Source organism: Lepidochelys kempii, chromosome 10, assembly GCF_965140285.1.
Source record: "Lepidochelys kempii isolate rLepKem1 chromosome 10, rLepKem1.hap1, whole genome shotgun sequence".
In the NCBI taxonomy this organism is placed as follows: domain Eukaryota; kingdom Metazoa; phylum Chordata; order Testudines; family Cheloniidae; genus Lepidochelys; species Lepidochelys kempii.
Window position 1 is genome coordinate 80,448,571 of NC_136389.1, and position 243,793 is coordinate 80,692,363.

At 43.6% G+C, this 243,793-nt stretch overlaps 1 protein-coding gene across 2 annotated transcripts; it reads left to right on the forward strand.

Annotated features, from left to right (window-relative positions):
• Window positions 1–117,764: 117,764 nt before the first annotated feature.
• On the forward strand, window positions 117,765–230,559 carry SMAD3 (SMAD family member 3). Of its 2 annotated transcripts, none has more exons than XM_073304419.2 (9): window positions 117,765–117,903; window positions 205,307–205,500; window positions 206,361–206,495; window positions 207,296–207,370; window positions 209,611–209,661; window positions 217,094–217,306; window positions 218,829–218,966; window positions 221,660–221,804; window positions 225,499–230,559. In XM_073304419.2, exons 1-9 carry the CDS (start codon window positions 117,857–117,859, stop codon window positions 225,620–225,622), a joined length of 1,122 nt encoding a protein of 373 aa, XP_073160520.1. In that variant the 5' UTR covers window positions 117,765–117,856; the 3' UTR covers window positions 225,623–230,559. The 2 variants fall into 2 exon arrangements, with proteins under 2 accessions (XP_073160520.1, XP_073160519.1); XM_073304418.2 differs by lacking the exon at window positions 117,765–117,903 and adding an exon at window positions 125,125–125,687.
• The last annotated feature ends 13,234 nt before the right edge of the window (window positions 230,560–243,793 follow it).

The window sequence follows — 243,793 nt, forward strand, 5'->3', positions numbered from 1 at the left end:
GGGCAGCCTCACTGCCTGGGTGAAAAACATCCCCTGAGGAGATGTACAGAAAATGATGGCATTTCCCCACAGATCCCAAGACATCTGGTTAGTCTCTGGGGAGACAACCTGCTCCATACCCACCTGACACCTCAGCAATTCCATGAATTTAAATCAGCAATGAGTTACAACCCAGCACCTCCTTCTGAAGTCAGAATGAACTCAGTGAGTTGCATGGGATGCAAGTCAAAAGTAGATATTGGCCCCATGACTTGTATTTTGTCCCCCTAGCAATTATGCCTGTCATCTGACTTCTGGTAATATACAGTGGCCTAAATTCTGCCCTGCTTCACATCCATGTTGGTGTCACTGGAGTCACTCTAGTTTGAGGGCAAGATCTGGCCTAGTGGGTTTTACTTGTTCTAAATAATGAGTTGAAGAGTCAGCCCTGTAAATAATTTAGTACTAATTGAAAAAATACTTTATTCTGCAGCCGTAGCAATAAAAGGCTTACATTACTTTTTGCAAATTCGAGTTTTATGACAATTATGACGTGAATCCAACCTTTTTTATTAAAACAAGTAATTATGGGCTAAACCCTCTTAAACCTCAAGGATTCTTTTTTTTTTTTACTAATGCTGCATAATAAAGTAATTATGTAATTAGAAGCAAATTACTTACAGAACCAGGGATTATTTTTTTTACTGAGAACAATAAATGAATTCATCATTTGTTCCTTAGAGTGAAACTCCCCAAAATGGACAGAAAACCAAGAAATAACAATTAAGTCTCTGAAATGGAAAGTTCCTTTCCCATACAGAAGATTTAATCAATGCATGTAAATAAACTGGCATTCAGAAAACAAGTACCATGATTTCTTCCTGTGCAGTGATACGCTTTTTCAGATGGCCTGAATAGGTTGCTAGAGGTGATGTTTCCATTGGGATACAACCGTCCCTCTTCAAGCACAGAATTCCCTACATATAAGGAAGCAGGTTTAATTGTTCCATAACTGCCATGAGAAGTATGCGGGGTTATGGATTCCTGACACCTCATTGTATTAAAAAGAAAAAAAAAAAACGCTGCTCAGAATCTATTACAACCCTGGGAAGGTTGGTACAATAAACTAAGGCTCTATGGCTAAAATACTGTGAACATGTTCATCTTCATGACTAATGAAGGATTTAGAAATAGGCCTCAAACAAAACCCCAACTTAGGGAGCATATCTGGAGCCCAACTATCCATATGCATATGAATTCTGTGACAGTCTATACCTTGGGGGGGCATACCATAAACCCCATATTCCTCATTTTTATATAAACCTGATCTTACATATAAAGCATGCCTTGTAAGTTATCAGGAGAAAGGTTATGATCTGCTGAAAGTCATTTCTATATCATTAATGCATATGGAGTTATGAGAATTGTGTTGTATGGTTGTCCATTAAAACATGCTGTAAGTTGGGGAATCAGCCAGACATTAGCTCCCCAGGGGCAACAACAAGGAAAGTAACCAATACCCAGGAGGGGTGTTAAACAATCCATCACAGCCATTGTCCAGCAAGGGAACTACAATTCAATGACTTACCTACATGAGGCCACACCAGGGGAATTGCTCAACCAAGCACATGGACTGAGGGTATAAAACAGACACAGTGGCCACATGCTTGGCCTTTCTCCTTCACTCACCTATGCTGCAAGCAACAAGGTCACTCTGAAGACTCCAGCTGAGGGGACTGGCCCAGATTTCTGTGTACTATGAACTGCAATATCTAGTGGGGTGAGAAAAACTGCTTAGTCTAGTTGTTCCCCAGTCTAATAGAGTTGAGAGTTTAGATTGTGTGCTTGTATTTTATTTTGGTTGGTAACTAACTCTGACTTCTTGTCTATCACTTAAAATCTATCTTCTATAGTCAATATATTTGTTTTACTGTTTTTTTTACCAGTGAGTTTGTATGAAGTGTGTGGCAAATCTGCTCAGGTTTTGCAAAGGCTGGTGTATATCCACTTTCCATTGATGAAGTGGTGAACCAATTAATAAATTTGCACTGCTCGTCTTGAGCAGTGCAAGAGTATATTCCTGGGAGCTGGGGGGATTTGGCTCTGTGTGATTCATGAGTGGCTCTGGGAGCATTCATGCAATCTAGCTGGGCGTGGGGCTCCACTTGCAGTTGTGCTGAGTGATCACAGCGCCTGGCGGGGTTTGCTGCTGGTCACTATCAAGGCATTGTGAGAGACAGCCCAGGCTGGAGAGAGTTCAGGGGGCACAACAGTCCCAAAGTCCTAGGCTACACCCAAGGGAACCCGTCTCAAATTCTATTTGCCATATACAAGCAATGACGAATTACAGTAAATGGCTATTAACATAATGAACCTTTCTGAAGTGAAAGTGTCTTTTACTTGTATACATGTTCTTTGTTTCTGCCCCCAACAAAATGAGACATAGTTTCCTATCTATTCTATTCTTCCCTTAGTAACAGATGTTAGAAAAGATCATCTTGGAAACTGAAGAAAAGTAACTGAAGTTTAGTTTTAACGTGCAACATCAAATTCTTCTGCCATTGCATCAGGATAGGACTAGCAAGAGGCAAGCTACAGCATGTGTTTAGCATTAAAAAAGGGTTAGACTTCATTTTATTTCTAAGCAGGAAGTTTGTTCACGTAGAAGTCCTTTTGGGGGAGCTACTTATTTTCTAATCTTCTGGTAATAATGCAAGTGATACAGCAGCCTCAAGATAATTAAGACAAACTGATTTCCAAATACACAAAGCACATAGGGAAACAGAGAAGGGCTTCAGCGATGAGACATAAAAGAGTTTATTTTAAATAAAGATTACAAAAATAACGTACTGTCAAAGATGATGTGAAAACGATTAAATAGTAATTTAACGTAATTATAATCATGGGTGAGCTAAGGGGTAGCTTAGTCAATTACAATCAATCTTTCTGTCTGTGTCCATATTCTGACTTCAGACCTGCATCCCCACTGCAGAAATATGCCATCTAGAAAATGACTGAAAGAATGTTGGAGCTATTGAAAGTGAGCAAATATCCTCATTACACTGAAAAAGAACCCGGCTATATCTCTGCCTATTGCAACCGCAACAAACCTTTTAACAACTGCCACTGGAGTTAATCACCGAGAATTGTACCTTACTGCTGTTGATTGCCATGAAGTGATGTCTCGCTGAACAAGGAGCAGATGGCACCATCATGCATGGCTGTGTTGAAATTTTATGAGCATGGTGGATTCTTATTTACTAAACTAACAGAACTGTACATGCAGAAGCCACTTAAAAAAGAATGGTATGGAACATCTTGCTCAATCAGTGGAACTGCATCATTATCATTCACATAATGTGCTTATGCTTCAGAGAAATAAGAAATAATGTTTACAGGAAAAAGATACTAAAAAAAAAAAAAGTATTTGCCTCAATGGGCAAAAACCAGCTGCTTCCCCAGCGCTGTCCAGAAGAGTGTTTGGAAAAAGATAAAACCATAAACTAAGGGCCTGATGTAACGCCTGTAGGTCTCCGTTGGGATCTACTGTTGGGAGTTGGCTCGGGTCCAAAATAGATGAGGTGAGGAGATACTGATATTTAATACCAAGTATCTGGCTCTAGAGTTCCTAGTCCAAAACAGAGATTGCTCAGTTGTTTCTAAACTAAGGACACTAAGGCCATGTCTACACTAGCACTTATGTTGGCAAAACCTTTGTCATTCAGGGATGTGAAAAAAACACATTCCTGAGTGACAAATTTTGCCAGCATATGCGTTCATGTGCACAGCATTATGTCAGCAGGAGGCGCTCTCCCACCCACATAGCTACCACCGCTTGGTGAGCTGGTCTGATTATGCCAACGGGAGAGCGCTCTCCCGTTGGCATAATGCGGCTACACAAGTGCTCTCACAGTGGCACGGCTGTATCAGTGCCTGGGTTGCTCTAAGCTTGTAAGTGTAGACATGGCCTAAGGCCAAAAAAAAAATCTAACTCATCTCAGTAACCTAATTTAGTTCTGTTTTCCAAGGTTGTGATAAGCCTGGGAAGTCTGTCAGACTCCTTAATGGAGCTCAGTCCTGCCCTCCAATCATCTGTAGCACATTTGGAAAGCGGGGTATCAGTTTTGGATATGTAACCCATTGTATACAGTGAAAGCATCTTGCTGGCCTAGTATGCTTTATTGCGCTGCAAGGGAGCTGCGTTCAAACCCTACCCGCAACCTCTAGCTCCCCAGACTCATAAGAACAATCTGATCTCAGTTACACTCGTGAAAATTTGGAGTAACTCCCATGGAGTTTCCAAGATGGAACTGAGATGAGAGTTTGGTCCCTCCCCTCTTCTTTCAGACATTCTTTTTCAGTTTCTTGATCTCTTTGTGTCTCTTTTCTCTGTGATCTTTCCATGTATGTTTATTTCTCCTCTCTATGCCATTTTCTGTCTTGCTTCAGGGCATAAATCAACCACTAAAAAATGGAGGTTAAAAGGCAATTTCTCCTGAGAGCAGTTATTCCATTATGATCCACTAAAGGTCCTCTTGGACCTTCCTCTGAAGCATCTGGTACTCGCTAATGTCAGAGAGGATACTGCACTAGATGGAACACTGGTCAGAACCAATCTGGCAGTTACCTGTGTCCATGCTCTTTTGTTCTCCTATCCCTACTTCCCCACCCCTATTTAAAACTACACGACCGCTACGTCTGTTTTACAGAATTCCTGCTTTAGCAGAATGCTCCATATCAAGCTGTCATCATATGCCAATAGCCACACCAGAGATGTGCTCCATTCAATATATGTCTGACATAGGCACATTACAGATTCAGCTCCACTTAACTAAACCGGTATGGTATTGTGAGTATGACAACGATGTCATGGTGAGTGATTACCATGCAAAATTAGGGACCTCGTTCCTTTGCAAACAGGGAGCAAAGATCATTTCAAAGCCTGATTTGCAGATGGGAATCCTGCAGGTGGACACATCTTTGCATTTGTCCTATTAGGATATCAGGCTGCAAACTGGTAGCCTTCACTGATTTTAGTGGTGGTATGATCCTTTCAGAGGAGGCTTCTCAGGGTTTACCTGGGACAGAACCATTATCTTAACCAGCTGCTAGGAATTGGCTCCGAGCACACTTGGCTATGTCTGCTTTGCCTTCTCTTTCAGCTGTCATTGGAATCCACCAGTTCCTTCATAATCCTTGCCTTGTCCTGTACCATTCCTTCCCTGTTCATTAAAACCCATTAATGTTAACTCAGAAATGTTTTCAAATCACTCTGAGATTATCCGGTGGAGGGCAGCATGCCATGAAAATGCAAAGTGCAGTTGGGTCAAACCCAGCAGTAGTTCTTCATTCAAGGGCTGTTTAGCCCGAGTAAAGACTGCAGGATTTTAGTCCTTATCTATGTATTCTTTTAAGCACTGCCTCACCTAAGGAGACACCAAAGAAGCTCTGCCCAGCCATTCCTATGCACAGTGTTTTCCCCAGGAATTGAAATTGGGGGTGGGGAGGTCAGGGCCGATGAGGGGTGAGACCGTGAGGTGAAGGTGGGCTGTATGGCACCATAATAAAAACTGAAAAATGTTTCATGACCATTTTATTAGATTTTAAAATCATCACACAAATTAAAGTTGGCTACTCAAGCCTTCTATGAACCACTACGTCTACATCCTTCTTGGTTTTTTGTTATAATTTTGCACAACTCTGTTAATGAACTTCTTGAATGCAATGCATTCATCTTTGGTGGCTTCTCGTTTGTCCGGTACTTCCATTCCTTCAATTGATATGCTCATTAGTTCATTCACAAGATCAGGCAGAAGGTGACTTCTTTCAAAACACAAAATTCTATTCAATGATGAAAAAGAACGCTCAACTGTAGCTATTGTGACTGGGAGTAGCAAGAGATTAATTCCTATTTCTTTCAGCCCAGGAAACAGAACACAAAGATCGGGTCGAGCCACTAGTGATGTTAAAAAAGAAGTTGAAGTCAAATCTTCATTCGTTGTATGATATTCCACTCTGTGTTCAAATTCTCTATTCTGTCCTGAGCACATGGCAGCCCCATTGCTGGTAGTGCCTTACTCCACTCAACTGTCGGTGTTTTATAAGACAGAGATCTGTAAAAGCTACGTAGAGGTTGAGTAGAATCTAGAAGTCGCTGTTGTAGATTTTTAAGAATCAAGTCTGTGTACTTTTTCAGATGTCTTAACAAACACTTCTGGTCCTCTTCACTTAAGGATTCAATATAAATGCCTTCATTCGTCAATTTCTGGACTGAAGTCTTGCTTCTTCCAGTACTTTTTCAATGGATAGCTCTCTGATTGATCCAAATGTAGCTTCTATTGCTGGACAAAGATCTACTACTGTTGTAGCAGATGCCTGGATGGCATTGTTTCATGACCCAAGTGGTTTCAACAGTAGATTTACAAGAGAGAGAATGACAATAGTCTTCTCTGAACATAGTAGCAAAAGGAATCCACCAACCTCACTACTTAGATCCATCCCATCTTGGTAGATACTTTCCAAAGCCAGTAATAATGGCTGGAGTAATTTTAAGACAACAGCGAAGTATCGCTCATGAGAAAGCCAGAGGATTTTCCCAGGTTGGACTAATTTGAACTTCAGTCCCAGTGTATTGTCTATATTTTACAAGATATTCAGTCTTTTTGGACTCTTGCTGAAAAAAAAAATATAATGAAGACATTAAATTTATAGCTTTTTTAATGTCTTTTGAAGAGTCTGTAGCTCCTACTAGCGCTAGTTGGAGTAGATGGCCTCTGCAGTGTGTATAGGAGAGATTAGGGTTACACTTTTCTCTGAGCAAAGCTTGTGCTCCACCAGGTCTTCCAGAGAAGTTTGCAGCTCCATCAAATGCACAAGTAGCCATCTGTTTGGGGTCCAGCTGACAAGCATGTAACTCTTCTAAGATGTGGGTTGTCACAGATGCAGCCAATCTGTCTTCTATAACTTGAACATCTTGAAATGCATGTACTGGCCTACCCCTGACATCAAGATAATGTGCACAATGATTTAATACTTGATGCCCGTTTGCACTGTCGCATTCATCAGCCATGTATGCAAATGATCTGAATGCAGTGAGAGTTCTTCATTTTTTCAACTGTTGTGTCTTGCACCACATGCGTCTAGCCAGTCAGTTGAGTTTCTTGCAGAAAGACAGTGGGCATTTGCTGGTCTTGTTCGGAACCAGTGTTCAGCTTCAGGATAAACAAGTGACAATGCACTTAACATTGGCATCCAGTTTACAGTGTGTGGTATCTCTTGCCTAAATAGAAAGTATGATGCCACAGCCATGTTTGTTTGCATGAACTGTGTTGTGTAACAGCCTCATTAACACTCACCGGTGTCGTCCTTGGTCAGTGGAGACTCAGAGGTCAGAGATGTTTTCACATAAGTTCACCTCCCAGGAGGGGAGCAAGAAGGCACCTTGCTCGTTCCTCCAGCTGCTCACTGTTCACTCTGGCCACTGTTGTTCGTTGTGCCACCGTTCACTCCATCGCTAGGTTGCCAATGGCCCTGCGCAGTCACCTTTTGCTACCACCTGCCACTGTGACCTCTGTGAGGTGGTCTTTTGAGGTTCCACCCAACTCTCAGTGATTTCAGCTGAGCTCTCAGTGGGGGAACCTTGCTGCTAGGACAGGCTGGGCCGTCTCTTCCACAGAAACACTGTCCCACAGCAGGCCTAAGCACTTAGACCTGATTTCAGCTGTCAGTGGTCACTTAACAGAACAAAAGACTCTCTGTGGAGCCTTATCAGCTCTGTCTTTAAACAGTGGAGAGGGGCAGGTCAGCTAGTACTTGTGACTCAGGCAGACCATCAAACAAAACACCTGTCCCCACCCTCTCTCTTGATGCCCTCAATCAGCACAGGCTAAGTACAGTTCTACTGCCCTTTACTCCTACAATAAGAATAACAACATTTCATTAGGCACACACGCACACACACACACACACACACACCCCCGCATTCAAGTGATTTGTAACCCAACCTCAGCCAGTATCTATCACTTGGGCAACACAACTCTATTTGCTGGATACCTAGGTCCATTAGGTGTGAATGTAAATACAATCTGATCCTAAAGCCTTTCCCCCGAGCATCCAGCTCATCACTAGCTGTCAGGGAGAGCTCATTTAGACTTTGCTTACAAATCATAATTTGAAATTATTAGGTTTCCCAACATCACCGAAATGAATGCACTGACATGGTCATAAAAACAACAGTATAAGGAAGCTAGTCTATGTTCATACTTTCCAAATCTATTCTACTTTTTCAGATACACTTATTTTATGATACACTTTAAATGCTTCTAAAGTGTGTGTTAATGTTTTAACTTCAATTCAAATTTCCAGACAATCACTAAATTGGCAACACTACATGTAACTAGTTCACAAAACTGGGGGCCGGGGGCTGTTGGGGAAATTCAGGGGGATAAACACCCCCATGGGGGGTGTACGGAAATCCCTGCCCATGCACCCTCCACCATTCTGCTGAGTACAGATGGCTAATACTTCTGTTTATAACATCATCAAAGATTTCTTTGCCTCTAGCTTAGATTCTAAGACAGGAGCCTGACTCTGATTTACAGCAGTGTAACTCCATTGACTGAAATGATGTACTCCTGATTTACATGGGTGTGAAATCAGAATCGGGCCCAGTTAATTTGAATGCCGCATGCTGGCCATTCAGCACTAATCAGCTGACCTCTCTTTAATGACTCATCCAGGAAAGGGAAAGTTAATGCACAGAATCTTAAGTGTAAATAGGAAAATATATAATTTGAGAAGTACCTCTCCTGTGTGATTAGGTTTGACATGCCTTTCTCACCCTCCATCCAGGGGCATGTAGCCATGCTATTACAAGAGACCCCATAATCTATATGAGGCAGGAATGTAGACCGTTCTGGTGACAATTTTCTTGTTTATGGTTCAGAATCACTGGAGGGGAGTAATAGGATGGGAAAATCAATAAGGTTAGGTTGTAGCATGTTGTAAAATAGCACTAATGAGCTGAGTTTTAAAAGGCGAGGAAATAGTTCACATCTGGGCTTTTCAGAGCACTGCCATCAAAAGAATTTTATGAATGTAATGATGCAGATAGCAATCCTAGCTGCATGCTCTAGCTTGCTGAAGGTCCATTGCCTTTAAGGGGTCACATCATATTTCCTCCTGTTATGTGAATCATGAACTGCAGGAGCATGGCTGAACTGAACTGCTTAATTGGAAGCTACAGGACACTCCCTCACATGGATTTTGCCATTTGTATTCTGATTACGCGAGTCGTTGATCCTGTGTCTGTGACATCGTTTTTTCTATACATCAGCGTAGAGCTCAAATAAGGCTCTGGTCTGCTCATAAGTCACTCCAGAGCAAAACCCAAACCTTGTAGATTGCATGGAAAAGCAGTGAATCTAATCCAAGGAAGGAGTCCATCCTGCTATTAATAATCAGTATCACATCAGTGGTCTGTGCTGCCACTCAGCTCGTTTCAGGGAGTGCACTTTGGTCAAGCCACATGGGCAAGGTGCTTGACTAGGCATCAGGAGAGCTGGGTTCTGTTCCAGGCTCTGCCACAGATGTCCTAGGCACCCTTGGGCAAGTCATTTAAACTGTTATGCCTCCCTTTCTCATCTGTTAATAAAACCTTAGCCACTGAGGATAAATGTTTGTAAAGTGCTTTGAGATCCTCATCTGGAAAGTGCTAGAAGCACAAAGTATCTATCGGATCAATCACACAGCGAAAGGCAAGCTCATTTTTAAAAAACAAATGAAGCCCTAGGCTTTTAAAAAATAGCCCTACTACAGCCATCTTAATTCATCTATTGCAAGAACACTTCTTGATATACTAACTTTGAACAACTTCTCTCTTAGTCAGCTTGTCTTCAGATCATTCATACCCCCAGTTTCCATGGATAAATATCCGGTCCATTTCAGCCATAACGTGGCTCAGCTCCATAAGAAAAAGTCATTTAAGAAGGAAACAAATCATAAATGGGAAGCAATAAAAGTAGGGGCTGTGGGAGATACCCAGAATTATTAACTGCATTAGAGAGCTCATTTCACCTCCGCACTTAAACAGGGGGGCAAAGGGGGAAATAGCTTAATGCAAAAGACTATATGTAGGGGAAGAATATAATAATGAATTTGATTTTCATTTGGAAAAGGGAGGTTGATCTGAGAGCTGAAATAGCCTGATTATTGCCAGAATGTAAATTTCTCGAAATGTGGTTGCAGTTTATCCTAATCATATTCAACTTTAGGCAATGAAAAAACTTCTTGCTATTTGTTTTGGCTTCTCTTGCTCTTACAACGTCTGCAAAAGTATGTCATGCATGAAATGGTCCCCTATAGTTTGACAAGTTATTCCTTATGCTCACTAATTTTTCATTAAGAAAAATGACAGAAATAGCTAGATACTTGGTAATGGTTTTGTGCTGAGATTAAAGATTAAGAAGCATGTGTGTTAGAATTCCCTTGTTTGGCACTATTATTTCAGTGTTGTGTAAAATATAGGGTCCAATCCTTTCTCAAATGAGAGATTTCTGAGAATTTTCCCTGTGGAAAGAATGCAGGATCAGTTATAGAGTATGTTCCCTAAACAGACAATCTATTCACCAATCTGCATCAGACCTTGTTGTTATACATTCATCCAAAAATAGCATCCAAAGGAGCTGGTACCATTGTAGTTTAAAAGAGGTAATTTTTAGTATTCTAGTAGCATTAGTGGTCCTGTTGTATTAGGTGCTGTACGGACACACAGTACTAGGCCCACAGACCTTACAGTCTAAACAGGCAAGACAGTCAAAGGTGGGAGAGAAAACAGACTCTCAGAGGTCAAGTGACTTGCCAAGTTGTCACAATCGGTCAGTAACGGAGCTGGGACTAGAACCTGGCACGCTGGTGTCCACTCCTCTGCCCTGTCCACTAGATCACACTGCTCTCAAGAAAGTTAATGCTTAGAAAATTATGAAGGGGTCTTTAATTAACCTCCAACCTATTTTTTCCCCCATGTCCTATCATCTTTAAATGAAAACCCTCGAGAACCTAGAGACTTTTGCTCCCACATGGAGCTGCTCTGGCTTTTGAACAAATTACGTGGATGATACTTTAAAAATATGTTTCTCAACCCTGCTGTATTCTTTTTGTTCTTGGAAAAGCTCTAAAAACCATGAATTAATCTATTGCATTCCTTTCTTTTCTGTTCTGTATTGGGTGTTTTAAAAACTACATAATTTTTAATAGAAGACATGTTTTCTACTCTCAATCCATACCGCATCCAGCCAGTCAAATTCTCTGTTGAATGTGTGTGGCAGGATGACTTGTGTGGGACTTGTCTACACGAACAATTAGTTCTCAGCAAGCTGGGGTGTGAACTTCTTTGACAAAGGACTAGCTCAAAACACATGAACAAATTGTTCATGCATGTCAGCAAGGTCCACATGGACAGTTAGTCCACGTCAGGCTAATGCGGGGTAGATGCACCGCCCCAGCTTGCCTCAAACTAAATGTTCATGCTGACAAGTAAGTCCTATGATTAGCACTTCCCAGAACAATATTGCTCTCCCTTCCAGTAATTCAAGCCCAGGGGATGGGCCCACAGAACTGAGCTGTGGGGCTCAGAACGCAGGGGAGCAGCATTCTGCCCCTGCACACAAACCCTTCAACCCCAAAGCTGCAGGATTGGGGCTCCACAGGTCAGGATGGGATCTGCTGGCGGGGGATGGAGGTGGGGAAGCTGCAACACTCTATTGCATGCTCTGAGCCAGAGCTAATGCTCTTCCAAACAGAATTAGCTCCTGCCCTGCCTGCAGAACCCCTCTCAGAGAAGTAGCTCTTCTAGTCCCTTGGGAAGATCCACTCGCAGCTTGACTCCAGATGGCGCCATGGGGGAGTCAGGCATCACTGACTACACTACTGCCACTGGGTCGGGTGTGACGCCTGCTGCTCCCTCCCCTCTGTGACCCTTGAGGGGAATATACAAAAGGAGCTCAACAAGGTTTGTCCCCCTCTTTGAGATTCTGCCTTGGGATGGCAGGATACGGCCCAGACTTTCCTCAACTAAATTCCTTAGACTATCCATAAGATGAAAGGCTACCCTGGGGTCAGAGGCCCCTCTGCTCTGCTGTACACAGTTAACTAGCTTATGTCTCCTACATAGCTCAAGCTCAAGCCTTTGGGTGCCTCCAAATGGCTCCCATTTAAATCAGCGGGATCCGTTTGTGCAAGGGGTGGAAAACAATGGAGTTATAGATAGATCTGAGCTACTGGCCATCTCAAGCACACCCCAAAAGTGAGCTGATTCTAACTTGCTGAGGTTCCCTCTCTAGTGTCTCCAATTTCCAAATAATTGAAGCACAGCAGGTGCTTCTGAGAAGGTGCATGGGAATAAAGGGATTATCAAAAGTGCTCACTGTTGTTCTAACTCTGATCCCACGGAAGTCAATGGGAGCTGAGTTAGGCCGAGGCTGTGTGCTTTGGAAAATCCCACCCCTGTTGTACCTTAAAATGGGCATGTGGTTAGAGACCGTGTACTGGTAACCAGTGTCCCTAAGCTAAATTCTTCTCATGTTTGCATGGCCTCGTGTGGGAGACTATAGTTACCGCAAGTCTCTTCACCACTCTGCCTCAGTTTACTCACCTGAATGCATTCATTCAGATTTCTAAAATGCAGCTATAGCCATCTAGCCAGTGTTCTGGGGACTATCCAAAAATAGGAACGACAGAACAAAGAGGCCTGCCCACAAATATATGTACCTCAGCCCACCGATTTTTTAATAGCTTTAGACAAGAGAGAAAAAGGGCACCGCAGCATGCCCAGGAGGTTAACAGAGCAGGGCACCAGATGGACAGAGCTGTTTAGACAGCTACAAATGCAGATGGGATTTAGAAGAGCACCTAAGGAGGGTAGGTTAGGTCTGAGTTAGGCACCTAAATTTGGCTTTGGAAGACCAAGAATGGGGAAACAAGTTCCAAATCACTAAATGGGTATTTGTATCTCACTTACTTCACAGGCCTGTACTGTGAAGCTCAACTGCTGACTGTTTGTTAACGTCTCTGGGGTCCGTGGAAGAACATCACAGTAGATGAGCAAACTATTATTAGATGCACATATGCTTTTCCTGCTTAGAGCAGCATCCATCTCAAAGCATGGGGCAGACGTGGAATGTGCAGTTGTATAGTTAGATTTGGAAGGATTAAGTTTTTATCACTAAGTGTTGATTTCACTGCACACACACAAGCCTTCTAAAAAAAATATTTCCATCTATGATCAAAATATACAAATAGACAAAGTACGAAAAATTCTGCTTGAGAACTTGAGCCAAAATCCAGTGAATTTGGCTTCTTACAAATGAACTTTTGAATTTGGCTTCTTACAAATGAACTAGTGAATGAAGAGTAAAAACAGGTACTATTTGCCGATTTAAGGAATTTACTTTGTATATTTTGACATGTGATGTTGATAATTTGTGTTAACAGTTTATAAAGCTGTAACTTTTTGAATTTCATTGTCTACTGTCTGAGCCCCCCATAACTACGCACCACTGTGAAAATTTAAATTGATAAAAATCGGAGGGTGGAAAAATCCTTCAAGCCCTTAATGCCAAACAACTGTGACAATTTAAATCGATACGAATCTTAAAAGCTCAAAAATAAGAATCAATATTATCTGTCAAAATTATATAAAAATTAATTCTGCCAAGCCTATGTATAGGGCATGCGCATCAAGTTTCTGGGTTGCTTGTGTGAAGGGAGTGAGGCTTTTCACATAGTAATTTACATGGTAATTAATAGCGGTCTTACATTTCCTCTGAATGCTGAAGAGAAAATGTGTATATTTCCCCTCGGAGTTGCTATCGACCCACCATGGACTCCAGAAGCCCTGGACCACCGAGAGCAAAGAAGGAAGTGGAGTCCTTTGCATGTGCTAGTCCCTGAATAGCTTTATTTCCTTGAGGGCCTTTCCCTGACAGATGGGATAAAATTGCAATAAAAATATTAGAATCCCAGTATGGGAAAATCTGATGAGCTAGGGGTAAAGGGAGAAATAAGTGCTGAGGGATATTTATACAGGGGTGGGAGGAAAGAGGAGATTTGTCAGATCAGAAATTCCAATTAAGTCCATAATTTATTTCTACAGAAATGATAAAATTAGAGATGGGCCCAAGCTGCACAACTCAGATTGGATCCAAACATCCCCAAACTTCGGATGCAAGGTTTTGGCTGGGGCCGATTTCTCCATACAATAATCTATGCACAGTTGAATTGTACGTTAACTGCCAATATCCATGTGGCAGGAGCTCAGACACTGCAATGATGGGAATCCTATAAGAACCTAGTTAGAGAGGTAACAGCTGGTTCTCAAGGAGCATCACAAGCAATAGCTATTGCGGAACACTACAAAAATGGATTTTTTAAAACTAAGAGGTCACAAAGAGATTGGGCCAGACAGCAAGGGACTCGTAAGGCAAACAGAAATGCCATGTATTGAATGAGGAGAAGAAAGGTTAAGTGCCTTACTCACACACCACAAAGGAAGTCAGAGGCCTTCTGTGCTGTTGTAACGTCAGCCCATTGACAGCGGCTGTGAATAGTAAGAAAACTCCTATGCTCAAGTCCTTCCTTTCTTACACAGCAAACTTAGAGAAACATCCTAGCACAAGTGCAGGGTCCTTTGAGAGAATTGAACCCATCTCTCAATTCGAAAGTTGTCGTCATTCGAAAATTATTGTTGCACACAACCTTAGCGTCACGAAAGTAAAGTCTGCTCAGTTACATAAGTGTTGTTTTTCTCCATTATCTGGACCTCTGAAAGTGGCTGGGCAAAGCTGGCTTATATGTTTATGGTAGCAAGAAAAGATCAGCATGTATCTGCCGCCAAACAAGATATTTGGTTTGCAGTGTTGTAGCTGTGTTGGTCCTAAGATATGAGATAGAGATAAGATGGATGAAGTAATATCTTTCATTGGATCAACTTCTGTTGGTGGAAGAGACAAGCTTCACAGTGGTCTTCCTCAGGTCTGGAGAAGGTGATCAGAGTATCACAGCTAAATACAAGGTGGGACAGATGGTTAAGCCTAAGGGGTTCACGCATGTTGTAGTAGACCACTTAAAATGAAGTGGGCACTTCACAACTCTGCAGTCCATTCGTTTTAGCGTCCAACAGAGTTATGAATTTAAGTTCCCAGGCTCGCCTTTCGCAGGCTTCTTCTGAGGATGGGGACTGAAAGGTCAGATGTGGAGTGAATGCTTTGTGAAAAATGTTCCCTTATGGATGGTAAGTTTATAATCTTTCTGTGTGAGTTCATTCAAGTGTAGTTACTGTCTGGTTTCACCCACATAGTTATTGTTGGGGCATTTGATGCATGGGAAGAGATACAAGGTTCTCTGTATCCACCCTAAGGAGCTGTACTCCTTATTGCAGGGTTGTTAATAGTGGATACCCCCCGCTTTGAGTTAGATTATGCTAGGCACTGAACCACTGGTTTAGAAAAGCACACATTTAAAGACCTTCACAAACAGACTCTGGGGGGAGGCTAGGTTAAAACAAATTTTTTTTCCCCACAACTTTGAGTGACCGTGTCCCTTTAAATACAAAAGGGTGGCGAAAACAGATCATTGTCTTTGAATCTTGTATTCCAGCAACTCTTCATGAGCTTAAGGAGGACACAGCATTAATCAATCATCTGCAAAATGCATGAACTGTAACTCCCTCTGCCTTGAGACCAGTTGAAGAAATAGCACATAGAAAACTTTCCCAAATGGCCTCGATTAAGCAAGTAGAATTATCAACTGTGAATGCCCAAGACAAAGGAATGAACAGTTTCTCTTGAAGTCTGCTCCGTGGTGTAAAGAATTAACTGGATGGGAAAAACACCTGCAGATGTAGAATAAGGATTACACGGCAACATTTTCATTTTCCAGCTGGCTACATATTCAGAATATATTGGAAGTACCTGACCTAAGAATTACCTGCACCATGATTCAAGATCCAGCATTCTTGAGAGTTGGTGCAGATAGTGGAGTCAGTGACCTTACTGAGAAAGGATGGGCAGACTTTCTTTATTGCGCTCTCACGGCTTGCTTGCCTTTCTGCAAATGGGGCCAGATTCTGATCTGGGTACCCCTCCCTTGACTTTGGTAGAGGTCCTCTAGATTGACACCAGTGCAGCAGAAATCAGAATCTGGCATGGGGTCTCTGCATCCAGAAGTTACAATGCAAAGGCCCCGCTTTCTCCTACAAACACTTCATATGTGGAGAGGAGACTTCCATTATCCTGCATGCTGGGTGATAACATGAGGACTCCAGGCTTGTAAAACTAAACTGGCTCTTTATTAAGAGAACCGTTGACAGAGATGCTGCAACTGCAGCTAGCATTCTAGCCATGTGCACACTGACTGACTTCCTGGTGCCTCCTGAAACCTGTACTCCTCCCTCCAAGTTCTGTGCAGGTTGCTACATTTTTCCCTTTAACAACTTCTTCTTCTTGTGTTTTTTTGTGCTCGCGTTTGCTGACTTTCAGGGGTCAGAGGGGACTAGTACATAGCTCACTATAGCAGGGTGGGTGACATGGTCAGTGGGATGCCATCTGAGCCCTGCAAGCTGGTGGGCCTGGGCTGCCGGAACAGGGGTATGCCAGCCGGGGGCAGGGGGTGAGGCCACCCAGAACTGCCAGCCTGGCGGGGAGATGCAGGCAGCAGGGAAGAGTGGAGAGAGGGCTGGCCAGGCCGATGTAGGGAAGGCAGACAGATTCCACAGCTTACAAGGCGCTCTAGGCAGATCCAGTGGGGCTGGGTCACTGTCCTGTGCTCAGCTGTGGCCAGGCCACTCCCCCACTCTGGGCTGGGCATCCCGCCCCATACACAAGCGAATGGGCAGCAGCCACTCTATCCCACTACCCGCACCAACGTTGAAAGGGGCTGGCCTGGGCCTCACTGGCACGCGGCCTGCTCAGGGGTGGATGAGGTGGCAGCCGAGTTCCCCCCAGAGCTCATGGGAGGGAGCAGGGCCAGCTTCTTGTTTGTGTCATTGCTGTTGGTAGGGGACTTCTTTCCATGCGGTGGCTGACTTCATGCTATTGAGCCGCGCCCTGTTGATCCTCTACGCTGCTCTGGTAGCTTGTTTCTTCTGATTTTCCTACATCAGGGCAGCGGAGGGCTGAGATTCTTGGTTGTCCTGGTGCTGACCTTGGTGCCGCCTGCCCAGGTACGCCGGCTGCCTGCTGCTGCTCCACAGCTCTCCTTCAGCGTCAGCTCCCCCGCCGCCCTGAGTGCGTCGCTGCCTCCTGTGACCACATCCCTCTGCAGCCGGGGCTGCCGTCTTTTGCTGTTGCTTTGTGTGGCTAGTTGATGGTTGAACCCAGGGGTGAAAGTAACTTTAAAGGACTAACCGGTACTCCGGAGACCGGAGCAGGGGGCGTGGCCTCAACTGGAAGAGGCGTGGCCTCAATGGGAAGAGGCAGGGCCTTTAAATACCAGGGCCCTTTAAATCAAGATTTAAAGTCCCAGGGGCTCCAGCTGCAGTTGGATGGGAGAGGCTCTCAGGGGACAGTTGGGGAGAACTGTAATAGGGGAAGGGCATCCTAGTCAAAGGACGCATCAACCACTCTTTTTCAAACAATTGCTTTGTCCTCTCAATGGCCTGTTCTTGCGGTCTCCGTCCATTCCTTCCCTGCATCATTCTGGGTGAACTGTCTCAAGGGCTCGCTGCGACTGTGGCTTTCAACTCCTGGTGTTTCCTATGAATTCTTCCCTGGAAAGGGTGTTTGCTTGGCTCCCATGGTGGAAGCCAGGGCTCCATCCCAGAACCTTTCACTGAAGCGGCACTGCCCATCACAGCCCTGAAGGCAGCTTCCTGGGAGTTTGGGCTGGGGGAGGTGGAAAATCTAAAGGAACCCAGCTGGTTTTTGTCACCACCCAATCCCACTCTCCCCACCAGTCTAGCTGTCGGCGAGTTCTAGCCACTCAGCCCTTCTGATAATGAGGCTTCTTATTTCAGTTCCTAAAATCTAGATGTTTGTAAACAATGGCTGGTCCCTGCGGACGCTGGGGTCTCTACAATACTAATGCTATGACAGGCATTAAAAATTACCAGTAAAAAATGTGAAGTAAGAAAAGAGGGGAATTTCTGGTGAGGAGAAGCTGCTACTGGGCTGCCTATTCTGTAGATTATAAAGAGCCACATCCTAACTTCCTGCAGGATTTAGGTCATGTGCTTTCATGGGCCTGCAGGGGTGAAACCGAAGGCAGGAGCTGGTCCAAAGAAGACTATAAAGGATGTCTGATGCAATGTCACCCACCCGCTCCAGGAAGAGAGAGGTACCTTTATGGCCACGTCCCTTCGCCTACTTTCCTCATTTTAGGATAACTTTTTAGTCCATGTTTCCTCAGCTGAGCAAGCTGATGTTAGCTATGGATTATCAGTCTCACCCAGGCTGGGGAAAGCTTCCACTGAAGAGCTAAACTTTGGGTTTGATGAGAGGCAATACTTCCCCATGGGAGGGTTGATGTTCACGTGTGTTTCGTGGGTGCTCAGGCAGCAGTCTCATGGTGCAGAGAAACGGGCTCCATGCTCAGCACCTGCACCCCGTTCCCTGCACGACCCCAAAGGGGGCAGGCAGCAGGGGGGTGGAGCCTGAGCATGTCTGGGGCAGCGGTGCACAGAGGCTATCTGCACTGTTGTGATGGGAAGCGCAGCAGGCAAGCTGGTGCTGAGCGGCTGACCCGCCAGCCTCACACAACCGTGAATTAGCTCTGCACTGAGATCATAGAAGATTAGGGTTGGAAGAGACCTTGGGAGATCATCTGGTCCAACCCCCACTCAAAGCAGCCATCTCTCGCACACCTCTAGTGGGTCCCTCCCTCTGCTTCCGTTCACCCTCAGTCAGGTTCCCAGCTCTGTGCCGCCAAATTCACTGGGGGCCCATGTCGAATGAGTGGGGGGAGGGCTGATTTCTGCAGCAGTGGAATATAATCAAGGTCATTTCGTCCATAAACAGTAGCAAAAAAAAAAAAAAAATCATCTCCGGCACGTCTGCAGGTTTTCTTGAGTTGGTTGTGATGTTACAAATCCTGGCAGAAACCTATTTGACCCTGAACTTTCCCTGAAGAACGAATAGGATAAATGGTCATTAATATGAGCTGCTTCTTTGGAAGGCAGTTTAGTTTGGTTGACTGACTGCATTGCCTAGGGTCCAGCTCTGTGCCTGTAACATCCCGAGTCTGGGCTCATGTTGGCTGTCCATATTCTCTAAATACCCAGCTGCGGGGCTTTTTTCAAAGACTCAGCCTCTTCTCTAGAGAGCCATGCTAGGCTTTCATTTTATCCTTCCAAATGCTATACCTCCGTCGCTCTTATGAGTCATGTTTTCCAACTCCGACTATTCAACACACATCACTTTTAGCCAGCAAACTTTATGGACCGTGCTTCTGGAGATTAGAAATATATGTTTTCAATAATGACAATTTCGCCCCCTCCTGCAAACCCTTAAATTACAGAACAGAGAAAAGTATTTTAAACATGTAGATTAAAATTATACACAAGCTTAAACGTGTCACTCTTTGGCACAGAACCCTCCTGTCTCAGCCAAGACTTGCAACTTCGATTTCTGCGCCTCTATTTATTAGCTTTCTTTTTTCTCCAGCAGCAGGAATGTTCATATTTTAAAATCACAGTTAACTCCTTAGCAGCTAAGGCCCAGATTTTTAGAGGTCTTTAGGCATTGCTGTGCTCAGCATTAAAACACCTAACTGACTTAGGAGCCGGTCTAATTTTCAAAAGGGATTTAGGCACTTTGTCAATGAGATTTAGACTCTTAAGTGCCTAAATCCCTATTGAAATAGGGATTGGAATGTATTGCAATTGTCTGTTGGTTAAAAAAAACAAAAACAAAACAAAAAAAACCTGACACTAAGAAGATGGAAAACTGTCGTCTTCCATTGTTAAAAGATTGGTCCATGCCCATCACAGAAGTTGATGTATATGAGTATCTCATGAGTGACAATTATGAACATGAATGAGAATTACTGTACATGGGGTCACCCGGGCAGTACTAGAAAGTAGAGCTGCACTCCCTTTTGGTTTTGCAAAGAGTTTGGTGCTTTTGTATTATGGTATGTGTGTAGTTTTGTAGCAGTGCTTTAAAATCAATCAGAATGTTTAAAATTTAATTCTCATTGCTCTCGTGTGAGACCGGCATTGTTGCACTTGGGTAAACTGAGGTACAGAGACATTACAAAGCTGATTCTGCAAATCAGAGCAGCAGCTAGGGAAAGAATCCATGAGTCCTCCTGATTTTCCCGCTCTGTTGCTCTAGATTACACTGCCTCTGAGTAAAGTGCTTTGTTGAAAAGTGATGATGTCTAATGTCTTTAGGGGGATCACAATAGCTGACAGCCCATTGTATTTAAACCAAAATGCACTGGATGTTCTTCCTGCAGGCTCAGTGTTTTCACTTGAAAATTGGAATGGAAGATACGGCTTTCTTTAAAGTACTAGTCTTATTTGGCTAGCCATGTAGGCATTTTACCAAAGCAACTGGCTGAGAAACAAGAGTGTTCACTGGTGGCTTGGAAACTCTCTTTTAACACCCACATACATACACACACACACACCAGCAAATAGCAGCATGCAGCTCTACAAGGCTTCAGCAAACAGAAGCTTTTTGCCTCTGCAAAGTGTTTTTGCCTCTCCACTATTGCAAAGGGCACCAGTGCCAATGTGAAAATGGGGTCAGAAGGATGCTCTCTAAGGCCCAAACCCACAAGGTGAAAATAAGTGGGAGCTGGGCTGTTGATTCAGCGGGAGCAAGTTGGAGATCTAGCACAAGGATCAAAAATAGCAGAGAATTCATCCGGGGTTTGATAGCCTTGTGCTTTGTCCTACAGGCTTTCAAATACTTCTGGACGTAACTTGGTGAGACTGCACACGAGAGTTCCTCTATTGCAGGGGTTCTCAAACTGGGGGTCAGGACCTCTCAGGGAGTCACAAGGTTACACGGGGGGTCAGCCTTCACCCCCAAACCCCGATTCCCCTCCAGTATTCATAATCGTGTTAAACATAAAATAAAGTGTTTTTAATTCATAAGGGGGGTTGGTACTCAGAGGCTTGCTATGTGAAGGGGGTCACCAGTACAAAAGTTTGAGAACCACTGCTCTGTCGGAGTCAACCTCCATATCTTCTTGGTGAGAAAAAGAAGAGTTGAGGATATATTATAGTAACTGACTTGTGCCTCTGGAACTGAAGGGCAGCATTCCCACCACAGACTTCGAGCAGAAAAACAGCTCAAGGCCTAACTTTGCTGTGCAAGGTCTCAGGCCAGGGAAAAAGAATCTGTCCATTTCTATTGGTTACAGAGGACTACAGAGAACAAATAGAAGAAGTGAGCTGTAGCTCACGAAAGCTTATGCTCAAATAAATTGATTAATCTCTAAGTTGCCACTAGTACTCCTTTTCTATTTGGGCCAAGAAATTAGCATGTGCCATGATCAGGAAGGTGAACTCTCATGAAGAAAGCAAGCAGGTTGGTGTGCATTCAGTTCTATCAAGGATGCCCTCCAAGGAAAAATCAACAAGGCAACACGCGCCAGCCTCTTCAACTCACAGGACTGCCAGCAATGTTGTATGGCAGCGAAACATGGGCGCTGATGAAGACAGAGGAGCAGCAACTCACAGAGAGGGCGATGGAATGAAGAATTCTGGGACTTTCAGTCTGCCACCGAGTCACCAGTGAAGTGATCAGACAGCAGAGTGGAGTGCAGGACATCGTCCTTGAGAGCAGGCACAGTAAAATGCGATAGGCCGGGCATATAGCGAGGCTCACTGCCAGCCAATGGACTGCAGCTGTCACCGAGTGGTATCCACGGGAACTGAAATGACCACTTGGCCGAGCTCCAAAGAGATGGGAAGATTTTATTGTGAAAAGACATGGCCGCACATGAAGAGGGAAGGCCAGGATACGAGAAGAATGGAAGATGTGTTGTGATGGGCGCAATCTATACAAGGGCTGAAGGACCGATCAATCAAGGTGACGAATAAAAATAATTGAATGCTTTTCTATTTCCCTGTAACTTTAAAATCGGTTTGGTTTTTATAATGAAATGTAGACAGTTTGCTCCTGGCGTGAAGTCCCTGGGCCCAAGCTTGCTCCCATTGAAGTAAATGGCAAAATTTCCATTGCCTTCAGCAAGAGCAGGACTATGCCCTCTTGTTAGTTAGGTTTCCCTGACCTTCAGGAAGGAAGTGTGGTGTTCATTGTAGCTCAGTGGAATCTATGTTACAAAGCAGGAAATCCCCTGAAGGCCTGGGCAGGATCTGAAGTGACATGGTACTCACTTTTAGGGAAGAAGTTAAATGGCCAAGATTGTGGTTTGAGGAGCTGTTTAAAAGCCTCTCTTTCACAAAGTTAACTGGTCCTCTGGGATTTCACCCTGGCCATGGGACCCCAGGCCATGCAAATATTGTACCGTTTTCCAGACATACTCCTGCAGCAGCAGCTCCAGTGCAGTGTGAATGTTCATTAAAGGAGCTGACTCGTGGTGGTTGAGTGCCAGCCAGCTGTATAAACCAGCCTCACACGAGAGGGTTGGACCCTGTACAGTCTGGGCAGGAGGGAACCATTCCCACTCCACAAGCAGGTGGTGAGCTCACCTGATTCGCTTTCATATGGGGCCAGCTAAATCGTCTCCTTGCTGGGCCCTATGGTGACAGTAGCACCCACATCATCCTCCCAAGAGAGAGAGGGACTAGGTCCACATACCCTGCCCCTGTTTCATGTGCGTGTATGTAGGGTGGAACTCTCGTCTGATCTCCAGTTGCAATGGGGTTGGGTTTTTTCAGCACAGCTAGCCCTCACCTCTGCTCCCTGGCTGAGCTAAATTTCTCAGCTGTCAAGCCCAAGAAGTGTTTGGGCTGTATTCCTCCTTCAGTCCCTCTCTGCCATCTGTGAGCCAGGAAGGAAACCTGCCCTCCCCTGGTCTGGGACATCAAGAACACACTGTGCATGTGGTCAGTCTATGGTCTGATCAAGGCAGGAAGTGCTGGGGTCAGGTGGCTCTTTCCCCATCTGTTAGATGGATCCTTTCCACTGAGGATCCACTTAAGAGTCCATTGACAGCTTCACAGCCCAGTCTAGGCTCCATTCTGCAGCTGCTTCTGGGGCACAAATTTGGCTTTCATTAGATAAAATAGTCAAAACAATGCAGACTATTCATATTCGTACACAGGTGTGTGCTTTGAATTTATAATTATGGGCTGGATTTCTGTGTCCGCTTTGTGCACAAGTGAAATTTTTCATGCACAAACTTTGGGCCAATGCATTTTATGGATGCAACGCTTGTTCTCATGGAGGTGTTAGATTATTGAAAAGACATGCACATGTGCTCTTGGAATTCTTAGTAGGTGTTTCTACCTGCAAAGTACAGGGACAATTTTGCAAGCATACAAATGGAAAGTGGGATGAAACTATAGCCCCAATAATACACATTTTGGTATAAAAGGCTATTCGGTATAATCTTTTATTCTGAAACTCTGTAGGTCCCTTGGCATGCTGCCTCTGGTATATTCCCATTTGTTGTGGTTGCTGTTTTGGTGGATTGTTTGTTCATTCTTTGATTTTTAATGGAACAACAAAGCTGTATTGAGATATTAAGAGCCAAATTCAGACCTGGTGTCAATAGATGAAGTGAATGGAGTTGCTGTGCATCAAATCTGAATTTGGCCATACAGATGTGTGACTCTCCAGCTTCACTACGTTCATAGTGGTGGTCTGCTTCAGCTGCGCCGTTGTGTCTAGACGTTTGCAGGGTCCGAGAAGGGTTATGCCCTGGTACATACCCCAGGTGCTGCAGGAACTAGGCAGAATGGGATGGATTAAGGGCAATGCACCAGCCTCAGCTGAGAATTCCCTGGAATTTGTGGGCTGAAGTCAGCAGGCTAATGTGGCCTGAGCTGAGTTTTTCTATGGTTTAATTTATATTAAATGTGACTACATTGTTCAAATAATCTCGGCCTTTTTCTGTTTGTGCAGGTAATGATGATATAGACTCATTTATGCAAGATTATCCTTTTATCACATTTCCAGACTCATTTATGAAGCTCATGTTTTCCCCCCAAGGGCATCATCAAGTGAGTTAAGTTGCACTATTTGCCTCCTGCAGTGAACTGGCAGGCGCCTACTTCATTGACTGATGAGGGCTGCTGCCTTTGCCAAACAGGGTCTGTGTGATGGATATTTTACTTGTGAATATTGTAGCTGGAAATTAGCATGTTTATTGAGGTAGAATGTGTGTGTTTACATTCTACTACCCATGGTATTACCTTTTATGACCTGAGTTATTTAGTTGAGGATAAGCATAAATGATTCCCATTTTGGCAAAAAAAATTAATGAACTACTAGATATAGAATTATGCCTTAAGTAACTCGACTGGACACACACGCTATACAGCTCAGCAGTTAAGTGAACAAGCTTAATTCTTTGACCTTGATTAGGTTGTATCACATCAAACAGGGTGTGGGGAGTTGGTGTCAATTTTACCCACTGTTAATGCCGATCAGTCTGTGTAAATAAGAAAATGCAACATCTTATTTGAAGGTGGAATTAGTAAGGAAGGTGGTTGAATTTATAGATCCTCCCAGGAAAAGGAAAGTAAAATCGAGATGTACAGTAGGTAGGATAGTAGGAATTGCAGGGCAGGAAAAGACCTAGGAGGGAGAAGGTCAGGGTTCCCTCTCTCTGCAAAAGGACCCCCAAGGAAGCTGTAGGAAAGGAGGTGGCACTGTTGGTAGACCCTGCGAAAGGGGCCAGACTCCAGGGAAGAAGCCTTGACGGTCAGTGTTCTGCAGCAGAAACAGAGAGCTAGGGAGAAACCAGCAGGACTAAAAACTCAAGCTCAGATGGGCAGAGGTTGCTTTAGCTGGGTTTGGTTTGTTTGCGGAGTTCTGCATTCACTTGCGAGACGCTGGGGTGGGGAAACCTGAAAACCCACTACTCTGACAGAAGAGTGGCATGCAGACGAGCCCAGGATAGATGGAAGAAGTTGATAATTAGCATTGTGTGGGACACCGTCTAGACGAGCCAGTGACACCCACAAGAAGTGAGACTTCACAGTGGCAGCTTGGCTGGTGGGCTGAGTGGTGAGAAGACACGGACCACTGCAGGGCCAGAGCAGCTGTCAGCCCGTGCTACTAGACAAGGAAAACCTTCTACACCCTGCCCCACCAGGAGAGGGCATGCCAGCACTGAGTCCACTTGTCTACAGGGAATTGCATGAGAAACCTGTGTCAGCCTTCGCTATAGAACTTGCACAAGTGAAAGGCAATTGGCTAAGCTTGATATAGGCATGTTTTCAGGTTCATGCACGTTTTCATTAGAAGGATGTCATCATTGCCTTAGAGTACACAATAGGACAGCCGGGACGTATCCAGGTTTTAAGATGATTTGTTGTGAGACAAGGCTAGAAAGGTTGAATTTCAGTAGTCTCAGGAGGAAAGAAGCCTTTCAGGTGACCTAACAGAAGCACTCATCCCTATAAAGCACAGTCAAATAAACAACTCCCCATTGGTGAGGGTTGACACAGTCTTAAGCTCAGAATGTGGTGAAGTGAGGGGGCTCCCAAACATCTCTGTGAATGCACAAAATAAAACCATCTGTCAGGTACCTGGACGCTCCCTGGAGCAGGGAAGGGGAATGGTAGATGTGGTCATCCCTCCCCTGCTTCTGTGGGAGAGGCCAGCACTGAGGTAGCCCGTTTTCCTTTTATGAAAAGATCCTGTTAATCTACTCCTCAGCTAACCACCCTCCATCCCTCCTTTTCCACATGGCCTACGAGCACCCGATTTTTTTCCTTTTCTGACATCCTATTGCTCCAGTGCCATCTCTCCAGGGAATTTAGGGGTACCATATAGTAAACGTCTGTGGGCTATATGGAGCAGAAGTGAGACTAACCAGCAGGATTCAGTGTGGACACATCATTTCTCCAAATGCTTTCATGTTCCCAACAGGGAAATCTGCAGGCTGTGAGTTGACCTCTGCAGTGTCCCCAGTGGGGTTTGGACTGAGTGAGAAGGGCCCTATTTTCCCACTGAAAATGAAGGTCTACCACCCCTTACATGGATTAGCTGGGCATCCAATTGAGCTGCCAGTGTTATGGCCATAACAGACCCTAACAATCAAAAGTACCAGCTGAGTGTGGACATTCCCGAAATGATTTTTCTCCCAAATCCTAAAAAATTGGGGTTGAAGACTGTGAAAATGTAAGTCTCACCCCACCCACCAAAACTGTAGGGCTCAGTCTAAACTACAGTCAAATGCACCCGCACAGCTCCCATCCACACTCAGAAATGTCCAGAGTTGTCCAGCTGTCAACATGCAGGCACTTGGGAACACACCTGAAGATGACAGGGGGCACCATCACTGAAACGTTCACACCTTGCTGGCATTGAGAGTGCGGGGGCGCTGTGGGGGCAGCACTCAGAGAACTAATTTACCTCTGTCAAACACCATTATGTAAGCAAATCACACCACAGCAAGTACCATCAACAGGTCAGTTTCCTGCTGCATTGGAAGGCATGGGCCTTAGGCATCAGCCAGTTGTTCTGTACTGACCTCCCAGCTCTGGGTCAGGCCCATCTCTAAATTCAGCCTCCCTATGTTTTCAGAGTACAGTGTTTGTTGTTGCAGGGAGAGGAATCCAAACTTCTCCAAGAGATCTGAGACTTGGTAAATTCTAAAACAGAGTCTCTGCAGCCAGAGGAAACGTGAATTAGTCCGTGTCTTTGCCTTGTCATAACTCTAAGATTTTTGTGCAACCTACACATACCAGAAAAGGGAATTTGCATGGTTGTGTGTAGAATAGATGGTTCAGAGGGGTGAGAAAGGGACATCTTCAGTTATTATATTGGGGAATAAATCTGATCATTTGTAACTTGTTCAAATAGAGTTGAAAATCTGTCACCCAGTACAGTATCAGAATTTAAAAAAAAAAAAAAAAAAAAAACTAACTTGTATTTACCAAATTCAGCTAGGGCTGATACATCTTCATGAATCATGTTTCTAGGTGTAAACTGCTTGTTTTAAAATGTATTTCATACTGATCCAAAGTGAAATTCTTTACATTCTTTTTTTAAAATCAAACTGTTGAATATTTTCACTGTGCATCCATAAATATAGGTTTTCATGCCACAGCAGTAAAAAGGAAAAAAAAATGAGCATATTTGCAGTAAGAGAAACTACACAATGAAGCCTACAACACAACTACACAATGAAGAGTAAACCTTGCTGATGTGACATCTGATCTGAAGCTCTCCTGGAGCTGCGTGGAAGCTCAGTTGAATTTACAGGCTCTATCAGGCAAATGGATACCGGGAATTCACCATTCACTGCCCGTTGCAGTAAATAGAAGTCTTTCCATTGACTACATTGGGCATTGGATCAGACCCTAATGAACTAGCTAGTGCCCATGTTATGTTCCTGTTACGCTCTATTGAGTGGGGAGCACTCTGACTCTGACAGCTAACACAAATTTGAGTCTATTCGGTAGCCATGGAAGAGTGTAAGCCAAACTGCTGTAAATATAACTTTCATCAGTTACAAGCAAGACCCTTCAAGAACAGCAATAGATACCGGGGTGTATCTATCTTGCTTTGCTTACAATGTTAATTTGATGCTGTGTGGCTCTCAAGGGTGAAATGGAGATGAATATGACTTCAGTGTTACAATAACTAGTAATAAAAATTATGATTGCCTATATCTTGGAGGCACTTACTTGTGAATAGTAAGATGAAGTGAATTAACAGCTTGACAAATTGTTGGCCCTGGTAGAAAGCAAAACCGTAAATGTTCGGATTATTTTTCCTGTGACAGGGCCATCAATGGAGAATGGTACAAATGGGGAAATTCCCATCCTCCCACAAGAAATCATTTCCAGTTTCCTTCAGCTGTGCCAATGCAAATCTCCTTACAGGAGTCCTCCAGGCCATCAGATGATGGGGAAGATCCCTATGCAAGTTAATAAAATTTGCCCTGGGCCTGCAGAAGTCTGTGGTTGGATGGGATTTTCAAACTTGCTTCACTGAATGACTTATTGGACTTATGCTCCTAAACCTTCAGAAATCCTATTCCACGCCATATCTATTGGGCCTCAGAGCTCGGAGTTTGAGCTCAGATAGGAAAACAGACATATCCCAGCTACTCAAGCCTCTCAAACCAAAGGAGGCTGGGAGGAATCGAATCCATGATATCCTCCCTACCAGCCCCTGCAGAGATGGCTAGGCACAGAAGGAAGTGGATGCTGCTGCAGGGGAGATGCAGTTACCATGGTTACTGGTACTCCCTTGAGCTCCTGCTAGTGCAATCCATTGCTGCTCTACCCTGTATGCTGCAATCCACCCCTTTGAGTGATGGGTGTCCAGATACATGTCCTGATAGCTACATATGGTCGGGATTGTTTTATAGAAAGTGTTGGTGAGAAGAGAAAGTAACTAAGAAAGCCAAGCAAGATATATAGTGGTCACCATGAAATATCAACACTGATATTGGTCTTTGCTACAGTATCTGCTGTATCTCATATCAAAGTGTAGTAAACACCACAGATACCTCAAGAAAGGAGAAATGCCAGTGTGTAATAAATGTTGTTTTGTTTTTATTGTAGTAATTAAAATTTGGCAAGAACTGGAAAGTGCTATTCTCAGACATCTGTGTGAATAAGAAAATGTGAACTGACTTTAACGGTCCCCAAACCTCTTCATTTTCCATGAACATTTGTATGTGCAATTGATTGATTTTTTGCTTGCAAGAATATTTGCAGAAAGTGAGCAACTTGTGAATACTTGTTGCTAATGTGTTTGAGAAAAATTGTGTTGGGTGTGTCCAGGTAATGGTGATGAAATCAACTTGGTCGATATCATCTTGCTAAAATGCCTTTGCGTAAAGTGTTCATCGAGCAATCGTGAATCACCAACAAATTAATAAAAAGCAATCTGTTGGCAGATAATTTGCAAACAGAAAAAAAGGGCAGCATTTGCTGAAGGAATCGCTTACTAGAGATAGCTCACCAAGCTCTAGTGGCAACCATTGTAGTTTCTGGTGCTGATTAAGGTTTGGGGCTTTTTTTTCTTCAGTTGCACCTGTAAAACTTCACAGTGACTTGCCGTGCTTAGTTTCAGCAAATTACTCCTACTAGAGCAATATGAAATACAACTAACTTGGGGGAAATAGAATATACTTTAATTAAATCATCTGACAATTAGTATTTGAGTGATGAGATAAGGTGTTTTATCTCTGTGCAAATGGCACCAAACCACCAAGGAGACACAGCTGTAGTATTCTAAAATTGGACACTGTAATCAGATTAGTTAATTTACAATCTGAGAATATTTCAGAGATAGGCAGCCAACTATTCTGGGTTATGTTTGCTTGCTTACAAAGATACATATTTACAGCATTATTCTCTTAAGGTCTGAAGCAACTCCAATTTAAATCAATGGAAGTCTTCCCATTAATTTCTTTGGGATCAGGCCCCTAATGAATGTGTTTTCTCTTGTATAATTAATTCAGCAGCAAAATTATGTAATAATTTCATTGGAAAAGTGACTGTAATATATACAAAGGATTCATTGCATTCTATGGAGCTAAACATATTATAAATCAGTTGTCAATGGCAGATCATACAATGCAAAGTAAAAACAATCTGTTATATGCTAGACCTTGACTTTTTATATATTCTGATTAATTGTTTAATACTTTGGATCTATTCTTGTGTTCATTATGAGCTTTAGCTCAAGGTATGTCGAGTGATGCTAAATATCACTTGACCAGGAATCATTTTATGATTCAAGATACCCGAGTCTATAAAGCAGCAGCTGAGGAGGATTTGGTGTTAAGGACATTCTGAATACATTTTCTTATACAAATATAGACTATAAATCAAATCTCATTATATCGTTGCTCCTATTTTCACACTGAAGCAAGGTTTTAAAAGACCTAAAAACGCACTGGTTCTTTGTCAGCCAGATTCCATTAAATGACTACCTGAGCAGATCAATAGGATGTCATGTATGTTACAGTGCTAACAGAAATTGCCACGTTTTTGGGTCCATTTCCTGGGTAAAGTAAGAAGTGCTTCCTGTAGTTACTAACAGAACGTGTACCCTTGATGCTATAGGGCTAACCCCTGGGAGCTGATGTGTCTGCGGAGTGGAGAGCACTGGTTGAACAGGGCAGAGCCGGGCTTGGTGGCCTCAGCGATCAGTTCTTTTTCTGTGGGGGAGCTCAACCTGGACAACAGGTAGCACCATTGTCTATATTTGCCCAACTATGCTCTTTTCCCAGGGGTGTAATTTGTGACCTCACCCAGCTGAGGGATGACGACAGGGGCTCTGGGCAAGGACAGCGCCTCCTCCGCTCTGCGCAGCAAGTGGCCACCTTCCCAAGTACATTGGTGTGGGAGATGGGGGGAGTGAATGGGGGCTCCCTGCCCAAAGACTGACAGGCCTGTCATCTGAGGGTGGAGCCCAGTTCTGCCAGATGGCAGAACGAACACGCAAACATGCACCCAAGTCCCCCTCACTGACGGAGCAGCCCAGGAGCTCTCCATCAAGATCAATCTTGTTTTTAAGTCATGGACCCCGGAACAGTTCCTCTTTTCTCCCAAACTGCAGCCTGGGAGTTATTGCTGCCTCAGGGGTACGTGGCCCCCGTGAGAGGAAAGACAGGGAACAGAGTACATGGAGGGGATGTTCCCTCATTCTTAAAGAAGATATTGGCCCGCTACAAGAGTCAATGGTTTGGCCTATTGCTACTGACTTGATCCCTTGTCAAAGGAAGGACCTTTGTTCTTTCCCCTTTCACTTTATTGCATTACTTTAATGTTAAGGGAGGCTTTCATTTTCTGATTGGTGAGGGCCAGAGGAGTATCTCCTCCAAGTAAAAGAAACAAAGGGAGACATGGTTACAAGCAAATTAAAGTTAAAATACACTTTCTAATGGCTGAGGCGTAACTTCAAAAATTTATAATCTTTGCTCAAGGCAGGTTCCTCACCAGTTTTCCTTTCCCAGAGACTTCAACCCCCTTGGTTGAAGGACCATCTTTCTCAGCTTGCAAGAGCCTGGCCCCTTGTATCTGTCTAGTGCTGGATGCCAGGATGGCTGCTTCTCTCTCTTATATCTTCCCAAACATATATGTCCCCAGACTCAGGACAACCTCCTCCTGTTCTTCCCTTCCTGGGGACTCCCCAGCCCCCTGCTGATTCGTATGTAAATTGGGCTTCCGTTGTTTCTGGTGTCACTTAGCTAAATTCCATTAGAGATAGGTCAATAGCTAGCTGCCTTCCCTCTTGTCTGGGGGAAAACATGTTTCTCCCTGTCTGTGGTCACAGATTTTAAAGCGTATCAGTGAGCATCTATGTTTACTCATGTAGTGTTAATACAGACATTTTACAACGATATTCATCACCAGTATGTCGCTAGCTTTCAGAAAAGCTCTTACTCACTACACTTTTATAATACAGTAATATTGTGCACAATCGGTCGATTCAATTACATATCATTTGAGGTTCAGACCCCCACAAATTGCTATATCCCCCACTCACTAGGTTGATGACTGTTTGCCTTTTATGTAAATAGGCCATCATTGTCTGTGCCTGATGACCAGCAAATACCCATGTGGTTGTCTAGGGCAGACTGCACTTACGCGTTGCTTTCCTGACACATTTTAGAACACAATGCTAGCACTTATTCATAACCCTTTGTAAACACCTTGTAAGAAGATTAATGCTCAGGGAATTATTTTTCCAATTATATCTTACATGACACCTTTTAGGTACAGCTTGTGATGACAATGTATGTTAGGTGTAGTGAATGTGTCAGGCCTGCCAAAAGCTGCTGACACACAGCAGCGAACCACAGATGGGCCTCCATGTCCCAGTGGTTCTCTACTCCCCTGTCTTGCCAGCTTCTCTCCTCTCCAGGGCCAAGAGGCTGTTGAGTGGCTCCCTGTTCCCCTGGAGCATTCTACCCCAACTCTTGTAGAATGAGGAAGGACTGATTGTGCCCTGATGAGGTTCATGGGAGTTTTTATATTTGCTTCAAATGGGAGCATTACTGGGTCCTTCATAAGAACTGTGGGATTTGGCTCATTTAAAAAAAAACAACAAAAAAACAGGTTGTTGTCAAACTACATCCCATAGAAATGTCTTTTATAAATTTGAGTTAAAAATAACAGCTCTTTTGCTATTCCCAGAAATATGGGTATGATGTTCCAGTTTGACTGCACTGCCCCGTCCCACTCCCACACACACCATCAGAGGTCAAAGATATGAGGAAACATCCTTTGAGTAATTACAGGGGTAGAAGAGCAACTTCACCATTAATCTCCCTTTGCGTTCTTTCTACGAGTGGGAGGATCTGATGGAATGAGCATTTCCTAGTGTAGATTTCCCCAGACATTCTCTTACATGGTTTGAAGGTTTATTAAAGATTTATTGTTTCCAATATCTCATAGGGGCCAGTATATATTTGCAATGTGACCTTTAATCCTTCCCCTATGCCTGACACTTTTAGCTGGGAAAGTGGTGGAGGTGCTGAACTGAGCCCTCTCCAAAGGAAAATGTCTCATTTGAAGATGTCTCTTTCTATTCTGTTTGAGTGAGAGTGAATCATGTGAACCAAATGCTATGAATTCTTCTGAGTCCCAACTATATGACACATTTTAGGAGTGATATGAACACAAGGACCATGCTAAGTGTGCTCCTACAGCATGTCAGATAGTTATTTTTTTAGCACCAAAACCAAACAAGTCACCCATACACAGAACTTGATCCAATAGGCTCCTTTCTCCTGGTTTAAGTAGGTGCAGAGTCAGGCCCCTATTGTGGACTAGTGATTCTGTTTGGTGGAGCAGGGAATAGAAAACTCGAAGTTATTTAGCCAAGAAAAGAAATCCCCTCCAAGCCACCATATAGATTTTTGTACAACAAAAATGGCATAGTATTTTAGTGCCCATCTGGGGCCCGGGAGTCTGTTCTCACCATATGCATGTGCATTTCCCATCAGCATCCATGGGAGCTGCAGTTATGGAAAGAGGATAGGAACATGTTAGCCCATCCTGCAGTTGGTCTACGCTCAGAAGTCCCATTGCTTTCAATGTGGGTTGCACAGGAAAAAATGTGAAGAACCCAAACTGAAGTGAAAAGCCCTCATTAAAAAATTATTCCAAGACGAGGACAGATGTACCAGTTGTAGCAACAGAGCAGACCAGTCAACAGTCACACCTTCCTGATGGATTTTTTTTTCCTAGCCACTTTTCAACTAAATATATAATATAAAATCTACACACTAAGAACGATAGTGATGTTAATATCAGGGTTATGACCAAAATCCAACAAAAGCAAAGAAATTCAAAGTGGTGGTTCTTTCCTCCTCTTAACCCATCAGACCTGATTATTGCAAGAATCCCAGACCAGTGGATGATGGTACCATAAACCTGATCCTAAGGGTTCTAGGATCAGGCTTATGGTACCACCATCATCCATCTTCACATAAGTAGTCCCTTTGAAATCAATAGGACTATGTCTAAGAGTAAGGATTGTACTATCAGGCTACACATATATATAGCACCTGATAGTACACTATATATATATATATATATATATGGCCTGATAATAATACAATTTTTTATATATATATAAAAGCATGAACAATAATACCTAGGCACAACAGAGCCAGCAACAAATGGAGCACCAGCCTTAAATTTAAATTTGTTGGCTTGTTAGATTGTATAACAACCTTAACGTTACTTAAACATGGGTGTTTTGCGTGCACGTGTGTGCGTGTTAATAGCAATTTGTGATAGATGCCTTTGGGGCCCACACATTCAATAACAAAAAACGAGTTTTTATGGGAGATAACATAACTGCTTGCAATTTGGCTATTCATTGTATCTTTGGCATTTTATGTACTGCATTAGCTGAGGCAATTTCATGCATATGGATATAATGCATTAAGTAGAGGCATTTAAATATAGTGAAACTAATTTTATGATGATTAGTTGAAGGAAAACATTGCATTCGTATCATCTATATAGGAGCCAATTTGCATGAAAATGCCCAAAGTTGCTATGCCAACATTTTCTGTGTTGTCGGTCGGGGTCGTCTCTGTGTCAAGACTTTGTATTAAAAATCGGTCTCCAGTGCCCGTGTCTTTTAATTCATTGCAAGCTGTAGGCCATTTGCTCACAAAGCGCTTGCAGTAAAACAAATGAATAGCTAAAATACTCATTTGCATGATTCCCATTTGAAAACGATTCCCCTGAAATTAAAAAAGCGTGTTACTCGGTTGTGAAGATGGATGGGCAGATGAGCCATGCAATTAATATTTTTCAGCATTCTCTTTTAAAGCCCTCCTAAGACTAAAAGCAACACATGCTGCCTTCTAGACAAATTGGGTCCCGCAACAGTTTCAAGGCTGCCATGGCAGCAGCTTGCTTCCACTCTCTCCCCTTTATTGTCTCACTTACATTATGCAGTAATTAAAACTATTTACCATTCCTACTTATCTGCCATCTGCTGCCATTGAAGTTTCCTCTTTTTATAAAGCCATCTTAAATAGCAACAAGAAAAGTACCAGATTCAAGAACAATTGGAAAAAAAAATTCCTTGTGCGTTTAATAAGTAAAAGGCCAGTTACAATGTTCAGCATGATAAAGGGCCTGGTAGTTTTGCATTTGATCTATAGAATATGTGTAGCTATATCATTTCTGTAGCAGTAGCGAGATCTTCCACTAGAGTTAAGGTTCAGAAGTTTTACACACCCACACACATGTTGATGGGCGCACACGCTGGGACAATTTCTACCCTCCCTCACACCAGTGTAACTGAGAGCAGAATATGGCCTAATTATTAAGTCAATGCCTGTGCCACCGCCCATTGAAGTCCATGAAAACACAACTGACCTAAGTGGACTCTGAATCAGACTACATCTCAACATATCCTTGTTAAGGGTTTGAGCTAGGTTTTATAATATTAAATTCTTCTTAGATGCATTATTTGCCATCAAATACGTAGAATTAAAAGGAATGACAGAGATGGGATATAGTAGAAAGATGGGGGTAAAAATGCTTTGCTTCTGCACCTAGGAATGCTCACAACTAAATAAACTTAGAAGCAACAGGTTTTCCCAGCTTTGTGTGACCTAGAGCTAAACGCTGATAGATGTACCGAAAGGACAGTATGACAGGTCAGCTGAATCATTGTATTTTTGCCTTTGTAAATAAAATGTGATGAATCATGCAGGAAACAAGTCAGTCGGCAGGTGAAAAAGAATATCTGCTGGGCTTTTTAGGTGGCTACAGTAATTAATACACCATTTTTAACACATTATTAAAAATGCAGGGCAATCTAATTTTTGCACAAGGCTCCATATTCCCAGATTGGGGAGTGACTGAGATGCAGAGTTGTCTTGGCCTTTCACTAGTTTTACAAAAGCATTTATAATGTTTGATCACTGCCTAATCAATAAGTTTTCTATAAAAGACAGATTTGGCTCTCAGATGTGAACAAACAATTCCCATTGACTTCACAGGCAGGGATCCTCCTGTCATTATCTGAAGTCTGATTTTGGCCCTTTATGAGTAAATCTAACTATACTCTGTATTCAAACCTTTCATGCTTTGAGGCGTATTTCTGTTCGTAAAGCACTCCTTCCTTTTTGGTAAGCCAGAGGATGATATATATAATAGGATCATAAGCCTGAAGGGAACCTAAGTGCTTACAGGTGTTGTTATTAAAACACTAAGTGCTGGTGCCTTTGATTTGCTTAGTGTTTGAATCCCCTTAACGGTAGAGAGATGCCCAGAAGTAGAAGCAAGAAGACAAGTCGGCAGAGATGGCAAAAAAAGACGTGATGAAAAGCCAGGTAAATCGAGTCTTCAAGAAATTCTAGAGAACTAGCCCCAAGAAAGAGAATCTAAGAAGGGCAAGGCATACATCAGCAGGGTTGTTACACAGTCAAACAGACCAATCAGATAGCTCCCAGTGAGCTGTTCCCAATAAAAAACAAAGAAGCTAGCAATTATTGTTGCCCTTGTCACATAACTCTTACTGCATGTTATTTACAGTTATTCTACAGTTACCTTAATTGTCTTTACTCCTGTATGAATGTCAGTAAGAGCGAGAAATGTGCAAGGACTTTATGAACTAGAAAAACAATGGGTACGTACTATGTGGCATAGACTACTTACACAAATTTGCTCATTCACAGACCTCAATACATCGGAGAGGTGGCAGTGTTTTTAAGACTGAGACCACTTTAGGTTTATAGAGGCAATACACAACAATGGCTAGGTATGCGACTGTGTAGTCCAAGTGCTAAAAGAGCTATTAAATTAGGTTTTGCCATTTAATTTGAACTCGCCATGCCAGATTCCAATCTCCTTTACAATGGTGTAAATCCAGGGACTCCATTGCAGAATGTGGCTCAAGAATTAAAAAAAAAAATTGATACTTTTAATTATTTTTTTAATTTGACATTTTTTGGAATGTGGACAAAATGTGGGTAAAAAAATGGGTTGGGGGATTAGACTCCAAATGTTTATTAACATTTTTCATTGGGTTTTATTGGTCAGAATTAGATTTTCAATGGGGAAAAAAGGCTTTAAAAAAAAAAGTCCTATCTCCCCTCAAGATCCTCACCCACAGAGAAACAGATCCTTCTCAAAGGGAATATGATATGTTGATGTTAGTTACAGTGCTGACTGGGATTTGGCTCACAGTTTGGACAGGTCATTCGATTTCCAGGATGCTCCATTCTTCTCACATCAGGCAGGATTTTACGGTTGTTGAGAACCTATATACAGTTTTCAGCACTCTTAACAGGAAAATACAGTGCAAACCTTCATGTTCAAAGTGAGTGACTGTCCTTTTCTAATCAGTGAGATTCTTCTCTTGTACGCAGTATTGTTAGCATGCAAATACTTTTTATTCTTTCCAAAGTACAGTACATTCATCATGATTGCACCAAAATGTTTGCAGATACATAGCTGGAACCTGAGAGGTGCAGAGCATTTCCTTTGAGGTACTGAGTTCTTTCCGGTCTTGCTGATACTTGTAGTTCTCACCAACCAAAAAGTCCTTCCAGTCCTTCATGTGAGAAGAATTGACCATCTTACATCACTAATACTGAATAAGTTGCAATGGTTTCCTTGAATATAGATTTTGACTTTTGCCATATAGGGTCTGAACCAACTCCCGTTGGAGCCAATGGAAAGACTCCAAATGACTTCAACGGGAATTGACTCTGACTCCCCATTATGTGCTGGAGCTGTCCAAATATCAGATGTTTTGATTAACTTGGCAATTCCAAAAAAATCAGAATAAAACATTTTGGGTTGACCCAAACAGGAAATTTTTTAAAATTTTGGCGGATCAAAACCAAAAGGTTTAATTTTGACAAAATTAATGTTTCATTTCAATTTCAACCATAGTTAAATGTTTCGATTGTCTGTTAATAAAATTAAAGGAAATGTCAAAACAGTCATTTTGAGTCAAAATATCAATGTATTGTTTTGAAAATGTCTAAACATAAATGTTTCAAATTTTTTCAGTATTTTTTGGGGATTTTTTTACCAAAACAACTTGGCGCAAGTGGCATGAATTCACAAAACATTTGAGTGTCGCTGAATCAGCATTTTTCATCGGGGTGGGGGGGACATTTCGACCAACAAACATCACCTAGCTCTGCTGAATGCCTTCTTTGAGGTTCTGAGCACCTTCAGCTTAATTGAGTTACTCATTACCTTGCAGTATCAGGCTCCAGATAAGGGGACACATCCCTTTATCTCTGAAGAAACCTTTGAATAATCTTTTAATCCAAAATCGAATAATTCAAGTTTCTTTAGATCTTTACTGTACAAAATTTTATAATCCCTTTTAGAAAATGATCTTGCATCACAACTCTGGAAAAAAAAAATTAACATACAGATCCCATTTAAAGCAAGAGGAAAAAATTATATGTAAAAGGAAATATTTAAGGTAGGAGTTGAATAGCAAATGATTTTTGGTCTCTGTGGAGAGTAATGAGCCATAACAAGCACACAATTCTATATGCATGTAACATTATCCCATGCTTCAAAAAGCTTTTAAATCACATAAATGCAGTTATGGACCATTGTACAAAATAAACATTCCACTTTTGTTTACACTGTTCTTTGATCTAAAGTGATGCTCACAGATTTTATTGCTTCGTAAATTAAAGTAGCTTTGATTTGATTGAACTAAATTAATAAGACTTCTGCCTTGTTGCAAAATAACTATTACAATATATTTGGTTGCGCTGCACATAAGAAAATTGCAGTTTTTAACAATTCCACTGAAGCTTCATGGAGGATTTCAATACCTATTTTAATTAAAACAAAAGTCTATGCCTCTGTAATGTGTTCCTTACAGAGAGAAAATGCAAAATGTCCTTTTAAATCCATTTTAATATGTCTTAAGGACTAGATGATAGATGATATACGAGCCAGGCTCTGACAAGGCATTTTGAGAGTCTCTGTGCCTTTTGAATAATCCTATTGCACATCAAACACACATTCTCATTTTTAAAAAATACTCCTCGGGTGGAAATAGGAACAGTTGTTCAGGTACTTCCTTAGGCATTGCAGCCCCTGCAGTAGCGTTGAACTAAATTCTAGGGCCTGGTCTACACTGAGAAAATTACCCAGGGCTGTCAACAGGTGTCAGCAAAGGGTTCAGCACAGACTGGCTCTGCTGCAAACAGTTTAATTGCAAGCAGAGCAGGAGCCCAATGACTGTTGGAGAAAGGGATGCTTAAAACCTGCTCAGAACAAGTCTTAACCACAGGGTTATTTAACCAGTGCTGAGCACATTTTGGCCTGGTCTGTGCTTCCATTTAAACACCGTGCAGCTGAAATGGAGCTAAACCCATAGTCAGCAAAGGGTGATTTTTCTTGTGTAGACCTGGCTAGGGGTCTCTTTAGCTGGGGCGGGAAAAACTTCAGATGACTCTCCCAGGAGTTGTATGCCTGCAAAGGCACAGCTAGCTCTGGCTGCATATGGAGAAAGTTTTTACAGGAGCAGTTGGACTCCTCCTCTGATCAGGCATATTTTACATTAATCATTCCTAGTACCCTTTTCTCAGTGAATGAGGGAATACTGATGTAGAAGCCTCTCGTGAATGCCCATGTATCCTCAGAAGAAAGGGAAAAAACCAAGGTCCAAACCCACGGGGGCTTCTCTTGGAGGCGCAGCAATTGCAGCCCAGGAGAAGATGGGCTATGGTGGCTTAGCTCACATTGTGCTCTCCTGATTCTGGGCTGCTCTGCAGACCTCGGTACATAAGAACGGCCGTACTGGGTTAGACCAAAGGTCCATCTAGCCCAGTATCCTGTCTTCCGACAGTGGCCAATGCCAGGTGTCCCAGAGGGAATGAACAGAACAGGTAATCATCAAGTGATCCATCCCCTCTCACCCACTCCCAGCTTCTCGCAAACCGAGGCTAGGGACTGGTATAATTTAGACAGCACTTTGGGCCTCTTTAAGATACGGCAGATCTCACCCTGTGTGTCTCAAGATGGAGACCCAAATACGTGCACTTTTGAAAATTTAGACATCCTACAACTATACATAGACCTGGCTGAAATGTTTTACACCAAACATTTTTCTGTCCAAAAATGGCCTGTTTTCTAAAATGAAATTTTTCATTCAAAGTTGTTAAAATCTTCCATTTTCCACAAGCTTTTCTGCAGTATTTCTGACTCCCCCCCTCCGCCCAAAATGTTGAGCATAATTGTTTCCAAAATCACTGGTGAAATTTTTGGTCTACCACCAGGCACATTTTCTTACTGTAAATGAGTTTTTGCTAAATGATTAATTTCTGTAAAATAATAATAAATGCATAACGTGGGTTGATTTTAGAGTCCTACAAAATGAAAATATCTCCAAATTGTCAAAATTATTTGCAAACTCCTATTGCCAGCTTTAATGATACACATTTTACAGGTGGGTAAACTGAGGCACTGATAAGTTAATGACTTGTCCAAGAGAAGACAGTGAGTAAGGAGCTGAAACAGGAATAGAAACCAAGTGCTTACTTAAGTAACATTTTTGTACTTTGTATTTCTAAAAGGGGTATAACGATACTGACATCCTTTGTAAAATGAAAAGCACTATTAAGAGCTAGGTATTATTATTATTTGTGTAAAGTGACGTTCCTTTAAATAATGTTGACATTCTAAAAACATGCAAAGGAATTCATACACCTCTAGTTAAAGCTCAGTGCCATGGGCTATCTCTGGCTAGCCAGCTAGCTTAATGCCAGGTTAAGCCAGCTAGCATAAAGCTGCTCATCACTTTAAGAAAGCATTTTATGAAATGGAGCCATACTGTTGGCTAGTTGTTGTTTTTTCTTCATACAAATTAGCTGCCAGGAAATAGGCACCATTTTTAACATAATTTTTTTTTACCAAAAACAAACAAAAAGCACCTTAAAACCACCACCTAATTTTGTGCTCACAAAAAATCAAATGCCCAAACCTACTTTAATTTTTGATCACAGATGCACAATGGTAAGATTGGAATAAAGAATTGATTTTTAACAAGGAAAAACATGTCGTAAAGGGGCAACGTAGTCCTCTGTAACAACCTGATCCTTCTAAAAACACAAGAGAGAGCAATGGTCCAAACAGTTCTGCAGTCAGAAGAGGGAATACTATTTCGCCTTAGCACAGACTCTCTGGGCCAAATTCTGCCCTCAGATGTACCCAGGCTACTTCCATTATCTTCTGTGGAAATAGCAGAGGTGTAACTGAAAGAACTTAGTCCTATATATTTATAGCTAGGGCATAAGGAGAAACCATAAAGAGCTGCTCAGTGGTACCGAGACTGTGTATTGCTTACCTTGCTATTTTAATATATGAAGAACTTGATCACTTAGGCTTATTTAATTGAACTCTGTGCTCTCCCTTGGGTGTAATAAAGGTATCAGACAAATTTTGCCCAAGCTTTTCAAAAATGGGTCCTGCTTTTGGGGGGTCTTAATTTTAGGTGCTCAGTTGGACAGTCTTTAAAGGAACCTGATAATCAGAGAGTGGGTACTCAGCACTTTTTGGAGATCAAGCCCCTTAAAGGTATGTGAAATTGGGGACCCAAAATCACTAGGTATGTTTAAAATCTTGGCCTTTCTTACAACTATGCAGCAGTGGCATTACAGAGGCCAGAATTTGCTCCTGTGTCTGTCACATAAGATGTAAAACTAGGGTCCTGAGGCCTTGTCATAAAAAGGTCCCATAACCCTTTCACAAGGTGGGGATAACAAGTGTTTTGGAGGGAGCTCTCAGGAGTTCCGTGTTAAAATTATCAGGGATGGAACACTAAATACAGCTAAATCCTCCCAGCCAGAGAGACATTTCTTTTACGTGCCCAGGGGAAAGGTTTTGGAAGAACTGTTCTACTCTCCTTCTGCATGTGTATATTCCCTTTGTAGAGCGCACAAGGTTTATCACAGACAAAGAGGTAGGCAACTTCCGCAAGTCTCTGGTTAAATTGTTGGCAGCGCATCACTGGAGTGTCCTGACTATCTTCCACACTGAGTACTTTCTCTTTCTGTTCAAAAATCTGCCCATTGTGTGTTTGGCTGTAGCACTATATTCTTCCAAACCTGTGGCACAGTGTTACTGGGCCCTGTTAAACCAGCTTTCCCTCCAGAGGTAGTTGCTTTCCCATGGTAGGTACATCCATGCAAAGGGAGGTTTATCAGCATGTGCAGATGGACCGCAAAGGCCAAGGTACCACTTAGATCCTACTTAACCCCTACGTGATGCATATACCCTGTGTAGGCTCTTTGCACAGGGGTGAATTTTATCCATAATTTGTAAAGCCTTTGGGATTCTTTGTGGAGAAAGGCCCTACAAATATTGTTGTTATATTATCATCCCTGTCCAGAGGGGGTAGCAAATACTGGAGCTTTTCATTTTGGCTCCTTACACTTCCTGGGTATTTACTTAGTGTATCTTTTTTATTTTACACTATATCGGCTAGTCCTTGAACAGAGGTGGTCACTAATGATGCACATGCAATCCCCCTTTTCACAGTCTTGGCCTCAAGCATTGACTCTAGTAAGAGACTTGGAAGGCAGAGAGCAAATTCCCTTGCTGCTTGTCAGAATTCCCCCCAAAAAGCAACTACATCACACAACTAACAACACTACAAGAATTTCTTCAGAGAATGAACAGTTCTCACAGAACAAGAATAAGAACCTGTAAGACTATGTAAGAGCACCACCTGGTGATTCCCACTATGACATATTTGTTATGTAATAATTACTAACCGTTTGATGCACTTCCTCTAAAGAGGCTGCTAAGGTGACGCAAGTACTGTTTATTCTTCTAGGAAAACAAGCTATCTGTATGTCTGAATCACTTCTAACTGTAGATTTAAACTTCATTATTTGTAAACTAGGCACACAGAGTGCCGGTGTAAATCAACAACTGTAGCATATAAAGCAGGGAATACCAGGGAGCTAAGAGTCTATGAGGTGTACATCTAGATTTTACAAAGAAAAAAATCAATACAAGTAGTGTACGTTATATAGTTTCCACAGTTACATATTTTATAACTCAGAACCATTATGCCAGCCAACTTGCACAGCTCCTTATAGTATGGAAAAGGTATATAAGATTGCTTGTCCACCAATATCACTGATCTCAGCTGAGCGTTTGTGAACCTGGTAGAGCATATGCTATGTCCTCTTCTGGTGGCTGGTGCACTACTACTGAAGTTATTCTTTGAGCTCAAGCCGTAGCGAACTGTGTTGCCATGCCAAAGGGCCCATGTTCAGACCTTTCAGATAGCCTGGGCAAAGGACTGTTACGCTTGCTCAGGTCTCAATGTCCAAGAAAGCTCCTTATATCCTCCAGAACCACCCTCCTTACAGAGTACAGAGTACAGTTATTGCCCTATTCTAAGTATATTCCTGGCTTCTCTCCTGTCGCTGGTTTTTGTTACTTCCTGCGAAGCCAAATAGCTGCACAATTGGCTTTGGTTTCTTGAACTCGAAACTTATTGCCAGTTTAACGTTAAAATCCCCCATCATTCCCCTGATCTAAAGGCTTCTGTGTTGTCCAGGTTGCCATTCCTCCTCACCAGCCGTGCACTTAACACTCACAAGTGGCACAGCATTTTCTGAAGAAATCTCTGCTTTGGAGTTGAGCATGGCAGGGTGTGATGCTTCTCGGGGGTATCCAGGGCTGTGAGGCACGTCTCTAGCACCTGCCCTTAGCATGAGGGGGCCTTGTCTGTGCCCACCCAGGGTCAGGTCCCTGACTCCACCAGTCACACACCCTCCTCTCTCAGCCTATGCTGGCCCCGATCTGCAGGTCGTGGCACTGCAATAGGCAGACTTCAACCTCTGAGCGTCTACCTGGTCCTCTGGACGCTCTCAGATCCACTGTTCCCAAAGGAACAGAACCCCTCCGCTTGCCAGCTTCTCCTCAGCATCCCTGCTCCGCTCACCTCGCAGCACTTGGGTTTGTTTATAGAGGAAACAAGGACGTGTTTGTTTAACCAGGAACAGAGATTCAGGTAATAGCAAATAGAAGAACTGGAAACAGATGGTTACCTGTAAAATAAAACCTTAACACACATTCTAAAGCCTAGACTTAATTAACAAAATATTGTTTCAAGGAAGTTTAGTTAGCCCCAAGTCTTTGCAGCATTTTCCAACCAAGCTGACTGTGACCCTCCTTTCATAAGACAGCACCTGCTGGCAGTTCTCTCCTCAGTGAAGAAAACCATGTTTCTCCTTGCATTCTCCTGATGTACCAGGCTAGTTCTTTGTTCTTAGCTGTAAACAGGACCCACTGCTGAGTTCCTTCCTGTAGATTTTGCAATCTCTTGTTGACTGTGACTCTTGATTAGCTGGTGACTCTGTATGCAAATAGACTTCCATTTTAAGACACAATACACAATGGTCATAGTCTCTTCCTCACCCTCCTCTCCCCCCGCCCACGCCTGTTTATCACCTTCTGGTGACCTGTCTTAATGTGCATACCTTAAGAGCACAGTTTCCACTATAGAGACACAATTTTTTAAATAACACCCTTACATTTTGCAATGATGATGATGACCAGCAGGTTATAGGCTCTCAACAAAGTCCTTACATGCTACCCTTGATGAATTATTATAGAATCATAGGACTAAAAGGGACCTCGAGAGGTCATCTAGTCCAGTCCCCTGCACTCAAGGCAGGACTAAGCATTAACTAGACCATTTCTGACAAGTGATGTAAACTTCAGGCCAGGGAATCCCTGTAAACCCTTATGCACCCCATTCTGCCACTTGGGATCCAGAGGTCCCTGGGTCACACACAGTGAGAGTTGAGCTCTGAGAGAACAGGGGAGACTTCAGAGCAGGCTCCCTGCAGAGACCTGGTCTGCCCAGTTTGGGGTGATTTTCAAAGCAGACAGTGGCTAATCCATGCTTTTTGAAAATCTGTTCTTGGCAAGAGGGCACTCATAGCGCCTAGGATCTCAGGCTCAGCTGAACACCTCTGCATGGGGATTGTCAACAGCTCCCTCCCCTGCAATGTCATGTTCTCCAGGCTCAGCTGGGCTACAAATGTGCCTTCTCCCAGGTGAGTCTCTTCCTCAGCCCAAGGGGGTAGCCCGGCCTCCTGAAGGCTGCCCTGGAGATCAGGCTCAGAGAGGAAGCCGGGCACCTTCTCCCTGCCCAATAAACCCTCACTAAGTGACTCTGCTCCCAGATGGGACAGAAAGGCCAACAGATCCCTATGTAAGCCTGGGAGCAACAGCAGCCCAGTGGTTGCTCAAGGCCAACCACTTCTGCAGATTGCACCAGACCTGCTTCCTATCCAGCCTTTGTTTCCCTCCCCGCTACCTCCTCCACTCAATCCCTTGTCCTTGCCTGTCTCTGAACCCCAGATTCCTAACGCCTGGCTCTGACCATTGGCTTGTCTCCTGACCACATCTCCAGTTCTGACCTCTGATTTAGCTCCAAGCACTTGGCCAGATTCCTACGCCAACCACTAGGTCACACTGCCTACACCTCAGTGTGTGACAGTAGGCAGCTTGGACACAGGGCAGAGCAGCTCTAAGGCCTGGGACAGGTGATTTAATCTCTCTGGCTCAGCTCTGTGTCTGCAAAAAGGGAATAATAATCCTCCTTTCCTTCTGCCTTTGTCGGTTTTATCTATTTAAATTGTGAGCTTTGCAGGGCAGGGCCTGTTACTTACCATAGGTATGTACAGCATCTAGCACAATGGGGTAACCATCTTGAACATAACATAAGAATGTCAGACCAAAGGTCCATCTAGCCCAGGATCCTGTCTTCCGACAGTGGCCAATGCCAGGTGCCCCAGAGGGAATGAACAGAACAGGTAATCATCAAGTGATCCATCCCCTGTCACCCATTCCCAACTTCTGGCAAACAGAGGGTAGGGACACCATCCATGCCCATCCTGTCTCATAGCCATTGATGGACCTATCTTGGATGGGGCCTCAAGCATTGCTATTATACTACTGCTGACAAGGTATATCAGTCTTTAGTTAAAGTGTATTGTAATAACGCTGTGTACTCACATCTAATAGTTTTCTCTATCACCAGGCCTGATTCTCTGTTCTGTTCAAATTGCACAAGCCCAGACCTGATGTAACAGAGGGTAGAACTGAACCCACCAGCTAACCAGGACAGAATTTTCCATCTAAATTACACACTGTTAGGGGGCTTATTCCTTCACCCACTTACTTCCCTAGTGTTAGGATATAGATAGTCAGGCCTGTCTGTAAAGGCCTATACTCTAAGACACATGAGATTTTAAAATTTCTGTTGAGGAGGATTTGATTCTCTAGGTATAAATTGGGTCAAATTCTGCCATTGCCTAACCACGCAGCACACTAGATCCTCAGCTGCTGTAAATCAGCATTGACAGCAGTGGTGCGATGCTGGTTCACCCAGCTGAAGTTCTTGTCAAAAGTTTCTGCTGAAGTCGGTGGAAGTCGCATGGGAAAACCCAAGGCAGATTTCAGCTTTTACATTGTTTTAGCAGTATGAGGTTCCATGATGCTTGTGAAGGGCATTTTATAAATTAATATTACATTGCAATTTGTTTTCTTTTAAATAAAAATGTATTTTTTTAAATTACACGCCTTGCAAAAATCACCCAGTGTCAAGAGTCCAGCAGATAACAAGTCTCACTGATGGCAGTAGTTCATCCTGCTCTCGTGAGGTCTGGCAGATTCCAGGTCTGTCCTTGAAGCTTCGATAAATACAATACTTCTTTATTAACTGGAAAAGGCCCAAGAATCCTGGTTGCAAAGAACTCTGCCAGTCCTCTCCTGGAAAAGACTGAGTGTTTGACTGTTTTCTGGAGTCAGTTTCAGTGCAATTCCTGTTAGTGCCCACCCCCCAAACCAGCCAGGGAGAGCAGTAGCTACACAGTGGGGGGCACCGTACCTTTTGTACAGTGACAACACACACAGTGTGCTGGCCAGCTTTACAATAGGCGCAGTTAGAGAGGGGCCTCATCTAACTCTGTTATCATCTTGGAGCTTCCATGTGCGCAGGGGCAAAGGAGTGGAAGAACAGTCTGCATCTCAGCAGGAGATATCCAATGTCAGGGAGCTGCTTTTTTCAGTGCCTATAAACACTTCTTCCCTCCCCCCCTCAACTACCCTCTCTCCCCTTAGGCCCCAAAAGGTTAAATTTACTAGCTCTTCATTTAGAATATGGGACAGTGCTGAGGAAATCCATTCTCTGCTCCCACTTCAGACCCTAATCCCTTTTCCCCCTTTTTGTTACCCTTTTCATAAATAATTTGAATATAGTACAGAAAGGCTCAAAACAGGAAACTCTGGTGTTTTATTTTGATCTGGAGTCAATTTTCCTAATCCCTGTGGTCGAGTTGCTAAGTTACCCTATCCCAGGGCCCAGCACTGCTGTTTTCATGTGGAAAAAAAAAAATCTGTTCTTCGCTAAGGTACTTGAGGTTGAAAAGGCCGTGGTTCGTTAGTAAGCGAAAGGTCCAGCGCACAGGGAATTTAGCGTTGTCATTTAGAAATCACATTTACCGCAGTTGAAATCTGGCCAGTGAAAAGAAAAGTCTTAGCAGGCTTCCCTGAGGTCAGGGGGGTCAGACGTGAGATGAAATGAAAGACAAACAGTGGTCATTGAAAGCTTTCACTGCAGTCTTCTTAAATGTAATGAGCTCTGGCTGTGCGCTTGGACAGAAGCCAAACATTCATTGACCACAAATCTTCTGTAAATGATTACATTACCTTACATTCGTTTCTGTGCCACCCCCAACTGTTCCTTCCAAAGCATAGGGAAAGCTGCCACTTTCTTGTAATTATTCTCCCTCACTCAGCCTGAGGTTGGATTTGCAATGAAGTTACAATGAGTACATACACATTCTTTTCATTGTTCCCGTGCCAGAGGAGGCGGCTGGAGGGGGAGGCGCTGGGGTTTTCTGAGAGGACTCCTTGGCTTTTGTTCCCTTGGCCAAGTCCCACTTTCTGAAAGGACTAAAGAGCACTGACAAGAGTGGCCTCTGGTGCCTCCATAATGCTCGGAGGAATAAGAAGGCAAATGCAGACTGAGCAACAATAACTCATGTAAACTCCTGCCAAAGGTACAAGACAGGCACATGGCTCTCATTTGGTTCTGCTACTGATCTGTTTGTGATTTCTTTTTTCTTGGAGTAGCTGCGCCGTTTATTAGTGACTGAAGGTGTCCAAGTGATTGCTAGGTGCAGACTTCAGCAGAGAGCTCTGATCACAGAACGCTGACCCGGTTCTTGAGCACCGCACAGCTCAGGTGGTGGGCAGAGTCTGTGTTTGGGGTCAGTCCATTTTAAAACTAGGTGTCACTGGGAGACTCTGGACCTGGTTTCACACCAAAATGCAGGAGTGGGAGGTTTTGGATCAGTCCCATTTCTAGCAGATATAGTCCTCTTTCTTTGTTCCATTGTGCCTCTTACACACTTTTACCAAAATAAACAGTGAAGCTAAAGTATTGTGCATAATTTACCATCCTTATTCCAGGCATCATTCCCATCCACATCCCCCACATGCAAGGTATTCAGAGTGACTTCTGGAGATATTTATTCCTCATATTTTAAGTTCGGCTATCCACATATGGGTGATGAAAGAATAACGGAGCTGCATGTGCTGGGCTAAACTTACAATTGCTGGTGTGAACTAGAATACATACATCGGAGTAAAGCCTCACGGCGATTTCTCAGCTCTTCAAAGCCGCTCAGATGACAAATTCCTGTGGTTTGCAACACAGGGCCAGTTTTTCTTTTCCAGTCCTACATGTGCAGCCCATGTTACGGCCCCATAGGCCAAGTGATCCTTAGCCCACATTTTTATTTCCCTGAGGGACAGGAAACAGCAGTGACTCCAGAAAGTTATGTTTACACTGGAGGTTAGTGTCGATGGAAACATGCTGTGCATGGCTTGCTGGAAAAGCCAGCAAACCATGCCTTCTATTATTCTCCTGTAACCATCTGGCCCGATCCTGTCACAGTACCTAAATATCATAGAATCATAGGACTGGAAGGGACCTCGAGAGGTCATCTAGTCCAGTCCCCTGCCCTCATGGCAGGACTAAGTATTATCTTCTAGACTATTCCTGACAGGTGTTTGTCTAACCTGCTCTTAAAAAATGTCCAATGATGGAGATTCTACGCCCTCCCTAAGCAATTTATTCCAGTGCTTAACCATCCTGACAGTTAGGAAGTTTTTCCTGATGTCCAACCTAAACCTCCCTTGCTACAGTTTAAGCCCATTGGTTCTTGTCCTAACCTCAGAGGTTAAGAAGAATAATTCTTCTCCCTCCTCCTTGTAACAACCTTTTACATACTTGAAAATTGTTATCATGTCCCCTCTCAGTCTTCTCTTTTCCAGACTAAACAAACCCAATTTTTTCAATCTTCCCTCATAGGTCATGTTTTCTAGACCTTTAATCATTTATGTTGCTCTTCTCTGGACTCTCTAATTTGTCCACATCTTTCCTGAAATGTGGCACCCAGAACTGGACACAATACTCCAGTTGAGGCCTAATCAGCACGGAGTAGAGCAGAAGAATTACTTCTTGTGTCTTGCTTACAAGACTCCTGCTAATACATCCCAGACTGATGTTTGCTTTCTTTGCAACAGCGTTACACTGTTGTCTCATATTTAGCTTGTGGTCCACTATGACCCCCAGATCCCTTTCCGCAGTATTCCTTCCTAGGCAGTGATTTCCCATTTTGTACACATGAAACTGATTGTTCCTTCCTAAGTGGAATACTTTGCATTTGTCCTTATTGAGTTTCATCCTGTTTACTTCAGACCATTTCTCCAGTTTGTCCAGATTATTTTGAATTTTAATCCTATCCTCCAAAGCACTTGCAACCCCTCCCATCTTGGTATCATCTGCAAACATTATTAGTGTACTCTCTATGCCATTATCTAAATCATTGATGAAGATATTGAACAGAACCAGACCCAGAACTGATCCCTGCGGAACCCCACTCGTTATGCCCTTCCAGCATGACTGTGAACCACTGACACCTACTCTCGGGGAACAGTTTTCCAACCAGTTATGCACCCACCTTATAGTAGCTCCATCTAGGTTGCATTTCCCTAGCTTTAGGGACACCTACATTTGAAAACATGGACCTAAGAGCCTGATCCTGCAAAGTACTGCCTGAAGGCAATAGAAGTGGCGAGCGCGCAGCACTCCCCAAGCAGAGATCAGCACCTACCTGCCTCAGGCCTTAAGCTCACTTCACAAACCCTATCCAACCACCGTGCATATGGACGCAACTTTCAGTCATTCTGCCAACCTCAGCTGCTGCTTTGCATAGCATTTGAAAAGCAACGGTCTGGATTATAACTGAATCTTGAGATCTGAAAGCCTGTAGTGGTTTAAGTAAGTGTGTCTGTGATGGAAAGAAGTGGAGGAGAAACACTAGTTGTGAGCGGTGTTTTTTCAAGTACTGCAGTATGGATATGTGTGAGTGTGAGAGACAGACATGCACAGGTGTCACGTCATGCTTGCAAATGTAATTACAGAGAATTGGGTTAATATATTATATTATGACAGAGTTTGAAAGCATGAGAATGTAGGAAATGCAAAATTTCTCCTGTAACTTTGCCCCTTTGCATAATGGTAGCATTTCACATTACTGTCTCTAACGGAAAGTCTTACAATGTAATTGAAAATGAGAACCTTTCTCTCGAATTTTTCAACAGTACTCCGCTATTAGCAAGACCAGGGCTTATAATTTTGAAGCGTGAAAAAATCACATCCCCAGGATGTGCCAGCAAGCTTCTGGATTATGTTAACCCTTGTCTTTATCTTCTTGTTGGTATCGTCACAGTGTTGGTAACAGCTCAGCATCCGTTCAAGGGTAACTCTGAATTACCCTGGATTGTGGTCATGCGATAGAGGCAGAACAACCTCAGGTGCCATCACTTAGAGTTGAAAATATCTGTATCCCACTGAGCCTCCCAAAATAAAGCTTCCAAAATGGCTGTGGGAAGCTATTTCTGAGGTGGAAATCTAAGGTGGCAGGTGTGTCTAGCATGGTAAGGGATGAAGGTCTGTGATCCCTTAGAACTGACAGCGCTAGAAATACTTGTGTTTAGTGAAGTTCTATTTCACAGTTACACTGTGGTCTGACGGCAGTAGTTTTCCATAGTGGAACATACCCATCTAATAACAATAACTATGAAACATGAGCTCTTCTGTTCACTAGCAGTAGGTTTCAATAATATCCATGATAGACAGACAGACATCTTCATTGTACCTAACAGGTGGTACTGAGGTTTTACCTCCCGTTTCACTCACACTGTAACTCAGAGGAGGCAAAGTTTCATCTGTGGAGGCTATACAATTCTCACTACCAAACAAAAGGCTGACATCCCTTATGGATACTGGCTATACCAGAGAATTTAGTTATTGTTATTAATTTTTATATATATATATTGAAATAGCACTAAAGTCTTGAGTTGACTTTCTTTGCACGCTCCCTGCAGTGGTTTAAGTAAGTGTGTCTGTGATGGAAAGAAGTGGGGTAGAAACACTAGTTGTGAGCAGTGTTTTTTCAAGTATTGCAGTATGGATATGTGTGAGTATGAGAGACAGACATGCACAGGTGTCATGTCATGCTTGCAAATGTAATTACAGAGAATTAATGCTATTTATGACAGAGTTTGAAAGCATGAGTATATAGGAAATACAAAATTTCTTCTGTAACTTTGCCCCTTTGCATAATGGTAGCATTTCGCATTACTGTCCCTAATGGAAAGTCTTACAATGTAATTGAAAATGAGAACCTTTCTCTCGAATTTTTCAACTATCATGTTACAATTAATAGAATGCTATATGACTTCTACAAAATGGGTCAAAAATTATAGAAGGGATCACATTCTCTGTTAAAAGAAAAGGAGTATTTGTGGCACCTTAGAGACTAACCAATTTATTTGAGCATAAGCTTTCGTGAGCTACAGTTCACTTCATCAGATGCATCCGATGAAGTGAGCTGTAGCTCACAAAAGCTTATACTCAAATAAATTTGTTAGTCTCTAAGGTGCCACAAGTCCTCCTTTTCTTTTTGTGGATACAGACTAACACGGCTGCTACTCTGGATTCTCTGTTAAATTATATATGTATTTTCAAATTTATACATAATCCTATTGTTCATTGCTATTAAATTCTAAGGAATTTTTGCTACAAGTTATATCACATTAACTTTATTGAGAGAGGGAATACATGATGTGGTATGAAGTGGTATACATTTTTTGTTATTGCTTTGAATTTGAGATGCTCATGCCTTGTGTGTTCTGATCACTCCGGAACAAATGCCAAAAAAAACCTTTCAAGCACCTCCACCACCCCTAACCCCCATATTCTGTGTATGCTACCTGTGTTACAGGGAATGGATTTGGGGAGTTTTTAAAATATTTTTAGGCACCATTTTTTGCACCCTGTGATTGTAAAGCCAGGATTGTTTATACTTGTTAGGGACCTGCCCCCTTTATCGTCGCCATATCCCAAAATTTAACTGCCTGCAGCAAGGGTGCCACCTACTCAGCATAATGGGAATCAGGTGGTCTGACAAAATCACCAGCAATGAAGTGCTACACCTGGCATCCATGCTCAGCGTGGAAGTCATGCTAGCGCGAAGGCAAATGACCTCGGTCAGCCACATCATCCTCACGGAGAACAATCGACTGCCTAAAAGAGTTCTGTACAGTGAATTTTAAAAAGGCAGTAGGAAGGTTTGCCACCCCAAACTTTGCTACAAGGATTGCATCAAATGGCATGTACAGTCTGCCGGGCTGGACTTAATGACCTGGGAGAATACAGCCCACGACAGGCCAGCTTGGCCCTTTGCTACGAAGGAAGCCAAACGTGCAACAGAATATCATCATGCCGGCAGACAGTAGGAGGGAAAATAGACGCCAATGTGCCCTGGTGCATCTCCTGAACCCTGCATATGGAAACTGATTTCCACACACTCTCAAAGAAACTGCTGAATCACCTGATCAACATCCTCTACAGCAAACAGGGAAAGATTAAGAATGAGCTCTCAAAAATGGATACTCTCATAAAAAACCAACCTTCCACACAAACTTCCTCATGGCTGGATTTTACTAAAACTAGACAAGCCATTTACAACGCACACTTTGCTTCTCTACAAAAGAAAAAGGACACTAAACTTTCTAAACTACTACATGCTACAAGGGGCCACAGCAATGGTTCCCTCAACCCACCCAGCAACCCTCCAGCTTTCACCCTGATCACACCACACGATCCATCGTCTACAGCCAAGCTCTGCGATACAACCGCATTTGCTCCAACCCCTCAGACAGAGACAAACACCTACAAGATCTCTATCAAGCATTCTTACAACTACAATACCCACCTGCGGAAGTAAAGAAACAGATTGATAGAGCCAGAAGAGTTCCCAGAAGTTACCTACTACAGGACAGGCCTAACAAAGAAAATAACAGAACGCCACTAGCCGTCACCTTCAGTCCCCAACTAAAACCCCTCCAACGCATTATTAAGGATCTACAACCTACCTTAAAGGATGACCCAACACTCTCACAAATCTTGGGAGACAGGCCAGTCCTTGCCTACAGACAGCCCCCCAACCTGAAGCAAATACTCACCAACAACCACATACCACACAACAGAACCGCTAACCCAGGAACTTATCCTTGCAACAAAGCCCGTTGCCAACTGTGCCCACATATCTATTCAGGGGACACCATCACAGGGCCTAATAACATCAGCCACAGTATCAGAGGCTCGTTCACCTGCACATCCACCAATGTGATATATGCCATCATGTGCCAGCAATGCCCCTCTGCCATTTACATTGGTCAAACTGGACAGTCTCTACGTAAAAGAATAAATGGACACAAATCAGATGTCAAGAATTATAACATTCATAAACCAGTCGGAGAACACTTCAATCTCTCTGGTCACGCAATCACAGACATGAAGGTCGCTATCTTAAAACAAAAAAACTTCAAATCCAGACTCCAGCGAGAAACTGCTGAATTGGAATTCATTTGCAAATTGGATACTATTAATTTAGGCTTAAATAGAGCCTGGGAGTGGCTAAGTCATTATGCAAGGTAGCCTATTTCCCCTTGTTTTTTCCTTACCCCCCCCCCCAGATGTTCTGGTTTAACTTGGATTTAAACTTGGAGAGTGGTCAGTTTGGATGAGCTATTACCAGCAGGAGAGTGAGTTTGTGTGTGTATGGGAGTGGGGGGGTGAGAAAACCTGGATTTGTGCTGGAAATGGCCCACCTTGATTATCATGCACATTATAGAGAGAGTGGTCACTTTGGATGAGCTATTACCAGCAGGATAGTGAGTTTGTGTGTGTGGTTTTTGGGAGGGGGGTGAGGGGGTGAGAGAACCTGGATTTGTGCAGGAAATGGCCCAACTTGATTATCATGCACATTGTGTAGAGAGTTGTTACTTTGGATGGGCTATCACCAGCAGGAGAGTGAATTTGTGTGGGGGGGTGGAGGGTGAGAAAACCTGGATTTGTGCTGGAAATGGCCCAACTTGATGATCACTTTAGATAAGCTATTACCAGCAGGACAGTGGGGTGGGAGGAGGTATTGTTTCATATTCTCTGTGTGTATATAAAGTCTGCTGCAGTTTCCACGGTATGCATCCGATGAAGTGAGCTGTAGCTCACGAAAGCTCATGCTCAAATAAATTGGTTAGTCTCTAAGGTGCCACAAGTACTCCTTTTCTTTTTGTGATTTCCAGTAGTAGTCCTATGCAAATACGAGTGACAGGCATTACATTAAGTCAAACTGTATAGGCCTCTGCAAGAGAAAAATCATACCTAATTTTGAAACCTGTGAAAGTTATGTAAAGTATACTTTCCATCCGTCATATTGTCATGGTTTTAAGGTCTGGTATTCTGAGCTAGAGTAACTGCTGTATTGGAATGCTAGGAATCATCCTATACCAGTAACATCAAAAGTCATTTCTAGCCATCTTGGGTAGGAGGTATCGGCCTTTAAATCTGGCTGCAGAACTCAATGTTGATTTTTTTTGGGCATCAGGCCACAGACTGCATCATAACCTAGAAATGAAGGGGAATAGCCCATCACTGATCCCCTGAGCCCTTGGGTAGTTCATAAAAAGCAAGACCAGAATGCTACCATTCTGATTTGCTGATGTTTTATCTCGAATATGTCTTCCATTTGCACAGGTGTAAATGATTACACAAGGCATAAAGCAGCAGAAATTCTGGCCTAGGGTGTCTGTCCCCCAAAATACAAAATGTCATTCATTTTTGCATGTGAGAGAAAAGACCTCCCCAACCATCTATTTGGACTCCTTCCCAACAATACAGCCTTTGTCACTGAGAGTAGTTTCTTTGGTTCGTCAACATTAGCACTGACAATGTGAAACTGTGTCAGCTGGTCTGGAATGAGACTGGTAGATGACTTGTAATATATAAGACCTATTCAAATTCGAGATGGGCTTCAGCTGCAAAATCTGGTCTGGCTCCAGATTTCAAACTAACCATAGGTGAGGACTTCAAATCCAGGGTTTTGGCTCACCCCTTGTACAAAAGTGGGGACCTCTGCGAAATACTCTGAACCCCACCAAAATGCAGGGGGTTCGAGTCTAGGGTGTCAGTTCAAGCTCACCTCTGGAAAAGGCTAGAATTAGCTGGGACTGGATCCAGGGCCATTCAAGTCAATAGCAGCATTGCCACAAAATTCCCTAGGAGCAGAATTGAGCTGCTGGTGAGTAGGGTCAATGTACATTAAAAAAAGAAGCATTTATTGTCTCTCACCCTACAATCCCCACCACGGTACCACACCCTAAGATCAGGAAAATATCAGCCCATCAAGGTAGCCGGTGTCGTTCTGACTCCAGACATGCTTCCTTATGTCCAGAACATGTAGATGTTGATGAGCCAACGGGACAGCCCTCCCTGTGTAAAATGACACAGGTAACTAAGGTGCTTTGGTGTATTGGGTCTACCTTTTGCTGCTGCGCGTGTGAATTTTAATACCAGGTGGTGTAGAAATAGAATCATAGATCCTTATGAAATTATTCTCAATACCCTGTCCAGGCCTGTGACTCCTTTGCATCTCTGAGGCTGGAAGGCAGGGCAACCCTCTGGGCCGATTATAAACTAAAGCAATCAAATTAACAGTGGGACATAAGACGTGTTTAGGAGAAACCCAGTTTTAAGGCATCACAAAGGGGTCACAGTTGGAACTTCTGTTACTAGGAAGTTTGCCTGTTGTGTGATCTATTTTGCACATCCCTATTAAATAACTAATTATTTAACATCTTTTAAAGCTTTGTTATATATTACAGCAGGCAGGACACAAATGGCTGCTTTTAATAATATAAAAGCCCATTAGCTTCATTTACTGTTAATGTTAAAATAAACATGAGGCAATTTAGATATACTATTCCAATTTCACGGAAACTTTGATGTTTTTCTTCTCCAGTCACATAATTAAGGGAAAAACTACTAATGATATTAAGTTTGTACAGTGTTAATGACAGAAGCAAGCCACAGTAGAAATTGCAACCATTAATATGGAAAAATAAAATATTTAACATGAGAGATAAATGAAAGCAATTTTAATAAACTAAAATGAACGAAATTAATTTTAGAAACTTTCCCCGTTCTTAACATGCTACCATTCTATGACACATCTTGTGTATTTTTCTGGTCCAGATTATTTATAGAGGGTCTGGAGATTTATCTTTCTTATTACTCTTCTTTAAAACTAACATATTTTCTATTTCTACTGCCTATTGTTGTCTCCAAAGGCCAAATTCTCCCCGATCTACACCCCTTAGTCTAACAGGGTCAAGGGTAAATTTACTCTATGAGGCAAATTATTGTGACCTGAGTTGGGGGTGGTAATCTATTAAGTGACTTAAGTAGGCGCAGTTGTTGGCATTCCAACAGAAACAGTCTCAAGTGTTTGGATCCACAGCTGGATGTGAATTTTGTTCAGAGCCAGGGGGTTGATTTAGGCTCATTGCTGAAAAGTACACCCCAGTAGGGTTTTTTTCTAGTATAAATAGAGAAGGGCCTGTATCTCTGGACTCATAAACCTCTTTGAATTTTAGGGACGGTCCAGTCCTTCGCAGCTTGGACCCATATGAAACATGTTAACTGCAGCTGATGTTACGACTGGCATTGTGTGAAACATTTTTGTAGTGAAATCCACAGCTAGGTAAGTTTTGGCTGGTTTGAGGTTTCGGAACAAGAGCCATACTTTCTGTTTGCCAGAAGGTTCCCTGAAATTGTACGAAACGGGTGTGCTCTCAGATGAGCGTAACTTTGAGTGTTAGTCTCACTTGCAAGTTATAAGGGGTAAAATTAACCACAGGAAGCATAAGAAAGCTAGCTTTGTGACAGCAACTACGTGGGGACACAGCTTTGGGCTAAAACATTGGCTATTGCCCTTCTGTACGCCCTATATAGGGCTTTTGGGCTACTCGGACTCAAATAAAGCCAGATTCCAGGGCTCCCCTGCAGCTGCCCAGCATGGAGACACTCCAGCATAACAATGTCATTCTACACATATAGCTACTCCCTACATTGCCTTACCTTGGAGTTTAATTGATGAGGAGGTTCTTGAGTAGTGCCTCCATACCTAGGAGAATTTCACCAATAATTACTTAAATTAAGTATATAATTCTTCCATCAGAAAGTGTGAAGTGTTCACCATTGGACTATGGGATACAATGCTTATGCCCATGCTTTGATGTGATGCTTTAGGACTCTCCGTTTGGTTTCACTCAACCATGTGGCCGACATTAATGGATATTACTCTGAAAAGCAAAGTAGTTGTATAACTACAAAGTATAGACTGAAAGCTGTAGAGATGGGTGGAGGAGGTTGTGTGACTCTAGGTCTGTATTTACGGTGTGATTCAGGTTTAAGGTCTAAACATATCAAAGCTAGACTTTGGGTTCGGATTTGATCTAAGTGTTTTCCCCAATAATTGAAATTAGAGGTGGGGTGTTCAAATTTACGGGGAGGGGGGGAGTGGAAAACAACTAAATTGTCAACACTAGTTGTACGTAACTAGTTGACCACTGGGGGATTGTGGGGGGGGGGGACACCCAGGAAGTGGTGAGAATCTCACAAGATCAGCTGCTCTTGTAGAATTTATTAGCTTAGGACAAAAATCTTGCGAGAAAGCTGTTTCTATAAGCTCCCAGCAAAGTCCAGTTTTAGTTCAGGATTCAAGCCTGAATGAAAACCAGAGGAACAGGTTTGGAACTGGAGATTGGTTGGAACCTTTTGAAATTTCAAAGCAGCTTGGTTTGTTTGGTCGGGTTTTGCCCCAGTCTTAAAGCTTAATGTCTCAAGTACCACTCATTGAGTGACTCCTGATCTGAAGTGTGTGTGTGTGTGTGTGTGTGTGTGTGTGTGTGAAAGAGAGAGAGATAGAAATTAGGAGAGAGGCTCTAATATACAGGTGTGTACTGTACCTAGCACAAAAGTTAGCTCCAGTTAGTACAGAAGAATAATAATGAAAATAAAACTTTCTTACTATACAAGACTTGAGAAGAGATTGGAAGCAAGGAACAAAGTACAGTAATGATGGATAAAGCATTATCCTACGAGATGAACAGTTACGTTTTGGATAGTCATCATCAAAGCTCTTCTGTCAGATGACTAATAGTCCATTGGCTTCTATTTTATTCTGTGCAATTTCTTATACCATGCTCATCATTGTAGAATCTGAGCACTCTCCAGCAGTGCATTAAGCAACATGACTAACATCTGTCATGTGTTTTTCTGCCTTTGTTCTCTCCTCCACTCCTTGGAGTGAGAAATGTATGAAGTGGAGTGTATTGTTTTGCTGGGGTATTTTTGGCAGTTTTTTAACATATGTGTTGCTGTTAGAGAAGTCAAGGTCAAAGAAATGTGCCTTGCACTTTGAGCAGAAAGTGGTGAGCTTCATGATTGTCCTTAGTTCCTGGCAGGGTGGGGGGTCATTACACTGACTTGGCCCAGCCCTTGAGAAAACTCTGTCTCCCGCTCAGATGAGTTTTATCCTTACTAACGAGAATTCGATTGTGCCAGTGGAGCAAATGTGTTGGCCATGGTCTTCACCCAAGAGCCTTAGGCTCTTTTAGATGCACTGATTTTAGGTCATAGGTGCCTTACAGATAAGAATTGTGGCCTTGAACTTGATGCAAAATTCTATGGGAAGCCAATGTAGGTAGTAAATGACACGTCTGTTGTGTTCGCGGTAGCTTGTGTTGCTGAGGAGGTGAGCTGTGGTGTCCTATACTAGCTGGTGTTTCCTATGTGCTGAAAGCTTCATGCCCAGGTATATCACATTGCTCTAGTCCAGCTAAGAAGTGGCATGAATGACTGAGGCCAAGTCATCATCCACCAGGATGGGACAGAGTCTTCTGGCCAACTGGAGATGGTAGAAAGCATTACTTGTGGATTCTCTTATGTGAGCACTCCTCAACTGCAGACTGAATTGACGAATTGTCGGTGTATACCCTTCAACCAGCAGAGACTGCACCATGGCTGCAGACTCTTCAAAATGCTCTCCTCTGCCCACCAGCATTACCTCTACCTTTCTCGGGTTCAGCTTCAGCCAACTGTTCTTCATCCATGAGCCGATCTCATCCAAGCACTGGGCCATCTTGGTGGCAGCAGTGTGGTTGTATGTGGCAAAGGATAGGTAGAGCTGTGTGTCATCTGCATGTTGCTGGCCCTTGAGTCCATATTGACTGAACAGTTCATCCATTGGCTGCATGTTGATGTTGGAAAGGACTGGAGCAAGAATTGGGAGACTCCACAAGCGAAGGGTCCAGTGGCAGAGGTTCAGTTTCCCATCACTACTCTTTGGGTGCATCCCTCCGGGAAAGACTCAGAACCTTTTTTGCGCACCCTGCCACCTCTCTCAGGAGAAACATCTGGATCTCATGGTCGACAGTGTTGAATGCTGCAGAGAGGTCCAGGGGGATTAGGACAGCCCAGCATTGTTCTTCAAGCTCATTCTTCTCAATTATCCCTACCCTATAGGGTTGAAACTACAGATTACTTACTGCACAGTCACACTCTGAGATACTTTATACATTTCCAAAGTTTGGAGCAGCATGTGTAACATCTGCTTAATATTCACCCTGCTCCGCCCTATGTCTCTTCCCCACCATCAGCTCCATTGCGCCAACCTGTGGCAGGGTTTTAAAGGAAGCCATTTTTTTAGAAACAATGTGGTGATTTATTTTATTCTGATTCATTTATTTACAGGAAATGATTAATTAAATAAATTATATTTGTTGCTATTAATTGTTTTGCCGACAACCCAAAGAGATAATCGTAGCATGCTGACAATCACTTGCAATCAATTATCCACACACCACTGCTGTCAATGAATCACAGCGCCTACCTGGTGAGAGCGTCACTGTTGTTGCCATTGAGGCATTTAAGCAATAATGTATAACGCAGAGGATATTATACTACATTTTCCGACAGGCTGAGAGATTGATATGCAGACCAAAGGGAAATGCATTAAACAACTTAACTGTCTGGAAATCCAGCATAATGAACATCCAAAGGTACCTTATTACTCGTTCAGTGTAGCTTGCCTTTATTTATTTGTTAACATTTATATTTTCCTTAAATTAGTTCTTGTGTGGGAAGCACTTCCACTCCCACTGAGGTCCCTATCCTGCTGGCAGTGAAGAGATTGCTCAAACCCCCTTGACTCAGTGGTTCAGATTCACAGTCACCGTGACGGCTGGCACTAAGGGGCTGTGGGGTGGGCACGATGCCCCCGGCACTGGGAACATGTATGCCGGGTGCAGACCTACCTCCGCCAGCTCTCTTCCACCTCTACAAAACCCTCCCTGCAGGGCTCATTCTGGGGCAGGCCATAGAAGGAAGGTGGTGAATATTAGATTATTGGTCCTGCCGCAAGTAGAGGGGTCTGGAGTAGATGATCTCTCAAGGTCCCTTCCAGTCCTATGATTCTATGAATCTAGGGTAAAAGGAAGCCAGGCTAGGGAGTCCTGTAATTCTATACCCCCACAGTGGGGCGTAGGGGTCATGGCAATTGGGGCACAAGTTAGAAGTCAGACGGAACGCTTCAGAGGTCAATGTTTCTTTGTGGGGGTGAGTCAGAAGCCACCACTTCCTGATCCCTGCCCAGTGCAGAACCTGGCCCCCGAGGTCTGATTCTCCACCACCTTGTGCTGTCCGTGTCCATTCTGATGTAGCAGTGTTCTGCACAGGTGTAACGGATCACACAAGGCGGAGGTCAGCGGGAAATTAGGCCTCTAAATGCCTTGTGAAATGCATCAGAAATCACCAGCAAGAATGGGTAGAAAGCTTTTTGCTTTATTATTTTTGCATTTTAAAGACTTCTCATTGCATGAACTGTGAAGAATATTCCATTTAGTTGCATATTGCATGTGTTTTGCTCCCTGCTCCCCTTTGGGGGTTGGTTGGTTTTTTGGGTTGGTTGGGTATTTTCAGTAGAGACCCTTTTTTGCATTAAAGCAGGATCTTTGCTCAATAAATGTGCATCTGCTCCTGGTTTCAATTTCCACCCAAAATCCTACTCCTCTGTTTGTAACATCACCATTGGCAGCTTTATGACTTAACGTAGAGCAGAGGAGATGGACTCTTTTGTGACAAAGTTACTATTTTTCTGCTAATGCTTTTTATAATAAGACTTACTATGGAGAAGAAGCATGGGACAGAAAGGAGAGCTGCATTGTTGTGCTGTGCGACCTTGGGCAGGTCACTTAGAATATGTCTACATTCCACACTAAGCCTGGGCTCTGACTCAGGTTAGAGCTCAAACTCCATCCCTCCCTCCCCACCATCCGCACAAAAATCACTCTGACCCGGGTGAGCAAGCACTCAGGGCCTAGGGCCTACGTGGGAGGTGGGTCTGAGCCTGAGTCCCACTGTGACTTAGGTCCAAGCCCAAGTCCTGTCATTCTGCAGTGTGGATGCAGGTCAACCCATAGACCCGTCAGAAGACCTGCTTAGCCCAGTATGGCTGCATTAGTACAGCTGGGAGACCATGGTCCAGCAACTGTAAACCCAGGTTTACAATGCAATATGGACGCTCAAGTGCGAGCTTGGAAACACTGAATCCACAAGCCAGGTCCCACAGACCCAGGCTCACAATGCAGTGTGGACATACCCTTATGGCCAGATCAGTCTAAAACGGGGACATGTCGCTTATCAGACTCTGCTAGGCACACATTACCACGGACAGGACTAACCATCTAAACGGGTTCTTCCCATTATAGTAAAGATTCTCACAGGGGTCAGCTGCATCCTGCTGTTGCTAAAAAAGAAAATGCAATTGTAGGTTGCATTAACAAAGGCATAGCATGCAAATCACAGGAGGTAATAGTACCGCTCTAATCAGCGCTGGTTAGGCCTCAGCTGGAGAACTGTGTCCAGTTTTGGTCGCCAGTGTATAGAAAGGATGTAGAGAAACTGGAAAGGATCCAAAAGGGAGTAACAAAGATGATCAAAGAGATGGAACATAAGCCACACGAGAAAGGGCTGAATGCTGAGCATGTTTAGTTTGGAAAAGAGGAGATTAAAAGTGGGGTATGACAGCGGTCTTCAAACACTTGAAGGGCTGCCATAAAAAAGATGGAGAAAAGTTGTTCTCTCTTGCTACAGAGGGCAGGACAAGAGGCAATGGGTTCAAACTACAGCAGAGCAGATTTAAATTAAATTTGAGTAAAAACTTCCTAACTGTAAGAACAGTAGGACAAAAAGAAAAGGAGGACTTGTGGCACCTTAGAGACTAACAAATTTATTTGAGCATAAGCTTTCGTGAGCTACAGCTCACAGTGGAACAGACTTGCCTAGGGAAGACATGGAAGCTCCTTCACTGGAGGTTTTCAAAAAGATGCTGGGTAGGCATCTGTCTTGGATGGTTTAGACACAACAAATCCTGCATCTTGGGTCCTTACAGTCGCTGCTAACCCTGTGAGTCTATGATTCTGTCCCTAAGTAGGCACTTCCTCACCGTCCATTTGTGCACGAAGGATATACTGGCTCATTGTGTCATTGTGCTCAGTGTCTCGATGCAGGGTGGCCTTACGGGAAGTATCTTAAAAGTAGGCAGCAGTGCTGGATATCTGTGGATGAGTGCGGATATTAAGATATGTGGAAATAAGCCCTGGATCTCTCATACTGCCCAAGATGTGTCTCTGCAGAATTTGGCTGATGCAGTGCAAACGAGTCACCTGAGACTGTCAGACTCACCCCATCAATGACTTAGTGTCAGATTATACACAAGAACCCACAAACAAAACAATTGTTCCATCTTCAGGGCCCTTCACAAGCATTAACTAGTCAATCCTCCCGTCACCCCTGGGAGCTCAGTATGGAGTATGGAAGTGAGCTTTATCATTCCCATAGGGAAATTGAGGCAAGGAGGATAAGTCAGTTGCTTGAGGCCACAGATGGAGTCAGGGTCAGAGCCAAAATTACAACCCAGAAGTCCCTGGCTTGCAATTCTGTGCTCCAACTACACTTCCCTTTCTCAAGGTCTATATTTAATTTACTTTCCCATCAGTCCCTTATAGTGGACTCTAAAGTCTCATTTACCATAGACATTTTCCTATAAAATATTTCCACTGGTGCCAGCATGGATTTCACTCCACCAGTAATCAGTAACAGCTGGAGCTCCAGGTGCCACCAGCGTTTTATGCACTGTCTCATCTCACTCTTCTCAGAGCAATTCTAGATGTCACAGCTGCAAAAGCACCAGTGACCTTCTGGAGCCCCGTGTATGCTGGGCCTCCCATCGTTGCTGTACTGATTGAGCTGCATTGGTGTTCACAACAGTGAAATATTTCAGGAAGGAAGGTTTAGTGCAGACAAGGCTGTTGAGTTCACGGATGTCTGAGATCTTTAGACATACCAGAAGGACATTAAATCGAACGTATTCAGTGCTAAGAATTATGGTTTTCTTAAAAACCTAAAGTGTATAATTAAATTATAGCATCTGAGATTGGAAAAGCTCTCTCACTTGTTGGGAGAAAATTAAGACATTTTAATAACATGTCATAAGTTTTACAGTTATTGGATTTTTAAATTGTTTACAAAAGCAATATTGTTAAATTGCATCGTTTCCTCCCCCCTACCCCCCAAGTCTTCTGATAAAAAGAATAAACTAACAATAATGTTCCCAGGAGGTAAAACAAAATTGCATTTCACTTTTGTTATTTGTTTCATTATCCATTCAGCCAGTCAGTATATAAAACTCATGTTCTGCAGAGTTCGTTCTGAAAGTCTGCAACACCAGCTGTAACTGCAAACCGAATTCAACTTTTATTTAACATTAAGAAGCCAAAGACAATTGTGGGGTTTCTGGGTAGTAATACAACCTTTCCTTCACATCCAGCAGATTTAAAGGGGGCACTTTCAGGTGGTTTAGACCCAGAGTTAAGTTCTTGTAGGAAAAAAGTAACAATGGGGTCACAAAGAGTCATTGCTTTTTAAACTGAACTCCAGTGGGGCCTCTGCTTAAAAAAGCAACAGCCCACTATGGCCCAATAACAATAAGGTTTTACAGAACAAAATAGCAATTAGGGTTGGGTAAATCATGCACGGATTGAGGGGTTTTTTGTGAGCCTTTCAAGCTATATTTTGTGCTTGGAAAAATCATATGATATTTTGTAATATTTGTTTTTCTCCTGTCCTTCAAACTAGTGGTGAGCCTGAGCTGCAAGGTTTTGATCTGTAGCTGGATTTCAGATGCCACAAACTGGGTAGTGTTTACAGCTGGGATTTTGATTTGGCCTGGTATAAAGAGAGGAACTATTTGCAAAACTGGTCATTGTTTATATACAGCTTCGTTCTGGAGTGCATTTATCATCAGGTTTTATTTACAGTCAGATTTCAGCTCCCTTCAGAGTTCTCAAGTGCTCAGTTTTGATATTTAGATTCAGACCCATCTGTATTTTAAAATGGTGTTTTTAATTATTTTTTATTATTATTAATCATGTTTATCGCAGCACTGCCTAAGGGACAATCTAGAATGGGGCCCATTGTGCTAGGTACTATACAAACATAAAGTAGCAGGCAGTCTGTGCCCTGAAGAGCTTACAGTGTAAATAGACCACACAGCCACAGGGTGGGGGAAGGCAAAGCACACAAGCGGAGTGAACAGTGTGAGGGCAGCAAACATCATATTAGTGCCAGGCCGGAGAAGCGATTGTGAGGATGGGGGAGGGTTAGGGTTGGAGGGTTTTCCCAAGGGAGAAATATTCAATATTTTTAATAATTGTTTTTCTAGACAAAGGGAACTTTGTGTTTTATACCAGGGATAGCTGAAGAACCATCTAACAAATTGATCGATTGCCTATATAAATATACATATTCTACAGTACAACCTCAGAGTAACGAACACCTCAGGAATGGCGGTTGTTCGTAACTCTGAACAAAATGTTACGGTTGTTCTTTCAAAAGCTTACAACTGAACATTGGGCTTAATGCAGCTTCGAAACTTTACTATGTAGAAGAAAAATGCTGCTTTCCCTTAATTTTTTTAGTAGTTTATGTTTAACCCTCTGTACGGTATTTGTTTGTTGGGGTTTTTTGGTCTCTGCTGCTGCCTGATTGTGTACTTCCAGTTCCAAATGAGGTGTGTGGTTGACGGGTCAGTTCGTAACTCTGCTGTTTGTCACAGTGACGTTCCACGGTACAGTATAACTATACTTCCTGCAGATTTTTCCCTTCTGCTCCTGTTTTCACAGCCTGAGATAAGCAAAGCACAAAGCCGCTAGCATCTGCATTCAAGACAGTCTTTCAGAACAACGATGCTGTCGGTGGTTTTCATATTAGGCAGAATAAGTTCCTGCACTGGAACTGAGCAAACAATTGATTTTTTTTTCCCCCAGTTTGGTGGCTGAACCAAAAACATTGAAAAAAAAATGGTTTTGAGTTAACCTGAAACAGAAATTTTTTTCCGTTTTTTCATTGTGTTTAGGTTTTGGTTGTTTTTATCTTGTTTTAATTTTTAAAAAATAAATCCAGCTAAGTTTTCAAATGAATTGTCTTTTCAACATGAAAAGCTGAATGGGTTTGTTTTGAACATGTCAAAACCAAACCAAAACATTTTGACTTTTTCAAAGAAAATTCCTTTGTGTTAATTCCACTAACGAATTATTCATCAAAAAAAATTTGCCCACCTCTACCATCCATCCATAATATTAATAGAAACTTTCCTTAATATTTCTGGGGAATGTCACTGGAATTAGTTTTCTGTTTCAGTTTAAACATTCCTCTTGCATCTTAAACTCTACAGCACTAGACTTGAGCAGGGGAACCATTAAGAGAAACTGACTAGGAACGAATCATAAACTAACATGTAACTGGCAAGTCTAATTTCACTGCCCAAGATAGGTGAAGTGCCAAAAGCAGTTAGCCAGTGTGGATGGTGAAAAGCAAAGATGTTTTAGATTTAAATTTAATAAGCAGAGGGCTGGGGTCCTACCTTTGTTGCAGGGAGCCAGCACATGCAAGGAAGAACAAAGCCAGACACATCCTTTTCACAAAAGGGCAGGATTTTCACAATGGGCTGGGAGACAATACACTTTGCTTCTCCTCTAAGTAGCGTAGTTACCAGCTATGGGCTAGCACTTACTGTTATGTGTGCTAGCCAGCTGGGGAGATGGACACACCCCTCATCCCAGGGGCCATTCTCTTGCAAGTGCATTAGCTACTTTCAGACAAATCTCTCCACCTAGAGTGTGCTCTGATAATATTCTGCATGGCTGTTGTGGTGGGAAAAGGGTTCCCTACATCCCTGTTCTGTAGTCTCCTTGCACACTATCTCAGCATGGTCAGAACTAGGACTTCAGGTGTCATGAGTTAGCATTGGGGTGATCAGGCCAGGGCTCTAACGATCTGTTTTAGGTTCTGATGCAGCCCTGTGATGGGGTGTACTGCCCACACCAGCCCTGAGAAAGTTGAATTAGGCCAGCTTGGCCCAATCAGACAATTAAGCTTCAAATGGGGGAGACGTAGGCTGAGTGGAGGGTACTAATTAGAAGGAAGCTCACCTGTGAGGAACAGGTGGGGCATCTATAAAGCCAGCAACAGAGTGAGAGCCTCAGGGAGGGAGGCTTGTAGCCTCCCTCCCTGAGGAGGAGAAGCCCATGAGGATAGGTTTACCTAGTAGGCCTAAGACAGAGAAGTCTGGTTAGGGAGGCTCGTGAAGGAGAAGCCTAAAGAAGCAGGGCATGAAGTAAGCAGTACGGGTTGGTGAAGTCCCAGACCAACTCTTCCTTACAGGGCCCTGGAACGCAGAGTAGAGGGCGAGAGCCTGAGTTCCTTTACCAGCCGTGGTGGGTATGAGGCCAGCCTGACACTGCTGGCACAGAAGGTCCTTGAAAGCCTCGCCCAGAAGGGGAAATTACAGCAGGCCTGGCTACAGAGCCGAGTCACAAACCAGCTGTATTGCAACTCCATGTGTGAGAGGAGAACTGCAAAGGTGAAAGACCAGAAGGGGGGTGCTGAATTGAGAGGGGCTAATCCCCAGAAGAAGGCACCACCCAGTGGTGAATAGAGCACTCCAGGATAAGCCACCATCACTACAGTATCTGAGTGCTTCACGCTTGTTAATCTGTTCATCCTCACAAAACCCCTGTGAAGCAGGGCAGGCTGTTATCCCCACTGGGGAGCTGAGGCACAGAGACACTAAGTGATTTGCCCATGGTCACACAGGAAGCCTGTTGCAGAGTAGAGAATTGAACTCTGGTCTCTCTGAAGGCCTAAGGCATTCCTTACCCACTGGACCATCCTTCCAGAGGTCAGGGTTGAGGCTGAATCTGGACCATGGTTCAATGCACCTAAAGCTTGGAAGCAGCTGCTCTCTTGCAAGCAAGCCCCTCAGCTCAGACATGTTTTGTGAGATTGTTGCTGTTTTGGACCAAGCTATAAGGAGAATGGTTGTTCATGTGAGATTCAGGCTGCATCCATGAGGGAGCCAATAAACATGCGCCTTCTGCTTTGGATCTGACTAGAACCAAAAGCACAACATAGGGTGTGGGTTTGCTGCAGACCCACTGTGAAGTTCAAAAAGGGCTGGCTTTGGAGTTCCGCTTTGGCCCACCACTGATGGTTAGTAACATGCATAAGAAAACCTGTTTAGGAAAAAGGTAACTATGGATAAGTTGGTTTCCCTTTAGTAAAACAATGGGCCAATTGAATTGCACTGAAAGAAAAGGAGTACTTGTGGCACCTTAGAGACTAACCAATTTATTTGAGCATAAGCTTTCGTGAGCTACAGCTCACTTCATCGGATGCATACTGTGGACACTGCAGAAGACATTAAATACACAGAGACCATGAAACAATACCTCCTCCCACCCCACTCTCCTGCTGGTAATAGCTTATCTAAAGTGATCACTCTCCTTACAATGTGCATGATAATCAAGTTGGGCCATTTCCCGCACAAATCCAGGTTTTCTCACCCCCCCCCCCTTTTTTCCAAAAACCACACACACAAACTCACTCTCCTGCTGGTAATAGCTTATCCAAAGTGACCACTCTCCTTACAATGTGTATGAAAATCAAGGTGGGCCATTTCCAGCACAAATCCAGGTTTTCTCACACACACTCCCCCCCACACACACACACTCACACACAAACTCACTCTCCTGCTGGTAATAGCTCATCCAAACTGACCACTCTCGTTACAATGTGTATGATAATCAAGGTGGGCCATTTCCAGCATAAATCAAAGTTTAACCAGAACGTCCGGGGGGGGAGGGGTAGGAAAAAACAAGGGGAAATAGGCTTGTATCCAATTTGCAAATGAATTCCAATTCAGCAGTTTCTCGCTGGAGTCTTGGTGTGTCCAGGAAGTGGATCTCTTGTGTGGACTGGACCAGGCTGAGGTTGATGGTGGGATAGAAATTGTTGAAATCATGGTGGAATTCCCTCAAGCACTACAGTGCTAATAAACAATGGTCACATAAACACCACCTTATACCGGAAACCTACTGACCGCTATTCCTACCTGCATGCCTCCAGCTTTCACCCTGACCACACCACACGATCCATCGTCTACAGCCAAGCTCTGCGATACAACCGCATTTGCTCCAACCCCTCAGACAGAGACAAACACCTACAAGATTTCTATCAAGCATTCTTACAACTACAATATCCACCTGCGGAAGTGAAGAAACAGATTGATAGAGCCAGAAGAGTTCCCAGAAGTCACCTACTACAGGACAGGCCTAACAAAGAAAATAACAGAACGCCACTAGCCGTCACCTTCAGCCCCCAACTAAAACCCCTCCAATGCATTATTAAGGATCTACAACCTATCCTGAAGGATGACCCGACACTCTCACAAATCTTGGGAGACAGGCCAGTCCTTGCCTACAGACAGCCCCCCAACCTGAAGCAAATACTCACCAACAACCACATACCACACAACACAATCACTAACCCAGGAACTTATCCTTGCAACAAAGGCCGTTGCCAACTGTGCCCACATATCTATTCAGGGGACACCATCACAGGGCCTAATCACATCAGTCACACTATCAGAGGCTCGTTCACCTGCACATCCACCAATGTGATATGTGCCAGCAATGCCCCTCTGCCATGTACATTGGTCAAACTGGACAGTCTCTACGTAAAAGAATAAATGGACACAAATCAGTCAAGAATTATAACATTCATAAACCAGTCGGAGAACACTTCAATCTCTCTGGTCACGCAATTACAGACATGAAGGTCGCTATCTTACAACAAAAAAACTTCAAATCCAGACTCCAGCGAGAAACTGCTGAATTGGAATTCATTTGCAAATTGGATACTATTAATTTAGGCTTAAACAGAGCCTGGGAGTGGCTAAGTCATTATGCAAGGTAGCCTATTTCCCCTTGTTTTTTCCTACCCCCCTCCCCCCCAGACGTTCTGGTTAAACTTTGATTTATGCTGGAAATGGCCCACCTTGATTATCATACACATTGTAACGAGAGTGGTCAGTTTGGACGAGCTATTACCAGCAGGAGAGTGAGTTTGTGGGGGGGGGGGAGTGTGTGTGAGAAAACCTGGATTTGTGCTGGAAATGGCCCACCTTGATTTTCATACACGTTGTAAGGAGAGTGGTCACTTTGGATAAGCTATTACCAGCAGGAGAGTGAGTTTGTGTGTGTGGTTTTTGGAAAAGGGTGGGGGGTGAGAAGACCTGTATTTGTGCTGGAAATGGCCCAACTTGATTATCATACACATTGTAAAGAGAGTGGTCACTTTGGATGGGCTATTACCAGCAGGAGAGTGAGTTTGGGGGGGGGGGGGCGCGGAGGGTGAGAAAACCTTGATTTGTGCTGGAAATGGCCCAACTTGATTATCATACACATTGTAAGGAGAGTGATCACTTTAGATAAGCTATTACCAGCAGGAGAGTGGGGTGGGAGGAGGTATTGTGTCATGGTCTCTGTGTGTATATAATGTCTTCTGCAGTTTCCACAGTATGCATCTGATGAAGTGAGCTGTAGCTCACGAAAGCTTATGCTCAAATAGATTGGTTAGTCTCTAAGGTGCCACAAGTCCTCCTTTTCTTTTTTGCGAATACAGACTAACACGGCTGTTACTCTGAAACCTGCACTGAAAGAGTCACTCTAGGGATGAAGTCGGCTCAAAGTGAGTTTAAAATGCCAACTAATATTACCAAACTGAACAGCCAGGGAAAATGTAGCCATGAGGTCGTTGGGCAAAACTCCATTAGCCTCAAAAGAGTTGCACCTGTGGGCTAATCAGAGAATCCATGGCCTGACTCCATGGGTTTGCATTGTTTTCTTTTGAGAGGTACATTTTTAGCCAAGCCAACATTAAAAATTCCAGCGTTACAGCAAGAGAGAGCTATTTACGCGGCGTTTAGTTAGGGCTTTGGTGGTGCATGTGCCTTGTGAGGTCAATTTGTGAAAGGATACGTGTCAACCTGCCCACGTAATATACATATATCAGTACTCATGTAAGTATTTCAGTCCTATTGGCGAGTGCTCTGAGACTGACGTTACAGTCACAGAATGTCAGAAAGAGAGACTCCTACTCCAACTAGCTGATAAAGCTTATTGTTTTTTTAATGTGTACACAGAATGTAAGGGGATGTTATTAAGAAGAACGAATTCCTTCAATAAGTCCTTAAGCCATAAAGATATTTGACTCCTCGTTTGCACATTTTCTCTTGGGATCAATCCAAGTGGAAAAGCTTGCGGATAAAAAATAAAGGAAAACAAATATTTGCAAGAAATCATAAGATCTATGCTGTACCAGACAATCATTCAGCATGTGTTAATAAGTGGCAGGGTAATAATTCAGAATTGATCAAATACTGGGTGGTCCGATGTAATTCAGTGACTCCAAATGTCCCAGAGCTGGACGATCTCACAAAGGGATACTCTGATGAGTTGTATGGCTTTCAGTTTCCGTCCCACTTAGCTGCAGCTATTGACAAGCAGATTTGTAGCATAAAAAAAGGATTTAAGACTTGCCCAAGGTTAAATACATAACAGACCAGGACCTCGCTAAGCAATGCCGCTGCTGTTTAAGAAGAAAAGATTAATCGCCTTATTCATTGTGTATTCAAAGGATGTCATTGCATAGCCAGAGCTTTAACACAGATTCTTGCCCTTCTCCAGAAATTATATAATCAGCTTGTAATAACACTTTTCCTTTCATTAGAGAACACCAAAGTGTTTCACATACCTCACAGCACGCTGGTAAAGTAGAGAATGTATTGTTCTCACGGTAGAGATGAGGAAACTGAGGCACACAGAGGCGGGAAGTGATTTGGCCAACACTACCCAGCAAATCTGTGGGACAGCACCCAGATTTTCTGACTCCTGCTCCTGTTCTCTACCCCTAGGACATCCTTCTCCGCTCATCCAGCATTAGCTGTTAGGGTCCATGCAATCTGAAGCAAGACTCTCAGAGCTAATTGAAGATCTGCGTAGTGCTTCCTCTGGGTATCATGTTTCTTGTTTTCCTAACAGTGTTTCCGTTGCCTAGAAGGGCTCAGATCTTTCCATTTCCTGAAATGTTTTGGATGCTTGAGCAACTTCTTAATCATAGTCAGTCTCCTCCTTCCAAACCTCCCAGCCTAGATGATCCCCTGGGCCGGATTCTGTGATCCTTAGTGGAGGGAATATCTCTTTGAAGTCTGTGGGAGTTCTGCTTGCATAAGTGCTACAGAATCAGGCCCATTGTACTGTGCCTGCTTGCCCTTACTTTGTACGCTCTTTGGGACAGAGAAAGGTTACCTTTGTCAGCGCCACGTGCACTGATGACACTGGCCCAATGGTGAGGCCTGATCCAGCGAGAGACTGAAGGACCCTCACATCCCTTTGGCTGTGCTGAGACTCAAGGATACCCAGCCCCATGTCAGATTGACCCACCCTCACAAAATAAAGAAATGCACAGGAAAATCAATCCAGACAAGCTCATCAACCGCCTCCTGGTTCAGGGGAATATGTGGGTTTTCCAAGGCTTTCTCCTACCACCTGCCACAATCCTCGGGCTCAGAATCACAGCCCGTACTGTCATTCCGCGTTGACGTGAGTCTTCTACTCACACCCAGCTACCTCCAGAGTCCATAGTCTTAACCTCGACAGTAAACCTTGTAGGATGAAACTCAACACTGTCTGCAGTGCAAAAACTATACATCACGTCCATCCCCCTAGGGTGGGACTAAGCAGGACCTAAGCGGTGCAGCCAGGTCTTGTGCTGGTCCTTTGCCCGGGGGTGAATTCCACCTTCTGTGGTAGCCCGCTGGGCCCAATTCGGTGCTGACACTTGCCCCCTGGTGCTACCAGATGGATATCTACACAGAATTTGTCTCTGATGAAAGGTTCCCAGCTGCACTCCGTTGGACTATAACCCACATTATAATGGTTCCTCGTCACAGAACGCTAACTCCCAAGGCTGCGATGAACCTTTACACCTCTGGGGTGCAGCTCTGGCCCCACTCAAGAAGTTTTCCCCTTAGCTTCAAGAGAGTAAGCATGTCACCGTTAGTGCCTACCCCCAGCCCAGAAATGAATGGTGCATTCCCATCTGTCTATACCACAGCACCATCACCCCCATCCATGTGTCAGATTGGATCTTGCTTCCAGAACCAGGGACCCGCTAACCAAGGGAGCTCGTTCAGGAGGCTTCCAGCAAGGCCATGCTGGGTAGAACATTATCAGAGAGCTGGGGAGCGAGAGCCCCACACAGGAAGGGCTCACACGTGGCCTCCGTGGCTCGGACTTTCTCTTTGCCCTTCAGCCAAAGAAAGAAAACAAGAAGTTTCGTGGGAACAGCTGTGTTTCCTTAACAAACAAATGTTCCCTTAAAACATCCAAGACGGCAAGTTGACAGTAATAAAGTAACATCTGTCCAACCGGCACTCTTTTTGGCAGCTCCAGAGCCTTGAAATGAATGTTCCCTAATGTTCACCAGATACACGCAGCACCTGCTATTCACAACAAGCCTTGTACCCCGGCATCTAAACTGAGAACAGATGTGAGGGCTGAGATAAAACCCGTCCCCAAACAATCTGTCAGTTTATAGCATCGATCAAACAAACCATCGCTGGAACGTCGCTGGTTCCGCTCAGGGCGCCCTTTGCTTCACTGTGACACCGTTGACTTGGGGATTAACCCTCCGAGTGCTGTTGGGAGGCAAGAGACGAGGCGAGTGCCTGTTGGTGTGGCAGAGAGTTTGAATACCGTCTAAGGAGCAGCATCGCCTGCCGGTTAACCAATGATACCACCGAGAGTGATGCAAGTGAGCAGAAGGGCAGTTAAAGCTCTTACTGCAAGGCATAGTCCAGGGGTGGCCAACCTGGCTCCGGAGCCACGTGCAGCTCCTCAGACATTAACATGCGGCTCCTTGTCTAGCCACCGACTCTCGGGCTGGAGCTACAGGCGCCAACTTTCCAATGGGCCGGGGGGCGCTCCCTGCTCAACCCCTGGCTCTGCCACAGGCCCTGCCCTCACTCCACCCCTTCCTGCCTCCTCCCCTCAACCTGCCATGCCCTGGGAGCCGGGGGGGGGCGGGGGCGGCGTTGCGGATCTGATGGGGGGCTGCTGACGTATTACTGTGGCTCTTTGGCAGTGTACATTGGTAAATTCTGGCTCTTTCTCAGGCTCAGGTTGGCCACCCCTGACATAATCCAGTGGGGGGCCGGAAGGGTTTTCTTTCCATGTGTGTTACCGTGTGATTGGTGGGCTCAGGGGACTGGCTGAGTGAACTTTTGCCTTATCCAGCTGAAGTGACAAGGGCAGGGTAAGCAGGTGCTACGTATCATTCATCCAGGGCCAGGTCCAAAGCCCACTGGAGTGAGTGGGGTTCCTTCTAATGACTCCAGGGAGCTTTGGATCTGGGCTAAGTGCCGTCTGTAGACAGAAGTCCGTCCTTATTGCCTGGCCCAGGGAGCCAGGCTAGAATACCCTCTTTCACTGGCCCACAGCAAAGTGGTTCCCTTTAGCTGAAAGCCAAACAGGGGTTTTCATGTATTCAATATTCAAATACTTCCTGATCAGCCCAGGCAAAGAGAGTCTCGCTGCATGTCTTTAGTCCAAATGGCCTTTCTTTTTTGTAAAGTCTGCAAAGACGTGCAAACAATGAAGTATTGAGGCCTCAGGCGTGGCTGGGCCTTCCTGAACTTCAGTCAACTTTTTAGCGCACGTTTACTTACCCACTAGTTTGACATATCTCTGGGAGACTGGGTGTCCCACCTTTGCAGTTACCTGTATAAACCATCAAATGCTGTGTGGGTAGGCCTGGCATACAACAACACTAACAAGGCCTAGTTCTTATGTCGCGCTTCTCATCAGTAGATTTCAAAAGTCCTTCATGAGGCAGAACTCCCATTGACTTAAGTGGGAGTCTTGCCTGAGTAAGGACTGCAGGATCTTGGCCCAATAATGATGGAGTGCTGCTGGGCTCTGTTGTTAGATTTTTTATTAGTGAACTGAGGCAACCTACACTGTGCTCTACACTGTAATTATAACCTATAAGAAGATGTGGATGAGAGACACCCAGTCGCTGGGATGGACTGGGGGAAGGGTTAGGGAGGAGGAGAGTTGCACAAGTAAGGTCATGGAGGTACTTGACGGATCCGGTGATCAGGAAAGGGGGTGGATGGGTGCAGCTAGATAACAGAATTCGACTATTGGAGGGCAACATAATCACACATCTGTGGTGGGGAGCAGCTGGTGGATCCAAGGTCCTTTTCCCAGCTTGTGCTAGTCCTCCCACCAAGACCCTGGAATGCAGGGAGGCTTCCTAGACCCCGATTCCCAGCCTGCAAAATATGTAGACCCCTGAATGCTTCCCCAGGGCCAATGCGTCTGATGAGTGTAATGCAGGATTCCCCCTGGTTAATTTCCCCTCTGTGCCCCAGTGTGGTCAACATTATTCATGCCCATTTGATAGTTCTGAGTAGCATAAAGATAAAAGCTCAGTTCTCCTACCATTTAGCCCCATTTTCTGCACTCTAAGAGTGGTGCAGGCTTAAGCTTCATTTGGAAATGTCACCAGCCCATCTAGGTAAATGGAACTGAAGTACAGTTACTGTTTATTTTCTATTGAGTTAGTTCAGCTCTGGCCTTCAATTAAAAGGTGCTGACATTCCTGGTTACTGCTCTTCATCTTTCATCATCCTTTACTCCCTGACTCAGGGCACTAACTTGCCTCTCTGTAACCATAGCAAGGGGACCCACAGCTGCTACCTCTGATTCATCTCTTATACAGGGCACTTCTTTGGGGGGCTAAAAAGGACTAGCAATAGCCAGACAAACACACTGTTTCACCTGGAGCAGTCGGTTGGCAGCCAGGGCGTTTGCTTTGCATGTCCAGCAAGGTTCTAAAATGAGCTAATCTTACAGATAAAATATGTAGGTCAGGCTTGACAAAGCCCTGGCTGGGATGATTTAGTTGGGGATTGGTCCTGCTTTGAGCAGGGGGTTGGACTAGATGACCTCCTGAGGTCCCTTCCAACCCTGATATTCTATGATTCTATGTAGATATTGTCCAGGGTGGGCCTGACCCAAGTGTGTAGTGTCCCATGGGGTTACCTTGTTTAGAGTTCCCTGCCCAGTGGACTGGGAACCATCAAGCATGGGATAGTTCTTGCCATAACCTGCATCGTTCTACATAGAAAACTGAACGTGGTCGAGTCAGGTGATGCCCATGATCTGCTGTCATGGTGGTCCTGAAGTGTTAGGGACCTCCATGTGCTTCCATGATTCAGATAATGAATGCTACCACTAATTGAGACATGCATGGGCGGGGGGGGGAGGGAATGTAGGGCCCCTACAGGGCAATATAAATGCATTTTTTAATCATAGAAGTTGACCGGAGCAGCTCAGAATTGCAGGATCCAGGGAACGTGGTTTGTTTTCTGAACAACACTATAGTAAATCCATGCAGGTTAGTGGAGCAGAAGGATGGGCCAGAGGTGAACTTGGAAGACGTGTGTTCAGTGCCTTGCTCCACAGAACGTTTCTCCTTTTTTCTCACCAAAATCGTTGGTCTTAAAAATGTCCCACAGCAGCTACGCTTGATGTCTCCTGAGAGGTACTGAGCACTGGGCTCCCACTGATTTCATGGGAGTTGAGGATGCTCAGCCCTTTGCAGGGCTGGGCACTGTGGTGTAGTTAGACGCTCACCTGGATCTCGGGGATCAGAACCTGCAAATTGCAAGGTCTCCTGGGCTACAAGGCCAAATACCAGATAATTAGCTACAAAAGAAACATGTATGAGATAACAGTCACAGCTGGGACTCTGTAATAGGCCCCTTGCTGCAGCAGCACCTTAATCATTATTATTTATGCTTTGTATGACCATAGTCCCTAGGAGCCCCAGTCATAGACCAGGACCCCAGGGTGCTAGGCGCTGTACAAACATTGAACAAAAAGATGGCTCCTGCCCCAGAGAGCTTACGATTTAAGTACAAAATAAGAGACAACAGATGAAGACAGTAGGACAGGGGGATACAAGGAGTCGCAACTGGTCAGCATGACAGGCGGTGGTCTCAGCCGACCAGCAGCCTAGCCCTTGTCAAGTTTTTTGTGTGCCTCGCGGCCAAGGAGAATTTGAAGGAGGATAATGAGGTGGCTTGGCAGACGTTGACAAGGAGCATCTCCCAAGCTTGAGGGGCAGCCAGGAAGAGTTTTCCTTCACCAGGCTGACTTCAGTGTGGTAACTCATCTTAGATCCTGGAGAAGGTTTCCAGACTGCCCTGCTCTTACAGCCCATCACATACACTCTGGGTAAATTCACTGCAGGTTCTCCCTTCATCAAGCAATCACTCTATTGCTGTCCCAGGCAAGCCTGTTGATTCCCTTTAAGTTTCGCTGGGAGGTGAGTTTTCTCACTCTGCCTTGGTATTCTGCCTCCGGACAGACTGAACGTTTCTGGGCAGTTTCTTTTTAAGCAGCCAAGTGCCAGAATTTAGAAAGAGCTGTGCATATTCTGGTGATAAGGAGCGTGAATGGGAAAAGCTAAATGAATCTCTGCTATTTGCGCCAGATTCCAAGGGCACTATCTCCCCGGGAAAATGAAGCAGGGAACAGAAACAATCATCCCTGCTTTCCTGGTAGCGAAACTCCCTAGAGGAATTTAACCAAGACACAAGGAAAGGCTCTGCGGGAGCAGGGGTCTTGGAAGGCTGAGCAGAGCACTTCTGACTAGGACTTGTATGAAAACCTGTCTGACTCTGATTACAGTTCAGGTTAAGTAAATTGCAGCCTTATTAGTCATAAAAAATGTGTTATGGAAACACTTAAGAAGACCATTCAGATAGAAAGAGGCAATTTAGAAATCTATTAGGTGCAAAAGCAAAGCATATGTGGTGCAGTAAGGGATAGCAATGCAATCATAAAAGCATATGGCCACCTTCCTGCATATAAACATATCTATTAGCTCAGTGTATCTGCTCCTGCAAGCGCTGTCATTCAGGATTATTAATGTGCTGCTTAAACAGCCCAGAGAACAGTCACTGGCTGTTACTTGCTGCTCCCTCTGTAGCTTCTGTCATTATCTTCTTAACCAGCCATTTCTTGGAAACCAAGATCAAGCAAGAGATCCCCGGTGCCATTTATTTCACTAGCACCTTCAGAAAAGTTCCCCCCCACACACACACATACACATACATAAAAAGACCCAACACCTCTCCCTGCTCCAAACAAAATCACCTAAACTTCTAGAGGCACACAGAGAGGGAAATATCTGCAGATGGGAGGTATTGAATAAAAAAGACTTGCTCTGCCCAGATCATTGCATCGGCATAGATCAACCTGAAAAACGGGTAAATACAGTTTTGATGAGATTGGTATTGGTCGTGCTGTCACTGTTGAACTACTCAAACCTGTGTAGTAATGTGGCTTTTATACTCTGTGGGCTGCAGCCACGAGAGGGCTGTACAAACACACGCACTTTAGTGATGTCCGTTCCATAGTTTTGGTTCATAGGATTTAGCCACTAGAGGAGAACATTGTCACCTTTGCTAAAGAGACATCAATACCCTAAGCTGGTGTGGTACTATTGACTTTCAATGGGACTAATGTGCTTTTGATAAATGTACCCCAAAAGACAGAACAGTCTCACTCACCTGAGTGATGTAACAGTCCATCTAGTAGAAGACAGTGGTACAAACACAGCACAAGAATACACAGAAAAAAAACCCTAGTATATCACTTAGTCTGTAACAGGATTTGCTATGGGAAATCAGATACAAGATTTTGCTATCTTTTGACATAATATAAATTGGGTTGTTTCTAAAAAAAGGAAAAAGAATTTGCAGGAAGGTTGCCAGGAGACCCACCATGCTGTACTGTATCAGTGACTTTCAAATGCCAGTGGTTTTCTTTCCATGTATTGGTGAGCTCCTTTTTGCAGTTCTCGACAAGCTACAAAAAGAAATGCACTGGGGGTCTGTTCACTATACAAATGCTAAGTATGGTCAACATTAGCTTTATGAAGGACCAATCCGCATCTACCCCTGCACCTAGAAGCCAGTTATCAATGAAAGTAAAGATGGGCCCAAGCCGCAAAGTCCATTTGTAGATGTGAATACAGGTTTGGGGAAATCTTGGATCCTGCATTTTGATTCGGCGCATTATGGTGATCGGGTCTGGCTGTGAGGTTTGGATCCAAACTGCCCCAATGATTGGGGGTTAAAGGTTCTAGGGGTTTGGGCAGGGCCCATCTCTACTATAAAAAGAAGAATGAGGTATCGTATTCTACTTATCTATTTTAGATATTTATCTGGCTGCCCATCACCATCCCGTGCAAACACCTCACAATCTTTAACAGATTTATACTCACAACCTCTGAGGGAGGCAGGGCAGGGCTGTTATCCCCATTGTACAGGTGGAGAACTGAGGCCCAGATCCGACAGGAAGTCTGTGGTGGAGCAGGAAACTGAGCCCAGGTTTTCAAAGTCCCAGGCTAGCCCCCTAACCGATGGATCCCCCTTCCAAATATTGGGGATCAGGCTGGGACCTGACAAATGGAGTCACGTGAAGGGTCTGTAACTGAACTGATCAGGAAAGTTAAGGGGATCTCAACAAACAAGGTTGTGTAGGTGGATTGTGTATTCGATGAGTTATGTGAGGATTTTCTCCTCAGAGAATGGCAGGATCATATCAACTGGAAGAGGTTTTTGTCCTGACCCCTCATCTGAGGTTGATTTGGTGACGACACAAAAGGACCCGGAACAGAGCCTTTACTAACAGAGGCCTGAGCATCCTGACTGCATGAAAGGATCAACAGATAATGGAGCATTAGGAGCATGAGACTTTCATCTGGAGACACATACCTAGGCAAGAGTCCATTTTGTCATTTCCTGCTCAAAAGCTTCCCCAGAGGGGCAAGGCCTAAGGATATGGGTTGCTTTCAGCATCTTTGAAGCTGGGTCTGCCTCTGCCCCTAGAAACCACTTGACACTCAACAGAGTATGCTTGATCTGCAGTGAACTTAAGCCTGCCACACAAAATTTGCTTATCAGCATCCTCTTATTAAATGCTCCTCCTACAAGTTGGTTCATGTTGGTTGTACGTCAGTGGAATGGCTGTGCATTCCCATCTGCAAACCGGCTCAGAAGTAACACTGAGCTCTGATATCCTGGCTTGCCTACTCAGTGTTTCATGGTCTCGGGTAGTGAATTGTGCAGTGTGAGGCAGTGGCCACAAGAGGGAGCACAAACACCAAAAATGGCCACTTGGATGTGTTGGGCTACCACCACATTGCTGAATAGTTTGGAACTCTCCTACCCATGGGGTTTTTCCCAGCTGCCATGAGGAAAATATCCATGAGGCCTATAGACCCTACACAGTCCCTTAGTGGTCCGAAAGGATCTGGGTGCTAATTTGCCTTTGTTTCTAAAGCCTCCAATTCTGGTTCTGGTGCCATGTTTAGTGTGTAGGTTCTGTCACTGGGACTGTGTGTTTACTATGTTTGACTCCTTTTTAACCATCTTTCTCCTGCTCCGGATTTCTCATAACATCCTGAGCAAACACCCTGTTCCCCAAGGGTCAGAGCCACTTATGGCAATGCCATATACTAACCAGAGGGCCAGACCCTCAGCTGGCAGAAATGGAACTCGCTCCATTCAAGGTGATGGAGCCATGCAGATTTACCCTTGCTGAGGGTCTAGCCCAGGGCATACCTATGCAATAGCTTCTGGGGTAAACGGAGCATTGATCCCCACGTGATCCATTCTGCCAAAGAACATGAGGAGCCGCTTTGCTTCTGCATGAGAGCATCCCCACAGGGACATGAACGTGTCTTCGCTTTCCTGAGTGTCCCGGTGTAGATAAGCCCAGACAGATGCAGAGGCTTGGGGCTTTATCCTCCTCTCATTGACACCACTTTTATCCCATGCCACATCATCAGCATCAGTGATTTAGGATATACACCAGTGTTAGTGAGAGGAGAATAAAGCTCATATTCTGACAACCTCAGTCATACCAGAGTAATTTGATCTGGTTTATACTAGCATAGATGTATGGGAAGGGGGCTAATGAGTTGTAGGAATTACACATGTAACCCCAAAATTGCTAATAGGTCCCATGCCCAGAAATCAGATTATACTGTTTAGCATTGGATATATATGTAAACAGTCCTTAGCACATCTGAATCGACTGATTGAATCAATAAAACAGAAAGGGCAGATGCTTAGTGAAACAAATCTTGTATGCATGTTTCTCTGTTATACATTGGGGGAGGCTAGATTTACTAATTTAGTCACCTGGATTTTCACCACTAAATACCCTGATCTTGGTATGAATCAAACAAGAAGATATTGGGCCAGGTTTTCCTCTCGCCCCCATGTAAATCAGAAGTAAATCTATTGAAGGCAATGGACTTACTCTGGAGAAGAGCAGGTGTGAGTTTGGAATCAGACTGTTGAAGCATATAGGGTACGAGATGAAAGAAGATCTAATCTGAGCATTTTGGTTTATTTTTAAGCACATTCAAAGCTGCTTGGGCTTTAAATTGACTAAAATTCCTGGAAAATCTAATTAGCATATAGTCAAATCCTTCTAAAGTAGGAGTGTCTAAAACTGGCCCGTGTGAATGTGGCCATTAATGTTATACTAACAGAAGACCTATTATGAATGTGTCAGTCATTGGAACATATGGAGATGTATCAAATACACTTCCAGTGCCGAGCCATGCACTGAAGGCAGAGTACAGAACAACCAATAGGTCACTAGTCTGATCAGACAGCACCTTCCATCAGTACTTTGCAACTCAAAAACTGCCACTGGTCTCAAGAGAAAACCTAGCAAGTCATTGAAATAATCACATTCCATCCTTTCTCTCCAGTTTCCTGGTAAAACACAGGAATTGTGGCAAAGGTAGCGCTCTCGTTTCTGTTTCAGTTCTTTGCATTTCATCAGATACATTTCCTGGGTTTCTAGCTCCAAGCATTTGCTACAGCTAGCTTTCATTTTCTTCCTGCCTTATACCACAACCCAAATCAGGCCTTTGCAGCTGACAGAGGGCAAAAGAAAGACTGCATTGTTTCCTGAATCCCCTATAATCCTTAACCATTTTTCCCACTCAAAAGGGGATTTATAAGATCAGTATAGATTCCTGGCATGTGTAACTTTGAATGCACTTTTAGCACAGAGAGTTAACTGATTTTAGCAGTATTAGGACAGTCATGGAAATATATATCTCAAGAAACGTCCCCAACCTGCAGGTATCCATCCTAATGCTGCAGGCATGCCCAGGACAGCCCCAGCTTTAACTGTCTGTCCTGTTTCAACCTGCTGCATTCTTTAGATAAATGTGTTAAGTGTATTTGCAGTGGTCTTACACTCCTTCACCAAGAGAACTGTGACTAATGATTTCATGATGGCTTCTCGGATTTGCTGAGTATTTATCACACTGAATGAGAACATGAATCTGGTTTGCTGGGAGCAAAGGAAGAACCGTCTGCTTCGCCTTCATTCCAGTCGCTGCTCGTAGCTTTGTTTGGATTAAACAGCACCACTCCCAGCACGCAGCATGTCTGAGCTTTTCCCAGGACTCAAGTTATAAGTGAGATCACAGCAGAGTAAAGAAACCAACCCCTGTTATGCAGAAGAGTGGCTCTTTGCCGGGATGGGAGAAGCGATATGTATAAATTCTTGCAATCCTTACAGCCTGATTCTAATCTGACGCTGGTGAAAATCACAAGCAACCCCATTAAAGCCAAAGGGCCTGAATCTGATCTCACAGCAGTGTAAATCAGGAGTGACTCCATTAAAGTCGGTGGGCCAAATTCTATCCCTTGATTCTCCCAAGCAGCCTCACTGACATCAATGAGTTTACATTCGAGTAAGTGAGGGCAGAATTTAGACTCCACTTTCCTATAGGACTGAGTGGGATTGCTAGGTCAGGATCATGTGTATTATTAGCCCTAATTAGCAATTAAAAAACAAGGAGGGAGAAGGGGAAATCTGTCTTGCTTTCCATAAGAATGAATACAGTGTGAAAAGAAAAGGGAGGAGAAAAAAGGAAGAGCATGAGAAGAAGTGGAGAGTTGATTTTTCATTATGAGACAGGAATGGCAGGGCTGGAATAAAGATGGACAAGGTAAACAAATCCTTTACAGATCCCTTATGTAGACCCTGGGCCCTCTTGATGTGATCATTAGGAAGTGCATAAACTCTAAGCAGCTTCCTGACCCATCTCCTTTGGAGTTGACTGGAAAGTGTTTTGTATAGAAGAAGTTGTTCAAAATGAAGTTGTATTTATTGGTTCACACGATCCGGAAGTGCCGAAGAGCCAGGAATCCAAGATCAATTTTCTATCCCTTTTTCATATGTCAACATCTAAACTTAGTTCCTGGCCTCCAACAATGATCTATCCAATCCATCGATTGCCATGGTATCTAGCAAATATTAGTGCATGCACTGTGTACTTTCTGTATGCTAATGGCTTCTTATACAGTGCTGTGAAGGCACAGAAATAACTGTGGCCTGACTCTGATCTTGACTTAAACCAGTGTAAATCTGGCATCACTCCATGACGCGAATGGTGTAACTCCAGATTTACAGTTGTATAATTCAGATCTGGCCATCATGTGGCAGCATATGGACATGAATGCACTTTCACTACTGTAGGATCAAATTCAGGATCTGTGCAGTTATGTGGAAGGTCAATCAGTAATCCTCAAATATTACACTTGGGCTTGCTCTCACAGTCCTTACTTAGGCAAAACTCCCCATGAGGAGTTATGTGTAAATCAGGATGGCAGAGCTGAGCCCTTACAGGAATTTGCATACAGACCCATAACCAGAAACATGATAGCTGTGTTTACAGAGGTCAAAGGACATTGAGTAGGGACTGTGGAACCAGGCTTGCGGTTGACTCTGACATCCAGGCAGATTATTAATGTTACAACTAAGCTACTGCAAGGGGATCATTGTAGGAACAGCGAGTGATTAAAATATCTTCATCAGAACATACAAATGGGCTTTATCATATACTCCCCAAAATGGCTTTAATCTCATAATAATGGGAGAGGATATCTGCCAGTTAATACCCAGCATCTAGACAGGAAAAACACGATCTTTCAATGCCCATAAATGGCTAATTTTATTAGGCAAGGCTGGGAACACATTGACCTGGTTAAGGGTGATTCATGTTCTTTAGTGCATTAGGCATTCTTTATTAAAGGTGTCTTTTCCTCAATCTGCTTCATTGTTCTGTGACTAACAGGGAATCTCTGATTTCTGTTATTAATATGCCATCAGACCATATGTTCACCGACTCAGCCCATATGTATTTTTGAAAAGAACCACCTGTGACTAATTCGGCCTTCATGTAGTAGCGAGTAACATATGTCTTTTGGGGGGAGGGGTATTTTGGAGGAGGTGAAAGGAGTTACGAGCTAGTTTTGGGTGGAGTCTTGGCCTCCCTAATTTCAGCCTCTCCCAAGTGTTTAACCCCCAAAGTTTTTGTGACGTCTGTTGAAATGAGCAAACGTAAACTGAAAAGAAAAATAACCGACTCTCCTGGTTCTGGAATCCGTTGGTGTTGTTCTTCAGGCAATTCACTGTCTGTGAATCTTACTTTGCAGAATATACTCCCACTGCACTTGAGCAGAATAATGGGATGATACTAGAACACATTTTAAAATAAATACTCCAGCTCAGCTGGCTCTCAGATCGGAATCTGGGTTTATGTTTACACTAGGATCTTAGATAGTAATGACTCAGAAGGAGCTTTCCCACACAACCCTAGCTCATCAATAATTCACAAATATAATAAATATTGGAATGTTTCTGGAGCCATTACAGCATGTTTGTCTGTTGATGGACTAGCACTAACATCACATGGGCTGTTAGCGTCTCAATGGCAGGCTGTCCCAATTTCAGGAGAGGATCATCCATATGACCTTAATAACGGGGTTTCTTTTAAAAGGAGGAAATTAAACACAAAGAAGAAATTAAAACAATAATCAGAGTTTAATTAAAGCCCGCAAAAGCCAGGGAATTTGAAGTGAAACCTTTTCATCACCTCTTGTATCACATAATGTTATGTCTAGGCTTCACTGTGGTCTAGAAACAGAACATTGTGGGACCTGATATACCTTGTGCTCTGAAAACACCAGGCAGCATAGCATGATTTCTGCCTGTTATTTTAACTTTTGGGGTTAGTAAATACCTAAATGTGTCTGAGCTTGTGCAAGTCTGTATATTCCCACACATGATCCTGGTTTAAAAAAACCAAAACAAAGAAACCCTGAATGTATTTATTTAGAAGAAAAATTAGCAAGCCCTTTTTTAAAAAGGGGAAGATTCTTGTCTTAAAAGATTATTCTTTTTCTTGTGCATGGCAGTGTTTGTCTAGTGGATAAGGCACTGGACTGGCACTCTGGAGATCCAGGATCTATACCTGGCTCTTCCCGTGACTTTCTTTGCGGCCTGAGTCAAGTCACTCTCCTTTCTGGCTTCTGTTTCCCCTCGCTTCCATTGTTTGTCTATCTATTTAGAGGGCAAGTTCTTTGGAGCAGGGGCTGCCATTTACTTTGTGTTTGTGCTACATCTAATGCAATTGGCCCTTCGTGTTGTTTGGGGCCAGCAGGCGTGATTGTAATGCAAATAATCAAATGTAAAGAAAAAAAATTAAACCATAAGATCATGTTAATGGACCTCTGCATTCCTAAACAAAATCCTGGGTTTGGAGGGCAGAGAGAGAAATTAGATGCAATGAAATTAATTTGTCAAGTGGAAAGGAGTGTTACCTTTCTGTGAAAGCTTAGTGCCAATCGCAAAAATATGACCCAGTGAAAGTCTGGAAGTAGATATTGTTTGCAGACACAGGAGAAACTCGTTGCTAAACGATTTCTGAAGCGGTGTTTCACGGGAATTGAAACCACATGCTTGTGTGGTTGGTGAGGTTTTGGTTTTTTTAATGGGAAAATGCTAATGCAAAACTTGTGGACAAACATATTTCCAGCAGAGTGTGTGTGTATATTTATATACAGTGTCTGTGTCAAGCTTCAGGCCTGCAGTCACGTTAAAAGATGGACAATTTTAGTGCACTGTCAAAACAAAAAAGTTCTGTCTAGCAAGGGTAACTGCAATACCCCAGGTGGTTTTTCACCTCCCTTCCATGCCCCAAGAGGGATCCTCACTTGCTTGGTGTACATGTGGTAAAGAACAGCCTCACCATCACCACCACCATCCCGGATTATTAATGCTACTTCTCGGGTGTTCAACGTGAAAGGCTGTGCAAATGGAAACCAAGTACTTTGAAACACCCCCCTCTGTCTGAGCAGTCTGTCTGGAGCTCACACAAAGCCTTTTTCCCCACTTCAAATGGAAAATCTTTCTCACTGGAGCCCCAGTATTTGACTGGCAAAACAATAATATTCCTTTTATGTATGTCAGACAGAGGCCTCCTCGGCATCACACAGGATGCTCTGACACTAATTCCTTTCCCTCCTTGAGGGAACTCACCAGGAGGTGCCCTTAGGGCATTGGTGTGTGTTTACCTGAAGTTTATGCCTTGCACAGGAGTGAGATTGTGCATCTAGGGACCAGGCCTGCATTTGATGGGGGATGGGCAAGCTGGCCGCCCTCAGTAGCACTGACAGAGCTGTAGTGTAGACAGTGGTCAGGTGTTTTCGCCTACCTGCCACAGTGGTAAAAAAACAAACAGACCCCTGAGCCCTATGCCTCAGCTTCTACTTGTGCTACTACCAGGGGCATTGCACTCACTGGGGATTTGTGGGGTCTGTAAAATCCTACCGCAGACAAACCCACTGCATGATAGTTGGGCACAACATTTAACTTCTCTGCCTCAATTCCATTGTCTGTAAAATGGGACAATCACTGTTGGGCAGGCTACCTAGTGTTACCAGATTTGCCCGTTACTTTGGGGTATGCTCATTTATTAGGGTTACTCTTCTGCGGGGGTGGGGGGGGTTCTGTAATTCTATCAATGTACTGCATGTCACTTGTGTTCTCATACAGAGCTCTACTCCTCCCTTCTGCAAGTTCCCTCCCAGTGGAGCTATCCTGTAGGACCTAGGTTCCCCAGGGCTGGGTTCTTCAAGCTCCAGAATCAGGCAAACACACACACACACATTGACAGACAGCGTCCGAGAGGACCAGGTTATCAGCACTCCCAAGCTGACCCGTTCCCCCTGGGTCAGCAGGCTGGGTCAAGCAGCACTTCCAAACTGCAATCCTCATATGTCCCAGTTTCAGCACGTCCCTGTCCCCACTTTCACGTTACAATTGTTCTGGTAGTAACCCACTTGATGAGCAAACCCCACAGGATTTCTGGGCGCTGCAGGGATCTTTAGCTTAGGTACGAGGAGCATAGAGTGAATGGGGAAGCCAAAAACCACCCACGAGGGGGACAGAGAGAGAGTGAGAGAAGCAACCAGCTTAACCATGAAAGTTATTATTGCCAGGTAATAACCATGCAAGGGGAGCCAAACAAACAAAACAGTTATAATATTAAATCTAACTTAAATTTGACTATAAAAGTCAGGTTTAGAAAACTATACCTGATCACAGAAGTCAGGGTCAGAAGGCTATACCGAGAGAAAGAGCTGGGTTCTCACCACTCCATGAAGCTTGACTCCATCGGGGGTCCCAGGTGGTGGTGGTGGTGGTAGCTGAGGGTCCCAAGTTCTGGAGACTGGCAGAGCTCCCAGCACGATCAGTCAGGAGAAGATAAGTCCCAGTGGAACGGATGCAGGTTTTGGATCCAGGCATCAGAGCACCTACTTGAGCATGGGTAGGGGTTTTTGTAGGGAAAGAACAACGGTTCAAGGGAGAACACTAGGTTTGTTTATGGGTAAACTGATGGCTCAAGGGAGTATAGCAAAGTTGTTTTGTTCAGGCTAGACAATAGGTACTGATCATTCCTGGCTATGGGCGGTGTTCCTTTGAGGGAGCTCACAATGCAATTAGGCATCTTTGCTATTTTGGATACCAATAAAGGATTTATTACCAGAATTGGTCTGATAACTACTGAGCTGGGGATGTGCAGGCATGGGTTCATTAACATCTGGAGCAGAGATTCCCCATCATGCAGTGCTTTCCTGCTTTTCTGGTCCCAGAGTTCAGTGTGGGTCTTACCTTGGAATCTCTGCTCCCCATTCTGTATGTTAATGGGGATGCCTCCCTGTTCCATCTTTGATGCAAATGAGGCTAGGGGCATTTCCATAATCCTGTCACCATTGTCCAGAGGGGTTTAGGTGTGTCTTCCACTGCCTTTTCATTGCTTTTTGTAAGTCTTTCTTCTGATCGGCTTTGGTTCAAGCAGAGGCTGCGGTGGGGAGGGGGTCTTTCGTGAGTCAGACAGTCCGGATACTGCACCCTGGTTTCCCAAGAACACAGAGATGATAGGTAACATGAGTGCATGACTCTGCTACATTTCCTCATGCTGAAGGAAATACGAATAGTCCCGCTGAAATTAAAGGAGTGCCCGGGAGCAAGGTATCGCAGTGTGTGTAAGGAATCTGGGCCCAGATCTACAAAAGTGTTTAGGCTCCTAACTTCCATTCATTTCAATGGAGCTTAAAAACCTAAATACCTGAGACTCTGGACCCTGGCCCTTAATTATCATTTGTAAAGCACTTTGAGAGCCTTTAATGATACTTTGTACCTTTCATCCAAGTAGTAGACAACTTGGGGCCCTTTCATCCATCTGCCAAATGAAATTTGACCTATAAATAAAGGTAATTGCTCCTTTTTTATATTATTCAGGTCACAAAGGCTCTGATTCAGCAAAGTGCTTAAGCACGTGCTTAATTTTAAGCACATTGACTTCAAAGTCCATTGAAATCCACGGAAAGACTCCTATGGATGTCAGTGGACTTTAGATGGGCCTTGAGCTTAAAAATTAAGCATGTATTTAAGTGCTGTACTGAATCAGTGCCTGAATTCAGTGGAATTCCCCTTTGCTTCAGGTATAGTCCCTTTCTGGGCTGACTTCTTTTTTTTATCGTTTCCATTACCCCTGCAGTCCTGTTGTGAAAGTACTGAAGTTGTAAACGCCATTAGTAGAGTGTGTGTGTGTGTGCATGTGCGTGTGTGTGATTCGCAAGCAGCAAAAAAGGGCCTCAAACACAACTCGAAAAGCAGAATGATGGAAATCAAGTGAAGATGCATTTCAGAAAGCACCTTAGACAGCACGATTCAGAATCTGAAAGAAGAATGTGAAGCTCTGATTTAACAGGCTCCTTCTTTCTTCTTTCGTTAGACAGGTAAGGGGTGGAGTGTAGTTGCTGTCCTTAGTCAGAACCATGTCCCTGCTCCCCCGACACACTAATTTTCTAAGGCCTTCTCTACACACAAGTTGAACTGCTTTCACTATACCAGTGTGCGACTCCCCTAGAGTGAACACAATTATGACCAACATGGAAGTGCTTATACAGGGACAGCTTATTTCTGTATGGACCCGGGAATATGCAACACTAGTATAAGGCACCTTTCTACCCATATAATTACATCCACATTAGGGATTGTACCAGTATAATCATTTGAGTTAAAAAATCACACCCCTAAATGACTCTGTTTATGAACCATCCTTTAGACTTTAATAGAAAATTATATGCCCGCTACGGATTTCTATAGAGAGTTTTATAAACCCACTAAAAAGATCCTCCTGTTACATTTTAAAGATTTGTAGAGTAACATGTAATGAATCTATATCAAACCAAAATGGTTTAATCCCTGGTAAAATCTACAGGACTTTTCCACCGGAGTGTCTGTAAGAGACAGGCAGGCAGCTAGAAGAATTGTTTTGATCACCAGTGCTAACCACCCTAACTGGTGTTTTCTACTCAAGGACAGTATCCTTTAACGGGGGCATTCTTAAATGTCATGCCCTGAGCAAGAGACAGAGATATTTCAAGGTCCCCTCCACTAGTGATCTCATGTCTTCACCAAAGAAACCTTAATTATGATGATTTATAACACTGACTGAGACAGCCCATAACCATTTCTGTAGCCACTCCTCACAGCACAAGCTGGGTTCCCAGCTTTCCCTTCCTATCTTATCCTTTTTTGGTCAATGTTTACATCAGACAGGCTTCCAAAAGTGGCAGTCAGAGCAAAGGGAGGAGCAGGGTTTTGGTTTTCGGGATGAGCACCAAAAATAAAACCTTTGCTGAGAGCCAGCCAGCACTGGGAATCTTCAAAAGAAATCCCACCCACACCCACACCAAGGGACTTTCTTGGGTGAAAAATTTAAGATTGTTACAAAGGCAGAAGATGCAACTTGATAATAGACGCTTTGCTCTTTTTTATGCTGGTGTAAAACTAGAGTAATCCCAGTGATTTATTAATTACTTTGGATTTACACTGATATGAGAGCAGAATCTGGCTCAGAGGTGAAACCATTAAAAATCAGGAGTGACCCCCCCTTTCCCCTGCATTGAGGTCAATAAGGCTATTCTCTGCTGTAAAGAGAATCTGGCCCACAGTCTAATTGAGAGGTCACGCACATGTTGTCCACACACTTTGCCTATTCGCTACCACCAAGATGTGCACTTGGGCACAGCCACCATGTTGATAAGTGGGTAGAGTTTTGTGGCAACTGCTCAGATGGCATCCCTGCTCCTCCAGATTCAAAAGCAGCTAAACAACAGTTCTGTCTACTAAACGTACGTGACAGGATGGCCCTTTGGAATGAGCATATTCTGCCACCTGTACATATGCCCCCATTAGATGAACAGAAATTCAGTCAATTGTCATGCTGAGAACTTGTGCCGGTGCATGTGAACGAAACAGAAACATTTGATTTGAGATGGCTGAGTGGGGAGGCTGCATGGCCTAGATTGTCCTTTGTCGGTGGAGGCCAAAGAGATGAGTTTTTTCAAGTTTTCCAGTGCAGAATTTTACCCATTAATTAAATCTGCTGCAAAGTGCTGATTTGGAATAGTCCTCAGTAGTGAAAATTATCAGTATTTAATTTTCAGCCTAACAACTGAGCTCATGTAAAGAGAAAGGACCTGATTCTGATCTTAATTAACGTGTAAGTCAAGAAAGTCTCCGTTAAAGATAACAGATAACTGGTGTAAGCAAGATGAGAATCGGGCTCAGGAAGTCTTTTTTTTTTTTTTAACGACTCTCTTTAGCATGAATAAAACCATCCTTCTTGATTTTTTCCATATTAAAGGAATCCAATTTCTTTTCACTTAAAATGAAATGAAAAAAAATCTGGTTAATTGTTGTAAGCTGAATAATCAGCTCCTAGTTCGTTGACCTGGTGTTGTACAAATCGCAGCTGGAGTTTCACTGAAGTGAATGGGATTCAGGAGTGAAACAGACCTCTGTTTGTGCCAGATAAGATTTAAACTATTGGGCCCTAGAAATCAGCAAGTAATGACTTCTCAGATGGAACTGGCAAGCAGTCAACCATTTGCAGTTGCTGTCGCACTCCAGGAAGAAGCAGTCAGCCAGATAGGTCCAAAATGTCCTATTCTTGCACAGCTACTTTTCAAAGACTAGTGAATACCATATAGTCCATAGTGCATACATAACACGTGTGTGTTCCTTTGGTCTGTAAAGCGCAGCTGTAGCCAGGCAGTTATTTTTTCCCCTCTGTGATTAGGTTACACAGCTGTGACAAACAGATGTGTGTATGTCATGCCCAGAATAGTTCCTCTAAGCATGTGCTTTTCCCAAGGATGCCATCATCGTGTTAGCCAATATGTTGATGCCTGCCTAAAGATTCTCCCCTTGCAAGCAACTGTAGAGCCCTGGGCTATTTGGAAAGGTCAATGGGTAGTAAAGTATTCTCCCTATGCTGCATATGGACTTTGATTCTCCACTATCCTCATGTTCAAAGTATTCTCACCAGTAAGTCTCTAGGTCTTGATTCACCACCACGCCAACGTTCAGAAGTGCCCGCCCCAACCTGAGACCTTGAAGCACCATCACCTAGCTTAAGAAATACCCACCTGCCAGAACCCGTAGTTCTTGATCCTCTGTGTCTCCATGTTCAGAGCTACCTACCTACCCAATTCCCCCCCAGACTTCTATTCCATCTGCCTCCACCATCCTCGAGGCCTAGACACACAAGCACATGAGTGCCCACAATTTTTTAAAAATCTGTGCAGCCAATTTCCAAATTAATGTTTGAAGAAAAGCATGAATATTTGCATATGGTGTCAGGACAAGATAAGTGTCTATGGAATTAAGAAACAGCTGTTCCTGGCAAACTGCCCCTATCAGTCTCATTGAGAGGAGAGGCAGGTAACCTGTTTTCATCAGACTCTGGAATTCCTTTTAAACCACTCAGGCATATTAACAACAATAAAATAAAATAAGTGTTTTTATTAGCCTGTAGGAATAGCTTGTTGGTTTGGATCCAAAACACAGGATTAAATTGTTCTAACACATAAGGTACCGTGGTGAGGACGGCACGTTTCTACAAACAACACCTGGTAGAAGGAATTACAAACAATGCTGAATTCCTGCCAATATAAAGATTTTCTGAGGTCACTGGCCATGCAGAACTAGTCCTGATGGGGGTTTTAATCGAGCTCAGGGCCAGATTTGCAAGTACTCAGCACCAGCAAGGGAGGAGTCAGATTTTCAAAAGAGCTCAGTGCCCCACAGGCAGAGCACTTCTGAAAATCTAGCTCATAATGTTTAGTACAGAAATATCTACCTTGATGGTGCCACAAATGGTTCTCTTACTGCACCAAGCATGAGAAGACCTCAAGTCATTGGAAGCAGCCTCGCAGCACTCCTCACTATCCACTTTCCCACCGTCATGAGTTAAACCAGAAATCATGAGTCTTAGCCTTACCCTAGCTTGTCTGGTGTTTTTCAGTTTAGGTTCAACAGCTCATGTTACTTTGTGTCATTCCCTTCCACTTCCTTTCATTTTCTTTCCTCCTTCTTTCTTCCCTTTATTTTTTAAAGTTGTTATAATTATTTTAAAGGTAGTGCCTAAAGGAAACAAAGAAATAAATGAAAGTCAATTTCCCTGTCCCCCAAGCATTATCCTTGTTATTATTTATTATTTGTAGCTCATGGGATCCAGGCCTTCTTATACTAGGCACTGTGCAAACACATGGAAAAAAAGCCAGTCTCTCCATAGGTTGCAGAAGCAGCCTTTCCTTGCAGGGCTGGCTTTAAGACTTTGGTCCCATCCATGTGTCCCAGTAAAAGAGGTCCCCATCCATCCCATTCCTCCTCACCAGGAATGCCTTCCCACTCTAGCTAGACACAGCTCTGATTTGCTCAGCTGACAGCAGACCCACAAACTGGGGACCCATTACATATTGGACAAAGGGAGGACATGATTGATTGCAGGTTTTCTGGCTCTGTCTCCCTATGCAGCTGACCCTGCCTCCTGCACAGGGGAAGCAATCAGAGCAAGTGAGAAAGACCTCCCAATAGACAATCCCGGAAGTCGGAGTGTAACTCACATACAGTTTAAACATCCCCAGCATTGTGGATGGGACTTTGGCACCAGCATCATATACAAAAAGTGTGTTTCATTTCCATCAGTTGCTAGCACGCAGCTGCAGTGCAAAGCTGGTTGCTACTCACAGGGGGATTGGCTTGTTCCCATCACATTCTGTCCTATATTAGCTACCCGGCTACTGGGGCAGAGTGGAACTGACAATGCTCATATGCCGGAAGAGGATGTCCATTATCAGTTTGCCAGATTTGATATATAGGAAGAAACCACTCCAAACACCCTCATGCTTTAGTAAAAGGATGGAGCTGGATCTCAGCTTCCTGGCTTCTGTTTTACAATGGGCTGGACTAAACCCCAGACACCTGTGAATTGTGGGAAAGTCTGGTTCTGAACCTTGTGGCTTGGACTACTCTTTAATTATAGGTCACAAGCAGAGTTGGTTGGAAAATCTTATATATTCTCTGTGACAAATGTTCACTTCGTTCAAGATTTTTCAGACAACATTTTGAGTTTTTTGGCTAAACAAACCCTGAAAAATATTTGGTTGCCAATATTTTGTTTTTTTCCATATTTTTCTCTTCCTTCCCCCCTTTTTCCTAGTGGAAAAGTGAGCGAAAACTGAAAATTCATAATTGTTTGCGGTTTTTTTGTTCAAAAAGAATGAAAAATTTGAACAGAAACAAAACTTGTCCACAAACATTTTCATTTTGGTTAAAAAGCCATTTTTCATCAATGAACATTTTTCACGCAAAAATATTTTAGCTGTCTTCTGTCAGAAAGTTAAAGAGGTCCACACTAAAATGTCTGTTTTGCTAACGTACAGACCCCAGGAATATCTGCAGCTTTTCACTATGCTTAGGATTGGAAAGAGCTGTCATATCCCAGATTCCACTGCCTCGTGGACAAATGCTGACCTTTAAATGAGGATGTGCTTTTCAGGGAGATGTTACTGGGACGTGAAGGGTGTGGAGGCAGATTTTACAACACGTCAGTGGAAAAAAATCCCAAGGCCAACAGACTTAAGCAATGGTACTTCCTGCACATCCAAACAGTGAGGATAACCGCCTCAGGGAATTCATGATGCAGAAGAGCTCATCAGTAGGAGGAAACAAGGAAGCCAAAGAGTCAGTGCTCCTAAGTGGCTGCCCCAAAGCCCACTGAAGTCAGTATTTGATTATTAAAATTATTATTTATTATTTGTATTACAGTAGCAGCAAGTGACGCCGTCCCACCCCAGCTGAGATATAAACCCATTGTGCTAGAGGCTGTACAAAAACAGACCAGGAGACAGTCCCTTCCCCAAAGAGTTTAGCGTCTAAGGCAGTGGCTCTTGACCTTTTCAGACTACTGTACCCCTTGCAGGAGTCTTATTTCTCTTGCGTACCCCCAAGTTTCACCTCACTTAAAAACTACTTGCTTACAAAATCAGACATGAAAATACTAAAGTGTTATAGCCACACTATTGTTGAAAAATTGCTGACTTTCTCACTTTTAGAATTATAGAATTATAAAATAAATCAGTTGGAAGACATATTGTACTTACATTTCAGTTTATAGTATACAGAGCCGTATAAACCAGTCATTGTCTGTCTGAAATTTTAGTTTGCACAGACTTTGCTCATGCTTTTTGTGGAGCCTGTTGGAAAGCTAGGCAAATCTCCAGATGAGTTAATGTCCCCCCTGGAAGGCTTCTGAGTACCCTCAGGGGTACACATACCCCTAGCTGAGAACCACTGGTCTAAGGCCTTGTCTGCACTAGTGGTAGTGTGTAGGGTACATGCAGCTACAAAAAGCAGGCTGCATCCACACTGCAGTGTACACCTACAAGCGGCAGTGAAAGGCTCTGGCACGGGGGAGGCAACAGGACACTACACTGTTATTTTTAGTCACCTAAGCAGTGCTTCACCATCTACAGGGCTGTTTATACCCCTGCTGGGGAGCATACCGTGTACGTACTCTATATGCCACTGTAAATGTAGACATAACCTAAATAGACAAGACCAGTGAAGGATTTGGGGGATAGGATATAAGTCACTGGCATTCATTGCAAATAGGGTGACATTCTTGTACTTTTATGACTGTTTCCCACTACGTTGCTCATGTAGGGCCTGATCCAAAGCCCAGTGAAGTCAATCAAAGTCTTTCCATGCTGGTATGCAGCAGACCTCTAGCCAATGCGTGTTTATTAAGCTGTTCCTCCAGTCTGTCAGTCATCACACACAGCACTGAAATAAGCAAGAATTCTGGTTTCCAACCACTTCCAGCTCAACATAAATGCAGCCAAGAGACAGAGGAGGAATGGAGAGAGGTGCTCGCATGAATGCACTGAGCTGGTAAGTCTAATTTTAGGCCTGGCATCCTTGATTGGTGTCCCTTAGCTTTTCCCTTCAGCTTCAGTATTCTAACTTTGTAACTGTGCGGAGGCCCCGCATAAGGATTCTACATTTCTCTGATTCCAGGGGCCTTCAGCTTTGCAAACTAGAGATTACTAAAGCAGCTGCGAAACTGAAACTCGAGCCGTGTCCAAGGCTGACCGGTTTCCTCTGAATTAAAGTAATTTGTTTCCTAAATTGTTTATTTCTATATCACTATAGTATGTAAAATGGCTCGACACCATCCAAACTATCCATGTAAAATGGTGTGTACAAATCCCCAAAGTCCCTGTTACTGAAGGTTACACAGGAGGTAACAATTAACTTTAATGCCATTGTGTGTCCTTCTCTTGGGTTTAATTGTTGTTGGCACCCTTTCATCTAAGAGAGACAGTGGGAATTGCAGCCTATGCTGTAGGTGGTTTGCAATCTCTCATGTGACTGAATAGTCCAATCCGAGATTTGCATGATCTTTGGCAATTATTATAGATGTATGTAATTCTTGGTTGGGAGCTGCTTGCTTCCTATGGGCTCTTTTCTCTTCAAGCTGTAGGAGCCAGCTCTTGTCATGGACTTTAATATTGTTAGATCAGCTACTAAACTCTTTGGTTTGGGAACATCATAAGTTTTCCTCTAAAGGGTTAAAAAAAATCCCATTGAAGGGGAAAAAGTAACAGCCATCCTTAACAATAATATATTTAAACACCAAGATAAAAATTCTCTCTAGGAAATCTGACATCTTGGTATTCCACCAACATTATAATGGATGGCTTTCTCCTTTTAAATGCCTCAGCATTAAAGTTTAATGAACAAGGCATACTCCTATTGTAAACTCTTCTTTTTTCTCCTTGACAGATTGGATGCTTAGTTTGGATTTGTTAACATGGCTAGCTATAAAAATGTCTGCTTCAAGCGAACTGATGGATACTGTTTTGGGAAAATTGGATTTTTGATGCCATAATTGATTTCCATGGCAGAATAAGTTCCCATTTTCTCACTCCGAAGAAATTAACATGAAACAATATGTACAGCAGCATGCTAAACTGATGTCCCCTTTTATTAAACTGGAATTTAAGTTTAGATGGAAGTAGAGAGAAACTCAAGCTTCAGAATTCCAAACTAGATATGGTTTATCACAGTGCATAGCTTGGGGAGGTCCCAATCTGGAGATCTGACCTTCTTAATTAAAATGACAGAGTTCATTTGCAAAATTTCTGCTCCAGGTTCAGCTCTTTGAAGCACTTCCCACCCCCTTGTCCTCTGCCCTACACACACATGCATGTGAATGCACAAAGGCTGCAGTATTTGGATCTGAGGTTTACCTGAGGTTTTCATTAAGGTCCATACCTCTGAAGAGAGGATAACCATTGTCAGTCTATATCCTTGCTTTGCAAGGTAAGCACAGCAATGTGTAAGTGTTTGCCAACTCTCGGGAATTTATCATGAGTCTGGGTACTTTTTTTAACATCCCAGCTTCTGGTTTCATGCGATTAATGTGAGAATCTCAGTTTACAAATAAAAATATTAAGTTTCTAGCCTTTACGCTGTGGAAAAAAGCTTGAGAGCATGAACCCAAATGGCTACGTTAGTGTGCTAATAATCTCCCCCACACGTGCACATTTAGTATTTTTAAAATCTCGTGGGTTTTAGACCAATCTTATGATTTTTGGGGTCTGACTCAACATTTTTCACTGTTTGGGGTTGGCAGTACTGAGCTTGTCTCTACTACAGCCTTTGCTGGCATAGCTATGCCAGCAAAGCCCCTTAGTGGAGACGCAGGATATACTGGCAAAAGTAGTTCTTCTACCAGCATATACCACCTCCCTGAACTGCTCGCTATGCTGAGAAAAGCACTCTTCTGTTGGTGCAGTTGCGTCTACACCAGCTGGAGCTTTGATTTTTTGACATTTCTAGCCAATGCAGCTGTGCTGGAAAACTTTGCAGGGTAAGCCACGGCGAATTGCCACCAAGATCCTGTCTATCTTTGTACTTCATGAACGAACACTTGATCATAGCTGAGTGGTTTTTTTGACTGACTGATCCTTTCAGGTCTAGAGCACCTAATGAATAACTATGAGGTTAGTAGTTACAGGCAGACAAAGAAAGTGATTCAATACATTATGGGAAATTCCTGCAGAAGACTGTACTGAAGAAAGGTGTTCACCACTTCTTTTGCATTGTTTCCTTAACCTAATTGCTGTCATTACCCTTCACTCATAAACAGAGCTACAACACATTCTGATAAACCTTTTACCGGATCAGATTAGGGCAACAGACAACCCTTTGAAAGGTAAAAGCACTACGTTCTTCTGAAAGAGAAAAAGTAAACCACAGATAGACTGAAGAAACTTATGCAACATCACAGCAAACATTTCCTAATTTACAGCAATGCCAGATGATGATTCACCATGGAGTTCCTGTTGCATAACCCTCCCCAGGGCTTAGAGAAGGGTGAAACTAGAAGACCAAAGGTCTAGAACTGGGCTTTCAGTGACATTTATATGTAGGCAAAAATATCCAAAATTAGGTTGAACTTTCAGTAGGAAAGTGTGAGTTCTGCTCTGACAAGATTGGGAGGACTAGTGCAGTAGGGTTTTGTTTCAAAAGTGATAAACTACTGAGTGGGTCAGAGTCTGACCTCAGTTGCACTGGTGTACATCTTGAGTGACTCCGCTGACTTCAGTGGACTTCCATTGGATTTACACTAGCCTAACTGTGATCAGAATCTGTCCCATTTTGGCCTGGATCATTACTAGGCCTAACACCTCTGCAGCATGGGTAAGAACCTTTGTGTGTCTGTGTTGGGTTACCTGGATCTTAGCTATGGGTGCCTGAGGCAGGGCTAGATGCTCTCCCCGGGGAGAGAGTGAAAGAGGGGGGGAAGGCAAATCCATGGCTCAGCCTCCCATGCCCCACACACCTGGTGCTGATTAATGAATCTGGCTGGATGCATGGCAGGGAAAGAGAGAAGGGAGAGAGTAAAGTGCACCCTGAAAAGAGCTTAAGCAAATGATTCCATTTTCTCAGTACCTCTAGGACATCAGAGGTGATGACTGCCCTCTTCACCTTGAATGGTCTCTTGGTGTTAACTCTTTATCTGGTCCACCTTGTTTTTAGCTGTGACACTCTAAGTACCTTTCCCAGACCTGAAGAAGAGCTCTGTGTAAGCCCTAGGTTGTCCTGAGAGGTGTTGTATAGCTCCCCACTGCCCCTTACTCCAGACTGTCTTTAAAAGGTACAGTCTAGCCCTTTATTCATTAGAATACAGGCTTGTATTTCACAATATGTGCAAATATGTGATTGGTGAATACAGTACATACACATAGAAGCACCATGTCAAAGGCCCCATGCACTATTAGAACAAGTCACCAGACATTTTGCTCTATTGATTTAGGCTAACATGGTTTTAGAGGCAATCGCGTGTGTGTCACACAGGTCCAGAAATTATCTGGGTCAAATTCTGCTCTGTGTTGCGTTGGTGTCAATCAAGTCAGCTCCACTGATTTCTAGGTAATAGTGGCGTAATTTATTCCCTGTGTTCACAGAGTGTAAATTTCTTTTGCTCAGACTGAACAAATCATTCTGAGGATGGATCGGATGTTACTTGTTTTAAATGTCTCAATCTCTGCTGTACTGCTGGTCATCTCACTTCAGTTGATGTGTGACATGGCCCCAGGGGTGAAAGTAATATAAAAGGCTTACTGGAATGGGGGCCAGGCTCCGGGTCGCATAAGGGGCGGGTCCTCGGGCAGAAGGGGCAGGGCTGGGGGTCAGCCTTCCGCAGCCAGCCCTTCTGCGCTGCCCAGCCCACACCACCTGGGGCTCTGGAGGTGATTTAAAGGGCCTGGGTCCTCAGCCACTGCCGCTATCGGGCAGGAGCCCTGGGCCCTTGTAAATCACTGGGCCCTGGGGCAGCTGCCCCTTTTCCCCACCAACGCGGGGAGGAAAAGGGGCAGTGACGCAGCGCTTTAACGTTGGCTGTGTACGGGTCGGTACCGGCGGCCACTTCTTACCGGTACGCCGTACTGGCCCACTTTCACCTCTGCATGGCCCAGATGAGCTTCGTTTGCCAATTCCTTGGGCAAATAATACCTTTGATGAGTGATCTCCTTGAGCAAATACTCTTTTTAATAGTGAAGGCTGCTAGTCGGCAAAACCTTAGCTCTACAGGTGCTTAATCCTGACTCAGGAGATACATTTGTCTCCTCCCTGCAGCTGGGGAAGGCTAGATCTGTCTCCCAGCCCTGCATCCTGCACCTTCTTCCTCCACTCAGGGATATCCTTTGCATACCCTAGCCTTATAGAAGGGGCCAATACTGATGCTCCAGAGGTCTCCATTGAGCATATCACCCGGATAACCAGCACAGAAAAGTGGGCTTTCTTCCTCGGGGATTGGCAACATTTGCTGTCAGAAGCTAGGAGAGTCTCAAAGCCAAAGAGATTTACAAGCTTAAAAACAGAAAGAGCAACTGAGGGCAATGTTGGTCAAAGGGAGAACACAGGGAGCGCCTTGCTAAGGTTAGTGAAACAAAAGTTTTGTGCAGAGACCACAAAGCCAGCGGGCAGCTGTCTGTGGGCGAGCAGGCGAGGCCTGACTCACAGCCTCATAACCCTTCTGACTGCAGCCGTGGGCTGGGAGTGGGGAGGAGAACCAGCGCCAGGGCTTTATCCCTTTGAATTAGGATGAAAGAAAAGCTGCACAAGGGGACAGGGAACAAAAACCCATCAACATAAGACACCCTCTTCCTCCTTGTGCCGACTGCACACTACAGAAGGCAGCCATGTAGCCACAGAAAAATGCATTCGCCAGCTGGCTGAGCCTGGTGTTGAATAGCTCTGACAGACAGAAGCTAAATGAATCAGACTGCAGATACCTTCTAATGAACACAGCTCAGAAGTTGTTATAGTAAGGGGAAGGGCATGATAGACAGGTAGGTAGCTAGGCAGATTAATAGATAGGTGGATAGGTATAGCGATGTTAGGTACGTAGCTAGATCAGTGTAGATGGACATTGGGTTGATAGATAGCTAGGGTCTGGCAATGATAGATCAATAGATAGCTCTAGGGAGGATGGTGGTAGATGGATAGGCAGATAGATCAGGTAGCGACAGATGGGCAGAGGGATCCAGGTAGATAGATCTGGTGATGAAAGGGTAGATAACGTTTATCAATCAGTTTAAGATACTCAGATAGAGGATACCCTAGGAAAGTATAAACATATGCATATTAAAAATATATGTTGAAAGTCACAGCTCATACATGGCAAAGAGTCCTGGGGCACCTTATAGACGAACAGATGTACTGGAGCATAAGCTTTCGTGGGTGAACACCCACTTCGTCGGATGCATCCCACGAAAGCTTATGCTCCAATACGTCTGTTAGTCTATAAGGTGCCCCAGGACTCTTTGCCGCTTTTACAGATCCAGATTAACACAGCTACCCCCTCTGATACTTGAGCTCATACATGGTGACTGATGTTCATTTTTTTTTCCAATTTCCTGACCATTGAAAAGTTTTAACGAAAGAGTATAGTTTCCTTTTGGACAGAAGAGTGGGATGACATCACAGTTCATTTCAACGTATGAAGCCTTTTTAGAGTTATATGTGTGCAAACCTCATCTCTCCCTCCCTCCCTCCCCACCCAAGAAAAAACCCCGGCAACATTTTTTAATTGCAAATCTTAAGCTTAAAAAATATTCACAGGTTTTTCGGTGAGGGAAGAAACTATATTAAAATATTGCTGCAGGGCTGGGAGTTTTACATGCCAACCTTCAGCCTGAGGCAAATTTTTATGGCTTAGTTATAAAATGCTGAATATAAGGGTTTCCAGTGGAAAAGTTGGCACAACTTTAACTGTAGTAACTCTGGCGGGTGCAGCTATAATTACTTTGTTAACGTCAGCTGTGGCTCCAGAGATGGGAAACTGCCTGTTGTTCGCTCCACATTCTGATGCAAGGAGGGAATATTTGCCTCCTCTGGAGAGTGTCTTCTTCCTCTGGTATCCTGTCATTTGCCATCTTTAATACCCCATTTTAAATGGATGCTGAGATTTCAGCTTCGTAAGACTGTCTGCATGCTATATTCAAAGTGTGGAACTGAATTGCTCTGCTAACTTGTACATTAAGGTCCCAGTTCAGCAACACACTTAAGCACAGGTGTAACTTGAAGAACATGCTTAACTCCTGTGCTTAAGTGCTTTGCTGAACAAGGATAGAATTAAGCATGTGCTTAATTTTTTTCTTTTTAATTTGGGCCTGAGGCCTGGTTAAAACCCCTTTAAAATCAAAGGAAAGGCTCCCATTGATGTCAGATCAGGCTTTCTGACTCTGGTTTGATTAGGCCCTTAGACTCTCTTTCCAGAGTTTAATTATTATTTCATCTTAATTCGTTAGGGTCCAGATTGTGCGACCTTTATTCACGCAGAGACATCCCTGTACTTTGAGTTGGGAATGGCTCAGCGAGAGTAAAGGTGGCACAGTTTGGCCCTTAACTCTTAAATAAAGAGTACTCATTGGCATACATGACCAGCCAGTATCAGATACTAGGTTCTTGTGTTTTCTATTTTCTCTCTCTTAGCTGACCCAGCATACAGCAGTCACATATGTATTGTTCACAGAAAATGCAACAGCGTGTTGTCATAACAATCTATTAACAGCACTGAACTTCTGCAGAACTTAACCTCTTTTGTAGGAGATAACATCTGTCTTCTTTTCAAGGATAAAATAGCTTCCTTTCTGGTAACAGTGCATATAATGGTTCGTTTGCATTTGCTTGACTGAGATGTCAAGTTGTCTTGACTATTAAGGAGAGGGGAAATGTCTTTGTTAGATGTTGCTGTTCTCCTTTTATCCTCTTTATGAAGGCCCCCGGCTTGCTCTAAACAAAATAAAGCTAGAGTATCATTTAAAAACAGAACCATTTTTAAATGCCTTTGATCTCCTCAACTTCCTGTTAAATATACAATCAGCTCTTTCTCTAGGTCTTTAAATATTGTAGGCTTGATTCTCCTCAGCCCTGGAATTTGTGTCGCCTGACAATCAGAGCAAAACGAGTGTAGAGTTGGGTATAAAATCTCTACCGCTGATGTGAGTGAGTGAGGACTTCTGATTTTGCTGTATTTTTCTCTCCATTTACACAGATGTAAATAACACAGCTGGCTGAAAAATATTGAAAAATTTTCAAAAAGATTTGTCAACATTTAGATTTTTTTTAGAAGTCGACCACTCTACAAGCTGGTTGACAAACAGCAACATTTCTAGCCAAACATTTTTGAAACATTTTTTGTAAAACCTTTTCATCAAAAAGCCTTGCTCAACTTCACCTTTCTCCTCTCCAATACCCCCATCCGCCCTCCTAACCACTTTGAGTGCGTTTTCTGTCCCCATTGCCTTAACTCCCTGTCCTCCAGCTCTCTTGTCTATCCACCTCAGTCTGGCTTCTCCTCTCTTAGAATCATAGAATATCTGGGTTGGAAGGGACCTCAGGAGGTCATCTAGTCCAACCCCCTGCTCAAAGCAGGACCAATCCCCAATCTGCCCAAAGCAGATCCCTAAATGGCCCCCTCAAGGATTGAACTCACAACCCTGGGTTTAGCAGGCCAATGCTCAAACCACTGAGCTATCCCTCCCCCCTGAATCCTCATCAAGGTTCCTATTGGATAAACCTCAGGACCTCTTCTCTGGGCTTATTCACCTCTCAAATGCCTTCATCACGGTGGACTGTCCCTTTCTCTTGAGAACCTCCCCTGCCTGGGCATCTGTGACTCTGTACTGTTCCAACTTGCTCCCATAGGGTTTGTCTACACTTACAGTGCTGCATTTCTCCCTTCTGTACTACTCTGGATTGTCAGGCTACTTGAAATCAACTGTATGCAGATGATAGTGCTCTTTGTATTATTGTGAAATAGATGTATTGGAAAATTAATTGAATGAGGACTTGGAAATTGATGGGCAAAGAAATGTCAATTCTCGCTGAATTCAGCAAAAACAAAGTCACCTACTTTACCACAAACCATAAGAGGTTCAACTACAGTCTGTAACTGACATTGATAGAGAAGGTATTGCCATTGAGAGGAACTGGTATACCTTGGAGTGACCTTGGACACAGAACTAAGGTGATTTGGACCACAAGTCAGAAAGATGGCAGCCAAAGCAAAGAAGAGACTGAATCTTCTACTCTGTATTGCTGGCACCATTTGGATTCCTGTGTTAGGATACTGAGAAGAATGTCCTGTTCAACAGTTAATCCAATACTTGAATATGCCGCATCCGTCTGGTCACATACTATTCTCAGTAACCTTGCAAAGATCAATGTTGTGCAATCGTCTGCCATTCACACGATAATTGATAAGTAAGATCTATTCCAACAATAATTTGTGAAGAAGAGTCTGATGTTCAACCTCATGAGAATCCTAGAAAAGAAAAGCTAATTTGGCATGGAAATCATCTTTGTTCCCTATCTGAACCTCATCACTGTTCAGGTCTGTTCAGAAATCAGAAAACCAAATCAAGGCTGAAACAATCACCTTGTTTCAAAAGGTAAGTAAAGACTATTGAAGAAGTGGAAGCATTTGATGATGATCAGAGGGTAAAGTCCATGAAGAAGCTTGTATGCCCAGTAATTTCTCCACCTAAGCCTCTTTATTTTAATAAATGTCTCTCCTTGGAATACTGTCTCTGCTGGAATACTGTGTCCAGTTCTGGTGTCAACCATTCAAAAAGGATGTTAATAAATTGGAGAGGGTTCAGAAAAGAGCTACGGGAATGATTAAAGGATTAAAAAAAATGTGTAATAGTGATAGACTCAAGGAGCTCAATCTCTTAAATTTAACAAAAAAAAGGTTAAGGGGTGATTTGACTGTAATGTATAAGCACCTACATGGGAAACAAATATTTGATAACATGCTTTTCAAACTAGCAGAAAAAGGTATAGGATGATCCAATGGCTGGAAGCTAAAGGTAGACAAATTCAGACTGGAAATCTGGCATCAATTTTTAACAGTAAGGGTAATTAACGACTGGAACAATTTACTAAGGGTAATGGTGGATTCTCTTTCACTGGAAATTTTAAAATCAAAATTGGACATTTTTCTGAAAGATCTGCTTTAGGAATTATTTTGGGGAAGTTCTATGTTTTATGGGAGGTCAGACTAGGTGATCACAGTGGTCCCTTCTGGCCTTGAATCTCCCTTTTGGAGCCCTCCTCAGTGGAACACCCAAATTTGGCCACACTGAGAAAAACTAAAGAAAAGACCATTCAACAGTATCAGTCACAAGGCAAACAGATTCAGGTGTATGCTGATGGTTCGGCAGACAAACCCTTCAAGAATGATGATTATGGTGTCTTCATCCAGTGGCCAAATGGAGAGAGTACAAGAAAGATCATTGGTTCAGGATACATCAGTTCAGGTTATATGACTGAAATGAAAGCTATGCTCACTGTACTGAACTAAATAAACAGAAAAAAGGAGAGATGGATGTTGTGATGTTTGTGACTCACAGGCAGTAATCCTCAGTTCCTTTCAAAAAAACTGGAATGCTATCAACAATGCAATGCATAAGGAGGCACAGAGGATCAGAAAGTGGAGCAATAAATTGGTTTTTCAGTGGATTCCATCACATTCTTGTATATGGACATGAGGTAGCAGATGATATGGCCAAAGTTTGAAGCTTGAACATTTGAGTTGGAATGACAATAGTTGAGGATATTGACACCTTTTCAAGGAAAATATTAGCTGAAATAAATGGTCCAAAGTTAAGATACCCTGATATTAAAGTAACATCCACAATCATGGGAGTGCAGATAGGGCACACTGCAGGAATGAAAATCAATATCGATGGGACCAAGATAGTCTCTCTGGAAGATGTGTTGGGAGCAGGCGTCAACACCTGCCCATGCTTTTGAATGACACATTGGAAGGAAAGTTGTGCTCTTCGGGTTTGACACCTTGGATCGAACCCTTAAAAAGGCCCCTGTAAAAATTGTTTAATTCATTCTCGAATTTCATGGCCTGATATGATTATCATGGGAAAAGATGACAACTACAACAACTGTAACCCCTTCCTCTGTACCTTCCTGAGCATCACATATCCCTTCAGTTCTTCCCCTTCAACCGTTGCAGCCCCAGCTTGAATCCTTCCTCTGGTTTCTTCTTCTTCATCCTCACCTCAGAAACTTTATGTAAATCCACTCCTGTGTGCATCCTAGTCCTGGCCTCCACCTGCATCCCCTCGAGGGACCTAAGCTCTCATAGTGCACTCCTCTAAACATTTCTTTTGCCTGTTTCTCCCTCTCTTAGGGCATGACTACACTTGCAAATGTAGAGTGCTTTGAGTTAAACCAGCCTTCATAGAGTGTAGTAGGGAAAGTGCTGCAGTCTGTCCACACTGACAGCTGTCCACATTTGTGGCACTTGCAGCGGCATTGGGAGCAGTGCATTGTGGGCAGCTATCCCACAGAGCACCTCTTCCCATTCTGGCACTGTGGCTGGTGGGAAGGGGGTGGTGGGTGCGGGACATTCTGGGTCCTGTCCCAACGCCCTGTGATGCATCAGTTCGCATCCCAGCAATCCCTCTGCTTCAGTCCACAATTGGCGCCATCTTTCAATGTTTTTTGTACTGCGCGCGCTGTCTTCCCTTTCGGTCTACGGGAATGGAGCCCAAACTGCTGAGGAATATGCTGACGAGTCTCGCCAACACATCATGTTTGGCAGTCGAGTTACTCCTTAAGATCCAAAGTGACAGTGAGGACTCTGACAATGATATCGACTCATGTAATACATACAATACGAGATTGCTTGTGGCATTCACGGACATGCTCACCACCGTGGAATGCCACTTTTGGGCTCAGGAAACAAGCACTGAGTGGTGGGATCACATCGTCATGCAAGTCTGGGATGACGAGCAGTGGCTGCAGAACTTTCAGATGAGAAAAGCCACTTTCATGGGACTGTGTGAGGAGCTTGCCCACACCCTGCGGAGCAAGGACATGAGATTGAGAGCTGTCCTGATGGTGGAGAAGCGGGTGGCTATTGCAGTCTGGAAGCTGGCAACTCCAGACAGCTACCGATGGGTCGCTAACCAGTTTGGAGTGGGGAAGTCGACCATTGGAATCGTGTTGATGTAAGTTTGCAGGGCCATTAATCACATCCTGCTCAGAAGAACCATGACTCTGGGTAACGTGCATGACATTGTGGCTGGCTTTGCACAAATGGGTTTCCCTAACTGTGGAGGGGTGATAGATGGGATGCATATTCCAATTCTGGTACCAGCCCACCTAGCCTCCGAGTACATTAATCGGAAGGAGTATTTCTCTATGGTTCTCCAGGCACTTGTGGATCACCGTGGGCATTTTATTGACATTAACGCAGGCTGGCCTGGAAAGGTGCATGATGCACGCATCTTTTGGAACACTGGCCTGTTCAGGAAGCTGCAAGCCGGGACTTTTTCCCCAGACCACAAGATCACCATAGGGGAAGTTGAAATGCCCATTGTGATCCTTGGAGATCCCGCTTACCCTTTAATGCCATGGCTCATGAAACTCTACACAGGGAGCCTTGACAGCAGCAAGGAGCTGTTCAACAACAGGCTGAGCCAGTGCAGAATGACTGTGGAGTGTGCTTTTGGCCGTTTAAAGGGCAGCTGGCGCTCTCTGTATGGGAAGCTGGACCTGGCCAATAACAGCATCCCCACAGTTATATCCGCGTGCTGTACCCTCCATAACATTTGTGAAGGGAAGCGTGAAAGATTCACTTAGGCATGAAACTCGGAGGTTCAACACCTGGAAGCTGAATTTAAACAGCCAGAGAGCAGGGCTCTTAGAGTGGTCCAGTGCGGGGCTGCAAGGATTAGGGATGCCTCAAGGGAGCAATTTGAGGCTGAAAGCCACCAGTAATGTCTGGTGCCCTGCACGGGAGTGAAGTGCAGTGGTTCCAATGTTAGTAGGAATCTGTGTTTGCTACGTATGATACACTGACTTGCGGTGCCTGTTGCTTTCCTGGACTAAGGTATCTTTTACATTATGAAATAATAAAGAATGTTTTCAAAGCAAAAAAATCCATTTATTGAAAAGAAACACAACGGCTTGGGAAACAGCAAGGGGGTGGGGTGGGGAATGATGCAATCACAGGTTTGCGTATGTCCTGCTATCATTCTCAGCCTTCCTATTTGGAGTGCTGTGCAATGAATGCTGCACTTCAGGATGGCTATACTGCATGGCAATGTGGGTTGAGTGCAGTGGGTAAGGGTTGTAGTTTTCAGGGCTGGGTGGTGAAGCTACAGGTGTTGGAGGCAGCTGATGGCGACAAGAACCAGGATGTTAGGGAAAATGGGTTGGAGGTGACATGGAGGCACAAGGAAAAGAGTTTTGGGACAAGGGCTGAAGGGGGGGGGCGGGCACGGTAGTGCTCCCCCTGCATGGCTATGAGCGCCTGGATCGAGTCCACTTGGCGCTCCATGATGCTTACCAGCCGCTCTGTGCTTTGGTGCTGGCGATCCGCATTCTGCTGGCAGACCCTCCTTTCACTCTCCCACCATTCCTGCACTTTTTGATTTTCATTCAGGGAGTTCTGCATGACTTCATGCAGCATGTTCTCTTTGCTTCTATGTGGCCTCTTCCTGATTCTTTGCAGCCCCTCGGCTGGTGATAACATGGATGACTGAGATCTCAAGGTTGCATCTGTAAAGGTAAAATGTAACACTTAACAGAAGCAGCATTGTTCACACCAGACAGAGCAATGATTCCCCTGTACTTAAGGAGGGCAAGCACAATCTACACAATAGCATAATTTGCCCATCTCAAAGTGAGCGCACATAACCCCCGGGAGTCCCAAGATGGTGAGTAAGCACGGGTCAAGGGAGACTGATTCTTTCATGGCTGTACTGTCCTCTGGGTTTCTGTGCCTTGGGGAGAGCCAACAGCTTCAGGGGGCCCCTATACTGAACACCGTCCGCACATTTTCCACAAGAGTTCATCCTGGAAGGTATCTCGCTGCTGAGGGTGACCTGGGAAGCAAGGGAGGGTCTTCTACTACAATGCGGCTTCTGCCCTGGCCCATATGCAGCTTGCCTGTGTGAAGCAATGGTTTCCCCACCCCTCACGGCACAGTGGCGCGGACATGTTAGCCTGACTGGGACAAGGACCGCAGTGGCTCTCCCACGAAACCTGTGCAAGCACATTGCCCAAGTTCTGGATGAGACCTTTGAAGAAATCACTGAGGCAGACTACCCCAATGTGAGAGAGCACATCAACGCCCTGTTCCACATCCAGGCATGCATGCAGTCCTAACCCTCCTCTCCCCAAGAGCCTGCACCCAATAACTTCCTTCCCAAAATAAAAGCTGCTTACCGGGAGCCTCCTCTGGTGTTTGTCCTTCCCCAAGCACCAGCCACTGTGACTGGCTACCTTCCTCCTGTCTTGAGAACAGCTCCTCGCTGCATGCATCTAGGGGTGCTGGGGTGTCTTCCTCCTCCACAGCACCCTCGTTCTCGCTTTGCTCCTCCTCCTCCTGCCTTATTGGACTGTGCTCTGAAGTGTCCATGGTGGTCCCCAGACTGGAGGTGGGGTCGTCCCCAAGTATCACGTCCAACTCTTTGTAAAAACGGCAGGTCGCAGGGGCAGCACCAGAACGGCTGTTTGCCTTGCGGGCTTTACGGTAGGCATTCCGCAGCTCCTTCACTTTAACCCTGCACTGTACTGCGTCCCGGTCATGGCCCCTTTCCATCATGTCCCTTGATGTCTGCCCAAAGGTTTCATAATTCCTATGGCTGCAGCACAGCTTGGACTGGACAGCTTCCTCCCCCGAAACACTGATGAGCTCCAGCACCTCGCCATTGCTCCATGCTGGGGATCGCCTGGGACGTGGAGGCATGGTCACCTGGAAAGATTTGCTGAGAGCACTCCACGCCTGTCTGAGCAAACAGGAAGGGGATTTTCAAAATTCCCAGAGAATTTAAAGGGCTGGTCTGATGGTTGGTCACCTGAGGGCAGGGCAGTAGAGTTCAAAGTGATGACCAGAGTGGCTAGAACAGGCATCGTGGGACACTTCTGGAGGCCGATCAGAGCGCACTAATGGACCAGGGCATCCATACTGGCGCCGCAGCGCTCGAGCGGGGGCGCGTCAAATGTTATTCCACTCACCGAGGTGGAGTACCAGGAGCGCTCTAGCCACGGAGTCAGAGTACTCTACATGCCTTGCCAGTGTGGACGCATTGTGAGTTAGAGTGCACTGGGCTGCTTTAATGTGCTCTAACTCACAAGTGTAGCCATGCCCATAGTTTCACTCCTTTCACTCTGCCCCCTAAAATGAGAACAGTTGTCCTTTTCCCTACTGAGTGCACGCTTCCTCTCCTCTTTCAAATCACTCCAACAAACCTAGTTCCTAATACTCCATCAGCAATCAGCTTTGATGATCTGCTCCCTCATGCAAATTCCTTTAATTGCTTAGGATACAAAAGGAGTTATTCTTACTAATCACGTAGAACCACGGATGTGTGCAGTGCTTTACAGGCTCTCAGTAAGGCATGAACTCTTTCCTGAAGAGTTTATAATCTATATTGGAGATAAGTATAATGTTTTGTATTTCCAAAATGTTGATTGGTGCTCTCCGATGTTTAATGTTAATTACTCTGAAGAAAAATGGGTCATTGTCTCTTTAAGGTCTAACAACGCTATCATATGTAACATTTTAAGCAAGAGGGATGTTCACAGACAATGGAAAGCCACATAATGTTAGTCCCTGCACAAATCAGATAAATTGTTCTGTAGACTTACTGACAGTAGAGACAAAAGACTTTTTCTCTCACGTTGTGGAAACAACATCTGGGAGGCTGTCTCTAAATCTCTTTCCTTCCCCCCTCCACCCCCACTTGAGGCCTCTCTTTGTTCAAATAGGAGGAGAGAGCACAGTTTCACATACCGCAGGTAGAGCTGAAATGTTCAAAGGCCTGAAGTAAATTGCAAGAGGGTAATGGATGCAAGTTGCAACATGACCATGCAAAAAGGGGGAATAGAATTTGTATATATTCTGCTACTCTGAAACCTATATATTATGTTGCGATTTGCCATTAAAGTTATAGATCTCCTGGAGGGCCTTTGCGTAACTAGCTAAGGAATTATTTTTCAACTTGCTAAGTTTCCCTTCTTGCATCATATGTATTCTATGGCAGTGGTTCTAAACCAGGGGTACACATACCCCTGGAGGGTATGCAGAGGTGAGGTCTTTTAGGGGGTACCTCAACTCATCTAGGTATTCGCTTTGTTTTACAACAGGCTACATAAAAAGCACTAGCGAAGCCAGCACAAACCAAAATTTCATACAGATGATGACTTGTTTATACTGCTCTATATACTATACACTGAAATGTAAGTACAATATTTATATTCCAATTGATTTATTAACTAATTATATGGTAAAAATGAGACAGTAAACATTTTTCAGTAATAGTGTGCTGTGATACTTTTGTATTTGTATGTCTGATTTTGTAAGCAAGTGGTTTTTCAGTGAGGTGAAACTTGGGATATACAGGACAAATTAGACTCCTAAAAGGGGTACAGTAGTCTGGAAAGATTTGAGAGCGACTGTTCTCTGCAGTACAAGCTGTATGGATAATGAGAAAAGACCCAACATATCAAAATTTACTGCATAGTAACATGCAACTCACCTCACCTGGAACCCGACAAAAGCAAAGATCAAAGGTCAAATTCTCAGATAATTTACTGGTGTAAATCCGTTCAAATTAACATAACATAATATCCTGTTCTGCACTGTAGCAGTATTACACTGGTCCTCTGCTGCAAAGCTCTCATAAACCCAGAAGATACAACTGCTTTACAATTCTTCTTATGTGGGGGCACCCTCTGATGAGAACAAGATGCCAGCCATATTGTATCCTGTACTGCCATCCTCATGATTCCATGGTTATCAGGGTAGGGGGAATGGTGCCCCTATACCCTGATAAACCCCAGCTGGTCTACTAGCCCCTTAGGGACCATTGGCAACAGGATGGAAATTAGAGCAGCCTTCCAATTTATGCCAAACTTTAAACCAGCACCCAGTTGGCCTTAGGACAGAACTCAATAATGTTTGATTTAAACTCTCAAACCCCTCCCCCCAATGTTTGAGGTGCCAGAATTAGGCTATATGAGTCTTCCCCATCTCTCATCTCATACTTTAACCAGGAACCATTGGAAAGTGAGTCCAATGACCGTTTATAGATACGACAGTAATTCTGGACAGAAAAGGCTGTCCCTTAGCCCATCCTGTCTGCTAGGTCCAGTTAAATTTCCGTGACTAAACTCTCTTCTCTTAGGAATATTGGAATCTCTTTGGAAATTCACATTGATGTAAACCTGTGTACCTATAACCTGTTGTTGCAGTATACGAGCACAAAGAGTTGTATAGGGACGAAGAGCTAACAATTTCAGATTTATTTGCCAAGCTTCAGTATATCCATGCTGGCCGAGGATCTACCCATATGGATCAGACTGCAGAACCAGGACCTAAGTCTTTTAAGATATGCAGTATTTATGGATGTATTTGATGTTTTGTAAACATGTGACAAAGACAGGTTTCATAGTAGCAGCTATGTTAGTCTGTATTCGCAAAAAGGAAAGGAGTACTTGTGGCACCTTAGACTAACAAATTTATTTGAGCATAAGCTTTCATGAGCTACAGCTTTCTAGCTACAATGTCTGCACTGGCTATTACAACCCATCATGTTCTATGTCATTACTTCTAGTATTTTGCTTACTTGACTGAAGTTCACCAGAGTGGGTCATATTTTGCTTTTTGTGCCTTAAGCCACTAAAGATATGGTTTATGTAGCATTATGAGAGATACTGAAGTATATCAGTAGATATTAAATGTGAAAATACATGAGTAAACCAAGATGCTATGGTCATTTAATGATAAAGTAATGGTCTGCCTTTTCATCTAAGGATCTCAAAATGTTTTACAAAGGTGGATAAATATTATAATATTTGTTTGACTCCACTGGGCTTTGAATCAGGGCCTTAGACACAGAGGGTCTGATTGTATTTCACACTATGGTTCTGTTACCCCACTCAGCGGGCATAAATTACATTTTACGCAAAGTGAAAAGCTGCAAACATCTCTAGTACCTTGGTGGTAGGTGGGGAAAAAAAGAAACAGGGTTGATTTTGGATAAAAGGTACCTGTCAAATCAGCCAAGACTGTAGAAATAATTATGGTGATCACATGGGGATATATACTCAGTATTCAGCTTAATCATCTTTCCGTTTCAACTGCTCTAAGCCAGTTCTGCATGACTCAGTCAAATAACTGTTAGGTAACTAACGTTATCTTTTTCTACCCCCAACCCTCGCCACCCTTCCCAGTACCAGTAGCACTTGCATCAGCAGCTACAGAATAGATATCCTAGGGATGGACATAAGTGCTGATAGCTAAACAGGGGACAAGACTTTCTAAAAGAGGTGCCTAAAGGAAGGATTTTCAAAGACAGTTATAGAAGTACGGCACCTAACTCCCACTGAAAACATTTGTGCCTTTGGAAATCTCCCCAAGTCTATGCTTAGGCACCTAAATCAGTGGTCTGATTTTTCAAAAGAGCTAAGCACCCAGTCCTCAGCTCCAATTGACTTCACTGGGACTTCATGTGCTTAAGTTCTTTGCTGGATAATAATAATAATACCTAGTGAAATTATATAGTGCTCTTCATCACCAGCTCTTAAACCACGTTAGAAAGGAGATCGGTGTCACCTCCATTTTACAGATCAGATGCTTCTCTGGGGATGGCAATCCCAGCCCCTTTCGAGAGTACTACATCCACGAGAAAAATGTCAACGTTTTAAAAGTCACCAGTCTGACACACTACGAGGAGCCCTGTAAACACGGACATGAAATGAGCATCTGAAACAATTAGGAAGTAGGCCTGTACCAAAACCATGTCTGAGCAGCCTGCAGCTTTGTGGAGGGTTTGAAATCCAGTGACAACTTTTGCTGTTTTACCCGTCTCTAAATAAAATGCTGCTGAGTATCACGGTTCAGTGGTGTTTGTATGGTACGATATGTTCAGCATTTTGTGCTTATTGAATCCTGCATATCAAGCAATGTATTCCTTAGCCTGCCCACCCCCACATCTCAATAATTCACTCCTTTCTCTGCGTCGCACCAGTTCCCACTGCAGCATTGCCAACTCCAGCCAGTTTATTGCGAGTCTCACACTGTTTGGTGTTTTTATTAGAGCCCCAGCTCCTGGAGCTATATAATTATGTCAGAATCTCAGCTTTCATTTCATTTCATCCCTCACGGGTGCAAAGACAAGCTGGGAAACACAAACGCTACAGGCTCAAAAACCAAAAGGCAAATAAAAAAGAACCTAAAATTAATTCGTTCTTTAAAATCTCATGATTTTCAAGCCAATCTCATGATATTCTGGGGGCTTGATTCGTGGGTTTTGAATCCTTTGGGCTGGTAATTCAGCCTTTGGTGTTCATATAAAGTAGAATCCCCCTTTTGCATATAGTGAATTTGACTTGTAGTCCATCTTGATTGTTTTTCCCTGTTCTGACAGACTGGAGATGCTTTGGTTGACCCTTCAAAGTGTGTCAGACATGTGATCAAAGAGCCTCACACAAAGGGCCTTATCTCTGTCCGAACAAACAAACAAAGAATAAACAACTCTCCTCCCCGCACAGAGCAGGAGTGTTTCCTTTGTAATCTCTGTCCCTTTCTGGGTAACTTCTATGCCTGTCACTTTTTCTCCTAAACAGGGGTTCATTTTAGGAAGGTGAAGAGCAACTCCCCACAGAACTGCATCTTGTCATATAGAACACCCTAAAGGGGACTGACTGAAAAGTATTAAGGAGACCAGTGCATTTCCTCCTCCTCCCCCACTCAGAATTGCCTTGTGCTTAGGCGACCCTTATATTAATTACACCCAGCATGGTGGCATTCCCTCTGTGATTGTCCAATGAAGTGAGCTGTAGCTCACGAAAGCTTATGCTCTAATAAATTTGTTAGTCTCTAAGGTGCCACAAGTACTCCTGTTCTTTTTGTGGATACAGACTAACATGGCTGCTACTTTGAAACCTGTCAGCATGCTGTCGCTGGAATCCCAGCAGAAGTGAAGAGCTGAGGGATGGTAGTGGCGCAGCTTTTGATCTTAAAGAAGAAACTTTCTTCAGTTACACATTGAACTGTCAGCAGGCAAAATCAACACTTGGGATTCTGCAGTGCTTGAAGAGTTGCTCCACAAAGACTAGCCAAGCAGGGCTTCTCCCACACATCCTCAAGTTGTTGTTCTTATCTAAGCAAACTATGTATAAATATTGACATATTACTCATGGGCAAATCATTCTGTGACACTCCTTTTTTGCTGCTATGACGAAGAGGAGCCTTGTTTGATATTAAGAAAACTGTCCTTCAAAGGCCAGAACATTTAAGATCAAAAAAGGTCAAATTAAAAAGGATGGTAAATGATTAAGTACACCTTTAAAATGCAAACATTTTTACTTGTGCTGCTTACTTGCATTTAGAGGAAAGAGTAAATAATGCTAACTAAACTCTATGTACCTTAAAATCAGTAACAAAACTCCCACTGACTTCAGTCATTCAGACTGAGACCTAAATCTTTCCTTTGTACATATGATGAACGTGCAAGAGAACCTGCGTTCTGCCCAATTCTAGCACAAATTGTTTATATAACAGATGGGCACGTAGGCGGCTTGGTTTTAATCTAGATCTGAATGTTCCCAAAGTTCAGGAGTGTTCAGTTCCAGTACTCTGGTCTGAGCCCCCATCGCTGGTATCTAAGATCGCAGCCAATTAGTAACACTGTCTCTGACAATATGTGTGATTTTTCAGTTAAAATATTCCCTGTGAATCTCCCTTGTGTACAAAAAATATTCCTTAAAGAGGTGTATTCTTGTACTGGAGTATCTGATATTCCAGCAGCTGTGGACAAGGTGGTATTGCAAAAGCAAGGCAGGGCCCCATTCATAAAGGAAAAAAATATTTATATGTTAAAAAGCTTTTTAAAAGTTCAGTTGGATATAGAATGCCCAGTTCAAAAAAGAAAAGACTTAAACAGATGTGCCCTGGCAAGAAGGTGAGTATACAAACAGCAAGGAACAGAGAGGGAACAGGCACTCATAATAGGAGGCATGGGGAAAGAATCCCCCAGTTCAGATTAAATGTTTGCAGCTGGAATCCAGCTTGTGAGATACCTGTAATGAGCCTCTGTATTTTGAGCTTTCAAGCCTGTACATACTCCTTTTCTGCATATAGCTTCTTTGCCACATTACACACCACAAGAGACTCTCTCTCTCTCTCTCTCTCTCTCTCTCTCTCTGTGGTCACATAAGCAGCAACTTCCATGCAACAGAAAAATAGGACTTTACAAATTAAAAAAGAAAGAAAAACTCATTGGTGGTGGTCTGCAACATTTTGAACAAGGAAATATGTGCACTAACAAAGAATGACAACATGTGGCCATTTGTGTGTAATATCTCAGCAGCTCTGGGTCTACAAGTGTTCACAGGAGGTGCAAGAGATGCCTCAGTATGGGCCGGTGTATTGAGTACGCCATCTCTGCACTACAATATCCTAAGGCACAATCAACCCCTTAAGCACCATCAGTCTCCATCTCTATACTGCCCATTCCATGGGTATGTCTACATTAGAGTTTTTACCTTAAAGATAATTAATTGCCCATTAAATCAAGGTTGTTAACACATTTGGAAAGATTGGTCTAGGCCCTCCCCAGACATTTGTGGTTTATGCTGCGGGTCAACCCCATGAGGCCTCCTCTGTCATGTGCAAAGCTCTCCCCTCTATTAAGAGTTGCTCAGAGAAAGCCATTTGCAGCGCACACAACGTATTTTATTGGTCCTACAAAACCCAGGCAACATGCTACAGGTGAACACTATCTAATGGCACCGAATCTATTTACATATTACGCTCAGTCTCTGTGTGGGGAATAGTACATGCACAATCTGGTCAACACTAGGGGCAGTAAGAGTCTCAAGCATGCTCCACAAGGACAGAATCTTAGAATCATAGAATATCAGGGTTGGAAGGGACCTCAGGAGGTCATCTAGTCCAACCCCCTGCTCAAAGCAGGACCAATCCCCAACTAAATCATCTTCAGGCATTTTAGCTGCTAAAATAGAAATCTCTACTTAGAATGTGCAAACTGTGAGTTTTCTAAAGCTTATAACTTGATTGCACTTGGGTGGATTTTCATAGGGATGGCAAAAGGATCATCCCTGAACCAAAGCCCCCTCACCCCCACCAAATTTCAAGTCACTGCTCCAAACCACAGGGAGGTGGGCCTGCTAGAGCTTCTCAAGGCCACCAGAATTTTTTTTAACATGGACAAAACAATATATTTTCCCCTAACTTCATTCTCTGAAGTGGTCATGCTATTCTTGCTGAAAATATTCCAAAAGTATTAAGCTTGAGGTGGACACCTGGCATGGAAAAATGTCAGCCTGCCTTGTTAATGTTTTGCAAAGTTATAAGCAACTGAAAACAGGGTCTTACCATGAGCAGTGTTGGGCAACCTCATTAATAGGGAGTACTACCAACTCCACCTGTAACACACAGACATAAATTACTCTTGTAACACCATCCTCTCACCAGGAACCTCCTGCCATTCCAGCTTCAAGGAAAGTCCTGCTGCATGCCCTCTCTACATAAGGTACCCCTATTGTTCAACTGTCAGACCCACCCACTACACCCCTCCCCAAGGAAATTTGCTCTATTGAAATTGCTGTCTTCTGTTCAAAGTGCTTTGATCGCAGCCATTAGCTGCTGCCCCCTCAGGGTCATGTGGGCATGTCCTCCAGATTTTGCTCTGCATTTTACTGCACAGCCTAGTAGTGGTCAGCATATGTAAAAATGGAAAAGGGGATGCAACATGTGACTACATATGCCAAGAAACAATTTCTGCACATTTGCTAGGAGAACCCTCTTATACAACAACTTTACTGCAAACAGATAATTATTAACAGAAACTCCAGTTTGTACACTGTGTTTCATTGGAACACTTTGGGACTTCCATTCTGCTTCACTATAAAACAGTGGTTCTCAACCAGCAGTACGTGTATCATGGGGGGACAGAGGGAGGGTTCACAGAGGTCTTCCGGGGGTACGTCAGCTCAGCTGGAGAGTTGCCTAGCTTTACAACAGGCTATATAAAAGTGAAGTTAGTACAAACTAAGATTTTATACAGACAATGACTCGTTTTTGCTGCGCTATGTATTATATTAGCGGTTCTCAAACCTGTGGGACGTGATCCCAAAGTGGGTTGCAAGTTCATTTTGATGGGGTCACCAGGACCAGCGGCAGACTTGCTGGGACCCAGGACAGAAAGCCGAAGCCCGGGCCCCGCTGCCTGGAGCTGAAGGTGAAGCCCGAGCAACTTAGTTTTGTGGGGCTCCCTGTGGTGTGGAGCCATTTGCCCTGCTTGCCACCCCCTAACACTGGCCCTGAGAGTAGGAAGATTCAACGTGGAGAAAAATGTAATTATTGTCGCTTCACAGCCTCCCAGAATGACAAGGCTCACAAATGAAAAAACAGGCTCAAGTATCACTGAAAAGTAAGTACGATATTTATATTCCAGTCAATTTGTTTTATAATTACATGGTAAAAATGGGAACATAAGCACACTATTACTGAAAAATTGCTGTCACACTGTTGTATTTTTATGTCTGATTTTGAAAGCTAGTAGATCTTAACTGTGGTGAAACTTGGGATACACAAGACAAATCAGACTCCTGCAAGGGGTACAGTAGTCTGGAAAGGTTGAGAACCACTTCTATAAACAAGCTTCACAGTATCGGAGGTTACAGCAAGGCTGGTCTTGCAGTCTTAGTGCATCTGAATGCCCAGTGACTTCAGCCGAAGTTCGGGGGTGACAAAGAAGGTAGACTTAAGATCTGCAAGCAGAGGCTAACGTATGAATGTCACTGCGAAAACCAGCCACCCAAAACATAAACTTGTTACTATAGTGATAAAGTTGCAACATAAACTTAAAAAATAGCATAGACAGTCAAATATATAGCTCAAAAATCCATACATAAAACATAAAGAAAGAACAGAAAACAAGACTAAATGTTGGAATTGTTACTTTTCATTGGTTTGTGCAACAATTTTTATGTTAATTCTGTGCATTTTGGAGTATTTGTGTCTGTTTGCCCTTTGATGTGTGACAGCACAAAATGGAAGAAAGTTCATATAACCTGCATTTATAAAGACAAAATAATCCATCCAGACTTATTTATTAATACATATCTGTATATCTGAACCTGAATTATTGACTGACTTGTCTCAACAGTTGCTTTGGCACCATTAGAGTCTGTTATGTACATTAATATTTAGTATTGGTTAGGTCCATAATCCTGACATATTGATGGATAAATGAGATTACAGCTTTGTATCTAATACAAGGGTACGTGCAACAGATGATTTCCCCTCCCAGCTAAACTAGTTTAAAGCTCGTCCATAGTTTGGAAAAAGACTGGAAGATGTTACTTTTAAAGGCTTTCTTTTGAACTGCCTGTGCACTATTGTAGCACATGTTGCTCACTATGTCCCAGTGTAGCCACTCATTTAAGGATATGTTTTTCTAAGTTGGGGGCCTAAGAGAGATAATTTGAGCAAACTTTGATTTAACTAATGTGGGCTAAGTATGAAGACCTATATTACTTGTGAACCACTTCTACTAAAATTTGTAAAGAACCTCACAGCCAAGCTCAAGTAGATGCTCAGAGTTGTGAGATTTGCTGAATTTAAGGGACACCACCATTTTGAACTCTAGTCAATTTAAAAAAAAAGATAAAAAGTATTTCAGATCCTACATCTTCCCCTAGCACCCTCTGTCAATTGTTGTGGTTTTACAATTGCTTTTCCGTGTGTTTTTAAACATTTTTCTCTACCCTGTTATTGTGTGAAAGACCCATGCAAATGACAAAGAAATGACTAATGGACTACATAGGGGAGGCAGTGAAAGTGTCTATTCCCAAAGTATTGCAAATGCCAATAGCACACAGACTTGGGGGGGAAGGGTGGAACCATTTTTTTGTTTCATTTCTTTCACTTATAGTAATGTTAGTTGTAACAATAGAAAGTAAAATTTTCAAATAAAGGTGTGCTTTTTGTGCTCACAGTGTGTCTTTAAATATATTGCTGAATTAAGACATATATATTGATGCACAGTACAATTGACTTCCAACAAAGCAGCTTTTGTTTGGACACATATATGTTCCTCATATGTTGAAAAGAATAATAGTGTAGAACCTTGAAATAGCTTGTCTGTGCTGTTAGTTGTATATTTCATAGCGCAGAAATAGTTAAATCAGAATATCCTTGCTTTTCTCAATTTGTGTCTGACTCACCCCAAAAGTTATTTTCCTGTAGGTTTGTTTTGCATGTCTAAGATAGTACTGTATGTATATAAATGCTATACTGTAGATGGTATGTATATTATTTTAACCATGGAAAGCTCCCACACCTTCCCCTGTGCATAATATTTTGCTTGACAGAAATTGAAAGTTAAAGGTCATAACTCTTATTTACAAGTTAACATTCTAATATAGCCTCATTCAAAAGCACACACAAACACTACCAAACCATTTGCTTTTCTTCACTTATCTTACCTCTCTATGCTAACATTTCCCAGGGGTCCACGGTAACGTCCATGAAAAATTCATACTTCTCACCAGTGTGCTCTGCCTTGCCCAGAGACCAGGTATCTCTTTATCTCACCATTGCATGGGTGCCCTCACACCTACATAGATGGATTCCTTGCCTCCCAACTGCTCAGTCCTAGAATTACCAGTGGCCACCCAGAGGTCCTAAAAATAATTATCAAAATTGCCATCTGGGACAGGCATAGCCAGTGATTCCTCCCTTGGTCATGTCCTACCACTTCAGCATGTCTGTCATTTATCCAACCATGACACTGAACATGTCATCCCCAATATCCAATGACTGACTCTAGCTGGACAGAACCTCCTTCGGCAATCTATTGCAATATACTGTCATGGTCATGGTTAACCACATCACTCTTGGTGAACTTCACAAAGTTACCCACTTCCCTTTTAATTATCCTTCTGCTCTGTTACACAGCTAAGTTTCTGTGTATGAATAAGTACCTAGATAGATATTATATGCAGTGTTGTTGTAGCCGTGTTGGTCCCAGGATATTAGAGAGACAAGGTGGGCGTGCTAACTATTTATGCTAAACTATCTGTTCAGACCTGTGTTTGGCTGTGACACTTTGAGTACCTTTCCCAGACTTGAAGAAGAGCTCTGTGTAAGCTCGAAAGTTTGTCTGTCTCACCACGAGAGGCTGAGCCAGTAAAAGATATTACCTCACCCACCTTGTCTCTCTCGATAGGCATTAGATAACTAGAAAGAAATTAGACTTAATGTTTCAATAGCTGGATGCAGCAGAAAGGGGGAGGGAGACATTAAGAACTGTATTAGTCCCTGATTCCCTCCCTTGCCCCAAGCACAGTTTAGTGCATCTTGGGGGCTGCTCCAACATGCACCTGCTGTCCTCAAAGAACCATCTGCCAGCTGTGCATAGTCAGAGCACTGCATGCTCCAGCCATGTTTCTTCCCTGTCCTGACATGTCCATGGCACTTGGTAGCTACTGGGAAAGCGCTTGGGAACGAGCTGACCTAGGTCTGTGCCTGCTTGGAACTCCCCGACCCAGGGATTTCCCTACATCCCCCCTGAATTCCCCCATCCCCGCCCCCGGTGGTCAACTAGTTACATGCAATGTTGCCAATGTAGTCCTTTTCCAACCCCCCTGTAAATTGGAACACTCCAGGTCATTTCAATCCCTCCCCCAACTCCGTTTTTACTACCTTAGTGATACAAAGGGAACAGAGAATTTGTTCCTTGATCTTGAAAGCAGCCAAAAGCCGTTCTGGGGAGAGAGAGAGAGAGTGCTGAAGAGGAGCTATTTTTTCTCATATTAGCAGTTAATCCAATACTGTTGCTGACTCAAAGCCCAATCTAAAACTTTTAGAAGGTAAAGTTTAAACCCCATTCCTATCAATTTAATAGGCCTTATTAATTAACCAGCCAGGCAAAGATTTGTAGTAGGACTGTCAATATTTTAATCTGTTATTAAAAGGTTAAGAAATGCACATTATCTCTGAAAATATTATTGCTTACTTTAGGTATTTTCAAATACATAAATCATGGAGAGTTAGAACTTTTACCACGTTGTAAGACATTGCGCTACATATCTTTACATTTCAGTACGAACAAAATTCAGTGGATGATGCCTCTGCACCCGTACTGTGTTACAGAGGTATGAATACAAGATATAAGATATATTTTAAAAGGCGAAGACAATTGTTCTATTACTATAAAAGACATACTTCTTCAGCCTAGAGGTAGTCTCTAAGACATCAGACTTTTTATAAACCAGAAAAGATATCCACACCATGTAAAATTGGGATGATCCCGTCATTTTCCTCTGTTAATTTTTCCATTCTGAGTGTCCAAAACTCTCTGAAATACTGAAAGAAATACTGTCTAGGGGTTCAGAGAGGCATTTTTCTTAAGATAGCTCTCTTTGACAGGTAAACCCAGAACTAACACAAGCTGTCCCATAAAATTTTAATATTTATACAATCTTTAAAATTAATTCTACATCTTGTGACAAAATACTTTTCCTTTTCGAGTGTGCTGACCACAGTGCTGGTGAAGTTCAGGTTATGGTTCACTGATTTCAGTGGATCTACTCCTGATTTACACCAGAATAAGCAAGTTTGGAATTTGGCCCAATATGTCTAGTGGCAAAAAAACCACCAATGAGCAGGGAAGCTGGCTGCCCACTGATGTTTTTTGGGTGCCTTAATTTTAAGGTGACCAACTGTTGAAACTGTTTTCATTTTCAGAGGCATTGAGCAACCACAACTCCAGATTTAACCCTGGTCTACACTACAAACGTACATCAGTACAACTATGTCACTCAGGTGTTTCCCACACCCCTGAGCAATGCAATACCGACTGAACTCCCAGTGTAGACATGCTATGTCGACAGGATGGCTTCTGTCACCATAGGTAGTGTCTTCACTAAGCACTACAGAGACGCAGCTCCACCATGCACTGTAAGTGTAGACAAGCATGAAGCCAAGAAGACCTACGGGTGCTCAGCACATCTGCATTCAAGATGTCTCAAGTTGGTCAGCCAAAAACTGGGTCACTAAATCAGGGCTACTTTCTGAAACGTTGGCCTGAATGTGCACCCAAAATTTGAGGCACTCAAATGTAAGAGAATGCACGTTGGTGTCGTGTCTCAACTGTGCAATTTGTGTCTGATTTAGAGCAAAAAATAATGAGACTAGCAAAGGGAGTGGCAAGGTGGGCAAGTGGAATACCAAATTAGCTAGCTACATCGAGGTAAAATTACCCTGCCTTGTTGCCACTAGGACTTCTCAGTGTAAAAACAAGTCTTTTTTATAGTGAAGACATAGCTTCATCAGGGGCCTATTTATTTAGGTTCTGGCATGCAGCTCTATAGTTTTCAGTGTCTCTCCTTTTGGCCATGAGGGGCTTTGTCATTTGTATTAGTTTATTTTTTGCAGCATGAATTTCAATGACATTTCAACCCCCCACATCATTCTCAGTGTAGATTTTTAACACAGTTTTGCCTAACTCTCCCACACTCAGCCCCAGGAGTCGGGGATTGGGGAACAAACCCTAGCTCTGTGTGTGTGTGTGTGTGTGTAACCTTTACTGAGAGGAGTTCCCCCTCTTTGACTCTCTGTAGAGTCTGCCTCTTTAGGGGGTGGTGGGGAGGAAGTCCCCCTTTGCACTCTGTGGGGACATATGAGTGAGCAAGGAGAGGAAGGTCAATTGTTAACCTTTCTAGAGTATGCGGGTGGGAGGGAGAAGGTAGAACATCCACCCTTTCATATGCTCTGAAGTTGGGAGGTAATTAGCTGAGAGGAGTAATCCCCACGCTGTGTGTGTGTGTGTGGTGAGTAATTGAGAGGAGATCCCCCTTCCAGGCATCTGGGTTTACTGTGGGATCGTTGGGTTTTTTTTTGGGAGGCGGGGGGAATAATCATAGAGAGAAGCTCCCCCCTCCATTCCCTGGGAATTGTGATTAATGGAGAGGACCCCCACTTCCACTCCTGGGCTCACTGTGTGTATGGGTGGGGTGGTGTCATTGAGGGAAACCCTCCTGCACTCCTTGTATTTGCTGTGTGTATGGGGAGAGCCCCCGCCCATTCCCTATGTGTATGAGGGGTGGTCAGTGAGGGGAGCCCCCTGCCCTGCCTGGCTGTGTGTATGCGGGGGTCACAGGGAGTAAGGGGAGCCCCCCTACGTTCCCCGGGCTTGCTGTGTTTATGGGGGGGGGTCACTGAGGGAGTGAGGGGAGCCCCCTACGTTCCCCAGGCTAGCTAGGTGTATGGGGGGGTCACAGAGAATGAGGGGAGCCCCCTACATTCCCTGGGCTCACTGGGTGTATGGGACAGTTACTGAGGGGAGCCCCTGCCCTGCCCTGCCTGCTGTGTGTATGGAGGGTCACAGGGAGTGAGGGGAGCCCCCCTACGTTCCCCGGGCTTGCTGTGTTTATGGGGGGTCATTGAGGGGAGCCCCCTGTGTTTCCCCAGGCTCACTGTGTGTATGGGGGGGTTACAGGGAGTGAGGGGAGCCCCCCCTATGTTTCCCAGGCTTGCTGTGTTTATGGGGGGGGTCAGTGAGGGGACCCCCTGCCCTGCCTGGCTGTGTGTATGGGAGGGTCACAGGGAATGAGGGGAGCCCCCCTATGTTCCCCGGGCTCGCTGGGTGTATGGGGGGGTCACTGAGGGAGGGTATGGGACAGTCACTGAGGGGAGCCCCCAGCCCTGCCTGGCTGGCTGTGTGCAGGGGGGGGGGTCACAGGGAGTGAGGGGAGCCCCCCTACGTTCCCGGGGCTCGCTGGGTGTATGGGGGGGTCACTGAGGGAGGGTATGGGACAGTCACTGAGGGGAGCCCCCAGCCCTGCCTGGCTGGCTGTGTGCAGGGGGGGGCGGGTCACAGGGAGTGAGGGGAGCCCCCGGCCCTGCCTGGCTGTGTGTATGCGGGGGTCACAGGGAGTGAGGGGAGCCCCCCTACGTTCCCCGGGCTCGCTGGGTGTATGGGGGGGGTCACTGAGGGAGGGTATGGGACAGTCACTGAGGGGAGCCCCCAGCCCTGCCTGGCTGGCTGTGTGCAGGGGGGGGCGGGTCACAGGGAGTGAGGGGAGCCCCCCTACGTTCCCGGGGCTCGCTGGGTGTATGGGGGGGTCACTGAGGGAGGGTATGGGACAGTCACTGAGGGGAGCCCCAGCCCTGCCTGGCTGGCTGTGTGCAGGGGGGGGCGGGTCACAGGGAGTGAGGGGAGCCCCCGGCCCTGCCTGGCTGTGTGTATGCGGGGGTCACAGGGAGTGAGGGGAGCCCCCCTACGTTCCCCGGGCTCGCTGGGTGTATGGGGGGAGTCACTGAGTGGAGCCCCTGCCCTGCCTGGCTGTGTGTATGGACGGTCACAGGGAGTGAGGGGCGCCCCCCTATGTTCCCCAGGCTCGCTGTGTGTTTGGGGGTCACTGAGTGGAGCCCCCCCGCTTTGGCTCTTGGTGGTTCCCGCGTGCCGGGTTGGGGGCCGGGCCGGGGGCGGCGCTGGCCGCCCGTTGCTCCCCTTCTTTCCCTCCCTCGGCAGCGCGAGCCAGCGCGTTTGGGCGGGCTGGCGGGGGTGGGAGCCGGGGCGGCCGGGCGGCGATTTGCATGAAAGGCAGACTGGGAATGAGCCGGAGCGGCCGCCTCTCCGCACACGCAGAGCGGGGGTGGGTGGGGGCCGGAGGAGTCTCCGCCTCAGGGGAACACGGGAGCAGTCGGGGCAAAGTTTGCCGCCGCCAGCCGGGGCTGCTGAGGGCGCCGCGGGGCCGGGCTCCGAGCGAAGCCGGGCGCCAGGCTCCAGCCCCGCTGCCCTCGGCCCTGTGCGCTGCTGCCCGGCGGAGCAGTCCCGCGCCGGGGGGCCGCGCCGCGAGCCGGGCAGGCGCCCAGCGGGCCGCCGCCGCCAAGTTGAGCGGGGTCTCGGGCGGGCTCGGAGCGCGGGGCCGCCCGCAGCGGGAGGCGGCAGCGGCTGGGTGGGGCGCTGCCTCCCGGAGCGCCGGGCAGGGGAGCCAGCATGTCCTCCATCCTGCCGTTCACTCCCCCCATCGTCAAGCGGCTGCTGGGCTGGAAGAAGGGGGAGCAGAACGGGCAGGAGGAGAAATGGTGCGAGAAGGCGGTGAAGAGCCTGGTGAAGAAGCTGAAGAAGACGGGGCAGCTGGACGAGCTGGAGAAGGCGATCACCACGCAGAACATCAACACCAAGTGCATCACCATCCCTAGGTAGGGAGAGGGCACCCCGGGGTGGGGGGATCCACCCAGCCACAGGCCGAGCAGGGGCACCGCAGAGCCACAGAGGTGGCACCCACCCACAGACCAAATCAGGGGCGCCCATGCGGAGACATATGTGCTCCCCCCGAGAGAAACATGTACACAGAACACGGGGGGGGGGGCACACAAAGAGAGACCTGCACAGGCTGCTGGGCACAACATGTGGGAATAGGCACCTTCATCACACGTGGGGGGCCCCATGGAGAGACACCTGTGTTCCCTGAGGGGGGCATGCACAGATCAGGCATGGGCAGAGATATATGTTTGCCCACAGAGAGAGAGAGACTTACATCCATACACAATTATGGGTGTCCTTGCAGAAGCATGTGTGTGTATGGAGGGTCACACATGTATTCATGTGCCGTGGTAAGGAATGGACACTCACAAGAGACATAAGCATAAGGGCACCCATATAAATACGTGCATTCTCTTTTATACTCACACATAGCTACTTGCCAGGACACTGAGAGGTGAATAACCATATGGACACCCATTTGCACACGCATGGCTGAGACACGTGTACCTGTAAATAGTTGCAGACTGATGCATGCACCCACACACGTTTGTGTGGATATTATAGACGTTAAGCATACACATGGGGTACTCCGAAAAGCAATACCATTACAGGCTTGTGTTAGGAGAATTTTGCTTTTCTCTCCAGTCAACTCCAATAGAAGTTTGGTTTTGTATTCCTTTCTTACAAACTATTCCAGAATACTTTGCATATTTAAAATTAAGAGATCACAGAATTGAACTACAATCTATTAACAGCGGAGACAGAAATTAAGAAGGGAAAATGTTTTCAGCTAAGATTTGAAAAAAGATGGAAGTATTCTGGATTAGTTATACTCGTAGGTGATACTCTCTGTTTCATAGCCAAAAGTTTCACTCTGTTTTCTGTTACTGTTAAAATTAGTATCTCTGATTTCCTTTCTGAATGAGAGAAATTAGTTTTAGGTGTCTTGCTATGTTCAGTCGCACATTTCCCTGAAGAAGTGATTTAGGACCCTTGGATACATGTTTCCAGAGTAGGTGGTTGTAACTTGACCTGACCCCCTCCCCTCAACAAAGGAACGCAATTTGCACAGCGAAATGGGATTGCTGTTTGCAGGAGGAGTCATGTAAATTGAATAACTAATTTTTTCCATGTAAATTAATTCTTTTTGCAGTATTTTAAGATTGATTCAGTATGATTGCACACAGGACTCATTGTAATGCACAGGAGAGGACAAGTATTTAAATGATTATCTTTGTGGAAATCAAATCACTGAGAACGTTTCATTGCTGATTTTTTTTTTTTTTTGGTAAGCTTATTCAGATATCTGGCATTTTTCGTTCCATTTTATGGAATAATACAGCATTGCTTTTTAAACATATTAAAGTTCACTGAGAACAGTTCAATGGTGTATAATTGTATGCTTCTGTGTGTTGATTCTCTTTTTCATGCGTGCATGTGCACCCATATACTCTTGGTTGTCAGAATGATTTAATATGTAGTGGCTAGTACTCAGAAAGCCGCATCAGTTGTATGAACCGCTGAAACAAGTAGTTTTAAAAAGTTGGGTAGAGTTGGAACTCTTTCTCTCCCCCTCCCCCCCAGATGAATACCTCCAAGCCCAACAAATACAGTTTTTAAAGATTGTTTGATATCTGCTCAGTTCTTCTCTACCGAATTACACTAGGTCAGAGTCTAGTGTAAATTCAGAATGACTCCACTGTAGTTAGTGAGACTACCCTGGATTCTCTGTCTTTAAGCCTAATTTTGAAACTCATGGTGACCAGCTAAAGCTCTTGAAGTATTTGCTTCAAACCCAAAAAGTTCTGCTACTGATGTGACTTGCTATGTGTGTTGGGCTTCTGATTTTAATAAGGACTGACCAGTGCAGAACTGGGAAGGGAATCACTTGAAATTTACATAATTAACAGCACAAGTGTTTGGGAAGGATTGGGAGTCATTTTCTGATATATTGTAATTCCAGGGAAACAAATAGGGTTAGGGTGGGGAAACTTGTTTCAATTATTTCTGGGAAAAGGGGGTTTAAAATTAATCATCAGCAAAAAGAGTAAACATCACAAGCCATCACCATTAAATGAGAACATTCTAGCTAATGCTAAGCATGCAGAGGTTAAGGTTTATTTATCTCTTAAAGTTCTGCAAATTTACTTTTACCCACTAAAGTGAGTCCTCCAGCAACCATTACAGTCTTTTATGTCTGCTGAGACAAGGCCCAATCCTGCAGTCCTTAATCCTTGACAGCAAAAGGAGTTTTGCCTGAGTAAGCCTGGCAGCATTTGCCCCTTGCAGCAAAAGTTAACACAAAAGATTAACCTGCCCCTTTAGATTCTTTTGCAATATGTTCTAGAATAATAAAGCCCATGATCAGATTGGCCTGTGTTGGGCACTGTGAAGACCCTTAGTAAGAGACAGTCACTGCCTGGAAGAGGTTACAGTATAAATGGTCAAGGGGTGGCGGGGAAATGGCAGTATAAAGAGATGAAATTACTTGCCCAAAGTTACACAGAATGTCAGATATCAGAGGGATAGCCGGGTTAGTCTGTATCCACAAAAACAACAAGGAGTCTGTTGGCACCTTAAAGACTAACAGATTTATTTGTGCATAAGCTTTCGTGGGTAAAAAACCACTTCTTCAGATGCATGGAGTGAAAATTACAGATAGAATCATAAATATACTGGCACACGAAGAGAAGGGAGTTACCTTACATGTGGAGCACCAGTGATGACCAGGTCAATTCAGTCAGGGTGGATATAGTCCACTCCCATTAATTGATGAGGAGATGTTAATACCAAGAGAGGGGAAAATTGCTTTTTAGTGAGCCAGCCTCTCCCAGTCCCTATTCAAGCCCGAATTAATGATGTTAAGTTTGCAAATGAATTGTTGCTCTACAGTTTCTCTTTGTTTTTGAAGTTTTTTGTTGAAGGATGGCTATTTTTAAATCTGTTATTGAATGTCCATGGAGATTGAAGTGTTCTCCTATTGGATTTTGTATGTTGCCATTCCTGATGTCTGATTTTGTGTCCATTTTGTGGACATTTATGTCAGTTTTCCTTCTCTTGGTATTGACACCTCCGTCAATTATTGGGAGTGGACCACATCCACCCTGACTGAATTGGGTCCACTGTCACCTTGGCCTGCTAGTGCTGCTCCCTTGCAGAATAGTTTACTTAAAGAGGCTTTGTCCTTCCTCCTCCAAAGGGGAGTTTCCACAGCATGAAGGGGGCTCTGCTTGAGACTGTATTCATTTTAAGTAGATTCCTAGTAGCGTGGTGGGGGAGCAATGTATATAGCTCCCCAGGCCTTTGGTCATCATCTTCTCCTACATTAGAATCCCCAACCACAGAGGTCTTCAGCCAGGCTGAGAAAGGGAGAAGGTGTTATGTGGGTGACCTTCTCCGTGCAGAGGTGGAAATCTGTGCATTAATAATCGGATATGGTCATACAAAGCATGCCCTTGCTCTCCATTCACTTAACCCTAAGCACACTAGGCTTTCTCTCTAAAACACTCCCCTTTTCTCCCTCCCAACTACAGCACTGCCATCTAGCATGGCTTCAGATGTGTTAGCCTGCATCTTAATGGGTATTAAGAAGGCTTTCCATTCACGTTAAGCTGACATTATTCAAAAACGTGCTCCTTTTGCTAGATAACTTAGTGATAGCTTCTTGTGATAGTTTTGCAAATATCTGGTGTAGAATGGGCATTCATGTGTCCTTTTGACCTCTCCAAAGTTGTATGCTGCTGGAATACCTTCCTTGAACACAGACGTGTTCAAAGTTAGGATGTTGCTGCTTTACTCTGAAAATAGGTTTGAATCTGTTGTTCCTACAAGCCACCAGTTGGCATCACGTTTTCAAAGTTCTTGGTGGCTGTAAGTATAGCTCTCTGAAATCAAAGAGTGTTGTAGTGGAATTGGATGGCATACAACTACCTTTGCTGTACTCTCTGCAGAACACAAACATGTCAACTTTAAATTTCATCCTTGAGGAGAAGAGCAACAAGTTCATAAGTCTGTTCCTGAACCTGTGATCTGCATTAGAATGGGTTGCACTGTTTGTGCACGTGCCAGGCATCTCCACAGTCAGTCCTAGAAACAAAAGGAGTTATGGTGAATTGTAAGCATTTAATTCTTAAAATTACTAAATGTGAGTGTACTGTGGAAATCTGCAATGTGTGGCAGATACTGATTAATTTCTAGGAGTCACACAGTATAGACATTTGTCTGTATGAGAGGAGACAATAAATGCCTTACTATTTCAAGAGTATTATTCATTGTGCACGCATGTGGTAAAATATAAGATCTTTCCAGTGTGGTGGCCTTTGTGTGTCTTTCTGTGCCTGTTTTCTTTTTTGATCCAATTGTGGTATTTCTATTTAACATTGCAAGTGGTTTTTACAATAGCCAAGATTCCTCTATGTAAAGAATAAATTCCTTTAAATTGTAGAGAGACAAGGTGGGGCAGGCTATGTATTTTATTGAACTAACTTCTGTTGGTGAAAGAGGCAAGCTTTTTAAGTTTTTGTTAGTTTAAATATATTTGGGAAGAGAGGATGAGTGTGAGTTCTTCTAGAACTCATCGGATATAAGGCTAGAGTGTAATGACTGAATTGGAAACTCTGGATATTTTTTCTTTTGGAAAGAAATGGAACAAAATAAGGGCAGGTTTACAAACTTTTGCCGACGCAGGCTATGTTGGCATAAAGCTGCTGCAGTTAGTGTATTATTTGTGTGCATGCATACTTGGCTCCCTGTGCTGGTCCTGTACTTACTCACCAGGAATGCTTGTGGCAAGTGCAGAGTGCAGGGCACCACAGAGAGGTCTCCCAGTGTGCAACCCGCCACCATCCAGCATGATGTCTTTTGGGAAGTTTTGGCAATGCACATTGGGGCAGAAATGAGTCATGCAGGGGGGGCTTGGAGCAACTTCCCATCATGCAATTTTCTCCATTCCATAATGCTATCTATGTTCCATATTTTTTGCACCTTTCTTAAAAAAACCCACAAACCCCTCATGGCTCCTCTTTCTGTCTGCATCTCTGAAAGAAGCATGGAACCTACACAGCTCTGCACTATTGTCATGAGTGTTCCAAGTGTAGGACGCATGAGCCTCTGGTATTTGCACAGCTGCAAGAAGAACCGAATCAGTGGGGAACCTGATGATTTTGTGCAGGACAGAATGCATAGCAAGAACCAATACAAAGTTGTTGGTGGCATTCACAGAGCAGCATTCATGGTGGAGTGATGTTTCTGGGCCCAAGAAATGAGCACTGCCTGGTGGCATTGCATTATAGTGCAGGCTTGGCATGATGAGCAATGGCTATATAGCTTTTGGATGTGCAAGTCTACATTCGTGGCTCTGTGTGCTGAACTAGCCCCAGCCCTGATTTTCCTAGTGCAGGGACACCAGAGTGAGAGCTTCACTGACAGGAGAAGTGAGTGGTGATCACACAGTGGAAACTGACAATGCTGTCAGTGGGAAATGATTTGAGAGTTGGAAAATCCACTGTAGGAGCCATTGTCATGCAAGTGTGCAGGGCCATTAACTGTCTCTGGCTATGCAGGACTGTGACTCTCAGCAATGTGCAGGACTTAGTGGATGGATTTGAAGCAGTGGGGTTTCCCAGTTATGGTGGGGCAATAGTTGAAAATCATATGCCTATTTTGCCACCATACCACCTTGCCATAGAGTACATCCACAGAAAGGGCTACTTTTCTATGGATATGCAGGCATTGTTGGATCACCAGGGACGCTTTACTAACATCAACGTTCACTGGTCAAGAAAGGTGCATGACAAACCTTTAAGAACACAGGACTGTTCAGAAAGTTGCAAGCAGGGACTTACTTTCCCAACTGGTGGATTACCACTGGTGTGATGTTGAAATGCCAGTAGTGATCCTGGAGGACCTGGCCTCCTACCCCTTACTCCCCAGCTCACGAAGCCATGCACCGGCCATCTCGACAGAAGCAAGGAAAGATTCGGCTATGGGCTCAGCAGATGTAGAATGACAGTTGAGTGTGCTTTTGGTAGATTGACAGAGCACTGGTGTTATTTACTCACAAGATTGGATCTCACTGGGGAAAAATAATCTCAGTGGTTATAGCTGCCTGCTGTGTGCTGCATAGCATCTCTGAGCATAGGGGGAAAAAATGCTGCCAGAGTATAGGTGGAGAGGCTGTCTGCTGAGTTTGAAGAGCCAGACACAATAGCTCAATGCTGAGCTATATTGCTCAGGGATGCTTTGAAACAGCTCTCTAACAGAGAGCCACAGTAATGTGTCATGGTGTACTGTGTTCTACCTGGCCCTGCTGTTGGGACCCGTTAGGAATTGTGTGGCGCTTGGCGTGATATCTGTGAATGTAACATTGCCAATGGAGATTTTTAAGAGCCGGTTAGACTATCCCCTGTCAGGGATGGTTTAGATAATACTTAGTCCTGCCATGAGTACAGGGGACTGGAATAGATGACCTTTAGAGGTCCCTTCCAGTTCTATGATTCTATAATGCGCCTATTAATTTTGTGGTGCTTGCATTACATTCATTTATTTTGTCACTGATCATATGAGTTGTCCTGCTGTACAGTAAGAGATAGGTGGGTGCTTTCAGTACTGCGAGGCATTTTGCAGTATATGTTCGGGTCTCATAAAGATGAATTATTTTCCAAACAATAGAATTTTATTCAGTAACTAAAACGCTGCAAAAAATTCTGTGAAAGTTAAAAGCAAATACATTGAAAACTTAATACGTACAGAGATGAAGAAAGGGCAGGAACATTCATGTCCATTTTGGCGCACACATGGCACCTATGGTACTCTCAGGTCAGCGTATCTGAAACTGGTTGTCCTTAATGTACCCTGGAGTGGAGTGCTAGGGGCAGGGATGCAGCTCCTGATGCCATGTGGAATGTTGGGGGAGGGGGATCTAGAGAGGTACAGTAACTCCTCGTTTAATGTTGTAGTTATGTTCCTGAAAAATGCGACTTTAAGCGAAATGATGTTAAGTGAATCCAATTTCCCCATAAGAATTAATGTTAATGGAGGGGGTTAGGTTCCTGGGAAATTTTTTTCACCGGACAAGAGACTATATTAGTGTGTGTGTATTAAGTTTTAAATAAACAATTTAATACTGGTACACAGCGATGATGATTGTGAAGGTAGGCTGAGGTGGTGAAGTCAGAGGGTGGATATTTCCTAGGTGATGCCTTGTTGCTAAATGATGAACTAACAGTTGGCTGAGCCCTCAAGGGTTAACTCGTTGTTAATGTAGCCTCACGCTCTACAAGGCAGCACAAATGGAGGGAGGGGAGACAGCAATGGCAGACAGACACACACACAGAGATGTGCATTGCTTCTTTAAGTACACTGTCCCCACTCTTAAGTACAGCGCCTTTTTAAGTTAATCAGCAAGCAGAGATGGCAGCTGCTGCCAGGAAGCTTCCTCTGTCCTGAGCCTTGTCATGGGACCCCTGCTCTATGGAAGATGGGGGTAAGCAAGGGGTAGGGGGGGACACCCTGACACTAGCCCCCTCTTCCCACCCCCTACACAGCAAGCAGGAGGCTCTGGAGACCAGCTCTGAGGCAGAGGGCAGGAGCAGCACACGGCACTGGGGGGAGGGACAGCTGAACTGCCAGCAATTGGTAGCCTGCTGGGTGGCTGCTGCACAGGGAACTTAGGGGAGCGGGGAGCTGATGGGGGGGCTGCTGGTCCACCCTGGTTTCAAGCCCCCACCAGCTAGCTGCAACGGGCTGCTCTTCCTGCAAGCAGTGGACAAAGCAGGTGGCTGCCAAACGACGTTATAAGGGATCATTGCACAACTTTAAATGAGCATGTTCTCTAATTGATCAGCAGTGTAATAATGCAACAATGTTAACTGGGATGACTTTAAGTGAGGAGTTACTGTATTATAACAGGTTTCAGAGTAACAGCCGTGTTAGTCTGTATTCGCAAAAAGAAAAGGAGTACTTGTGGCACCTTAGAGACTAACCAATTTATTTGAGCATGAGCTTTCGTGAGCTGAGCTGTATCTCACGAAAGCTCATGCTCAAATAAATTGGTTAGTCTCTAAGGTGCCACAAGTACTCCTTTTCTTTTTGTATTATAACAGAGTTCTCCATAGATTGCAAAGGGAGGCAAGTCCGTGATTGTTGAACCTGTAGGTCCACAACAGTCTCCATCATCTGTGTTTGCTGGTGGAGAAGTCCCGTTATGTCCTGGTGCATTTTTTCCTCTCTCCTTTTCCTGCTGGAACTCCTGGGCCATTCTCTTGTTTGCTCTTTCCTTCTCCATACAGTCTGCAATATTCACTCTCCAGACCCTGAGCTCATGGTCTGATGCAGTACTGGTTTACAGGGTCTCACTGAACTTGTTACCCTGAGTCATCTTCTTTCTCCCCCTTATCTGGCTCAGGCATTCTCCGGATGTGGAGGGTGAACCCCTCGAGGCTGCAGTGGCAGTAGCTACCGAGAAAGCACACAGAAGTGCCATGGTCACAATGGAAAGCGAAAGTTGAGACTTGGACTGTTCTCTTGCTCCTCTAAAGTTTAAAACTAGACATATTTATTGATGCTTCTGCTTTGAAGTGCTTGCACACAGTGCCACTCACAGCACCAGCCAGGATGATTATGGCCTAGCAGGGGTGAGGGAAATAAAGAGAGAATTGCTCAGTTGTGTGAAACTCTTGAGTATAGGGCAATGGCATTGAGTTCTGGCACCATTTTCCACAGGTGGTGGTGATTTTAGCTGATATCTCACTCCTGAGGATGACAAAGGCCCAGAGAGCACAGCTGCTGCTCATGTTCTGAAGCCACCAGGACCTGTATGCTACTAGCTTGTTTACTGCAATGGTGCTGCTGAAATTATTGCTGACTGGCATGGGAATTTGTCATACTGCAGAGGAAGAAATAAGGCTGCCATCCATAGAAACCTTTGGGAGAGGATTGCAGCCAAAAGTTTAATTGAGATTTCTCAGGTGGATTCAAGGGATATACCTGTATACACAAACAAACTGCGCCATGTGGCCTTCCATGCCTATCTCTGCAGGGGAATGAAAAGCAGATGATACCTTTACCTCTTGTTGTTGTTCTGCTACACCTTCTAGGATGAGTAAATGAATGAAAAGTCGATAGCTGTGTCCTGTTAAGTTGGGTTTACCATCAGTACATCATTGTAATGGAAAATAACATATACACACTTACCCAAGGTTCTTTCCCCTGCATTGGGATCACCCATGCTCAACTGCTGTGACTGACTGGACTGCGGTGGAGTCTGAAACAGGTCCTGGCTTGTGACATATCTGGAACTCCCAGTTGCATGTCCTCCATGCTCTTCCTCTTCTCCTCTGTGTTCACAGCAGGTGCCTGTGACTCTGGTTCCATAGTGGTGTGCTGGTGGGGTCTCTGCCAAGTATAGCATGCAGCTCTTTGTAAAAGTGGTAGGGCTGCAGCTCAGCACTGGATTGACTGTTGGCCTTCCTGGCCTTCTGATATGCCTGCCAGAGTTCCTTTGCTTTCACACAGCATTGCTGTAGATCCCTGCTGTACCCTTCTTCTGCATCTCTCGTGCAGTGTGATCATAAATGTCCACATTTCAACAGCTGATCCATAGCTGTGCCTGCACAGGCTTTTCTTCCCACACGCACAGGAGATCCCAAATCTCCTGTTTACTCCAGGCCGGACTGTGTCTGGAGCGGGTAGCCGGCACGATCAGCTGGGAAGTTCCATGCAACAGTGGAGAGCTGCTAGGTCTGCTCACGAAGCTGGACAATCAGGAAAAGGCTTTTCAAAAAAAATTGCAGGGTTTTAAAAGGTGATCCCTGGGCAGTGGAGTTCACAATTATGACCAGATTGTCAGTGTCGGGCACTGTAGGAAAACTGCTGGAGGACTGTTGGGTTGACACTGTGTTACCTATGTCTACACTTGCAGTGTGTCCACCTCAGTACATCAACCATGTCTCAACGCTGCTTGGGTTGGTGGTGTTAATGGCATCACTGTAACAGGCTGCTTATATTGGTGGGAAATGAATTTAAGTGTAGACGCATGCACAACTAGGTCAGTGCAAGGCAGCTTACATTGATTTAACTTAGACCTGGTCTACACTACAAAGTCTTTCACAGTTCTCTCCTCTCTTCCCCCACCTAGGTGTAAAATACCATTTAAACAGGAATAATGCTTAATAGTACTAGTCTTAAGAAGATACTTAGGAGGTGCTAGAAAACCTTGTTTGGGTGTTCTTTGTGTTGCTAGTTGACCTTGCAAATTTTACAAAAATGTATCCTTAACCTTCTCCTTAGGATCATCTAAACTAAACGCTAAATACAGTAAATGGAACCAACTGAGGACAACTTTGTAGTGTATGCTATCTGTGAGCTTGCAAAAGTGTGGCTTCCTTTCAGTTCTGGTGTGCCATTAATATTTCTAACAGTCTCAGGTCTTGTCTACACACAAACTAAGCCACTGCATGTTTGAGTGTGGACATGCTTCTCAGTTTAAAACTGTCTTGTATCAGTTTAGCTTGCTTCTGTGGGCAAGCTGAATCAATAGTAATTAAGTTTACATCAATTTAAGAGTGTCCACATGCAAAGTTAGACTAGTTTGACAAAACTGATTTGTAACCACCCCTTTTGTTAAATCAGCCCAACTTTGTGTGTAGATTGAGCCAAAAATTAAAATATCCCAATAGAATGGACTTAAGTCTGCTTTCTCCATGTATCAGTAATATCTACTTCAGCAGGCAGTGCTTCTCAACATTGTTTAGTTGTTCTTTCCTGAGAGGTATGGACCAGATCATGTTTTAATTAAAATCAACTGCAAAATTCCCTTTGCAGGATCATCCTCTCTGTCTGTACAGTGTAAGCATGTAAACTGTTTGAAATGGGCCATCTTGATTATCACTACAAAAGCTTTTTTTTCTCCTGCTGATAATAGCTCACCTTAATCAATTGGTCTTGTTAAGAGTTGGTATGGCAACCCCCATTTTTTTCATGTTGTGTGTGTCTGTCTGTCTATATCTTCCTACTTATTTTCCACTGCATGTATCTGATGAAGTGGGCTTTAGCCCACAAAAGCTTATGCTCAAATAAATTTGTTAGTCTCTAAGGTGCCACAAGTAAAGACTAACATGGCTACCACTCTGAAACCATGCCTTTTGTTGTTTCTTTTCTTTGATTCTCTACCATTTACTTTTTAAAAAAGATAAACATTTTAAGCAGCTTTTTAAAGGCGCATAAGAGTTGGATTATATCATGTTGTAGAACAGTAAATGTTGAATCTTTGTGAAGTAAAGTTTAAAATGGTTGCTTAACTTTTATAGTATTAGGGAAAAGACCTTGAATATTGTGCTCATTTAAATATAATGAGAAGTAAATGGAAAAATTGGATGAAATCGGGAAATGCGCACTGTACAGGATTATCACATCAGGGATCCAATTAAAATGAACTCTCTTAATAAATATTGGTTTAATAATGCAAACTTGTGATCACTATATTATTGCAACAGAAATAAAATTAACAAGATTTAATGGACTGAGCAGCCATTAATTTACACTTGTTAATTTATTAGGAACTTCTAATGCTGTTTGATGCACAATACCATTATTCTGCATGATGTACTTTATTAAATAAATAGCGCCAAACAGTGCTTGAATTAAATTGAAATTAGATTTTATTCCCAAATTATCTTTTTATTTATTTTAATTTTAATATTTTGTGTTCCTCTGTCGAGAGCAATTAAATACACAAGGTTGAAATGCAGCAGTCCCTTTCAGCAAGGCTCATGAATGGTCCTAATTAACTTTTATCCTAGCCTGCTTTCATGTGCTGTGTAAAAAAAATTTTTTCCAGACCAAAGCTCACTGTGTTGATTGGCAGTGAAGGGATCTGACTGGGGAGAGGGGAATGAAGGGGGAAGTAATACAGCTAGTAAGGACAGAAACCAGGTATTCTAGTCCTACTAGGCTGACTTCACTAAACTTAGCGAATGCTTGCTAATTGCATTTTGTTACGTGCAAACTTAACAGCACTGAAGTTTCAGAGTAACAGCCGTGTTAGTCTGTATTCGCAAAAAGAAAAGGAGGACTTGTGGCACCTTAGAGACTAACCAATTTATTTGAGCATGAGCTTTCATGAGCTACAGCTCACTTCATCGGATGCATACCGTGGAAACTGCAGCAGACTTTATATACACAGAGAGAATATGAAACAATACCTCCTCCCACCCCACTGTCCTGCTGGTAATAGCTTATTGTTTCATATTCTCTGTGTGTATATAAAGTCTGCTGCAGTTTCCACGGTATGCATCCGATGAAGTGAGCTGTAGCTCACGAAAACAGCACTGAAGTTGTTTGCAAGTTGGACTATTGTACTAGTCATTAGTAGCTTAACCTCTTCTGTAACTGAAGAAGCAATATGATTTCCTAAATGTAATGATTGTTGAGTAAATGCTACTTTAAAGATAGCTTGAAGTCTCTTTAGCTGATTCTCATTTACCCTGAGGCCTCTTTACTCTGCTTTTGCAATGTAAAAAGGCCTTAAAATTATTGTAAAGAGGCCTCAGACAGGCAGGACTGATGTTCATTTACACTCTTGCTGCTGCTTACTTTTCTCATTTTATGTAGTACTGTGGCTCTGCATAAGGAGATAAAGACAGGGCCCCTTCCCCTTTGAGCTGCTCAGACATTAGAGGCCTGATCCTGAAAACACATAGATGTCTAACTTTATTTGTGCATATAGTAGAATTGACTTCAAGGGAACTACTCTGTCTTACTCTACTCTACCTATATGGCCCCCATATCTGTACATAATATATTTGTGCTCACAACAGCCCAGTGAGATAGAGATGGGCACACAGAGACTTGCCTAAGGCTACGGAAATCTGTGGCGGAGCAGGGAATTGAGTCCCAGGCCTGTACCCTAGCTACTGAACTATGCTTCCTCTCTAGATGAGCAATTACCACATGAACAAGCACTACCCAGCATGAGGACGGGTTACAGAAAGGGGCCTTAATCAGATAAAAGAACTCAATACAGAAATAACAGACATTAGTGACTAAGGGAATGGTGGATGAAAAGACATCAGGAAGCCGATGGGAAGTGCTCTTTGGGGACTGTAATTATTCAGCATGACCCTGCTTCTGTCACCCTTGCTCATGCTTAGTAGCATGTTACTCCATAAGAAATCCTGTTTATTAGGTTTGATTTTTTTTTAAATTAATTTCACATCTCTACTACATTGCAATATTATGAGAGGGCCTCATGGGAAGATGTTTCAGAGTAACAGCCGTGTTAGTCTGTATCTGCAAAAAGAAAAGGAGGACTTGTGGCACCTTTGAGCATAAGCTTTCATGAGCTACAGCTCACACTGAATGCATCCGATGAAGTGAGCTGTAGCTCATGAAAGCTTATGCTCAGATCAATTTGTTAGTCTCTAAGGTGCTACAAGTACTCCTTTTTATGGGAAGATGTTCTTTTAAAAATATTATAAATCCAGCAATACTCACCCCAGAACAAAAAGGAATGCATAATTCTAGAAAATGTAAATAAAATGGGTTTTGATAACTTATATTCCTGGCTAGTAATGTTTTTAGAGGCTAATCTCTATTTAACACCCAGGTTTTGAGATTTAACAGATTGTACATTTTAGCTGTTGTACTGTCTGGATTGGTTATCGATATAATTTACACCACAGTTTGTAGCTACTTGTACTGAAATCTTTGTTGTAAACTGTGTCCATAACCCTATTATGCCTAATATGAAAGGCTGTAGAATACAGTTGCTGATATGAGCTGTTCTGATCATATTACAGTTGATGAGTGTCAACATGTTTGTATCAGGGGTGAAGTTGCAGCCAGCAATAAAATTGGATGATGAAACAGATACTGAATCCATATCTTTCTATGATGAAACAAAGTAAATTTTGTCTTGCTGTTTTGGCTGCTTTAGCCGTAAAACAGGAAGTTTACTTAAACTAGTAATCTTCACAGCAGAAAATGGTTAAATACAAAAAATGGACATCATAGAATACAGCTTTGGAAAGTGAGAATTACCAGTATGTTTGGAAAGTGAGAATTACCAGTATGTTTGTGAACTGAGTGCGCCTCTGTTATAACTGATTAAAAAAAAACAATTTCTACAAAATTTCCTTCCCATTGCTACTGAATTTTAAGCATTTGCTGTGTAGAAAAACTGAACCAAGCTACAACTATCTTAATTTTGTATACTCCATAAAACTAAATGTAGTGGTTTTTCATAGAAATACAGTGTCTGTGGTTTCTGCACATGTGAAGTGTTACCAAAAGCCTTTTTTGAGTTGGTTGTTCTTCCCTTTGAGTGTTGTGCATAGCGAGTGTTTACTACACAACGCGTAATAGTATCTGAAAAATTATGCCAGTGCTTAAAAAGTACTTTGTCCCTAATAAAAGGCTGACAAGCAGCTGGAGGTCTCAGAGTAACAGCCGTGTTAGTCTGTATTCGCAAAAAGCTGGAGGTCTGATTCTCTTTTCTAACTCCTTTAATTCTCTTCTGTGAGAGAGGAGAATTGGAACAGAAAGGCTAAGCAAGGAGATTGAAACTGGTGGCTCCATTTAGGGCTAATTTGTGCCACCCTCCTCCATATTCTCTTACACAGCCATGCAAATGCGGGAAGGAGGAAGGACTCCCCTCTACAAAGAAAACCACCCAGAATTGCAGTCCATGAACAGGGAGGGGCTGATGCTGACTTACAGCCTCCCCCCATAACTTCCCCCCAGCAACAAGTTGGGAAAGGGATGTGGAGCAGACAGAGCCATGATTTCTCCTCCCAACGATGCCCACCAGAAGGAGTATTTTACAGGGGTGTAGCAAATTACTCCCACTACTGCCACCCACTTGGAGGACCAGTTAGACTGAAGCTCCAGGAGGCAGTTGTGCTTCTGATACTATGTCTGTGCTGCAAAAAAGTGTGTCCCCTTAATTCAGGTTAGCTAATTCAGACTGAAATAGCAATGAAGACATGTCAGCTTGGCTTTCAACGCAGGTTAGCAGCTCAAATTTGACCCCAAGCTCCCCTATAGGCTTGTGCTTGAGCTGCTAACCCAAATTAAAAGCTGAGTTGCCATGCCTTCGCTGCTGTTTTAACCCATGTTAGCTAACCTGAATTAAGAGCACACCACTTTGCAGTACTCTGAGAGACAGTCTACTGGTACAGCACTGCCTTGCCCTTCATAATGGATTGTACCTTAATTTTGGGCTAGATGTCCTTTTATTATTGAAGTTGGTCTCGAGCTTGGAATCTGCATGCCTGTGAATTTTTTTTTTTTTTTTGAAGTGTCAAATTGACAAGTTCTTAGTGAAAATCTGCCTGAGTGGCTTTGGTTTTGGCTAGATTCAAAACCTGAAGGGTCTTATTTATTGGTTCTGTTTTGGATGTGGACAAAAATCTCACAAGCACCTCTTGGGCCCAGTGTGGTGGAAATTTCACAAGCTTGGCTAATCTTGTGATATGTGGACCACTTGGGGCTGAAACCCTGATTCAGCCTTGAACTTAAATTATAGGCTAAGATTAAAATGTCTCTGAACACCCTCATATTGGCCTGCCTAATGATATCATATAAGGTTGTTGTTTATGGAATTTTGTAGCAATCTGTTATGGTCAATGCATTCTTTCCAAAAATATAGAGGGAGAGCTTTGCTGAAAAACTATGACAATGCTATGTCAAGTGGCGATAACTTGATTTTAAAATCATTATATAAAGGTACTAAAAGCAACATAGTAATCCCTTCTGAAAGATACTAAATATAATATAAATAAACATAAGTAAAAGCTTTTAGAGCTTTTGCAATATGACTAGTAAATATAGCTTGTGTCTCCAACAAAATTGTGTTCACAAGTATAAACTGCCAATAACATCACTGTGAACTTGACGACATAAATAACTTGCATATGTGTAGACAGAGGATCCTTGAGGCTATTTTCCAAATCCTGGTTCTGTTGATCTCGCAAAACTTTAACAACCACAAATTTGTGTCCTAAGGTTCTAATCACACTTTTTTTTTTTTAAACTTAAAAAAAGTTCATAAATGGCTTTTACATTTGTGGATTATGACCGAGTGAATATGTTTTATAGTTAGACCAAGGGACTTAGCTGAAAACACTGAATTTCTGTTCTTCAGTACTGACTTGCGTGACCTTGGGCAAGTCATTTAACCCCTCTATACCTCGGTTTTCCTGTCTGGAAAAATACATAGCATTTATGTATGTCAAAAGGATGTTGGGAGAATTAAATACTGTTTGTAAAGCACTTTGAATTCCTCAGACATAAGATATTATATTCTGCAGTCAACTGGGCCATGCCGTAAGTGGTGCTTATGTTAGGAATGGGACCTATGGTAAGTATAAAGTAGGAAGGGCTCAACCCAGCTGCCATTGAAATCAATGGGAATTTTGCCATTAGAATCGGTGGGAGCAGGATAAGGAAAGGGAACAGCAGACTTTAAAGCCTGAACGAGTTTTCCAAAGGGTATATAATGTATAGATGTTTAAAAATTACACTTTTAAAAAGATGTTTGTTTTTCTGTGTAATTTTTGTATTAAGGCAGCTGTTCTAAATTTTGCTGGACACTTTCTTTGAAAATATGTAGATGCTACATCCATGAAAATATTAGAATTCCATAGATGTTTAGTGGTAAATCTTAACTGGTTTACATAATATTTGTGTTTTATCTCTGTGCCGGTACCTCCTGTACACATGGAGTATTTTAACTGGTAGACACATCATACCACAGCGGTCTGCCACAGAGCTTATGCTTTAGAGTCTGTTCATACAAGCCTCTGTAAGGCTGTACTGCCCACCCCCTCAAGTACACAACCAAATGAAGGCTTAAAAAGGATTGGAAGGAAAGGTAACAAATACAAGGCCAATAGTAGCCATTCTACAAACATCTTTGTCAAGGGGCTTTTAAAAGAAACACTTTGTAAATTTCTCTGTTGCTGTGGAGCCATATATATTATATTACAACATGGGCTGTCCAATGAAGATCTGTTATAGCTGGAGAGCAGCAGAGGTGCAGCAAAGTACCCTCTTAAAATGTTATCTTAAGCATTTACTTTAATGGTTGCTATGTGGTTTACAAGTATTTCTTCTCAGTCTTTCTAATCTCCTACAATGAGTAGGTCTCATTATTATATAGATGTTCCTTGCTTCAGGACATCCAGCAAATTTTGTTTGTAAGTCTAGTGTCCTGAAGGGATGGGCTGTTTACAAGCCTGCATCTGTACTTAGTACTGTTCTTGATTATTGGCACATAGGATACATATTTTCAGGATAGTTAATGTGTGTAGCCATCAGACACATGGGACAGTGTGTATAACCATGAAGGAGATGACGCCCTCTACCACCCTCCCATTTAAAAGAAAAAAAAATCCTTTAAACAATCTTTAGGGCTAAAACAATTATGTTTCTGGTAAACCTCTCCTCCCCTCTTTCTTTAGTTCTTAATTTTTGTTTATGGTCTCTGTGCTTTGAAATAATGTTGCTGTTCTGGTGTGCCAGCCTTAGGTGAACCCATATAAACAAGCAAAGGCCTTGGAAACTGTGGCTTGAAAGTTGAGTCTTGTAAGTTACTGGTTTGCATGGCAGGCTTAACTTGTAGGTTGGAAGTCCTATTATAACTGCTTCTAGATGGGAGTAAAAATAGAAGCTTGAATGCTATGATTTTAGAAAAATAGCATTTATAAGACTTTGATTGGTTATTGACTGGAGACAGTTGTATATTGCAAGTTTCAGAGTAGCAGCCGTGTTAGTCTGTATTCGCAAAAAGAAAAGGAGGACTTGTGGCACCTTAGAGACTAACAAATTTATTTGAGCATAAGCTTTCGTGAGCTACAGCTCACTTCATCGGATGCTGTAGCTCACAAAAGCTTATGCTCAAATAAATTTGTTAGTCTCTAAGGTGCCACAAGTCCTCCTTTTCTTTTTTGTATATTACAGTGCTTCTCACTCTGTTTATTTTCTCAGTTCCCATTTCCCTCCTCCCCCCTCAACCCTCTATCTTTAGGATGGCATTCTAGAGTTGCTGCTATAGTGACAGGTCAGCTGTTGCAGAGTTTTTAAAAAAAAGGGAGGGTTATCAAAGCTAAGAATCTGATAGTAATTCAACTTGTGTGTTTAAATGTAAAGCTTATATGTTTTCAATTTAGTTGACCGTAGATGGGAAGTTGTTCTTGCCTCATATACCCCTGCTGACGTGCATTGTGACATGCTTGATATTTCTTCGTGGTGGTGTATTTTTATTTGTTGGAAGTGCGGGGGGCTAGTTTGGTGGGGGTGTCACTTGCATTCTTAGGACATTGTTGGCTATACTCTATAATAGAAAGCCATGTGTATTCACTGGAGCTGGGTGAAAAATTGTTTCAGTTAAATAGAAATTTTCACTAAAGTTTTTGTCAAAAGATTTTGGGTTTTAATTGAAAAACAAAAGAGACAATTTACTAAAATTTCAATTAAAAATTATTTTTGGAGGGGACTGAGGGGATGGGAATCCTTTCCCAACCATCTCTAATGTTGACCATAGGGTGAAGTCCTCTCCAACACATAATGCCTAGGAGAGTGAGTGACACGTTAAGGGTTAGGGATCAATGCAGCTGCTGTGGTGTTCTTCCAGGGTTGTTGAAGGGATCACTTGATTTACAGCCCCTCCCTAGATGTGTTCCAGGCCCATTCCACTGTTGAGACCCCTTTCCACAGTGGCTAGGAGCTACTTTGTACCTGACCATGTTGCTGATTTTTTGTGGCTTTAAAATCACATTTTTCTGCAAGTGTGGGGTTTGGTTTGGTTTTTGTATCCCCTGTGGCTGTGGGAGAGACCCATAGCCCACAGGGGAAATTGACTGTTCAGAATGTAGGGGGACATAAATGTTTTCTCAAATTTTTCAGCTACTGTAACTGGAGAAGTTACTTGGAAAGACAGCAGGTAAAATAGTTTAGGCAGAAGTGTTGAGGTGTCCATTTAAATCTGCTTCAAGTTCTTGTATAAGTTCTGGAGTAAATTTTCTTTAAACTCAGTAAAGTTATTCTGGATTTACACTAACATAACTGATATCAGAATTTGGGAATCTCGTCCAGTGATAACAGGTGGGTGAATCACAGGTTTTGGTGGTGGTGTTGCTGCTACATTTCTGCTTTTGGAAAGCCCAAATTTTGATTTTTACAAATCACAAATTGCAAGTTCTTTTTAATGGTGGAATACTACCGCCAATAAATGAGGAGGAGGGACCGCTGAGGAACAAATGGCTACTTCAGGAAAGTATCAAAGAGAACCTGAAGGTTCAGGGACCAAGGATAAAGCAAAGCATCATAGGAAGTACATTTCCTCCTAAATTATTATTTGCAAATGTTATGCTACCTCTGACAAGGCTGGATATTTTTCTATATGCATTTTTTGGGCTGGATGCTGCCAAAACTGGTAGTGGGTCAATCCGGCATGGCTGGATGTGTAAGTGTATTGCTTTAACTAAATCAGAGGTGGGTAAACTACGGCCCGTGGGACCATCCTGCCTGCCCCATAGCTCCTGGCTGGGGAGGCTAGTCCCCAGCCCCTCCCCTATTGCCCCCCTCCCCCGCAGCCTCAGATGGCTGTGCTGCCAGCGCTTGGGCCCGCCGCTCCTGCCGGACAGTGCAGGCGGCATGGCTGGCTCCAGCTGGGCAGCGGGGCTGCGAGCATGGTAAGGGGGCAGGGAGTGGGGGGATTGGATAAGGGACAGAGGATCCGGGGGGGGGGGCAGTCAGGGAGCAGGGGAGTTGGATAGGGGGTGGGGCCCTAGGGGGCCTGTCAGGGAGCGGGGGGTTTGGATAGGGGTTGTGGGGGAGTCAGGGGATGGGGAACAGGGGGGGTTGAACAGGGGGTGGGGTCCCGGAAAGGGGGCAGTCGGGGACAAGTTGCAGGGGGGTTGGATGGGTTGGGGATTTTGAGGGGGGCAGTCAAGGGGGCGGGAAGTAGGAGGGGGCGGATGGGGGAGGGGGCCAGGCTGTTTGTGAAGGCACAGCCTTCTCTACCCAGCCCTCCATACAGTTTCGCAGCCCCGACGTGGCCCTCAGGCCAAAAAGTTTGCCCACTCCTGAACTAAATCATTGTCTTCCAGAAACAACATTCTAACGATTATTACACAACACTGAAACAAATTGTTATTTGAGCCATAATTTTTCTAATAGATATTCACCAACTCTTACACCATAAGTTAAATCAATCCTTGATCACTGTAGGCACAGCAACCAGAGGTGGATGCTGCTTCTGCTCCAGGACTTCTCAGAGTGAGCTAGGGCACCACACTGAGGGCAGGTCTACACTATGGGGCTAAGTTGACCTAAGTTACACAACTCCAGCTATGTGAATTATTTGGCTGGAGTCAGCATACCTTAGGTTGACTTACTGTGGTGTCTGCACTGCGCTGGGTCGACAGGAGAAACTCTCCCGTTGACTTACCTTCTCGTTCCGGTGGAGTACCAGAGTGGATGGGAGAGTGATCAACCCCTGGTGGATCGATTGCCGCATGTCAATCCCCTGGTAAGTGGAGACAAGCTCTGAGAGGTGCATTTAAGTGAACCTCATTAAAAGAGCAAAGTATTCCTTTGTCTAGCAGTTGCAGATACATTTCTATTTGGTAGCAGGCTGCAGGAGCCAGATATGCCCTGCGGATCACATCCTACGCTGCGGATCACATCCCTTTGGGAGCATGATGTGTTTGGGTTTACACACAAGCTAGCTCTTCCTTCTGCTTTTGTTTTTGGGTGCTATAGAAACATCCTCTTTTTGCGTAGTGGGAAGAGCTCCTCACCCTTCTTCGGTCCTTTGTACCAATTGGACAAGTGAAGGATTTAGGCTTTAGACCTGCATACTGTCTACAACAAGACACAGCTAATTCTGAAATAGACACATGCAAGCCAACTTGACTTAGCAAACTCCATTAGGTTTATGTGAATTATTACCAGCATCTTCCAAGTTTATTTGCTTTTATTTGTGACTTATTCTTGCTTAAACCTTTAGTCCCCAAATGCAGTCTGAATTTTTGAAGACAATTACTGTTGTGCAGGGAGAGTCTAGTTATTTCAACCTATGCTATTGTCTCCTACTCATCTAAATGTAGAGCCAAATGCATTTAAAAAGAAATTACAAGTCCCAAACAGTATATTTTGGCATATTTTTGTATTGCCAATTGTCATGGTTCCTCCCCCACTCTGAACTCTAGGGTACAGATGTGGGGACCTGCATGAAAAACCTCCTAAGCTTATCTTTACCAGCTTAGGTCAAAACTTCCCCAAGGTACAAAATATTACACCTTGGACTGGCCGCTACCACCACCAAACTAATACTGGTTACTGGGGAAGAGCTGTTTGGACGCGTCCTTCCCCCCAAAATACTTCCCAAAACCTTGCACCCCACTTCCTGGACAAGGTTTGGTAAAAAGCCTCACCAATTTGCCTAGGTGACTACAGACCCAGACCCTTGGATCTTAAGAATAATGAACAATCCTCCCAACACTTGCACCCCCCCTTTCCTGGGAAATGTTGGATAAAAAGCCTCACCAATTTGCATAGGTGACCACAGACCCAAACCCTTGGATCTGAGAACAATGAAAAAGCATTCAGTGTTTTACAAGAAGACTTTTAATAAAAAATAGAAGTAAATAGAAATAAAGAAATCCCCCCTGTAAAATCAGGATGGTAGATATCTTACAGGGTAATTAGATTCAAAAACATAGAGAACCCCTCTAGGCAAAACCTTAAGTTACAAAAAAGATACACAGACAGAAGTAGTTATTCTATTCAGCACAATTCTTTTCTCAGCCATTTAAAGAAATCATAATCTAACACATACCTAGCTAGATTACTTACTAAAAGTTCTAAGACTCCATTCCTGGTCTATCCCCGGCCAAGACAACTACAGACAGACACAGACCCTTTGTTTCTCTCCCTCCTCCCAGCTTTTGAAAGTATCTTGTCTCCTCATTGGTCATTTTGGTCAGGTGCCAGCGAGGTTACCTTTAGCTTCTTAACCCTTTACAGGTGAGAGGAGCTTTCCCCTGGCCAGGAGGGATTTCAAAGGGGTTTACCCTTCCCTTTATATTTATGACACCAATAATATCTCAATAGATCCCAAAGTGGATCATGACCTTGTTTGAATGGGGTTGACAGGGCTGGTGTTAGACTTGCTGGGGCCCAGGGCTGAAGTGGGCAGTGGGACTCGGGCTTTGGCTTCAGCCGTGGGCAGCGGGGCTCAAGTTACAGCCCCCCTGCCCAGGGCAGAAGCCCTCAAACTTTGGCTTCATTCTCTTGGTTGGTTTTCAGGGCTGTCAATCCCCAATCTATTGCCTGTCATAAGAACTAAACTTTTTTTTTTTAAAGCAACAGATACTAGTACACTGCATGCATCAGGTGGTATAGACCAATGCATTGTATGCTCGGGTGTTGCATAATGTTTCTGCAAAGGACTCAGTTATGCAAAGTTCCTCTTTAAGGAACATAAGTAAATCAGAAGTGATGTTAGAAGAAATTCCTCTATATTAATTGAGTCTGGCTCTGCAGTTTCAGCAGTAGTTTAAGTAACAGCTGTTATACCGATTAGCCTATTCACATGCTAATGTTCAGGTTAGGTGTAAGAAACAACTATCCTATTACACTACCTGCATATTTGTGAATATATGCACACAAAATGTGACTAGTGTTAAAGCTTTATAGAATTTTTTTTCAAACTGAAATATTACTAGACCACCACACTGTGTTTGGTCAGAGGCCAAGAATAACTGAGAAGGTGGATATGTTGTGACTATCTGATGCTCACAATACTACATGTTTAGAGCATTGAATGAAAATCTGCTCATTTTCATGCCTCCATTTTTTTGTTACTGTGCAGGAATCCAGTATAATTTTTACCACATTGTTACCATCTGGTGCCACAGAGTGTGTGCTTTCTTTGTTTAAATGTGCCTCTTTGCAAGAAGAAAAGATCAGTGCAGCGATGTTTTTCTTTTCTTTTTTTTGTATTAGTATAAGCACTTATTGGGGTGTAGTTCAGACAAACTTGCTTGTGCCCCCAGGCATGCTCTCCTCCTTTTTAAATCAACCCTGCTTAGCCTGATAATCTTATTTCCAGTAGGCTCTGATTTATCTCCAAGTCAAAATATTAGCTATGGTCTACACTAAAATGTAGCTTGACCTGTCTACCTTGCACGGAGGCATAGTTGAGCCAACCTAATACCTGGTGTAGGTGTGGCTACGTCAATGGAGGGATTCATCTTCTCAAACCGGAATTAGATTGCTGGAAGAATTATCTACACTGATGGGAAAACACCTTCCATTGATGTAGGAAGCATCAACGCGACTGCTCTGCAGGGGCACAGCTGCACCTGTAGTGTAGACATAACTTTTTTAGAAAGTGCCTGCCCCAGAAGTTAAATGGCTGCCTGGTGCGTTTGTCATTAGCGATTCATTTTAAATGTTTGAAAATACTTCCCACCAGTGCAGCTATCAGCAGTGTGGGGAATCTTTATAAGAACTGAGTCACTTTTATACTTTTTGCTGACTATTCAGACTTTGATTGTAACACTTCTGACGTGAACTGTCACTGAACGTGTAGATATAACAGACTGCACAGTTTGGTCATTTGTGTTCTGTTGAAAAAGAAAGACGAAAACAACTCTGAAAGGCACAGTAATGAAGGACACTGCTATGGAAGGTACAGCTGTGTGCATTCAGACTGTAAATTCTTCAGAGCAGCAACTGTCTTCTGTGTACTGTACTTGGATGTCTGTCATCTCTTAGCAAATAATTAATAGTAATAGTATGCTGTGAGACACGAAATCTGAAATCTGGAGGCATTTACAGTGTGTGTGTAAATCATAGTCATAATCAGAATTTAGCAATCTGTCTAGCGAGTGGCCTACCATTCACCTGAGGGAGAAGCTAACAACTGTCTTTATAGTAAGGCTGCATGAGCCCTGGTATTCCCATCCCTACCCCGTCAGCTTCCCTGTGTGTGGCACTTGCTGTCTATTCTACTGTCAGTAGGTGTGCGTAATTTCCATTAATGGGAAGGGGTCTTGACTGCAGAATAGATGCTGTACTACAGAGGTTTTCAGGGTGTGAGGCATGCCTCCTGATGGGGCTGTACTGAAGGGCTGGTGTGGCCAGGGGCTCTGTCCATTAGGGGAAGCAGACGGGACTTGTGGGGATGGTCTTGGTGGCAAGGACTAGACTCCCTGCCTGGAGAGGTCAGTGGGGAGTCGTCAAGTAAAAGGAGTGTGAACTAACCTCCAACCCCCACCCTTCCCCCACCTTTAGCTGGACACAGCCCTCTCCTGACTCCAACTCTTCAATGCAGCCCAGGGCACAGAGCCCCATCTGCTTCTCCTGACAGGTCAGGAGAGAGTTCTGTGCAGGGGGGCCTGTACTCCCAACATGCAGCTTTCGGCATTCTCTCTCCCCCCCCCTTCCCCCTGACTCTGGTCCTTCAGCTCAACCCTGTTTGCTTTTACTGTGCAGGTAGGGGAGCGAGACAGGCAAGGAGCTAGGAGGCTTGGCAGCCAAAGCTACCTGACCATTGCAGGGAGTAAAAGGCTTCCTCAGCTGCCACATGGGGGGGTGCCGGGCACACCCACATCCCCTGGTGGGTGCTAGGCATCCCCTGTCCCTGTCTTTTTTAGAAATAGGGGGATTGCATGGGACCTGAATATCTGAAGGGGAGCTCAGCAAAAAAAAAAAAAGGTTGTGAACCTCTGTTCTTCTGCATATCTGAAGCGATTGGCTTTGCTATAGCAATGGGTGGTATAAGACCCAAAGACCATATCCAGGGAAGGCAGTCGTTTCAGCGAACCTAAAACAAAAGCAAAACTTAGTTTCACTAGTTCCCTTTCTTTCTTCCTTCCTTTGTGATTTATTTTTGTCATGTTTTATCATGTTATTTCTGACATGGGGCAGAGGAGTCGGAGGAGCGAGAGAGAAACGATGAACCCCAAACATCATTAGAGCACTTAAGTTCTGTGCCTGCATCCCCTCCGCCACCACACATAGGTATACTTCCATTTGAATTAAGATTTCCTTGATTTTTATCTGCAGTGAGCTCCTCGTGGCAGACCCCTTGTGCCTTTTTGAAGTCCCATTGGAAGCAAATCAGCAAAGACCCCAATCCTGCAAACATGCTTGGTAGCCAGATTCAGTGGGACAGTTGAATCAAGGCCATGATTAGTCCAATTAAAGTTAATGGAACTTACTCAAATGCTTAAGTGGGAGGATCGTACTGAGCTGTTGCTTTCCTGAAACATGCAACTGATTTATGGGTATACTGCTGACTGAAGTATTTGTTGGATATACTTATTTGGTTTTATTCCTGATTGCTCTACTTAGGTTTGAGTGATTTTTTGCCATTTGTAGTAATTTTTTTTTAAATGTGATTAATACTTAGTGCTCTCTCAATATTTTTAGGGGGGATGCTTTTGTGGACTTGGCTTTCAGTGAGCTGTGTGTGTATGTATTGAGTGGTTTTTTTTAATATATAAATTTTATTTTGGGCACTAAAGAAAATGCAGTTCACCACTTAAGTTGTTCACTTTAAAATCCACATCTTTATTGCCAAGCAAATTTAAAACAAAAAAGCTACCTTCTAGGGTCAAACGAGCATTTTGTGCGCTGGTTCTGGTTCTGATGCAGCTGTTAACTAATCAATGCTTTGTTCAGACTGGAATTGCAAACTTAAGTGATGCTTATCCATAAAGAAGAAAATCAGATGCTAATTGTAATGTAGACAAAGCCTAAGGAATCGGGAAAGTTGTATTCCTTTAGCTGTAGTGCATAGTTAGTGCATTATAACCTCCCTGTTGTGGACATGGATATACCAGTATAAACTGTGTATAAATCTGGCGTTAGAAACATTGCGGATGCCTCTTTGGGAAAGATACAATCAATGTTTTCCTTCCTATTGTCGGAATGTGATATGGGAAATAGAGAGTTAAGCAGAATCAAAAATCATAGCTAACCTGGTCATTTTAAGGGCATAATGTACCGTGGAAGCTATGGGCTGCGTGTTCCCCTGCATGGAGGACTGAAGATGTTAGGAGCTGGTACTATGGAATGTTTTCCTGATACTTCCATTTGTGGCAGGGTTTCTAAACACCAACCCCTTCCCCAAGGGTATGCATGGATCTTGTCTTCTGCCTCCAGTGGCTCCCACTCATCTGTCTCGAGGCGATGTGCCCGTCCTTATGCCCTTGGCAGCATCGCTTCAGTACAGCTGTTCTTGAAGGGTCTCCCTTAAGTTCTGGTGTCTCCTGAAATAGCCTCAGCATGTTTGGAAGGGTAGGGTAGGGGTATACTGCCTGTGGGGGGGGGGGGGGGGGAGAGACAGACGGGGAAGGAAGAGAATTAACTAGCACAAATTATTGTTGACTTGGTCCAGATTAATTTTTGCTGGTTTGCCTTGTGTTTTGGGAATGGCAAAAGAGCGTGATGGATCCTGGCTGTTTCCATGGCCTGACTCTACCGAAACTGTGGAGGCCAAACCCCACAGAGTATACACAGGGGACCTTCTGCAGGATCAGTGTGCCACACGGCCAGCATAATTCTTCCTTTTGGCCTCTGCCCTCCCCTGGCATCAGGGTGCAGACTCATATCCTCTTGTGGGAGGCCTATGAATTTTTTGTACTGTACTCTGTATTTGCAGAAAATATTCCACACAGAATCAGACTGCTGTAGAAGAGTGGACAAGGACAAAATAAACACCAAAGGATGTGTGAGTAGTAGTCATTTGAAGAAGATGGGTTACATTTGAAACTTCTTTGTATGCTGGATTGAAATAGTTTTGGGAACACATCTTTGACAAACTCAGATGGGGCAAGCTGGAGCTAGCTGCTAAATTTCTTAAATCTTAGGAAAGGGGAGTTAAAAAAAGAAAAGATAGAAGAGACCCAAAGTTCTGATTTTAATCAAATTGTTGTAGTTTCAGCAGGAGTCCAAGGAGAGGGCATGCATTCTTATTAAGGTTGAGTTGCTTAGGCATTTCTTTAGTAGGTAAATTTGGGACACAGCAATCTCTTATTGTTTCAAGCTATGCTTAGGATTGTTGCCCTGAGGAGAACTCTGTGATTACACAGCACATAAGACTTGCTTGGACAAGTTACAGTGACTCTTAAATAAATTGTTTGGTAGCTAGACACGTGCTTTTAACGTAATAAATATATATTGTAGTAATGTCACAGGAAACATCAAGATTATAAATATCTGAAATATGCTTTACAAGCGCTTAGCAAGGTAAAGTGTACTGTGCAGTTGCAGGTACACAAAAGAGTTGCAAGCAGTTTTCATTCACTCAGCATGCCACAATGCATGTGCCTACTGGAGAAAGCACCAGTCTCTGTGAACTGTGTGCAGAAAGACCATGCTTGGCTTATGCACCGTTTATTTCAGTGAGACCTTAGCACGTGTTTAAGTGCAGAGGCATCGACTTTCAGAATTCCTGGGGGTTGCTCAATCCTGCTCTGCTCCAGGCCCCCAACTCCACTGATCTGCGGGGTCTGCTGTTGGGCAGGAGGGCTAGAGAGAGGTGGAGGAGCTGATCTGTGGGGCTGCTGGTGGGTAGTAAGCAGGGCTGTCACTACCTATTCTGGGGCCCTCCGCAGCCCCTCTGTGGGGGGTGGGAGGGGGATAGGCCTCTGCGGGGGAGGGAGGAGAATGACTTGGGGTGCAGGGGGGAACCACCCCCGAGCACTCACTTGTTTGTGGCGCCGGGTCGCTGCACTTCCCACTGCCGGTGAGTGCAGGCCTGGCCCTGCCGCAGAGCTCAGCGGAGTGGGGGCAGGAAGAGGTGGGGCGGAGCAGGGGTGGCGGCCCTGCAAAAGAGTCGGAGCAGGGGCTGGAGCAGCACGCAGCTGCTCAGGGCACCAGGAAGTGTGGTGCCCCAAATTTCCTGGTGCCCTGTGCAACTGTGTACTTTGCATATAGGTAAGGACGGCCCTGGTGCTGAGCACCCACTATTTTTTTTCTGTGGGTGTTCCAGCCCCGGGGCACCCACAGAGTCAGCACCTATGTTTAAGTTTTTTGCAGAATTGGGGCCCAGAGCAGCAGGTTGGCGAAGAGGAGTAATGCTGCCATTGCCTGTAACAGAACAAAGGCTGACACAGAACAACCAAGTATAATCAGTAGCTGGAATGATACAGCACCTGCATTGGCATATGGTGCTCCCTAAGCCTTAAATAAATTGTCCATAACTCATTGATTGATAACATGACGTTATGTTGTGACTGACAGGCTGACTTTCCTTTAAGTAAAATACAGTAGAGGGCAAAAATTTAAAGCCTGTTTAAAAAGAAAGAGTGAAGAGTTGTGTGCCACTGAGACCAAAAACCCAACTGTATAGAACAATGGGGCACTTTGCAGTGCTGTCAGGTGCAGAAGCATGGGCGATAAAGAGATTGCAGATTTCAGTGCCTTCAGGCATTTGAGATTAAATGTTTTTGCACCATAAGAGAAGTCACATGAAAAGACAGATTTTGAAATGAAAATTTTAGGATGTAGGTCAAAATACAGGAAGCACAATTACAGGTTCGGACGCATGTGGAAAGGATGAACGAAGGGGACCAGGTGAAGATAGCGTGGTGGGAAGGAGACCCTGAGGAAAGCTGGGGAAGCAATGGATGGATTGCATCAAAGACATTGGTAAGCAGGTAGAACTTAGTGCCACCTTGGACAGAAAGATGACAGGTGTGTGCATGATGACCAGACCCCAGTTAATGGGATAATCGGAAGAAGAGTTGATCATTGAAGTGTCGTCTTCAAGAATTCTGTTGAGATACAGATTCTGTCTCTCATTTAATTAAATAATGTATATCCATTAGATTTATTAAAAAACTAAAGAAATGAAGTGTTCCTTTAAATGTTATCAGTTTGGGGAAGAAAGAAGAATGTCAAACTGCTATTGATACTCAGCAGCACACTACCGTAGCATGGGTTGTGCTTGAGTTTTGTAGCAATTAATTAGAACCTGAAGTTCTCTGTAGGGCAGGAACTGTAACTTTTCTGTGTTTGGACAGCATCTAGCACAATGAGGCCCTGATATGATTCACCTCTAAGTGCTACTGCAATATAAATATTTAATAATAATGGTATGGTAGGAGATGCCAAATGGTACTGTTACACGTTGTATTTAAAGTTCCTCCTCTGTGAGTGCAGGATGCAGTCTTTGAAGAAATGATGCATTGTTAATTTTGTGATACAAGTTCTTTGGAGAAAGCTGTTTAAAACAGCAAGATGGTTGATCTCTCCCTTAATCCCTCTTAACTAGAGTCAATTCGTGGGCCATAGTTGCCTTTCTGGGAGTCAGGCATTAGTGTGGGGGCTGAGGTCCCTGAAAGGGGGGATTGTGTGCTGTTTGTGACCACCTCTGTTCAAGGAGTGGTATATACAGTGCAACTTAGTTTCTCTCTCAGAAAATACCTAGACTTTTTGTTACTGATTTCTCCTCCAATGGGAAATTGTCTTGCAAGACCCTGAAATCTGCTACTATTAGGCAGAGAGGTGACAATAATAAGTTACAGTCCATAAGTTAAGTGCATTGCTCCTTCAGTGAGTATAAAAATGACCACTGCATAAGATCCTGGCCTCTGATGTATATGCATACTTTTATTGTATAGTTTGTGAAAATAGCTAGATCAAAGGTCCCTAAACTTTTCGTGGGCATGCCCCCCGTTATTCCTTTCCATACTCCCTGCCCCACCAGGAGCTGGGAGCGAGGCCACAGCTCCTGGAAGGGGCGGTTACAGACAGGGGTAAGAGGGTCAAGGCTGGGGCCACAGCTGGGTGTGGGTTTGGGGCCAGGAACGGAGCTGCAGCCAAGCTGGGGGTGGGGCTGGGTTCGGGGCTGGGAGTGGAGCCGCATCTGGGGGTGAGTCTGGGGCTGGGGCCGGGAGTAGAACCTGCAGTCAGAAGCTGCGGCTGGGGCCAGAGCAGAGCTGGGGGTAGAGTGGGGCTGGCCCGGCCCTGCCACCCTCTCCCCCGTACATTCCTCCAGGGGGGCGTGCCCAATAATTTGGGGACCTCTGACCTAGTTTATAAACAGTTGTAGTAGCTACTCAGAGGATACTTGGAGTTGCACAAGGAATAGGACAGTGCAGGATCAAGACACTTAGGCCATGTCTACGCTACCCGCTGGATCAGCGGGTAGTGATCGATCTATTGGGGATCGATTTATCGCATCTAGTGTAGACACGATAAATCGATTCCCGATCGTTCTGCTGTCGACTCCGGAACTCCACCACGGCGAGAGGCAGAAGTGGAGTCAATGGGGAAGCGGCGGCCGTCGATCCCACGTTGTGAGGATGCGAAGTAAGTGATTCTAAGTTGATCTAAGATACGTTGACTTCAGTTACGCTGTTCTCGTAGCTGAAGTTACATATCTTAGATCGATATCCCCACCCACCCCCACCCCATGTAGACCAGGCCTGAGATGTTTAATGCCAGAGATATATGGATGTGGTTTGTTTAATTCTTAAACAATAGACCATTTTAAAGAGTGAAATATAACTTGTTCCCATGTGTCCCAAATGTTTCCTTTACAAATGTGATCCATCGTTAGGGAGTCTGTATGCTGCACTATCTGATTGGTTGTGTAGTTTACACCAAGTCTTGTAGAGATCATTTGTCATGCTATTTATCAAATCTTTGATCTTTTTGTATTTTTATCTCTGATCAAATTCAGGTTTTACATCTTGTGCTCTGGTAACCATGCATGTTTTAGTAAAGTAGCTGTCCAGGAATAAAATTCTATCATCTATCCTATATCGGCTATGCACTTGGCTGTGAAGTATAAACATTTGGTTCATACTGCATGTTTCTGTCACATATTGCACAGGACTTTCCCAATAAAAGTTTTTCAAAGGGAAATAATGTGCAAGTACTGTAAAAATATTTTTAATGGCAGATTTACAGTATGAATTTTTTTGAATGACTGAACATTTGCTGTTACAAAAGAAGCAATAATCTCTCTGGTGACAATTGTTTTCAATGAAATTTAAGCACTTTCCCCCCTCATACACGCTAAATAAAATTACAATTGTGGAGAAAGCTGTCAGGCAGATGTGTGGATGGGGATCATCAAGCTATCAAAAAAAAACAAAAAAACGCAACCAAGTTTTATTCTGAATTTTTTGTCTGAAATGTCTGAAAGAGTGTTTAATTTCTCTGTGAACCCCATGTCTGATTGCTAAATTTAAATAAACAGATACTGTAGCATAATTTCCTGGTTGATGTGAACAAAACTTGAAAAACCAAGGCCAGTGAAACCATAATTGGATTAATCAGATTTCTTTACACGATAGGCAATATGGATAAAATTTCAGTATTTCAATAGTCTTGTTGTGACTGTGCTAGCTAAAGAGCTTGGCCTGATGGCTTATGTATAAATGGACTAAATAGCAGATGGCAACTATGCAAGTGTAAATTAGCCAGCAGCTGACATTATTTGGAGTGCTATTGATTGTTTTGATACCATTATCTGGAGTAAGAGCTTGATGCTCAGTCGATCAATGGAGGGGAAAATAGGAATAACTCAGAATCATTTAAACTTAAACTGCTAGAGTGTTTAATTGGATAAATTCACACCAAAAAAACTTTATTTAAAGAATAGAAACTTGATTCAGAATATTGCCTTCAGGTTGTAACCTGGGGCAGATTCTCTGTTGGCATAACCCCAGTGAACTTACATCAGCAGTGAATTTGGCTCTTGTTGTTTCTGGACTGCTTGCAGGTTGGGAGCATCATGAAGGCCATACACATCTATGAGGCAGTTTTGTATATTGTCCTGGAGCAACTTCTTCCAGCTGCTGATCTAGGAATGGCCTTGGTTCTGGAGGGAGTAAAGTCCGCTTTCCTTGGCTAGAAAGATTGTTGAACACAATCAGATTTGCAGGGAAACGCAAGATTTAGCAATAGAGGATTTTAATATTGGTTCACCACTTCGGGTATCTTGCCTCATGCATCTCTTTCCATAAAGCACCTGGCAAAGCTATGGGTAAGAGAAGAGAGAACTGCTTTCAGGCTCTTGTGTTAATCACCTGTGAAACGTATAGTCTGCTTATCCTTAATTTTAGTGCTCATGGCTAAAAATGGGGTTGTTGATCTTACCAATATTCATAGAATCATAGGACTGGAAGGGACCTCAAGAGGTCATCTAGTCCAGTCCCCTGCACTCATGGTAGGACTAAGTATTTATCTAGTCCTTCATGAATAACCAGTAGTGTTATTGGTTATCCATCCTATTTTAAATCCCATCTATAATATTTTACTTTCTCAGTGCCTGTGATAGTGAGTTCCATAGACATGGTGAAGATAAAGGATTAAGAATAAGCCTCTTCCCCAAATGAATTGAACACTGTTATGTAAATTGGTGTAAGTCAATATTTGGATAATGATCATGGAGTAATATTGATCTGGAAGCTGGAACAGTTACAATAAAACTGAACAGGGGAAAACATTACTGTCCCTGAATTAGTAAAAGATACCTAGCAGCAGCAATGTTAGATTTCCTGTTGCATATTACTTTATCCTGTACTTAGTGGATTTAATCTGTGGACTACAGTCCTGGAAGTGAAAATTTCATTAACGTGTTTGTCACCACGCCTGAGAAGCATCAGCTCATCAAATGTATTATTGTGTAGAAAATCAACACCGGGCTTTTGGTGTCATACCAAAAGATGCACTATTCATTGTCTTGATTTCTCATGCAGCTGGCTAGTGGCAAATTGCTATCAAGAAGTGACTCTAAACTTGATGTTCTGTATAGAAGTGATTAAATGCCAGAAGTTTCTCTATTAAGGATTTATTTGTGGCCGAAGTGCCTTGAGTGTGAAACCTTACTTATCCTGAAAAGGGGCTATTCCTGTGGGGGCATATTAGCTATGCGATTCTGTCCAGAATACCTCTGCAGCTGGTGCTTGCTCTTGGAGTCCCTGAGCCTTACAGGCTATTCAGCCACACTGGCTGTGCCTTATTCAAGGTAATTGTCCAGCTTTAGCCTTGTGCAGCTGTCTGTGCCTACCCCTCTTTTCTAGAACTCCAGCAGCAGCACTGTGAGGCCTCACTGGGACAAAGGAAGATAATAGAATCAACACAAAATAGTGATCTGTATTACACAGGAAATGTGGAGCCTCCCTCCCCTCCCCATCTCTCCTCCCACATGCTCTGAACACAGCTTCCTGGTGCAGAAACTGGGGGAGGGGTCGTCTAGGCCATGCATAGCAGGCAGACATTTCCCTGGGATAGGTCGCTCTGCAAAGTCGGGATAAGCAGCCATCTGGGAATTATGTGGCATGTAGAGCAGTGTATCTTTTCTCCTGAATAGGGACTTGAGATCTGAGTAGAGAAACCTGCAGTTGCATTCCACAGCTTTTAAATTTCGCTCACTTGCCACAATAATCAATGAATGATCTGTGTGCTAAATTTCATATGAAAGAGGAGTGTGGGTGATCCTCCTCCAAAATCCTGCCATGAGTTGTGTGCACAGGCTCCAGTTGCTTTCAGTTGTGCACATGTCTCTTGCAGGTAGAATTTGGCCCTGCAAAACCTGTTGGTTGTTTTTATACTATCAATAGATTTTTAACAAAGAAGTTGGCATATTCACATTTGTCAGAAGTGCAGTGGGAATGCAAGTTCCCGTTCGCCACTAACATTACTACCAGACTGCATTTTGTAAGACTTTATCTTGAGTTTATTTAAAAGTGTTTTGTTAATTTTCTGGCTTTTATTTTAAAAAAGAAAAAGATAAGTGACAGCCTATAAAGCCATAATAGGCTCTTAAGCAGTTATATTGAATACAGAAGGTAGGTGTCACATACTGTTAGTCCAGCACTGGTTCTGTGGCATGCAAAGGTTTCTGTTAAGGCTGCAAGAAGCAATCAGAAAAAGCTGCATAGACTCAAAGAGACTCTTGTTGTTCAGAGCTCTGGAATGCTGTGGCATGCTCCAGCTTGGGTGTGGGTGTTTGTTTGATTTGCGGTTCTTACTAGGGGGTGTATGATTTTTAAAAGCACTTGCTGAATTTGCATTTGCTTGAATAATGGCTACTTTGTAAATGATAAGAGTTAGTCACAGCAGAGTAAGAGAGGTTTCTTGTGTTTGTCACGGATTTGGCATATTTAAAAAAAAATTGCATAGGATTTCGTTGCTCAAGCAAACAGAGCTACATATATGCTGTGTGGCATTTGTAAGCCTGCGGTTCTTTTAACTTAATGGCAGATCTTTCGTTTGGAAGTATCTTTTGTAAGTGGCATATCTTTTGGAAGCGTGTTGCCATCCTTGCTACCTCATTTCTGTTATTGCATTTCTATAATAAGTAAACTACAATCAAACCTATAGAATGCTAGCTCGGTGTAGATACAGTCTACGCATCTATGACCAAGATTCTCAACAGTGAACACCTACATTTGTGTAGGGGCCTTAAACTGCAGCCAATGGGAACCGCTGAGTACTAAGAACCTAAGTGATTTAGTTGATCAAAAAGTGGAATTTCCATCCAGTGGCAAATTCTGATATTTCAAAATTTATTTTAGTCCCAAATCAGGATGAAAAGTCAAAACACTGAAACTTTTAATGGAGTGAAAAGGTAAGAAAATTTTCAGTTCAGAAATGTTTCGTGTGAGGTGGACAGTTTGTACCACAGTTTCTGTGTGTTAGATATCACATGAGATTTTTGGAGGGCAGGTATTTAGCATACAAAAATAATTTGGGCGCACAATAATTGAGGCATCTGAAATTACTAGTCAGTTTTGAACAGCTTGAAGCCTGCCTTTAGGCATCCCTTTTTAAAATAAATTTTGACCATTATTTTTGTTAGCTTGCTCTTTTTGAATGTTACGTCCAAGGAAAGGTGTAGTTGTAAGAATCTCGCTGTATATACTGTGTTATGTTTTTCCACAGATGGTTTTGCCACCTACAGTAGAACATTTAGTTCCTGTTTCCAAGAAGACTGCTTCCCCACTGTATTGGGGTCGTGCCTTATTTTCCCTTTTGATTGTTTTTCCTCTCAAACAGTTCCCCAGATAAGACATGGCTCTGGGGGGTGATGGGTACTCTCTCAGCTGCAAGAAGGTTCAAGTACATGCTATTGAATTTTATGGTATTATTATTACAAATACAGTAGTTTTTAATGATCAAGCTCTATCTGAAGCTCTTGCATTAAATTCCTTGTACAACTGATGCTGAGAAAATACCTAAAAATGAGTGACAGGCTTTGACTAGGAGTCCGGCGGTACCTTAAAGATTAACACATTTGTTTGGGCATAAGCTTTCGTGGGTTAAAAACCCCACTTCTTCAGATGCATGGAGTGACAATTACAGATGAGGCATAAATATACTGACACATGAAGAGAAGGGACACAAAAGAATAAATGGACACCAATCGGACATCAGGAACGGTCACATACAAAAGCCAGTAGGAGAACACTTCAGTCTCCCTGGAAGTTCAATAACATTTAAAAGTAGCCATCCTTCAAAAAAAAAACTTCAAAAACAGACTTCAAAGAGAAACTGCAGAGCTACAATTCATTTGCGAATTTAACACCATTAATTTGGGCTTGAATTAGGGACTGGGAGTGGCTGGCTCACTACAAAAGCAATTTTCCCTCTCTTGGTATTGACACCTCCTCATCAATTAATGGGACTGGACCACATCCACCCTGACTGAATTGGCCTTGTTAACAGTGGTTCTCCACTTGTAAGGTAACTCCCTTCTCTTCATTTGCCAATATATTTATGCCTGCATCTGTAATTTTCACTCGATGCATCTGAAGAAGTCGGGCTACCCCTCTGATACTAGGCTTTGACTAACTATTCAGAATTTCAGGAGTTTTATTTGACTCGGAGGATTTAAACCCTTCACCCACCCACCCACCATCTCCATGCAAGACCCACAGTAGGCTTCTCCATGTTTGTAGCTTTCCTTAGGGAGCAAAGTGGGAGGTCCAGTGGCCTGTCAACCCTCTCTGGTATGTTCAGGCATAGCTAATGGACTCAGTTTTCCCCCCGCCCAACCCCTTGGTGTCTTAAGAGGAGGACAAATGGGCCTATTCTCCACATGATAACATTATGGGGCAGGGATCAGCCAACTTTGGCACACAGCCTGCCTGGGTAAGCCGATCCCTGTTATGGAGCATCTCTTCCCTTCTCCCTCACACAGAAAAAATTGGCCTGTTTTTCCACAGCCCCATACCTTGGAGAATCATTTGCACTTGGGCAAAGGGTAAAGTACCACCAACTCAGAATGGCCAGTACTCTACACACAGTTTGTTCTGGATGTGAACAGGGTTAAATGGCTAAGTAATGTGAGGGGTAAATGGCCTGGAGAATTACGATTATCACCACTCCAACCCCAGCTGAGTGCGTGCTTCTCTCTCTGGTACCACTGCCAGCTGGTAAATGTGTTTACCTCGCTGCTGTAATATGGAGTATAAAAAGGAGATTGTTTTCCATACTGATACCATGAGGAGAATTGAGGTTGACTGGGACCAGGTCTCTCTTCTAATGGTGCTGAAAATGGTTCTGTCCCATTTTATGTTAGCAGTTGAACTGATACTATCGCTGATTTAAGAGGTAGCACAGAGGGAACCTGTAGCTGAAACCATTGCCTGTAAAGGGTCATTTTCCCATAAAACCTCTTTATCAGCATTATTGCTTTCCAGGTGTTTCCCTCCCCAGTGAATAGCTATGATTATTTTTCCCCAGGTGTATTAGCTTGTACTTTTCTAAGCTGAATGGCAGTTTGTCTTCCCATGTTTCTAACCTCTCTCATTTCAAAGTAGTATTTGTCATCCTAAATGGCATTTGAAAATCTCCCCTCTTTGGTAGCAAAAAACCATGTGTTCAGAGATTAACCACATGAGGTTTAGTGCAATAATCTTATATTTGGTGCCTGTGTTCCCCAGTGCAATAATCTTATATTTGGTGCCTGTGTTCCCCACTGAGTCATAGTTTTAAAAATATGTAATATCCAAAAATGAATAAACTTTCCAGTGTCTTTGTTCATGGAAAGTCTGTGACCTCATGCCAAAGGATATTGAACTGGTGCATCTTTGGAGCCTTAAAAGGAGATGCTCCTCATTGAACAAATTCGGATTCAGATATGGAATTCGTATTGTTAAATGTGTGTCAGCAAATACCAGGGTAACTGTAATAATAGCTATGATTCTTCCTTGATTTTTATAAAAAAAATAAATACGTATCTCTTGAGAGGTACAATTATACAACATCTTATTATTAATAAACACCCTTTGTTCCCAGGTTAGTGGACCACAGACAGATTTTTTTTGCTTATTTGCCAAACTTTATTAATTTTCAATACCTGGAATTTTATATTTATATGAATGTGTGGGGCAGTGATCTCCTACAGATTTTACATAGTGTAAATGTATTTGTATGTCTGTATTTCCATTATAGGCTTTTGTTTTTTGTATCTGAGAAATTTTTGTTCTGCTATAAACATCTGTGTAAGTTTGAAATCTGGCATTCTAAGGACCTGATTCTGCTCTCACAGCTGTCTGAATTGGGAATAACTTCACTGAAGCTAATGGAATTGCACTAGTGTAAAACTGATGTAAGATAAGAATTTTGCCACAGGGGTCTGATTTGAAACTGCCGTAGGCATTTAGACCTAGGCAAAGTGCTTTTATGCCCACTTCTCGTTTACTTTGCGTAGGTCTACCTTACTATGAAAGGTGTAAGCATTAAGATTAAGGTCCAAAGTAAATCAGTTTTAGAATACCTTTTGGTGCTACTAAGTATTGGTAGCTGCTCTGATAAATTGCAGCATCCTTCTTGAGAAGACTGAGGTGAAATTCTGGTTCCTCTTAGTCCGTGGGAGTTTTGCTGTTGACTTAAGCATAGGTCTCCTGTGGTAAGTAAAGAGGGTTGGTGAGGCAGGATTTTAATTAGTGAGGGGAAAAATCCACAAATACTTCCATGCTTAGTGAGAGATGGAATGGGTGCTGCATATCAGCAGTAAGGTCAATAATGTTAATAATAAAAAGGCACAAAAAGGAAATTAAACTATAAATATTATGTTAAAATAACACAAAGGATTTGACTAAAACCCACGGAGGCAGGAAAGTTGAGAGTGAACACTGAACTTTATCTGACCCTGATGGGCCCAGGCACTTACACTCTTACTAGGTAACATTATTCACTCCTTGCAGATTCTGTAATACAACAGGAAAGGGAAGGTCAGTGGCACCCTGTTTTTAACCTGTGCAGTCATCCCTTGTATAACTCCTAAAGTACTAAAAGGAATGCATTTAAAGACCTGTTCTGGTACGCTATGTCCATGACAAGCTATAAAATATATATATAAACTGTCAGAAAAGCAAAAATCACTCAAAAATATACTATTTTCTCCACAGAGAAGTTATATGAACAAAATGTATTTTTCTGTTATCCTTCTAAGCTGCTAGAGTTTAAAGCTATAAATCATGCAACATGGTATGTGTTTCTTATTAAAATTTGTTTGCAGCCTTTCTGGTGATAGTTAATTCAATATCTCTGATAAACTTGGATTTTTTTTGGTGCTATTGCCATCTTGGGCTTGTGTGTATGTGGTTGGGCTTTTGTGTTTGTTTTGTTTTTTGATTCTTGCTCTTGACCCAATACCAAGAAATATATGGATGTAGAGTAGGACTGCCCCACTAATTTGTAAATAATGCTAAGTTAACCTGGAAAATTATTGTATTTTTACTGCTGCTCCTCCCACAGGAGCAATAGTTGCCTAATTTTTGGCTTCAACAAGCTTTTTATTGAAGACTGTAGTATTTTGCAAAGACAAAAACATAGTATGCCAGACTTTCATCTCTTGTGACATACCGGTGTAAATATGGAGTTATCCCACTGAACAGAATAGCTTTGATGGCATTATTCCAGATTTACACTAAGGTGATGGAAATGAGTCTGGCTCAACTAACACATACTTCATGGCTTCTATAGGCTGAGCTCACTGCACACACCAGGGCCCCTTGCATCCCCCACAAACTCCCTGTTTGCCACCCTCACATCCTCCTCTTTTTCAGGGACTTGATGCAACCCTTGCTCCCCATGCCAAGGCCTCTGCGTGCCCCTCCTTCCCTCTTCCCCCACTTTCCAGGAGCTTTGTGTGGCCTTCCTTACCATGGCAGGAGTTCCCCATTTCTCCTCCCCACTCACACACTATGGTCCCTTATTCTTCCCCGTGCCAGGGGCTCTGTTTCTTTTAGTGCCCCGCCCCTACCCTCACATCTCTCTCTCTGAGTGAGTGAGCATTTTAAAATTCAGTGTGTTGCCAGAAAACTACCCCCAAAACAAATGTGATTAGTGGTTAAAAATCAGAAAATATAAGTTGGGGGGTGGGGGCAGGGTTTTTAACTCTTGAACACCACGTCCAGTTCAGAAATGCCACCAAGATGAATGTAAATCCTCACAAGGTCAGCCAACAATATGGATTGCGGTGAATGTAGAGATATGTCTGTGGCCTGGATCCAGAGTTGCAGATGAAGAATGGGATGTGCAAAGATGACTGATTTTGACATTGGGACTTTATACTAGGGCAACCTGAGAGAGTGGTTGATTCATGAGAGAACTCCACTTTACCAAAGCTTTTTAGGCCCTTGCTCTTCCCCCTCCTCCCCAAAGCCTCCTGCACACCACGAAACAGCTGATCGGGAGGTGCGGGGAGGGAGGGGGAGGTGCTGATAGGTCGGGCTACTGGTGGGCGGGAGGCACTGGGAGCAGGGTGGGGAGCTAATGGTGGCGGGGGGCTGCTGACGTGTTACTGTGGCTCTTTGGCAATGTACCTTGGTAAATTCTGTCTCCTTCTCAGGCTCAGGTTGGCCACCCCTGCACAACACATTTCCATCAGGAGGCATTGCATGCTATTTATCCTGTTGCAGAAGCCCCCACAAAGTTAATCTCTGAGTAAAGCCTCAGGACTCCTCCCCAGGAGCAAGTGCATAGAGTCCTCATGAGGGAGGGAGTTCAATTATTTTTGATAACAGCAATTAATAAAAGATACCAAGTGTGTAGTCTGATGTGAACTCATTCAAATTCATATTTGTATATTAAACCACATAAAAATAGTGTTGTGAATCAAGGACAAGGAGTGCACAGGTGCACAAGTGGTGGTAATATTTTAATGAAAACTGAAAGTGCCAGAGGGGTCAGTGCTATCTGCTGGCAAAGGGAGACCCACAGAGTTAATCTATGAAACACAGAAATGATATGTGCCAAATAGCAGTTCTTGAGCTGTGAAAATTTAACACCGTGAGTTCCCATTGCAAGAAAAGAAGAATTTCTCATCTTGCTGGAATAAGGCATATATCACAATAAGAAAATCATCATTTTTGTTTGTAGCGTTCTTAGTAGGGCCCCTCCCCCATAATAAATTACCTGCATGTAAAGGATGAACGTTGAAGGATCAAATTACGACTAAATATTGGGCAGATTAAGTGGTTAAGGCACTGGACTGGGATCTGGAAGATTTGCATTTGGTTTCCGAGCTCGGCCGTAGACATCCTTGTGTGACCATCTGCAAGTAATTTAATCTCTCTGTGGCTTAGTTTCCCTTCTTTAAAATGCAGAGGGTTGTTTGGAGATAAATACATTAGTGTTTGTGAGACACTCAGATACTACCGAAAAGGGAGCTGTATTATTACGTATTGTAATTAGGTATAAAAGTTCTCATAAGGTGGGTAAAGTAAATATAGGGATTCAACATGGGCCTCAGATATCCTTTAGAATTGCAAAACTAGTGATTTAAGGAGGGAAATGTACATGCTGTTAGTGATGGTCTCTATTGCTTGTGAAACTTCATAGCCCTGAACTAGCAAAAGCAATGACTATACTTGGGCCCAAGGTTGCATAACTTACCCCTCTCTGTTTATATAAAAAAAAAAAAAGACACTGCATAATCTACTAAACTCTGCAGGCTTTGGGCTATCCCGAGCACAGCAGGGAAGACTGATGCTGCACCAGTAGCCATAGGACAGGGATATAACCTTTTGTAACCTTCACTCGTTATCTGATTGGGGCCAGAAATTAAAAAACAGTCTCATCCTAGCACTCCTATTTGTCGTGCTGTACGAAGTTGTGAAACTGCAGAGGAGTGGAGGCTCCCTTCTTGGGGATGTAGGAGTTCTACATGGCAGGAGCTCATGGCTGCCTCCTCCCCACCTAGTCCTGCATCCTCCAGTTTCACCAGAGCTTGTGTCCCATTCACCCTTGATTGTTCCACTCTCAGACTCCATTCATGCAGGGCTAAGGAAGCTAGACCTTGATCCTGCAAAGGTGCATGCATTACACTCCTCAGTAGTTCCACTTAAGTCCACAGGACAACTAGAGGCTTTAGAGAGCTGGAATGCAGGTATCTTCCCTGCTTTGCATGGGGTTACAATGGCCCATCTGCTGGGAGGCTGCTGCTGTTGGTTGCTAGGGTTTTTTCCCCCCAAGCACCAAGAAATGTGCCATGGACCTCACAACATGTGAAGACATGAGGTAGGATTTCAAAGAGTGCCTAAGTGACCTAGGAGCATAAAAGTCCATTGACTTTCAGTGTGACTTGTGCTTCTAAGTTATCTAGGTGCTTTTGAAAATCCCATCTGCCATCCCTTGTCCCATGAGCATGCAAGCAAAATGCAGCATGACATACGTTGAATGGAAAAGTAGCGGAAGGATAAGAGTGATGATAAGAAAGTGATTACTCAGTAAGAGGTTTACCAGGCAAGTAATGGACATTAGTTATATTTTTGTATACGTATTTTTAGAATTATTCCAATAGACCTGCTGGCTGCTGAATGACTTTGTAATCAACTAACATTGCTGAATAATTCAGTGCAGCTCTGCAACATATATCTTGATGCATGCAGTATAGTACACTAGGGCCTTGGTTAAATACATATCCTAACTCACCCTTACTGCTTTTGAGAGAAGGTCTACAGATGAGAATGAATGTGTAGGCAGTAGCACATTAACCATCCATCGGTAGCATGTGAAGATCTGGGCCCTGCCACTTACAGGTAGCTTTCTAACTTGACCCTGCTGTGCATGTTGTGCAAGTCTAGGCTGCAGACAAAATGTGGAGGGAGATGGAAGGGTTTGGATAGAGGAGTCCCTACTCAGAATTTGGGATGTATCGAGATTCTGTAGTCTTCATGTAAGGCTGGTTGAGAGTGCTTCCTGCTGTTGGCAAACAGTACTGCGTGTAAATCTCATAGTTGCCCCCTGCTGGTTACTACAGAGAAGGACCATCCTTGGCACTGGTGGAGTTGGAGAAGAAGCCAGGGAGAGCTCCTTCTCTTCGCAAAACCAGAGGTCTAGGAGGAGACTTTGCTTTTTGTCCTTAGCTTCCTCCTGAGGTGGGAACTGGCAGAAGAGGAAAGCTCTCAAGGGACAATTTGGAAGAGATCAGCTTGATATTTGGTCTGGGTGACATTTTGGTGGCTCTGGGCCTTAGTTCCTCTTAATTCACCCCTGCTAAAAAGGGGCTTCATGAAAGCAAAAGTATTCAGTACAAAACAATAGTAAAATACATATCCTGTGCAACACTTGTCTCTGTACCGTAGATGATCCACCTGCATTTAAGAATGAATAGCTACCAAAGAAGTATAGTTCTCAGGATTTGTAAAGAAAACTAGCTTCCACTGAGGCCTAATCTTCACTAGGAAAATGTTTGTCAGTATAGTTTGCTGGTATATCTATCTTATGCCAATTCTCCAAGCAGATTAGGCTATGCCAGTATAACTGCAGCTACACTTGGGCTTTTGCCAGTATTAAAAATATTTATTAAAAAAAAATCACATCCCTAACTGACATTACTATATCGGCAAAAGATACTGGTAGAAACCTGGTTTTTGTGACACCAAAAGTCAAAAAAGCTGAGATTCCACCTCAGAGAGATTTTCATCAAGAGATGACAAAGCTTTACAAAAGCTGTCCAGAGCAAAACAAAGAGAGTTGCATAATGGTACGATACTGTGAAATGTGCCTGTGCTTGTGCTTTGTGAGCAGAAATAGGAAGTTTGAAAAATACCTTGTGGGGGCAGGGGGAGATCACGAAGTTCTGCATGGGATCACTGCCAACTTGACATATGGTCTTGTGCTTGCTTGTGTAGCAGCATGTAGTATAAGACCCATATGTTAGCTTACACAGCAGTTAGATCACTATTAGGAGTGGAGTGATTTGATTGCAGAAACAGAATGTGGGCAATATTTGGTGGTAGAGAAGACACAACATAACTTAATAAACTGTTTAACCAGAAACCCCACACATGAGGGAAGGCTTGCTCTTTGGGACTGCAGGTCCCAGAAGGAGTGGTGACTATGTACTGCCCACAAATTTGAGGAGGTTTAAAGCATTCATTTATAGGAAGTTTTTTTTCCTGCAATGCAAGTTGTTTTTACTTTATGCTCTTAAGATATCAGTCACGGAGAAGTACATATTTTGCATCAGTGAAAAATATATACTTTAATTTTCTGGCATAGTGCCACCCATTAGGTTCACTTCTGCTTATTGTCTATCAGCCTTCACTTTATCACCCCATATTTCAGAGATGGTTCTACTCACTTGTCAAAATTTGCTCCTGGCTTAAAGTGCTTATACACAATCTCAGTCTGGGAACATTTCAAAAGGTGCATTTTAAAAAAATCAGTGAGATTAGTAGTAATGTTGTTTATGAAAGGGTATGTTGGCCTTCTGTAGCACATCTCATCCAAGACTCGCCAGCCACATTACAAACATTAACTTGGAAATAACAATACTGGTCTATTTTGCAATTTACAGATGGGTAAATGGGGTGTGTGGAGGGAAAAAATGAAATGATCTACCTACATCAGTGGCAGAGTTGAGTGCCTACACAGTGACTGTGTTTTTCTACTGACTGCCACAGTAACTTTCTGGGCCTAACTGTGAATCCATTGCCCCCACCGGTGACAGTAACTTCCACCAGCATCACTGAAGTCAGTGGAGCCATTTGTGGAGAAAGGACCTATTCAGCATGAGTAAAGGCATCAGAATCTGGCTCTCTGGTTCCAGTCCTGATCCCAAAATCACTAGTTTGTTTAGAATGGTAGAAAATAAAGATGGGAAAAGCTAGTGCACAGTGCAAGTGCAGACGCGTTCCCTATGGTGTGCTTGTGGGTGCTTTTAGATTTAGTGGCGATTTTTCATATCGCAAGAAAAAACATAATTGGCTGTACTGTGTAGTACCCTAAGGGAGACAGAGTTTATGTGCACTGCACAAATAAATGCATTAAGTATTCTAATGTCTCCTGAAATTACCCATCCAAACTGGAAATTAATTTCATCATTAGGAGTTTTGAACCATAATTCACAGAATACAGTACACTTTAGACTTCGCCTGAAAGCCACATCCTCTCTGTACATCTAAATCACTTAAAATATCTAGGTAGAATTTACATTCATCCATGTTAATAAATACCTATGAAAGCCCTGGCTGGGATGATTTAACTGGGAATTGGTCCTGCTTTGAGCAGGGGGTTGGACTAGATGACCTTCTGGGGTCCCTTCCAACCCTGATATTCTATGATTCTATGATTCTAAGTGCCATTAGTTTTTATTACTGACTTTAGAAGTCCCTTACCAAACATGCTTTGTTTTTTTTTTGTTTTAAAAGGATTAATTAGTCCTGAAAAAAGACTTTGAAGTTCAAACTCTAAATAATAATGTGGGTTGGGAATGTAGCCAAAGTGGTTCAAAGATAAAAGTTCACTTCCTGTAGAGTGAGTGTGTATGTGTTTATGTACATGAGCGCCATTAGTGATGTTTGGTCCTTTCTAGCGATTGTTAAATGCAGCCTCACAGTATGAAGTACACAACCACCGAACCTTGTTGTAACCATTTCTGTGCTGGAGCCCACCTTCAAAGTGTGGATGGCCATCCTCCTGTCCCCAGGCATCCTGCCTCTGCAAAATTGCTCTATCATTTGTGTTTTCTATCCATTGTTTCTCTCCCTCCTGTCCCTTTTCCTTTGTATAGTCTTTGTTTTTCTAGTATTTATATTTATTAACGATACCTTTTTTTTTTTAGAAGGTTTCATCCTGCTTATGTCGGGAGAATGGCCATCCATCGGGAGGTGGCTCCATTTGCACTTAGCTGCATGCGCACTCGTGCTCTCTCAAAAAGAAGATTGGGCTGTCATGCTTTTCTGCTGCCTAAGTCTGTGTTCCTTCCTGCATGTGTGAGCTGCAACCAGAGCTGGCTGTGTCAGGGAGATGCAAAAGACACAGCGATGAGACAGGTAGAGCTGTCCATTGCTTTGCATTCAGCCAGAGGAGCATGGACAGCTTCCCACACAGCCATGGAGGCATATTTACAATGGGAGTGGTGGGGAGAGAGGGGCTACAGAACAAGAGTTATACAACTTTCCCCACAACTCTTTTCTGTCCTTTACTACTGCAGCTTCTTCTATCACTCCCAGAAAGAAAAGGAGATCTTGTAGGTGTTTGCCTCTGTCTGAGGGGTTGGAGCACATGTGGTTGTATCATAGAGCTTGGCTGTAGACAATGGATCATGTGGTGTGGTCTGGGTGAAAGCTGGAGGCATGTAGGTAGGAATAGCGGTCAGTAGGTTTCCGGTATAGGGTGGTGGTTATGTGACCATTGCTTATTAGCACCGTAGTGTCCAGGAAGTGGATCTCTTGTGTGAACTGGTCCAGGCTGAGGTTGATGGTGGGATGGAAATAAATCAGTTGGAGAATACTTCAATCTCTCTGGTCACTCGATCTCTGACCTAAAAGTCGAAATATTACAACAAAAAGACTTCAAAAACAGACTCCAACGAGAAACTGCTGAATTGGAATTAATTTGCAAACTGGATACAATTAACTCAGGCTTGAATAGAGACTGGGAGTGGATGAGTCATTACACAAAGTAAAACTATTTCCCCATGTTTATTCTCCCCCCCCCCCCACATCCTCCCTTCCCGGCCCCACTGTTTCTCAGATGTTCTTGTCAACTGCTGGAAATGGCCCACCTTGATTATCACTACAAAAGGTTTTCTTCTCCCCCCGCCCCCCCGCTCTCCTGCTGGTAATAGCTCATCTTAAGTGATCACTCTCCTCACATCGGATGAAGTGAGCTGTAGCTCACGAAAGCTTATGCTCAAATAAATTGGTTAGTCTCTAAGGTGCCACAAGTACTCCTTTTCTTTTTGCGAATACAGACTAACACGGCTGCTACTCTGAAACCTATGCCTCCCAGTGCTCACATGCTATTACTGCTGTTCATTAGTATGGTCCTTCCCTGCTCCATACTCGGAAACACTCATCTAGAGAGAGGTTTGGTCCAGTGGCACAAACCCCGTGGTAGGAACAGGACCTTCTCAGTTCTGTTGCTGATACTCACTAGGGATTCGGTGAGTCATTTAGACAGTCTGTGCCTCAGTTTCCTAATCTTTAAAATGAGAGTAATACTAGCCTACCTCCTAAGGCTACTGTGAGGATTTATGAAATCATTTGTATGAAGTGCTTAGTAGGAGGAGTAATTTATCTGATAGGAAGGAAAGATAGTGTCATTCTGAGATGTTTTTTGTTTCGTTTTTTGTTCTTGTTTCTTAGTAGAGACTTTAGCCACCTGGAAAGCCTTTATGCTCTCAGTGTGAGTTGAGACACTGATTCATTCGTAATTGATATTTTTCAGAATAGCAACAAACACACAGATATCAGTTGTAAGAAACATTGTTACTGCTCTGTTTTGGAACTAGAGATGTCCAGTGACAATATGTTCAAAGTAAACATCTTCTCTAAAGGAAATCCACTTGTGGTTAATTAGTGGTGCAGTGGGTGAATATGAATCAGTGTCTGGATGTTTATACTGGAAGTTCTTTGAGATTTTATAGGCTTGGGTGTACTTGCATTTTAAGGTGCTCTAGAGCCATTGAATATATATATATATATATAGAAAAGCTTGTTTGACAGCAGCTGTTTCTACTAAACTGATTGAGCCGAGAGCTGATGATGTCATTTCCCGTGAACTTACTGTAAAAAGTCTCCCATGTAAGCATAACACCAGGGAAACCACAGCAAAGTGAGAGAGGCAAAGGCATATGTCCAAGGAGCATAGCCAATAGCTCCACCTTGGAAAGGGCCCAGGTAACATTTCATAGAGGAGTGCTGAAAATCTCCCCTTCTGCCTTGAAAATGTTTGAGACACCATTGGTTGGAAGCTGCTGCTATCCAGAGAGGGCACCTTGAGAATTCATGACCACCTAATCTGATTCTTAGAAGAAAAAAGCAGGCCTGTCCCAGACTAGAACGAACGTTCCATAGAGGGCATAGCTGCCATTGCTTGTGTGTGTGCTTCCTTTATGAAGTTTCATAACTCAAAATGAGGTGCTTACGCTGTCTTTGAGCTGCTTCAAGAAGTCTGCCTGATGTTACTGAATGGAAGTCGTCAAAGTGAGTTAGCCTTTGTTAGCCTTTGTAGTATGTGAATTGTGCCCTGGTTGTGTGTAAATAAAACATCCCAAGATGAATCAACTTTACATGACTTTAAGAGGAGACATAATGGCTCAGATTCTCCCCTGTGTTTGGGGTTGTTTCGGGCTATGCTCCTAATGCTGATATAGCTGCCACAGGAAGATGACCTGTCTCCTCCCTCCACTGGTGCTGAGTTGAGCCATGCGTGCCACAGCTGAGGTTCTGGGTCAGTTGCCATGATCTACTCCAGTTTCTGCCTGGTACCTTCTTGCTCTTGTACCAACTCCAGCTTCCTTTATTTAGTGTTTTCCCAGCCCTTTCCGCTTTTACTAGTCGGAAAGTTCCTAAATTGAATGAAACTTCATTGACACGGATGTGGATTCTCTTGACTCTCTCTTCAGTTATGTTAGCTTCTCAGATGGGCAGGGAAGAACTTAAAGCAAAAGAAGGCCTTAATGTGGTCACTTGAGATCTATTAAGATCTGTAAGGTGGGCCATTCTTGTGCCATAATGCATGTTGAAAGCAATGATATTTTTTTCCTTGAAAGGACCACGAATATGTAGTAAACCATAGTTATTTTTTTCAAAGTTTTAAATAAAAAGTCATTGCATAAATTGTTTCACATTATGAAATTACTTCCTGTGAAATATATTTTATACAGTATGGAGTCTCTTTGAGCTACAGGAGCAGAACAAAATAAATGTAAATAAAAATTTTAATATACACTCCTATCTAATATCTCCCTTTCCCCTACCTCCAAAATAAATCAGGCAGATAATTTAAAAAATTATCTATAAATCCATGGTATGCCCATAGCTTGAATACTGAGTACAGATGTGGTCACTCCATCTCAAAAAAGATATATTGGATTTGGAAAAGTTTCAGAAAAGGGCAAGAAAAATTATTAGGGGTATGGAATGGCTGCCGTATGTGGAGAGAGTAATAAGACTGGAACTTTTCAGCTTGGAAAATAATCGAATAAGGGGGGATATGATAGAGGTCTATAAAATCTTGACTGGTGTGGAGAAAGTAAATAAGGAAGTGTTACTTCTTCTCATAACACAAGAACTAGGGGCCACCAAATTAAATGAATGGGCAGCAGGTTTAAAACAAACGAAAGGAAGTATTTCTTCACACAAAGCACAGTTAACCTGTGGAACTCCTTGCCAGAGGATGTTTTGAAAGCCAAGACTATAAAAGGGTTCAAAAAAGAACTAGTTGAGTTCATGGAGGATTGGTCCATCAATGACTATTAGCCAGGATGGGCAGGGATGGTGCCTGTAGCCCAGAGGTGGGCAAACTGTGGCCCACAGGACCCTCCTGCCCAGCGCCTGAGCTTCTGGCCTGCGAAGCTAGCTCCCATCCTCTCCCCTGCTGTTCCCCCTCCCCTGAAGCCTCAGCTCACTGAGCCGCTGGTGCAATGCTCTGGGCGGCTGGGCAGCGCAGTTGCAGAGCCGTGGCCTGACCCGGTGCTCTGGGTGGCACGGCTGCAGCACCGGTGCCCAAGGAAGCGTGGTAAGGTGGTAGCGGGGGTTGGATAGAGGGCAGGAGAGTTCAGGGATGTGGTCAGGGATCGGGGGTGTGGATAGGGGTCGAGGCGGTCAGAGGGCAGGGAACGGGAGGTTGGATGGGGCAGGGGACCCAGGGGAGCAGTCAGGAATGAGAGAAGGTGTTTGATCAGGTGGCAGGGGGCAGTCGGGGGGGGGGCCCAGGGGTGGTCAGGGGGTGGTGGATGGGGCAGGAGGCCCGGGGGGCTGTCAGGACAGGGAACGGTGGGGGGGTTAGATGGGGCAGGAGTCTCAGGGGAGCTGTCAGGGGGCGAGACGTGGGGGTAGGGGAAGGGGTTGGATAGGAGGCGGGGTCTGGGCCATGCCTGGCTGTCTGTGGGGAGACAGCCTCCCTTAACTGGCCCTCCACACAATTTTGGAAACCCGATGTGGCCCTCAGGTCAAAAAGTTTGCCCGCCCCGCTCTGTTTGCCAGAAGCTGGGAATGGGTGACAAGGGATGGATCACTTAATGATTACCTGTTCTGTTCATTCCCTCTGGGGCACCTGGTATTGGCCACTGTCAGAAGACCAGATACTGGGTTAGATGGACCTTTGGTCTGACCCAGTATGACCATTCTTATGTTATGTTATAAAAATAACTTGTGTATTTGTAGCAGTCTTCTATAATGAATTTTGCGTGAAGTAGACTTTGGGGCCTTATTATTGTAACCAACCTGTGTGAACCTAGGAAAAAGAAAGGTCAAGATTTCTAAAATAAATGCTTAATTAAATTAATTCCTTCTTCAGGCACCTAAGAGGCCTGATTTTCAAAAGTGCTAAGTACCCAGCAGCTTTTATTGAGGATACTAGGCTTAATTCTCCATTGTCTTGCACTTTATATAGTCATTTACATCTGTACAATTAATCAGGAAACACTGTCAAATCAGAACTCTTCACTCACACAAGGGCAGCATTTCACACCAACCTTTGAACTCAGTGGCCCAGATCTCTGCTGCTCACAGTACGAGCTGGGGCAAGTTAGGAAAGGGTGCACAAAGAAGCTGCTTGCAGCACCTTGATTCCACTGCCAGTTCTCTATCAGCCAGGTCCCCAGCATAATTTGGGGCAGATCCAGAGCTGCTTCTAATCTATGCTGATTGCAAATAGGCCTCTCGGGTTCTTCCAGCATCTGGGAATTGCTGGAGTGCAGGGGCCCTCCAGGTGTTCTCCCTGTCAGCTACATCCCCAAAGCTTGGGGCTGGAAGGGGGTTGTAATTGAGCTGGCTACACTGGCGCCGCTATTCCTTCTACAGATCCCTCATGCTGGGTTAGTTGTCTGTTGCCCTGTTAGGCTATAAAGACAGTCTATATGCTGGTTGTGCAGCACAAAGTAGTAGTATAGGGACCAGGAATCTCGCCCACTTTGTACCAATGACTACTCATGGTGCAAGGCATTGGAGAATCAGGCCAAATGAGCTTTGACTGAGGTTAAGGTTGTTGATTTTGGCCAAACGTGCCGAAATCCCCTGTGTACTGACAGGAGAATGAGCTGTCTAGCTGAAAGGAAAACGGAGAGTGATTTACTGAGAACTGCTGCACACAGCCCAGTAGAGCAAAGCAATCATTAATCCTTTGCCAGTAAACGTAACAGAACTGATCCTTAGCATGTGCAGATAATCTGATTTTTTTGAAAAGGGGGAAAACTTTAAAAGTTACCTTTTTCCATTCAGTATGGGTGTTTTCTTCTTGGAACAGTTGGGTGGACAGGATGAAGTACCCCTCCCCCCCAAACATCATAGTTAAATACTCAGAAGTTGTGTAAGTGCATACTTCATGAGAGAGAGAGAGTTCTGTTTTTAGTGCAGTGATATTGCATTATCGCAGATAAACTAAGTTTGAAGTAACATTTCTCTAAGCCTTTTCTGTTAGAATTTGATCAGTGGTTAAGCAACTGTAGCTGATTCCAAGAAGACTTCAAAGCAGACACTTCTTATTGCTCGTTCGCAAGATCACCTTCTGAGACTGAAGTTCTGGAAATGCATTTATTCAAAGAATGTGTATTGCATTAGTCCTCAGTTGGCCAGTAAAATCATCTTAGGCATGTCTGAGGCAGCCACTAAAATAAACTTGAAAAGCATTACTATTATAGTCAAGATCAGGGGTCTCAAACTCAAATGACCACGAGGGCCACATGAGGACTAGTACATTGGCCCGAGGGCCCCACCACTGACCACCCCCACCCCAACTGCCCTGGCCCCACCCCCACTCCACCCTTTTTATGAGGCCCTGCTCCTGCCCCGCCTCTTCTCACTCCTTCCCTGCCCCCATTCAAACCCCTTCCCTGAAATAACCACCCCAGCTCCACTCCCTCCCTGCCCCCAGGGGGGTGCAGGAGGGGTGCAGGGTGCGTCAGGGGGCTCAGGTCGGGGTGCAGAAGGGGTGTGGGGTGTGGCAGGGGGCTCAGGGCAGGGGATTGGGGTGCGGAAGGGGGCTTAGGGCAGGGGGTCAGGGTGCAGGAGGGGTGTGGGGTACAGTAGGGGGCTCAGGGTATGGGTGCGGTAGGGGGCTTAGGGCAGGGGGTCAGGGTGAAGGAGGGGTGTGGAGTGAAGCAGGGGGCTTAGGGCAGGGAGTTGGGGTGCAGGAGGTATGTGGGGTGCGGCAGGGGGTCGGGGTGGGGGGTGCAGCAGGGGGCTCAGGGCAGGGGGTCAGGGTGCGGGAGGGGTGTTGGGTGCGGCAGGGGGTCAGGGTGTGGCACGGGGTTGGGGTGTGGCAGGGGGCTTAGGGCACGGGGTCGTGGTGCGGCAGGGGGCTCAGGGCAGGGAGTTCTGCTGCAGGAGGGGTTCGGGGGGCGGGTCTAGCCCAGCGCACACTGGGAAGCAGCCGGGACCTTGGGCGGGGGGGCACAGGGGTCTGTGTGTTGCCCTGGCCGCTCCTCCAGGTACCTCCCTCAAAGCTCTCATTGTCCAGGAATGGGGAACCTGCCCTGCCCCCAGTGCGTGCCGGGCCGGAAGCTGCTCTAGGTAAATGCTGGGCGGGTGGGGGGCTGCGGGGAGCTGGCAGGCCGCAGAAAATAACTGGCCTGCGGGTCGTGTGTTTGAGACCCCTGATCAAGATGATTGCATACAGTTTTCGACACAAAGTAAAATTAAATACGTTCAAATGAATTAGTTCTAAAGGGATTTCTATTCATATAGACCTGTAAAAAAGAGTTGCTACAAATGAAGGGTTTTTTTCATTATTTGATGGTGCATGAAGCCTAAGTTAGGTAAAGAAAAGTAAACCCCTGCTCTCTTCTGCTGTTCAGTTACTGCTGGTTTGCATATAGTGTATCAAGTCAGTGACACTTGATATCCTGCTTTGCCTTTCATCAATCAAATGCTAGATCTACAGTTGCCAGAACTTTACAGCAGGAAGCAAAATATGAATTATGTTGGCTTTTGTTCAGTCAGGGTTTGAGAATTGGGTAGAAGAGGGATATTAGCTTATAAACAGTCATTCATGGCCTCTTTCTCTGATGGTTCCTCCTGATAGCTTTTGAGTGTTACCTGCTCAAGCACTGAAATGATCTAGCTGTGTGTGAGAACAAAATAATAGGAAGATCTTTTGCTTTAAAAAAAATCTGCTCCATTATCTATTGGAATAGTACTGTGCAAGATTTCATAGTTTCTTATGCCCCAGTTGAGCAAAGCATTTTAATCACTTGCTTAAGTCCATCCCTATTCAGGAAAGTGCTTAAGCACAGATTAAGTCAGTGGGATTGAAGCACATACTTAAATGTTTTGCTGAAATGGGCACTTTGAGTGTCCGTGTAGGTATTTATGAATTATTCACTGAGGACCATATTGTACCTTTCCATGTAAATTAGGGACAGACATAAGAGGCACGGACAGGAAGTAACGATGTTAGCATTTTACACCAATTTTTCACAAATAATGTGCTGGCTTCACAGCCTCTCTGGAAGAGATGGCATAACTTCCGAAAACAATTAAGAAGTCAATATTGAGGGAATGCTAGTGCCAGCTTAGCACTCTGCATGGCCACCGGACGCACCTTGGCCTAGGAGTCAGGAGTGCACCAGCCACAGTCTTGGTCATATGGAGATTCCTCTACCACTGGTATGGACTTTGGCCTTCCTCCAGCACTTTTCCTATGGACACCTGCAGGACTTGGTTCAGGAAAACCTCATGGAGCTTTTCTCCACCTTCCAGGGTGTTGCAGTTCATTGCCAACTAAAAATTTATCATACTACTTTTTCTGCAGAAATTATGTACATTTGCAAGGCTAGCATGTATTTTAGGTACTGGCCTTGTCATCTCTATCTAACCAGCCACATGCAGCGCTCCTGTTCCTCCCATGTACGGCAAAGTCACAGAGGTTTTGTGGAAGCAAGTATGTTTTTAAGTTGGTGCGGTATGGAGGTATACCACTTAGCCAGCAGTGGCTTCTGTGGGTGAGTCATTTGTAGGTTACATTTTTTTATTGCCTTCTTTGTAAGTGTGCACCTAGGAATGTTACAGGGTCTTAGTTCCCCTCTTATGTGCCTGCAGTGCTGCTACTGATTAGTAGCAATAGTCTACTGATTAGTAGCAATAATTAGACAATAGTCAGTGTCTAGAGGTTTTTGGTACCACCATGTTTTTTTAAAACATGATTAAATCTAAATAAAAAAGGCTCAGCCACTGTGATTGGATTCATACAGGTGTAAAGGTGTGCGCCTTAGATCCAATTGCAGAAGTGGAGACAAATTTTATCTTCCCCCCCATGTAGGGAGAAAAAACTTTAAGAAACGGGCATAACGCAGGTTGGGAGCAGTGGCGTAGCTAGGTAGCGCGAACAGGGGCAGCGGACATAAAAAACGGTGCCACCGGCTTGTACTCACCGCATGGCGCTCTGGGTCCCCTGTGGCACTGAAGGCCCCCAAAATGCTGCCGAGGACCCAGAGCGAGTGAAGGCCCCCGCCAAGGCGGAGTGCGTGAAAGCCAGTGCCGCCGAGGAGCCAGAGTGCGTGAAGGCCCACACCGCCGAAGACCTGGGGCGCCGCCGGGTGAGTAAAAAATTTAAAAAGGCACCTATAAATTAAAAAGGCGCCACTTGTGCTCAGAGGAGGACTGGCCGTTTCCCCCGCTGGCTACGCTACTGGTTGGGCGATAAAGAAATATAGATGTATATAGATAAGGTGATCTGCAAAGCAAATGGGAGTGTGCTCTTTTTTGCTTCAATATTACATATGAAGAGGCTAGAAGTCTCTAACCTCCTCTTCCACTCCCTCTCCTTTTATTTTTATATACTTTTAAATTTTTTGCATTTATTTTTTCTCAGCTTTTCTTCCCCTCTCTTTCATTTAAATCCCCCCCCCCCCCCGGTCTTTTCTATCCTGATTTCCCCAGAAGACTAGCAAATTGAGTAAGTTTATCATCACAGATGCCATGGAAATGAAACCTGATTGACAAATAAGGGGATGTCGTTTTTCATTGGGCTGCTTCACCCTTTTTTGTTAATTCTAGCATATTGTGTACTCCTCCTTCCTGTTTGTCTATTGAATCCACCTGTTGCACTTTGTCATAAACTTAAATCATAACCTCTTTGGGTTAGGGACTGTCTTTCTTGTACAGATCCTAGATCAGTATAACCCTGAGCTTCCTAAGTGATATTGTAACAAATACAGGTGTCCTTTGAGGACTAGAGAGACTAATGACTGTCCAGAATCACACAGGAAGTCTGTGGTGGAGCAGGAATTGAACCTGGGACTACTGAGTCAGAGTTTAGTGTCCTGACCATGGGACCAACTTGCTTTGCAACTGGAGAAGTCTCTATTCTTCCCTGACTTCCACTGAATAATGACTTCCCCCCTTCATTTTCATATTTGAAAGTGGGGATGAGGAAGAAAGAATGTAATTAACTGGAGCCTGGTCATCTTCCTATCTTTGTTTAGTGCACAGATAGAATGGTGCTTCAGAGAGAAAGCAGAAGTCAGCAGTAATCTCGCCCTCCTTTTGCTTAGCTTCCTTTTTACACCCTGTGCAAATTTTAGTTTTTAGAAGTCTTTAAAACTCTGCTACCTGCTTTCAGGACTCATGCTGTGGTGAGTCAGCATTTCTGTCACTGACAGAAAGGTGATGCTCCCACAGGTTCTGGTTTGTTTAAGGAAGAACAGATGGCAGCACCGTTGGTTGGTTGGTTTATTTATTTATTTAAATGATTAAATGGGGGGCATCAGTGTATGCAATTCTGTTCCAGCAAAGGGAGAAGAATCTGTGTTTGCTCAGGACTAAGGCTGGAGTAGTGGCAAAGGGCCAGAGAAGAGACTCCGCTATAGCCCTTCATCTTGGCCCTAGGGAGGACTATGCATTATTAGAAATTAATAGCCCACTGTGTGACTGGGGTCCATGTGTGTACAATAGTTAAAATTAGTGCTGTGCATTATGGAAGGTCTACATAAGTGCAAAGTATGTTTATTGTAATATTATGAATACAGAGAATGGGTAGTATATACGCAGTCATGTCTCTGTGATATCTGTGTATGTTACATTTTTAGGGTACTGCTAATATGACAAAATATTTGGTGATAGTATATTTGAGTGCAAATTTTTGATGGTCTGTGTTTTGCCTCATCTAACAGTTTGTCTGAGGTTCAGCCAACAGTTAAGCAGTAACACCACATTTTACATGACAGTGTTTATAGAAACAAGCCCTGCATTGCTTTTAATAAAACCATGGCCCCGTCTTACACACATTGGGTTTGTGGTAAGCTGACTGCTGATGAATTCTTCAGGCCAACCGCATAACACACAGAATTATGAAGCAGTGGCAAATGTGGATGGTGCTGCTAATTATAATAAACGTCTGTCTGTCTGTTGTTACTGTATCAGTTCACATCTCTCTCCCCCCCCCCCCCCATGCACCATCTTCGTTATAGTTGGGGAGAGACCCAAAATGCAATCCTTCCCCACTTTTTTACTTCACTGAAGTACAATAGGAGCTGGAGTAAGGGGTTCGGTACATGAGCTACAACGGTCTGGGTAGGACATGTCCTCTTTCTGTGTAGGAACTGGGCCAGAATTGTGGAACTTGCCAGCAGCAGAGAGAGAGAAATGTGATCCACTAAGCTCAGGACATTCAGAACTCTGTCCCTCAATTATATTTTCACAATATATATGGAAGTAAAACCGTACGAAGTAATGAAGCCATTTCTCCTACCAACTGAGAAGAAAGAGGAACAGAAATAACAGTTAACTCTTTGTATCTGTTTTGAAATATCTGGTTAGTGATCAGATACTGCAGAGGTGGGGAGCCATATAAATTCATAGATAATTGGACACTGAGGAAGTTGTGTTACTGTTGTGAGTGGGAGACCAGGAGCTTTCAGTGGACACAGCACTGGGACAGAGCTGTGCAGGAATAATGACTTAAACTGGCTGAAAGAGGACATGCACTTCCTTTCTGCATAGGCTCAACTATATGTCAATTGCTTTTTTTATTCATATTAATTATTTAACTGCTGGCAATGTCCTGTAAAGGGTGGGGGGAATAGACCATCCTTCCCCCTGAGCGTTCCAGTCTAAATGATACAAGATAAGAGCCACTGGGAGACCCAGAGGAAGGTGCAACCACAGCATGTGTTAAGTTTTTTTTTTTTTTTTCTCTTGTGTCAGGTTGGTAGTGGAGCTGGCACTTGATTTAATTGGGCATCCCAGAAGAAACAAGTTCACGAATGAGAGTCTGGCTTGTTGGGGTTGGGAGGGTGTTCTGGGCATTGGTGTACCATGAAAGAAGTCACAAAGGCAGGAGTGGGAACAGGAAACTAAGAGGAGGAGCACGATAAGTATCCTCAGCAGGGTGAGGAGGATAGAAATCACAATAAGGGATGAGATCTCAGACATGGGGCATGGCAGAGTTCTTCAGGGCCTTGAAGACGAGGTCTTGAGCAGTACTTAAAATGTATACCTCAGGGAAGATAGTAGTAGTAGTAGACTGATGAGATGGGGTGTTTGTTTGAAGGGTCAGGAAGATAATTTTAGCAGCTGTGTTTTTGATGGGAGCAAAGCAGTAATCTGGTGTGCCAGAGAGGAGGAGGAGATTCGATGAGATGGTAAATGTTTTAGCTGTTGTGAAAGAAAGGACTGGTCTGATACTTTTTATTTAAAAAACGAAAAAAATGTTGTGCAGAAATATGTATCAAAACTTGATAGCAGACTGAGTGGACAGGGGAGAGTGAATGAGAAACCCAGGAAAACTTCAGGAGGTGAACAATGTTTGAAAAATTTGGGAGCTTGGGAGTTTTAACAACTTCCAGCACTGTATGTAACCTGGGTCATCGTATTATGGCCCTGTGCATGCTGGAGTCAAACTCCTGTTTCTTTGAGTGCTTGCTTCTGTCAATTCTGTTCTAGTGTGCATGTGCATCCAGGTGCACAGTCGTCAGAGACTTTTGCCTTAGTGGTATCCGTAGGGTTGGCTGCAGCGCCCCCTTGAGTGCCATGCTCATGCATTGGTGTATCAGGCACTGCTGACCGAACGCCCTCTAAGTTCCTTCTTACCACCCGTGACAATTGGTTGACAGTTGGTCGGAGCACCTTATCTTGCATTGCAAGAGCGTTAGTGGTTCTTTCACCCCATTGTTCTGTCTCCTTTGTAGTTAGTTGTTAGATACTTAGTTCAACCATTAAGTTAAGTGTTAGATAATAGTTTTAGTAGTTAGAGTCCCAGCTGGGGCATGCCCGTTCCCCAGGCTTTAAGCCGTGTTCACCGTGTACCCGGCTGATGCCCATAAGTGACCCCCACGAGAGCAGTTGGAAGTGTCTGGGGGAGTCACACAGAAAAGGCAAGTGCAGGATCTGCCAGAACTCTTGCCCTTGAACTCAAAAGGAGCAGGATCTCTGCTGAGGGCCCTCCTCCCAGAGGCTGCGTTTTGTTCTGCCTCAGAGCCCTCCTGATCGGACTCCATGCTTAGTACATCTGTGTTGGCACACAGCCACCGCTGGCACTAGAATCCGTCTGGCATCATTCCCCCTCGCTGGCGCCCAAGAAGCGGCTGAAGCTGAAGGTCCCATCGGCACCACAGAATAAGGGGGCTTTGGGCAAAGGACCTGTTAGGCCACGTGGCTGCCCCAGAGCTACACAGAGGTACTGCTGTGGTTGGACCCCCTAGCCCAGCCAGGGATCCGCTTCCCAGGAGTGGCAGGGGATCCCAGCCCCTTGTAGGGCCACTGGCGGCCCAGGAGCAAGTAGGCCAGCTGGTACTGCAGACACCAGGCCAGGCAGTAGACCCGGTTAAGGCCCAGACCTCAAAGGGCAAGCCGGTTAGGTGATCTCCATCTAAGGCAACGGAGTGTCCTTGGACCGCAGGCGTCGATCCCCGTCACTGCAGCCTAGGACCCTGGTGCTGCAGCCTCAGTCTCTGGTTAGAAGACCCAGGTCCCTAACCAAGGTCGCCACCTACGGAGCATGGGACGCCTGAGGCACGACGTCAATCCCCGTACCCACAATACTGCTGGGCTTCCCGTCAGAGATCACTGTGGCACAGATCTCCATGGCCTAAGTGGTCCCCTGGCTTCGATTCCCCCTCTGTGTGGGATCGTTCCTGGTCGTGGCACCGGTCTCCGACTCTCCGGTACCGCTCTTTGGGCGGGCACCACTCCTCACCCTTTCCTTACCAGTCACCAGCGAGGGATAGCCAACAGACTCAGACATCTACAGCTCTGCCCTGGTCGCCAGAAGGGCAGTGGTCCGAGTCGGAGGGAGAGATCAGCCGTTTACCTAGGAGAAGCGAATCGCCAACAGCCCGCAAGATGGGCATGACCCCAGCTGCAGCAGCGTGGCAGCAGGGGTAGTGGCCCACTCAGTAGCAGTACTGGAGACCGTGGGATGTACCCGTCATGCCAGTCCTGTATTCCCACCATTCCTCTCGGGCCGCATCGGACAAACTGCCACTGGCATCGGAGCACAATGCTGAGTCCTTTGTGGGAACGTTGCAGCGGGCCCCGATGCCCAATGAGCCGTCCTCTGGCAGACAAGGGGAGACTGCCCCTCCCCCTGTGGTACAGTCATCTTCGTCCTCTCTGGATGAGGCGGTGGTGGGCCCCTCACAAACGAGCAGCGTCTCCCATCCCATCCCCACCACCTCAGTGACTTCAAAGAGCACCAGGCCCTGCTCAAAAGGGTGACTGCTAACCTGAACTTGGAGGTCAAGGAGCTAGCGGAGGAGTCTGACAACGTCTTCAATGTCATACCCTACTCCAACCTGGCCTGGGTCGCGTTGCCCATCCATCCTGTGGTCCTGAAAATTGCCAAGTTGGTGTGGTAGGATCCCCTCGTCCATTCTGCCTATCTCCAACAAAGAGAAAAAGAAATATTATGTCCCGGCAAAGGGATTTGAATATCTGTACACCCATCCTCCAGCAGCAGGGTCCCTGGTAGTGTCTGCTGTCAACGAAAGAGACCAGCAGGGCCAGGCCAGTGACACAGCCAAAAATAAAGATGCTAAGGCTGGACTTGTTTGGAAGAAGTATTTATTCAACAGCCAGCCTGCAATTTCGGGTGTCTCACCATCAGGCCCCGCTAGGCAGGTACAACTTCAGCTTGGAGGACTCCATCAGCAAGTTAAAGGAGGGCCTTCGACAGGATCAAGCCCAGGAGTTTGCCACCTTACTGAAGGAGGGCAAAGTGGTGGCGAGAGGCGCCCTCCAGATGACCTGGGAAGCTATGTCCAGGGTGGTCACCTCTGCAATGGCCATGAAGTGCAGCTCCTGATTACAGTCCTCTGGGCTGTCCCAGGAGATGCAGACTGCCTTTCAGGATCTCCTGTTTGAGGGAGCAGGGCTCTTCTCAGAGCAACCGATGCACGCTCCACAGCCTTAAAGACTCCTGTGCCACCCTCTGGTCCTTGGGCCTGCACACCCCTCAACAGGCTAGAAAGCCATCCTGGCCTCCACCGTCAAGGTCATGGGGTGTCCCTCAGCTCCTACAAAAAGGAGAGAGACAAGGGGTTTAAGCAACGGCACCCTTTGTCTTCTCGCTCCTCTGCCTAGCCTGGGCCCTCCAGAGACCAGAGCAGCCAGAAACGGGCATTCTGAGGAGGTGCTCGAGGACGGTGCCCCAGCCACTGCCAACAATCCACCCCCCTGCTTTTTCCTCGATCGTCTATGCCCCTTCCAGCCAGCCTGGTCATGGCTGACCTCGGAGCGCTGGGTGCTTGACATAATTTCTTCGGACTACACCCTGTAATTGAACAATTCTGCAGAGTCTGTGAACTCAGAGGTTAGGGAATGGAATAAAGAAAATGAAGGGGCGAAGGACTTGGACCCTTTCTAGCATTTAATGTCTCATGGGGAGAGAGAGAGAGAGTTGGATTCTGTTTTTTGCAAAGCAGACAGTCTGTGTAGACTCTTAGTAAATAGACTTAGTGCTGTGAGGAGGAGGTGTGACTGGTCATTCCCTGTGTGTATTTTAGAATGAGCAAGTTTGTTTCATGGAGCTGTTTTTGAGGGTTGAGTGGGTGTGCGGACCAAAGGCTTAGTCACTGGGGGTGGGAAAGCTGTCTTGACTTCTTTGCCCAAATATTTGTGCATAAGCTTGTCACTACCAGCACATTGTTTCCCTATTGTTTTAATTGTATATGTCAATTCAGTTCTTTTCGTTTAACAATGTAGAAATGAGAAGAGATTAAAGCAGTGTGTGTAGATAGCATTCCCTCATGTACGTTGTGTATCTCAAATTAAGCTGCGACAGCCTTGGTCATTATTTAGGGGAGGTGTGGGTAGTGAGATTTCCCATCCAGGGAAGTGGTCTTGGTGATTCAGTAAGAGGCACTCTCCCTCTGAGTCATTGCTGAACTAGGGACCTAGCAAGTGCACTGTGCTGCTGGAAATGAGATGTAAAAATAGGGCTCTAATTGCTTGTTGCCATGATGTGCCTCCTGGTGTTTTTAGGAGAAGTACATTGTGCCTTGGGCTCCTGTCTAAATTTCATCTTGAGTAATTATATTTTGCCTCCTAAGTTTCCCCTCCAGCTTCAATCGGTTTCAGTGGTTGTGTTCTTCACTTTGTGCCCTAAATTGCTGCATAGTGTTTCTATAGGCTGTTTAACAGGTTCTAGGTTCCACCCCAGACTTGACTGTGTTTCGGTAATGAATTAATTGATTCTTATACATGTTTAGTTTACAAAGTATTTTGTGATTCCCAAGGATTGAAGGATAAGTAGTAAATAGGAGGGGATGGTTAAGGAGTTTAAATTCAGTTTGGTAATTCTTTGTGAAATGAGCTTGGTTAGTGTCTAATTCTCAGAGGACGGGGTCAACATCGTGGAAACCACCACTATTGGCAGTAATTGGCAGTCAATGTGGCGATTGCCAAATGAACAGGGATGGAGACTGAACCCATACCACTATGTGTACTCCTTTCAGGTTCAGGTTGAGGCCGTGGAAGGGTAGTCTTGTATTGTTACAGCCCATACTGTACTTGTTGTGTGGATAAATAGGCTGTCAGTCCAGCATCTTTTAGCAACATTAAAGCCCCGAAGGTTGCCTGTGCTAAGATGGGAATTCCACCTCTATGGGACCCTGTTTGTGGAGGATTTGCCTGGGCAGTTTAGTAGGAATAGAGGAACCGAGGATGAATTAATTGAACTCCACAGCACCATCTGCTTGCAACCCAGCTACAATTCCACATGACCGTCGGACTGGCTATGGACAGAGTTCTGAGCTGTATTAACTCCCCTCTGTCTCCTATGGAGCTGTGGCTGGAGAGCATCAAAGGAAAAGGGCTTAAAAAATGGAGGGGAAGGGGGATTGAAAAGTCCATATTTCTGGGATGTTAAACTTTTTTTTTATAATTCTGCCGGTAGGGCTGCCAGTTTCCTGGACAAGCCAAGTCAGTGTTGCTCCCTATGGCATGCATCCTCATTTCCCCCATGTCTCCCCACCCTGCCAAATTTGACTGGGAATGATGTGAAGCTGGCACAGAAATCAAAAGCAGTTTTAAAACATGCTCTGGCTTTTTCAGTACAAACTAATATTTACCAGTGAGTCTGCTTCCCCTTCTCCTTTGCAGCAAGCTTTCGAAAGTCCTGGTTAGAAGCATTCATCCAGTGAGGTTCCCAGTACAGGTATTAAATAACATTCCTCTGATTCTAAGCAGTGTAGTTGTAACTGTGTTGGTCCCAGGATTTTAGAGAGACAAGATGGGTTAGGTAGTATATTTTATTGGACCAACTTCTGTTGGTGAGAGAGACAAGCTTTTGAGCTACACAAACAGAAATCGGTCTAATAAAAGATATTCCTCTAGTTTGGCAGGGAGGGGATGACAACAAGAAAGCTGCTTCAAATGTCTGTCTGACTTTTGATGCAGTTGATGTTTTCAGCTGTTCTGTGTGGAGGCCTCATGGAAAAGTTTGGAAAAACATTTAGTTTAGGAAAAATTTGCCTTTGTCGGTCTGCAGGGGCGCGGTGGGCATGGGAGGGGCAGTGGCTCTTTGTGGTGGGACTAGGGGAGGGGGTTGTTTTTATGTGTGTGTATTTGTTTTTTTTAATGGGCTCTTCCCTGGGTTTTAATTACTAATGACATTTGCATTAATATGGGATATTTTGTTTCTGATGAGCTCAACTCTTCTGGTTGCTTGTTCCCTCTTAATCCCTTGTATCTGATATCAGCTGACACCCTTGGCAAAGACAAAATCCTTTACAAGGATGGATTTAATTTTCTAATGATATGCCCAGGCCTTGATGTTTTCATAGAATATTATTCCTGCCCCTCATCGCCTGCCTCATTCTCCATATTAGTTACTCTGAGCTTGAGAAATTCTGCATCTTGCACCACATCTGTTACCACTAAAGAAAAAGATCTTGGAGTCACTGTGGATAGTTTTCTGGAAACCTGAGCTCAGTGTGCAGCTATTAGGGAAGGGATAGAAAATAAACACTATATAAATCTATGGTGTGCCCGCACCTGGAATACTGTGTGCAGTTCTCAAAAATGATATAGTGACACTGGAAAAGGTTCAGAGAAGGGCAATAAAGATTATCAGGCGTATGGAACACCTTCCACATGTGGAGAGACTAAAAAGATTACAGCTGTTCAGCTTAATAAATAGACAAATGGGGGGGATGGTTATTATGGAGGTCTATAAAATCATGAATGGTGTGGCAGAACTAAATAGAGAAGTGTTATTTACCCTTTCTCACATACAAAAACTAGTGGTCACCCAATGAAATTAATAGTGAGCAGGTTTAATATAAACAAGAGGAAGTACTTTTTCACACAATGCACAATTAACTGTGGAACTCATAGCCATGGGATGTTGTGGTGGCCAAAAATATAACTAGGTTCAAAAAAGAACTAGATAACTTCCTGGAGGATAATCCTTCAATGACTATTAACCAAGATGGTCAGTGATGCAAGGTTGAGCCTAAATCTTCTGACTGCCAGAAACAAGGAGGGGAAGACAGGGGTGGATCACTCCAATAGCGCTGTTCTGTACACTCCCCATGAAGCTCTGTTACTGGCCACTTTCGGGGACAGGATACTCGGCTAGATGGACCATTGGTCTGACCCAGTATGTCCATCTAGTCCAGTATCCTGTCCCCAACAAGAAGGGGAAGACGGGTGTGGATCATCCCAATGGTGCAGTTCTGTACATCTCATTAATGCTTATGCAATACTCCTTGTTAATTTCAGTGTGTGGCCCTGTTGATCCCGCTGCTACCATGCAGCAAGGGATCTAGAGCCTAGGGAAGTGAGGGTAGAATGAAGTGGGAGAGAGAATGCCTCGCTCTAGCTTTTATTAGTCCTTCTATAGTCAGTCATCTTTGCTGACTCTGAGGAAGCCTAGTGTAAGTGGGTTCAATGGATAAAGGAATACCGTGTGTGGAAGGGGGCAAGGAGATGGTCAAGGCTCCTCATGGGAATTCTTCCAGTAAGTTGTTAATGCCCATGTCAACATAAATATACCTGCTTCTTCCCTCCTTCCCTCTTTTCCTCCCTCTCCGCAATGCCTTGGAATTAGGCTCTGGGCATTGGGTAATACGGAGGTCCTGAGCAGCATGGACTTTAGAGGAGGAGGGATGCCAAGGAGCTGTAGAGGACTTGGAGTGGGAGGGCTGAGGCAATGCAGACACAGAAACTGTTTGCTTCTGCAGCATCCCCCCGAATCCCTATAGTTCTTAAAGGATGGATCAGTTTGGGGGGGCTGAACTCCTGAGGATGGAGTGCTTTTCCCTCCCCCAATCCCACAGAAGCAGGGGGAATTTTTCATAGTATGAAAGCCCCTTTCTGTGTTTCCTGCCTCATGTACATGTGTAACCTCTGTAGTGGTTGGTAGGACCCTTCATGCTGAAATTCCTTGTGTTTGGGCTCAATAGCGTTTAAGCATTAATAAGCCAGGATATACTGATGTGGCATAAAACAGAAAGCACAACATTAAGTGAACGTTTCTTTGTTTCTTTGATCTGTTGCATTTTGTCACCCAATGAAATGTAATTTATTGCTGCTTTAAATACATTATATCAGGAGTGTCAGACTCTTAGGGGAGAGGGTCAAATTCTATTTATAATTTATGGTCCATGGGCTGAAGTATAAATTCAGGGCTATGTATGGTACAATATAAGAATGGCCATACTGGGTCAGATTAATGGTCTGTCTAGCCTAGTATCCTGTCTTTTAACAGTGGTCAGTGCCAGATACTTGAGGGATTGAACAGAACAATGCAATTACCGAGTGATTCCTCCCCTGTCATTAGGGTGACCAGACATCAAGTGTGAAAAATTGGGACGGGGGTGGGGGGTAATAGGAGCCTACAAAAGAAAAAGATCCCAAAATCGTGACAGTCCCTATAAAATCAAGACATCTGGCCACCCTACCTGTCATCCAATCCCAGCTTCTGTCAGTCACAGATTTAAGGACATCCAGAGCATGGGGTTGTGTCCCTGACCATCTTGGCTAATAGCCTATCATCCATGAATTGTTATGTTGTGTGGTTGTAGCCATGTTGGTCCCAGGATATTAGAGAGACAAGGTGAGTGAGGTAATATATTTTATTGGACCAACTTCTGTTGGTGAGGGAGCATACCTCACCCAGTGCACAAAATGCCCCCATAACAACTATGTGGGTGAAACCAGACAATCACTACAGTCTCAAATGGATGTACACTGGAAAATAAGACAAAAATGCCGTATCACCTGTGGGTGAATACTTTCCACAGAGCAATCAGTCTACATCTGACCAATCAGTCCTCATCCTCAAAGGAAACCTGCACAACACTTTCAAAAGATGAGCTTCGGAGCTTAAATTCATTATTCTGCTAGGCACTAAAAATCATGGACTGAACAGAGACACTGGATTTATGGCTTATTACAACAATCTGTAACCCATTAACCCTCTCTATTTGCCCTATGATTACAGAGGTAGGCCACTCTACCTTGAATGGTCCCGTACAATATGCGCTAACTTACTGTTTTAGCAAACAGTATGTTCCATCTTGCAGTTGCGATGATGCTGGGAGTACTGATGAAGAGCTGTGTGTGGTTCAGAAATTTCTCTCTCTCTCTCCAACAGAAGTTGGCCCAATAAAAGATATTACCTCATCCATCTGGTCTGTCTGAATATTCTCCATGAACTTATCTGTTCTCCTGCCCCAGATGAACTCCTACTGCTGTCAATGGGGAGTTTACACAAAGATCAACTACAGAGCTGCCAACCTCGAATGTTACCAAATCAGAAGTCAGTCCCCCCCCCAAAATTGAGATTGGTTTAAAAAATCATGAGATTTGAAAGAAAACAAACCCCACACATTTATTATCTTTCTGCTATTTGAACCTTTAGGGTACACAGGGGATACATTTTCGTTCTTTTTCTCTGCAACCGTTAGAGCTAGTAACTGACTCCTCCCCATCCACCAATGAAAGCTAAGGCTAGGTCTACACTAGCTCCCTTTGTTGATATGACACAAGTGAGTGACATAAGTTACACCAACAGATGGACCGGTGTGGACAATGGTGTGGAAATAGCTACCGCTGCTCGTTGGGGATGGTTTAATTATGTGAACCGGAAGGCTCTCTTCTGTTGGCATAGAGCAGCAACATGGAAGATCTTACAGCAGCACAGCTGCATTGGTACAGCTGTTCCACTATAAAAGCTCTCCAGTGCAGATATGGCCTGATATTCTCATATGTTCACATAACTCAGTAGCTGAAGCTTTAAGATTTTGGATGCCCACCATGGAGTCACACTGCTGTAAAAACCCCATTGGATGGATCTCTGCACCCTTTGCACAATGAAGAGTAGAAAAATATGTGTGTACATACTTGAAAATTTCCTTTCTTCAAGTAACAAAGTCCAAATATCCAGCCCACCCTGAAGACAACAGAATAGAGATGGAAATTGACATCCAAAGATTTGGGTTTGTTTCGTTAGGGGAACTTTTCTGTGCACTGCAGTAGGAGAAATGACTATGCTTTTTCATCTAAGTATATTCCACAGACTCTCTAATTTAGGAAAATAGACTTGAACTTCAACAGTAAGGATAATTATCTCAACTAGGGAGGTACCTGAGGGCCTTTCTTTGCTGTCAGTGACTGAGGGTGTGGTTCTGCCCCCAAGCTGAAAGCAGGGTGAAGTACCCATTATCTGTGAACCTTCTCTCTTGAGGAAAGGAAATTTTCAGGTAAGCAGAGTTAACTTTTTTTCTATTTTTTGATAAAGCAGCTATTTATGGAAAATGTGTCCATTTCAGCTGAAATTTTATGCACCTATTTCCTGAAAATAACACTACCCAAGTATTGAATAGTCAGCTTATTTTTAGGAAGTCTGTTTCCATATACAAGTATAATTCACAAAACTCAACTCTACCTTCCGCAAGCCTCACCCCTGCATAGACTTTCTGTACAGCTCCTTCTCCCAGGAATTTACCAGTTCCTTCTCGTAAGAAAAATACCCTTGCTCATTACTATACATTGAGCTTTGCCAAATCCTGCTAGAGTTTTAAAAACATCCTGCTTTTAGAAGTGTGCTGTAATACTTAGCTGTAAGAGAAAAAATTATGAAAGATTCTTTGTTTTTTCTCTTGTGGTCTTGAGTCCCACATCTCACTAGTAATTACAAAGGCAAGAGATTCTAAAAGGTTAACTTTTGTGGACTCGTTACAAGACTTTTCATCTGAGAGCTGCAGCGTTCCCCTTACACAGTGCACTTTTTACGTTTATTTGTGAAACTAGATTTCTCCTGCATTGATGGTGAGTCATAATTGAGGAAGTTGGAGCTGTAAAATTAACACAACTGGCCTTTTCACCTCCCCACTCCCTGCTCTTTCATACATGTAGGCATTTGCTCTTAACTCTTTGGAAACTTCAAGGCTTGTTTTGGTAGTGAGAGGGAGTTCTTTATCATCTGCTTTATCTGACCAGAGAGGGAAGTCTGTGAGAATCCTCTCTGTGATGAAGCGTGCAGTCTACACACAGGAAATGATTCATCCAAAACTGATTCATTAAAACTTGGTGAAGACCAGAGTGAGCTGGAAGATGGGAAAACTCATTTGGAAAAGAAGAAAGAGGTGGTTAACTGCTGGTCTGATTCTTGCTTTGCTGGGGGAAAACTGCTTAGTCATTTCATTTTAAAGATTCTGTAATCACTTTTTTTTAAATTTGGTAAAAAGAGCAAGTTGTTGACTGTTGTAAAAGCAAGCTAATTCCATTAAAATGGTCAGGGAGTTGCTTTTGTAACTCGTGAATAGTTCCATTAGCTCAAAGGGATTATTTGCATGAGTAGAGTTAAGTACATGCAAAAGTGGGATCAAGCCCTATGTTTCTGATGCATTTTCGTTAATATGAATTATGCAGATAGTTGGACATCTGTGTTGCTTTTTAAAGCTGCTTGAAAACCAGGATAATTTAGAGCAGGTGAGATTTGGGGTAAAACTTTCAAAGGCACCTGAGTGATGAATTAACTTTCAATTAAATATAAGCTCCTCAATGCATAAGTCATTCTTGAAAATTGGATTTAGGCACTTCTGAAAATTTTACCCTTGATCTGTTACTCAGTCCAAGAAAAAAGTTTGGCTCAGAACATCACATTTTGGAATACCTACTTTTCAAACTGAAAGGAAAGCTGTGATGCTTTTTTTGACCATATAATAAAGAAAATAACACCAATGAAGCTCAAGTAGCCTCAAACTAATCCAAAAAAGATAGAGGCTGTTGCATAGTGCATTTTTAGTTATTTCTGTTCTAAAGCACGTGTTCTCTGCACAAAACCACCAAAGTGTTTCCAGTGGAAAGGTTGGATAAATTCCAGCTTGGTAGAACACAAACACTTATTTGAGGAGTCAGTTCCTAACAACCATATGCTGCTCTCAGCCTTGAAGTTCCCATTGAAAACAGTGGGAATTGAACAAGTAGAGGAGAATGGTCCAGGGCCTTAAAATTGTAATTGTAGTGATACTGCTAATCACCCACTCATCCTTTCTGTTTTAAACAGCATGTGTGTTTTTGAGGTAACAATTTTCTCCACCAGTTGAAAACTAGGCAATGTAGTAATTTCTTTCAGTGCTTAGCATGCATATTAATCCTTGTATTCTGTTTTGTTTCTGACTACTTAGGGAAATCTCCTCAGATGGCATAAATTTTCCTAGCTCTATTGACTTCAGGGGAGCTAGGACAATTTATACCAGCTGAAGATTTGCCACTTGGTGTTTAAATAGTCAGAAATTTTAGGGCCAGATCCTCAGTAGGTGTAAATCAGTATAGCAGCATTGGAAATCATTGTATCCATGCTGATTTACAGCAGCTTAAGATCTGGTCCTTAAATTTTTGTCAGCTAGGTAGTGTTATTGTGTAGGCATATTACACAGCCCTCCTTTTAAAGACTTTTGCATTGAATGCACCAAGTATTATACAAAATGCTTTGAGTCATTTTGACATTTTTTTCCCCTGCCTTATGAAACTTTTCTTCATGGCCTGCAAACGCACCCATCAGTATGCCTGGAGCCTCCTTTGAAAGAATAAGCCTGCTGGTACAGCTGGGATGAGAGTGCATACTTTCAGGAGTTTGAGACTGGCGTTAGACCCATGACTTTGGGGTGGTAATGGTAAGCTTTGGCTCATTCATTAACGTGCTTTCAAAGAGGGATATGCCTTTTTGAGAGACTGAACTTCTCACAATGTCTTGTTCTCCCCACTTCAACCACCATCAGGCCGAAATACAAATAAATTTAAATGAATCTGGTGCAGAGGTTAGTAAATAAAAACAGTCAAAACAGTAAAAGGACCAGGGCTGTTCAGAAGTATTGTACCTAAAGTTAAGATATTGGAAAAATGTACTAAATGTCAGGTTTGCCTGAGGGGAGTTCAGCCACGCAAGGGACTGTAGATGGAGATCTGAAATTTGTGTTTGCATTTTCTTTAGTTGTCCTTTATTTGATATTTTAAATATATTTTTAAAATCTTGGGGGTTTTTTGTTGTTTTTGTTTAAGAAAACAACTAAAATTGGAACCTTTTAAATATTTCTGGACACAATTTCCACCTTCTTCCCTTACTCTGCCAATTTCTACTTGTGGAGAGCATGGTTGATTTTAAAATGATCACTTACTGGGTGAAATAAAATTTGCTTTCTGCAATGAAAAGCTTTTGTGGTTTGTTAACTTTCTTGATTCCTAATAATTGGCAACCATGGGCTGCCGCAAGTGAGAACCATTTACAAAACAGTGGGCAAGGGGCAAATTCAAAAGCATTGTGTGCTGGCTTAACTGCATAGTTCTCAGTTGCGCTCATTAGATGCCGAGTGTCTACAGCTCTGTGCGCTGCTTGGGAAATGTGTCCCCCACATTCCCAAAGGTTAATGGTATATTTTGAGATCTACAATCTTCCCTGCAGTATATATTCTACTGGACAATGAATTCAACCCAGGAAGAGTATAGGTCTAATAATTGAGAAGTTCAAAGCCAGAGTCCATAGTTAATCAGCCCTAATACAGCATCAGGCCCAAAGATGCTAATTAAGGAATGTAGGATTGGATCCCTAGATTATGTCTGTCTGATGTTGCTGTCTAGCAGTGGAGGAAGGTGGAACAATAGATAAACATATAATCCATACTTTAAAAGGGAAAGAAAGGTATGTATGGCTGTCACCTTATGCCACCGGTGTAGCACATTGCGTACCAAACTGGCACAAATAATAAAGAGATTAATAAATAGTACTGAGGAAAAACTATTAGGATATAACCATCTGGTAGTGAAATGAGCAAGATATAGCCACAGCCTTAAATAAAATTAAATTAAGAATAGCCTGTTGAATGGATGCCAGCACGGAAAACAAGTAGGTGAAGCTCAGTGGTCAAACATCTGCACAACAGAAGATGAATTGAGGGAAACTTAACAAAGTAACAATGGACAGACAGTTTATGGTAATCCTAAAAACATACTGATGTCTGAATCTGAAATTGGACATTGAAAAATATGGTCCCAAGGCCCCTTTTAAAGTGTTTAGCATTGCTGGGAGCTTAATAAATGACTCATGCTGTCATAATATGATCCTGACATCACCTTTGTGTGTTGTACTTCGTTAACTGTTGACCAGAAAAAACAAGAACCAAATCTCAAAAATCAAGACTAGCACGTTTCAAAGGGTAATGAAGACTCTGGGAGATAAAATATGCAAAGGCCAGCTTGACTGTTCCTGTAGTGTCAAGCAGGCTGCAACTGCTGTGAGGTCAAAATCTTTGCCTCTAGTCTGGCAGCCCCTGTAGGTAGCACTCCCTCTGCACAGGATCTCATGGCCAGATGATACACCTAGTTGTGCCACCCATTGGCTATGACCCTGTAAAGCAGGGGTGGGCAAACTTTTTGGCCCAAGGGCCACATTGGGGTTGCGAAACAGTATGGAAGGCTGGGTAGGGAAGGCTGTGCCTCCGCAAACAGCCTGGCCTCCGTCCCTTATCCACCCCTATTTGAAAGCCTGGGAGTGCCCGCATGACTGGGGGAGAGGATGGACCGTGGGGGAGGGGCTGGGGACTACCCTCCCCGGTCGAGAGAGGGGCCAGGCAGGACGATCCCATGGGCCGGATGTGGCCTGCGGGCCGTAGTTTGCCCACCTCTGCTGTACAGTGAGATGAATGAAGACCCACAGAAAACTGCACAGTGACAGCCCGAAGGGGCAGTAATCCTGAGGGGGCTCTAGACTGTGTCACCCGCAGGGCCGGCTCCAGGCACCAGCTTTCTAAGCAGGTGCTTGGGGCAGCATTGAGAATGGGGCAGCAGTCTGTGTCCCGCGGCGGCTTTTGGGTGCTCTTCTAGGGGGGCGGCAATTTGGCGGCAGCTTCGCCGCTGTTGCGGTGGTGGCAATTTGGTGGCGACTGTTTGGGGTGACAAAATTAGTAGAGCTGCCCCTGGTCACCTGCCACCACCTCACACCACTAACTGCACTGGTTCTACTGCCTTTTGCAGCAAATTTAAAAGGACTGGTAATGTTCAGAGGCTTAGTACCTGAAGAACATTTAACAGATCAACAATGTACATGAAGTGTCAGATGAGTGGGTCTGGATTTACCCCTTGGATATTTTTTCTGATTCAGAAGGAGGGAATGTTCAGTGGGAAGAGCAAGAGGAACGGGAATTTCTTAGGCTATGGCTACACTACAGCTTATGTTGGCATAGCTTATGTTGCTCAGTGTGTGAATAAACGACCCCTTTAGTGACATAAGTTATGCTGACATAAGCGCTCATGTGCATAGTGCTAGGTCAGCAGGAGAGCTTCTCCCACCGACATGGCTTCTGCTGTTCATGGAGGTGGTTTTATTATGCCAATGGGAGAGCTCTGTCCTGTCAGAATGGAGTGTCTTCAGTAGACACGCTATATTGGTGCAGCTGTGCCGCTGCAGTGCTGTGCATGCAGACATGCCTTTAGATATACATAGGTGCAGATAAGAGAGATGGTTACCAGGATGAAATAACTCTGAGGTTATAGAAAGAGAGCTGTGATCTTGGGACAGCACTGAGTGTAAGGAATTCCTGAGAGCTAATACTGGCTCTGACACTGACTCATATTTGGCCTTGGGAAAATCACTTAACTTCCGTCATTTCAGTTTTCACATCTTTGAAATGGGACTATCAAATACGTAATTTCCCCACAAAGATGTGATAAGGATTAATTATATATTTGTCAGGTAGTCAGAAGTGCTAAGTAGAAGCAGTATTAATTTAGTATTGGATTCCTATATGCTTGTGCACACATAATATATCAACATTGCAACCCTTAACAGAATACGTTTACTCCCATTTCTAGAAATTGAGTAATATCATTGTTAAGATGAATCACATGTTGAGGAGAAAGAAATGGCAAGGGATCAACTTTTGAATTACAAATGTGCTGCATGGGTCATTTTTCATTCAGTGTTGCTCATTTGGCCAGTATTCAGGGAAAGCTGAGATTTTATCCAACTTTTCTGTGAAACTCTATGGCTATTTCAGTTCTCTGCAAACAAAAGCCAGATTTTTGTGAATAAATACTTACTTTCCTGGAGTACACCAGGTGTGTGGTCAGTAAGGAGCTACTTATCACATTTGGTGCTTAATAGAAAAACACAACCTGTAGATATAATTCTTGGTAATGGTGCATTTTAAAAGCATACTGACAATCCACTTGTCATTTTAAAAACAGACTTCTGCTCGCTGTTTTTAATAAGAACCCCTTGGAAGCTTGGGACTTAAATAATTTTTCTTCAATTTTCTTTTTCCATCCTTACCCTTTCATTCCACATGCACACTGGTTTGTTATTGTACAGTTTGGCAGTTAGATTTGGTTTGTATTTATTTGTTGTAAGGAGTATTGAAGCATTTGGCTTTTTTGGAAAATGAGGGGAATGGATATAAAAGTGTTATGCACTTTGCAAATTAGAGTATGTTTTGCAAGGAGGGGGAGTGTTGTGTAGGATGGACTTAAGGTAAGCCAAATTTTGAATTTAGCCACCCTGATAGTAATCTCACTACAACTGTGCATCATGTATAGTACTAAGCATTGCTGACTTTTGTTTGCTTTAAAGGGATTGAATTTGCCATGACCAGTAATTGTATGGTAGATGGTTGAGGGAAAGGATTGAATAATCCAGTCTGGTGTGTGTTGTTTGGGGTTTTTTTTTGTTTGTTTGTTTGTTTTTTAAAGACCAACCTGAAAATGCTAAATGAGGAAAAGTGGAAATGACAGAGGTCCCACTCCTGAAAGGTGCTGAGTCCTCCTGTGAGGTGGGACGCATGCTCAGTTTTCATTGACTTCAGGGGGTAAGAGGGCGTTCAGCATCTCACAATGAAGAGAACAGTTTAATAGCACAACCACATTTTATGCATTAGTCCTCCAAACCAAGTTCCCATTCTGCAATGCAACATTCTCCTACTCACTGCTCAACTTTTGCAGAGTTTACTTCTCTGCTTAGTCAGCAGAAAGCTATAGCGGGATGTGAAAAATATTTGCTTTAGGTGTTTAGTGTTTTCTCGTTACTGCCCTGTACTCTTTGGGCAGCAAATAGCTTGGATACAGTTTGAAGTAACACTTTCTTGAGTCCAGTAGACTTTCTCAGTTATGTAACAAAAGGGAGTCTGAACAACATAAAAAGGATGGGGTCGTTCTTAAATCTGTGTAGTCTAAAATATTACTTCTGTTGATGCTGCTGGGCAGTTGTGTTGACTGTAATTTATGCTCTTCTTCAAGCATACAAATGTAATGAGTGTATTCTGGAATCTAGATCTCATTTGGTATTTTACCACCTATGACTGATTATTAGATGACTGATATGGTCCATGGGGGAAACATCTCAGTCCATTCTCAAGTTCACATGTATCACGTTCACTTATTCTTATATTGCTGCTTCTGAATACACACTGGCTATGTTGGGTAAACCAAAATGTGCTGCTCTTGGGCAACGGCCCGGAACAACCACATGAAGCTCCACCTATGAAATGTCTGCGTCATAGGAGACTGTTGTTTCCACATCCTTTGCTGCTTAGTCCCAGCACGCAATTTTGGGACACTTCACAGGTTCAGCTGCAGCCAATGGTAGGAAACATAATTTCCTGCCACAGGAAATGGTACTGCAGTTGGAGAAAATCACCCAACATTACGACCTCATTTAAGGAGCTTGAGCACTGAAAGAAGATCCTGTCAAGTAGCCGTGAGTGTGGAACTGTATCCCGGCTGGCATCAAGTCGATCTACAAGTGGAGAGCTGCTCAACAGAGGTTGGTTAAATGGAAGATGGGGGAGCAGCTTCGCAGAGAACTGGAGAAAGGCTACGATGGACACTTGTCTTCATTTCAGCTGAGAATATATTTGCCATGACAATGGCCACTGTGGTTGAGATTTGACTGCCCAGATCTCATTCATTTTTATAGAAACGGGATGTCCAAATGCCTTAGGCAGCTTTGGAAAATCTCAGCCTTAGAGTTGAGGTTATAGTTTATGAAAGGTCACTGGTGAGGATGCAGGGAGGGAGATTTTGGCACCTGCTTAGTGGAGAGATCGCGCGTGTGTGTGTGTGTGTGTGAGAGAGAGAGAGATCTGCTTACTTGGGTTGTCAGTAAACTTCTGTTGCGTATGGTAATCAGGCTCCCATGTTCCAGTTACTGCCTCGGTTTCAGTGCTTCAGCCTCTAAATATCCTTCCATATCAACCAAGCAGAACTCTACTTAGTACAAACCAGGAATGCCTCAGACTGCAGACCACCTATGCTGGAAAGCATTGTTAAATAAGCAAGCTAAAAAACAAAAGGCTTTGTGTTATTGCAGTTAGCTGTTCCAAAAGCCACTGCCTTTTTCTATTGACATCTGCTTCTGCTGGTTGGCACCATGTGTTTCTTCCAACCCTCTTACAGAAGGGAGCATCTTTGAGAAATGCTTGAGGATGTATTATAGCATTATCTGTGTCCTGGTGCATTTGAATGGGATGAAAGTAGCACAGGGAGAAGACTCATACAGGGCATATGGTGCCACAAGTACTCCTTTTCTTTTTGCGAATACAGACTAACACGGCTGTTACTCTGAAACCTGTCACAGGAGGATAGAAATCCTAATGATTAACTCCTCCCGTCTGGGTCACAAATGTAACACTTCCCCACCATGCATCATAATATCACCCAAGCACTGAGGGGAGGATATAATAGTCTCCTCAGTCCTGCTTCTTTTGGTAGTGAGAATTGCCTCTATCCTATTGTGCAGGGCTCATGCCTTCTTTTATGTTTGCACAGCACCTAGCACGCTATGGGTGCTGCCGAAAACTAGTAATAAATAATAAACTAGAGATAAACAAAATGGAAGCCAAAGGTATATTTGAGTATATTTCTTTAGACCAGTGCAGAAGGATTTAATTGAATGACTGTTATTTGGACCATTCCAGTGCATCACCTGGTGAGGTGCTAAGCAGATTGTGGTAGCTTACTGAACAACATGTTTATAGCCCAGTAAACCCCTCAGTCATAAGAAAATAGGAATTGGCATACTGGATCAGTCCCTCTAGTTTGGTATCCTGTCTCAGACCGTGTCCAGTATCAGCTGTCTTAGGGGAATTTAGATGGGGCAACAGAAGAAGCAAGGCTGCCCTCCCACCCAGCTGGAGTTCTTCCCAAGAAGACATAAGTGGGGCTGTCTCATCCCAAATCCCTTTACAGAGAGGGCTGAGGAGAGATTTCACAAGAATGAAAATATAATTAACCCATAAGAGTGTTTTGTGCAATCTTAATTCTCCCTCTATCGCCTTTCATTATTACTGTGTTTTGAAATAAAATGTATTCTGCTCTGTTTCAAAAGGTTTTCCTTAGATAAGACCCTTGACTGGTCCATCTCTCCTCCTTTTCTATCACAGAAATAGCACTCACATTGCAAGTAACTTCAGATACCAAGCACACTTTCTACAGCTTGCATAATATCTAACAAAAATATGGAACTTCAGAAGAAGTTACTGTGAATTAACTGTTTTTAACCTGTTGTTGTTGTTTCACATATTCACAATGGAGCTATACTCACACTTGCTGTCTGGTCACTCTATCGATGAGAGAGCGCCTCCCACCGATGCAGTGTAGTGTAGACACCCCGGTAAGTCGACCTAAGCTATGTCAACTCCAGCTATGTTGTTCACATGGCTGGAGTAGCGTAACTTAGGTCAACTTACCCTGGAAACATAGACAAGGCCTTAGTGTTCTCTGGCAGACTTACTCATTTAGTCAGATAGCAAAGGCTAAGGCTTTTGGTTCCAGGTTCAATCCCTCTACCAGTCACTGTACATGTAATGATACACAAGTGTGTATCTCATTTAACATGTGATAAAATCCAGTGGCCCATGTATGGGGTAAAGGATACTTGATTTAAAAATAAATAAAATTAACCTCCTCCCTGCATCTTCATCCTCTCTTGTATACCACATGCTCTACTGCCACAATGGGAACATAAGTACAGACAGTCAGGGGAAGCAACAGGGAAAAGCTGTTCACAGCTTTCCTGATTTGTGTTGGCTGTTCTTGTTGGATATTTGGAAACTCTGTGAAAGTTTGCATGTGTTCTCACATGGCATCCAGGAAATGAGTAAGACATACAAGGCCAACTCATTTGCATTGCTTCACCTCCCCTCCCCCTATCTCCCTCAGCACCTTTTACCAAGGGTACGTGGAGTACTGGGAGGAGATTAATCTTTCCTTCAACTGATTGAAGAATTCTCCTTCTAGGTATAAAAAGTCTGTCCCATCCTGACAAATGTATAGGAGAATGATCCTTGTTCACCAATCATTCACCAGTTGGTGCATGCTCTGTGTTAGACCTTCTCTCTTTCTTTGAAAGCTTGCTGAAGAAGTTAAGACACATGAGGAAACAGATGGATTAACTTTCCCCTTCAGTTTGTACAGCAGACAGCTATTAATGTCAATCTAACTCTGTCTGTGCTGCTGTGATGGCAACAGTGATTGGGACTTGTTGGAAAGTGTGTCAGGATTATGCTTTCTGTGGGACTCTGGATGATTGGGATAATCTACGTGCTTTTTTCCCCCCCCTCTGTCCTTTGCCCCCATCCAGATGTGATGAATTACACTAAATAACTTTGTCCTTCTTAGCAGACATTGACTTTTTATACATTGTCAGTATCAAGGAAGTGGGAAAAAAAGTGGTCTGATTTAATTCCTTGTTTCTTTGCTTAACTTTAATAAATAAACTCCTCCTGTACAAAAATAATTATTTTGAACTTGTTGATATTGACTTAGAAATTTTCCACGTTATCATCAACTGGTAGATGGAGAATAAAGATCTAATCCTGCTCCCACTGAAATAAATGCCAAAGCTCCCATTTATCTCACTGGAAACCTGGTCAGACCCTATAACTTTAGGTAAAGTAGATTTTGTTGAACTCGTTGCTCTAGAATCTGGAAAAAGAAAGAGTACTTGTGGCACCTTAGAGACTAACAAATTTATTTGAGCATAAGCTTTCATGAGCTACAGCTCACTTCATCAGATGCATGCAGTGGAAAATACAGTGGGCAGATTTATATACACAAAGAACATGAAACAATGGGTGTTACCATACACACTGTAAAAAGAATGATCAGGTAAGATGAGCTATTACCAGCAGGAGAGGGGGGGACTTTTTGTAGTGATAATCAAGGTGGGCCATTTCCAGCAGTTGACAAGAACGTGTGAGGAACAGTGGGGGAGCGGAGGAATAAACATGGGGAAATCATTTTACTTTGTGTAATGACACATCCACTCCCAGTCTTTATTCAAGCCTAAGTTAATTGTATCCAGTTCGCAAATTAATTCCAATTCAGCAGTCTCTCCTTGGAGACTGTTTTTGAAGTTTTTTTGTTGAAGAATTGCCACTTTTAGGTCTGTCCTCGAGTGACCAAAGAGATTGAAGTGTTCTCCGACTGGTTTTTGAATGTTCTAATTCTTGACGTCTGATTTGTATCCATTTATTCTTTTACGTAGAGACTGTCCAGTTTGGCCAATGTACATGGCAGAGGGGCATTGCTGGATAAATCCCTTTCTAATAATTCTCTTCCATCAAGCCCCCAGCGTGCCCGAATACCATCCCTGGTCACCAGTCACTTGCGTTTTGATAGAACCCTTTATGCTGACATGCAAGTCCTTCCTGTTTCCTCAGAAACATTTTATATTTGGCCTTCTGTTGAGTCTTTCACCTGAAAATCATGTTTCCTGCTTGAAATGCTCGAAGAAGGAATGGGGCAGATTGTTAGCAGCAAAACTCAGCCTGAGAGGAGATTTGGAAAATATGCCAGATATTCAAGTGTTTGACCTCCCTTCATGGAAAAATCTAAAGAGTGGGATACACCCTTGCTCTATTTTTGCACGTAGAGAATGTGTGATCCATAAATAATAACAGAGGAGCACCATAAAGAAATGTGTGTATACTATAAATAAACCCCATGGGCTCTAAGCCATATTTCAGGGCTGTAACATAATCACAGGTTTTGAGTGTTTTTATAACCTGTGAGAGCAGGCCCCTCGGTGGTACAGATTCCTTATATGCTTTCTGCATACAGTTATTTGCAACCTGTGAGCTCTGCTTCCTTGCTAAATGAAGTGCACGTCAGCTATAGCCAGTATTAGTCACATCACTCTTTGTTATAAAGATGTTTACAAGAGGTGTGTGTATGTTATAACAGTCCCCCTAGCTCTTCTGTTGGGAAGAGTCTTGTTGGACTGCCATTCTCCACCCTGTTTTTTTAGACTAGTTTATAACTCTTTTTGGGGGGTGGGGGGAGATCACTACTGCCTGAACCCAGACAGAAGATTTAGTGGGAAAACAATTGTTTGTTTTAGATTTTTGGGGTCAATGCAGTGTAGGAATAATAATTTTTAAAAAACCCTAAACATATGCTTCATGTTCTTACCTACAGACTGTGGAGTAGGTCTTCTGGTTTCATTTTCCCACTCCCTTTTTAATTAGGCATCTTAAGTGTGGGAAATTGGCATACAGTCACTTTTTGTTGCCATTTAAAAATGTGAGTGCCTGTATTAATTTTATTCTGCATCTTCATTGTGGATGATTACAATGCAATAGACTACAATGTCTTTCTATGTTTTTTTTAAAAGTTATAACCTTTCATTAATATGTTTTTCAAACATATGGTCTTTACATGTGTAGGGCCAAATTCTTAGAGCTATCCAGAGTCCCTTCAATAGGGCAAGTAAGCATGCTTCAGAAGCACCATTCATGTGCTGTATTCTGGTAGGCAGCAGCCTCCCCCAAATTAGTTCCTGCCAGGAGCATGAATGATCTGCCCCAGGACTGTTAATGAATAAAGCCATTTCTGAGTCAGAGAAACTGACACATCCCTAGACTTCCTTACATATCTAGGCCTTGTCCCAGAATACTTCTTTGCAGCTCCTGTTGCAGAGAAGTGGCCTCTGGATTTTGAGGAGAGCCAGATCAGGGCAGCTTTCATTCTTCTGCTGCTAGCTGCAGCCTTCCTGCTGGGTACCTTTGCACAGTACTTGCCAGAGCCTGGTCAATAATCTGGGTGTATTTTTACATATACATTAGTTCCAGGCTGGTTGTCGACTTTTGTTGGTTTTCTTTAATGCTGTACATCTCTGAGGTGAGGAAAAGCAAAACACACGGATGTTCATTATCATCATTATTTTCTTAATGCAGATCACTAGATGGCCGGTTGCAAGTATCCCATCGTAAAGGACTTCCCCATGTGATCTACTGCCGGCTATGGCGTTGGCCAGACCTTCATAGCCACCATGAGCTGCGTGCCATGGAGATGTGCGAGTATGCCTTTAACATGAAGAAAGATGAAGTCTGTGTCAACCCCTATCACTACCAAAGAGTGGAGACACCAGGTATTGTGGACATTCTGGATATTTCAGCTTCTCCATGCAAGGGCAGGAGTCTGTTTAAAGTTTCAGGACAAAATAAAAATAGCATGAGTGGTGTTTTAAAACCAAAAGGTTTCTATTATTAGCTACCCCCTCCCTGAGTCCCTCCCACTTCTTGTGGTGAAATAATGCATCTATCTACAGCTTTATTTATGGAGAAGGAAAGTTCAGCACACACAAATCAACAAAATATAAGTTTACGCAGGTTGCATTCGTGCCAAGCTCCAAACATATTATTTGTGTGTGCATATAGATAGGGTCCAAACTTTAATTCTCTTCCAGGGGTGTTCTGTACTTACTTAAATAACAATAAAGTTCCTGCCAGATTTTGCTGATGAGAGTAGCTGTTTCTAAGGATTGCTCCCTGTGCCTCCTAGAGATTTAAACACTCTTATATCCATAGTTGTAGCTAATAGGACCTAGCTGCTATCTTTCAGTGTCAGTCAGCAGAACAGCCCTAGATTTCTATACAGAGACCAATAGTATAACTCTGCTCTAACTTAGAATTTTCTTTTTCTGTCTCGGTGTATCTTGTCTCTCTTAGGTTGCTAGTATCTCAGGGCAGGGATTGTCTTTATTTTTGTGTCATATACAGCACCAAACATCTTGTCAGCACTTACTAATAGACAGTAATATTTCACCACTAGCCTTTCCTGGAGCCACTTGCATGGTAATTGGAGTTATCTGCATTTGTGAGAGTGTTATTCCAAGAAGTGGGTTTCTCCTCATTTTCCAGTATTTCATGTTGGTTCAATGTAAGGTGACATGTTATAAACTTGCTGCTAATGTCACTGTCCTGCTCTGTTTTCTTTTCATGTGGTCAGTTTTACCTCCAGTGCTGGTACCGAGGCACACAGAGATTCCAGCAGAGTTCCCGCCATTAGACGATTATAGTCATTCCATTCCAGAGAACACTAACTTCCCGGCAGGTATTGAGCCACAAAGCAACTACATTCCAGGTACTGTATGGCCTTCATCTAGCAAACAAAGGGGGTGAAGAAAGGATCTATTGCCCAGTAAATGACTGATACATATGTCCTGTAGGTTTAATATTAGGCCCCAAGGGTTATGTGGCGCATTGGCTGAGCTCTGTTTTTCTCCATTCCATCATTACCCTCCTCATTAACCTTTAGAACTCCTGGGCTCCCTAACTGACTGAACCAGATTGTGTTCAGATCTGGAGGTAAACAGAACCCATTCTTAATCTCTGATTTCAGCACAGTGGTATATTAACCAACGTTGTTATCAGCCAAAAACACACGTACTGCTGCTTAAATGTTTTGCTGTACATTCTGTTCTGCCCCCTCGGTGGGATAGATTTAGAATACATTGTAGAGTCTAGTGTTGAGAAAACTTTCTGAAAACAAATTCATATTCAGACAAAATTTAGCCATTTCACATTTGGATAAGCTTTTGTGACTTTGAAAAAGCTATTTAGCGTATCTTACTGTATAACTGCATAAGGGTGTGTTATAGACCTACAGCTCAGCTATACTGGCAGTCCAGGAAGGTGCAGTTCAGAAAAGAGAAAAACAGGAGGAAGGAAAACTGCAAAATCATTGTGAAATTTTATTTGAAACTAAAATCCTGACCATCTGCTCCGTTACCGTAAAAAGGCCTCCACTCACCTTCTTGTGTTCCCTCCCCTTTGATAAAGTATTTCATTGGTCTGCTATGAACAGAGGTCAGAGAAATTAATTTTGATAATGTATGAACTCTGCAATCAACTCTAATGACAACTTAATCTCCTGATTTCCAGAGACACCACCTCCAGGTTATCTGAGTGAGGATGGAGAAACCAGTGACCATCAGATGAACCACAGCATGGATGCAGGTGGGTCATCTTTGGCCATTTCCTGTAGCTTTCTGGGTCAAATCCTGAGACTCTTACTTAGTTCTTATGCCACCGCGAGTTCCCTGACTAAGGGCCTTGGCATCTGACCCTATATTTTTAAATATGTTATTATAGTGCATATTTATTTGTTACACTATAACATGTAGAGGATTGTGGTTTTGGGGCCATTTTTATATCTAGGCTTCTCTTTTGAGTGCTGATGAGTAGACTGTGGTTGGAGGCTTTCTGATAGGGCAGGACAGATGCAGTTTGGATTCCGCAAGATGGCCTACACTGTATAACACGCCTTAAACCCACTGGAAAAAGGTTCACCGTGCACTCCCGTGCCCCAGAGCACCTGCTGCTAGACACTAGTAAGCAGAAGAGAGGAACACTGACCACTGGCCTTCCACCTTTCCTTGCAGTCAGAAGTTCTAGTGTCAGCATTTAGTCTGGGTCCTTATTATTAGAAATGCATGCATGCACAAATCGTTTACCCAGTCAGCACGTTCACTGCAAGCAATGGTGTGATTAGACCAAGTGTTTGCCCTTGCAAATGGCCAAGTAAGTGTTTTTGAATATTGGGCCATGAATATTTAAACGTTCAGAGACTTCTTTCTTTAGAAAGAAGAAAGAAGTGTTTAGCAAGTGCTTCCCTGTAAACCATCAGTCCCCTTCTTCTCAGGTTCTCTGTGGCATTTAAACAAATACTGTGTATCAGATTATTTGCTCTTGGAATTTGTGCTAAAATATATGAACACAAGGTAGTTAAACATATGAGGGCCTACAGTCCTTACTCACATAAGTAATCCTTACCCAAGACATCCTGTTGATGTTGGAGTTACCCTCGTGAATAAGAGTTGCTGAATCCATCCCTTAGTTTGTAAAAGCTGTGGTTGAAAAGCAAAGACACATCTCTGGTTAAAATGGTTACTGCTTTACAAGAGAAATACACAAATATGGGCTGCATTCAAACAAAGATAGGAGTGCAGGGCCTAGTTAATGCAAATAGTGCACACAGTCGGCTCCCTTTCTGTGAATGTTTTGGACTTTAGAGTGCATGTGGGATTCTAAAAGAGGAATGACAGATTTATAGCCTTTCTCCACGATACACATGGAGGAAGGCAAGCGTGGGTTTGTTTGTCCATATCAAACGTGAGCCTACTGACGCAATCCATTTTTGTGCATGCAGTTATTGGTACTGTGGTTGACATCCGGACTGTAAATAGGGCCTTTGGGGATAAAATACTGGAACAGAGTTGGCCGAGAAGATACCATAAATGCCCAGTTTATGTTCAAATGCTATATCTGTTCTCTCTGCGGGTCCTCCACTCCCTCAAACGTCATGGACTTTGTTCTTTTTATAAGCACAGATTTTTAAAAAAGCTAACAGAGCTCAGTGGAAGGCAAGGTTCTGCAACGTGCTCTCATACCTGCCAAGTCTTCATATTTTCTTGCAAAGCTCCAGTGTAATGCCTCCTTTTTTTATTGGAACAAATTCTTTCAGATGTTCAAAATGAATGTGCATATTTTCCATACAGAATTAGAATGATAAAGCCTACAACTCTCTGGTAATTGTGCATGCAGATTTACCTTTGATCACCTGATTCTCCATGGCCTTTACCTATATGGGAATTTACACCAGGGCAAAGTGAGCATAACATGCTACCATACTTATGATAGTGAGTTACATTCACTTTGCAATAATTTTGCACGAGAGTAAATAAATACATAAGGTGCAGGGCAACAGAAAATCAAAGCTGTAGTTGTCTAAGTAGTTACCTTTGTGTGTAGTTACCATGATGGTACATGCAGTCATAGTAATGGCATATGCAAATGAAGCACACATGCCTACGTGCACAGTTTTGAAAATCGGGTCTCTTGTAAATGAAGACCTGGAGCAGCATGAAGATGCTTAGCAATATTACTTTGTATCATAATGATAGTATCTCTGAGCCTGTATAAATAATAATTGGCTGTGGAGGAAACTGCAAGTCTCACTTTCCCAGATCACAGAATGAAGTTCATCTGGGGCATGGGATGCTTAAGAATTCCAAGATTGTTACATATTTCATATATATCCATTGGGTTTAAGCAGCAAACACAGTAGTCTCAAACCAAAAACATAAGTGCCCTTGGTTTGATCTTTAGAACCAAAAACCCATGTCAGCACTGATGTCTCTGTTTTACTGTTTTTTCTATGCAGTTACCAGCTTAACCATCATCATCTTGATTTTCAGGTTCTCCAAATTTATCTCCAAATCCTATGTCCCCAGCACATAATAATCTGGGTAAGTATGCTGTCTTCATAACCGTGTGTAATTATAATGCTTGGCATATCGAGTATATATTAATGATGACATTACTGATGTTGTGGCATTATTTAATGCTTCTTTGTGCTAATTCCCATTATTATGGCAACAGAGATTCACGATAGCTCAAAGTTAGTACAGAGATCTGAGCTTACAACATAGGGTTGGATATAAAACAAGATGCAGTGACAGACCAAAAAAAAAAGGTGGGGGGGGTAATGCCAGGGTGAATGAGTGTGAGGGCTATAACAAAAATATGATCTGGTGATCACCCAGGTTTGCCAGGAATGCATCCTGCTGGTTCTTATTTTAATAAAGGTGTTTTAAATTAAACTTTCTCTTCTAGAAAGCACCTATATAATTTTAGTTGCTTATTAGCTATCTAAGGTGATTATCTGACCACCATTATCTTACTGAGTGCCTCACAATCTTTTTAATTGTATCCTCGCAACACCCTTGTGAAGCAGTGCGAATATCCCTATCATACAGACGGGGAACTGGGGCACAGAGGGACTAACTGACTTGCCCAGGGTCACACAGGAAGTCTGATGGAGCAGGGAACTGAACCCAGATCCCAGGCTAGTGCCCTAGCCACCCGACTCTCCTTATAAATTTTGTGTATTGGGATAATTGAGTAGGGGATGAGATTGGTAATGGGATGTTGAGTGATGGAGTTTTGGAGAGCACAAGGGCACAGTGGGGAAGATGAGACCGGGAAAGGGTGGAAAGAAGAAACAGTAGTAGGCTAAAAAGCAGGTGGCGTGCTGAAGCACTTAAAATACGAGAGAGGCAGATTACAGAAGTGAGTTCAATATACTTGAATTGATGACTGTCGATATCATGGTGCTCACGTACCGGATCAGTTGTTCTGTTGGTTTGGTCCTGCAGGGTGCAAAGCACTCCTATCAGATGTAGACAGTCCCTGCACTGAAAAGCTTAGGGCCAGATAGTAGCTGACCTCTCCATGGACGCACAAGGTGAGGTCAGGGACCATTATGTTGCTGATGCAAGCCTTCTGGTTCCCGTGTATGTCCTTCTACCTGAACACAGGGATGGGCTTAAGGCAGGCCCTTTGCACTGGCCAGAACAGCCGAATTCAATCTGGGGACCTAGGCAGCAGTGTAGGTCTCTGCAGCCCTGGGCTCATCTGTAGGCACCAAGAGCATAGTCCAGACCATTGCATTATACCAACACATCAGTGGTTCTGTTTTCATCCTGTCAACTAGAGATATTTAAAATAATAAATAAGAGGAAAACTAAAGATGTAGAGATCAGGGTTGTATAATTCCCTGAGATAAGCCTTGTAGATTTTGAGAATGTATTTCTGAACTTGTATTATCTCTTCAATGTGTATCTGATGGTGCTCTGTATTTTCATGCAGACTGACAGAGGGGTCAGATCTAACCATATTGTTGAGCTCACCCCATTTGAAATTACTCTGAGCAGTCACCCTCATAGAAAACCCTTACAACCCTGCATACTGCAGGATCCATTCTCTAAATGTTACTTAAGCCAGTAGGCACAGACTACTTCAGATTACTCTTAAAATGCCACAGCCACAAAGCTTACATATGCTTACAGCCCTGGCACAGAGTATCTTGACAGCACTTCAGAATTTCAGGCATTGGCTGGCTTGTTTTTGGATGTCTCGGGCTAGTCAATTTTTTTTTTTTTTTAAAAGAGGGTGCTATATATATATCTGGGTGGTACTAACAGTTTTCTTGGCTTAACTGTCAAAGCCTAAGAGGGAAGAGGGGTTTTTTGGGTGTTTGGTTTTTTTGACTGCATCCTTTATGCTCAAGTGTGCTGCTTGTGAGTCAATTGGGATTTCCCATGTTTCTTATCAACATTTTAAACAACAACAACAACAAAAACCCCAATCCGGATTGCTTTTTGTTGCTGCAGATAGCAATCACCTCACCCAAATGAGTAAGGAGTCTCTAGGAATCAGGCTTCAGTGCATGTTTTTTCCAACAAAGGCAATGGTTATTAAAATGTGCTGCTTGGCTGGTTGGTCTGTAGGATGTCTAATGTGGTGTCTGGTAGCAAAGACTAAACAAGGGCAGCCAAAGCATGTTAACCACAAGTAATCCGTTTGTAGTCTCTGAAATTGGAGTCAGAAAGTGTAATAACTTGAAATAAAATGAAAGGGACACAGCCAGGAGTTACAAGATGAACATTTGTTGTTCTTTGGCAAGTGGAGGTTTCAAAAAATACATATCTTTTTTAAAGTTTATTGTGGGGTGTTGAGTTGTGGGTAATTTTAAAATAAGTGAAATGATACATTGATGATCAAACCTGTCCTGTGTCAGTAGTGATGGAAAGCTTGCTGCCATCTACACGCTGTTGGGTGATCTGCCCAAAATGAAGAGTTGGTGGTGGTTACAGGGTAGATGACAATACAAAAACAAAAAAAACCCAACCCACTTCCTCCCTCAACTGACCGTGTCAGCAGACAAGCCAAGGACTGAATGGGCCATGGGAACTGAACTCTCTTCTCCCAGCACTGCAGATGGTCTCTCCAGATCAGAGGGAATGTTTTGGAATGTGAGTGCACCTGGCAAGGAGTCCACTTGAAAGAACTTTTTTGGTTCAAAGGTTTAGTTGTCAAGCACACGTTTTTAGTGAAAGTTACGAATACCAAGTGATCTCCTATTTCTTTTATTTAAACTAAAAAAAAAGCCTCAAAACAAATCTATGGCTTCTGGTGCTCTGTAGATATTCAGATTGAGGTCAGGGAGTTTATACAGCAAAGGGCCAGAATTGGATATGCATATTGTTATCTAGGAGTTTGGTATACTGGAAATCCATTGTCCTCTTCCTCAGTGTTGGCTCTACAAGAGGCTTGACACAGACACACACTGCAAGTGAAATAACCACATACCATATGGTCAGATGAGTTAGTAATACAGGCCTCAGCTGGTTTCTGTGGTGCAACGCTGCTACTCAAAATAAAAAAAAAAAAAAAGTGGTATTCCCAAGCCTTTCTGAAAGTTCAGTGGTTATAGAATGTAGTGATAATGAGGAGAGTGTGCTCACAGTCTCGCTTGCTTTCTCTCTCTGTCTTGCTTTAAGGATGAAGTTAGAGATGTTGCAGCCATAACTGGTACATATGGATTAAAATACAGAATTTCTGGCAGAGATTGTCTCATCTGAGAATCCAGTGATGGTGTTGCCTTACAAAAGAAAAATAACTAATCTAAATGTTAGGATCTGAAATAAGAGGCCTTTAATATTTTCTGCTCACCTGCCCTAGTCCAGTACAGACCTTCCTGGCCAGCATCTTTGTAATTTAATGTAGTTCTTGAATATCATTAGTTGGTTGAAATTTTCCACAGAAAAATATCGATTTTGATAAAATTTTCCCTACTGGTAGATTCTAAATGAATAGTCAGTATTTCAAAAATTAAATAAATTTTTGCCTTGACTGTCATCTCATGTCAGGTTGTTTTTTTTTTTTTTTTTTTTTGAACTGAGAAACTTAAACATTCAATTGACAGTTTTTGGATTTTCGGGAGTTCCCCCCGCCCCCCTACATTAAAATTGTGAGGAAAGGGTGATGGGAAAACCCCTTTTCACACTTTTTTCCAACTGAAAAACAGAATGAAAAAATGTAGGGTTTGTTTGTTTTTTTTAACCTTTTCACACCTTTGAGAAACTTCTGTTTTGACTGATTTTCAATATTTGCTGTGGAAAAGTGAAATTTTTGGACCAGACGTTTCAAATGGCCATTTCCCCCACAAAGTTTGGAGTGGGATAAATGCTGGGTTTCCAGCAAGCTCTGTGTAGTATATACAGGAGGAATGCTAGCTGCTCTGAGCATACATTACAAGTGCTGTTCCTTGCTTGATGCAAGAATTTTCAGAAAGGAGCCACCAGTCTCATTTCATCTTGTTGTATCAAGTACTTCACCAAATTTCGATGAAATAAGATCGGAGATAAATTCAGTGACCGATCTCACTGCAGGGTGAGTGCTGGGAATAGCATGAAATGATTTGTTGTATCAATTCACTTTATATTTTTACTTAGATTGATGTAAAGAGCCTGCAGTTGTTCTCTGCAGCTGAGCCAACAGAAATACTGCTAGAGGTCTAGCTCAGAGATTATGGGAGAATAAGTTGGATGGGTCTCATCCCAGTACTCGGGACATTTATTGACCTCATGATTCAGCATGATAGGGATCCTTTCATGAGAGGGACCTGGGACAGGAAAAAGCAAGCATCTTGTGTATCAGAGTTTAAATGGATTGGCAGTGCCGTGCATGGAAGATAGAAGGAGGGTTTACCTGGTTACGATGTATCCTTTATTTAGCTGTTTGCACAGTCCCTGTGGGCACTGTGTGGCTCTAGCATTACTACAACTCCTTACTTGCGTGAGCACCAAATCCACAAAAATCAAAATGATACATACAGACCACTTCTAACTCAAGAGGTAACTCACTCTTTCCATGGTGGCTTAAAACTTAGGCTAAGCCTTATGCCACAATCATAGGGAAGGCAGCATCATTAAACATTCAGCTGCATTTCTTAGAGACTAGTGCATTTCCAACAAGATTCATGAGTGGTGAGTTTGTTGGTTTCTGTCTTTCCTCAAATTGCAAATCAAGCTGAAAGTGAAATTTCCGTACATTCCTCAGTGGGGACCTGCAGTCCCCTTGAGACACAACCCAAGTGGAGGTGGTTGCTGAAGGAAAGTACCACAAAAGTATATACAGTCCCACAGGTTGAGGATGCTTCTACAACCCAAGGGCAGCATCACTCTGAAGATACCGCTTGCCGGGCTAAAAACTTGTTTTGCTTTTATGAAACTTAATAGACTCTTATTTAGAAATGTTTGCTCTTGGATAAGAGCAAGCATAGATTTTTTTAAAGCAAATGAGCATGATCTAATTTACCTTGATTAGCAGTGCTCTTTGCTATACATTTGTCAGAATGGTTACAACACTCACAGATAGGTGCCGTAGTCCAAAACTGCTAATCGGTGAAAATTGTAGACACACTCTTGACACATGGCAATCCCAGTGTAGTAGTTAAATGAGTAACATAGCAGAAAAAGGCAGAGGTGGAAAAGGAACAGCATGTATTGTACTTGATGACTCGTGGATTTGTACAATGGCATGTGAACATGTGAGGGGAAATATTCAAAGATTTTTTGCTTTAAGTTTGAAGAAACCTAAGTTTTATGCTCATAAGAATGTTATGGAATAAAAATCTCGTCAGTTGAGGCCAGGGCCCCCCGTAAGTATGTAAATACTCTATTTTATGGAATTACTTTCTATTAATTTATGCTTTGAGGGTTACACTCTGATTCCTTTGGGCCTCACTTTCCCTTATGCAGGCAGGCATACACCACCTAGGAGAGCAGAAATGTCAGCCTTAGCTTGGGAAGTAGTTTCCTTTTAATTTGTTCACTGAAGGGAGCATAGGTTGCCCCTCAATAGAAAAAGATAAAAATGGGCTCCCACCCTTCCAAAATTCCTGGATTTGGCTGGGATTTGCTGGGGTCAAGTGGCTTTCGCAGAGCGGACCTTTGCCTTCACATTGCTGCTTGGATTCCTGGCGTGCTGTGGCACTTGGACAGCACATCTCCTGAGGAACCAGCAGCAGGTTGTCGGGTGCCCTGAGAACGCTTTCCCCTCAAAAATTGTGGAGATAAGTTATTACAGTGCAAGTTATTACAGACTATCTGCAATAACTGGTGCTGGCTTCTGTGGAAGTGGGAGAAGAGGACAACAATCAGCAGAGTAATAATACCTAGCTCTTATCTAGTGCTTCTCATCTGTACATCTCAAAACGCTATACGAAAGAGGCCAATATCATTATCCCCATTTTACAGATGAGGAAACTGAGCACAGAGTGGGGAGAAGTGATTTGCCCAGGTCACCTAGCAGGCCAGTGGCAGAGTTGGGACTAGAACTCAAGTCTCCTGGTCTGGTACTCTATTAATATGAGACCCACCACTGAGTGGTGAGGATACACATTAAATGTTCAGGAAAGTAAGGGCGCTATTTACACAATACCTGAAACAGTGAAAGAATGTTGCATCTGTACTGGTACTCATTCTGGTTTAGAGGAGTATAAAATAGGGCTCAGTCCTGCTGCCACTGTACTCGGTAGGAATTTTGCCATTGATTTCAGTGGAGGAGGAGCAGTTCCACATGGTGCTGCTGGTGTTTTTGAGGTATGTGGCTATCCTCACATCTGTATCCCACTTACTGGGATATGTTAACACTTGTATTGTCTTTCTGGTTCAGATAAATGCAAGGATCATTTGGACTGTTCTAGTGTGAAGGCTGCATTTTTGGGTATAGCTGAGTGTGGACTTGGACAGGATATAGTTGGATAGCAGCTTCATTTTCTCTAAGGAGCTGGTAACAGATCTTTTATATAAGAAATGACACTGAACTTATCTTCTTGGGCTGCTCGTCTTTGCAAGGAGAGGAGGAAGAGAGGTGGGGCCTGTCTTTGATTGTCAGAGCTGGTGGTCTCTAACCCTGTGCCTGGAGCACTGAAGAAATACCATAGGGGGGAACCTAGCAGTAGGAGCTGGAAAGATGGTGCTTTCTGTTGCTCACTATTAAATCTTCTCCCCAACTAAGGAGCAGCAATCGGGTGTTTTGAAGATATCCTCACTTGCTTAGAATGGGGATGAGGAGATTAAATTACTATCGACTGTTACTGGAATTGACTTTAGCAGGAGTAGAAGAATTTCAATTTCTTTACTCTTACAATCACACCCCTCTTGCATATTTAGTACTGTCCTCTTCAAAATGACTCGGTGCAATAAGATGGTGCAACCAGTTTCAGTTGGGCCCACCGGCTGAATCAAACCACTGCCACAAGACTAAAACCAAAGACTTGTTATCTGTTAAGGAAAGTAGATTTCCCTTTTACAACTTTCCAGATAGAAGAATGATGAGAAATAAGTATTCCCAGTAACCTTGACACGGATTCCACATACATTTGGTGTAAATCAGGAGTGTCTCCACTGAAGATAGTGGAGCTAGACAGGCTTAAAACTAGGGCCAGTGAACTCAGAAGCTGGACCAGTGGGCCAAAATTTTGCTCAGTTACATCCATCTTACTGAGCGCAGAATTTAGCCCGTTGATTTTAGGTAAGGCACAGTAGCTACCTGAAATTAACGTTGTGTTTTCATTGTTTATGTGAGTTCAGTTTTATAGGTGGTAAAGATGAAGTCAGTTAAGTGGTAGTGTTGGCTATTTGTGATTATTCTGCATGCCAACTGCTTTGGGGTTGATGTAACTTTCTTGCTGCAACCCATTAAAATCTGTCAAGTAATTAAAGCTTGGTTGTTAAATAAACACAGGCAGTGGAGCTGAATAATATTCTTAAATGTTTCATTTTCTTCAAAGGACTTCTCTGATTTCTTTCTTTCTTTTGCTTTGTGCAGATCTGCAGCCTGTTACCTACTGCGAGCCAGCTTTCTGGTGCTCTATATCCTACTATGAACTCAACCAGCGAGTAGGGGAGACATTCCATGCTTCACAGCCTTCTATGACCGTGGATGGCTTCACCGACCCTTCTAACTCAGAACGCTTCTGTCTTGGCTTATTGTCTAATGTGAACCGAAACGCAGCCGTGGAGCTCACAAGACGACACATTGGTAATGCCTATTTTCTTGTTGTTGTTACCATCTGTTGAGTGGGAGGGGAATGTGTAGAGGGTTGGATACAGAGTGCTGAAGATTAAAATCAGCCATCTGTGTAACTTGATCAGTTTTAGTTAAGTATCTTCATTATTTTAACACATTAAAATTCCATAATATAAAAGTAAAATTAATGTTACAACAGTAAAATAAAAAGATGTTTTAGAATGGATTTATTATACATCATAGAAGCTGAATTGTATCTATCGATAAGAAATTTATTTCTAAATTTTATGAGAGATCTCTTGTGTTTTTACTCTTTCATGCCTGTTCCCTCATGAATAGAAAGCAGTGGCTTGATCCAAATTTCATTGGAATTAATGGAAAGACTGCCGTTGATTCAATGGGCCCTATCTAGGCTTTTATAAGATAATCCATCACCTACACACATTTTAAAGCAGTAGAACTGCATTTCCTTCAGTGGAGCTATTCCTGATTTACACCATGGAAAGCAAGAGGAGATTCAGGTCCTGACAGTGCTGAATGTTAAATAGCAAGTTAGGGCCCGATTCTGTCCTTGGTTAACTGGTGTAAAAGTTAGTGGAGTTTTCCCCATTTACACTGATGAGGGCAGTATTAGGCCCTTCGAATGCGACTTAATGGTACAAGTTAGTTTCCCTACCTCCTGCCAGAAAAGCAAACCCTCTTCGACCAGATTTTATTCTTCTTTGTACCCTTCTCTGGGGCAGAACCAGTGGCTCCTTCACTTACCAGGTGTTTAATTTTTTCATTACTAAAATGGTTCCTGATGTGAGAAATCCCAAGAGTCTAAAGTTAATCCTTAAGTTCATCAGGTTCCATATGCTTCAAGCAAGACTGAATGCAAAGTTTCCACACTAGCAGTGTGAGAGCACAGCAAAGGTTTATCAGAGTTACATAGACTGATACCTGAAACTTAGGATTTTTCAACTCAGATTGTATTTATTATATTCATTTATGTATTTCCCATGGGAATTAAAGCGTTTTATATCAGGATATAGTGAATGTTATCTCAGGCTAAACGTAACGGTTGAGAAGCCTTATATAATTTTATTCTAAATCAATTAAAATAGTGCCATACATCTGTGGTGACTCTAGGAGGAGGTTGAAAACCATATGTTGAACTGATGAAATGTTCATATGGAGAATATCGGAGTGGCTAAGGGGAGGCATTTCTCAAAGTGGCGGATTTGTGCAGTGCATGCTGCAAAGGATCATGTGGCTGGAGAATGCACTTCTGGCTTCATAAATTGCTCTTCCACTTCTCTCAGCTTGAAGTCCTCACGGAAGTTTGTTGTTCCCAACAGCCATTGAAAACAAAATTACTATGTTCTTTTCCCATCATCACTGACCTTGCTTGATTCCTCCCTTTTTGATTCAGAAGTAAACCAGATTTCTAAAAACTCTTCTTCCAAATGTTTGAGGTTTTGAAGATGATAAATGTTTTCTGCATGCTTCATTGCTGACTGACTAAACTGAAACTGTGCCATGTGTTTTCTAGGAAGAGGAGTAAGGCTGTACTACATTGGAGGAGAGGTGTTTGCCGAGTGCCTTAGCGACAGTGCCATTTTTGTCCAGTCTCCTAACTGTAACCAACGGTACGGCTGGCACCCCGCAACTGTTTGCAAGATTCCACCAGGTAACCAAGCCTAGCCTTACTCACTTATGCTGTATGCACTGTCCTGTGTAACATTTACATGTGAAGAATGGGAGCTCTGCATACAGAAGTTGAGCTATTCAACAAAATGAACTGGATTTGATAAATACTATTGGTTTTAGGTTTCTGATTACTATAAACATATTTTATGCCATTTCCACAACTTCAGCAGTGTTCCTTGATAGCATGAAGGGTAAAGTTACTGTTATGAGAGTTTCTACTGTATATCCAGCCATCATCACCAGTGTCCAGGTTCATAAAGGTAAATGTGTAAGGTACCTTAAATAGATTCTGATTCGTTTAAGCAAGAACACAGTCGGGCTCCTAGTCTGGATGTGCTTTGCAAACTATTGGTACTGTACAAATAAGTAATACAATAGTAGTAGTAAATGTTTTTAAACCTTTTGCTGAATGAATATATGAAGAAAATCCTTTTAATTTACATGCATCTATGTTCTTCTCTGTTATTTTCCTACTTCTATTTTATGTTCTTCTTCTAGGGAAACCACATAAGAGGCAATTTCATTGTCTTGGTTGTAGTACTTATATCTATCTAAAACCTACTGAAAAGTCACAGGGGGATTTTAATAGGCTTTACTTAGAAAATAAAAATACATTTATAAACCTTGTGTCAGATATACATGGGTGGGTTGCGTTAGTTAAGTCAGGGTGTGAGCATATTAAGCTTTTTCAAAAATAAAATTTTTATGGCAAAAGTATCTAGAAAATAATATTTGGAAATAATGAGCAAGCCCACCCTTGAGATAGGGTTTTTGTTGGAGGGTTCACACACTTGATGTGGCTTTGGGCCCATCCGTGGCCTCCGTTTCCCTTCTCAGATAGTTCACCAGCAGCTTCCAGTGCTTTTAGGTTGCTGAGGTGACTTAACCCTCTGGCTAAATCACAAGAGTCCACTAGAATCATAGAATATCATCCCAGCCAGGGCTTTGTCAAGTCTGACCTTCAAAACCTCTAAGGAAGGAGTTTCCACCACCTCCCTAGGTAACCCATTCCAGTGCTTCACCACCCTCCTCGTGAAAAAGTTTTTTCTAATATCCAACCTTAACCTCCCCCACTGCAACTTGAGACCATTACTCCTTGTTCTGTCACAGGCTCCAAAATTAATTGAAGTTCATAAGCAAACACAACCCAATCTTCTGCTCCAGGCTTGTGTCTGGCACAGACCTTCCTCTGCAGGTCTGCACTCCTCCACCACGGTCTTTAGCCCTCCTCTTGGGCTCAGCGTCCAGCCTTTTCTGACCTCCAAACAGCCTCAGAGAGTTGCAGCATAGGGGGAACTCATGCCCACTACATGCTATGGGTTTCCAGTCCATGAACCCTAAACAACTGGGCAATCTGCCCGTAATACAAACTGCCCTGTCTTTCCTTTCCAGGACCTCTTTGTATGTGCTTTGCCTGGCTTCCTCACTGGCCTTTTCCTGGCTCTTCTCTCTCTTTTTAATGGAGCATCTCCCTGCCCCCAGATCTGCTCTCTCTGAAGCTTCTCCTCTTACTGAACACAAGCTGCCATATATCTTCGAGCAAGATTTATTCTAGGATGGCCTGTTCCTTGATTTTCCCAGTGGAACTCTTACAGACTCAACCAATGGGTAGCCAGGTCCTGTAGCCGCCGGGCCCCTACATGTGGACATGCTCCCAGCAAAAATGGCTTGATCCCCAAACAGATGACAATATGAGTTATGGTCAGGCTCACAAAGCATGCTCAAGCGTCATTTTTTTTAATCACTTATAATTCGTCTTGATCCAAGCATTTGTTTTTCAAACTTGGACATACTCCCAAATGAACACTAGTCATGTGCCAAGTTTCTAAGTCCAGCACTTAAGTTTTCTGGGTTTAAAAAAAAGTGTGGCAATAATGTTTTACTCTGGGAAACTTGTTATTTTTCAACTACCCAGAACTCAAAACCCGCTGAATGGATTCTTCTTTAGCTTTCAGCTGGGACCAATCATGGAAAATTTCAATTTGAAAGGGGAAATCCTTGGAACGTTATGAACAAGTGAAAAGAGTGTTATAACTGAAACAGTTCCGCATTCTTAACTATAGTACTTGCTACCAAACTATATAGTGTAGTCCTGACATCTGACTTTTGACAGCAAGAGCTATTTTGGCAACTGGCTCTCTACAGGATGGGGTGGTGATGACTTCTGCTAATGGATACCATCTAAATTCAGCTTTTATGGTTTCTTTTGTTTTTAGCTTGTACATTTCTACTAATTCCTTAATTACACTGTCAGAAAAATTAGCAAATATTAAGAGTTGTGGTTGTAATCAAGGTTTGCATTGTAATGCAGAGGAGATGAATGTGCTTTGTGTAGTGCACCTTCTTTATCCTTTGGAGGTAGAAGGAAGTGCCATGTGGTGATGCAGTCTGTTTTCATCAACATAAACATGCTGAGGGGGCAGTAGGGTTCAGCATTGTGGCCCATAACTTGGTATTTCCTTACTTTTTTAGGGGTTGAATTGTGGGGGTGTTGCATTTATAACCAAACTTAATTTCTTTTAGAAGTTTGCTTCTTATTTATGCAATCTGTCCATAACGTAATATGGTTTGGGGATGGGGAGAGCAGAGTTAAGTGGTTTCTTTCCTTAGGCAGAAAGAAAGGGGATTTCTTAATTTAGTTACACTAATGCCATGTTGTCATGTTCCTGACAGGGTGCAACTTGAAGATTTTTAACAACCAGGAATTTGCAGCCCTCTTGGCTCAGTCTGTGAATCAGGGTTTCGAGGCTGTGTATCAGCTGACCAGAATGTGCACAATCCGAATGAGCTTTGTCAAGGGCTGGGGAGCTGAATACAGGTCAGATCTTTTGTCTTCATCTTTCAGTAGACAGCACATTTTGTGCTTATTACCACAAATCATGCATGCTGCAGTCCTTGATTTTGGGAGTCAGAGTGCTCAACAAGGTCTTTATATGCTGCTTTTAGAGTAGGAGACTAAGCCAGCAGTAGTTTTATTAAAGCAGATAGCATGCATTTTTTAAGAATGTGTTTTTCAAATGTTTTAATTTTGTTTCCATAACTGGAGAAATGAGAGGAAAAAGCAGATCAATCCAATATAGTATAAGCTGCACCATTCCTCATTGGGAGGATGTGTATCTGGTTACAGTGTTGGACAGTACAGGATCTCTAACTGGAGCTTAACTGTAGGTGAATCCAGATGGACATTGTAAGAAAAATTATAAGTTATTTATTTCTTGAAGTTAGATTTAAATTTGATGGCTGGCGTTTCTAATGAGCAGAATCATTGTGAGCATTTATTAGTGGATTAGGTTTAGCCTTAACATTTCTTTTGTCAGGGACTTGTGGGATTAAATTGAAAGCAGATGGTCTTGGAAATTTACATTTTAAGATATTGGTTAGGGTCGTTGAAAAATTACTGTAAAATCAAATTCTTCTTGCCCCATTCTCATTGCCTGCCACATGGCAGTTGTTTAAATGTCCTTGTAATTACTGATCTGTTTGCTGTCCTTTCCATAACTTAAAGGAGTATTGAGAGGACAAATTAATAATGACCACTGTAGTTAGGACATACAGTGTGGTGTTTCCTAATACTACAGTACTCGTACAGAAAGCACAGGTTAAAAATAAATGCCAGAGCTTATACTGCCATCCTGAGTAGCATTGCATTTATCAAGCAAACAGAGCTTATAAATGCTCCGTAAGTCACAAAGGGAGGAAAGACAATATTTGCTAATGCCAAATGGGGGAAATGAAATTTGTCAGAAAATAAAGATTGTTTTGTGACAGAACAACATGCAAAGGATTAAAACAAGATCTGCTCTTAAAAATAATTATTTGATGGTGTTCCTTTAAATCTGCAGCCTTATTTAAAGATTCTGTGGTGATATTTACCATCTCAGGATATGCTTGCAGACATGCCTGGCTGGTTCTTCTTTACAGTCTCCTGCAGCAGAAGGGGTTGGGTGGCAATGGGGGGTGGGGTGATGCTATAGTATCAGCTGGAGCCCAGGCCTCTCACGTTACTCTCTTCCTTCATCTCTCCAGATGTTTGGAGTCCATTTTGTTTTTAAATCTTCTGCACCCAGGCCAGACCATTTCAGCTGTGGCTCCTGGCCATGGTCACTAATGAAATCCAGATGAGCGTGACTTACTGGAAGTCGGCTATCTCATTGGAGTATTGTAGTCAGTGAAACTCTATGCTCACATTTACTGTAGCAAAGCCCAACATTTGCTTCCGTGCCACGAGAAATTACATCTAATTGTCTGTCATAGCACAGTTATTTGTTGAACTGATTCATATGAAAATCTCATTGAAAGCTGCATCTAGAGCATTGTTTTAGTAATCTGTGCTTTAGCTGCTTAACCAGTTGAGCAATCTGTTGGCAGGATGTTTGAGTGTTTTTGTGTTCCAGCGATCAGGGGGGCAATTGCATAAGAAGGCCATGACACACAGGCTCTTCTCTAACAGCAGAGCCTAACGCAGGCAAGCCAAAAAGCAACAGAAGGCATCCCTGGTCTAACTTACTGAAATCCATCTTCAAGCTGACATGCTGTCAGTGAAGTCTGATTGTCTTGATAGAGTGTCAAAATAAAGCATGATGTTATAGACTTGGGGATGGGGGGAAACAGCATGCTAAAGAATAGATTTGTATGTAATGGTGCTGAGCTATTTGTTGGCATGCCCTTTTCAGCCAGTGTTTGAGGAGCGGACAAATGTTCCATTTTAACTTCAGTGAGAGTGTTTTAATTTCATGCTGGCCATGAAGGGGATGTGTGCTTCACTGAAATGTCAGAATGAGCGAGACAGTTGTTCCACTCTCCCTTGCAATCCTTCTGTCCAGGTGGCTCAGGACACTTCCATTAGTAAAAAAAGACTCACCCTTGGGCCACTGCACAGAGTAAACCCTGCCAATACACCCACTCTTGTGGCAGCAAACAGTATGCTGCCAACTCTGGTCAGCCATGCTTGATTTGGAAATGGGTGTGGTGCCTTCCAGGCAGTGTCTCCATTTTAAGACCAGAGGGTAATGGATATACATTCATAGATAGAATAGGTTGCAGCTCTCGCTCATGTAGGCAACGAAGAAGGGGTCTCCTCACTGTTATTCTGCAGCTCAAATAGCTGTTGCGTGATTCATCTAGCAGCCCCTCGGAGATTACCCCAACACCAGCTAGGGTCTTGATTCAGCAGCAGTTTTTCCCAAGGCCACTGAGGCTTTGACTTCCTCCTCTTAAACGATTAACGCTTAAAACTCTGAGGATGGGTTCTAAGCTGAGAAATAGAGTACGCTTATCTCCAACCTCTCCCTCTTCTTCCTTCTTTTCTGCAACAGCTGCACCTGCCTCCTGGCCCCAGAACAAGCCCCCTGAGCCTTCCCTTGGTGAAAAGCTGAAATCCAACTTGATACTCTCAAGCAGGAGGAGAGATTCCCCCACACCGTCCCTTGGCCTTCCTCTCCCTGCTTCATGGCCCTTAAGCCTTGTGGAGGCACATCACCTGCTCCAAATGGCATTTGGCCTGTGGGGGAAAGACTTAGTAGGAGGGCAGGTTGAGGGAGGAAGGGGAGGCAGGACAGGATAGAAGTTCCACTAGGCAACAGCTCTGGCTAAGCCTCCTCCATCTACTCACTACAGTTTCCACCTCTCTGCTCTTGAATTGTTCAGGAGATACAGGTTAGTGGCAGCCTACAGGTTAATGATGATGTGTTTCTGAAATACCTACTGGTCTAGGGGGGTGTGTGTGTGTGTGTGTGTGTGAAATAAAAATTTATTTGTACAGTGCCTGGCAGTTCTGCTTCTTAGCTGCTCCTTTTATTCAGTTGGTCAAATCTTAACTTTTCTCCTCCCCGCAACAGCCCTGGAAACAGCATAACTGCACCAATTATTGAACCTACAGGGACCCTGAGCCTGTGGAATGGGGAAGGGTGGGAAATGCAGAGATCCAATGCATGGGTCTGAACCCTCTCTGCAGACCAAGCCACACCTTCAGAGTGGGTGTAGATGTCATCTGGATGATGGGGTGAGATCCCCATACATCTTTCAAAAATTCTGCCATATCTGAACTTTAACCAGCTGCTAAAACCCAATTCTTTGGTTGAGTGAGTGTCCTGATTTTTATTTTTATTTTTAAATTACACACACAGTGAAGTGTTCGATCCAATCTAATTATGAGACAAGGTCTGTGAAAGGCATTTAGACAGTAGCCTTCCTTTCTATCTAGAGGATCAAATGTTGCCTCCTTTCAGAAATCTTTAAGTAGTAAGTAGATGCTATTGCAGTTATCTCCTGCCATGATCATAAAGCATATGGAAGGGGGAAAGGGTTTTTGGGGTTTTTAATTTTTTTGTAAAAACAATTTGGCAGCATATGCACAAAACATGTTGTTGTAGAGAAGAAAGACATTCCTTTGGGGTAACATGCAGGGCTATTGTCTAAGCAGGAAAGAATGTTTTAGTAGCTGTAAAATCTCTTCATATTTTTAAAGTTCTATAAGTCACATTTCTGTTCTGTTCTTTTTTTCATTCTTCTAGGCGGCAGACTGTGACCAGTACCCCCTGCTGGATTGAACTGCATCTTAATGGCCCTTTGCAATGGCTAGACAAGGTCCTTACACAAATGGGTTCTCCAAGCATTCGTTGTTCCAGTGTATCTTAAGGAAACATCTCCTTGAGTGGCAAAACAAGGACTCTGGAAAATGGAATCAGTTTAACCCTTTGCAAAAAGCATAATAAATAAATTCTCCATAGTATTCACGTGATCAGAAAAAACATCAATTGCAAAAACAAGAGGTTGTTTTTAAATGAAGTGCTCATTTTAAGCCACTTCCCTGAAACTATGTTAGCACATATTATGGGCTATTGGAGTAAGAATTTGAAGCTGATATTTTTCATGCTAAGAACACGGACTTCCATTTTAGTGGAGTGAAGCAAACATTCTTCATTTAAATCCTTGTAGTGCCTATGTTGCCTCTGCTATGTACAGCTCCGAGCATGGGGAAGCTGCTTTCATCAGGTGCTCGCTGGGTTGGGGGAGGTTTTCTCTTTGTGTTACTGAACTTCAGCCCAATGCAACATAGCATCTCTGTAAAGCAGATACCATTGAACGTTGCTGCTAAGCCCCGCTTCTGTGTTGCTCTCCGACAGCCTGACAGGCATGTGTCTGCCCTTTCTGAATGGGCCAACCACAGCAGAGGGGCAGAGGTGTTAAATAAAAACAACACACTCACAAAAGAGATTCCTCCAAAAAAGCACTGAGGAGTCCCCCAGAGAGAGTGTTTTTCCCTTGTCAGACAGCGGACAATGAGGCAGGCCTGGCTTTGTGCATGAGATGTATAGTTAATATCGTAATCTTGGAGACTGGATTTACGTGAAGCAAAAGACCAATGTTAAGGTTTGTTTTAATGTCGCTGCAGTGATATTGATTAGCTAGGGCAGCTCTCAGAAAAGTGTGTGTAACTCATTGCAATGAGCTCTTGCCACATCTGGATGAGTTAAGCCTTCCTTGCTAGGTAGTCCATTTGCATTAATTACATGAACTTCTGTATTGTATCCTCTCGATATGTTGAATGGTATCTTACACTTTTTAAATGTTATGGGCTCAGTGAACTTAGTGGTGGGCCCTAGAGAGGAGAGCTACCCAGTCCTTGCTGCCACATTCAGAAAGAGCACATGGGAGTAACCTGATTTAGAGCATACAGTGCCATCACATGCCACTCTACAAATTTAGCTATAATATCTCAGATACAGAAATACTCTCTGTTGTTAAAACCTATGGTCAAGGTGTTTTGTTGCCTGTTAGAAGAAAGTATAAGGGGAGAGCGTGTTTTTTACGTGTATTATAAAATTCTTCTGTTTTGTTTTGTTTTTTTTAAATATCCTCACTTGACAGTTATAATGGTAGTTGTTCCCAGTAATGACTGTCATGGCAAGCAGAAATAACTTCCACAACTGGAAAAAACACACACACACACTGCTTGTTACAAGCTAAAATTTGCCATACACATTTCATAACTACTTCTTTGCCACTCGATCATCTGTTTCGTTTTGTTCCTGTTAAATATCATACATGTTTGTGCCAAAATGTCAGGGAAAAAAGCCTACCACATTCAGAATTTCCTATGGAAATCTGATGTAGAAAGTGAATTACAAATCTATGTCTGACTCTGGGAAGTATAGAATGCTCTTTGCAGTGCTTTGTGATAAATAAAGCCTCAATCCTGCAAGGACTTATGCACACGATTAACTTTTAGACATTGTGAGTAGTTCCTTTGAACTCCATGTGACTAGTCTTGTGAGTGCGCATTTGCAGAATCACAGCCTAAGTCTCCTAACTGGGCAGGGAACTTTTGATACCATTTCACAGATGCATTTCAGGTGTCTGCGTGTGTCTGGTCTGTCTATGTACTAAGGCTTTTATTACATACTTATTCCCTTGGTACCCATTTATGTACTGGCCAAAATAATTGGTTTACAAAATCACACTTTTGTATTTGGAGGCATCACCAAGGGAGGCTACAAGGGAACCTTTCTTTAGTATGCATACCAGACAAATTCTCCTAGATTTACCCTGCTACACAAGCTTTCTGTCCCTATGTGCAGGAGAGTGACTATGCTGTCAGTTTCACACTCAAAATGCCCTTCAGGAGGTTCCTTGCCAGTATTGTTTTCTCCTAGCAAATAAAGGGATGTCTTGGAGGACGACTTTCCATCAAACGTGAGGAATGACCTCTAGTGTGTAATTCATGCTTGTGACCGAGAATTCCAGAGCAGATTTGCAGAGGGACTGATGCTCCCACTGAAGAATCTTCCCCTACAGCTTTGACTGGAGCTCTCGTGGAGCATCAGTGCTTGAATCAGAGTACTGGAGGTTTCTGTCATTCAGTATTTCTGCAGTGCATCTGAATTTGTTTAACTATGAATGCCTGTGATGCATGCATGGAGAGGGGATCTGAGTAATATGGTATTCGCAAGCCATTTAAAAAGAATAGGTCTGACTGTCATTGTGGATTGATTTGTTATATGTTGGCTTCTTTACTTGCAGATATGGGCTTCTGACATAACTGCATGGAAAGATCTATTCTGGAACTTGTTACAGAGCTGTTTTGAATGGATGTTATGGTTAAAAAAAAAAAAACTGCTATGTAAAAACAGCCCCAGGTTTCTTCCCTGAGCATCTGTAGTTGGATCTGCTTATTTCACTGCACAAGCCCTGTTTTACCTCCTTACATAATCATGGAGGAAGCTGGCCTCTCTTCTTTCTGGTGCCTTAGCAACAAAACTGACATCTTAAATTTCTGATTGTTGAATCTTTATAACTAGTGATGGTGTAAAACGGAAAGAATCCAGTTTGACTTTAAGATTCCAAACTGAGTTAGCAGGGTAGCAGCTAGGGGAAGGGGCTGATTGTCTTTTTTTATATGAAGTTCACAGAGAGAATCTCATTCTCCAAATCTGATTTTCATGTGGACTTACTTGGCAAAGCAGGTATCTGTTTTATTTGGCAGAGGGTTAAAACCTGCTAACCTTTATTAATATTTAGCACAGAAAGCAGTATGCAGATCATGATGGTAAACTGTGGTTAGCAACATCATCATTCCTGTAAAATGAATTCAACTAGAAAACAAATCTCTCAGTCAGTACAGTTAGAGAAAAATAATGAGGAAAAAAGTTATCTTAACTTACTTCCTTTCTTCGCCTTCTCACTAATTCATAATAGCTTTATGGTTTTAAAGTCACCTTTTAAGTTCAAGTAGAGAGTACTGTGCCATTTAAACAGCTGAAAAGACTAGGGGAGGAGAGAAACATTGTGATTCAAGGGTTTTGTGTTGCACAGTTTCAAGTGGATATTGTACAGATAAAACCTTGTTCCCCATCAGGTTTGAAACGTACTTAATGTGTCTTAATCATGCCATTTGTGGGTGACACTACTGAAAGGTAGCACTTGAGCGTAGCTTATTGTACTCAGCATTGCTCCAGAGGTGCATGTGTGGGTTGTTTTGTTTTTTACTTATTTTCTAAAACTTTATTATGGTAGCTTTGATATGTAGCACAAATGTATGCAGTCAACCATGCCTTAGCTTAGATTACATATGTGTACTGGAATATCCTCTCATTTAGCTGTAGTCTTGGCTAGTTTACCAGGATTTCATACATTTTTGTTACAAGCTCAGAGTCATTAGCAGGAACTTTGACTCTCTTTTAATTGGCATTGCCATACACAAGGGCACGGCTGCTGGCAGACGTTACAGATCGCCTTGTGATTTTAATGACTGTGGTGAATTTTTTTTTTATTAATGTATTGGACTGAATTGCAGTGTGTATTTTGTGTTTAGCTTGTCTTAGACTAAAATCCAGTGCTATACCTTTGATTTAATCAACAGCTATAAAGTATGTGTGTGTGCAAAGCAGGAGGAATTGGAAGCATCTCCAACTTTTCTCAAGGCTCTTGCTACAAACATTTAGTCAAGGAATGATGATGGGTGGGTGACCTTAAAGAAATAATTTCTATTCGACCAGTTTTCTCTCCTCTTAGAGGGAAGTATACTTGGAACAGTACAGAGACACTGTAGGGTGACAGATTTTCATAGCTGAGTCTGAAGCAGCTAGTGTAGATGTCCATATCTCATTCCAGTTACTAACTGGAAGAAGCACTAGGAGGTAGAGCATAGCTCTGTGGAGGACTTCAACAACACAATAAAATGTCTCAGTGTGAGCTCTCCTGGTACTCTGAGGCACTGGATAGGTAGAAGGAATAGAATATCAAGAATAAACTGGTCTAAGCTAGAATGAGAAATTATTAGTCACTATATAGTAGTTGATTGAGCTGTATGGTTAAGGAATTCAGTATATTCTTATACATGTTTTTATATTTATCTACTTTCTTTGAATATTCAGATGAATCAAATATTTAATTTTTAACAGAGCGCTTCAAGGGTTCCTATTAAAGATCTGAGGTTTCTCATATGCTCCTCTCTGATGATTGTTAATAATTAGGATGTTACTGATGTGAGAGCAGCTAGACATCTGTCCAAGAAATGATCAGCAGACCCTTGCAAATTAAACAATACATTGACTTTTGTTCCATTTACTTCAGTTTATGTTGCAGAAGCACTTGTTTGGGTGGCTGTTCTTTTGTCTTTTAGCAATAAATGCCATACACAGATGGGCCATTGCACTGCGCTCTTCAGGTCTTCTAGTTTGATTATTTTACAACAAAATGAGACTTTAAAAATAATGAAAGAAAGCATTACTCAGTAAATGTTTTGGTTAATCTTCTGCTTCCTCCCATCTGTGACTACTAGACCAATCTGCACCATTGCAGCCTGTTCCATCTTGAGGCGGGAGGAGGCCCATCTCTTTGTTTCTGGAGGGACTTATTCCCCCCTTTTGTAGCTGCCTATGAGCACGTTTGCATTAGTATTTAGATTTTCTTACCCTGAGATTGTATGTTAATGAATGGTTCAGCTGCCTATGTGCTTTAGCTTAAGCATTATTCACCTGTTGTTACTAAAGGCCTGTACCATGTATGCCCTCTTCTTTCATATGTGAAACTTCTATTTTTGTCATTTTAATAAACTTTAATTTGAAAACAAGGCTCTTTAGCAAGTAGATGTCATTGTACTTAGGGTGTGTCTACACTACGAAATTAGGTCGAATTTAAAGAAGTCAGTTTTGTAGAAAGCGTTTTTATACAGTCGATTGTGTGTGTCCCCACACAAATGCTCTAAGTGCATGTAGTCGGTGGAGTGTGTCCACAGTACCGAGGCAACCACCTACTTCCGGAGCATTGCACTGTGGGTAGCTATCCCACAGTTCCCACAGTCTCTGCCGCCCATTTGAATTCTGGGTAGAAATCCCAGTGCCTGATGGGGTTAAAACATTGTCGCTGGTGGTTCTGGGTACATATTGTCAGGCCCCCCTTTCCTCCCTTCCTCCATGAAAGCAAGGGCAGACAATCGTTTTGCGCCTTTTTTCTTGAGTTACCTGTGCAGACGCCATACCACGGCAAGCATGGAGCCCGCTCAGCTAACAGTCACCGTATGTCTCTTGGGTGCTGGCAGACGCAGTACGGCATTACTACACAGCAACAGTTTATTCCCTTTTGGCAGCAGACAGTGCAGTATGACTGGTAGCTGTCATCGACGTAGTCCAGGGTGCTCTTTTAACCGACCTCGATGAGGTCGGGGTGCCTGGGCAAACATGGGAGTGACTCAGCCAAGTCATTTCCCTTTTAAGTTTTGTTTCGTAGTGATTCAATCCTACCGGCAGTGCACTGTCTTTTAATCTGCAGCCAGCAGAAGAAGATGGCCAGCAGTCATACTGCACCGTCTTCTGCCGAACACCCAGGAGATGACGATGCTAGTGGTCATACTCCACAGTCTGCTGCCAGCAAGATGTATAAAGATAGATCAAGTGGATCAAAACAAGAAATAGACCAGATTTGTTTTGTATTCATTTTCTCCTCCCTCCCTCCGTGAAATCAACGGCCTGCTAAACCCAGTTTTGAGTTCTATCCTTCAGGGGGCCATTCTGTTTCTCGCAAAGCCACCCTTTTTATTGATTTTAATTCCTGTAAGCCACGTCGTCAATCATCCCTCCCTCTGTCAGAGCAACGGCAGACAATCGTTCCGCGTCTTTTTTCTGTGCAGACGCCATACCATGGCAAGCATGGAGCCCGCTCAGATCACTTTGGCAATTAGGAGCACATTAAACACCACACACATTATCCAGCAGTATATGCAGCACCAGAACCTGGCAAAGCGAAACCAGGCAAGTAGGCGACATCAACATGGTGACGAGAGTGATGAGGACATGGACACAGACGTCTCTCAAAGCACGGGCCCTGGCAATGTGGGCATCATGGTGCTAAGGGGGCAGGTTCATGTGGTGGAACGCCGATTCTGGGCTCGGGAAACGAGTACAGACTGGTGGGACCATATAGTGTTGCAGATCTGGGACGATTCCCAGTGGCTGCGAAACTTTTGCATGCGTAAGGGCCCTTTCATGGAACTTTGTGACTTGCTTTCCCCTGCCCTGAGGTGCAAGAATACCAAGATGAGAGCAGCCCTCACAGTTGAGAAGCGAGTGGCAATAGCCCTGTGGAAGCTCGCAATGCCAGACAGCTACTGGTCAGTCGGGAATCAATTTGGAGTGGGCAAATCTACTGTGGGGGCTGCTGTGATGCAAGTAGCCCACGCAATCAAAGATCTGCTGATATCAAGGGTAGTGACCCTGGGAAATGTGCAGGTCACAGTGGATGGCTTTGCTGCAATGAGATTCCCTAACTGTCGTGGGGCCATAGACGGAACCCATATCCCTATCTTGGCACCAGAGCACCAAGCCGGTGAGTACATAAACCGCAAGGGGTACTTTTCAATAGTGCTGCAAGCACTGGTGGGTCACAAGGGACGTTTCACCAACGTCAACGTGGGATGGCCAGGAAAGGTACATGATGCTTGCGTCTTCAGGAACTCTGGTCTGTTTCAAAAGCTGCAGGAAGGGACTTTATTCCCAGACCAGAAAATAACCATTGGGGATGTTGAAATGCCCATAGTTATCCTTGGGGACCCAGTCTACCCCTTAATGCCATGGCTCATGAAGCCATACGCAGGCAGCCTGGACAGTAGTCAGGAGCTGTTCAACTACAGGCTGAGCAAGTGCAGAATGGTGGTAGAATGTGCATTTGGACGTTTAAAAGCGCGCTGGCGCAGTTTACTGACTCGCTTAGACCTCAGCAAAACCAATATTCCCACTGTTATTACTGCTTGCTGTGCACTCCACAATATCTGTGAGAGTAAGGGGGAGACGTTTATGGCGGGGTGGGAGGTTGAGGCAAATCGCCTAGCTGCTGGTTACGCGCAGCCAGACACCAGGGCGGTTAGAAGAGCACAGGAGGGCACGGTGCGCATCAGAGAAGCTTTGAAAACCAGTTTCATGAGTGGCCAGGCTACGGTGTGAAAGTTCTGTTTGTTTCTCCTTGATGAAACCCCCCACCCCTTGGTTCACTCTACTTCCCTGTAAGCTAACCACCCTCCCCTCCTCCCTTCGATCACCGCTTGCAGAGGCAATAAAGTCATCGTTGCTTCACATTCATGCATTCTTTATTAATTCATTACACAAATAGGGGGATAACTACCAAGGTAGCCCAGGAGGGGTGGTGGAGGAGAGAAGCACCAGGAGGGGTGGTGGAGGAGGGAAGGACGAGGCCACAGAGCGCTTTAAAAGTTTAAAACTTATTGAATGCCAGCCTTCCATTGCTTGGGCAATCCTCTATGGTGGAGTGACTAGGTGGCCAGAGGCCCCTGCACCGCATTCTTGGGCGTCTGGGTGTGGAGGCTATGGAACTTGGGGAGGAGGGCGGTTGGTTACACAGGGGCTGTAGCGGCGGTCTGTGCTCCAGCTGCCTTTCCTGCAGCTCAACCATATGCTGGAGCATATTAGTTTGATCCTCCAGCAACTTCAGCATTGAATCCTGCCTCCTCTCATCACGCTGCCACCACCTTTCAGCTCAGCCCTCTCTTCAGCCCGCCACTTACTCTCTTCAGCCTGCCACCTGTCCTCATATTCATTTATTGCTTTCCTGCACTCTGATATTGTGTGCCTCCACGCATTCGTCTGTGCTCTATCAGTGTGGGAGGACAGCATGAGCTCAGAGAACATTTCATCGCGAGTGTGTTTTTTTCACCTTCTAATCTTCACTAGCCTCTGGGAAGGAGAAGATCCTGTGATCCTTGAAACACATGCAGGTGGTGGAGGGAAAAAAAAAAGGGACAGTGGTATTTAAAAAGACACATTTTATAGAACAATGGGTACACCCGTTCACGGTAAACCTTGCTGTTAACATTATATACATAGCACGTGCTTTCGTTCCAAGGTCACATTTTGCCTCCCCCCAGCGTGTGGCTAGCCCTCATCCCTCCCCCCTCCCTGTGGCTAACAGCGGGGAACATTTCCATTCAGCTACAGGCAAACAGCCCAGTGGGAACAGGCACCTCTGAATGTCCCCTTAAGAAAAGAACCCTATTTCAACCAGGAGACCATGAATGATATCACTCACCTGAGGATAACACAGAGAGAGAAAGAACGGATGTTGTTTAAATGCCAGCAAACATACACTGCAATGCTTTGTTCTACAATGATTCCTGAGTACGTGCTACTGGCCTGGAGTGGTAAAGTGTCCTACCATGTAGGATGGAATAAGGCTGCCCTCCCAAGAGACCTTTTGCAAAGGCTTTGGGAGTACATCCAGGAGAGCCGCGAATGCCAGGGCAAAGTAATCCTTTCACATGCTTGCTTTTAAACCATGTATAGTATTTTAAAAGGTACACTCATTAGAGGTCCCTTCTCCGCCTGCTGGGTCCAGGAGGCAGCCTTGGATGGGTTCGGGGGGTACTGGCTCCAGGTCCAGGGTGAGAAACAGTTCCTGGCTGTCGGGAAAACCGGTTTCTCCCATTGCTTGCTGTGAGCTATCTACAACCTCATCATCATCATCTTCCTCGTCTCCAAAACCTGCTTCCATGTTGCCTCCATCTCCATTGAAGGAGTCAAACAACAGGGCTGGGATAGTGGTGGCTGAAACCCCTAAAATGACATGCAGCTCATCATAGAAGTGGCATGTTTGGGGCTCTGACCCGGAGCGGCCGTTCGCCTCTCTGGTTTTCTGGTAGGCTTGCCTCAGCCCCTTAAGTTTCAAGCGGCACTGCTTCGGGTCCCTGTTATGGCCTCTGTCCTTCATGCCCTGGGAGATTTTGACAAATGTTTTGGCATTTCGAAAACTGGAACGTAGTTCTGATAGCACGGATTCCTCTCCCCATACAGCGATCAGATCCCGTACCTCCCGTTCGGTCCATGCTGGAGCTCTTTTGCGATTCTGGGATTCCATCATGGTCACCTCTGCTGATGAGCTCTGCATGGTCACCTGCAGCTTGCCACGCTGGCCAAACAGGAAATTGAAATTCAAAAGTAAGCGGGTCTTTTCCTGTCTGCCTGGCCAGTGCATGTGAGTTGAGGGTGCTGTTTAGAGCGGTCACAATGGAGCACTCCGGGATAGCTCCCGGAGGCCAATACCATCTAATTGTGTCCACAGTACCCCAAATTCGACCCGGCAAGGCCGCTTTCAGTGCTAATCCCCTTGTTGGGGGTGGAGTAAGGAAATAAATTTTAAGAGCCCTTTAAGTCGAAAAAAGGGCTACGTCATGTGGACGGGTGCAGAGTTAAATCGATTTAACGCTGCTAAATTCGACCTCAACTCCTAGTGTAGACCAAGGCTTCGACATGAGGATTGAGCTGGAACACAGTTGCAATTCTAGAAATCACAGTTAACAATGCAGAACCAACAATATCTTCAGCTACTGAAAATGTCCCAGGTTGTGTGTTTAAATATGGGATTGCAAATAAGAAAGATCATTGTTTTGCAAGTTATGCTGTGTGAAGCCCACAAGAAAGTGATACATGAAGTCACAACAGGTTTGTTTATTTTTATTTTATTTACCACTTGACTGGAAAGTGTGGAAGCATCATGGTTTAAGATGAAAGGGATGTGCTGCCAATTGCGGGAAGATCAATCATGGCTAACTGTTCAGTGCTTGCCTAATATACCAAACTATCCACACTCATCCAGCAGTTTTGAAATGTAAAAACTCACTGTCAGAGGCCTGTGAAATACATAGAAATATCTACAGCTTTAGCTTTGACCTCTGTTTCTAAAATGACTAGTATTTTACACCTTTTGAGATCTGAGCATCAGGCATAAAATCCTTGAAGTCTTAAGTTGAAATATCATGGGCAGCTCAGCCCTTCATCTTTCCAAAGAAGATAAATGTAAGTGGATGGATCTTGATGTCCATATAGGGCATCGAGGGCGTTTTTCCAGTATAGTTCTATATACACCATATATTAGTAAAAAATATAAAGCAATACTAATGGGTAGGTCTGTAACCAGGCTGTCATTCATTGTGATAGGTGGGTTGAAAGCCCTTCCCTTAAGATAGTAAGATCAACAAGTAAGGATTTTGCCCTTTGATCAGGGTTCCTGTAGTAGAAACTTGTTACAGTTGTATTTGAAAATGTCACCTGTCTTAATTATCTGGCTGCCCAAGAATTGCACATCCTTACACAAAACAGCTTGGTCTGGAAGATCATGCGTGTAATTATAATTGCCTGACGGTGTTTTGGAGATTGTTGGCAACTTGTTAGATACTGTACCCCTTTTCTTTCAGAAGGAGTCGAGATAATGGTAGTGTATGTATTCCCACTAACCTTTTTTTTTTTTTTTTTTAAAGCCTGGAACAATAAAAAATACACCATGATGCAAACTGCTGGAGTTTGGCAATCTCTGCTCAGAGGGTCCGCTACTGAAAGAGTTAGTGAGAAAATGTATGCTTTGGGATTGCCATGGGGAAGTTGCACGCAGCATCTTTATTATGCACAACTCCAGTCCTTCCTGACTTGCATTTTTGTGAACCGTAGCAGTCATCAGTTGCCCACAAAACGTACAGCATTCCTGTTAACAGTGTTAGTATCAGTTGTATATATCTCCCCGCTTTGGGGACCACATCCTGTAGTGGCAAGGCTGAAAATAGCTCTTCTCAGCTCTGTCTTGTAAAACTACAAACTCTGGATCTAATCTTCTCTGGATGCTCATGTGTAGCCCACTAACTGGAGCTGAATATGTGCATCATGGAGCGATGGTACAGTTGCCGTGGTTTTGAGTTGAACATCTTTTGGGTGTGCATGCTATTCCTGCTCAGTAGAGCTCTTCCAAACCTTGCATTAGGAAATGACTCCTCGGAGTCCAGTTGTGTTGTCAGAAGTGAACCATAGCTTCTTCCCTCTGTGGTCACTTGAATTAAACAGGGAACTGGTTATTTCTTTATTTTTGGCATGTCCCCCCAACCCTATGCCAGACTCTCAAATACTCTGTCAGCACTAGCAAACTCCATAGGTATAATTTTCCAAGCACCAACTCCACCGATGGCAGATACAGCACAGAGGGGGCTCAGATGTTTGCCAACCCATCTAATGGTTAGGCAGCGTGGTGTTGAATGCTTTAGCTCTGTCTACACTACAGCTTGCACTGTTGTATCTCTTGCTGCACACTGGGGCATTTATGCTATGAAGTTCTAGAGTAAATGCAGCAGCAGTAATGGAAGGTAGTTATGTTGAGAGTGTAGCTTAATTCTGGCATCACAGAGTCTGAGTAGGGAGACAGCACACTCAAAAAGCATTGTTAATCAAGTAGAGTAACTTTATGAGCCAAAAAGCCTATTTCTATGAACTTGTCTAATTGCCCTCCTAGTGTGTCATAGAATTGAGCAGTACACTTCTTCCTCCCCCTCACCCCCCGGCCCGTGATAAGGGGTTTAAGGAAGAATGCTTTTTCCACTCCACTTTCCAACGATGTGGTAATGAACTGGCTTCGTCCAGATTTTCACTAGGTTTGCCAAAAGCGAAGGTAATGTAGTAAATCAATTTCAGTTCTCTTAGCAGTCACCTTAGTTTATAATTCTTGATTTTCTTGTACTTCAGTATCACAAACTAGTCATTGCAGTAAAATTAGAGATATAAACAAAATACATGTTCAGTGATAAATGAAAGATATAATGAAGCAATTACACATTGCAAATGTATTGTCCAAAAAGTTTGAAATGTCATTCCTCTTAAGCTTTAATTTAAGCAAATGTTGCATAACAAATGACTGATACCTACTGGCAGGAAACCCTTCTTGTAAGTATAATTATAGAATTATGCATTTGTATTACAGCTTGGCGTGCAGAATTTTTTAATGCCCCAATACTAGAGCATGATGGAAAATTCCTGATTAGCAGATCTATAGTTCTCAAATTGTGGTGGGTCTGTTGCTTTGTTCAATATGCGTAATTCAATAATCAGTTTTGGATCCCTACCCTGGACTTTTCCTGCTATCTTCATGGATTCCAAGGCCAGAAAGGACCATTGTCATCATCTAGTCTGACCTCCTGTATAGCACAGGCCATAGAGCTTCCCCAAAATATTCCTCAACCAAATGTTCTAGAAAAATATGTGTTTGATTTTTAAAATGTCAAATGCTGGAGAATCCACCACACCTCTGTTAAATTGTCCCAATGGTTAATTATCCTCACTGTCAAAAATGTATGCCTCATTTCCAGTCTGAATTTATCTAGCTTCAACTTCCAGCCACTGGATTGTATTATACCTTTCTCTGCTAAATTGAATCAAATATTTGTTCCCATGTTGGTACTTACAGACTGTAATCAAGTCACCCCTCAACCTTCTCTTTAAGTCAAATAGATTGAGCTCCTTGAGTCTCTCACTACAAGACATGTTTTCTAATCCTTTAATCATTCTCATGGCTCTTCTCTGAAACGTCTCCAATTTATCAACATCCTTCTTGAATTGTGTACACCAGAACTGGATGCAGTATTCCAGCAGTGGTTGCACCAATGCCAAATACAGAGGTAAAATAACCTCTCTACTTCTACTTGAGATTCCTATTTCTGCATCCCAGGATTAGCTCTTTTGGCCACAGTGTCAGATTGGGAGCTCATGTTTAGCTGATTATCCACTATGACCCCCACTGCTGGAGTCCCACATTGTGCAAGCCTGGTGTACGTTCTTTTGTTCCAAGATAAGTTTACATTTAGTTGTATTAAAACACATTGTTTGCTTGCACCCAGCTTACTAAGCAATCCACATCACTCTGAACCAGTGACTTGTAATCTTCTTTTATAACTTCCTCAATTTTTGTGTCCTCTGCAGCTTTATCAGTGACGACTTTGTTGTCTTCTAGATCACTGATAAAACTGTTAAATGGCATAGCGGTCCCAGGGAGACCCCACTGGAAATAGATTCAGATTCCCCATTTGCAGTTACATTTAGAAACCTATCAGCCAGTTCTTAATCCACTTAATGTGTGCTGTTTTGGTTTTTTTAATCAAAACGTCATGATGTACCAAGTCAAATGCCTTACTTAAATCTAAGTACATTATGTCAACCCTATTACTTTTATCCATCAAATGGGCCAGTAAGCTCCTCAGCCAGCTCTTTCAAAGCTCTTGAATGCAATTTATCTGTAGCTGCCTATTTAAAAATATCTAACTTTAGTAGCTGCTGTTTCTTCTTTGAGTGCTTGCTGATGTCCATTCCGTATTAGGTGTGCGTGCTTGCCACATGCACCAGTTCTGGAAGTTTTTCCTTTAGCAGTATCTGTAGGGGACCGGCTCTGGCACCTTTGGAGTGGCGCCCACATGGCGCGGTATAAGGGGCACCACCAGCTCCCCCCACCCTCAGTTTCTTTTTGCCCCCAGTGATGGTGCTAGAACTTCCGCTGCTTCGGCTAGCTTTCGCTGAGTTCAGTGTGTCTCACGAACATTTATTTGAAAAATAGTTGTATACAGTTTTAGTAATTATCCTTCGTATTAGTTCTAGTTAGTTGGTCCCGGATGGGACTCAGCCTAGGGATCCCCAGGCTTTAAACCATGAGATCGTTGTAAGTGGCCCATGCCCATCAGCGACCCACAGGTTCGCTGTTTAAGGTGTCTAAGAGAAGGACACATAAGCAACAAGCGTTGCATCTGTAAGTAGCTCAAACCCAGGATGGAAAAGGAGAGAGACCTCCATCTCGGGACACTCCTGATGGAGTTGGCACTGACCCCAGCATTGGAGCAGAGGTCCGACTCAACCCCAAGCACCGCAGCATCAGGACAGAGCGCCCTGCCGGTGCTGTCTACGAGCCGGAACCAATCCCACTCCCTGGCCAAGAAGCCCAAGAGGTCCATGAGGGGAAGATCTCCCACTTCCCGTAAGGGAAAGGGGAGGGCCGTGCTGGGCGGCTTAACACCTCTGTCAGGGAGTTGGGTCCCAGCTCATGTCGACCCGTTGAGCGCCTCCCGTGCTATGCCTGCCACACGGGACAGTGACAAAGGCCTCCATCAACTCGAAGTCCCGTTGACGCCCGAGGCCCTGCAAGCAGCACGGGAGATCCTGACGCTACCGGTGCCGCCCACCCCAGCTCCGGCAATACCCAAGCGCGGGGTAAACCCAACTTCAGACCGTTCCGAGTGCCCCGCCTCAGCAGCGCCGCTCCTGCCAGCGCTCACCCGCACCGAGCCGTCATGCCTTGGACTGTGGGAGGCAGGCTCAGAGAAACCCTCTTCGGTCTCTGGATGGGAACCTGGGAGGCAGCGACCATGAGATGGTCGAGTTCAGGATCCTGACACAGGGAAGAAAGGAGAGCAGCAGAATACAGACCCTGGACTTCAGAAAAGCAGACTTTGACTCCCTCAGGGAACTGATGGGCAGGATCCCCTGGGAAAATAACATGAGGGGGAAAGGAGTCCAGGAGAGCTGGCTGTATTTTAAAGAATCCTTATTGAGGTTACAGGGACAAACCATACCAATGTGTAGAAAGAATAGTAAATATCGCAGGCGACCAGCTTGGCTTAACAGTGAAATCCTTGCTGATCTTGAACACAAAAAAGAAGCTTACAAGAAGAGGAAGATTGGACAAATGACCAGGGAAGAATATAAAAATATTGCTCGGGCATGCAGGAGTGAAATCAGGAAGGCCAAATCACACCTGGAGTTGCAGCTAGCGAGAGATGTTAAGAGTAACAAGAAGGGTTTCTTCAGGTATGTTGGCAACAAGAAGAAAGTCGAGGAAAGTGTGGGCCCCTTAATGAATGAGGGAGGCAACTTAGTGACAGAGGATGTGGAAAAAGCTAATGTACTCAATGCTTTCTTTGCCTCTGCATTCACGAACAAGGTCAGTTCCCAGACTACTGCACTGGGCAGCACAGCATGGGGAGGAGGTGGCCAGCCCTCTGTGGAGAAAGAAGTGATTCGGGACTATTTAGAAAAGCTGGACGAGTACAAGTCCATGGGCCCGGATACGTTGCATCCGAGAGTGCTAAAGGAGTTGGCGGATGTGATTGCAGAGCCATTGGCCATTATCTTTGAAAACTCATGGCGATCGGGGGAGGTCCCAGATGACTGGAAAAAGGCTAATGTAGTGCCCATCTTTAAAAAAGGGAAGGAGGAGGATCCCAGGAACTACAGGCCAGTCAGCCTCACCTCAGTCCCTGGAAAAATCATGGAGCAGGTCCTCAAGGAATCCATTCTGAAGCACTTAGAGGAGAGGAAAGTGATCAGGAACAGTCAGCATGGATTCACCAAGGGCAAGTTATGCCTGACTAATCTAATTGCCTTCTATGATGAGATAACCGGTTCTGTGGATGAAGGGAAAGCGGTGGATGTATTGTTCCTTGACTTTAGCAAAGCTTTTGATACGGTCTCCCACAGTATTCTTGCCAGCAAGTTAAAGTAGTATGGGCTGGATGAATGGACTACAAGGTGGATAGAAAGTTGGCTAGATTGTCGGGCTCAACGGGTAGTGATCAATGGCTCCGTGTCTAGTTGGCAGCCGGTATCAAGTGGAATGCCCCAAGGGTCGGTCCTTGGGCCGGTTTTGTTCAATATCTTCATAAACGATCTAGAGGATGACGTGGATGGCACCCTCAGCAAGTTTGCAGATGACACTAAACTGGGAGGAGAGGTAGATACGCCGGAGGGTAGGGATAGGATACAGAGGGACCTAGACAAATTAGAGGATTGGGCCAAAAGAAATCTGATGAGGTTCAACAAGGACAAGTGCAGAGTCCTGCACTCAAGACAGAAGAATCCCATGCACCGCTACAGACTAGGGACCAAATGGCTCGGCAGCAGTTCTGCAGAAAAGGACCTAGGGGTTACAGTGGACGAGAAGCTGGATAGGAGTCAACGGTGTGCCCTTGTTGCCAAGAAGGCCAATGCCATTTTGGAATGTATAAGTAGGGGCATTGCCAGCAGATCGAGGGACGCGATCGTTCCCCTCTATTCGACATTGGTGAGGCCTCATCTGGAGTACTGTGTCCAGTTTTGGGCCCCACACTACAAGAAGGATGTGGAAAAATTGGAAAGAGTCCAACGGAGGGCAACAAAAATTATTAGGAGACTGGAACACATGACTTATGAGGAGAGGCTGAGGGAACTGGGATTGTTTAGTCTGCGGAAGAGAAGAATGAGGGGGGATTTGATAGCTGCTTTCAACTACCTGAAAGGGGGTTCCAAAGAGGATGGATCTAGACTATTCTCAGTGGTAGCTGATGACAGAACAAGGAGTAATGGTCTCAAGTTGCAGTGGGGGAGGTTTAGGTTGGATATTAGGAAAAACTTTTTCACTAGAAGGGTGGTGAAACACTGGAATGTGTTACCTAGGGAGGTGGTGGAATCTCCTTCCTTAGATATTTTTAAGGTCAGTCTTAACAAAGCCCTGGCTGGGATGATTTAGTTGGGGATTGGCCCTGCTTTGAGCAGGGGTTGGGCTAGATGACCTCCTGAGGTCCCTTCCAACCCTGATATTCTATGATTCTGTGACCCTGGATTCAAGGCGTGGCTTACCTGTAACCTGGCACAGACCTATGGAGGCATGCATTCCCTGGCATGAGCGTCAAGACCGACCCAGCGGGTCTCCAACATCTCGGAACGGGGTCACTGGTCACCCGCCCACTTGCAGCTGGCACCAAGACGCGAATCTCTTCTATCGGGGAGATTCTATTAACGACCGGCCCACTCTGGATCCCGGTACAGGTCAAGCACTGTGAGACATAAATTGCTGGTCTACCAGCACAGATCTGCCGAATGATGAAGATTCCCCAGGGCCGTGTGGGAGGAACTCATCCTGATCGGACAGGTCGGCGTTGAGGCACAGAGGCCGGCACCGCGGTGAGGAGGGCCAGCCAGTCATGGTCACTCCGCAGAGTCCGTTCCACCTACGACTCCAGTGCTCATCAGGAGTGCCTGGTAGCAGGACAGGCCCTGGCACTGTCAACTTCATCAGCACCACAACCAACCCCGTGGCCTCTGGGCCAATGGCCAGCAGTGTGGTACCCTTGAAATCCCCCATGGGGGTTCACCCAGCCTTCCCAGGCCTCCCGATCAGTGGTGAGGGTCTCAGGCCATCAGCTGCAGCATCACGGCCCTCTCCGGAGCTGGAGGCCCCACAGGGGAAGCCCCCCGACCATGAGGACCTAGGGTAGCAGCCAGTTGGACCACCAGGGGATGTGGTGCATCCCTTGGCGCTGGCTTTGTCGTCCTCATTGCTGGACGAAGCAATTAGGGGATCCCCTTCACCCAGTTCCACAAGGTGATGCCAAGGCTCATCAGGAGCTTTTAAAGAGGGTTGCCTCTAACCTGGGGCTCCAGGCAGAGGAACTTGAGGAGCCACCGGACTCAATGTTCTATGGCCTTCGCTCCAAAGCACCCGCTAGAGTAGCTTTACCCCTACACAAGGGGGGTATTGAAAATAATTAATGCCCTATGGCAAACCCCCTCTTCCCAGCCACTTATCTCAAAAAGGGCTGAGCTTAAATACTTTGTGCCAGATAAAGGCCATGAGTATCTCTATACTCACCCAAACTCCCTTGTAGTTGAGGCTGTTAACCAGAGGGAGAGGTAGGGTCAACCCGGGCCTACGCTCAAGAATAAAGACTCAAAGAGACTGGATCTGTTTGGGCGAAAAATTTATTCGTCTTCTTGCCTTCAGTTGAGAGTGGCCAACCACCAAGCCCTCCTGGGCCGCTATGACTACAATATGTGGCAGTCTGTGGCCAAATTCGAGGTCCAAATTCGAGGTTCGAGCCGGTCCCCTACGGATACTGCTAGAGAGAAGAACTTCCAGCACCGGTGCATGGGGCGAGCACACACACCTAATATGGAATGGACATGAGCAATGCATCTCAAAGAACACCAATTACGGAAAAGGTAACTGTCTTTTAACATCCTCCAGACACTA

Bases quoted from the DNA above. Each gene is read 5' to 3' on its own strand.
- SMAD3 (XM_073304418.2), top strand. From the start codon at position 125,482: ATGTCCTCCATCCTGCCGTTCACTCCCCCCATCGTCAAGCGGCTGCTG. The intron at 209,662-217,093 runs GTAAGTATGCTG...TGCTTTGTGCAG, and splicing joins CCCAGCACATAATAATCTGG to ATCTGCAGCCTGTTACCTAC. The intron at 221,805-225,498 runs GTCAGATCTTTT...TCATTCTTCTAG, and splicing joins GGCTGGGGAGCTGAATACAG to GCGGCAGACTGTGACCAGTA.